The sequence below is a fragment of the Tursiops truncatus genome, chromosome 4 (genome assembly GCF_011762595.2).
Source record: "Tursiops truncatus isolate mTurTru1 chromosome 4, mTurTru1.mat.Y, whole genome shotgun sequence".
Lineage (NCBI taxonomy): Eukaryota > Metazoa > Chordata > Mammalia > Artiodactyla > Delphinidae > Tursiops > Tursiops truncatus.
Genome location: NC_047037.1, coordinates 59,208,746 through 59,497,103, shown reverse-complemented (window position 1 = coordinate 59,497,103; position 288,358 = coordinate 59,208,746). Strand labels below are relative to the sequence as shown.

Genomic DNA, 288,358 nt, shown 5'->3' with positions numbered 1-288,358 from the left:
TAATGCGTAGCTCACCCAGGGTTTTGCCATTGGCTTGCTCAGCTCTGCTTGACCCACAGGTTAATGCATTGACCTGAATGGCACCTTGGCGTTGTGACAGTCACAAAGAGAGGAGAGACACCAGTTCTGCAGCAAGTTCAGGCTTTGGGCACATGATGAAATATAAATCCGGGCAGGGTGTCAGGCTGGTAGTTCTGCCACAAAGATTCTCAACATTAATTAGGTTTTGCTAGTCCTTGGAGGAACTTAGAAATCTGCTGTTTGAAATTAAATATTTATGTTGTCTGTATTAAGTGGAGAAGGTGGGTCCATGTGAAGAGAGGGGAGGTCTTTGAGGCTAGGCAAGGAAAAGCTTAGGGGCTCACCCTGGTTAAGAATTCTTTCAAAATACATGTGTGCAGCTGGAGTTCATGCTAGTGGAACTAAAGATTGTATTAAATTCCACCACAACAAGTTCTGGTTTCTTTCCTTGGCCCATTAGAAGGCTCCTATAACATAAACATGACATATTGAGCAGGCATTTCTCAGTTACCAATATTAATGGAAGGAAATAGAACCTGCATGAATGAAATCCGTAGATAATCCCAGAGGCTCACCAGTGCTTTTTGATTTAATCTTCTTCCCTAGCAACATTTGGTGTTGGAGTCAGAGTTGAAGGTATACTCAGAAGAAGAGAATCTCATCTTTTGAAGAGAGTATGGACATATTATAGTTGTATTCTTCAGCAAAGACCCTTAATTTTCTGTAAAGAAAGTAATTTGGGGGTCAAGATCCTGGGCAGGCCATTCTCCTATAGGCTTTGAATGTGAAGACCAGTCAGAGTGAAGATCTGTGATTACCTGGTTTGTATTGGGACATTGCTCAGGTTAAAACAATGATAGCTAATGAATGTGCCCATCATGAACTGAAGCCTACTGTGTGTCTGGCACTGTGCTATGTGTTTTACACCTGCGATTGTGGTCCCTTCCCTCCCAACTCTAATTGCAGATTTCCTTTTCCTTCTTTGGCTATTCCCAGTACTCTACCTTAAGGCAATGGGGTGGTTATCAATATAAGACTGTCCTTTATTCCTGAGCAGTACCTGCCACCTGGAGGTTTGCCTGGATGCTTGCTCACCTGTTCTACCCTCTTTATATGCTGCAGCCTCCCTGGGTTCTCTTGGACAGGGCTTGGACCTTCTGGCTCCCTTTTGTCATCCTCTATCTCATTTTTCCTGTTACTGTTTTCCCTGAGTTTTGACAATCTGATTAGCTATTGCTGGTACCCCATCCCCCAAACCCCCTGCTAATGTGGGAATATGGGCTCAAACATAGCCCAATTCCTAAGCAGATGCCCATAAAGGCAGAATGAAAGTAAGTAGTCCTCCCCAACTTGCTCTTGCAGTGTTTTATCAAAGTTCTGCTGCTAAACTGAATTATCTGAAGGTCTTGTTACAACTCATGAATTCTTGTTTACACTAACTCTCCTTGGCTGCCAAAGAGACCTGTAAACTGCTTCTCTAAGGGCAAATTCTGGGCCTCATATGTCTCTCTCCTCAATCACAGACTCTCCTCAGCCCTCTTACAACGGCCCAGGATACAGGGTTAAGATTCTCTCCGGATGGTCCTTCCTCTGTGCCTGGAACAATGCCTGGCATGTAACAGATCCTCGATAAATACTTGTTGAATAAAGTCTGGCATCCTTGTCTAGACTGGGGAAGGGTCCTAACCTGTTAACACTTACGTCTCTGTCTTTGCCTTCAGGCTGGGATCCTGCCTTGCTTGGTCAGGAACTCTGCCTGGTTTCCAGTTCCTCAACTGCCATCACCTTTGGAGATGCTTTTCTCCAGCTCATTTCACTCTGTCCTGTCTTGCTCTGTGTGGCTAAGAGGACTATGATGTCTCATTCCTGAGTTTACAAAGCTGAGTTACAACAGCTTTGCCCTCCAGTTTCTCATTTGAATCTCTTGGTTTTCATCTGTGTTCCAAACTGCTGAGAATCTGAATGTTTGCTCTAATCACTGCTTCTCACATATGACTTTGGTTTTGTCGTCATCTTGCTCTCACCTTGATGCTGGCCTAAACCACTAGGTCTTGCTTCATATTCCCCAGGAAGAAGCATTTGGAAGCTAAACCCCAACAGAGCCTGAAGAAGGCAAGTTGACTTTTCATCTCAAGCACAGTTTCCAACGCAGTCATGTGCCATGGATGTTTGCTGCCACTCCCTCAGGCATTAGTGAATCAGGAAGTATGTTCCCTTGACCCTTGCTGGTGAAGACCAATCACATAGCTAAATATATTAAGGCCCATTAAACTGCAAAAATCTGGTTGTAAAGCAAGCCAAGGAAAGCAAAATTTACAAGATTCACAGCTTGAGACACAGTCTAGAACTGATATGGGAAAATAAGTGTAATAGAAGCCTCAGAATTAAAAAGGAAATTCCACTCTTATGTCCTAGCTATTGTTGGGCTTTTTGATAGTAGGTGTGAGTACATGAGTGTAAATAATTTGCATATATTTATACTCCAATTACTGGTTTAAAGATGATATATAAAAAATGTAGGTGATATTTATATTTTACTTTAATGAAAAGTTATAAAATGAGTAATATTTATTCAAGAACCTAGAATAACTCCTTTGGATTTACTTGGATGATTAGGCCAGGAACACATTATATACATATATATATAATATATAGTGTCTCGTCTCTCTGAAAGAACAAAGTGCTAGTTCTGCAGCATTTCAATCTGTCAAGAAAATATACATGAGCATGTTTTTCTTTTGAAAGGCATATTATTATGTACCCAATAAATCAAAATGAGCTCTTCTGAGTGACTTACATCTGTCAAATAAATAAAATTTGATCCCACGTATATGTATCACCTGTTAAACAAATCCAGTGTGGGGACAAAACTAATTCAGTTATGTAATGCTTTTAAGAACAAAAATTAAAATAGATGTTTATATCAGAACACTTGTTTATAAAAGAAATATACTCCATAATATGGATAATTCATACTTTATTTAATCATGCTGCTATTGATGGACATTTAAGATTATGTGATTATAAACAATGTTTATATTTGTATCCATGTGGAAATATTTCTGTAAATTTAATTGTTGGGACTTCCCCGGTGGCGCAGTGGTTAAGAATCCGCCTGCCAATGCAGGGGATATGGGTTCAATCCCTGGTCTGGGAAGATCCCACATGCCGTGGAGCAGCTAAGCCCCTGTGCCACAACTACTGAGCCTGCACTCTAGAGCTGGCAAGCCACAACTACTGAGCCCACGTGCCACAACTACTGAAGCCCATGCGCCTAGAGCCCATGCTCCACAACAAGAGAAGCCACCTCAATGAGAAGCCTGTGCACTGCAAGGAAGAGTAGCCCCCGTTCACGGCAACTATAGAAAGCCTGCGCGCAGCAACGAAGACCCAACGCAGCCAAAAGTAAAGAAATAAATTTATTAAAAAATAAGTGAAATCGCTGTTTTAAAGAGATTGTACATTTTAATTGATAGATATTGTGAGACTTAAGCTCCAACCAACACTGCATGAGAATGTTCATAACCTTATACTATCTCCACTACAGGACTTCTGGTTTTTGCTTACTTGGTGAGTGAACATAGTTTCCTTTGGATTTATTTATTTATTCTTACAATTTTGCTGACTTAAGTACAATTGACCTACAATATGCTTGACATGTGACTTCGTGTGTTTATGTATGGGTTGTGTATGAGAAACTATCACCACAATCAAGCTAATAAACGTTACTATTGCCTCTAAAAGTTTCCTTTGCCCCTTTGTAATTCTTCACTACCTCTTCCATCCCCTCTCCACACTGTCCCCAAGCAACCACTGATCTGCTTTCTATCATTATTCTATTTTCTAGTCTTTTATTTAAATGGAATTTAATTGTTTTCTTTTTAGTCTGGCTTCTCCTACTCTGTATAATTATTGTAAGATTCATCCATGTTGTTGTTTGTATCAACAATTCATGCCTTTTTATTGCTGAGTATATATGTCCATACTATAGGATATACCACAATTTATTTTCCATTTGCCTGTTCATGGATATTTAGGCTGTTCTCAAATGTCTTGGTTATCAGAATTGTGTGCCTACATGCTTTTATTTCTCTTGGGTACCCAAGCATGAAAGGGCCAGGTTGTATGGTAGGTTTATGTTGAACTTTTAAAGAAACAATCAAATGGTTTTCCAAAATGGTTATAACATTTTACATTCCCACAGTGAGAGTTCCAGTTGAACCACATGCTCTCCAGCACTCTGTCAAGTTTTAATTATTTTAGTGGATGTGTACTGGTATTGCATTGTCATTTTAATTTGCATTTTTCCAATGACAAATGATGTTGAACATCTCAGGTGCTTAACTGCCATATACATATCTTCTTTGGTGATGTGTCTGGTTGAATTTTTTGCCCATTGTTTTATTCAGTGGTTTGTCTTATTATTGAGTTGTAAGAATTTTTTATATATTCTAGGTACATGTCCTCCATCAGATATATATGTTCTGTAAATATTTTCTTCCAGTCTGTTGGCTTGTTTTCTCCTCCTCCTCCTTCTTTAACAGTATTTTATGAAGAGCAGAAGTTTTAAGTTTTGATTAAATCCAGTTTATTGATTTTTTTTCTTTTATAATTTGTGTTTTTGTGTTGTATCTAAGAAACCTTTGCCAAATCCAAGATCACTTGCTGACTTTGAAGCTAGAGGAAGAGGGCTAGGATCCAAGGAGTCAAGTATTCTCTAGGAGTTGAAGGCCAGAAAATGGATTCACCCCTAGTGCTTCTAGAAAGAAAAACAGCCTTGCCAAACCTTGATTTTATCCCAGTGAGACACACATCAGACTTCTAATCTATAGAAATTTAAGATAATAAATCTGTGTTGTTTTAAGCCACAAAGTTTGTCATAATTTGTTACAACAGCAAGAGAAAACTAATATGCCATAGTTTATCTAATTTTAGTTTTTGATTTTCCTTAAAAGTATGTAGAAATAAAATTAATTTTTATATATTGGTCTTGTATCTTTCAAACATGCTAAACCTTTCCAACTTTCCATGGAATTTTCTATATAGATGATCATATGATCTTGTATGAATAAAAACATTTTTTTACTTCTTTCCAATCTGCATGCTTTTTTATTTCTTCTTCTTGCCTTATTGTACTGGTTAGAACCTCTAGTACAATGTTTACTGGAGGTAGTAACAGTGAGCACCCTTATTTTTTCCTGACCTTAGGGGGAAAGCATTCAGTCTCTCACTGTTAAATATGATGTTAGCTGTAGGTTTTTCATAGATGCCCTTTAACAATTTGAGAAATTTGCTCCTATTTTAAATTTGTTGAGAGTTTTTATTAGAAATGGATTTTTGATCTTGTCAATTTTTTTGTTTTTTTCATTATTGAGATGATCATATGGTCTTTTTTAGTTTATTAATATTATGAACTACATTGATTGACATCAAATGGTAAAGTAATCGTATATTGCTGGCATAACCACATTTGGCCATGATTATGTTATCCCTTTTATTTATCATTGGGTTCAAGCCGTTAAAATTTTATAAAGAATTATTGCATTTAGGGCTTCCCTGGTGGTGCAGTGGTTAAGAATCCGCCTGCCAGTGCAGGCGACACAGGTTCGAGGTCTGGTCCAGGAAGATCCCACATGCTGTGGAACAGCTAAGCCCGTGCACCACAACTATTGAGCCTGCGCTCTAGAACTGGTGAGCCACAACTACTGAGCCCACGTGCCACAACTACTGAAGCCCGCGTGCCTAGAGCCCGTGTTCTGCAATGAGAGAAGTCACCACAGTGAGAAGCCCGTGCACCGCAATGAAGAGTAGCCCCTGCTCACTGCAACTACAGAAAGCCTGCGCGCAGCAATGAAGACCCAATGCAGCCAAAAATAAATAAATAAAACAAACTATGGAAAAAAAAAGAATTATTGCATTTATATTACTGAGGGATATTGGTCTGTCCTTTTCTTGAATGTCTTTGTCAGGTTTTGATAACAAGGCAATGCTGGCCTCATAGAATGAGTTGGGAAGTATTACCCCCTTTTAAATTTTCTGAAAAAGTTTGTGTAGAATTGATATTACTTCTTATTTAAGTGTTCAGCAGAATTCACCAGTGTAGCCTTCTATGCCTGCGGTTTTCTTTGTAAGAAGGCCTTAAACTACAAATTTAATTTCTTTAATAAATATAAGCCTACTGACGTCTATTTCTCCTTGAGTAGACTCTGACAGTTTGTGTTTTTCAAGAAATTTTTCCATTTCATCGAAGTCGTAGAATTTATTGACGTAAGATGTTTATAACATTTCCCTTCTATCATTTTATCATCTGTAAGATCTATAGTTATATCTCACACTCTTTTTTTTTTTTTTTTTTTTTGCCATATGCGGGCCTCTCACTCTTGTGGCCTCTCCTGTTGTGGAGCACAGGCTCCGGATGCACAGGCTCAGCAGCCATGGCTCACGGGCCTAGCCCCTCCGCGGCATGTGGGATCTTCCCGGACCGGGGCACAAACCCGTGTCCCCTACATCGGCAGGTGGACTCTCAACCACTGCGCCACCAGGGAAACCCCTCACATTCTTGTTATTGGAAATTTGTGTCTTTTTTCTATTTCTTGATCAGTCTGACTATAGTGATATCAACTTCATTGATATTTCAAAATAATCACCTTTTTGTTTCACTGGGTTTTTTTCTGTTTTCAATTTATTTATGGTTTTAAAATTATTTCTTCTCTTTTGTCCATTTTGGGTTTAATTTGCTCTTTTTCTCATCTTATAACATGGAAACTGAAATCACTGTTTTGAGACCTTTCTACTTTTCTAATATAACTGTTTTAGTGCTTTAAAATTTCCTCTAAGTACTTCTTTAGTAGCATCTCACAAATTTTGATAAGGCATGCTTTTATTTTCTTTCAGTTTAAAGTACATTCTGATTTCCCCTTCGATTTATATTCTGATCCACAGATTACTCAGAAGTGTATTATTTAGTTCTCAAATTTTGGATTTTCTACTTATGTTGTTGATTTCTAATTTAACTCCATTTTAAAGAACATACTTGTATGATTTGAACCTTTTAAAATTTATTGAGACCTGCTTTATGGCTCAGAATATGGCCCATCTTGGTAAATGTTCTCCATGCACTTGAAAAAAAAATGTAGTCTGCTGTCCCTGGTTGGAGTATTCTGCAAATGTTAATTAGGTCAAGTTGGTTGATAGTGTTTTAAATCCTTCTAGATTTTCTGTCTACTTCTTTTATCAATCCCAGAGGCAAATTTTTATTTTTTAAAAAATGTTGATAATATATTGTGGATTTATTTATACATATGAAAATAAAATATTCAAATACAGTAATTATAAATTATGTGTTTATTTTTAGTTCTACCAGTTTTTGCTTTATGTATTTTGAAGCTCTGTTAGGTTCATAAACATTTGGGATTGTTATGTCCTCCTAGCATATTGACCCCTTTTTACTGGTATAGTGATGACAGTAGATTTCTTTCAATTAGAAAGAAATTATATTCATGGTATATAATTTTCCATTATTTTACTTTAATCTATTTCCGTCTTTCTATTTAAAATGAGTTTACTTCAGGCAGGATATAGTTAGGTTTTACTTTTTTATCCAATCTGATGAGCGGGAATAGAAACAGTGCCCTTGTGAGTTCTTAGGCTTATTTTTATTTACTTATTTTTTTTGCGGTACGCAGGCCTCTCAGTGTTGTGGCCTCTCCCGTTGCGGAGTACAGGCTCCAGACGCGCAGGCTCAGCGGCCATGGCTCACGGGCCCAGCCACTCCGCGGCATGTGGGATCTTCCCGGACCGGGGCACGAACCCGTATCCCCTGCATCGGCAGGCGGACTCTCAACCACTGTGCCACCAGGGAAGCCCAGGCTTATTCTTTTTTATCATTTTGGGAGTTTATTTTGCTGGTCTCAGGTTTTTCACAAGCATGTGCTGATCTGAAGGCTCAAGGGGAGGTCTCTGCAGATCTCCAGAGTTTTCTTCATGCAGATTTCTCCTCTCTAGTTCTCTGCCCTGAAAACCCTAGCCAACATGGCTTCCTAGACTTTCAACTCCATTTCCTCAGTCTTTTCAACTCAGGAAGATTGCCAGGCAACACTTGGGTTCTCCCTGAATTGTGACCTGGGATCTTTTTCAAGGCAATAAGTTGGGACCATTTTGGTCTTACTTTTTTTATTTCTCTTCTTTCAGATATCACTTTCTTGCACTATCTCATTCTAATGTCCAAAAGTTTTTGTTCTAAATACATTTATTTTGTCTAGTTTTTAGTTGTTTTGGGCAGAGGGTAAATCTGGTCCTTGTTACTCCATCTTTGCTGGAAGTGGAAGTTTCAAATGGAACTTGGATACGACTTATATTTAAAAATTTCCTTATTTCTAGTGATATCAAGCATATTTTTGAAGTGTTGTTAGATATTTAGTTCTTTTAATGACTTAATCTTTATATATTTGCCAGTTTTTTATATATATATTTTTATATTAAGTTGTAGGAGTTAAAAAATATATTCTAGATATAAAATCTTAGTCTGTTTTATATGACGAAATATTTTTTCCCAGTCTATTATTTGGTTATGGTGATTTAGATGTATATGTACTATATGTTCTGATATGGAAAGAGCTTCAAGAAATTTTCAAGTTAAAAAAAAAGCAAGATGTGAGATAATCCGTATAGTATGATTCCATTTTAGTAGAAAACTGTTATGCATAATATGTGTATTATGTACACGGAACAGAATGTCCACTAGAATGTAAGTTCCTTGAGGCCGGGAGCATTCTTCTGTTCACTGTTGTATTTCATTGCTTGTAACAGTACATAGAAGATAGTTAGCGGTGGGGGGTCAATATAACTTGCTGAATGATTGAATTAATAATCTATGATGTTGGGACTTCCCTGACAGGCCAGTGGTTAAGAATCTGCACTTCCAATGCAGGGGGTGCAGGTCTGATCCCTGGTTGGGGAACTAAGATCCCACATGCCACACGGCACAGCCAAAAAAAAAAAATAAATAAATAAATAAAAATAATCTATGATGTTACTACATTTATGTAAAATAACTATATAGGTACAAGTTATGTGGAGGAGGTTGCAGGTATAGCCATATATATTCATTTATATTTTTAAATGTGTAGAACAATGTTTGGGAGAATATATACTAAACTGTATCAGTGGTTATCTGTGGGTTATCTATTGGGTGGAAGGGAAGTGAAAATAGACATTTACTATTACTTGATATATTTCTGAAATCGGATGTTCATATCATCATTTATTTTAATAACAAAAATATATATCAGTAAAGAAAATTATTATCTCAATTCTGATCAAAGATATTTAAATTTGAAGATCCTATGTCCTATATCATTAAGCACTATTTTTGCAGAGGAGATTTTAAAGGGACACTTAAAACAGTCCTTTAAAAACTAAGACACAGGCACTTCTTATAAAGAAGTGCAAACCAGACTTGGAATATGGCATAAATAAAATATGGGTACGTGGTGAATAGGAACACAAGCATTTTTTTCTATCATCAGGCTTTGGGCAAGAAGATCCAGATGGTAGTGTCATAGTGGGTAGATCAGTGGGCTCGTAACGGGTATCACTGAGAGGACACTAGAAGTTACTTAATAAGGGAACCAATAATCTGATATCCAGGGATGAAATTGAGTCAGGAACTAAAGAAGAGAAAGATGCAATCCTACTGATGGACTGAGTTATGTGTCATGAAGCAACCTGGATGATTTTTCTTGCTGGATTTTATTGCCCAGCAGTGCCTGTGAGAGTTGTTATATTTGGGGTTATTATGAAGGTTCCAGGTGTCTCCAATTAGGCAAAACCTATCCTTTTGAATCAGCTTCATAATCAATATTGTCAAAGAGGGATGTATTATGTGAAGATTCAGATTTCATTCAATAAGAATTTATACAGTGCTTATAGCACACAAAGATCTGGAGTAGGCTCTGTCAAGAATACAGCAACAAATTAGGCATGTACCCTCTTCCCTAATAACAGGATCTTGGAGGTGAATCAAAACATGAACATAAATTGCCATGAAAGGATTAAAGTGATGAAGATACAAGATTATTATTATTACTATTATTTTTGCGGTACGCGGGCCTCTCATTGTTGTGGCCTCTCCCGTTGTGGAGCACAGGCTCCGGACGTGCAGGCTCAGCGGCCATGGCTCACGGGCCCAGCCGCTCCGCGGCATGTGGGATCTTCCCGGACCAGGGCACAAACCCGCGTCCCCTGCATCGGCAGGCGGACTCTCAATCACTGTGCCACCAGGGAAGTCCCTAGAATATTTTTAATTTCATTTATTGTGTTGTTCATCATTGTTTGTTTGCTCTTTAGTTTTTCTAGGTCCTTGTTAAATGTTTTTTTTTGTATTTTCTCCATTGTATTTCCATGATTTTGGATCATCTTTACTATCATTACTCAATTCTTTTTCAGGGAGACTGCCTGTTTCCTCTTCATTTGTTTGGTCTGGTGGGTTTTTACCTTGCTCCTTCATCTGCTGTGTGTTTCTCTGTCTTCTCATTTTGCTTAACTTACTGTGTTTGGGGTCTCCTTTTCGCAGGCTGCATGTTTGTAGTTCCCACTGTTTTTGGTGTCTGCCCCCAGTGGCTAAGGTTGGTTCAGTGGGTTGTGTAGGCTTCTTGGTGTGGACTGGTGCCTGTGTTCTGGTGGATGAGGCTGGATCTTGTCTTTCTGGTGGGCAGGACCGAGTCCAGTGGTGTGTTTTGGGGTGTCTGTGAACTTATTATGATTTTAGGCAGGCTCTCTGCTAATGGGTGGGGTTGTGTTCCTGTCTTTCTAGTTGTTTGGCATGGGGCATCCAGCAGTGGAGCTTTCTGGTTTTTGAGTGGAGCTGGGTCTTAGCGTTGAGTCGGAGATGTCTGGGAGAGCTCTTGCCAATTGATATTAAATGGGGCCGGGAGGTCTCTGGTGGTCCAATGTCCTGAACTCGGCTCTCCCACCTCCGAGGCTCAGGCCTGACACCCAGCCCGAGCACCAAGATCCTGCCAGCCACATGGCTCAGTAGATAAGGGAGGAGAAAAAAAGAAAGAAAGAAAATAAATAAATTAAAGAAAATAAAGTTATTAAAATAAAAAAATAAGATAAAAAAATTTAAAAAGTAATAAAAAATAAGAGAGCAACAAAACCAATAAAGAAATCCACCAATGATAACAAGTGCTAAAAGCTAAACTAAGATAACCATATAAGTCAGAAACTAGTCAGTCGCATACAGCAAACCCCAAGTCTACAGTTGCTCCCAAAGTCTACCGCCTCAATTTTGGGATGTTTCATTGTCTATTCAGGTATTCCACAAATACAGTGTACATCAAGCTGATTGTGGAGATTTAATTCTGCTTCTCCTGAGGCTGCACGGAGAAATTTCCCTTTCTCTTCTTTGTTCACACAGCTCCTGTGGTTCAGCTTTGGATTTGGTCCTGCCTCTGCATGTAGGTTGCCCTCTGATGTCTGTTCTTCACCCAGACAGGAGGGGTTAAAGGTGAAGCTGATTAGGAGGCTCTGGCTCTCTCAGGCCAGGGGGAGGGAGGTGTACAGTAGTTATAATTGGAATGTGGCACGAGCCTGCGGTGGCCGAGGCCGGAGTGACGTTGCAACAGCCTGAGGTGTGCCATGTGTTCTCCTTGGGATCTTGTCCCTGGATCACGGGACCCTGGCAGTGGCGGGCTCCACATGCTCCCGGGAGGGGAGGTCTGGATAGTGACCTGTGCTCGCACACAGGATTCTTGATGGCTGCAGCAGCAGCGTTAGCGTTTCATGCCTGTCTCTGGTATCTGTGCTGATAGCCGTGGCTTGCACCCATCTCTGAAGCTCGTTTAGGTGGTGCTCTGAATCCCCTCTCCTCACGCACCCCGAAACAATGGTCTCTTGCCTCTTTGGCAGGTCCAGAGTTTTGCCCACACTCCCTCCCAGGTATCTGAGGCTCACTAGCCCCCTCAGGCTGTGTTCACGCAGCCAACCCCAGTCCTCTCCCTGGGGTCTGACCTCCAAAGCCCGAGTCTCAGTTCCCAGCCTCCACCGCCCCGGCGGATGAGCAGACAAGCCTCTCAGTCTGGTGAGTGCTAGTTGGCACCAATCCTCTGTGCAGGAATCTCTCCACTTTGCCCTCTGCACCCCTGTTGCTGTGCTCTCTTCTGTGGCTCTGAAGCTTTGCCCCCGTCCACCCACCATCCCTGCCAGTGAAGGGGCTTCCTAGTGTGTGGAAACTTTTCCTCTTTCACAGATCCCTCCCAGACGTGCAGGTCTGACCCTATTGTCTCTGTTTTTTCGTTTTTCTTTTGCCCTACCCAGGTGCGTGGGGAGTTTCTTGCCTTTTGGTATGTCTGAGGTCTTCTGCCCACGTTCAGTAGGTGCTCTGTAGGAGTTGTTCCACATGTAGATGTATTTTTGATGTATTTGTGGGGAGGAAGGTGATCTCCATGTCTTACTCCTCCGCCATCTTAAAGGTCCTCCTGGCAGTGAGTCTTTTTGTTTGTTTGTTTTTTGTTTTTTGCGGTACACGGGCCTCCCGTTGTGGAGCAGAGGCTCCGGACGCGCAGACTCAGCGGCCATGGCTCACGGGCCCAGCCGCTCCACAGCATGTGGGATCTTCCCGGACCGGGGCACGAACCTGTGTCCCCTGCATCGGCAGGCGGACTCTCAACCACTGAGCCACCAGAGAAGCCCCTGGCAGTGAGTCTTTATGAACAGAAGTATCTTCTACCACATTACTCCTCTGTACTACATTTTCTCAACCCTAAGACTTCATGTCTTAGAGGAAAATCTTGAGAATTTAAAGCATTTCTGGAGAACAAGGAATAGGGTACAGGAATAAAGTAGATGTTCTGAGAGAAGCTGGGACTATGGGAGAAAATTCAAATAAAGGAATCTTCAGGATAAATGTGAGAGAGGATTTTTAATTTAGCCATATACCCAATAAGGTAGTTGGTAGGAATGGCTGTGAAATCACGGAATTTTATTTTTCTGTGCAGATGATATTATCATATGCTTGTCACGACTAGGCTATTACTGTAAATTTTTTAAAAGAAGAAAAATGAAAAAATTTTGATCTAATGTCATCTTTATTTCATAAAAAAGATAAGAACACTAATTGTTAAGACTGACAAAGAATTAATTTCTAGTTGCATTGAGAGGAAAAAAATTAGCAGACTATCAAAATTATAACCTTAACATGATTGAACTCATTACTCTTGAAATGTGGAGCAGATACTTTGTGTTGGTTTTTTAGTTTGTTTATAGAGCTGGAAATGACTTTAGCATGTTAATATTTTATCAAATCAAAATTAATACATAATGTTTTGAGAATCAAAATGTAAATGCCATTATATATGTTATAGCATGTGCTTTATTTTTTATAAAAAAACACAAGCTTATTACAAAAATTTCAAGTAGTACAAAAAGTACAAAGAAAGAAAAAATTACTTATAAATAACCTAGCAGAACATTTGGTGAACACTATCTTTAGTCAACCCTATATGCATGTATAGAGATTGACAGATGAACTGAGAGGCAGGGCGATAGATAAATAGATAGATATAGAAATAATTTTATAAGAATGAAATCATACTATGTCAGCTATTAGAAATATATTTAATTTTACTTTACTAGATTTTATTTTATTTTTTTTTCTGTACGCAGGCCTCTCACTGTTGTGGCCTCTCCCGTTGCGGAGCACAGGCTCCAGACGCGCAGGCTCAGCAGCCATGGCTCACGGGCCCAGCCGCTCCGCGGCATGTGGGATCTTCCTGGACCTGGGCACGAACCCGTGTCCCCTGCATCGGCAGGCGGACTCTCAACCACTGCGCCACCAGGGAAGCCCCAACGTTAATCTTTTTTTTCAGTACTTGTGTCAGAAACTGTGCTAAACTCTTTACAAACATCATCTACCATATCCTCATAGCAACTTTATGAAGTGGGTACTATTATTATTTCCATCTTACAGATGAGGAAACTAAGGCCAAAAGAGCCAGAGCTCAGACCCCAGAGCCCATGGAGTCACTGTGCTGTGCAGCCTGCACCCACATTCGTACACCTTAATTTCTGGCATAAGGAGATGTTCATGCTCATCTTTTAATTCCCCTGTCCTAGCCCTCTGCACTCCCTCCAGCTCTACAGCTAGGAGATATCTCTTTCTCCTTCTTTCTCTCTATCTCACTCCCTGTCTCAGTCTCTCTCTCTCTCTCTCTCTTATCTCTGTCTGTCTGTCTCTCTATCCTCTATCATCTTCATAAGGTCATACTGACACTCTCAGTTTCAACCCAGTACCTCAGGGTACATTCTTGTCTTCCTCCCTTCATATTTGTACCTCCTACAAGGAGAAATCTGGCTGTCATATTTTGAGCAATATATTTACTCATTTGCTGAAGCCTAAAATATTTTTACCCACTTGTCTAAACTCACACAAATTAATTTTAGAATTGCTAAGCCATACTACTTAAAAAAGAAAATTTACTAACCAGAGTTTAGTATTTGTTTATAGTTCTTTTACTTTTTTTTTGGTGAAATTTAAATACAGTGCACAAATCCTAAGTATACAATCTAATGAGTTTTGACAAATGCATACACTTATGTACTCCACACCTCTATCAATATACAAAATCTTTCCATTATCCCAGAAACTTTCCTTATGTCCATTACCAATTAATCCCTTCCCTCAAAGCAATATCTTTTCCATTTTTTTCACCTTAGTATAGTCTTGCCTGTTACAGAATTTTATATAAATGGGATCATATACCATGTATATTTTTGTGTCTGGACTGTTTCACATAATGTGAATAGTGTCTGAGATTTGTGCATGTTGTTACATGTATTCATGACTGTTAAATTCGCTTTAAGTTTTAGTAGTTGCTTTGTAGATTCTTTAGCGTTTTCTACATATGAAATCATATCATATGTGAATAGAGGCAGTTTTACTTTTTCCTTTCCAATCCATGTACCTCTTATTTATTTCTTCTTGCTTTCTTGCACTAGCTAGAAACTCCACTACAATGTTGTATAAAATTGATGAAATCCTTTCCTTGTTCCCAATCTTAGGGGAAAAGCAGTTAATATTTATCATTAAATATGATGTTAGCTGTAGGTTTTTTGTAGATGCCCCTTTATCAGATTTAGGAAGTTGATTTGTTTTCCTAGTTTGCTAAGAACTTTTATCATGAATGGGTATTGAACTTTACCAGGTGTTTTCTGTATTCATTGAAATTATTATATGAGTTTTCTCATTTACTCTGATATTATGGTCTATTACATTGATTGATTTTCCTATGTTGAACCAACCTTCCATTCCTAGATAAACCTCACTTGGTCATGCTGCATTTTCTTTTTTATATGTTGCTGGGTTTGTTTGGCCAATATTTTTTCACCATTTTTTTTTTAACATCTTTCTTGGAGTATAATTGCTTTACAATGGTGTGTCAGTTTCTGCTTTATAAAAAAGTGAATCAGTTATACATATACACATGTTCCTATATCTCTTCCCTCTTGCGTCCCCCTCCCTCCCACCCTCCCTATCCCACCCCTCTAGGTGGTCACAAAGCACCGAGCTGATCTCCCTGTGCTATGCAGCTGCTTCCCACTAGCTATCTATTTTACATTTGGTAGTGTATATATTGTCCATGCCACTCTCTCACTTTGTCACAGCTTACCCTTCCCCCTCCCCATATCCTCAAGTCCATTCTCCAGTAGGTCTGTGTCTTTATTCCCGTCTTACCCCTAGGTTCTTCATGACATTTTTTTTTCTTAAATTCCATACATATGTGTTAGCATATGGTATTTGTTTTCTCTTTCTTACTTACTTCACTCTGTATGACAGACTCTAGTTCCTCCACCTCACTACAAATAACTCAATTTCATTTCTTTTTATGGCTGAGCAATATTCCATTGTATATATGTGCCACACCTTCTTTATCCATTCATCTGTCGATGGACACTTAGGTTGCTTCCATCTCCTGGCTATTGCAAACAGAGCTGCAATGAACATTTTGGTACATGACTCTTTTCGAATTATGGTTTTCTCAGGGTACATGCCCAGTAGTGGGATTGCTCGGTCATATGGTAGTTCTATTTGTAGTTTTTTAAGGAACCTGCATACAGTTCTCCGTAGTGGCTGTACCAATTCACATTCCCACCAGCAGTGCAAGAGTGTTCCCTTTTCTCCACACCCTCTCCAGCATTTATTGTTTCTAGATTTTTTGATGATGGCCATTCTGACCGGCGTGAGATGATATCTCATTGTAGTTTTGATTAGCATTTCTGTAATGATTAATGATGTTGAGCATTCTTTCATATGTTTGTTGGCAATCCGTACATCTTCTTTGGAGAAATGTCTATGTAGGTCTTCTGCCCATTTTTGGATTGGGTTGTTTGTCTTTTTGTTATTGAGCTCCATGAGCTGCTTGTAAATTTTGGAGATTAATCCTTTGTCAGCTGCTTCATTTGCAAATATTTTCTCCCATTCTGAGGGTTGTCTTTTCATCTTATTTCTGGTTTCCTTTGCTGTGCAAAAGCTTTGAAGTTTCATTAGGTCCCACTTGTTTATTTTTGTTTTTATTTCCATTTATCTAGGAGGTGGGTCAAAAAGGATCTTGCTGTGATTTATGTCATAGAGTGTTCTATGTTTTCCTCTAAGAGCTTGATAGCTTCTGGCCTTACATTTAGGTCTTTAATCCATTTTGAGCTTATTTTTGTGTATGGTGTTAGGGAGTGTTCTAATCTCATACTTTTACATATACCTGTCCAGTTTTCCCAGCACCACTTATTGAAGAGGCTATCCTTTCTCCACTGTACATTCCTGCCTCCTTTATCAAAGATAAGGTGACCACATGTGTGTGGGTTTATCTCTGGGCTTTCTATCCTGTTCCATTGATCTATCTTTCTGTTTTTGTGCCAGTACCATACTGTCTTGATTACTGTAGCTTTGTAGTATAGTCTGAAGTCAGGGAGCCTGATTCCTCCAGCTCCGTTTTTCGTTCTCAAGATTGCTTTGGCTATTTGGGGTCTTTTGTGTTTCCATACAAATTGTGAAATTTTTTGTTCTAGTTCTGTGAAAAATGCCATTGGTAGTTTGATAGGGATTGCATTGAATCTGTAGATTGCTTTGGATAGTAGAGTCATTTTCACAATGTTGATTCTTCCAATCCAAGAACATGGTATATCTCTCCATGAATGTGTATCATCTTTAATTTCTTTTATCAATGTCTTATAATTTTCTGCATACAGGTCTTTTGTCTCCTTAGGTAGGTTTATTCCTAGATATTTTAGGAATAAATTTTTTTGTTGCAATGGTAAATGGGAATGTTTTCTTAATTTCACTTTCAGATTTTTCATCATTAGTGTATAGGAATGACAGAGATTTCTGTGCATTAATTTTGTATCCTGCTACTTTACCAAATTCATTGATTAGCTCTAGTAGTTTTCTGGTAGCATCTTTAGGTTTCTCTATGTATAGTATCATGTCATCTGCAAACAGTGACAGCTTTACTTCTTCTTTTCTGATTTGTATTCCTTTTATTTCCTTTTCTTCTCTGATTGCTGTGGCTAAATCTTCCAAATCTATGTTGAATAAGAGTAGTGAGAGTGGGCAACCTTGTCTTGTTCCTGATCTTAGTGGAAATGGTTTCAGTTTTTCACCATTGAGGACGATGTTGGCTGTGGGTTTGTCATATATGGCCTTTATTATGTTGAAGAAAGTTCCCTCTATGCCTACTTTCTGCAGGGTTTTTATCATAAATGGGTGTTGAATTTTGTCAAAAAGCTTTCTCTGCATCTATTGAGATGATCATATGGTTTTTCTCCTTCAATTTGTTAATATGGTGTCTCACGTTGATTGATTTGCGTATATTGAAGAATCCTTGCATTCCTGGAATAAGCCCCACTTGATCATGGTGTATGATCCTTTTAATGTGCTGTTGGATTCCGTTTGCTAGTATTTTGTTGAGGATTTTTGCATCTATGCTCATCAGTGATATTGGCCTATAGTTTTCTTTCTTTGTGACAACTTTGTCTGGTTTTGGTATCAGGGTGATGGTGGCCTCGTAGAATGAGTTTGGGAGTGTTCCTCCCTCTGCTATATTTTGGAAGAGTTTGAGAAGGATAGGTGTTAGCTCTTCTCTAAATGTTTGATAGAATTTGCCTGTGAAGCCATCTGGTCTTGGGCTTTTGTTTGTTGGAAGATTTTTAATCACAGTCTCTATTTCAGTGCTTGTGATTGGTCTGTTTCTATTTTCTATTTCTTCCTGGTTCAGTCTCAGAAGGTTGTTCTTTTCTAAGAATTTGTCCATTTCTTCCAGGTTGTCCATTTTATTGGCATAGAGTTTGGTTGTAGTAATCTCTCATGATCTTTTGTATTTCTGCAGTGTCAGTTGTTACTTCTCCTTTTTCATTTCTAATTCTATTGATTTGAGTCTTTTCCCTTTTTTTCTTGATGAGTCTGGCTAATGGTTTATCAATTTTGTTTATCTTCTCAAAGAACCAGTTTTTAGTTTTATTGATCTTTGCTATCGTTTCCTTCATTTCTTTTTCATTTATTTCTGATCTGATTTTTATGATTTCTTTCCTTCTGCTAACTTTGGGGTTTTTTTGTTCTTTTTTCTCTACTTGCTTTAGGTGCAAGGTTAGGTTGTTTATTTGAGATGTTTCCTGTTTCTTAAGGTAGGATTGTATTGTTATAAACTTCCCTCTTAGAACAGCTTTTGCTGCATTGCATAGGTTTTCGGTCATTGTGACTCCATTTTCATTTGATTCTAGGTATTTTTTGATTTCCTCTTTGATTTCTTCAGTGATCATTTCGTTATTAAATAGTGTATTGTTTAGCCTCCATGTGTTTGTATTTTTTACAGATCTTTTCCTGTAATTGATATCTAGTCTCATAGAGTTGTGGTCAGAAAAGATACTTGATACAATTTCAATTTTCTTAAATTTACTGAGGCTTGATTTGTGACCCAAGATATCCTGGAGAATGTTCCATGAGCACTTAAGAAAAATGTGTATTCTGTTTTTTTTGGATGGAATGTCCTATAAATATCAATTAAGTCCATCTTGTTTAATGTATCATTTAAAGCTTGTGTTTCCTTATTTATTTTCATTTTGGATGATCTGTCCATTGGTGAAAGTGGGGTGTTAAAGTCCCCTACTATGAATGTGTTACTGTCGATTTCCCGTTTTATGCCTGTTAGTATTTGCCTTATGTATCAACGTGCTCCTATGTTGGGTGCATAAATATTTACAATTGTTATATCTTCTTCTTGGATTGATCCCTTGATCATTATGTAGTGTCCTTCTTTGTCTCTTGTAATAGTCTTTATTTTAAAGTCTATTTTGTCTGATATGAGAATTGCTACTCCAGCTTTCTTTTGATTTCCATTTGCATGGAATATATTTTTCCATTCCCTCACTTTCAGTCTGTATGTGTCCCTAGGTCTGAAGTGGGTCTCTTGTAGACAGCATATATATGGGTCTTGTTTTTGTATCCATTCAGCCAGTCTGTGTCTTTTGGTGGGAGCATTTAATCCATTTACATTTAAGGTAATTATCGATATGTATGTTCCTACTCCCATTTTCTTAATTGTTTTGGGTTTGTTATTGTAGGTCTTTTCCTTCTCTTGTGTTTCTTGCCTAGAGAAGTTCCTTTAGCATTTGTTGTGAAGCTGGTTTGGTGGTGCTGAATTGTCTTAGCTTTTGCTTGTCTGTAAAGTTTTTAATTTCTCCATCATATCTGAATGAGATAATTGCTGCGTAGAGTAATCTTGATTGTAGGTTTTTCTCCTTCATCACTTTAAATATGTCCTGCCACTCCCTTCTAGCTTGCAGAGTCTCTGATGAAAGATCAGCTGTTAACCTTAAGGGGATTCCCTTGTGTGTTATTTGTTGTTTTTCCCTTGCTGCTTTTAATATGTTTTCTTTGCATTTAATTTTTTTTAATTTTTCTTTTTTTATCGGTACGCGGGCCTCTCACTGCTGTGGCTTCTCCCATTGCGGAGCACAGGCTCTGGACGTGCAGGCTCAGCAGCCATGGCTCATGGGTCCCGCTGCTCCATGGCATATGGCATTTTCCCGGAACCCACATACTGCACATCGGCAGGCAGACCCTCAACCACTGCGCCACCAGGGAATCCCCTGTATTTAATTTTTGACAGTTTGATTAATATGTGTCTTGGCGTGTTTCTCCTTTGATTTATCCTGTATGGGACTCTCTGTGCTTCCTGGACTTGATTAACTATTTCCTTTCCCATAGTAGGGAAGTTTTCAACTATAATCTCTTCAAATATTTTCTCAGTCCCTTTCTTTTTCTCTTCTTCTGGGACCCCTATAATTCGATGTTGGTGCATTTAATATTGTCCCAGAGGTCTGTGAGACTGTCCTCAGTTCTTTTCATTCTTTTTTCTTTATTCTGCTCTGCAGTAGTTATTTCCACTCTTTTATCTTCCAGGTCACTTATCCGTTCTTCTGCCTCAGTTATTATGCTATTGATCCCTTCTAGAGTATTTTTAACTTCATTTATTGTGTTGTTCATCATTGCTTGTTTCCTCTTTAGTTCTTCTAAGTCCTTGTTAAATGTTTCTTGCATTTTCTCTATTCTATTTCCAAGATTTTGGATCATCTTTACTATCATTATTCTGAATTCTTTTTCAGGTAGACTGCCTATTTCCTCTTCATTTGTTAGGTCTGGTGGGGTTTTATCTTGCTCCTTCATCTGCTGTGTGTTTTTCTGTCTTCTCATTTTGCTTATCTTACTGTGTTTGGGGTCTCCTTTTTGCAGGCTGAAGTTTCGTAGTTCCCGTTGTTTTTGGTGTCTGTCCCCAGTGGCTAAAGTTGGTTCAGTGGGTTGTGTAGGCTTCCTGGTGGAGGGGACTAGTGCCTGTGTTCTGGTGGATCAGGCTGGATCTTGTCTTTCTGGTGGGCAGGTCCACGTCTGGTGGTGTGTTTTGGGGTGTCTGTGGACTTATTATGATTTTAGGCAGCCTCTCTGCTAATGGGTGGAGTTGTGTTCCTGTCTTTCTAGTTGTTTAGCATAGGGTGTCCAGCACTGTAGCTTTCTGGTCATTGAGTGAAGGTGGGTCTTGGTGTTGAGATGGAGATCTCTGGGAGATTTTCACCATTTGATATTAGGTGGAGCTGGGAGATCTCTTGTGGACCAGTGTCCTGAAGTTGGCTCTCCCACGTCAGAGGCACAGCACTGACTCCTGGCTGCAGCCTTTCATCCACATGGCTTCTGTGATCCTAAGCCCTTTTAAGTCAGGAACTGAGGGAGATTCTGGAACTGTTCTTGCTGTATTCACCAGCACCAATAGACAATGGCATCTGCAAATCCTCTCCAAAGATGATTCATTCACAGTTTTATCTCTGCTAGTGTTGGAGGGTCTCCTGCAGAGGTGGGGGCAGCTGTGGCTCACCAGGGGACAAGGACACTGGCAGCAGAAGTTCTGGGAAGTACTCCTTGGTGTGAGCCGTCCCAGAGTTGGCCATTAGCCCCATCAAAGAGTCCAGGTAGACTCCAGTGTTGGGTTGCCTCAGGCCAAATAACCCTCACCATTTTTATTTTTATTTATTTTTGACTTTTATTTTATTTTTTATACAGCAGATTCTTATTAGTTATCTATTTTATACATATTAGTGTATATATGTCAATCCCAATCTCCCAGTTCATCCCATCCCCCAACTCCCGCTTTCCCCCCATGGTGTCCATACATTTGTTCTCTACATCTGTGTCTCAATTTTTGCCTTGTAAACAGGTTCATCTGTACCATTTTTCTAGATTCCACATATATGCGTTAATATATGATATTTGTCTTTCTCTTTCTGACTTACTTCACTCTGTATGACAGTCTCTAGGTCCATCCATGTCTCTATAAATGACTCAATTCTGTTCTTTTTATGATTAATATTCCATTGTATATATTTACCACATCTTCTTTATCCATTTGTCTGTTGATGGGCATTTAGGTTGCTTCCATGACCTGGCTATTGTAAACAGTGCTGCAGTGAACATTTGGGTGCATGTGTCTTTTTTTTTTTTTTTTTGCGGTACGCGGGCCTCTCACTGTTGTGGCCTCTCCCGTTGCGGAGCACAGGCTCCGGACGCGCAGGCTCAGCGGCCATGGCTCACGGGCCCAGCCGCTCCGCGGCATGTGGGATCTTCCCGGACCGGGGCATGAACCCGTGTCCCCTGCATCGGCAGGTGGACTCTCAACCACTGCGCCACCAGGGAAGCCCCTCATGTGTCTTTTTGAATTATGGTTTTCTCTGGCTATATGCCCAGTGGTGTCACCATTTTTATATGTATATGCATTTGATTGTATTAGTCTGTAATTTTTGCTTCTTGTAATATTTTTGTCATGGTTTGGTATCAGGTTTTGGGTGGTCTCACAAAATGAGATGAAAACTCTTCTTTTTCAATATTTTAAAAGGATTTGTATAAGATTGGTGTCATACCTTCCTTAAATGTTTGAGAGGATTTATTGGTGTAATCATCTAGGCCTGGGGTTTCCTTTGTAGGATGCTTTTTGATCATGAATTCAATTTCTGTAACAGGTACAAGGTTATTCAGATTTTCTATATCATTTGTCTCATTTTAAGTTGTGTATTTTACAAGAAATGGTTTCATTTCATCTATGTTGTAAAATTAACTGGCACAAAATTACCTTTTAATGTCTGTGTTATTTGCAGTTGTAACTTCTCTTTTTTAACTGATATTAATAATTTTAATTTCCTTCCTCCCTTCCTTCCTTCTTTCCTCCTTCCTTCCTTCCTCTCTCCCTCCCCTCCTTCCTTCCTTCCTTTCATTTTCTGTTTAGGGATTTATAAATTTGGTTGATCTTTTCAAAGAATTAGCTTTTGCTTTTGTCAAATTTGTCTAGTGTTTGTTTCACATTTCATTGATCTCTGCTCTTTATTTTTTTCTTCTTTGCCCATATCTAAAATTTACTTCTTTAAACCTTAAAATTGGAACTTGAACGTTGATTGTAAACTTTTTCTCTTATTTAAGATATGTATTTGACACTATAAATTTCCATTTAAGCACTGAATTAGCCATGTCCCATAAATTTCCTATAATGTAATTATCATTCTATTAAAACTAATTTATATTTTCTCTGTGTTTTCTTTAACCCATGGATTATTTAGAATTGTGTTGTTTAATTTCCAAATATTTGGTGGCTTTTCTTGATATCTTATTACTATTGATTTCTAATTAATTCCTTTATGGTTAGAGAATATACCCTGTAAGATTCCAATCTTTTAAAATTTATTGAGACTGAGTTTATGGCTCAGCATATAGGTATTATTTTAGTGAATATTCCATGTATACTTGAAAAGAATACATATTCTGAAATTTTTGAGTGTTCTGTAAATGTCATTATGTTAAAGGGGCTAATAGTGTTATTCAGCTCTTTTATATTCTTACTCATTTTTTTTAGCAGTTTTTCTATCAATAACTAAGAAAGGGATGTTATAATCTCCAACTGGTCAGTTTTTGTTTTATATATTTCGCTTGTTTGTTACTTAGGTGCATACACACACATGATTGTTATGTCTTCCTGATGAATTGACTCTTTTAGCATTATGAAATTTATCTCTATCTCCAACAGTAATCCTTACATTTCTTAGTTATTTTTTTCTGATATTAATATAGCCACTCAACCTTCCTGTTGCTTCCTGTTTTTATAATATATGTATTTTTTCATCATTTTACTTTTAACCTATCTGTGACTTTACCTAAGGCGTTTATTATGTGCAGCATACAACTGAGTCTTACTTTGTTGTACAGTCTATCAATTCTGCCTTTCAATTACATATTTAGTCTATTTATTTTCAGTGTGATTATTGATATGGCTGTATTTTTGTCTACCATTTTGTGCTTTGTTTTCTATTCAGTCCATTTGTTTTTCTGTTCTGGTTGTCAAATATATATATATATATATATATATATATATATACACACACACCCTAGAACAGAATGTTAAAACTTTTGCTTTAAACAGTCATATGTTGTTTAAAAAAATTAAGAGAAAACAAATAGGGGTTTTATATGATCATTTATGTTTTCATCTGGTGCTATTTCCCTTTAGCTAGAAGAGCTTTCTTTAATATTTCTTGTAGTGTAGATCAACTGGCAACAAAATTTTCAACTTTTCATTTATTTGAAAATGTGTTAAATTCATTTTCATACTTAATGGATAATTTTGCTGGATATAGAAATCTGGATTGAAAGTTTTTTATTTTTCTTTCATCATTTTGACAACATTGTTCTGGTTAACTATTGCTGCCTCACAAACACCCCCAAAACCTAGTGTTTTAAAACAACACCAATTTGTTATATTATATCTAATGATTTTTTTGTTCAGAAATTTGGGCAGGGGTTGGCTGAGTGATTCTTTTGTTCCACGTGTCATTGGTGGTAGTTACTTGGTGGTACTCAGCTGTGGCTGGTCAGCATGGTCCAGGATGATTTCATTCAAATGCATGTCACCTTGGTAAAATGTATGGAAGCTAGGGCTTAGCTATACATTTCTCCCTCTTCATGTAGTCTCAGAGCCTATCCCATGTGATCTTTTGAGCAGGGTATTTGGACTTTTATCTGTCATCTTAGGACTTCAGGACTAAGTGTTTCAAGAGATGAAAAGAAGCTGCCACTCTCTTAAGGCCCATAAATAGATACAATATTACTTCTACCACATTCTTTTGGTTATGCTATCACATAGCTCAATCAGATTCAAAGGAAGGGAATCTCTCAATTGCAGGAGTACCAAAGAAATTTTGACCATCTTTTATCTACCACAGCCCTCCAGTTTTCTCTTGGCCTCCATTGTTTCTGATGAGAACTCAGCCATCATTGCTATCATTGTTTCTCTATCATGTAATATGTTGTTTTCTCCTGTTTTCAAGACTTTACTTTTATTTTTAGTTTGCTGTTGTATGACTACAGTGTATCTAGCTGTGATTTTCTTTTTATTTATCTTGCTTGAGGTTTATTGAATTTTTTTGTCTGTAAGTTTATGTTTTCCAGTAAATTTGGGAAATTTTTGTTGCTATTTTCTTCTTCCTTTTGTTCCCCCTCCATTCTCTCTATCTACTCCACAGGTAACTGAATACCTGCTCACATTTTCCTCTTTTTTCCCCTTCTTTTCTGATTGGATAATTTCTATTAATCTGTCTTCAAGATTTTAGAGACTTGCTTCTTTTTCCTTCAATATTTTATGTGGTGAATTTAATGTAAAATATTATACTTTACCATTTTAGGATTTCCACTTGATTCCTTTTTATAGTTTCATATCTCTGAGATTCTTCTCCATATGTTCATTTATTTTGATGAGTCATTTTTTTTAAAGTTCTTGAACATATTCTTAATAGCTGCTTTAAGTTCTTGCTTGCTAATTCCAGCACCTAGATCAACCCAGATGTTAATTTCTGTTGACTACTTTTTAATTGACTATGGGTCACATTTTTCTGTTTCTTTCTTTTTGACTTTATGCTGGATACCATGGCTAATACACTGTAAAGATTCTGAATTCTACTGCCTATCTCTGAAATGTGCTGATTTTTGTTCTAGCAGGCTGTTAACTCAAATTCCACAATCTGTCTCCTCTGTGGTATGCTCCAGCTACAGTCTCTGCTCAGTTCTTTTAGCCTTCCAGCTGTCACCTCTCAGGATCCTGGTGAGACATTTTAATTTTGTCCTTGTAGTTGCCTTCATTTATGTTCAGTTCAGGGTTAGCCAAAGACTTGGGTAGAATTTACATGCAGATTTTGTTTTACATACATTTCTCTGATTCTCCAGTTTCAGAGATTCGTCCCCTTACTTCCTCACTTTTAGCTGCTTTGGCAGCCCCGAACTCCATTCTCTAACTTCTTAAGTCAGGAAGAATGAAGCTTCCTGCTTAGAAAGTTGTGATGTGCTGTGTAAAACAGAAAGTGACTATAAGTGAAAAGCTGTACAAATGCAAATGTTGCCCAGCAAAGTTCCCATTTATTGAGTCAACTCCTTTCCAGTATGACTGCCTTTAGTCATTCTCCAATGCATTAAACTAATTAAAAAATATTTTGTCTAGATTTTGTAATTGTTATATGTGGGAGGGTTAGTCTGATACAAACTATTCTGTTATTACTAAAAACAGGGACCAGACATTAATTTTTCCTATGTCATGGTTATAATATTTTCATTTTATTCTGTAGCCAAATTTCCCCAGAGATATAGACTTTGTTATATGTTAAAATTCATTAAAATTTAACCATGACTCCTCTTACCGTATCTTATTTAATGATGATTTCTTTATTAGGGTTTCATATGGCTTTATGAGTATTTTATTTCCTAAGCTCTTCCAGGTGTAAATATATCTAGACAGTTGCCTTTCTATTTGAATGGTAACAGCATTGGATACAATATTCTTGGTCATAGATATTTTTTCCCCTCAACTCTTAAGGGAAGAAAAGTTGAATTCAGTTATTGAATAATGTTGCATAGATTTCAGAGTCCAGGCTGATATTTTTTCTTCTTGTAAGTTACTTAATTTTTCTGCCTAGACAAGAATTCTTTCTTTATCTTTAAAGTTCAATAACTTAATCATGATTGGTTGTTATACAGATGATTTTGTGTCACTTTTTCCTGGTATATGATATGCCCTTTTGATCTTCAGATTTAGTTGTTTCTTCATGTTCGTACAGTTGTCCCTCAGTATCCACAGGGGATTGGTTCCAGGACCCTCTGTGGATACTCAAATCCATGGATCCTCAAGTCCCTTATCTAAAATGGTGTAGTATTTGCATATAACCTATGCACGTCCTCCCACATACTTTATTTTTTATTTTTTACATATTTTATTTTTTTATTTTTACTTTTTAAATTTTTGTTGGTGTACACAATGTTGTGTTATTTCAGGTGTACAGCAAAGTGAATCTGTTATACTCCCATATACTTTAAAGCATCTCTAGATTACTTATAATACCTCATACAATGTAAATGCTATGTAAATAGTTGTCAGTGTCAGTAAATTCAAGTTTTGCTTTTTGGAACTTTCTGGAGTTTTGGGGGGAATATTTTCAATCTGCGGCTGGTTGAATTCACAGATGCAGAACCCACAGATATGGAGGGCTATATATCTTATATACCTCTGAATTTGTTTTTTCTGTTCTATTAGTTGGTTTCTCTGATACTAATTATCATTTTGTTGTAAAGATTTTATCTCTTTCACATCTAACAGTTTCTTTGTAATTGCTTTACTAGCTTGTCTTTTTCCTTCTATATTTAAAAAATTATACATATAATGTATAATATATATAAACATATAATTCCTTTATGTGTAATCATCTGAAGCCTTTCTTCTTTGCTATTTTTTCCATATATTTGCTGCTTCTAATTTATGTATTAGACCTTCAGTGTTGTTATTTTGCTTCTCAATTTGTTTGTTGATATGGTATCTTCTTTGCAATTAGTTATGTTGTTGTACCATTCCATATTTGAATACATATTCTTTTAAGTTCCTTTATAGATAAAGAATTCAGGCATTTTCTGCTCTTGGATGATATTTTCTGAGTTCATTAGGCTTTTGCCTCCTAGGATATTTGATACATTTGAAAATTTTTTCTTCTACAGTGTGATTGCAAAGTTGCCATATTTAAGTTACTCAAGCTTAATGTGGGAAACTCAGTCTAGATCGTACATTTACTGGGACTTTTCCTTGACTCCATTCTCCTCCATTTCTTTTTTTTTTTTTTTTTTTCGGTACAGGGGCCTCTCACTGTTGTGGTCTCTCCCGCTGCGGAGCACAGGCTCCAGATGCACAGGCTCAGTGGCCATGGCTCACGGGCCCAACCGCTCCGCGGCATGTGGGATCTTCCTGGACCGGGGCACGAACCCGTGTCCCCTGTATCGGCAGGCAGACTCTCAACCACTGCGCCACCAGGAAAGCCCTCTCCTCCATTTCTTGATCCTTCTCCCTTTTATCAGTGTGGGGACAAAGTGTTGCTTTTCATGTACTTTCTTAAAGTCTGAAGGAGTATGGGTAGAGTGAGCTGGGTTCCCATGGTGACCAGCATAGCCACTTCCTGTGGGCTCAGAGATCTCCTCTCTCCTTTGAGAACCCACTGAATCTTCGGTACCAGGATCCTCTCCATTTTGCCAAGGGTGTATCATAAACCTATAGTCTTCAGCTTATTCCCCCAACTTAGCATAGAACCCTGGGATATGGCAAACTCAGGCTACTAATCATGCTTAATAGAGGTCCTGGGGCATTAAAAAGCAACTTTTACTTTTAGAGGTTTTTCCATGGAATATCCTAGGGTGCTTTACTCACTTGAGTCTCCTTTGCTCCAAGATTACTTTTTAAAATTCTCAAGATTTTGGTGACACACTTTGTTCCCTCGGTTCTGCTTTTTAAAAGGTTAGAAATTGCGGGTGCAAGTTTAGAAGTTGGGCTCTGATACACCAGAATCTTTTATTTCTTTTCCTGGTTACCATTTTTCTGAGTTTAGGTTATTAGGATGAGATCCTTTTTTGGGTTTGGTAGCTGTTGGTTATTTTTTCTAAACTTTCTTTTCAACACTTTTTTTTCCCCATTCAAGCCACTTGGTATTGGGGGAGGAACATTTTGTGATACTGATTCATTTGGTCACCTTTCCTCAGATGTTTCCAATAAGATTTTGTTGTTGTTGTTGTTTAAACATCTTCATTGGAGTATAGTTGCTTTACAATGGTGTGTTAGTTTCTACTTTATAACAAAGTGAATCAGCTATACATATACATATATCCTCATATCTCCTCCCTCTTGCGTCTCCCTCCCATCCTCCCTATCCCACCCCTCTAGGTGGTCACAAAGCACTGAGCTGATCTCCCTGTGCTATGCAGCTGCTTCCCACTAGCTATCTATTTTACATTTGGTAGTGTATATATGTCCATGCCACTCTCTCACTTCATCCCAGCTTATCCTTCCCCCTCCCCGTGTCCTCAAGTCCATTCTCTACGTCTGCATCTTTATTCCTGTCCCAATAAGATTTTATAAAGTTTTTTGTTCATGTTGATGCATGCAAGTATTCACTTAAATCATAATTATGATTGTAAGAGAAGCAGGAAAGACACAGTTCTTTCCACTACTGTAAATGTAATAACTATCTTGCAAGATCTCAAATGACAACACACAATCATATAAATGTTTCATGAAGTTTGGGTTTAATTGATTAAATTATTTTTTCTCCCTACATTAAATAATTATCACTAAGAACAAGGCACATTTTAATAGATTTTCTTGATACTATTTTAGGTGAATGAAGCTCCTGGCGGGCAGAGCTTCATTTGCCACACTAGCACCCAGCTGTATTTGAGGGTGCTAGTGTGGCGTGATAGGAAGGTGTGGCTATGGAGTCAAATTAACCAAGGTTCAAACCAATAAACATTCACAGGAAACCCATTCAAAAGGTTATGTTCATCTTGCCTAGAAATATATAGGCTTCCCTGGTGTTCTGAGCAGTTACATGGCTATTGATGGCTAAGAGTAGGAGCATTTCTTATAATCTCACTTCGAACTGCTCTGGAGAAGTACGGTGAAAGGTTCATACTATTCTCTATCAAAGTTTAAATCCCATTAATAATAATAAAGCTACCGTATGGTGATGGAAAATATTTTTTTATCCTCTGCTTCATTTAATTAATTTCAAAGTACTAAAGAATTTGCATTCTCTGGTGGTGAGCCCTGAGTCTGATTGGGTACACATGAAAAAAGCCAAATAAATAAGTGAAATATAGCCAGTGGCAGTCCATCAATCTTCAACAGTTACTATAATTCAGAAAGTCCTGGAATAAAATTTATTTTTGTATTCTACATAAAGAAAGGATTCGCCAAGATTAGCTGTTTAAAGCAATCAAGAAAAGAAACTAAGACAATTTAGAAGCATTTAGTTACTGTAAACAATAAAGATATTAATAAAATCACCATTATCTTTTGTGGAATCATTAATTAATGGATTAATTTTTTTAGTGAAGATGAATAAACTGCAGTTTCTCTACCTGAGGCTCTCATAATATGGAAAGAATATCAGACTAAGCTCCCAAATGAGGTATGGGTAAAGTGTTTTGAGAGTTTGAAGAGAGCAATACTACATTTTTTGGAGACTAATCTTAATAATGAAAACTAACATTTATAGAATGCCAACTAAGTAACCAATCCTGGAAAATCTGGCTTTAGAAGGTTTATCGCCAAAGCTGATGGGAACTTGCCCTGCCTTCTGGGTAGAGGTTGTCCAACACTGTAGCCTGGCATTAAGCTTTAGGTCCCAGTTAATGGAACAAGGAAATGTCCTGAATATTTGTTCAGAATGGAGGTCTTCAACCTTCCTATTTTTGAAAGGAAGATGAAAGAGAAACTTAGACTGTACAAACTCTGCTTCTCTGATTTGTATACTCAAAGTGTCAATAATGTAGCCATATACTTTTCTTGGAAATGGATAAGAATAAACTATCAGATGAGGAATAGTATTGGTAAGAGACCCATGAAACTTCAGTTATGTGAGGAACTTTTAAGTGATCATTCTTAGTTGCAACAAATGAGTACTGGTTTTCTGTTTGGGGCTACCTATTCCAGGGCACTGAGAAAAACTGTAGATGAGCTTAGTCCTTAGGCACCCGTGGAGAATGGAAGAAGCATTCTCTTACTGGTATTACAGTGACAAACTGGTAATCCAGGCATCAAACCGAGATGGAAGTATGATTTGTGAATATATAGAAAAGAAAGCAATGGGTTCACTAAGTCATGTCAAATAAGTTAAATTTTCTTTTTTGACAGGGATACTAGCTTGGTAGCTTAGGAGGTAGCTCTTAACACAGCATTTATTTCAGGATTGCATTTGGCTGTCTCTCTTGAACTATTTTCTTTTTTTAAAACAAAATGGAGAAAGGCAAATAGGATGTCAGTATCAGAGTATGTATTCATAACTGGTCAGGGAAATAACTGAACCCCAAAGAGGACTAATTAATGCAACATTGATAACTGATGTACAGTTCTATAGTCCTACCACATAGACTGGGCCCTTTTCCTTGTCAATAACTGACAAAGGTTTGTTTAGTGTCTACTATGTACCAGGCATGGTGCTGAGTGTTGGAATTAACACTGGATTACACATGCCATGAACTGTACTCAATACTTTATAATCTTATTTGATTCTCACAATAACCTTATTAGATAGGTATTAGTATCTCCAGTTCATAGATGAGGAAACGGAAGGACGGTAAACTTAATTAGCCTGACCAAGGTTGGCCACATAGCTACTAAGTGGCAGTGCCGAGATACAAACCTTGGTCTCTTGACTCTTCTTCACTGCCAATTTTTTTTTTAAATTAATGATTAGAACAACAAAATGAATCAATAGGCATATAAAATGAATGCAGAAGAGAGAATGACGTGGGCACATGCTTAATGACAGAATTAGTGTCCAAAAGAATTTTAATGGGCTAGAGCAAATTTAATCAGAGAACATTTAACAGAGATGCACATGAGATCCTGAGCCTGGTTCCAAATATCCAGCTGCACAGGGCAATGTGGCTTAGCAGCTGCATAAGCTCAATGTGATTTAATAGTGTGACGTAGCGGCCCTAAAAGTGAATGAAAATGAATGCCACATTTGTATAAATCTAGTATTCCAAACAAGGAGACAGATTATTCTGTTTTATTAGGGAGTCTAATAGCTCTAGGCAGCACACCTTTGAAGGGGCATAGAGTTAGCCAGACTTGTGAAACGACTCAGTATCATTTTTCTTTCATTCTTTTGACAAGTTCTTTTTTTCTTCATTGAAATACAGTTGGTGTACAATATTATGTTAGTTTCAGGTGTACTACATAGTGATTTGACATTTGCATACATAATGAAATGATAATGATGAAACGATAAGTCTAGTAACTATCTGTTCCCATACGAAGTTATTAGAATCTTATTGTCCATATTCCTTATGCTGTAATTACATATATTTTTTTATAACTGGAGGTTTGTACCTCTTAATCCCCTTCACCTATTTTGAACATTGGGGTGCACATATCTTTTTGAATTAGTGTTTTTGTTTTCTTTGGGTAAATACCCAGAAGTGATTTGTTGGATCATATGGCAGTTCTATTTTTAAATTTTGAGGAACCTCCATACCGTTTTCTATAGTGGTTGCACCATTTTACTGGTCCACCAACAGTGCACAGATTTCCTGAAAAGTATTTTTTTTGAGTGCTTACTATGCACCAGATATTGTATTAGGCACTGAGGAAATCAAAGTTTATAAAACAGCCCTCTTGTAGTTTACATTCTTATCAGAGAGGAAAACAAAAACAAAACAAATGAATAAATGTATACCGTATTGTCAGACTGTGATAAATCCTGGAAGAAAACAAAGCAGTATAAAGGGATAGAGAATAGGGCGGAGGCTATTTCAGATAATTTGGTCAGGGAAGTATCTCTGAAGAACTGTCATTTGATCAGAGACCTGGAATAACTAAGGGAGGGCATCATATATTGAAGAAGAAAATTCCAGGCAGAGGGAAAAGAAGGTACAAAACCTTGAGGTGGGAGTTCGCTTCTTATGTTCTGGAAGGAACTCAAGGAAGCCATTGTGCTATGTTAGCAGACAATAATGCAGGAGGAAAAGCAGGACTCTGGGCTGTCACAGAGGTCAGGTGAATAAAGGATTGCAAGAAGGACAGAGGGACCAACAGGAGTAACATGAGTAAGATGATAATAGAGAACTGATCATTGGATTTGGACATGTGAGAGTTTGTTGCTCCTCATAAGAATTAATTGAAAGCGTCTGAAGACATCTAGTCGTGGAAAGAAAAGTCTTAGAGCAGTGTAATTGTGGACCATCTGAAGATCTGAAATTAGATCTCTAGGGACATGGAGGCCTGGAATCTGCATTTTTAGCATTAGGAGTTTCTTCTTCACCTTAAAGTTTGAAAAGTATCTGATTTGGAATATTTACAAAGTTGTTCTGCATCTCCACTGTGGGAATGATGAACAGTGGCTAAAAGTAGAGAAAATTTTTTTTAAATTTAAATTTAATTTTATTTTTTAACATCTTTATTGGAGTATAATTGCTTTACAATGGTGTGTTAGTTTCTGTTGTATAAAAGTAGACAAATTTTTGTTATACATTAGATGGAACACTCAAATGCTGGCCATCTTAAAGAAGGAGTTGTTTATGACAGAAAAGTTCTCTCCCATTGAAGCAGAGACTGGTTAACTACTTTGGGAGGGGGGGATTATTTGGAGAGAATTTAAACATTGTATGGAATGGGAAGAGTGTTATACTAAGTAACGTTCTAACCCCAAGGTCCCATTATTCTGAAATGTAAACAGCAAAACTGCTCCAAAGAGCCAGAGGAACACTGGCTCCAACTTTTTCTATGTCTTATTTGACTTTCAAAACGTAGGAAAAAGACCTTTCTATTTTGTTGAGTCCTACGATTAGGGTTGTCAAGTGACCATAAAGCAACATCTATTAATTAAGGAAAAGGAGGGAATTAAAATCTTACCGAAAAATGGCAAGAGAAAAGAAATCTTAATAATTGAGAAAGCATTGTATCAACATTAATGTTCCCATTACAACATATAGGAAAATCCTGAAAGTCAATTCCCTTGCTGTTATTGGATTTATTATTATTATTATTATTGAATTAGGGCAAAAGCACGAAGTCAGAACAGATGATCTTGTATCTGTTAGTGAATGAGATGTTCCAAATTTTGTGTCACACAATAAGTGTGGTGGGTTTCTTTCCTCTGGTCATAGCATTTCCTGTATGCCGCAGAGGCTGGGCTGTGGACCTCCTCGTTTGTTGAAGCATATGCACTATTGTTGAGCTCACCACACAGCTGTGGGGGGAAAACGTTGCTCACCCTAAGGTTATAACCCCCCTTCTCTAAATTACTGTTTACTGATGTGGGAGAAAAGGACTCCTGGCATAGCCCAATAATTACTCTTGGCACAGCTCAATAATTAATGAAGTGTTAGAAAGACACTGTTAAAGTTTGTGCATCTGCTATGGAGGGTGCGAAAGTACAAGAAACTCGCCTGCGTCGCCAAGTCAAAGACACACATGGCTTGGCCCGTCCTCCCAGGAGAGGACCCGGTGGGGAATGAGCACAAGCGAAGTTAGTGAAGGAGAGAAGGGGACTCTTACTACCAAGCTGTTTCTACCTTACTGAGAATAGAGAAGCCCAAGGTGGTAGAGTTGTAATTTCTCAGACTTTTCTCCCCTGTGATTTATAGGTAGGTCCTTTAATTTGTGAAAAGAAATTTATATGCAGAAAAAACCGCTCTCCTTTCTCTATTGGTCATAATATAGTACTTGTTAAATCAGCAGTTTAAAATAATTTGATGATGATAATGCAACAAGGACAAATAATTACTTCCACTAGTGTGGTATTTATCTCCTGAAGTTTTCTGAGGTTGCAGGCTGGCATTTAGTCTAGTGAATAAGATATCAAGAGTGCTTTTTTAGCTGCAAAATTAACAAAGGAAGGAATAAATATTATTTTTCCCTCAAAGGACCCAGTCTGGAAAAAGCCCAAGGATTAACTCTTTGTGCCTCAGTCTGATTTCACAGTATGTCACCTCTCACACTTGTCCTCATCAATCACTGACATAGGACCAGGACTCAGACAGGCCTCTGGGCTTTCCCAGGAATCCCTGCTGCTTGGCTGCAAAGTCAGGTCCAGGCCAAGGGTTTCTGAAACACAGCTCAGGTACAAGCTGACTCTAGCTTCAAGCCAATTTCTTTAAGCAAAAGGTCTTTGCTAATATGTGGAACAGAAAAGAATGCTGGGAGAATGAGTTGGTGTCTTTTCATTCTCCCTCTTCCTCTGTCCTCCCCTCTCCCATCCCTAAGTTTTTTAAGTTCTAGTTCAGACTAAAAGGAAGACATTTGACAAGTTCTGTTTTATTAACTCTACTCTAGTTTGGTTGATGATACATTGAATATTGTTTTCTCTTTTCCTTTTTTTTTTTTCAGTGTTGTGTATATAAATTTCTTAACGGTCACAATTTCTCTATGTGACAGCTAAGGGGGAGTATAGGGCAAGGAGTAAACCTTAAAGTATTAAGGTGCAGGCTACCCTATTTTTTCCCCCTCCTCTTTGATATGAAACTGGTTACAGGCACATTTTTTTAAACCTCTCAGCAGGAATTGCAAAGTTTTCCTGGTCATCACCTAGCAACAAAACCCAGCAAAACATTCGCAAAGCAGTTTTTGCAATGCAGCCATCACTGACTGGCAGAACTGACTTGTGGAAGGCTGAATTTGTAATGGAGGCGAATTGAATGCTTTCTTCTTTATTCAAGTAGAATGCTGAGATGTGCAGTCTGGATCCTGTTTGAACCAAATTAATGTACATTAAAGAATAAACCATAATGCCCATTGTGAATAGGAGGTCGGAATGATTCAACAGAATTTGATGATGAGCCAGTTCTTATTGAAACTATTTAAATTGAACTTTTAAAGTAGTTGTTTTAAATAAAGCAATCTGAGATTGATATAACTATCCCTTTATTAGATAAAATATTCTGAGGACCTTTGGGTAGTATAAGAAACCTTAAGTCTATTGGGTAATAAGTTCAGAATTCAACTGAAGATTACTTAGCCTCTTCCCTGAAAATAATGATAAAAATTCCCCTTCGGAAGGACAGGAAATCTGCTTTGTCTGGCTTTGACTTCTACTCAGAGTTAGCAGCCAGGCATAATGTCTGTTATCATTAAGAAAATATGCTACTCTGGAACTTGGTTATAATACCCATCTGAAGGTCCATGCTGTGGGTCTTTTTCTTTAGACGTATAAGAATCTTACAACAAGATCCTTTTGCTTTGTCATGTACTTTAGAACCAAAATATTGGATGCAAACACATTTTGTTTCAATTATTTTTTTCTGTAGTAGCTATATGTGGAGACTCAAATATATCAAGTCAACGATTTGATTTTTAATACTCAGGGCCTTCTGAATGTATATCTCTTTTGATAACATAGGAAGCTTTTTAGCTCAGTATTTCAGGCAGACAGAAAAAGGATTTGTCGAATGTGACAGAAACCTCACTCTCCAATGAGAATTCTACAAAGTTTGTTTCACATAGTACAATATGTGATGGAGGCTATAGAGTATGTTTTCATATCAGTATGTTTCATATCTTGATCACTGAGGAACTAGCAAGACTAGTAACTTGTGGGGAAATTGTTGTGATCCCGTTTAGATTCTCTTCCTTGTGTCCCATAGTCTGGTTGTCGTCCAGGGTGCCAACTCAGCTTTCTGTCCATTATTGCTAATGACAGAATTTTTCTGTACATTTGCCCATGTCCTTGCACAGAATGGAGCTGTTAAGTACTGAGTCCTTTCCAGTTGATTTGTGTAAGTCTTTGCTTCCCTCCATTATGCTCTGTGAAATGTTGGCTATCATTTGTTCATCTCTCTTTAGGCTGAACTCTCTTTGACAGTTTTCTCTCTTGTCACAATTAGCCCTTCTGTGGCGATGGGAACAATGTGGTAAATCCTTGTTGCACAAAGCAAAGTATGGTCTGCATCAGCACCTGGGGACTTGTTATATATGTAGAATCTCAGGCTCTACCTAAGAACTACTGAGTTAGAATATGCATTTTATGAAGTTGCCCAGGTGATTCACATGCACGCTGAAGTTTAAGGAAGATTGTAAATCTTTTCGATTCAACAATTTGCTTCCTGCTAGGAGTGCTAGCTGAAAATGGATCTTCCTTTTGGTATTTCCTCTAAAACAGCATTAAACACTCCCTACTCTCAACAATACTGAGGTAAAATTAGAGGCTGAACCACACAAGTAACAAAGAGATGTGAGCAAAGATGTAGAGACTGCCCATATGTTAACTGGCACACACAGCACAAACCAATGGTTCCACATGACCCAGCAGACTATCAGATAGTTTACTCTGTACCCATTTTAGCGAAAATTCTACATTTTGTCTTACACTGTAGTTATTTTTATATATGACAATTCTCTTGCTAGATGAAAAATTTCTTGAGGCAGTATATGTTTATATGCTTAAATATAAATACTCATATTTATCCCCTTCACATCCCTAGCCCAGGGCTTTCATCATAATAGGAACTCAACAAATGATGGCTGCATCGAATTGGTAACATATCCAGTAAATGCAGTATGTTTAAAAAGGTTACAACCCCGCTCTTTCTAGGGAAATTGCATAGGAACTCAATAATGACCTAACACAAAGCACTGAGGCGAAAGTGTGCCTTAGTGACCCTAGGCATTTGGGTCACATTGCAAATGGTACAGTCTGGTTGAAATTAATCCTGTCTATTACCAAATAGGCCAGGTCCTCAAGTCAGTTATGAAAAATAACATAATTTGGGGGCATCCTTTTGATTTTGGTCCTAGATTGGCTTCTTCCAATATTAGTTACCAAAAACAGGTAGATCTTTCAGTAGACTTACTGATTGTAGAAAACTTCTAAAATTTAATCCAATTCAGATTTTCCAATTCGTGGTTTATCCAATAGATTATACAGATGAAGTGCTGACATTTTGGGAGTATGAATTGGCCTACTTATATTTACATGAAGTTTTACAAAGTTTGGGAAGGGTAACACAACTCAGCCACAGTGCTCTCACATCCAGGTTTATGTGATATATTGGCAATTTGAATTGGTAGTGGAAAAATTGCAAATGAAAATTCTGTCATGTGCAATATTAGGAACCCACACTGGGGAAAAGAAACTAAGCATAAACAGGTAAATTGGTTTCACCTCAAGGTAAAAAGCAAGAGGTAGGATAAAAATTACAGGTTTATACAAATTACTGCATGCATCACCCTGAAAAATACAGGCGACCAGATGGGAATTTTCATCCTGTTTTCATGAAGTATATGTTTCTTTTAAAGGAAGGGTTGTAGTTACAAAAAGGAGTAGTTAATAACGTGTAAAGGCTGCACTAGTTTCAGCAGCACGAAATTTCATTTATAGCTAAAGGCAAGTTTGTCACTTAATTAGTAATTCTGACACAGGTAAAGGGGAAGACAGCTGCTTTTCTAGGCATTTTATGCCTCACTGGTCCCCGGTAACCAGATGGCATTGTTGTTGCTGATGGATGAACCAGAGAAGATGTGGGAGAGGGTCCACCCCACCCCCCACCCCAACTCCTTGAAATAACAAGCTTGGATTAGAAAACTTGCAAGGAGTAGGCTTTCTTCTGTGGTCACTTGGCCAGGGTGCAATGGGGAACAGTGTTGGAGCTGAACCAGTAACTGAGCCTTCTACCCTCCTCACAACTTGTCTGGAGAGACCCTGAAGTTAGTAGGTAAATGAGCAGCTGCACATACTAGCTTGCTTTCTTTTGTTTAGAAAAAGTCCTAATTACAGAATTATTCAATAATATTACACAGATTTTTAAAACTAAAAGAAATCCCATCTATTTGTCTAGCATTTTGGAGTTTTCCACTTGCTTTTTCATCTATTATTTCACCAAACCCTCACATTAACTTTGTGGAGAAAGGCAGGAGTGGGGCTATTATTTCCATTTGTCAGATTGAGAAAATGAGGTTCAGAAAGGTGGATTTAGTTCATCAAAGCCTGCAAAGCTAGTTACAAACCTAGGACTGAAATCTAGTCTTTAGATTCCCATACTTAGTGCTTCTTCTAACTAATGTAAACACAAACAGGCAACAAATAGATGAAATGATGATCAATCTCACTAGTAATCAGGAAAATACAAGTTGATGTATCAAAATGTTTATCATCAATTTGGTAAAAATTAAGAAAATTAATATTCACTGTTGGCAAATATATAGAGAAACACACTGGTGTTGTTGTAAATAGGTGCAGCTTAGAAAATATTCATAGTCTTTAACATAACAGTTCCACTTCTAGTAATCTATCCTACAGAAAAACACATTTGTACATAAAGATGTATGTACACTGATGCTTATTGTTTCTATTAATAAAAAACTGCAAACAACTTTAAAGCCCCTAATTTGGGGATTATTACATAAATATGGCTATATCATAAAATATAATAAAATTATTTTAGAAAGGATAGATGTACATGAACTGATACACAAGAACTCCCAGACATATTAATAAGTAAATAAAGCAAATTGCACAACACATACCATTTGTTTTTTTAAAAAACAGTGTATGTGCACACACATCTGTATAGGAAAAAAGGTTTGTGAGAGCACAGACCAAACTGAAAATAGTGATTACCTACGGTGAGAAGAGTGATATTGTGGGATGGGCAGATAAAGAGGAAACTTTACACTTGGTCTCTATATTTCTATATTAGTAGACTCTTTTAAAAGAATTTATGTATTATAAAATTAAGAACATTTAAAAAGAAAAGTTAAATTTCCCAGGGCTGCCTTCATTTCTTGTATGCTAGATAGCTGCCTCTCCTGTACTGTCTGATTATTAGAGCCATTCCTGAGTCTGAGCTGGAGCTCAGCAAGATGTCTCTACCCTGCATCTCCAATATCTTTAGGTAGGGGAAGGGCCTGAAATTGACCTTTCAGGGTCATCTAGGTATACTTTCTATCCTCGCACATGATGGATCCTTACCAACCCAGACATACAGTTTCATGCTGATTTTTTTTTAACCTTTGCTAGACCAATGGTTTCAAAATACTTTTGGCAACACATTATATTCAGAAGCACAATGCATGAGAAGGGAAAAGTAGAGCTCTTTTGGTTGAAGTTGAGGAGGGTGGAGGCATCTTTTCAACCTCATTACTTCTCCCTACTGAACTCCAAAACACTTCCTCCAAAAAACTCCTAGGTCTCCACAGACAAATCACTGACACCATGTCATTTTATAAAGAAACAGGAGCCCAGCGAAGTGAAGTTCTTCAGCTGAGATTATACAAATGCTCAGTGTAGAGCCTGTCTTTGAATCCAGATATTCTGAGTCCAATTTCTATTGGCCTTCCCAAATAGGGAAAGGTGCTTCACCTTTTAGGCAGCTCCAATTAGCTTTGTCTTTACAGACTTTTTCAAAATAGCAAATAGCATCTCTACAAATGTTTCATTTTCCTCCTTGCTTCTTCCTAATGCCATATTGCATCTTTGCCTTTTCTGTGATCATTTTCTTCTATTCTGATCTCATAGAGGTGATTCCTTGCAAAAATAATAGATAGGAATATTATAGAAGCCTCTCATAGTGTTAAACAGGTAAGGGTTGAAAGTTTTTAAAGGATTTTCTGTTAGTCACAGGCTAGTGAACGAGGCTAGTCACAGTTGAGAAATTGCTTAGAATCTGTTCATCAATAGCAGGCCACACACACACACACACACACACACACACCCCTCCACTGAAAGCATTCAGTGACTCTGTTATCAGCAGGTCTTATTCCTTCAGACCAAAGAAATCATAAACTACTTATGTTCTAGTTTTCACAACCTTTTATAAATGTTAAAATAGATTTTTATTTATTTATTTTTTTGGTGCACACTTCTCAAATACTCTCTACAATTAACTTAAATTGCTTTTTTGTTTTTTTTTTAGAAAACATAGTTTTAAATATTTCTAGTATATTTGAAATAAGACACCTTTCCACTTATAAAAACTTGACTTTGGGGTTTGGGGAGAACCAGTAAGTAACAGCTGTTTATCAGCCCATCTGGGTTTGGAATCAGTAGAGAAAAAGACATAGGACATAGACAAATGGGACCTCAAAACATCAATTTTAATACTGACAAAATATGATTGAAAGACATGTCTTTGGGTGCAGTGGGCCTCCTAATAATTCACCCAAATTAAGTTTATCCAGCTAGTCACTATCACAGTAGGCCTTTACTGTGGAGGTGGGGGACAGAGGGGTGCAGAGGAAGCAGCCTGCATATTAGAAAAGGAGAGCAACTGTATTTTCTCTGGTGTTAGGCAGCAATGTCTGTGACCAAAATTCAATTATGATTAACTTTTTTTTTTAATTCACACTTTTATTTTATTTTACTTAAAAAAAAGTTCTTTTGGCCCACACAGCGTGGCACACAGGCTCTTATTGATAGTTCCCTGTCCAGGGATCAAACCTGTGCCCCTTGCAGTTGATGTGCGGAGTCTTAACCACTGGACTGCCAGGGAAGTACCTGATTAACTTCTTAATTACTTTATCTCAAAGAGCTCCACTGGGTAGATACTACAAAGTAAAGTTCAGTTTCTTTATACTATTTTACTTTAGGAGATGAGAAGGTAAAACTTAGCATCTTGTAACTTGTGCGTTTTGAAATATGGTCATGCTATTTGGCATTGAGCCATAATGATCCAGTGCTTAACGTCAAGAGCTGGGGTTTGGAAAACTTGTCAGTGTGCAAACCTCACAGTCCTAGTGTTGGGGAATGAGACCAACGAACCTTTAACTAGATTAACTGGTTAGGCCATGCTCATCCATGTTTACTAATTTTCACTCACATTGGAACTATGGGTGAGTCACAGGTTTACAGTGATGCTTTCAACTTATTTTCTGGTTGATAGGCAAATTATTTCACATAGTAAACTACCCTTAAACATCATCAAAGTCAATTTTTTAAACAATTAGAATAAAGAAATTCTAAGACCAGGATTTGATCTGTATTGAGTGTCATAAAATGCTCCATTAACTATGGTTGCCTTGGCTAAAACAAGTTAATCCCTTTAAAATGAGAATGCTTAATAACACTAGCTTTACCTTATCAATCTTTCATCCCCCCAGGCTTATTGAGGTATAATTGACATACAGCACTATATAACTTTAAGATGTACAAAATAGTGATCTGACTTGTATATATTGTAAAATGACTACCATACCATATAAATATTATCATTATTATGATCATCATTATGCTTTATTAAGTGCCCCTTGCTGGTCTTTGGGAGTAAAGAATAAGACCAACAACATCACTGTGCTGTAGTGGACACATGACCAGGAGATAGAGAATATAGTTCCAACTCTAACACTGGCCTTTCTAGAACCCGGTTTTCTAATCTACAAAATAGTGGGGTTTGACTAGATCAATTTTACTTAATCTGGTTTATTTGAACCTCTAAAACTTCATACAGGAATTCTCCCCAGTTTCTCATGGGGATCATTTTCAGTATTTCATAAAGTCTAAATGAAATGGCATATTTATATTAGATGAGGTCCTAAAAATGAATTAATGCATTGGCCATCTAATTAATTACATAACTTCATTAATTTAAAATATTGCTGATTAACTATGCTCTTTACTGTATTGCATATTATAGTTTTATATGAATAAAAGTGAAGAAATAATCTATTACTTAATAAATAAAATCTCCCAGGAAGAAAAACTCAAAACAGAAACCACATGGAATGTTGAAGTGTTTCTTGAATGAAAAATTGGGAATCTCTGGTCTATAAAATCCTTAGGCATCTCCTAAGAGGATCCTTAATGATCCCTGACTTCTAGTATTCATGCCCTTATGCAATCCCCTCCTCTTGAGTGTGGTCTGGATTTATTGACTCCCTCCTAGTGAATAGAATATGGCAGAGGTGATGGGATGTCACTTCTGAGATTAGGTTATGTAAAGATTTTGGTTTCTATCTTGCAGTCTCTCTTTCAGATCATTTGCTCTGGGGAAAGGCAGCTGCCATGTCATAAGGCAACGCTGTGTAGGGACTCACACAAGTGAGTTTGGAAGCAGTTCTGAGGCCTGCCAATACCCATGTGAGTGAGCTTGGAAGCTGATCCTCCCACAGTCAGGTCCCGAGATTTTGGTAGCCCCAGCTGCACCTTGGTTGTAGCCTCATGAGAGACCCTGAGAGCAGAACTACCCAGTTATAAGCCACTCCCAGATTCCTGACCCATTGAAACTGAGATAACAGATATTTGTTTCCAGTCTCTAAACTTGGGATATCCTGTTATGCAACAAGGGATAGCTAGTATGGACCTTTCACCTTTTCCTGTTTTAATTTCCAAATACTTTAAAGAGATTTAAAATATAATAGAAAGACAGATAATACAAAGAGAGATGGTCACTATTAAAAGTGGGGAAAATAAAGGAGAACAAACAGGAATAGGAAATATCAGACAGGCAAAGGGAACAACTGCCCTGGAATACTACAGAACACTCTCCTGACTTCTAAAGATTTTGAATGAGTACAGTGACTCATCATTATCTTTTGTGAAGAGTGAGAGTTATTTTTAATTCTGAGATAGTTGGGTGGGGATTGTGGTGGTAGTCACAAAGAGCCTCTCCCTTCCTGCATGCCCCCCAAAGTCAGAACTTTGGCCTTGGACTTTCTCATTTAGTTTTCCTTCAAGGGTCACCACCTCAGTATGTATACAAAATATTGGCTATGTTTTCTGCATTATTAGTATGAGTATTACAAAAGATGATAGATGAAGAGCAAAAACAAAAAAGTTCTGTGAATTTAAAACAGAAGTCTCTATTTTCTTTAATTTTTAAATTATGTTTATTATGCATTTTTAGCCTTTATTTAGAAAATACATGAAGGAGTAGGAAAAAGAGAAGGAAAGGGTAATTTTTAAAAAGTAAAAGAGAGGAAAAAGTAAAGAGAAGGGGGGTAAGATTTCCAGTCAGGATGGCTCAATGAGTTTCTACTCACTTCACTCCAAATACGGAGCAATGGAAGATAGAACGTGAAAATAGAAAACCTTAGAGAGAGGTACTGATGAAAACTCAAGATAAATATCACTGTAGACCAGTGGAGGGCTGATTTCACAAGCCTGGACACTCCAGACCTAGAAATAAGCACTGGTATTAGGAGTCCTGTGGGGAGATGATTCCATGAAATAGAGTAAGACTAACAGTTTTAACTCAGGGACTAGATTGGGAAGTCCCCTTCTTGATCACTACCAGGGACTCTGGCTTTAGTGGGTGTCAGGTTCCAGGAAGGTGGGGAGTGGTTTAGTGAGAGGAGGGTAGCACAAAGGAAATCTATTTATCGCTTGTTAATCACTATTAGAGAAGAGCTCTAAAATGTAATTGTACAATTCTGGACTAGAAGCCTGGGAGGCAGGTGGAGGCAACCTCAAAACTGCTAGATGAGGATGGGTAAATACAAGGGCAGAGAGAGAGACAGAGAAAAGAGAGAGAGAGTGAAAGAACCATAAAAATATCAAGAGCCGTTTGTTAAACTTTTGTTATATAGAAGGCACATAGTATGATTTATAAACATAGAATATATGACTCATGCATCATTTCAAGAACTCTATGAGGTAATCAGTATTTTTATTTTTCTTATTGTTGTTATTGTTATTTTTATTATCCCATTGTACAAATGAGAAAACCAAGCCACAGAGAGGCTAAATAAATTGCCAGGATCACTTGGCCAATGAATGGCAGACCTTAAATTTGAACCCAGGAAGTCTAAGCCCAGAGCACATATGGTAATCACTTCACTATTCTTTCCTGAATGCAAAATTCACTTAAAATCTTCCTACTCAAATGAACCTACAAACTATATTCCAAACACAAATAAATCAATGCAAAGCAGGAAAATAATTGAAACATGAATTCAATACAGATGAAATCAGTGTGACAAAGATTTTAAAATAAATATGTTTAGGATAGTTAAAGAGATAAGTGAAAAAATAACATATTTTTACAAAAGCAAGAAATTTTGAAATGAATGGAACAGGTGGATAGGAAAAGAGGTTTATTAGAAATCTTGGAACTAAAAAACATAGTCATGACCCCACTCTCTTTTTTTCTTTAATTGGAGTATAATTGCTTTACAATGTTGTGTTAGTTTCTGCTGTACAATGAAGTGAATCAGCTATATGTACACCTGTATCCCCTCCCTCTTAGACCTCCCTCCCACCCCCCACCCGCATCCCACCCATCTAGGTCATCAGAGAGTGCCGAGCTGAGCTTCCTGTGCTTTGCGGCAGGAGTCATGACCCCACACTTAATCCATAGTTGAGTAACTGTAGCTGGATTTACCCTCTCACTGTATACAGCTAGAAAACTGGACAAAGTATGTAAAATTATTGTTCTCAGATATTAGACAATAGGCAACATAGGAATACGATCCCTGAGAGGAGGGAAACACATGAAGTTTGCTTGATGATCACATTGGCTTTCTTCCTAGGGGCACTTTATTTACATTCTATGGCACAGAAATGGGGAACTTAAAAAGCGCACAGCAGTCTCACTGAATTGAGGAGACAGAGATCAAAGTTTCAGGAGTTTGAAGCAGCTGGAATTCACAGAGCAGAGTATAGAGAGGCAAGAAGTGTGCAAAGAAAGAGCTCCAGAGATCTGTGTATGAGTCCCTTTGAGTCTGGTTGAATGACAAGCTACATATTCGTAGCATGAGAATCTATGAAGATGGACAAAGAAAAATTACTAGGGAAATATCAACTATAAGGAAGCTATAATAGGGGCTAGGAAACATTTGAGTGGAGGCAGGCAGAGTAGAGAGATTTCCTTGAACAGCCAGGGAATTTAATAGTGATGTCAAAGGGTTGCACCTTAATACTAAGGCTAAGTGGCTTTACAACAATGGCTACTCTAGACCCACCCTAGAAAGCCTAAAAACAAGCCTTAAAAGGACCAGGCTTGTCTGCAAGTTACATGACTGCCTGACAAAACAAGACTCAATACTCTTTAAAGGAAGAGAAAAAAATCCAGACACTCAACATGACAAATAAAAAAATTTGTCTAGTCATCAAACATGACTACACATGCAAAGAAACAGGAAATGTGGCCCATAACCAGAAAAAGAATCAGTTAATAGAATAGATCCAGGAAAGACAGAGATGAGGACATTAGCTGACAAGGATGTTTAAAAAGCTATTATAAATACACTCAAAAACTTAAAACATGAAAATGTGAAAATAATAAGAGCAAAACACAATGGAGAAAAGATAGTCTCTTCAATAAGTGGTGCTGGGAAAACTGGACAGCTACATGTGAAAGAATGAAATTAGAATGTTCTCTAACACCATATACAAAAATAAACTCAAAATGGATTAAAGACCTAAATGTAAGACCAGATACTATAAAACTCCTAGAGGAAAACACAGGCAGAACACTCTTTGACATAAATCGCGGCAAAATTTTTTTGGATATGTCTCCTAGAGTAATGGAGATAAAAACAAAAATAAACAAATGGGACCAAATTCAACTTAAAAGCTTTTGCACAGCAAAGGAAACTATCAAGAGAACAAAAAGACAACCTATGGACTGGGAGAAAATATTTGCAAATGATGCGATAGACAAGGGATTAATTTCCAGAATATACAAACAGCTCATACAGCTTAATATAAAAAAAAACCAACAACCCAATAAAAAAATGGGCAGAAGACCTAAACAGACATTTCTCCAAAGAAGACATACAGACAGCCAACAGACACATGAAAAGATGCTCAACATCACTAATATTAGAGAAATGCAAATCAAAACTACAGTGAGGTATCACCTCACACCAGTCAGAATGGCCATCATTATAAAAAGTCTACAAATAACAAATGCTGGAGAGGATGTGGAGAAAAAGGAACCCTCCTACACTGTTCGTGGAAATGTAAATTGGTTACAGCCACTACGGAAAACAGTATGGAGGTTCCTTAAAAAAATTAAAAATAGAGTTACCATATGATCCTGCAATTCCACCCCTGGGCATACATTTGCAGAAAACTCTAACTCAAAAAGTTGTATTCACTCCAATGTTCATAGCAGCACTATTTACAATAGCCAAGACATAGAAGCAACCTAAGTGTCCATCCACAGATGAATGGATAAAGATGTGGTATACATACACAATGGAATGTTACTCAGCCATAAAAAAAATGAAATAATGCCATTTGTAGCAACATGGATGGACCTAGAGATTATCATATTAAGTGAAGTAAATCAGACAGAGAAAGACAAATATCATATGATATCACTTACATGTAGAATCTAAAAAAATGAGACAAATGAACTTTTTTGGCCTCACTGTAGGGCATGTGGGATCTTAGTTTCCCAACCAGGGATTGAACCCACCCCCTGCAGTGGAAGCATAGTCTTACCCACTGGACTGCCAGGGAAGTCCTGATACAAATGAACTTATTTACAACACAGAAATAGACTCACAGACATAGAGAATATACTTATTGTTACTAAAGGGCAAAGGTCGGGGAGAGATAAATTAGGAGTTTGGGATTAACATATACACACTACTATATATAAAATAGATAAACAACAAGGACTTATATACGTATGTCTGAATTACTTTGTTGTACACCTGAAACTAACACAACATTGCAAATTAACTATACATCAATAAAAAAATTGGTTTAAAAAAAGAATAAATGCATCAACTATAAAATTGAAAAAAAAGAATATATTGTACAACACGGGGAATATAGCCAATATTTTTTAATAACTATAAATGAAGTGTACACTTTGTTATACAGCAGAAACTAACACAACAATGTAAAGCAATTATACTGCAGCAAAGATACTAAAAAAAACTATAAATGAAGTGTAACCTTTAAAAAACTGTAAATCACTATATTGCAAACCTGTAACATATAATATTTTATAGCAACTATACTTCAATTAAAAAAAATAATAAAACTCTTAGAGGAAAACATAAGAAGAACACTCTGACATAAATCACAGCAAGATTCTTTTTGACCCACCTCCTAGAAAAATGGAAATAAAAACAAAAATAAACAAATGGGCCCTAATGAAAATAGCTTTTGCACAGCAAAGGAAACCATAAACAAGACAAAAAGACAACCCTCAGAATGGGAGAAAATATTTGCAAGCAAAGCAATTGACAAAGGATTAATCTCCAAAATATACAAGCAGCTCAAAATCAAAAAAACAAAAAACCCAAACCAAAAATGGGCAAAAGGCCTAAACAGACATTTCTCCAAAGAAGATACACAGCTTGCCAACAAACACATGAAAGGATGCTCAACATCACTAACCATTGGAGAAATGCAAATCAAAACTACAGTGAGGTATCACCTCACACCAGTCAGAACAGCCATCATTAAAAAATCTACAAACAATAAATGCTAGAGAGGGTGTGGAGAAAAGGGAACCCTCTTCACTGTTGGTGGGAATGTAAATTGATACAGCCACTATGGAGAACAATATGGAGGTTCCTTATAGAACTACCATATGACCCAGCAATCCCACTACTGGGCATACACCCTGAGAAAACCATAATTCAAAAAGAGTCATGTACCACAATGTTCATTGCAGCTCTATTTACAATAGCCAGGACATGGAAGCAACCTAAGTGTCCATCGACAGATGAATGGATAAAGAAGGTGTGGCACATATATACAATGGAATATTACTCAGCCATAAAAAGAAACGAAACTGAGTTATTTGTAGTGAGGTGGATGGACCTAGAGTCTGTCATACAGAGTGAAGTAAGTCAGAAAGAGAAAAACCAATACCGTATGCTAATACATATATATGGAATCTAAAAAAAAAAAAATTTTTTCTGATGAACCTAGGGGCAGGGTAAGAATAAAGACACAGACGTAGGGAATGGACTTGAGGACACAGGGAGGGGGAAGGGGAAGCTGGGACGAAGTAAGAGAGTGGCATGGACTTATATATACTACCAAATGTAAAATAGATAGCTAGTGGGAAGCAGTCTCATAGCATAGCATGCGGAGATCAGCCACATAGCATAGCATAGGGAGATCAGCTCGGTGCTTTGTGACCACCTAGGGATAGGGAAGGTGGGAGGGAGACGCAAGAGGGAGGGGATATGGGGATATATGTATACATATAGCTGATTCACTTTGTTATACAGCAGAAACTAACACAACATTGTAAAGCAATTATACTCCAATAAAGATGTTAAAAAATATATATAAAGAACACATTATTTTCTAAGTACTCATCTTTATGAGATCCACTTTTTCTATTTTGATTATCCTATGTAACTTACTGGATGGCAAATTTTATAAATGTTTTATGAGTACTTTAAAAAAAGACTAATCTAGAAAGACTGATCAAGAAAATCAAAAGGTAGAGGTACAACTTAAAACAATACTAAGGTCAAAAGAGATATAATTACAGAGATTTAAAGAAATCTTGTGACTAATACAAATAGCTTTAAATCAATAACTTTGAAATTTTAAATTAAGTGAATGATTTAGAAAAATGTAAATTACCAGAATTGACTCAAGTATAAATGGAAAATTAAGTAATTCAGTAACTCTTAAAGACATTAAATTGGTAATAAATTATCTCTAATCTCCAACCTTCCATGTGCACTTAATCCCAAATTCACTAGGGTTTGATAAGCTTCCTAAAGCTTCATCAAACATTCAATGAGAAGATCTGATTAGCCATTATACTACCATAGAAATTTCTGGGTTATACTTGGTGAACAATGTACATAATAAAATAGGTCATTGGAGGTGAAAAACTTAGGAGCTGCTATGCTATCAACACCAAATTCCCAGGTCTTCTGAATTTCCTAGTGCATTGAAGCGTTTTTGCCCATTTCTTTGATAAAATCTTCTCTAAAATCCTCTAAAACACATTCCATCATAAATGACTGTTAATATGAACTGCTACCACTGAGTAGATGGGGATGATCCTTAAACAACAAAATGTTAAGCATCACTTTAAAGGGGAGTATCTTTGACTAGGGACTGCTCTGGATCCCAGTAATCAGTGTCGATTTCCCCTTCAATGTGAGAATAAGCTGGTTAACCAAAAATAAAATAAAATAAAATCAGAGGTTAAAAATATTAACTATGTGTCCATTTATTAGGCATTTTTTTCTAATCATTGAAAAAATGATTAGCACATTAATTTCCAGAATTAAGTGTTAGGTTTTGAAGTTCTTGGAGACATACAGCAAAACCCATTTTGGAATCAATATGCTGATCTCCACTTCTAAGTATTCATATCATTATATTTGGATAGTAAAAATTACTCTGGCAGTATGGCCAGAGTGTGTTTCCTGGTTGCTGCATACAATACTTTGGGTACCTTATACAATGAAGTGGTATCATGATAGTTTGGTATCATGGTAAAAATGGGATTAAGAAAAATCACCATGAATGTAATGGAGTTCTTATGGATCATTAAAAAAGAAAGGAGATACCCTCCTTCCCACATTTTCCTTGGTGTAATATTGATAACCTCCTGATTTCCAGTTGTATGAAAATTGGGAAATGTGGAATTGGAAGGCATAAAATCTGTAATTTCTAGAGGTATACTTTTGATTGTGTTTGGTCTGAACTGAAAGCAAAGAGTGTATATTGAATCACTCAAAAGAAACTGGAAATTGCATACTTCAAGCACACCTTTCAATGGTCTACTTCTGTCATTACAGTATTAACAAAAGGCTCTATGGATGCCAGCAGGCGTATCTACCTAGTTTCTGGGGAAGAAAATCTAAAATGAAAAGACTCAACAAAAGACTATAAGATGGAAGGAGATTGTTGTGAAGGAGATGTCCTGGATTTCCTTTTTTTTTTTTATCTGTTGCCAAGGAGCCCAGAACCTAGCTTACACAAAATCTTTCCTGGATATTTTGCTGCTAATAACCCTAATTACAAATGAGGTAAGACATGCAAATCTATCTTTTGGACATTATGTACATTCAGGGAGCATGTAAGCTCAAATTGAAAATGAAATGCTGTGACTGGATAAAACAAATAAAGCATATATTTTTTGGTGATGGATATGCATGATGAAGGTAAAAATAAAATGAACAGGTCACCTAAAGTGGAATAGATGAAAGAATACTTTAGAGTTCATAAGAAGTTTTCCTTGCAAAAAGATCAAACAATAGTTGAAAGTATAAAAGCTGCATTGTGGTAAAACTTCTATTCTAAAATTCTTTAGCTATTCCATTTAAAAACACACATTAGCTGTTAGGTTAGCATCAAATATGGAAATGTCAAAATGACCATGGTCTCAGTAAGGATGAAAGGAAAAACAGGGACTTGTTGTAAAAACACATCGTTAGCTATATTTGCACCTCTGGTTCATTGACCTTGAGAATATAGATCTTTTTTCTTTACCTTCACAGACAGTTCCACCCTCTGGGAAAAAGAATCCCTAATGTTTGGCTAGGTGTGCCTGGGAGTTTTTCTTTGAAGACATTATGTTCCATTGTAATGAGGTCTTAATTGGATCTATCTCACTCATTCTCAGATCATCCTGGACATGTTTTAAAAAGTAGATTTCCTTTTAAACAACAGTATCATAAAACAACCACAACAAAAACAAACATATAAAGCAGGACTCATTTTTAAGATTTTAGTAACTATGGTTTAATTTTTCAGAAATCATCTAATTGCTTTTTCTTTACTTCAAGGAGACAGGTAGGAAAATCAACCAACTTACACTGATTTGAATAAACCAAGAATTTGTTTCTCTCTGCTGCTTTATATAGATCTAAAAGGACATGAAGTGAGTATATATCTTGGAGAAATTATGTTGGATTATATGACATGTTCAAAAGACTTCTGGTTTATTACTGACAATACATTCAGGTTTGAAATTTTCTTCTCTTTGGGCCTCACTCTCACCTCTGACCTGTGTTGGGCATCTGGGGTGGGAAATTAACCTATGCTTCTCCTCTGAATACATCTTTATATTTGTGTTAATCAAAATATTAATTTATTTGGTATAAGCTTCTTAATGGGAAGTTCTGCATTTATTCTCTAAAACTGTGTATTTTCAGTGACTTTAAAAAATGAGCTACAGATACTGATATCCTGATATACTGCAATGGCAAATGCATCTCGCATTCCCTCTTGTACTTCCTTACTCCTTCTATGTTTTTTTTTTCGGTACGCGGGCCTCTCAATGTTGTGGCCTCTCCCGTTGCGGAGCACAGGCTCCGGACGCGCAGGCTCAGCGGCCATGGCTCACGGGCCCAGCCACTCCGCGGCATGTGGGATCTTCCCGGACCGGGGCACGAACCCGTGTCCCCTGCATCGGCAGGCGGACTCTCTACCACTGTGCCACCAGGGAAGCCCCCTTCTATGTTTTTTTTAAAAATAAATTTATTTATTTTTGGCTGCATTGGGTCTTCGTTGCTGTGTGCAGGCCTTCCCTAGTTGCGGCACGTGGGCTTCTCATTGTGGTGGCTTCTCTTGTTGCGGAGCATGGGCTCTAGGTGTGTGGGCTTCAGTAGGTGTGGCATGAGGGCTCAGCAGTTGTGGCTCCTGGGCTCTAGAGCGCAGGCTCAGTAGTTGTGGCACATGGGCTTAGTTGTTCCGTGGCATGTGGGATCTTCCCGGACCAGGGCTCGAACCCGTGTTCCCTGCATTGGCAGGCAGATTCTAAACCACTGTGCCACCAGGGAAGCCCCACCCCTTCTATGTTGATTTTGTTTTTCAACAACAAATGAAACAAGCTCATAAATTAACACCATCAATTTAATTTCTTCCCTGTCCCCTCTCCACTTGTCTACTATTTTTACTCATCAGAAGTGATAAGAAACACAAGACTTTAAAAAGGCATTTTAAAGTAGCAGTAATTTATTCACAACTCAGACTCTGGGTTCTTTTATTTTAACATGTAAAACTCACCATCTGAAACATGCACTGTATATCAGACATGTCACTTCCCTAAGTTGTGTTCTAAGAAAACCTATGCTTGTTTTAATTGGCCCTCTCTTCTCTGACTGATTTGAAGGTTGCTATACATAACGATGATGAAGTGACATGACAAGAGTTTTCTAGGAATGTTGTTGCTGTACGTGTATGGAACAGATTATTCTAGGGCAATTTTAAAGGATATTGAGTGAAAATAAGAAAAAGAAATGAAATAATTTAGGAATAAAACAACCATTTATTGAGTACTTACTTTGTACAAGATGCTTTATATACATTTTTCCATTTAACCCTAACAATGACCTTATAAAATATGTATTATTACCTTATTTCATAGCTCAAGAATCAGAGGCACAGAGAGGTTGAATAACATATATGACAGAAGAGCTGGGGTTCAAACCCAGGTATATCTGACTCTGGAGCTCACAGTATAGAAATGCAACAGATTTCTGTGTATTAATTTTGTATCCTGCAACTTTACCAAATTTATTGATGATCTCTAGTAGTTTTCCAGTAGCATCGTTAGGATTCTCTACGTATAGTATCATGTCATTTGCAAACAGTGACAGTTTTACTTCTACTTTTCCAATTTGGATTCTTTTTATATCCTTTTCTTCTCTGATTGCTGTGGCTAGGCCTTCCAAAACTATGTTGAATAAAAGTGGTGAGAGTAGACATCCTTGTATTGTTCCTGATCTTAAAGGAAATGCTTTCAGCTTTTCACCATTGAGTATGATGTTAGCTGTAGGTTTGTCATATATGGCCTTTATTACATTGAGGTGTGTTCCCTCTACGCCCACTTTCTGGAGAGCTTTTTTTTTTTTTTTTTTTTTTTTTTTACCATAAATGGGTGTTGAATTTTGTCAGAAGCTTTTTCTGCATCTATTGAGATGATCATATGGTTTTTATACTTCAATTTGCTGATGTGGTATATCACAATGATTGATTTGTGGATATTGAAAAATCCTTTCCTCCCTGGGATAAATCCCACTTGATCATGGTGTACGATCCATTTAATGTATTGTTGGATTAGGATTGCTAGTATTTTACTAAGGTTTTTGCGTCTATGATTGTTGGTGATACTGGCCTATAATTTTTGTGTGTCTGTGTGGTATCTTTGTCTGGTTTTGGTATCAGGGTGATGATGGCCTCATAGAATGAGTCTGGGAGTAGTCCTTCTTCTGAAATTTTTTGGAATAGTTTGAGGAGGACAGGTGTTAACTCTTCTCTAAATGTTTGATAGAAGTTACCTGTGAAGCCATCTGGTCTTGCACTTTTGTTTGTTGGGAGTTTTAAAATCACAGGTTCAATTTCAGTACTTGTGATTGGTCTGTTCATATTTTCTTTTTCTTCCTGGTTCAGTCTTGGGATATTGTACTTTTCTAAGAATTTGTCCATTTCTTCCAGGTTGTTCATTTTATTGGATATTGTACTTTTCTAAGAATTTGTCCATTTCTTCCAGGTTGTTCATTTTATTGGCATATATATTCATTTATATAGTTGCTTGTAGTAGTCTCTTAGGATGCTTTGTATTTCTGTGGTATCTGTTGTAACTTCTCCATTTCATTTCTAATTTTATTGGTTTGAACCCTCTCCCTTTTTTTCTTGATGAGTCTTGCTAACAGCTTATCAATTTTGTTTATCTTTTCAAAGAACCAGCTTTTAGTTTCATTGATCTTTTCTATTGTTTTCTTGGTCTCTATGCCATTTATTTCTGCTCTGATCTTTATGATTTCTTTCCTTCTGCTAACTATAGGTTTTGTTTGTTCTTCTTTGTCTAGTTGCTTTAGGTGTAAGGTTAGGTTGTTTGTAATTTTTCTTGTTTCCTGAGTTAAGATTGTATTGCTATGACCTTCCCACTTAGAACTGCTTTTGCTGCATCCCATAGGTTTTGGATCATGGGGCTTTCATTTTCATTTGTCTCTAGGTATTTTTTTATTTCCTCTTTGATTTCTTCAGTGATCCACTGGTTGCACAGTTTTTAGGCTCCATGTGTTTGTGTTTTTTAGTTTTTTTTCTCATAGTTGATTTCTAAACTTATAGTGTTGTGGTCAGAAAATATGCTTGATATGATTTCAATTTTCTTAAATTTACTGAGGCTCGATTTGTGGCTCAGTATGTGCTCAATCCTGGAGAATGTTCCATGTGCACTTGAGAAGAATGTGTATTGTGCTGCTATTGTATGGAATGTTCTATAAATAGCAGTTAAGTCCATCTGGTCTAATGTGTCATTTAAGGCCTGTGTTTCCTTATGAATTTTCTGTCTGGATGACCTGTCTACTGGTGAAAGTGGGATGCTAAAGTCCCCCACTATTATTGTGCTACTATCAATTTCTCCCTTTATGGCTGTTGGTATTTGCCTTATATATTGAGGTGCTCCTATGTTGGGTGCATATATATTTACAATTATTATATCCTCTTCTTGGACTATTCCCTTGAACATTACATAGTATCCTTCTTTGTCTCTTGTAACAGTCTTTATTTTAATGTCCATTTTGTCTGATATGAGTATTGCTACTTCAGCTTTCTTTTGATTTCCATTTTCATGGAATACCTTTTTCCATCCCTTCACTTTCAGTCTGTATGTGTCCCTAGATCTGAAGTGGCTACCTTGTAGAGAGTATATATACAGGTCTTGTTTTCGTATCCATTCATCCAGTCTAAGTCTTTTGATTGGAGCATTTAATTCATTTACGTTTAAGGTAATTATTGATATGTATGTTCTTCTTGTCATTTTGTTAGTTGTTTGGGGTTTGTTTTTGTTCCCTTCCTCTTTTGTTCTCTTGTGATTTGATGACTAACTTTAGTGTTATGTTTGGATTCTTTTTTCTTTTTGTGTGTGTATCAATTGTAGATTTTCAGTTTGTGGTTACCATGAGGTTTTGATATAGCAGTCTGTATATAAACAAGATTGTTTTAAGTTGCTGGTCTTTTAATTTCATATGCATTTCCAACAGCCTGCATTTGTGCTCTCCTCACAATTGCTGGTTTTGATATAATATTTGTGTGTGGATGATTTCCTACCTTTATTGTATGTTTGCCTTTACTGGTGAGCTTTTCCATTAGTAATTTTCCTGTTTCTAGCTGTGGCTTTCTTTCTTTTTCTTTTTTCTGCTTAGAGAAGTTCCTTTAGCGTTTGTTGCAAAGCTGGTCTGGTGGTGAATTCTCTTAGTTTTTGCTTGTCTGTAAAGCTTTCGATTTCTCCATCGAAGCTGAATGAGAGCCTTGCTGGGTAGAATATTCTCGGTTGTAGGTTATTCCTTTTCATCACTTTAAATATATCATGCTATTCCCTTCTGGCCTGCAGAGTTTCTGCTGAGAAATCAGCTGATAACCTTATGGGAATTCCCTTTTATGTTATTTGTTGCTTTTCCCTTGATGCTTTTAAAAGTTTTTCTTTGTCTTTAGTCTTTGTTGATTTGACTACTCTGTGTCTTGTGTTCCTCCTTGAGTTTATCCTGTCTTGGACTCTTTGCACTTCCTGGACTTGGGTGACTCTTTCCTTTCCCATGTTAGGGAATTTTTCAGCTATTTTATCTTCAAATATTTTCTCAGGTGCTTTCTCTCTCTTCCCCTTCTGGGACCCCTATAATGTGATGTTGGTACGTTTAATGTTGTCCCAGAGGTCTCTTAGACTGTCTTCATTTATTTTCATTCTTTTTCCTTTATTCTGTTCTGTGGCAGTGATTTCCATCATTCTGTCTTCCAGGTCACTTACCCGTTCTTCTGCTTCAGTTATTCTGCTATTGATTCCTTCTAGTGTATTTTTCATTTCAGTTATTATATTGTTCATTTCTGTTTGTTTTTTTTCCATGACTTTGTTAAACATTTCTTGCATCTTCTCAGTCCTCACCTCCATTCTTTTTCTGAGGTCTTGGATCATCTTCACTATCATTATTGTGAATTCTTTTTCCGGCAGGTTGCCTATGTCCATTTCACTTAGTTGTTCTTCTGGCGTTTTATCTTGTTTCTTCCTCTGGGACATATTCCTCTGTTGTCTCATTTTGTCTAACTTTCTGTGATTGTGGTTTCCATTCTGCAGGCCGCAGGACTGTAGTTCTTCTTGCTTTTACTGTCTGCTCTCTGGTGGATGAGGCTGTGTAAGAGGCTTGTGCAGGCTTCCTGATGGGCTGAATTCCACTGGTAAGTGGAGGTGGGTCTTGTCCCTCTGGTGGGCAAGACTGTGCTCAGGAAAACTTTAAGCAGGCCATCTGCTGATGGGTGGGGCTGTGTTCCTGCCCTGTTGGTTGTTTGGCCTGAGGTGTCCCAAGACTGGAGCCTATAGGCTGTTGGGTGAAGCTAATGGCGGCCTCCAGGAGGGCTCATGCCAATGAGTACTCCCTAGAATTGCCACTGCCAGTGTCTTTGTCCCTTCAGTGAGCAGCAGCCACGCCCCTACCTCCACAGGAGACCCTCCAATACCAACAGGTAGGTCTGGCCCAGTCTCTTATCAGGTCACCTTTTCTTCCCCCTGGGTTCTGGTGTGCATGGGACCTTGTGTGCACCCACCAAGAGTGGAGTCTCTATTTCCCCCAGTCATGGATTTCCTGCGCTCAAACTCTGCTGGCTAACAAAGCCAGATTCTCTAGGGGCTCCTCCTCCTGTTGCTGGATCCCCAGGCTGGGAAGCGTGATATCGAGCTCAGGACTTTCACTCCTGTGGGAAGGCCTCCATGGTACAATTGCTCTCCAGTCTGTGGGTCACCCACCCAGTGGGTATGAGATTTGATCTTATCATGATTGAACCCCTCCTACTGTCTCGTTGTGGCTTCTTCTTTGGCTTTGGCTGTAGGGTATCTTTTTTGGTAGGTTCCAACATTTTTCTGTGGATGGTTGTTCAGCAGTTAGTTGTGATTTTGATGTTTCTGTAAGGAGGGGTGAACCCATGTCCTTCTACTCCACCATCTTGAGCTTGAGCAGTCCACAGAGTTAAGTTTAGAAAGGTAGAGAAAGAATGAAAGGAGAGACAAGGATATGTGCTGAGATGGTCATGAGGAGTTTGCTGTTGTTCTCCAATTATATTTTGAATTTGTGTCTCTACCATCATTGTGATTTATTGAGCATATACTATGTGATATAATGTTATGGAGGAGATGTTTAGGAAGTAGACCTTAATTATTATATATTTATTTATTTCACTAAAAATTTTCATTAAGCTTTAAGGTCTGAGACATTGTGCTAAGCAAAGTGAATGGCCATTCACTTATTGAATGTGAATTAAAGGAAGGTACGTATTCAGGTCCCATTTGTCAGAGAAAACTCCATGGAGGGCATGAAAAAGACAAACCAAGTAGTCACCATTTATATTATTCATGGTCCTCGGGCATAGATATTGTGTAATAGGATGTATATACAGGTTTTATTTCCTATTTGGGAAGCAAACCATCTCCTTTTTCCTTCCACAGACTTAATTTAAAAACTCTGTTCAGAATACTAAGAGAACCTGTAACTCAAGGACTACTTTTAATAGATACGTAAGTTAGCTTCTCACATGAAGTCTGATAAAAAAAATTTATAGAAAGCGGGCAATAAACTTAATAAGGTGTTACATAATATGCAGAATAAATATTAGTACAGTACATGAACCTAAATGACAGCAACAAATTATAAAGCTTAGCATGCAATTAAAATCGCTAATGGAACACTGTATAGAGAGAATGTGTTCATTCTTAGATCAGTCAAAGAGCAGCTATTTGGTGTCAGAACCACCACTTGAACTAATGACACCTTAAACTTATTTTTAAACACTCTGTCATGCAATAGCTACACTTTATGGGTGTCTTCAGTTCAGTCTTTTAGCATACGTTGTACATGCTAATAAAATGTGTCCTCAAGGCAGGATGGTCCTGATGGCCAAGAGACAATGGTCAGATTTATGCTCAAGTGTATTTTTCTGATGTCAAACTTATGAACAGACAATAATAACAGTACATCTACTAGTGATTAGCAGGCTGACAGTATCTTAGATTTCAAACTTAGGAACTAAGAGCTGCCTGAAACTTGTCAGTTAATTGATCCTACTGCTATGAAAACTATTATGTTCTGAGTTTTTGTTTTTCACAAGGTTGTACTTTCTTGGTTCCATGCTCTTGTGCATGTGATTCTCTCTGCCAATGTCATTTACCTCATCTCTACATGTACAAATTTTACTCATCTTTAAAGACCCAGAGTAAATGACATCTTCTCCATGAAACTCTCCTCCAGTCCTCCCAGTTTGAAGTAATCTTTCCTTTCTCTGAACTTCTATTGCATATGTTTGTACTTCATTAGCACTTTTCACTATCCATATTATAGTGTTATGTGACATATATTTTGCATATTTAAAAATTATATACCTATAAAATATATACCATACTTATTTGTATATGTGTCTTATCCCTTATTTTGAACTAATATAGGGAAGAAGTGTCCTAGAATTAGGTATGGATGCAAAGGGATGCCAGCATTGGTTTACAAGCTAGATATGGACATTTACTGAACGTTTACCACTTAAGTGAGGGATATTTGTAAAACGATGGAATGACTTTGTAGTCTTTGATGGTTGGCAATAGAGTTGCCCTTTCTATGTGTAATTTAAAAAGTTGACATCTGTCAACTCTCTTGGCAAAAGAGACATTTGCATAAGTGAAAGGTTTCAAATCCGTGCAGACATTGAATGGGAAGAAAGGGATAATCTTCTGTATTCAAGGAGAAAAAGTTCACAGAGTTCATGGTAGGAATGAGGAGAGAAGATTTAGTGTTGATACTGAATCTGATCTACTCAACATTAGAAACAGGGAGCCTTTTGGTTTCTATGCCCATGGAGGTATGCCACTCAATCCCCTATCAAGAAAGAATCTGTTTAAGAGTGTAATTAGCAGAGAGCCTCCAGATATTGCAAATTTGGGATCCTCCACAGTCTTCAACTCCAAATTCATGCTCTTCCAGGGCTGCTCACAGCCAGTAACAGCCCAGGAGGGGTTCTGTGCACCAAGTACTGTAGAGCCAGGTCATTTTGGCCCCATATGGGACTTCTCTAATCTTTGCTTTTGGCTTCCCCATTGGCCTGACTGGGACTTTCTTGAGCTACATTGCAGTCTGAGGCTCTTCCTACCCAATCCTCCTTCCTTTCCTCTCTCCATTCACAAGTGACAAAACAGCATTGGGATACAAAGTCTTTTCCTTCCTACTATTGACACCAATTTATTTCCCCCAATATATTTCTTGCTCTTCTAGGTCCATCTCTGTATCTGCTTCCAGGAGTACCTGAACTGACACAGCTTAACACTAACTAACATGTTGAGCAACCATCATGGCAAAATTGGACCTGAGTACCCACACTCATGAATTCATTCATCTATTCAATTTATTTTACAAATATTTTTGAGCATTTACTATGTGCCAAGCACTTTTGTTCTAGATAATAGTGATATAGGAATGAACAAGGCAAACAAGATTTTTGTTTTGAATAGAATCTAATCTATATTTATAAGGAAACCAATTAAATGATTATTGTTTCTCACTTATCTATTATCCCATAAGGTTGTGTAGCTCATGAGTATCTCCTAATGCTTAGCAACTTGGTGTCTCAGAAGGTTACTTTATGTCCTTCCTCTGCTTCCCTCCCTCCCTCCGCTTCCTTCTCCCCTTTCCCCTTCCTTCCTTCCTTTCTTCCTTCCTCCCTCCCTTCCTTCCCTCTTTCTCTATCTCCTTTCTTAAATTTTTTTTTCTTTCTTCCCACTCTCCTTCCATCAGAATAATTAATAATATGTTTCTAATGAAAGAAAACCTGTAGATGGTAGTAGATTTGGAGACTGTACCTTAATCTCAGTGAAGGCAAAGCACATCTCAACTTGGACAGGATTAAGGAAGGCTGATACATTATCAGCACAGCACAGTGGAAAAGAAAGAAAAAATTTGGGCTGTAGAAATATGTGGTTGACCACAGGTTTGACTTGGTTTTGGAGAGGCTGGTGTCTTTCATATTGCAGGGAATTGTGCATGTAAAAAAAATACTCAATACCATTTGTATCTTTTTTATTGCCAAATTTGGATTGTCTCCTTTTTTCCCTAAATTGGGTATTATCTTGCCACTTTGATATATTAAACTAGTTTTAGTATTACTGGAACCAAATTATATATCAAATCAGTATTTAATTTTAATTAGTAAGGTCACCTAGAGGTTTTCTCTACTAGACATCAAGGGATCAAGCTTGTTCAGTTAATTCTTTTCTTTGGGATTTTGGTCTAATTATTCATTATGTAACACACTGTCCGCCCCTTTCTAAAAATTTTTGTTGTGTATTTCTAGTTGGTTATTATCTGTGGCCACTGGTGTTTTTCAGTCCTTGTTGTTGGTACTGTAATTAACTTTTCTGGATCTATTTGACTTATTCAAGTTTCCTGTGTTCACTCATTTCTGCACACATAGAAACAAGTACATAGGTGTACATTAAAAATATACATATACTTATAGAAGTAAGAAAAAATATTTACTCATATCAATATTTCACTACTTATTAACATAAATAAAAATACCATCTTCACATTACAATTACTTTTGTACACCATTTTTTTATTATTTATTCTTACTTTAAAACATGGAGCCCATGGAAAATCTACCACTGTTACTAGAAATAAGCTATATTCTCTTGGAGTTTTTTTCTGGATGAATCTGTATTGCTTCTACAAGTAGTAACAGATTTCCCTTACAAGTTCCCCCACAGAGTTAACTTGCTACAGATTTGTATCCTTTTGATTAATGTCCAACATTCAAAGATTTTTTACTGAAAGAGCTCTTCTAAATAAGAATAATGTTACAAAATAATAGTTCTAAAAGTACGCATTACAACTGAAGAGGAGAATAGATACATTGTTTTGAATCTAACCATTATCAAAAGTACTAGAAAATTTTTTCAAGAAGGTGTAGACACCCTGTTGAAAAGCATCTAAATGCAGAATTCTTTGCTCTGGGATATCCAGCTGAATTCCACTTTCATAATATTTTATTAAAAGCAAATAAGACCCAGATTCTCTTATATCTGGTATCTAGAACTATCATAATCTAATATTATCACAAAAGCAAGTTTTTAATTGTCCTAATTTTATTCTAGTCTAAGAAAATATTTTTAACCACCAACTACATTTTATTTATTAAAGGACTTTCATGCAGATTATATCTCAAGTTTTTGTCAGGTAGATAAAGTAAATAAAGATGAACTTACAAAAAAAATCATTTATCATTCCCCTACATATCACTAACCCAGTGGAAAATATAATAAATAAGCAAACTCACTATAGCAACAAAAAAATTAAAGCATCTAGGAACTAACATAATGAATGCAGAAGACCTTTATGGAAAAAAGTAAAGCTTTAATAATAAAGATATTATAATTGGATACCCATATAATAAAAAAAGGAATCTTGATCCCTACCTCACGGTCACACACACAATGGATTGCAAATGTAACTGTAAAAGGCAAGACAATAAAGCTTCTAAAATAATATAGGAGAGTTTTTTCATGAACTTGAGGTAGGTAAAGATTTCTTAAACAGGACATTAAAAAATACTATCCATAAAAGAAAAAAAAAGATAAATTGGACCAAATTAAAATTAAGAACCTTCTATACATCAAAAGCCACTATTAACAGACTGAAAAACAAGCCACAAATCAGAAGATATTGTAATACGTATATTTGATAATGACTCGTATCCAGAATATATAAAGTCCTATAGTTGAATGAGACAACCAAAAAAAAAAAAGGGCAAATACTTAAACAGGCATTTCATGAAAGAAGAATGGTCATCAAACTGACAAAAAGGTACTCAATTTCATTAATACCAGGAATATGCAAACTAAAACCATAATATGATATAACTATACACCTATCAAAATGGCTAAAATACAGAAGAGAAAAAAGTAAGTGTTGACAAACATGTGGAACAACTAGAACTCTCATATGCTGCTAGTGGAATTATAAATCAGTACTACCATTTTGGAAAATTTTTAGTAGTATCTAGTAAAAGTGACTACAGGCAAACTAAAGCTGAATATAGGCAAACCCCACAAATGAGCACTTTTAGTCATATACCCAACAGAAATGCATACATTTGTTCACCAAAAGATATTTACAAGAATATTTATAGCAGCACTATTCCTAGTAGTCCCAAACTGGAAACAACCCAAATATCCATCATAAGGGTAAATTGTGGTATATTCATACAATGGAATACTACAGAGCAATGAGAGTAAACAAACTCAACTATATACAACAAAATGGATGAATCTCACAAAGACAATGTTGAGTGAAGGAAGCCATACTCAAGTATATACTGCATGATTTCAATTTTATAAAGTTCAGAAATAAGCTAAATAGAAATCAAGATAGTGGTAATGTAAGAGAGAGGGGATAATGTAGGGAAGGATGATGACTGGGAGGGTAGGTAAGGGTGGCTTCTAGAGTTCTGGTGTTTTTTGATCTGGGTGCTGCTTATATAAGTGGGCTTACTTTGTGAAAATTAGCCAAAGTGTACACTTACAGTCTGTATACTTTATGTATATTATATCAATTAAAAGTTTAGATGAGAAAGAAAAAGGAAAACATACTGAATTCCAGATCTCAAAAGAAGCCCAACTATAAATCAAAATTTTTAACTTAAAAATCACTAAAAGGGACATAAATGAAGACCTAAAAAATTGCTGAAATATGTTCATGGATGAAAAAATTTAACATTAAGGTAACTGTCTTCTCTAAATATGTAAATTCAATGTAATTCCAACAAGATTTTTAAGGAATTCAACTAATGTATTCTAAAACACATACTGAACAATAAATGTGCATAAATAGCCAAGACAATTTTGAAAAACAAAAGCAGAGGGGAGTCCTTATCAAATATTATGAAATACTGTGAACAGTAATAAAAATAATTTCTGGAGCAGAAGTAGACAGATTAATGGGATACTACAGAAACAGACCCAATTACATATAAGAAGTTAAGAAAGAATGGACTGTTTAATAAATGTTGGGAAAACCAACTCGAGATAAGAATAATAATTAAGGTGGCTCCCTACCTTAAATCAAATAAAAAGCTAAACTCCATACGGTTGAAATACCTAAAAAGAAGCTGTAAGGCAAATAGAAGAAACATGTAGAGAAATGTCTTTAGGAAATTCTGATAGAAATGGATTTCTAAAACGATATTCAAAGTGCACAACCACAAGGTGAAAAACTGATGGGCTAAGAGAATTTGTTCAACAAAGTACAGCATAAACAAAGTTAATGGATGACCTCTTTCACAGCTCAACATCCACTTACCTGGAAAGATGAGAGAATCTGTACATCCTTCCACGTGAGTCCTTGTTATTCATTCAGGTTGTAGTTTAAGTTTCCTTTCAGTCAATCCAAGAAGGATCAGAGTGACCAAATAAAGCAGGTTGCAAAGGCAGGAAGCAGAAACAATATGATGTTATGGAAGTACCTTTCTGAACAGTCCCTACTGCTGCTGTAGGGCCTTGGGGCGACCGTTCAGTGTAGGTGCTCGGCGACAAGTCGGCTGAGACAGGCTGACCCTGGAGCTTTTGTAGTCTCTCTCGTACAGCACTGGTCAGGTCTCCGTAAGCCTTGTCAAGGCTGGCACGTTCAGTCGCAGCAAAATGAGACCTTACCTCCATCACTTCCACACTGGCTTCCCGGTATTCGGTGAGGTCAGCTTTTCCCACAGGACGCATGAACTCGTGACAGCAGACGATCTGGACATAACTTCTTAGCATCATCTGCCCACATATTTCTAGTGAGCCCAAGCACACAAGCTTCATAACGTACTGCAATTACTCCACCAGACTTCCATGATTTGTACTGTACAACCGCACAAGTTTTAGTCCTCAAATGAGGATTTTGCTGCTGCTCCACTCGAACAAAAACAAACAAAAAACAGTCCATGTTCACCAGAGCAACTGTCTTCTCTATCAGCCATTTTTCAAGGTGACAGACACCTGACAAAACCGCCACCCGCGGACGCCACCGACTCTGGGCTCCGTTTCCAGTGGAAGGAAGATGAAAGGATCTTAAATACCTGTTCCCTTTCCGGGAGTGGGCTAGTCAGTTTCGAGAGAGGTTTATTCCCCGTAACGACAGAGGAAAGGACCAAAGGCCAAGAAAACGCTTGCCCGGGCAGCGGCCCACACAGCTGCGCTGCCTCAGCCGAGGTCACGTGCTCAGCGGATCGCTCTCCTGACGGAGACGTGATGGTGCGCGCGCCACCAATAGCCGATGAAGCGCCTGCGCACCGCCCCTTACGTCTCCCGGGACGCCTTCTAAATGAACGTTTCTGTTTCTGTGCCGTAATGAATCCTGCCTTCCACAGACTCAACTGTTCTAATTAACCGTAACTGTTATTATATTTTGGTTTGGATGTTTGAATCTTCACGGCTTGGTGAGTAGCTGCTCTTTCAACTGATCTGTTGTCGTTTCAGCACATCCTGTCATCCTAGAAAAAGTCTTGTTCTGCTATAACCATAGAAGGTACCGTCACCATCCTAATTTTTTCTGTCCTAAGACATGAAGCCGGGTATCTTCCAAGGAGTCCTGGTTCCTTTGAGTGTGATTTGAAATCGTAATCTGCGCTTTATGAGTTCTCCTAACGGCAAGTTGTGTACACAGGTGCTGCTATTGCTGTAGGTGAAATGCTTTCAGCGGCAGAGCTGGGAAATATATTTTTAAGAGTATGAGCTCTTACATCAGATTTCTTTCTAAATTAAAAAGTTTGAATAATGTAAGTTTTTATGCTGCACTGGCCGTGTGAATCGAATCGCATGTATGGGTTTCCTAAGCCAAGGCTTGTTTCTGTTCAGAACCAATATTTTCTGAGACAGGCTACGGTGGAACCTGTGGTGTTGATCCACCCAGCAGCCTTTCCCCTTTCTTTGTTACTAACGTTCCAATTTTCCTTCTGGGGACTTCACTTCCCTCCTTCCATGCTGTTCTAGTGGGAGAGTCATGTGCACTGTTTGGACACGTGTCTGAGATAAGATTAACCCTATCCTCCCAGGAGTTTGAGTCTTCATTGAGGGGACATTGACACAAAGCATTGAAATGGGTCCTTCCAATGGCCATCCCTTGAAGAGATACTCTGTTAATGCCTCTTTCCTAATTTCTTGGAGCATCTTTGATCCTATTGCTGCCAACGCCTGATTGTTCACTTTTTCATTAGGGTCTATAATTTATTTTATTTTTGTTAATTATTATTGTTACTTTGCTTAAGTTAACCAGAGTCTGTTTCTGTCACCTGCAACCAGATAATCGTAACTGATGCACTTTTCTTTGTGGGTGGGTATGTGGGTTGCCAGTAGCTTCCACTCTAACCACGGTAGGTGATTCTGACAATTATTTGCATGATGACATGATCAGTTTACTTAGAGAAGATTTCAGTCAGTAACAAAGGGTGTGGGAAAAATGTGGGTCCTTTTTATTCACAAAACAGGCTTTTTTGTTTTTGAGGCACATTTTGTTCTTCTATTTGTTATATTTGTTTATATGTACAATCATTTTCAGAGTTATTTTTATGTGAAAAAGATTACTCACAATTTGTCATTTTCAGAAAGCGAGCGCATAAGACATTCTTTGAGGGAAAGGCCTGCATAACTTTACCACCCTGCCCCCAAGATTATCTGAGGTTGCATATCCTGTATATACAACCCAGTTACTCAGCCTCTGTCTTCATAAGGAAGAAGGTCAGAGGTACCTTTGGGTTGTTTTCTTTGATGTCTTGGTATAGAGATTTGTTCATAGACAATGACTTTCGGACATCAAATATTTGAACTTGTTTGAGCTGAACTGTGTGATTCCTACCAGCAAGTGTGCTGTGTTTTCCCCATCTGTGAAGGGCTTTTCTCATTTCCTGTGTTTAGGAAATGATAATGACTGACCTTGAAATTTGCTGGGCTGAAGTGCTAGGTAAGCAATACATAATAGCAGAGATTCCATGGCTCGCAGTCCAGGTTGGGTGTTGTCTGCATTCTTCAACACTTCATTGTTGGTTCAGTTTTCAGTTTGCGAGTTACCAACTTAATCTTCAGATCATGTGTAGTAAGCCATTCCAAATCATAGGTACAATAGCAGCTATCGTTTATTGAGTATACTGTGCTACGCACTGTATCAGGTGGTTTGTAAAAAGTGTGTTCTATTTTTACCAGTATCCTGGGTAAATACTGTCATCACCATTTACAGAGAAGGGAACTGGGATTCGAAGTTCTGTGATTTTATAAAGATTTCCCTATTCTACTTTTTTTTTTTTTTTGCGGTACACGGGCCTCTCACTGTTGTGGCCTCTCCCGTTGCGGAGCACAGGCTGTGGACGCGCAGGCTCAGTGGCCATGGCTCACGGGCCCAGCCGCTCCGCGGCATGTGGGATCTTCCCGGACCGGGGCACGAACCCGTGTCCCCTGCATCGGCAGGCAGACTCTCAACCACTGCGCCACCAGGGAAGCCCCCTATTCTACTTTTTGACAATTTATTCAAATTAAAGACATGCATATTTCACATAAGAGCATTCATAAATAATGGGATAGGGACTTCCCTGGTGGTCCAGTGGCTAAGACTCTATGCTCCCAATTCAGGGGTTCCATCCCTGGTCAGGGGACTAGATCCCAAATGCTGCAACTGAGAGTTCGCATGCCACAACTAAAGATCCCCCATGCTGCAACTAAAAAGATCCCACATGCTGCAGCGAAGATCCTGCACGTGGCAACGAAAATCCTGCGTGCTGCAACTATGACCCAGTGCAACCAAATAAAAAATAATAATAATGGGATAAACACAAGACATGTGCCTATGTCACCCTTGTTTCAATGATTTTCACATCTCAAACTCTTTACCCCTATTCTTTGATCACATCCAGCATTCAACACGTTTTCCAAGTCAGAAATCTGAAAGTCACCCTCGGTCTTTTCCTCTTTTTATTCCCTTTTGTTCATCAGTTATCAAGTCTTGTCAAAAATATATTTTGAATATGACTATTTTTCTTCCTTCCTACTGTTACTACCATACTTTAGTTCACCATCATCTTGTCATCTCAATGATGGGATTACTGCAACAATATTCTAGCTGTATCTAAAAGGAGATGTCTCAGGTAATCTATGCTTATCCAGGCCTCTGGAAGACATGGACTTTTTGGAATGAGTTATGGTCCTAGAGGGGAATAGAGTTATGGTCCTAGGGTGATAATGTGTGGTCACAGACTTGGATGAGAGATCATCTATGGGGAAAGAATAAAGATTGAGTTGATTCATTTTAGTGGTAGGCTACAATCATCATGGAACCTTTGGAACCAAGGGTGAGAGATTAAATCAATAAGCAGGAAATGGAGCTGTCTTTGGATTCTGGGCATAACAGATCAGTGTGCCACACTGTAGCGGCTAGGTAAAGGTATTAAGAGAACAATAAGAGGTCAGCAATAAATTAGGAGAAAAGAGCAAGATGAAGTTGGAGAGGTAAGATGGGAACTTTCCTAACATTTACCATGTTCTATGTAGGACCTGTTTGTTGAATTGTACAAAGGCTTTATTCTTATTTATATGATATAAAGGTCTTCCCAGGTTGAGGGTAGATTCAAAGTGTCTGGACCAAATAGACCTTTAGGAACCAAGGGCTTGAGGCCTGAGAATCAGTTCTGTGAATTTAGTAACGCCCTTTGGCCATACCTTTTCCTCAGCTGGAGATTGGAAAGTGGCCAATATTATGCCCAACCAGGTTAGGCCATGCCCGTTTTGGACTGCCCAAAGGCAGAATAAAAGATAAGTAAAAAGACCAGGTGATATTTTTAAAAAGATAGAATGAAAGAAGGCAGTTTCATGTGAAAAAGACCTTATAAGCAGAGAGATCGGTCACTCTAAGTGAAACAATGTTAGATGAATTCCACAAGGCTGTGGCTGATGGTTTTTGCTAAATCACTATGGATTATATTCACCTAGAGTACCATTTCATTGTGTAGTAGATAGGGTCTTGGGGGACAAGAACAAACATTGGATTCCCTATCAAATAGCACACTGAGCCTGGGAGAGGAAAGTTGTGGATCTCTCATAGCCAGAATGAAACAGTATTTCATTGAAAACGTTCTCACTCTAAACTAACAGGGATCCTGATTTCTAAATTGGTTTCAATTAAATATATTTTCTTCCCTTCTAAGAAAACAACATACACCTATAATCTCTTCTAACTATTGGCAGATCTGTGATGCTATAGCACTCCACACCTTCCCAGTGGCTGCAATTACACACATCAAATTTCAGGATGGACGACAAGGTAAGATTCTAGAGGTAAAAGGCTACCACTTATGGTCCCCATTTTGCTCTCATATGTCACAGCCTTTTATTGTCAGGAGTTATTTAGAGAAACAGTCATCAGCTAACAAAACCATCTGTTAGTTAACAACAGCAAAATATAAGGCTATTTCAAAATAGCATGGGGCATTTCAAGTTAAGGGCAGATGAGTGCCAACTATTTTTTCCCTTCAGTCTTTCCTTGTTAAAAAAGAATGCATTTGTTATCAAAGCTAGTTTGGCTAATGTGCTTTCACCTCATACATATCTAGAAATCAAAGCTGCCTAGAAAGTTATTTGAGGGTATGTTCTCCCTTTGGAGCCCATCTTGCTCCAGTCGTGCTAATAGGAATTTCATGTGTGTGTCAAGAGGACAATATAGCCTTTATGCAATTCAACCAAAACGTCCTACTCAGAACATGGTAAATGTTGGGAAAGCAAAAACGGTCTCACTGGACAGATTTAGTAAAATTCTTCACCTTTGTGCTTGTCTGCACTACTCCATTACTTTTTCCATCTGTAGGAGGAGGGGTGGTAGATGAAGAATCTCTGTACTCCTCCTTTTCCCTTGGCCAGATAGTTTCCCAAATCAGCTAAATATAACTCCATTTATTGTCATGCTAAAATGTTCTATTTAGCTGTGTTTAACTGGATATCATGATTCCCCAGGCTGACCTTTTGCTCCTGGGAAGTCGTTTTAAATTCAATCCCGGCAAAGGAAAATCCTTCCAATTCGCTGGCTGTGAAAGGTCACAAGTGAAATGTGTTTTGATGGTATCTGCCTATGGCTTAATTCTCAGTAAACTTGAGCACTAACTGGGCCTCAATTGTGCTTTGTCTTGGGAATCCGAGTTCTAAGAAGCCTGGGAGAGCTGAGTGGGAGACGTGGGGCTGAGTTGCTGGCATCAGCCGAGGGTACACAAAGGTACCAGCTGAAAGGTAAGGTATATGGTGCTAAGTTAGGTCAATGCTGCCTTCTTTCTGAGCTGATGAGGGATTCAGACTAAAATATATAGTTTCTCTCCCTGTTTCATTTGATCTGTTTAAGAGGGGCATTTCCCACTTTCTGGGAGGCAAAGAGGGCTTAGGGTGAGATAGAGAAGGAACTAGAAGTGTGTGAACCAGTCAAGAGGAAATTGGAGTATCCTGAAAATTTAGCCATTTCAGGGTCCAGAGCATAAAGTCAGCATTCCAAGTTTGACTCTTTCCCTTTTACAACATCTTTCTCGTTTATAATTTAGTAGCACTTCAGTCTCCAGTGAGTTGTTCACCATCATTATGCTGATGTTTAACTGAATTAAAGTACTTTTCTTACATCTTATCAAAGAACCTCACCCCCATTTAAAAAAATCATATTTACCAAGCAATATTAGGAGCTCTGTCAGAGACTTTTGAAGAGTTCAGTGGATGAAATATTGAGGTGAAGTTTCTGGATTTTTGTTTTGTTCTTACTCTATTTCAACTTTTTGTGACTTTGTGCCATAATCATTCAATCAACAAGCATAATATCTGGCTCTTTCTAACTGAGAAAGAAGCCCAGAGAACAGTCTGTCCTCCCAGCACCCCTTTCCTCTATCACACACACATTATGCTCTATGCCAGCAAGTATTCAGTGTTTCCTGAACACGACTTGCAATTCCATACTTCCATGCCTATGTTTATGTGGCTTCCTCTTCCTGGGATGTCTTCATTCTTTTCATCAAAATTCTATTCATGCAGAAAGGCCAAAATGGCACTCGTTTCTGTAAAGCTTTCAAAAGGCTTCCCTCCTCTCACCTGTGTTGAAGGCGAGCATGACTTGGTAACATTTTGTCTATGCATCTATTATGCTTGGATATTCTATTGTGGTATATCTGTGTGTCTCCCACTCAACCCAGCACCCTGAGGGCAGAAGCTGGGCCTTCTTCATCTTTATACCCCAGTGCTTAGCTCAGGGATTACTCTAAGAAGAGGAGTCTTTAGCCATCCTACCACTGGAGTATGAGCAGTATGAGCCTTTGATATCAAGGGGGAGAAATGAAGTGATGTTTCTTAGAGCAAATGTATCTTGAGAGTTCATAGCAGCCACAGGAATAAGAAGAAAGCAAAAAACTCATTCTCTAAAAGCAGTAAGGGCAGTTCTCTGGTCATAAATGAGAAAAATTCTCCTTCCCTTTTCCCTTCTTTGTGTTGTTATTTCTTGGAAATACCTGGTTGCCGGGAGAAGTCTTAGAATATTGGCAGTGAGTTCAGCTGGAGAGAAATGGAGATGGCTCTGAAGTTGGGTGGAGACAGCTACAGTTGGCCGCATTTCACCAGCTTCTCATCGTCTTCTCCCTTCCTGGTTCTCCCTTCCACCCAGCAGACGGCAGGCCGGCTCCCATTCCTGAGATTTCTTGAGAGAGAAAGCAGTATACGGCCTGCCAACCCCTGAGTTAAGCCATGTTCTACAGAAACAGCGTTCAGTGATCCAGGTGCAGCTGATGGAGCTTGCACTTACTCCTTTGCCATCAGTGGCTTCTGGCATTTAGTGACCCCGGGTGGTCCTGGGTATCCATATCAGTCCCAGATGACAGCACTTTCTGTCCCTCCTCAGGGGTCAGTCTCTCTCAGATATTGGTCTAACGAATTATATCTGTCAGGATTGTTGGTTGTAAGAATCCAGTGAAGCTGGTTTAAGGAGAAAATCTCCCCAACCTCCTGGTGTACTGGAGACTCTGGCTCGAATGCTACACAACTGGAAACAATGGGCAGTTATGCTACAAGGCCCTTCACTGGCAAAAGTACCACTCCTGATAGCCTATGCCTCAACTCCATAGGGAATAGACACCAGGACCTTCACCTTTTCTGCCCTCCAAGACTTGGACACATTTGCCACATGTTCTATAGAAGGTGAATTTCACAGGCCTTCTTTCTTTTGAAACAAGTCTCTCATGGTTGAGTTTGATAGGTGGATCCTAGGTCTCAGGCATACATCTTAGCAGCTAAGTTGCTGGGGAGACTTGTTTTCTAGTTTCTACCTTGAGGAGTTGAAACTCATAAGGCAAAATGTTTTCCAAGTTGCAGGGCTCTCAAAAGGTACTGAGCAGCTGGAAAACATGACAAAAATCTATTGTATCCTATAGGGTATTTAAAAAATTTTTAACCAATATAAAACCGTATGACATTATTATACCAATTTCCTCAGTCTGTCTGATAACTTAGTGGTATGTGAAACTTTTTTTCTGGAGTTTGAGGCTTAGATTACCTTTCTAGCTCCTGATATCTCTCTTCCTAAGGAAGGACGTTGCTCTTTATTACCTTCCTCATATTGTTTCTTCTCCCAAATTCATTCTCCCACGTGTTGATGTGTTGGGACCTTGATGCATGGGACATGTCTTCTGCTGGTGACTTCCATTTGGTACCCTATATACCATCCCTCATGGCTGTGGCCCACCCTTGAGTTGGGACCTTCAGTTGCCAATAATTTTCTGAGTCATGCTTCAGCTCATGACTCTGTTTTGAATACAATAGCCTTGATTCCCTGGGTTGCCTTTTAAGACCAACCACTAGGGCCAATTGAGTTTGATATAGCTTGATTTTTCTCCATGCTGACTCCATCTTGACAAGGGTCAATGTACCTTGCTTATGAGAGGTAGGCATAAAAACAGAGCTGCCAATGCAGATTTTTCAAATTAAAATAAATTTATGCTGTGAGTTCCTCAAAGGCTAGAATCTTATCTTAATTAATATCTTAATGATTAATCATCTCTGTATTCCCAGTGCTCAGTATAGCATCTGACATGCAGCGGGCCTGCAATTCAATTTGAATGAATGAATGAATGGAGTGAATGCAAATTGCATAAAGGCCACCAGTATATTTCAGCATCACAGACTGGTCATTCATTTATTTAGCAAACATTTTTTGAGAAGTTGCTTTTATGTACAAAGCGCTATACTAGATACCATGGAAATCTGAAATAGCCCTAATGTTATTAATAATTACAACCATAGGCAACATTTATTGTATACTTACTAGACGACCAGCACTGTTTCCTGTTTCATGAACATTCATTTGGTTCTCACAACAACCCTGCGAGGCAAACATACTATTATTGTTACTTCCATTTACAAGGGGAAGAATTGATTCTCAGAAGGGGTAAGTAAATGAAAACAAGTTGGGGACATGATGTTTACACAGTAGAGTTGGGCAGGTTCAAGAGCCATCTGGAATGTCTTAAATATCATAGGGCAACACATTTGCAGTACTCAGATTGCATTCAAAGAGTCCTTGAGTGCTAAATGGATACAGCTGGGGAATCAGAACTTACCTGGTGACCTTTATGCAACCTGCATTTTAGCACGAAGGAGCTCTGCTTTATTCATTCATCCATTCATTCAACAAACATGAATGGTATGCCTGCTGTGTGCTAGGAACTGTACGGAGCACTGGGTGCAGGGTCGGGGGAGCTGGGAGAGGGGAGGACAAAAATGTCAATAGATCATTGCAATTCATAATAAGAGCTATAATAGAGGTGTGAACATATTTCAGAGGAAATACGTTTTTATCTTTCATATTTCCAACATTTCAACATTAAGTATGACATTTGCAGTAGGCACTTGTAGTTACCCTCTATTAGGTTAAAAAGAGTCCTTTTATGCCTAGTTTGCTAAGGGATTTGCAGATCATAAGTGGATTTGCATTTATTTCAAATGTTTTTCCTACATCTATTCAGATGAATTTTCTACATCTATGGAGATTATTTCTCTTCTTTTACTTATTAATGTGGATACGTAAACCATTATCTGTTATGAATATTTTCTAGTGTCAAACCAACCTTGCATTTTTAGGGCAAAACATACTTTTATACTTTTATACACCTATTCAGATTTTCTCTGATTTAAATTAAAAAAAATTCTCCATTCACTTTTGCTAAATTGCATATTTGTAGAATGTATCTATTTCATCTATGTTTTAAAATGTATGAGCATAGAATTATTCATACTCTCAATTTAATATCTTTTAAATTAATATAGCATCTGTAGCTATGGCCTCTTCATTAATATTGTTTACTTATTCTTTCTCTCTTTTTTCTTTATTAACATTACTAGAAAACTTTCAATTTTATTAGTTTTTTCAGTGACCCCCCCCCCCCACTTCGGCTTTTTTAAATTCTAAATAATTTCTAATTTCATGTTATATGTTTTACTCATTAATTTTGAGCCTTTATTTTTCTACTGTAGGCATTTAAACCTATTTTTTTTTCAAGAAATGCTTTAGCTGCATCCCTCAATTTTTGATATGCTAATTTTTCATATGTCATTCTTTTGAAACATTATATAATAATCTAAGTTCCATTATGATTTCTTTTTTGTCCTGAATTATTTAAAATGTATTTAAAATTTTCTAATGAAATAGATTTTTATTTTGTTCTTTTTGAAAAGTTGTGTTTATTGCATTGCTGCCACAAGATGTGGCCTATACAGAGCCTTTGAAATTTATTAGACTTGCTCTACAGCCTAATGCATGGTTCATTTTTGTAAATAGCCCTTGTATGTTCAACAAGTAGTTGGATGCAGATTTCCATAATATGTCCTTTGCATCAGGCTTGTTATTTGTGTTCAGATCTATATCCTTGCTGTTCTTTATTCACTTGATCTATCAATTACTGAGAGAAGTGTGTTAAAGTGTGTGAACATATAAATTTTTCTTAACAGATAGCTCAATTTTGTATTCACACATTGTGAAGGTGTAACATACCTAAGAGTTTAAAATTGTTATATGTTCCTGTGAGTTGAAGCTTTTATTATTATGTAGTGACCATTTTTATTTTTAATAATGCTTTTTACCTTAAAGTCAATTTTGTTTGATAATTTTGCTGCACCAGCTTTCTTTTGGTTAGGATTTCCTTGGAAGGAAATGGTTCCAAATGGTTTTTTTAATTTTTATTTTTGGCTGTGTTGGGTCTTCGTTGCTGTGCGAGGGCTTTAGTTGTGGCAAGTGAGGGCTACTCTTCATTCTGGTGTGTGGGCTTCTCATTGCTGTGGCTTCTGTTGTTGCGGAGCACAGGCTCTAGGCATGCGGGCTTCAGTAGTTGTGGCATGAGGGCTCAGTAGTTGTGGCTCATGGGCTCTAGAGTGCAGGCTCAGTAGTTGCGGTGCACGGGCTTAGTTGCTCCATGGCATGTGGCATCTTCCCAGACTAGGGCTCGAACCCGTGTCCCCTGCATTGGCAGGTGGATTCTTAACCACTGCACCACCAGGGAAGTCCTCCAAATGGTTAACAGTGGTTAATGCTAACCCTTCCAGGCAAAATTAGTTTCCCCCTTCTGGATTTGACAGAACTCTCTCAAGGCTCAAATCCAGACTCACCGCTCTACCTTGTGGGCTTTGATTTGCTGGGGGGCAGAGACCTTTCTGTTTCTGGGTAGAGCCATGCTGTAAGCCAGCAACGTCCATCAGACAGGAGGGGTGGTTTGCTGGAAGCAAGTTCCAGCCACAGGGCATTGGAAGGTGTCTGGGGTTGTAGCGCTGGACTCAGTATCTTTGGGACCCAGTGTTAGGGCACAAGGAATGCTGAACAGGGCAAGCCAGTGTTTATTAAGTGGAAACATCTTCACAGCCACCACTCCTTGTAAAAACCCTGTGAGGGATGCGCTGTTGTCCTTCGTGGCAAATTGTGGGGACTGGCTTGCTCTACCTGTTCCGACCCCTTCTGGTGTGTCTTCCTGGTGTACAGAGGCTGTACAATTAAGAATGACATTTCCTACATGCCCTTGCAGCTATGATTTTGGATGCAATTTTAGTTGTATCACTCGTACTCTCGTGAGACTTGGATTTGTCACAGGGTTAAATATAGGGGGAGAGATTAGGCTTGAGGCATCTATATTGCTAGCAAGGAAGATGCCAGAGGTTAAGTGGTTCTAGCAGCTGGAAGCTGTACCAGGAAACTCAGCCTGGAGCCTGATCATCTAGCCCTTACAGTGATTTAGAAAGCTACTCATACTTAGTAATAAACTCCTTTTTGTTTTAACAAGTTAGAGTGAATTTTGCTGTCTATAGCTGTGCTCTGACAAATACACCCATTGTATAGGAGAGGAAGCTGAGATTGGAGCTAGGAAGTGACCTGCTCCTGGTCGCACAGCTCATGAGTAGCCGAAATGGATGATGAGCTTGCGTCCTTTGATGCCAAGTCAGTGCTCTTTCAGCAGCAGGACAAGCAGCAGACTCAGGGACCAGGCCCTGGAAGTTTCCAGGGCCATTAAGATAGTACTGAGAAACCACACATGCAGATGCAAAGTCTGGGTGCTACAGTGACACTTTGACTACATTACCCAGTAAGAGCTGCTACAACTCCTACTGGCCTGAGCTGGAATTAGGTGGCTCCCCACCAACTCCACCCCATTACTTGCCTCTTCGTGCATTTTTTTTTTTTTTTTGGCCTTTCTGCTAAGTGTATTAGTTGCCCTCCTGTGTTTCTGTGTTAATATTGGGATCCCATAGAGTTTGGGTTGCTCATTCAGCTGCGTTCACATTGTACTGTGTGCTCCTTTACTGTTCTTAGAATATTTTATTGCTTCTTCAAAACTTGTTGGGAATGAAGGAGAGAATAACAAACCTATAGGTTGATGTGCAGATAAGCAAGTAGTGAATTGTAACTATCAGATTACTTTTCTGTCTCCCACTAAAGTATCTGAAGTAGATGTCCTGTCCATCTCAGTCCATTGTTGTCTCATTGATGGCTCTCCTCATAATTTGTAATTATTTTCTCCTTTTGGGGGGGTTATGTTTGTTTTCTTTTATATTTTCCATACTAGGAAATAAGTTTCATGAGATCAGTTTCCATGTTTACCTTGATCAGGGCTGTGTCTGCAGCCCCTAGTCCATTCCTGGCACAAAGTAGGTATTTGAAAATGTTAACCAAGTGAATGAATGAATGATAAGCAGGGACCATATCTTATCTTTTCATCTTTGTATCTTAGCATCCAGTTCAGAACCTGACACATAGAGGTTGCTGACTCATTTTAATTGAAAAAGAAGCTACAGTATGTGTACATGACCTACATTCATGAATACAGATTTTATTTTTTTTCTTTTCTGTGTCTTCATAACTGCAAACTTTGGGTTGTTCATCGTTCACTTGCTATTTATTCAACAAATATCTATAGAGTGTGTTGATACAAAGATAAGAAACAAACCTTTCATAGCGTCAATTTTAGCAGAAGATCTAGCACATGCCATATCTTTAATATACTTTCTAGAGGAATAAATAAATGAATGAAGGAATGTTAAATTTGTGGGGCTTGATATTACATGCATAAAAGAAACTCAGCATTTTCAGACAATAGGGTAACTTCAGCTACGCTGCATTGATTAGATGCACTGGATATCTTTCTACACGAGGTAGTATTTCCTAGATGGCATTCTCTCTGGTATTTCTTCTCTGGCTGGTCATGGGGAACAAGAATCTGCAACACCTTTGTCTCTGAGTGTTGCTGGAGGCTGTTTGGGCACCACTCACAGAGCCGAGGCACTGGCAGGAGAGAGTAGAGAAAAGGAGAATGAGAAAGCAAGAAGAAAAGAAAAGAGGGAAATGAGAGGTCAGGGGATGGGAACGAGGGAAAGAATGGAGGAGAATTTGGAAGAATAATGGTGATAATGCTAGTGATGCTTGCCAGTTACTAAATGCCTTTAATAGAGATTCTATGTTCTTTTCAACACATATATCATCTCTAATTTTCATAACGCAGCCAGCAAGGTCAGTAACATGTATTACTTCCATTGTGTAGATGAGCAGACAGGCTCAGAGATGTTAAGAAGTAACCAGTCACACAGTGCTAAGAGGTGAAGCCAGGATTTGCTCTCAGGAGTGTCTGGCTCAAAGCCACACTATGTTCACCTGGTGAGAAATGACAGAGAGCCACCACCAGGGACTTGCATGCCTCCCACGGGGCATTTGGATTACAGATGATTGTCAACCTACCACTTCAGGTGGGATGTCTAGATATCAGCACTTTAAAGTAGCTGTCTATTTATCTGCTGATTCACATGCATATACATACATACAACCAGAAAAGAGAAAAGAAAAATTTATTAATTTTTGTGTACATTTTGACCAGAATAAATACTTAACAGAAAAGAGGCATAATGGATGACAAATGGGGCAACATTCTCAAATGCCATAATTCCAGAAGTAAAGCAAAACCCCTGACTCTAGCCTCACCCGCCACAGGTAGTGAGTAAACAAAGCCGCATAGACGAAAAAAAGCAACAGGAAAATAACAAAATTGAGGCGCCATGTAAATACTTTCTGAATGTCCATTCCCCAAAGGGTTGAGGTCAGGCAGATGGTTCTGTTACCAAACCCTAAACAAAGGACTTGGACTGTTTTATGCCCTGGTCATTATTGTTGGTTAAATTAAAGCATGATCAAAAGAAGTGTAATGGAATATTAATTTCAGTTACTGTAGCTAATTGAAACATAGCAGGAGTTGTGATTATTGAAAATGGAGTGAGAACACTCAGATGCACGTCCAAGTCTAGCTTACCCATTTCAAGTTGGGCAGTAGCATATTTTTGAATATGATCATTATCCCTAGAGTCTATACTTAAGTGCATCAGGAGAAGTACTGGGCCTGGGAAAAAAGAAAAGCAAGTAATTCTCAGCTATCAGCAGACTTCAAAAATTCAAATTCAATTTAAAACTATTAATTGTTAATTTGTTCACATAAAAGACATTGCAAAAATGTATAATCCCTGTCAAGCCAAGGACCGTGTGGTTTTCATCTTGCTGTTCCCAGTTTGAAGCTGACATCCTGGCATCTAGGGGATGCTTATCAGTAATTGTTGAGTGAATGAGTATATGATTGTTGATGACTTTTGATTACTCTAATAAATGAGAGGGTTTTCCTTCTCAGACAACTGACCCCCTTCCTAAGTGAAAGTGCAGATCAGCAAGATTTGGGAGGAAGAAGACAGCTCTACTTTAGCTTGATACATAAGCCTGAGAGAGAGATGAAGAATATAAGCAGGAATTTGTCTGTTTTGTTCATTACTGTATTTCCATTGCATAGAACGGTATCTGGCAAATGTGAGGTATCCAACAAATATTTGTCAAATTAATGAATAAATGCTTAGCATGGAATTAGAAGGAGAGAATGAGTTAAGCAAAGGAGGCAACGTGGAGAACTCAGAACTTCATAGTTCGTAGGAGAACTTCATACTTTCCTTCTCTGCTGAGTTACCAGTTCCCAAACATGGGGCACACTCCTACTCAATGTAAGTACAAGAATCCCCTCCTCAAATCAGTATAATCTGCCATGTGGGATTAATCAGGTTTCTCTTTATTAACATGAGGGACTGGGATAATGCTTTAAAGGCATCAGTTCAAACAACTTAGTGAAAGTTGCTCTAGAATCACTTAACATGCAAGGGGGATATATTAGGGTCATGCCAGTCATTCTCATGTTACAGGAGAATGTTATGTCCTTAAGGAGAATTTGTATTAGGTTTCTGAGCTTTGTACCCTCAATGTCCATTACCTACTTACACTCATTGATTTTTCCTAGAAGAGGCTTATTCTACTCATTTTTCTTCAGGCAGAGATACTTTACTGATTATCAAAGGCCAGTGACGCAGAGGATGTACATGAGAGGCCATGTTTAAGTAGCACTGAGAGAGATGGTCTTATGAAGAATGCTCCTAGAATGTGTCTTTAATCTACACCTGACAACATAATGGAGGGAAACACTGGCAAGAAAACAAGCTGGATGCACTTTAGCAAGAGTAATTTGTATGGGGTAGAAAAAATGTCATCAGTACTCAATAGTCACCCTCTGTGTGTGGTATTCTGTGTATGTGGGTGGCATTTTCTTTTGGCTTTTTCAGACGAGTATGTATATGTTGTTTGTTGTCTTCTCCTTTTGTTGTACACTTAACCATCAATTTAATGGGGAAAAAAAAGACTGTTGAAACAACATTTATTTTCATTTAGACAAGTACCACATTTTCTGAATCCATTTTGAATTCAGTTCAAGTGATGGAAAATTGGTGAAATTTTTCATAGAATCACAAATTTGAAAAATTGTCACAAAGTTTAGTGTTCCTCTGTTGTCTCATGATCATACATGGGAGCCAAAGTCATATACTTTTGAATACATCTCTTTTGAATTGCATTCCCAGAATTGTGGTGCAAAGATGCAGGCAACAATTTTCACAAAGTAAGGACATGTTCAGTGGGCTTTTGCGGTTGTTTTACCTAAAATACTATTTGAATGTGACTCTTTTACATCACTGGGTGAAGCTCTCTGGTGTCACTACACACAATGGGGCTCTCTTTACCAATGAGGAAGAGGGGGAAAGTCATAAGAGGGCAAGGAATAAAGCCAGGGGGAACAGGGTTTATGAATGTAAAACTTACAGTAGAATTTTAGACAGGAAAAAAGTTGATGATGCAAGTTAAAGCTTGCCCCAGGCAGCAATAACTTACTGAAGTGGCATTTATTTGGCTGATAACCCAAGGTCTTGCTGAACTTGCTAGTACAACAGAGGTAATCTTTATGGTAGAATGAATTACAATAGCAGTTTACAGTAACATTATTTGATCTTTCCCTTATGAAAGACCTTGTAAGCTCCCTGAAAGCTCTAAGTTCCAACTCTCTGCTATGCCTTAGAAACTGAAATGGGAATCTTCCTATATATCCTAAAAGATTTTTCCAATAGGTTTGCAGTATATCTCACCTGTAATAGAGTGAGCGATAAGGGCATAATGTGAGAGTTGATCTCATGAAGTAACTGAGCTGAAAGTAGATGGGGTAAGATATTTACATTCTGAGAAGTAAAATGACTTGCTCAAAGTCACACAGCCAGGTGACATGCTTCAGGTGTCATGTCAGTAGCTATTATTTCAAAGCCAATTAAACAGGCTCAGATCAAGAAGTCTCAAGATGAAAGAGGATTATAAAAAAGATTGTGATGCTTTTCTGAGAAGCGTGGGTGTCATAAGAGCAAGATGAATACTGAATTATTTGTAAAGACTAGTTTTCCTTTCCTTTTTCTCCTCTAATTAGGAATGATATTAATGGGCATTAAATAATTTTGTCACTGAAAGTTTGAAATTTATTTACGGTGTACTAAGAATCTTCAATGCATTTTGATGCAGAGATACACTGTGTGTGTTTAGAACACAGAGCTTTGGGGAAGGACGAAACTTCAACATTTTAAGTTGAAGACACATGGAGTGTTTTCTCTTCCAAGGTACATGCACTATTCCTTAACCACCCTCTGAATGCCAAGCAGTATGCAGTCTGGGTGGGGTAGACATATGGCGCCACACCTGGAGAGATGCTGAATCATCCATCAGTTGTAGTTTAGGTATTTGGAGCTGGCTGGGAGCATAATGATGAGGCAGGGATCCTAGGTCTTTTGTCTACCTCCACCACTTCCAGTGCCTTCCTCCAGTGTCGAAGCTCCAGTTTGGGGGCATTATAGGTGAGGTGGAGAGTAGTGAGAGATAAGACTAGAAATGACTAGCCAGTGTCAGTCAGGGAGACCTTGAAAATCTCTTTCTCTCTCAAGTTGCCATTTTTTTCTTCTCAATATAGCATCACAACTAAGTCTTTCTAATCATTAAAAAGAAAGAGTCCAGCTGTATTCCCCGTTAACTATTGCGTTTTCTCTTTTCCCCTCCAACAGCTTGAGACTCACCTGAAGTCTCTTTTTTCGCCTTGCGTTGGCTGCTATACTCTACAACCTAATGTGGCCTGACATTTGCTTCCACCTTGCCTCTGAAACTGCCCTTGCTAAATTCATTGATGACATACTTGCCAAATCCAGTGGCATGTTAAACTTCTTATATTAGGCAACATACCTACGGTTTTACACTGTTGATTTCCCCCTCATTCTTGAAACTCCTGCTTGGCTTCCGCAATTCCCTTCTTACCTTGCTGTCCTTCTATTTCATGAGTCTCTTCCCTTTCACATTGGTGCTCTCCAGTGGTCTCTGGGTTCCTCTTCTGCTCTTAACTCTTCATATCCCATAACTTCTATTCATATAGTTTTAAATGCCTTCCCATGAGCTCTGGACCCATATTTCCAATTGCCTCATGTAAATCTTTCAGTCTGCATGCAGACACCGCAACTTAAGTACATCCTAAACCGAACCGACTGTCTCTCTTCCAAAATCAGTTCTTTGTCGTGTATTTTTGATTCTGCTTAATAACTCCACCATATACTTGGTCCCCCATGTCAGAAATTTGGGAATAATCCATTATACTCTCACCCTTGCTACTTCTATAAATGTCATCAAATTCTCTTCGTTTTGCTTCTTAATCACTTCTCAAGCCTGTCCTTTCTTTCGTCTATTGTCACTACTGTAGTTTAGCTACTCATCATTTTTTAATCCTAACTGATTGAACAGTCATGAAAGTTGTTATGGGAAAAATATAAACAGTGTGATATGACAGCGTTTCTGGGACCATCTCTTTGATGAAGTGACATTTTGGCCTGATGACAGAGCCAGCCTGGAATGATCTGGGGGGGTAGAAATTTCCAGGAGTAGACAAGATAATGCATAAAACTCCAAGGAGAGAACAAACTTGGTGGGTTTGAGAAGCAGAAAGAAGGCCAGAATGGCTAAATCATGGTGAGCCAGGGGAGAATATAGGGGTACAATGTCACAGAGATTACATAGAAAATTTTTGGCCATGGAAAGGATGTAATACTTATGGTTTCATTGTATGTGTCATGACAATTCATTTGCCATGGAGAGAGAAGAAACACCCATGGCTCTGTGACGTTAATGACATATCTATTGAAATGAGGAAGTTGAAAAGAAGGGCTAATTTGATGGGGAAGGAGGATTTTAGTTTGAGGAATTAATCAATGGCTCTGAAAGTTAAAAATGTGAGTATAGGGGACTCCCCTGGTGGCGCAGCGGTAAAGAATCCTCCTGCCAATGCAGGGGACATGGGTTCGAGCCCTGGTCCGGGAAGATCCCACATGCCACGGAACAACTAAGCCTGTGCGCCAAAACTACTGAGCCTGCGCTCTAGAGCCTGTGAGACATGACTACTGAGCTCACGTGCCATGACTACTGAGGCCCGCGAGCCTAGAGCCCATGCTCCACAACAAGAGAAGCCACAGCAATGAGAAGCCCACGCGCTGCAACGAAGAGTGGCCCCCCGCTCGCCGCAGCTAGAGAAAGCCTGCGTGCAACAACGAAGACCCAACACAGCCAAAAAAAAAGTAAGTATAGGGATTGAGGAATTCATTGCTTAAAGATCAGAGTAGAAGCTCTGGATTTGATGAGATTACCAAAGAAGACAGCGAAGAGAGATTGTAAAAGAGAGAACTAAGGACAAAGACCAAGGATAAAGCCTTGGAGAAGTGGAAATGGTGGTAGAAGGAGAGCTCTCAAAGGAAATTTATAAGAATAAGGGAGAGCTAGCCGTGTTCTCAGACATAGGGGTGGGGCCATTGGCAGAAGAGATAGAAGATGCTGTTAAGAGTTGTAATAGACTCCAGATCAAGGTTAGCTGGGACCAGGCAGCAACACCTAGGCCTTAAAGATGAACTGTCAAGTTGGCGTTGCCTTGTGAGGGTGGAGGGCAGGGGTGGAGAGAACTTAAGAGAACTGCACAGGCTGGGCCCAGCTAGGCCAGCCAGGCAGGTCAAGGCCTGGGTCTAGTTTGGTCAAGGACCAGTGCAAGGGGCTCATGCTGCCTGACCTTCCTCAGTGAAGTAGGACTGAAGGTCATCCCCCATGAGTGAGATTAAGTTGAAGGGAGTCAAGGGGCGGGCCCTTGAGGATGGATGTTTCAAACAGCCATTGTGGTTTCTTATAATCATTAGTCAACAAGGGATGTGTAAAACCATTCCTGAGGATCAGTGAGAGCTTGGCCGAGGTTAGAAAACATTGCTTTATGGTGGCCCAGTTTCCATGGTTTCCTTTCTCATGCAGCTTGGGAAAGGGAGCAGAGAAAACCAATTATTGTCTACAATAAGTCTAGGTTAAGAAATACTAGCTTGATGTTAGAGGCTACTATATGTGTTTTCCTTAGTGCCATAATATTATTTTGAATTTTGTGGAAAAAAAAATAGATTGTAGGTCAAATTGAATTTTGTTATTTTTCTATATTAAAAAATCATGTGATTCAGCCCAATTTTGAAAATCTGTAATAAGTGGAACCAAGGTTTTACATTAAGAGCCTACAGTGATTTATATTTAACTATGATTTTAAAAGAAATTTGAAAATGTTGGACCACTGTTACAGTGATTTGGGCTCTTATCTAGCAAGAGGTACAAATAAATAGTAATGGTATAACACAAATTTCAAATCTTTTGAGTGACACGTTAACAATGTGAAGTTTTCCACTGACTGATATTTTAATGTCACACCCCCCAACAAACCTATAATTAAAGTTATTTTGGCATTTTCATCTCAAATCCCTGCTTTTGGTGGGGGGGTGGGGTGGGGTGGGCGGGTTATAATTCCACTTTTAAAATGAGCTTCCAGATACAATTTGACATAAAATACAAAGTCTTATCCTAGCAACAATTTCCTCTCTACCCTTCCATCATGAAATATAGGAATGTGTGGTCTTTTAGTTTTAAAAGTTATAAAGGTATTTAAAAAAGGAAATCGAATGCTTTTTGTTTGTTTTTTGACCAGTGTATATGCAGGAACTAAAGTCTAGCTTTAGAACAATTCACACAGACATCAGAGATCATTATAGCATGTAACAGTTCTGGGAGAAGGCAGTAGTTCCACTTACTATGCTTGTTTTCTTTTAATTGGAATGTTAATTAATTCATATTTTTCTTTGAGAGAAATAATACTTGCCCTGTGATTATTCTCAGAAAAAGAGTTTGGGTCTATAGCTGCACATTTTAAACAGCATCTGAATAAGTTTGAGCAATAGCATCAAAATAGAAATAAACAAACAAAAATTCAAGGCAATTGAAGGAGAATCATCTCTCTTTTTGTACATTGTCCCTTTCTCGTAATCTCTTGAGCACAGAAATTTTATATGGAATTCTAATGATTTCCTTTCCTACTCATTTATTTTATGTATATACACACACATATACACACACATATGTCATATGTATTATGCATTGTGTGTGTGTATATATATATATATATATAATGTACTATATATGCATATATATAACCAGGGGATAAATCTCTTGAAGAATCGTCTTCTGGGCCTTTTCCCCCCTTGAATGTGAATTCTGACCTAGGAGAGGGAAACCCTTAGATACTTCTGAATCAGGGAGTTAAATTCTTCATTGGAATTCAGAAAGTAAAAAGAAAGTGCTTGGGAAGAATTCTTATGCTGAGGTGAGGGGTCATAGAAAGGCCATTCAATTCTCGCAGGAAGGTCATGGGGGCAGTGGGAGGGGTCATAGACTGAGGATCATTTGAAGAATGCCATCCTTTAAGTAGGGTTTAGGCATATCACTGGTTGAGAGACATCAATATGGTCTTTCTTGCATAAACAGTTCTAGGAAATGCCTCCCAAGACATTTATTTTACAGCCCAGGGTGGGGGTGAGGAAAGGGGTGAGAACTGAAACAGCCATCATTTATTCCCATCAGAATGAGAACTGAATCACACACAAAAATCCTTTCTGAAACTCTTGGTCATTTTACATGGGTGAGGGCTTGACTTTGCCTTAGGAGAGACATTTTTTCTTATCAACCCCTTTCCTTTTCTCCTCCCCAAACACATATAACCTAATTTCCTCAGAAATAACAGAGTCCAAACCTCAAATACATCCAGAGGTTTTACAGCTTCCTCCTCAAATTTTAAAATTCTCTGGTGTCACCATCACATGTATAAATATGAAAGAAAGGAGCAGTATCAGGGAATACCATTGAGCTAATGCAGTTCTTGATAAACCTTGATGGCAAATTAGAGGTTTCCCATTTCCCCAGTCAGCTGGCTATAAGATGTTGGGAGGGCTATTTTTTTTTTTTTCCTTTAACACAAGGCTCTTAAGAATTTGTAGCTATGTATTTTTAATACTGTCAATAAACAGCTTCCTCAAGACTCAGAGGGGCAATAATGGAAGCTGTTAACAAAGTGTGAAAAGCAACGGGCTAGCAAAGGTTAATCACATGGCTGCCCACTAATGACCTCTACAGCCCTCAGTTTAAACCCAACAGCACTTGTAAAGACCAATCACGTGAATAATTTCCTGTCTGAGGTAGCCTTTATGGTTAAGAATAAAAGCAGAGCTGATTGTGAATAGAAAGCCCCCGGCAGGGGAGGTGGTTATTATTTTTAAGCTGATCTAAACACCTGGGTTTCCCACTGGACCCTATTAAACTTCCTCCATTATGTCTAAATATTTCAATCATTTCTACAGCAGTTGTGAATGAGTGCATTACTGAGGTAGGCAAGAACTAGGAGAGAGGGGGCAGGTTATCGAATGGCTGAGCCCCTTCCTCCAGGTGACGACAGTCAGGTAGGGAGAATCCCAGACCTTGGGAAGGGAATTAGAGGGTCATCCCTCCCTCTGTAGCTCCCTAATCCCACCCTGCTTCAAGGAAGACCACACGTAAAGCCATTCAGACCAAGAAAATTTTACTATTTTAAAGGCCTGTAGATGAGGAGATTCCTGAGCTTGCCCTGGTAACCCATTTCATTGTTTAACAGCCCTTACTATCAGCTAACAGTTTCCCCATATAAAGGACTTAAGTAATTTCTGCTGTGGTTCAGACCCATTTTCCCTGCCGTGTCTTTGGATGGCTGTATTTTGCTGATCCTTCCACATTTTATTATAGACTTAGTTAAACATTACTCCAATAAAATTGCCAAGTCTTTGAAGATTTTATTTTCTACCTCCAGCTTATAGATCTGAACATATTTAAGTGAGGAGCACTTATCTAGTAACAATGACATTTTTAGGTTCATGGCAAGGACAGGATTTAAAAGCAGTAATAGGGCTTCAAGATTCCAATTTGGTACCTAGAACTGGGTGGTCCTTTGGACCGTGGGTCAGTCCATACTCAATCCTTCTCTCTTTTGCCACTCCTTGTTTGTATCTGCTCATATCTCGTTATCTTATTTGTATGAATTATTTCTCTTCTAAATTGTGTTATAAGGTCCCATAACGGGCAACATGTAGAAGAGGAATAAAACTGGGATATGCAGTCAGGTCTAAGTTCAAATTTTGCCTCTGTTACTTCTTGTGAGTACGTGAACAAGTTGCCAACCACACTAAAACTCAATTTCATAAAAGCAGATACTTCCTAGAGTTGCTGTAAGGATGAAATTAAGTAATTTGTATATAGTTCCTGAAATGCACTGGGCACTCAGTGTATGTTAGTTCTTGCCCCTTTCTACTTTATTAGTAACCCTGAATCCAGCCTAGTGACTTATACATGATAAAGAGCCACAGGAGGCATTCACATTTAACATTTTGGGGATAATTTGGTTCCAAGTGGGAGGTACACAACTTGAACGAACTTGAGCAAGAGGGAGATTTACTATTTCACCTAGCCAATCAGCAGGTAAGGGCAGCTTGGTCTCAGAGATGCCTAGAAACAGAAACTCTCTGGGTATGGTCACCAGGACATTTTTCATTTTTCTTCTCTGCTCCTCTCCCAGATCCTCAGCCTTATTTTCTCAGACCAACTTCTGTTTGGCTTGAAACATGGCCTTCTGCTGCTCTCGGCCCACATCTCCCATCTGTACCATCACAGAGGGGGCCAGTCCTCTCTGAGCTCCAGCTAGAAGATCATGGGTTCGAATTCAGATTGGCCCAAATCTGTGCTCATTCCCAAGCTCATTAATTGAGGTTGGGAGTTGGGAGGAGAAGCAGTGATCGTCACTTTCTATCAGAGTCATATGATTGAAGCAGTAGTAGGGTCAATTCCCTAAAAGAAGAGGGGCTGTTTCTAGAATAAGGGAGGGTGCTGGGCAGCAGAACAATAAGTATTCACTTAATTAGGAATCCCAAGGGACCCCCCTTCACCTATGTCTTTACTGCCACAAAGGTGCTATGTATATTTCCGTAGCCAGATGACCTTGGCAAAAAATTTTAAAGAGGGTATTTTTAATGTGTTTTCCTGACTGGGCATCGATAATGATGATGATGGTCATGATGATGGTGAGAATGACCAGATTCTTTATATTTGCACCATGCTCTAAAAATCTGTCAGGTTCCAGATCATTCTAGAGCCATCCTTTGTGATTCACAGCCTTGTGGTATAACTGGAGCAATCTTGTTTTTCCAGTAACAAATTGGTATGCGTCTGGTGGTTCTTTTTTTTCTTCTTTGTGCTTCTCTGAGCTTTTCTAATTTACTACAATGAACATGCATTATTTTTATAATAAAACAAGTGTTGTTGGAAATAAATAGGATTTGTGGTCTTACGTGTGAACTCTGTAAGCTCATCCTATCTCCAGGCCTTTCCACATGCTCTTTCCATGGCCCTGGATTTTCTTTCCTCGTGGATGTTTTCTTCACTTTCCTTGGGTGTCAGCTGAAATGTCATCTCCACCGAGAAGCTGTGACCAGGGGCAGATTTTGTGGGGCCTGAAGCTTATATAATTTGGGAATTTTCCTTAAGGAAAAAAAAATCATGAATAGAAATTTCTACTCAAAAGTGAATGTTTATTTAGATAAGAAAAGACATCACAAAAAATGATGAGTTAAAAAATGTAAGTAGGGGCTTCCCTGGTGGCGCAGTGGTTGAGAGTCTGCCTGCCGATGCAGGGGACACGGGTTCGTGCCCTGGTCCAGGAATAACCCACATGCTGCGAAGCGGCTAGGCCCGTGAGCCATGGCCGCTGAGCTTGCGTGTCTGGAGCCTGTGCTCTGCAACAGGAGAGGCCACAGCAGTGAGAGGCCCGCGTACCGCAAAAAAAAAAAAAAAAAAAGGAAGTAGTACCATAAATAATGCTTTAATTGTTTTTTCCCTACATTCTTTGGCTACATTTTTTTTTTTTTACTGAGATATAATTGACATGGCTACCTATCTTTTGATTGTCCTTCCATATGACAATGATACTGTAATATTTTCCATGGTGAGAATAGAAAGATAGTTTAGTTTTCCTCCACAGTAATCAAGTTTTGCTTTTTATTATTGACAGTTTAGAAAAGTTTATTTCAGCTTCATAACATTTTTATTAGTAATGGTATGCAAATGTTTAGTAGTAATATTTTCACACAGGGCAAAAGCTCTATCTTGCTCCCTGCATTTCATATCTGGTTTCTCCCTCACTACCTATGTACTTCTGGTGCCAGGCAGTGGAGGACACAGTCATATCAGGGGACACCCTCTAGGCCTGCATGCTTGTGTCATCCTGCTGTATGAATTAGTGAAAAGGCTAGGAGGACTGTTCCTGGAAACCTTTCTTATATTGAGATGCTTGCAGTAACTTAACTACACTTTTTTAACATGTCCCATCAAACCCAATTGAGATGTACCCCCATCTCAATTTTTCCCCTAACTAGATTCCCCAGATGCCCATCTTCACACAGTGTAAGGGGAAATATGACAGAGGAAATCAGAATGGAAAGAGACAGAGGTCTTAACTGATTGCAGTTAAAATATCTCACATTTGCAAAATTTACAAAAACATATAGCTATATGAGCACACTGTAGGCTTCCCTTCCCACCATCTCTAAAGCCTTGGACGGAGCCCATGTAAATAAGAGGATTTCAAGCTTAAACTTCATTAGTTTCAGGGTAAATTTACTTTTGCATTCAATCCAAAAGGTAGACTACCTCATTCTCTCATAATCCATTCCCTTTTAGCTCTTAGCATGTTTTAAAATGAAGTATTAGTCAGTATGCCTGCTTGTGTAATGTTTGTCTCTCACACTAGGATTGTGTGCATTGTAAGGGGAGGTACTTTATCCGCATTCACACCACTGTATACCAATACCTGTCCTAGTGCTAGCACATTCTCAGTACTCACCAAGCCTTACTTAAAAACAACAACAACAAAAGGAACAATGAGTAGACTCTGGGACAACAGGATTGAATGCTGACATTGATTTCCATTATTACTCTTCCTCCCCAGCTGCCCAGCGCCAGGCTCTAATTAAGTCACTTCTCCCTGGTCTACCTTCTCCAGGCTTCCTCTGGTTCCAGTCCCACAGCAATCTGATGCCTGTGACTAAAATCCTTTCCAATTTCTCTTTCCGTGAGGCCAGGTTGTCTTCAGTGGGTCCAGAAAGTTGACCTGATAAATTATTGTGTTAATAATGATAATTTTTTATGATTTACAAGGAATATTCCCATGCATGATGCTAATATGCTAATGAGAAAAGGCAAGTGAAAAGATAACAGGTATTTTTGCAAGGGTTTTCTGAAGATGCCGTGTCCAGCCCACACTTACACCCACCACACACATATGCATAAACTTACAATGGCAAGAATTTCAAGCTAGTTTGGAAGGAGGGGAAGATTTATGGGTAAACATTTTTGAGGGTCTTGCAGTTCTATCTGGAATCATACTGTTTGTTGATGGGAAGCCATCAACTTCATCTAGTCCTAGTCCCTGCTTTAATCTCCTGATTCTGAGACAGTTTATGTTTGTTCTTGTCGGTTTGGAGTACAGGATTTTGTGACATTGTATTAAGGATGCAGAACCTGGAGAAAGGTGGAATTAACTGAATTTTAAAAATTTACTTCCCAGACTGTTACACTTCATTTTTATTGGCCTTACAAGGCCAGTAAAACAACTGAGTTATGAATATTTGCTTGAACTGAGTAGCAGAGGCACCAGATCTGCAGAAGTTAATACAACAGAGTGAATGGAAGAGAATGCAAGAGTTAAGGCTGTCCTACACCCCCAGTATGTTGCTCTTTCTTACCCTGTATCATGTCATCTCTGTGTTTGTGTCTCCATCACTTATTTGGGGGTTGACTTGCAGCAGAACATTATATATTCATATTTCCAATTCCATAAGCATTTATTAAGTGCCTACTGTGTATGATGTAGGCGCTGTCTTAGGCACAGGGGATTCTGAGTTGAATAGGGCAGAGCCCTGCCATCAAGTTTCTTACAATCTAATAGAGGACACGTGTAAGTAAATACATTACAAAATGGTGCTTAGAAGGTATAATAGAATATTTGAAACAGGTGCTATGGGAGAGCAGCTAATGAACTTGGACAGGGGTGGGGTAGTGAGGAAAGGCTCTAAGGAGGAAGTGACATACGAATTTTATATCTGATGGGGGTGCCAAGCACACTTGATGAGTCTCATTCTCCCACACTGTAGCAGTAAGGTGATCCACATGGCAGTAGCTCTTCACTAATGATATGAGCCTGTGCTCATTGAGAGACCTCTATTCCAGACACCGTCAGGGTGCGACATCTATGATGTCATTAAATCCTCACAATGCTTTGAGGGTTAGTACTCCCCACTTTATAGATGAAGAACGTGAGGCTCAGAGAGTGGAACTTGCCCAGGGTCATACAGCTGCTATCAGGCAGATGCAGGATTCTAACTCAGGTGGCTCTGACTCTGGGCCCAAGCTCTTGACCAAATGGCAAATAGTGAGGAGAGGCTGTGGCTACTGCTCTTGGTGCTTTAGGCTTTCACCTGTTTTAATTCATTTGAACCTCTTAAGCACCCTGGGGATGACACTGGAAGGAAATTATTATTCCATTTGAAGACAAGGAAAGTGTCACACAGTTAGTAAGAGGTCAAGCTGGGCCAGGTTGTTTGACTACTAGTTTAGCGCTCTCTTCACTACAGGATGACTGGGGAGCCTGCCACATGCACAGCAGCTATGTTTCCCCCACACTGCCCCTCCCTTCCCCCGTCCCATCCTCCCACCACCTCCCGCCACCAGGTTTCCTATGCTTGATTTTAAAAATCCAAAGAAAATTTCTCTGTATAGCTAGGTAGGAAGGAACGGGAGAGGAGGAAGGATCCTACTTTCCTGTACCTGGTAGGGACAGGAAGGACCTACCTTATATTCTTTCTCATAAATTATCCTAGAAAGGAAGAATGCAGGCTATTTTATTTCTATTTTAAACGAGCAATCAGAGGTGTGTCCCATGTAGGTGACCCATCATGTTTATATATGGGTGGGAACTGATAATGGCATAAATATTACAGAATCCCAATAAACCACAGGTTTTTATCAAATGCATTTGGATGGTCTATGTTCAGAATGTGCTGTAAATTATCTTATCACGTAGGTTGAAAGATTAGCAATACCCACTAGCCAACGAGGCGAGCTTCAGTGGCAGCGTCTTTAAGGGTTTTCATCAGGCAAAACTACCTTGTCTTTGTCAAGCTGGCTTCTTTCTAGGGTCCAAGGTCTCTCCGTTGTTATTCCACCGAGGAATCCCATTTCAAACCTTTACCAGCCACAAACAAAAAGTTCCTTCATGTGATTTGTACTGATCACAGGGCTTTCAATGTTTAAATCACACGAATTTGAAAAAGATTACCTGTTCTTATCTTGAGAAGTTCATAGATACTGCTTAATCAGTTTTGCCCTAAGGAATATATGAAAAAAAAAAAAGACACATATAGGAGGCTCAAACTTCATTTGCCTTTCACTATCATCTGAGCTTGGGATAGAAGTATTTCACAGATAGGAAAAATGTATGGGAAAACTCTAAAGGAAATGTACTTTCTCAGAAGGGCAAATTAAAGCAGAAATAAATTTGAGATATGTAATATGTGGCAGTGGTATAAAACGTATATGAGAATATATATAAAAAAGTATATGAGAAAAAGCTTGATAAATTGTGAATTGTTATACGTATGTCAGTAATTCGATAACACCCTCCCATCCTCACTTCTGATGTCACCCCATGGAGAAAGCTTTCTAAATTCCTAACCGTTTTTCTCCTACCAGGTGGGTACTCAGTAAATATTTGTGGCATTAATGAATAACTGAACTTTTGAATCTTAATTCTTAAATGAAATCTTATTATAGAGATTGGGCAATATTTCTGATAAAGACTTTTTCAAAAATTGAGGTATAGTTGATTTACAATATTGTGTTAGTTTCAGGTGTACAGCAAAGTGATTCAGTTATATATATAAATTCTTTTTCAGATTCTTTTCCATTATAGGTTATTACAAGATATTGAATATAGTTCCCTGTGCTATCTAGTAAATCCTTGTTGATTATCTGTTTCAGTATCTGTAGTAGTGTGTATCTGTTAATCCCATACTCCTAATTTATCTCCCACCCCCACTTTCCCTTTGGTAACCATAAGTTTTTTTCTTTGTCTGGAAGTCTGGTTCTGTTTTGTAAATAAGTTCATTTGTATTATTTTTTTAGATTCCACATGTAAGTAATATCACATAATACTTATCTTTCTCTGTCTGACTTACTTCACTTAGTATGATAAATCTAGGTCCATCCATGTTGCTGCAAATGGCAATATTTCGTTCTTTTTTATGGCTAGTATTCTATTGTGTATATATATTTATATACCACATCTTCTTTATCCATTCATCTGTTGATGGTCACTTAGCTTTCATGTCTTGGCTATTGTAAATAGTACTGCCATGAACATTGGGGTGCATGTACCTTTTTGAATTAGAGTTGTCATCTTTTCTGGATATATGCCCAGGAGTGAAGTCGCTGGATCATATGGAAGTCCTGTTTAAGAAACCTCCATACTGTTTCCCATAGTGGCTGCACCAGTTTGCATTCCCACCAACAGTGCCAACAGTGTAGGAGGGTTCCAATAAAGGCATTTTATTTTAAAGTAAGCTTGGGAAGACCACATGCTGTCTGTACCACTTGGAGTGTCATGATGCACATCAATTAATTAATTGCCCTGAGACATTTTGCTGTAAAATTTGCTCAACTTTGTTTTATCTAGCATGTACCAGATTCTGACCACAGAATCATACTGAGGAGCACTGAAGTAATATCATATTTGAGGAAGTGCTGCTTTAAAAGTTAAAATAAAAATATGAGATGTCACAAGGCATAATTAATGTCAGATGACTTCTGTACTATGTATGGTACCAATTTGTAAAGGAGAAAGATTAACGTGAAATGGTCTGCAAAATCTTCTTGAAGGAAAACGGAAGCTTGAGGGATGGATGAAGTCTGGCTAGGTGGGAGGTAAGGTAGCGCTGTAGTGTTTCACTGTTTTGTCTCCTAGCACCTGATAGGAAACGCTCCCGTTAATAGCGGTGTCTCACTGTGGGATGTGAATTTGAGTTTGGGGGGAGGGGTAATGAGCAGTCCAAAAACTTGGCTCTCACCCATTTTCCACTGTGATTCTGACCCTAGCCTCACATGATGCGCCTTGAAAAATACGGTGGCTTTAAAGATGGGTGAGTGGTCAGAACTTCCAGGGACTCCATAACAGACAATTTCCTTTTATTCTTTTTTTTTCTTTTTTATAAATTTATTTATTTATTTTTGGCTGTATTGGATCTTTGTTGCTGTGTGTGGGCTTTCTCCAGTTGTGGTGAGCAGGGGCTACTCTGTCGCGGTGCACGGGCTTCTCACTCTGGTGGCTTCTCTTGTTGTGGAGCATAGGCTCTAGGTGCACAGGCTTCAGTAGTTGTGGCACTTGGGCTCAGTAGTTGTGGCTCGCGGGCTCCAGAGCACAGGCTCAGCAATTGTGGCACACGGGCTTAGTTGCTCCGCGGCATATGGGATCTTCCCGGACAAGGACTCGAACCCGTGCCCCCTGTATTGGCAGGCAGATTCTTAACCACTGCGCCAGCAGGGAAGCCCTCCTTTTATTCTTTTAGACTCTGTTGAGGTTACTCAGCCTAACTGAAGAGCTTCCATTGAAGCTGTGAGTTATTGGGATTCACCTCTTTAGGAATTTTAATCTTGGCAGTGGGAGAGGAATCGAAATCTCCTTGTCTACCACTTAGTGCAAAATGTATTGTCAGTCTTGTCTGGTTCTACCCATGGAATCACAGGAGTTTGGAATCAGATGACATCTTCGAGACTATCTAATGATTCAGCTTTCTCCTTTCATAGATGAACATGCTGAGGCCCGAGAGAGCAAGTTATGTCCTCAAGGCCACACTGATTTGGGGTTGAGACTCTTGCCTTCCAGGTCCCTTGCCTCCCAGTCCCTTCCTCATTTCCACTAGGGAAGAATTTGCCCCGAATCTCGCCCCATTCTGAGTGGGAGGCAAAGCTTTCCCCATTTACTGAGGGGAAACTGACAGAGGGGTCGTAGATAGAGCCCCCGTACTTTGCTGATTCTACAGATTACATGCAGGTAATTCCCACTTCCGTGATGAAAACAATTGTCCATCCTTTATTTCGTGTTTTACCTAAGGCTTGCAGGCTTTTAAAAGGGGCATTGATTTCACTGGGACTGATGGGTGGTATACCCAGTGTCCCTGCCTTGCATTCCTTTAGAACTCTGATTTTGCCCCAAAGTTGGATGCTTTCTAAGCAGTATAACTGCCACTATGGTTCAAGCCCCGCAACTGCTTAAATTACTCTTTGAAAATATAAGTGTGGTGAGACATTTTTAGTTTCATGCTCCTACTCTTGAACTCTAGTCTCCCTTTCTGTGATTCATTTATATTTTCAGACCCTAAAGAATGATTTAATTAATTTTCATGTTTTACTAATTTGTACATTTGGCTTTCTTGTTCTACTAGTTTTTGTATTAACCTCAGAGATTCATGTTGAGAAAAATGCTTGTATTTCAAATAGATTTTATTTATATTTTGTCAGATAACTGATACATTTGGATCCTTTCATGGAGGGTGGGGAGTATAGTCTAGGAATTTTCAAAAACTTGTTGCCATTCCTCTGAATTTCTGCTTAGGCTGACAGGTAGAATACATTTTCAATAAATGAAAGAAGTGTTTCTAAGGTTCCAAAGAGAGAGCCTCACAAATGCTTTCCCACTTTTCAATATGAATTATTTCCTTTTGATTTTTTAAAGCAAGCAGAGACCAGGCCAAGCTTATTTGGAAGTCAGTCGGAAATAAATGAATCTGGGTCTCTCTAACAACAAAAAAAGGCCTTTTCTGGGGCACTCAAGCACATCATTCACAGCTAACTGTGTGTTATTCTATAGTGTGGATACAAACATATATGATAGGTCACGTGCTCATAAACCAAGTAGTAATTGTGTAGTGGAATAATTTATCCCTACCATAGAAAGAGAAATCCTGTAAGTAAAAATTCTGGGGAACAGAAGTTGTAGTTTGTATAACGACCTGATGTGAGACATGGGCTTTTATTCCTTTTCTCTTTTGTGTGTGTGTGTGTTTTGTTTTGTTTTAATAAACCATATGGAGTTTTCCTGAAATACTGGAAAAGGTCTGTGGAGATGCATGTATCTGTGTGAATGCGTATGAAAAAGCCTCATGTAGGCTCTTTTCACTCCTTTGGTAAAGGCCTCCTTGAAGCAACTTCCTCTAGGCTTGCTAAGGAAGGAAAACACAGCTTCGAGCCAACGTTAGGGAGGAGCTGTCCGGTGCTCTCTAGCAGCAAACACGCTTACAACTCAGTTTAGAATAAAGTGTACTGCAAACACCTAATTTTTACAGAACTGCTTGTATTGGGAGTTACTAATTAAAAATCCTCACGCTCTCCCTTCTTTTCCTGTTCAAATCTGCAAGGTTATTTAATTGAAGTTCTATTTTGTGGGTGCAGATGCATGATGTGTTTGAATCATCAAACAGATTTATAGTGTGTTTTGATTGTTGTGTGTGCCTCATTGCTATTCCCAGAATGTCGAGCTGAGCTTATGCTCCTCGGGAAGACTTAGCCGCCTGAAACAGTAAAAGAGTCCTTTCTTCTTCTCCCGCCCCCTCGCCCCCCATTTTCCTTGAAACTTTGCCAATATCAGATCGCGCGCTGTCTGTTGCTGCATTAAAATGAAGTCATTCCCTCCCACTTGTCACCCTCCTCCCTCCCACCCCCAACCTTTCCCTGTGCTCTCCAGCTCCGCGATTTTCTAAGTGGGGGAGCCGCTCTTGCCGTTATGGGCGAACTTTTTCAGTTTTATTTTCTTCCGCCTTTCTCTCCTCTCCATTTTTTTCTCCCCACTTCTTAGAGGTGGTTTTTGGATTGGGGGCTGTGAAAGGAAAAGAGAAGGGGCCTGTTTTCCTCTCGAGGTGAAAACAGCCTTGGAAACGGCAGGTGCACGGCCCCCAAGCAGCTGCTTGCGCCTCGCAAGCTGAAGCGTTTTACTTCCCCCTTCTAAGCCAAGAGCACTTCATATAATCCTCTCATGCAATTCACACTGTAATTGCAGAAACCCCGACTGCTAGGGCTCATCTTATTATTATTATTACGATTATTATTATTGTTGTTGTTGTTGTTTTTCACTGATAACAAGCTCTTCTGCAAACAGGAACCTGTCATGTTAATTAGGTTTTTGTGTAAGATGAGCTGCTTCTCTAGAAGCAAGATTTTTTTTTTTTTTTGTCTTGCTCTTAGCCCTGTTCCCCTACCCCCTTCCAGGCCTTACCCCCTTAGAGGCCACTTAGGGAGTAGCACATGTGGAACTTTTATGTGGTTCTATAGGCCTTTTATTATCCTGTGGGCCTCATCCTCTTCTTAAGAAAGAGGCCAGTGGTTAGATGCTGGCAATGAAAATTATTTTCTTGAACACCAGCTTGTTTTCTCAAGGTTCTGCTTATTCCTTTGGTAATTATGGGACTAAAGGTTCTTTTTTCTTTTTTGGTTGACCCATGAGTGCTGTAGTCTATGGAACAATCATTTCATGGTTTTGAGGAAGAAAGGGCCAGGGATGAAAGTATGAAGAGATTTTATTTTTTTTAATTCCCTTAAGAAATGCTTAGAGAATTAATGAAAGTGTTTTTATTGCCAATTTAAAGAAAACCTGGTACTTTGAGGTTCAGAGATATACAAACTATTACTAATGCCTAAATTTAATTTTGATCTACAACTTTGGCGTATTTTTTATGGTTTACCAAATTCAGCAATTCATGACCACTGTCATTTTTTTTTTATGGTTACACACTACCTGTACTATTATTTAAATAATATTTTCTTTATATGGACTTACCTTTTAAATGTAGTTTACTAGCAAAGGAAACTATAATATACCACTACTATAAATAGTAAATTCATGTGATAAGCCATACAAACATAACTGTTAAAGTAAAAAAGTGGAAACTGTTAAGTTCATTTGTGTTAGAGGTATTGCATAGTACAGGAAAGGTGTTCAGGATTAGCACTGGGCCTTTTTATTCTTACTGTAATCAGAAGGATCGAAAGAGAACCAACAGGAGAATAACTTTCCCGCTCACTGTGTGCACTACTGGTATTCAAGGCCATGCCAGTGTACCACCCGCATCTGCTCGTCTCCGGCAGCGTACCCACGCACAGCACATGCCCTGCACTTTGGGAAATACCAGCCCATTGGGGGCTGAGGGCTCAGGTGGTCCAAAATCCATTATGGATATTTGGTTCTAGGAGGACTATTATTTAAGTTGGCTCTTGATGTATATGAAATATATATTTCTAGTAAAAGAGTGACAAGAAACCCTACTCTTTAAGGGGAATTTGTGTCTACTAGTGGATTAATGAAACATTGAGCATAAGGAACCAAAGTTCTAAAAGAACATCAAGGGGGAAAACTTAAGAAAAACCAAGTTCCAGGATCCGTAATGGGAGCCAGAAATGGAAGCCAAGATAGGATCGAAAGTCTGGACAAAGTGGAATGGGCATAAGGTCAAAAGTGAAGTGAGATGGATGTTCCAGAAAAAAGTGTTTGTGATGAGAGCTGAGGTAGCTGAGATTTTCCTTTGCTGGCATGTGATGTACGAGAGGGTCTGGCTGGGTAAAAACCCCAGCTAAAATCAGAGTTGAGGCTATAAAGAAAAGCACTTCTTAAAGAATTAGTGTGAGTCATAAGACAATGAAGAGGACTGCCCATCTCACCTCCACACACCCACCCACACTCTACAGAGGTACAGGGGTTGGAAAACCTCACAATTTTTCTTAATTATAAACAAAATATTTTTGAGAGGTTTATGTCCCAAACTCTTCCATACAACCAATTATGATTTCAGGATGTAAATCTTCCCAGTTATTCTGAGTGGTTCTGTGCTCTTTATCTCCCCACAACTCTACCGCCCACCCCACCCCCTGACCCCATTCTCCAGCCTTTAGGATGGAAAGGACAGCCTTGAAGATGCATAAATCATCTAGCGAATATTTCTTCAATCTAAGTTTAATAGACCTTCAAGGACCTCTCTGCAATGTCCATGTTTTTATTTATTCTCCAGGACAGTATGGTGAGAAGGTGAGTGTTGATGTGTTTCATCAGGGCCATATCCCTTCTGTGGTTGGCTGGTTAATGGCAGTTTCTAATGTTGATGCAATTTATTAAAAATGACTTTTATAATCAATCAACATGACATATAACCTGTTTTATATTGGACACTGCAGATGATTAGATGAAGTACTATGATAGATATAAAAGAAATCTATTTGACAGATATTTTCTAAGGACTTAATATGTGAAAGGCTCCGTGCTCAGGCCTGAGAGTGGTAAACCAGCCCGCGCTGTCAAGGAATTTTTTTATTTGGAGTAGGACAAACAAGGACATAGCCTATTGCAATGATATTTGATAAAAATTCTGATAAGGGTAAGGATTGGAATGTCATGGAAACATGAGCAGCCCCTAACCAAATCTTCCCCAGTCAGGAAAGGCTCCCATATAAGCTGAGAACTTAATACTAAAGAGTAATTAGCTATGGGGAGTCTGAAGGGAGAGGTTCTGGGAGAAAGAGAAAGACTATACAAGAAGAAAGAGAACCCCTGAAGACCTGGAGGTGAAGATTAATGTGGGCAGTTTTGAGAACTTCCAGTAGTTCAGCATAGCTGGAGGTTGGGTGGTGAATGGAGGGCAGAGATGGAAATTGAGGCTGAAGAAGTGAAGAAGGGTCTGGAGGGCCATGTGGAATTTAGGCTTGATGCTGAATGAAATAGGGAGCTACTGAAGGAGTGAAAAGCACAAACTGAAACGTGGGAAGAAAGAGACTGTGCTGGGTGGAGTGGGCACATAAGTAATGGTACAAAGGTGAGGTTGAACCGGGCCAGGCGGAGCCTGAGGGTACAGGTGAGTGGATTACATTTGTCACCTAGGATGGGAGGTAACCTTGCAATGATCTCTAGCGACTGATTCTGAATGTGCAGGTAGTGACCGGGCCAGCAGAGAGGACTGTTCAATACTGGCTGAGCGCCATAGTAGTGGCTTGGGAGTGGGATCATGCAGAGGAGAGGGGTAGCACTCATGGAAATCATTTTGGTTTTGATTGAAGGAGGTATTTTTGGAAGATAATCTGGACACTATTTGGCTAAGTTAAAATTACTTTCTTTTTTTTTTTTGGAAAGCTATGGTTTTTATTTTTATTTATTTATTTCAGTAGCTCTGTTGTTCCCTAGATGTTATTTTATTTTATTTTATATATTTTTATTTAACATCTTTATTGGAGTATAATTGCTTTACAGTGGTGTGTTAGTTTCTGCTGTATAACAAAGTGAATCAGCTATACATATATCCCCATATCTCCTCTCTCTTGCATCTCCCTCCCACCCTCCCTATCCCACCCCTCTAGGTGGTCACAAAGCAAAAAGCTGATCTCCCTGTGCCATGTGGCTACTTCCCACTACGATTACTTTCTTATTTCCAGTGTGCTTCATGTACTTGTCTTACCTTGAAGTGGGCCTTTAATGTAAAGGGGAACATTGATTCTAATCATCTGGTAGTAGTATTAATAAATGATCACATTAATGGAGTACTTACTTGGGGCCAAACACTGGGCTGAGCACTTGATATATATTATCTCATTTAATCCCTGCCCCTCAAACATGACATGTTATTATCATCTTCATCTTACAGATGAGAGCAACGAGGCTTAGAGAGGATAAGTAATGCCATAACTAAATGGTGGAGGTAGGATTTCATCCCAGGGTTGATTCCAGAGCCTGAGCTCAAAACCAAAACGCCACAGTTAAGGATGTAGAGTATGTTGCACACTGAGTCTAGTGAATAACTTTGTACAAAACTGTGTGTAGACATTTTTTAATGAAAGGAAAATTTGTTACAAGGTTTCTTTTGGCATCTTTCTTTTGGAATTACGCTCCCAGAAAAAAAGCTTTAATTAATAAAGGGTTATGATTACTCATTCTCAGTTAAACATGGTTTTATTGAACAAACAAAAACAAAGGGAAAAACAAACAGGTCATTTTTTCCCGGTTTTGGTGTTTAAAGTTTTGGAGTAAATTTGCCAAAAGAGTAAGTAGGTTTTTCTTTTTATATTTTACATACGGAGGCCATACTTTCTTAAAATTTTTGTATTGGAAAAGACTCACAGAATTAATCTACACTAATCTTTAAGTAGTCATTATTCTCCATTGAAAAAACAAAATGCATTACCAGAATTATTATAGCATCCCCAAAGTGAAAAGAGTTTAAAGACCAACACCTAGTCTACCCTCCTCATTTTCCACGAGGAATCAGAGGACCGAAGCAACTAAGGGACTTACATGCCCAAAGCCACACAGTGAGTATAGAGTAGGGCTTAGAATCAGAGTCTTTAGCCCCAAGGAAGGCTCATTGATTGCTGTACCATCTCACCCTGGATAACAGTATTTCAGGGGATTAATATGGTGCATCTTCCTGGAGTATCAGTTTTGCTCTAAGATTTAAAAGCAAGCAAGCAAACTAAATAGTTCATAATTTAAATCCTTTTTATATTAAAATGAACATGGCTATATTGTGGAGTAAAAATCATAGGGATTTAATAAATAAAACAGGAAACTTCAAAGAAATGTCCCTTTTTAGAAAAGAAGGCAGGGAGCAAGAAGAGGGTCTGTCTCACTCTTTACTCCCCGATGTCTTGGTTCAAATGTGTTCTCTCTGCCTTTACAGATTTTTCAGAGGGAAATTTTTTGAGACACTCTGGCTTCTCTTAGGTGTATGACGGACAATAGTGAACTACCAATTAATAGCATTGTTCATAATTATTCTGTTAAATGACACTGTGAGATGCCAGAAACACGCTTTTTCCATTAATATATAATTTAAAATTGTCTAAATACCTGTTAACAGATCCTATAATGGAATAGATTTAAATTTTTTCTCTGAGAAATTTGATTTTTTAAGCTAATTTCAATAGAAAATGTATCTGATTAGTTAGAAATGTGTTACTTGAATGAATGCATTTTGCTACAAAGGTTATCTTTGAAATGATGTGAATAATCTGTCTTATGCTCACAAGTACTGTGAATACTAACACTTCATTCTTAACTCATCTAGTTGTCATTAGGTGCAGCAGCTGATGCAATCTTCCATTAAGCAGTCTCAGAACTGTGGGTGGTCTTGGAAACTATACCATATGAACTGTAATACACAATAGAGTGAGTTAGGGATTTTTTTTTTTCAGCTTTAATTTTGAATCTTGCAGTTCCTATTGGTTGAAATCGAGCAAAAGAATAAAGGGAACCTGATCTTAGCATCAATCTGTATTGATGCAGAGCTCCTTATATACCTATTGATTAGAGAGTTTAAACTTAACTGCAGCCATTTCTTTTCTATTTGAGTTGTTTATGTACTTAACTAAAGGAACTGACATGACGGTGCTTGCAAACAGGGGCACTGTCGGCTGTTTACATTTTTAAAACCATACGCTAATAAAATAAACTAATGAAAGGAAAAATATAATACATTTTAACCATACTTTGATTAAACCAGCACTGGGTAAGTTTTAGTGGGACATTTTGGAAGTGTAGCACACAATTGACATCAATACCAAATTGGCTGTGTTCATTGTGGGATTATTATAAAGGGAGTTATTCATCATGTTTGGAAACTTAACACCACTTTAAAAGGGCTGAAACTTAACAGTATTATATATATATTTATAGGTTTCTTTATAAAAGTAACTTAAAGTGCCTTAAATATAATAAGTGCTCAATAAATAGCTATTGATTTGATTTCCATGAGAAATGCAGTGCATTGGAAGCCCAGAATGGAAGGAAAACGCAAAGTAAATTAGTAATAATTTTGCATTCAGTAGGTGGAGATGGAAGCAAGTGGTATGTATGGATTTAGCCACTGAAGAAAGAGAAATCTGCTCATAGATCTCTGAAACGAAAGCAATCATTTATTAATCTCAAGAGAAATATTCTTAAAAAATTATCTCTGTGTATATGCATTTAAAGAAAATAATCTTTCCAAACAATTGGAATGACAAGCAAACTGTCTTTCGTTTGTGGTAAATGAGCTACAAATGTATGCATTTACAATTTTTCTTCAATATTCAAATGAGAACTCTGCAACCACAAAGAAGTTAAGTCTTAAAAGTGCTACTTTTTTTTTTTTTCTGGCATAGATGGTCCCCAGTCTTTTCCATTATAGTCTAGAGTCCTTAATAAAGAAACCACAAGCTATTCTCTAGTACAGCATTTTAGCTCCCAACTTTAATTTTGGTTTTAGTCCAACAGGCAGATAGTTTAAAAAGTTTTCTGTCTCCCATCCTAGTTTATTTCTTAAACTCTCTCAAATCTTAAAGGGATAAAATTGTAGTGCTGTTCATTTTGTACCTTCCATCTCTACCTGCGAAATTTTGTTTTTTAATGGTTTAGCACAGATACTTCAAAGTTCAACTGCTCTCCCTTCTTTTTCTTTTTCTAACCCCCCTCCGCCCACCCCCTTTTTCTTTTTTCTTTCTTTCTTCCTTCTTCCTCCTCCAGCTCCCTCTTGGGCCCCCTCTCCATCCCCCCTGTCCCCTTTGGAAGCCCCTGGGATGACACTGTTCATTGATGCATCTCCCTCATTAGCATTGCTGCAGCTTGGCTCAGAGGTTTCAGAGGCAATCCGTCATGAGAAAACTGAAGAATGTGCCCCATTTGCATGATTCTGTGCCAGAATGCAACTTTTTCTCAGCTGTTCTTTGTGTAATTTCCCCTTGAGCGTTCAACTTTCCCATGAAGTCCTAGAAATCATATTATGGATTTCCAACCCAATTGAAATGCTCTTCAGATTAGCTTTACATACTTGCTTCTTTCCCCCAACAACTTCATAGTTCTTCGTAAACAGAGCAAATTAGTACAAAAAGAGATTTCGCCTTTTATTGTTTGGAAATGTAGGAAACATTAAACGAATAATTTTGCTTTGAAAGTGCAGGGGTACATATTATATGCGCAAATGTATATTTATTAGACGTGTCCAAATGAGGCCACAGTGCTAATAAAAACTTAGGCAATCTCTGCTTCCTAGTTGCTTAGTGCCACTGAAAACCACATTCTGTAACCCACCACAGAGAGACTCAGAGCAGAAACATAGCAAAAAGCTGGATGAAGTACTCACTGTTTAATAAAGAGAACTTCCCCCATAAGTCAAGGAAATCTGCTTTGCAGCTCTTGGATGAGCACACTTTAATAAATAATGAATTCATAGTAGCTAACTAACTGCTAATTAAATATGTATTCTCACAGTATTTTTTTCCTAGATAAAAAATTATTGTGACAACTACAACACTGGGACACACAACCTGTTACCAAGGTTTCCATTTCCCAGAAATTAAGATAATGCGCTATACACACATGATGCCCCACATTCCAGAAGAGAAAATGCTCCATTAACATGTTCATCATATTGCATTTGAATTAACAACAGAAAACAATTTACACACAGGCGCATACAATCTTTAGCCCTTTTCAATGACATGCTAATTCTTCTCAGTGTCATTATATACAAATCAATATAGAGTCTTTTCATTCCCTCTTGCCTTTTAGGGCACTTAGGAGTAAGAATAAACTACTTATTTTTTATTATTTCCATTCTAAAAACTGTAGAATTATTATTTTTTGATTACCCTTTGACTCTTGGTTGGAGTGTACCATTTGGGTAAAATAATGAAGATATTCTAAAAGTGCTTTAGTTATAACTACTTAAAGTTTTAAATTATGTCGTAATCTTTTAGAAGGAAAAAAAGACTTTAGAATGGGAAGGCAGAAATATCGAACTTACTGAGTTCCAAACAGAATTAAAATGACTTAAAGATAATTCCCTGCACCAACAGAAGAAAATAAAGCTCTTAAAGTTCAAAAATTTGGTTGTTGGAGGAACGCTCACACAGTGATTAGAATTAGGTTGCAGAAGATTTCATTAATTATAGGTGACTGGTTTTCCCTTAGCAGACAGCTCAGGTCTCGCCCCCCCTGCCCCCCCCCCCCGTTCCCCCCATCCCTACCTCCCCCACCTCCCCCCCCCCACCTCATCTCAAACTGTTGTCTAACCTTTCCCTTAATCCATCTCATCTTGAGCTGATGGGAACTGCTTTCATTCCACCTCTTGTGGAGGTAATGAAACAATCTTCTTATTCACTTGGTTCCTCTGAGCCGGTGACATGCAACAACAACAAAAAAAAGCAAGCGCCCTGATTAATGGCTGCTAATTAGCAATGTTAATGACCAGGTGTCCGAGAGCATGGCCAGCTCCTCTCAGCATGGAGTGATCGCTCAATGAGGGCCCTGCAAATCCATTCCCAGTGACCCTTCCCCTCAGCTGCCAGTAATGAAGGCCGCTTGCTCGTTACTCCCGGGAGGGGCGCAGGAGGAGACCCAGGCCTGGGACCCAAACCCTTGGCTGGGGTCTAGTGGATCTTCCATTAATTAAGGTTAGCGTTTCTGGCCCCAAAAGCTCAAGGGTAAGGAAGTGAGGGGCAGGGAGATGAACTCAACCTCTCTTGTCTCGGGAGGCGATTCTTTTCTAAATGGAACCAGTAGTTAATTTGGGCTATCCACATACATTTCTATAATTTTGACTCTTTGTTAGCTATACATATCATTTTCTCTGGCTCTGTTATTATCCCGAGATCATTCACATGGGGGAAGCAAATCTCACACTAACTCTCAAATACAACTTTCTTTCTGGGAGGTTTACGTTCTCTTTTTTCCATTCAGGTTTACAGATGAGTGGCAGCAGAAACTCGGAGCACCTAGATCTGTGCTTAAAAAATTAGTTATCTTTTAAAAAATATTTTCCTGGTTAGGGGATGGGTTGAACATGCCAGTGCTGTTAGCTCTCATATAGGAGTAAGGGAATTATATTACTTTAAAAGAAAACAACACAAAAGCAAGCTTTTCCAAGAGCTTTCTAGAAAATCAGCTCTATAAAGACCTGAAAAATTATTTTACTAATTAGAGTTGGTTCCTTTTTTTAAATGCTGACCAGAAAATTGAAAAGTGACAAGACTGAAGTCTTTGCAGATAATTAACCATTAACTGTATTTGCCAATTTGTGACAAGCCGATTCTCTGAGTTTACACATTTATTTTCTCTTCACTGGTGAATGGCCTTGTACTTTCCCCAAGGAGAGGGTGGAGGGAATGATTCAGTTTGGAAGAAACAGACTAAAATGGAAAAAGGTATGCCATGTCATTGCTTTTGTTTTATCAGGCCACATATATATAGAGCAGGCTTTTTATATCTATCTATCTATCTATCTATCTATCTATCTATCTGTCTGTCTGTCTGTCTGTCTATTTATCTATCTACCTAAAGTGAGGATAGCACCTTGGTTAATTTAGAAATCCCCCCCACCTTTAACAAAGTTTTTATTTGTTGAAATGTCTTATGTTTGATACCATTGTAATGAGTTTCTTTTGATGACATTGTGAAGAATGTAAAATTTATTTCAGTAGAATAAGTGCTATTGTGAAAATTACTGACTATTCATAGGTGATAAAATACCTAATAGCAGGGTTTAAAAAATCATGGTCACTAGGTTGCTGCTGGCCAGGAGGCCCAAATTAAATTTGACAAGAAAAACTTAAGAGCTTTATTCCAAGTGTGGACGAGGCCAAACAACATTACCTCATAAGCTACGAATGGAGGCTGCCTAGACAGGAGGCTGGCTTCTCTGTCATTAGAGCCCACCTTCTGTTGCAGTAATATCTGATGTAGTTTTTTGGAAGGAGGGGTAAAAATTGTCTCCCTATGTAGAGAATTTAGTAAACTCTTTCACTGTAGAAAATTTAGAAAACATTGAAAAGCACCAGCACACATACATTTGCATGCATTCACACATGTACAGTACACACAATCCTAACCAGAGCTATCAATGGCCAACATGTTGCTATGTATTCTAGCCATCTTTTTCTTGCGTAGTTACTCTTTCTGTTTTAACAAAATTGTGTTGTACTGCATGTGTTTTATAAACTACTTTTTAAATTAACAATCTAACATAAATTTATTGTGAAATAGAATATTCTTCTGCAATGGTATATTATGACAGCTTCTACTGAGAGCCACAAGTCTCCATTAACCATTCATGGTTAATGCAGATTTCTAGAGTTATTATAGAGCCATATTACTGTGATGATCCCAGTGCTAAAGGGAAGGCCACAGGTACCATCCTGGCCAGTCCCTCCTACATAGAGGACATTGAAGATTTGTTGAGGATTGAGTTATATCCCTCCATTAGCTCAGATTCTCCTTCTGTTTGTTCTCTCCACAGTCCTTAGAACAGAATGAGTGTACCAGTGGTGCACTATATCCAATTAATTAATTATTAGCAAAGAAGGGACAAAACTGTGTGAACGTAAGCTTCATGAGAGCAGAGAACTTGTATATCTTCTCACCTATATATCTGCAGTGCCCAGAACCATACCTGGCATGTAATGGGTACTCAATACATATTTTTGAATGAATGAATGAACAGTTAAAAGGTAATTTGACTATATTCTAGTTTATTCACGTATTAGATTCTGATGTGTTTTCTTTAGTGGCAGAGAGAATGATGGATTTTTAGTTAGTGTCCTGGAAGTAATCACAGGGCATAGCTCTTGAGGGAACTGTTCCCTCTTGCATGTCACCTGTGGTACTGGTAGAAATAAGCATAAGCAGAGACAGCTCTATTCTAGCCAGAATTCATGAAAACCCTGAGATCTATTGCTTGCTTCCATGTGTCTAGTCCTACCTGATCCTCTATCTGGCTAAAACAATCTTGCCCCCCCCAAAAAATTACACTTTTGAGCCCCAAGATCATTAATTTGGACTTAAAATTAACATGCATTCTAAATTAAATCTGGCATTGTAAAGATTTAAATATTTTGTGTATCTCTTTTGTCCATGTTTAGGTTTATGAAACAAAGTCCATTTGTAGACTGAATGTATTCTGGCCTAGAAAACGAATAAATAAGTTATCGATGGCAGGAGAATCAGTTGCATTTAGTGAGACTCAAAGTTAAAAAGTGTAGGGTTAAAAAAAGAAGTGTAGTGCTTGTTAGTTGGATTTCTTTCCTTTTATAACTTAAAAAATACAAGTTATCCTAAGAAAATAACCAAGAAATAATAGAAAATAACCACCTCGCCTCAAAAGATGTTTGCAGCAATTAGCAGAAGAAGCAGTCCTATCCTCTGTAAGACGCCCTTGTCTATTGTGTGCAGTAGGGATATCTGTTCCTTGACCCCTCTCACTCACCTACCTCTGGCGCTTTGTTCAGGCAGCAGGGGAAGAACGGACCCCTTTGGTAAATTTAGCCTGTTGTAATAGCAAATGGAGAATGCTGTAATGCATTCACCCTTTCCTCCATCCATCCATCAATCGTTCTATTAATCAATCAATTGAAAAGCCTGTTTAAGAGTCTCTCTACAGCCCATTATCCACAGTGAGTCAAAGAAACGTGGCTCCTACACTTTGCAGGTTGTAGTTTTAGAGAAAACAACAATGGAGGTAGGAACAGAGGATAAATAGACAACAGGTAAAACACTGAACAAGTACGTGAAATGAAAAGAATGAATAATATTAACATTGTCAATCAATTAACAGGTGTTTCTGGTGTGCTAATTACATGTTCTTCACTGGGCTTGGGTGCTCTACAAGTGAAGTGGCTAAGGATCAGGAAGACTTCTTACAAATCACAGTTTTAAGTAACGAGAAACTGAAGAGGTTTACTTTCTATTCTGTTTAAGACTTTGTGCAGGCAAGTGTATGGGGGATGGAGGGTGTGCATTCTCTTTTTAGCACTTGCTGAAGGTAATAGAATGGCTATGATGGGAGGGGGAGAATGTGATGATTTAGAAAGTTGAATTTATTAATTTTAAAATCAAACATTGCAAAGTTGAAATGGGCCTGAAAAATAGTTTTCTTTCAGTTCTTCACATTCAATGTTTAATTCTGTCTAAAACATTGAGGCCTGCTTAGAGGTGCGTTTGTGTAGTAGAGGAATGAGATGATGGTCAAGCTGGTATGAGATGAGCCAGTCAAGGGGTGCAGATGGAAACACGGGAAGTGAGGTCTTCTTGGATGTAATTGTGACCCAGAAGAGGTTTTCGAAGCCATTCACAAGGGTCTTGTTTCTTATTTGCAATAAGTCTTAGAGGAGAAAAGGGTTAATGTAGTCAAAACCCATAGTGGAGGGCTTCCCTGGTGGCACAGTGGTGAGTCCGCCTGATGATGCAGGAGACATGGGTTCATGCCCCGGTCTGGGAAGATCCCACGTGCTGCGGAGCGGCTGGGCCCGTGAGCCATGGGCGCTGAGCCTGCGCGTCCGGAGCCTGTGCTCCTCAACGGGAGAGGCCACAACAGTGAGAGGCCCATGTACCGCAAAAAAAAAAAAAAAAAAAAAAAGATCCATAGTGGAGAACTCTTTGTGACAATGATAAAAGGCTGCTCAGTGAGGAAGAAATTGTGGTAAGGCAGGCAAGTGATGCCCAAGGCCTATATTATGGATGTCTTGTTCGTCTAATTCATGCATCAGGGAAAAATCAAGTCCTTATTACCTGACCTTTATTTATTTGAGACCTAGGAGTACTAAATCCTAAATCTTCATCAAAGTTTGCTGAAATTGGTATCCTGGCTTAATATATGGTTATTTCATTTTTGAAATTTGGGTAAAAATTTAAGTAAACACTTTCGGATAGACTGGGCTAACTGCGGACACTCAATGGAATGATTATAATAGCATTTTCAAATATTGAAGGAGAGAAGAAGACAAATCTTTTTTGACTATCCATCCTATGGTAGTTATTGTGCTAAGCCCTCTAAAAATTGTCTAATTACTCCTTATAATCTTCAAAATAAAGTCGTATTATCCCCATGTTACAGACACCAAGGCTTGACAAATCAAGTATCTAGATCCCGATCCCACAGTCACTGAGTGATGAGGAGTTGGGTCCTTATGACACCAAGCCATTGCTTTTGCCATAGCACCGCACTGTGTCACATAATTTAGACTTTTTGTTTGTTTGCTTGTTTTGGTTCTCTTCCCTTTAGATATATAGTAGCCCAGAGTTGGATGAAATCAATATTTCTCATCAGTGAATTCCTCCTCACCACAACTTATCTGGCGTACAAGTTATAATGGTTGAGTAGATATGTAGTCTTTCCTATTTTTGGATTACAATCAGGATACATTAGTCTCATGAAGCAATGGATGTCTAGAAAGTCTTAATGCTCAGGGCCTCATAAGGAGCCAGCTTGGCTAAAACCTTTAAAGCATCAAATAAAAGGTTTGATAGGAAAAGTTTTTCTTACCAGAGAGGACAACCTTAGAAAAGGGCTGAGGCCCTGAGGTTGTGTATTCCAGACCCTGATGACCATGTCCTTGAAGGTGCTGAAAGAGACTGTGCTTTTATTTCTGTGGTACATGAAAATTTCTTCTACCACCTTATAGAAATGTAATTGTGAGGAGTTTTCAGTATAAGGAAGTTCTCCTGGGAGCCCTCAACTATTTGAGATGAGTTTTTTTTTTTTCTTTTTGATGATGAAAATATTGATGCCAGATCACAAGATTATTGGCACATTGGCCCACAGTGATTACTTTTGGACAGAGGCAACAAGAGGCAACCTGGATTGTGGCCACCATCCGGGGGAATATGTATAAATGGGCTCTCCATGACCACAGCCTGCTGGGATTCTATGAGTGTGAGAGGGTCCTGAGGATTCTTTTAGTTTCATACCTTTTGAGAGATGCTCAGGCACTTTCAGGGGTCTCTGTCAAAACAGAGCATCATATTTTTACTCAAGATTAACAGTTACAATGGAGCAAGTGAGAACATTGAGCGGATGGTGTTTTGAAGTCTGAAAAGAGCTAAAAGGTTCTCTCTGCTTTGTGCCTGGTCCTGTTAAGAGTTGTTCCAAATCATACCAACCTAAAGGAGGGCAGATAATCAGGAAAACTAATATTTATAAACTGTATTACACCAGGCCCTTTACAAATATTATTACATTTATTTTAGGTGATAGATATTACTCTTCTATTTTATATATTGAGAAACTGAACCGGAGATTAAATGTCATAGAGGTAGGAAGTGTCAGGACCATGCATTCAAGTCTAGGTGTGATTCCAAAATGGTTCATAATGGTACTGTCCAACATAGTAACCCTATTAGCCATATGGCTCTTTTAACTCAAATTCAAATTAAATATAATTAAATATTCAGTTCCTTAGTCAAACTAGCCACATTTCAAATGCTCATTAGCTGTACGGGGCTAGTAACTACTGTATTAGACAAGGCAGATATACAATGTTTCCATCATCAAAGAAACTTCTATTGGACAGTATCTGTCAATAATTAAGTTGAGAATTTTCCTTGACATAAGTATTCATGGAAAATAACAGTAATAAAACTTCTACTTTAATGGAGAATGGTGGGGGTAAAGGGGAAGATAGAATATGAGATTTTATATTTTGAAGACCTTATATACTTGGATGATTTTTAATGAGGAGAGTAGTTTAGTTGCAGATATGTTTCTGTAGTATAAACTAGACTAATAGTAGTAATAATATCAATTGTCTAATACTTCTTATGTGGTAGGTACTATTCTAAATTTGTTTCATATATAAACTCATTTAATCCTCAAAACAATCCTACAAAGTAGATGCCATTATTACCTCCACTTTATGGATGATGAAACTGAGGCACAGTGAGGTTAAGCAATTTTCTAAGATTATCAGATAAGGAAAAATAGAACCAAGATTTCAACCATAGCCTGGCTTCAGATAGTGAGTGTCTAATCATTATTCCATACAAGAAAATTTTATAGGATTACTTAGGAGAGAGTTGTGAGAGTAAATTGCTAATTAGAAATGAAGGCACAAAAAGCAATACATTGTTTTTTTAAAAAAGACAGCCTGAGTTGGTGGGAATGTAAACTGATACAGCCACTCTGGAGAACAGTATGGAGGTTCCTCAAAAAACTAAAAATAGAACTACCATATGACCCAGCAATCCCACTTCTGGGCATATACCCAGAGAAAACCATAATTTGAAAAGACACATGCACCGCAATGTTCATTACAGCACTATTTACAATAGCCAGGTCATGGAAGCAACCTAAATGTCCATCTACAGAGGAATGGATAAAGAAGATGTGCTACATATAGACAATGGAATATTACTCAGCCATAAAAAGGAACAAAATTGTGCCATTTGCAGAGATGTAGATGGACCTAGATACTATCATACAGAGTGTGAAGTAAGTCAGAAAGAGAAAAACAAATATCGTATAATATTGCTTATATGTGGAATCTAGAGAAATGATACAGATGAATTTATTTGCAAAGCAGAAATAGAGACACAGACGTAGAGAACAAAGGTATGGATACCAAGGGGGAGAGGAGGGGTGGGATGAATTGGGAGATTGGGATTGACGTATATACACTACTATGTATAAAATAGATAACTAATGAGAACCTACTGTATAGCACAGGAAACTCTACTCAATCCTCTTTGGTGACCTAAGTGGGAAGGAAATCCAAAGAAGAGGGGCTATATGTATACATATAGCTGATTCACTTCATTGTACAGCAGAAACTCACACAACATTGTAAAGCAACTACACTCCAATAAAAATTTTAAAAAAAGAACAGCCTGAACCAAGCAATACTTCCTTTTGTGTGCTGTATGTGTGTGTGTGTATGTGAAATAAATATTACATGTGTATAAATATGTATAAATATTACATGTGTATATACACACACACGTAAATTTCTACCTTTATGAAGCCAACAAGTCATATGTAGTGTTGTTCATGGCAAGTAGATGAGTGAGAAAGGAGAGGCTATTATAATTGGAGAATAGCAAATACTATATAATTAACTCCTGGTAAAATTTATTTCCTTACCTGCTTCAACAACAGGTAGAAGAGAGAAACAATGGTTAAGAGCAAACCCCAAATGGGCTAACCTTAATATTTTTGTAAACTAGGTTTACAAAGTTTGCAAAGTAGGTTTAAAAGTTCTTTACGTGTTTCAGAAAAATTCTGGAATGAGGGCTTCAGCTTTGACTTGGAGTACATAAATCAAATTCCTGTTACCTCGTATATAATTTGTGCACTTGAAAGCTTTAAATTATTTCATAATCTGTGAATCTAATGCATTCCCAAATGGTGTTCTTTTACCTCCCATCTCAGTTAACCTCACGGAAGACAGTAGTGGTCCAGCACAAGGACCTTGTCCATATTGGGGCCATTGCCATTTCATGCATTGAGTGGCTCTATTGATATCTTACTGGTTGGGTGTTTCAGTCTTGAACACATTGCTATGACGACCATATCTAAAAATTCCCTTACCTTTGTGATGGTTATAATCTTACCTGTCTACCCATCAGGATGCCCACTATAAATACATATTTGTAAACCAGCTGTAAATTCTTCAATACAGAGTAATATGGAACAGAGAATGTTTCATAATTATTCAGACCAATATCCATTTTCTTCAAGAATATATAGTAAAATACACTGAATATTACATATAGGAATGTGGCAATTTGATCTTTTTCTGTTTGAGCCATAATTTCAGTGTTGGAAAAGACTTAGAGATCATCTACCCCACTGCTCTTCGAAGTTTTGGTGGACTGACCCAACACCACATAGAGCTGGGCAGAGCTAAGCCTTGAATCTTAGCGAAGCCTTGAAGCTAAGCCTTGAAGGCTCCAGGAGCCATCAACCAGCCAACGCTTACCACGTTTTGTTCACTTTTTGACCTGATCTTGGGTGCACCAAATCTCGATTTAATAAACATTAAACCATTTGAGAAATAGATTATCTTGCTTTGCTTGGCTACTGTAATCAAATATGTACTAAGTCTCTTGTGTATATCATCCATGTAGTACTATGAATATCTGAAACCACAGAACTAGAATGAACCTTAGCGATTATCTAGTTCAGTTTCCTTGGGTTTCAGATGGAGAAAATGAGAAGTTAATAGACTGGTTCAAGGCCCCCCAGCTAGTCAACAGCAGATTTGAGTTCTTCTTCTAGATGGCCTAACCTCAAGTCTGGTCCTCTTATTCTATATTATTTCCAGTGCAGTGTACATCTCCAAGGGGATGGTCAGGTGTTCAAACAAGAATCCAAACATTGCCAAGGCTCAGTGACTCTTGTTCTGGTTGCCTTATGGGTGATTGGGACAGTGACAAAGAGCAAATATTTGCCAAAGAATCATGAATAAGCTCAGCTTGGAATAAACTTTGATATGCAAATGACAGGGGTGGTTGTAAACATGAAAAAAAAATTTCTTTCTTTAAAAAATTTTAAAATCAGTTATAAAACACATGGGGTCAGACAAACCATTAAAAAAACTGGCATTCTCCACAATGTCTCATTGCTTTTGGAGTATTGCATTGGAGTTGGAGCTTTGATAATGTCTATGAAGAATAAAGGCAAGAGGAAAGAGGGCTGCAGACAAATGAAAACCTTGGCTGTGTCCTGAGAGTTTTAGGTAATCCAGGCTCATAATTTGATTTGAGAAGAGCTACTCCAGGCTATTGTGTAATTATAGAAGCATTCACTCGGCTGGCTCCTGTTGACTTCATCACGTTCTACTTCATTGCCCTTTATGCTAAAGCCCCTGTTGATGAGAGGGCGGAAACAGTAAGTACAAATAAAGCAATTAGCAGGTGGGAATGCTACCACTGTTTAAGGATAACATCCAATCTTTATTGGTACTTATTAAGTAGAAGTCTAGAGCTTAGAGATAAAGGGAAATATTGCAAACCACAAAATGAGGAGTGTGGGAACAAAAGGAGAATAAAGGAAAAATTAGACCAATGTATCTATTTTATATTCTACAAATCTAATCACAAAGGCTAGTTTTAAAAATAATATCAAGCCTCCAATTTATTTATAATATAGTGAGTTACAGTCTCATGTAAAGTTCATGCTGCTTCTTTTATTATGTGGGTTAACTTGACAAATATTTTTTAACAGTTAACTGTGTTCAAATGACAGGAGGGTTTTGACTTTGGTTGTAGTTAAACCCTCCAGCAGGGGGAGTTAAGATAATTAGCAAACTTCTTCGACAGGGTCCTGACATCCAGAGCACAGATTCACAGGCACTACTGGCAGAGCTGAAAATGCCCCCTGTAGACAAGGAATATAATGGGCAAAAGGAGGAAAGCAAGAACACTTGAAATCCTAGGACAGGATGTTGAAGGTGGACAAGAAAACTAGGGTACAGGCTTTCTCCTGCCCTCCATTTGCAGAGTAAGCCGAGTACTCTTGTCCTCTGTTTAATTATCTGAAAATAGGGATAATAAATATCTACCCATCCAGAATGCTATAATTCTCATTTCTCAGTGAATAGCATTGCTCTTCTTGCTCCAGCCTTATTTTGAGTGTCTTAAGTAGGAAGGTGGAGTATAAATAATTGTTATTCATTGTCATTCATCTCAGAGCAGCACAACAAGATTTGGGACATGGAAAAGATTCGTGCATCCTCTCCAGACTAGGAATCGTAATATTTCAGAAATGTGGCAAATGGCAGTGCTTTTGGTCCTTGAATGTCTTATCCATTAAAGCTCTGCTGGCAACTTCAGCTATTTAAACTGGACATAGCTTCCTATTTAAATAGCAGATTTCCAGGTAGGCAACTTAAAAGTATGGAAGTTTGCAGAAAAATCTATGTCCTTTTCCTTTACCTTAGATAATGATGGGAGGGTACTGTGGACAGAGATTTGTGCAGATATCCAGAAAGACAAAGTTTTTATAGTGTGGTTCCATGTTTAATAGGTTAGCAATTGATATTGCAAGGTTAAATCTTTATCCTCATCCTAGGAAAACTATAGTTTCTGTTAGGGCATATTTTTAGCTTTCACTATTATACAGTCTTCCTCTTTTTCATCCTTCCATCACTTAGTAGCCACCTGAGGCAGAACCAGAGGGTCAAAAGTAGAATCTCTTGGGTGATAATACTGAGATGCATGCTTATTTCCCCCTCTGACAGAAACCCCAGGACTTGAATAGGACAGAATAGTATTTCAGTCAGACTAACTGTCTAAAAATTATCCTCACCAGGTCTTCCCAAGCATTATTCAAGAGGAGGTGTGATCATGTAGGCAAAGCAAGGAAAGATAACTTCCAGAAGCTGCAAAATGTTAAGCACTTTGCATTAGCATCTTTGTTACCTTTGGTAGTGCTAGTAAATATAGAAATATGCATATCATTAATTTTCTTTTGACAAGTATACATTGTATATTTAGAATGTTTCATTCAAGTATCACCATTGTGCTTATAAACTTATTGGCATCTGCATCTTGGATGCCCCCAAATATTAAAATACCCACAAGACAAATATTAAGCCATAATTTCATAAATGTACACAATTTCCACCTGCATTCTCTCTTGTCATCATTATCACCTTCACAATTGCCACTGTTCCTTGAATTTGTTATGGTGCTTCATATTTTTTTTAATTAAAAAAATTTTTTTTAATTAATTTTTTGCTTCATAGTTTTGAAGGCATTTTCATAGTCATGAACTCACTTAATTCTTCTGAACAACCTTGTGAATTTGGCAGGTGAGATAATATCATGATTCTACAGATAAGGAAACAGACACAGATGTTCTGTGCCACTCAGGGTGGCACAGTTTGGAATAGTATCCAAGTTTCTGGGTCAGTGAACTCCATCTGTTGTTAGTTTATAAAGATACAAGTGCAAGAAACTGGAAGTCCTTTTCAGCAATTATTCAGCCATTGGAAATGATCAGTTTTTTTGTTGAAAGATGAATAGAGCAAAAGATTCATGCATCCTCTTGAGACTGGGAATATTGGTATTTTAGAAATGCGGCAAATGACGGAACAGAATACAAAGAGTATGATTCATCTTTTCACCCCTCCCCATTCTCATGACCACATTTTTCTTGTTGAGTCAGGTTAAAAAATAAAGTAATGGGCAAATCTGGATGGTTGCAGTTGGGCTCAAAGACTTGTGATCCTCACTGCTTAAACCTATAAGCAGGGCTTCAAAGCAACCACTGGCAATGCCTCTTTTCTCTAAGACCTCATCTTCCTCCAAATAAGAACTCAGTTGTACTTACAGGGCGGCTCTCAGGAATTTTCTGCTTTGCCAAATCCATAGACACACCATTTGTGTTGTCCAGTTCATCTCCTACATCCCATTCTCCTAATAAATTCCTTTTCCTCTACATAGTGACATGAACTTCACTGTTGATCAGTTCAATTTATTTTATTTATTTATTTGCGGTACGCGGGCTTCTCACTGTTGTGGCCTCTCCCGTTGCGGAGCACAGGCTCCGGACGCTCAGGCTCAGCGGCCATGGCTCATGGGCCCAGCCGCTCCGCGGCATGTGGGATCTTCCCGGACCAGGGCATGAACCCGTGTCCTCTGCATCGGCAGGCAGACTCTCAACCACTGCACCACCAGGGAAGCCCTCAGTTTATATTTGATGAAAAATTTTCTGAGAACACACGTATCCACAGTTTGAAGGGCTGAACAAAGTGACTGTTTTTCAGTCTCTAGTATTCGTAAAGGTACAGGGCAGTTAAAAAGAAGAGTAAATACTGAAGATTTGTGCTAATGAAGGAAAGTAACCAAGATACCCACAACGTACCTCATACATAGGTTCTCCAGCTCACAGTGACCCACCTGGATGCCTTTTAGGGGTTCTTTCCTTCTTGATGGTAGCCTGAGGCCTCTTTGGGCCTGGCCTGAGGAAGCCTAAATGTATTATCTCCTTAACAGATAATCTGTAGTGGACCACAAATGATGATTGATGTTTCTGTGTTGCCTGGAGCCTCTGCACCTGATGCCATTTGAAACTGCTACAGGAAACACTGGGCATCCTATTCCAGGGTGTCCTTAGAGCCAATGACAGATTCCTCTTGCTCGCTCAAATGGCACACTTCCTGATGTTTTGGGTGGTCTGTCCAATGCCCAGATTTGAAAATGTTTAAAGGGAGAATAAAGAACATTTAAAAATTCATAAGTAAAATACTTTATAGTTGATAGAACTTGGTGTTGGTAGCATAATGTGGAAATAACATGATTCTCTATTTACTGTGAGCAGTTGGTGGCAGGCAGACCGGATGGGGGATACTTTTTTCTTTTTTAACATCTTTATTGGAGTATAATTGCTTTACCATGATGTTTTAGTTTCTGCTTTATAAAAAAGTGAATCGTCTTTACATATACATATATCCCCATATCTCCTCCCTCTTGTGTCTGCCTCCCACCCTCCCTATCCCACCCCTCTAGGTGGTCACAAAGCAGCAAGCTGATCTCCCTGTGCTATGCGGCTGCTTCCCACTACCTATGTTTTACATTGGGCAGTATATATAAGTCCATGCAACTCTCTCACTTCATCCCTGTTTAACCTTCCCTGTCCCTGTATCCTCAAGTCCATTCTCTACATCTGCGTCTTTATTTCTGTCCTGCCCGTAGGTTCTTCAGAACCCCCCTTTTTGTTTTTTAGATTCCATATATATGTGTTAGCATACGGTATTTGTTTTTCTCTTTCTGACTTATTTCACTCTATATGACAGACTCTAGGTCCATCCACCTCACTACCAATAACTCAATTTTGTTTCTTTTTATGACTTAGTAATATTCCATTGTATATATGTGCCACATCTTCTTTATTCATTTATCTGTCGAAGGACACTTAGGTTGCTTCCATGTCCTGGCTGTTGTAAATAGAACTGCAGTGAACATTGTGGTACTTGACTCTTTTTGAATTATGGTTTTCTCAGGGTATATGCCCAGTAGTGGGATTTCTGGGTCGTATGGTAGTTCTATTTTTAGTTTTTTAAGGAACCTCCATAGTGTTCTCCAGAGTGGCTGTATCAATTTACATTCCCACCAACAGTGCAAGAGGGTTCCCTTTTCTCTACACCCTCTCCAGCATTTATTGTTTGTGGATTTTTTTATGATGGCCATTCTGACTGGTGTGAGGTGATACCTCATTATAGTTTTGATTTGCATTTCTCTAATGATTAGTGATGTTGAGCATTCTTTCGTGTGTTTGTTGGCAATCTGTATATCTTCTTTGGAGAAATGTCTATGTAGGTCTTCTGCCCATTTTTGGATTGGGTTGTTTGCTTTTTTGATATTGAGCTGCATGAGCTACTTGTATATTTTGGAGATTAATCCTTTGTCAGTTGCTTCATTTGCAAATATTTTCTCCCATTCTGAGGGTTGTCCTTTGCTCTTGTTTATGGTTTCCTTTGCTGTGCAAAAGCTTTGAAGTTTCATTAGGTCCCATTTCTTTATTTTTGTTTTTATTTCCATTTCTCTAGGAGGTGGGTCAAAAAGGATCTTGCTGTGATTTATGCCAGAGTGTTCTGTTTATGTTTTCCTCTAAGAGTTTGATAGTGTCTGGCCTTACATTTAGGTCTTTAATCCATTTTGAGTTTATTTTTATGTATCGTGTTAGGTAGTGTTCTAATTTCATTCTTTTACATGTAGCTTTCCAGTTTTCCCAGCACCAGTTATTGAAGAGGCTGTCTTTGCGCCATTGTATATTCTTGCCTTCATTATCAAAAATAAGGTGACCACACGTGTGTGGGTTTACCTCTGGGCTTTCTATCCTGTTCCGTTCATCTATATTTCTGTTTTTGTGCCAGTATCATACTGTCTTGATTACTGTAGCTTTGTAGTATAGCCTGAAGTCCAGGAGACTGATTCCTCCAGCTCCGTTTTTCTTTCTCAAGATTGCTTTGGCTATTTGGGGTCTTTTGTGTTTCCATACAAATTGTGAATTTTTTTTGTTCTAGTTCTGTGAAAAATGCCATTGGTAGTTTGATAGGGATTGCACTGAATCTGTAGATTGCTTTGGGTAGTATAGTCATTTTCACAATGTTGATTCTTCCAATCCACGAACATGGTATGTCTCTCCATCTATTTGTATCATCTTTAATTTCTTTCATCAGTGTCTTACAGTTTTCTGCATACTGGTCTTTTGTCTCCTTAGGTAGGTTTATTCCTAGGTATTTTATTCTTTTTGTTGCAATGGTAAAAGGGAGTGTTTCCTTAATTTCTCTTTCAGATTGTTCATCATTGGTGTATAGGAATGCAAGAGATTTCTGTGCATTAACTTTGTCTCCTGCTACTTTACCAAATTCATTGATTACCTCTAGTAGTTTTCTGGTAGCATTTTTAGGGTTCTCTGTGTATAGTATCATGTCATCTGCAAACAGTGACAGTTTTACTTCTTCTGTTCCGAGTTGGATTCCTTTTATTTCTTTTTCTTCTCTGAATGCTGTGGCTAAAACTTCCAAAACTATGTTGAATAATAGCGGTGAGAGTGGGCAACCTTGTCTTGATCCTGATCTTAGTGGAAGTGTTTTCAGTTTTTCACCATTGAGAGCGATGTTGGCTGTGGGTTTGTCATATATGGCCTTTATTATGTTGAGGTAAGTTCCCTCTATGCCTACTTTTTGGAGGGTTTTTATCATAAATGGGTGTTGAACTTTGTCAAAAGCTTTTTCTGCATCTATTGAGATGATCATATGGTTTTTCTCCTTCAGTTTGTTAATATGGTGTATCACATTGATTGATTTGCGTATATTGAAGAATCCTTGCATTCCTGGGATAAACCCCACTTGATCATGGTGTATGATCCTTTTAATGTGCTGTTGGATTCTGTTTGCTAGTATTTTGCTGAGAATTTTTGCATCTATGTTCATCAGTGATATCAGTCAGAAAGAAAGAAAACACCTGTAGTTTTCTTTCTTTCTGACATCTTTGTCTGGTTTTGGTATCAGGGTGATGTGCCCTCATAGGATGAGTTTGTGAGTGTTACTCCCTCTGCTATATTTTGGAAGAGTTTGAGAATAGGTATTAGCTCTTGTCTAAATGTTTGATAGAATTTGCCTGTGAAGCCATCTGGTCCTGGGCTTTTGTTTGTCAGAAGATTTTTAATCACAGTCTCTATTTCAGTGCTTGTGATTGGTCTGTTTATATTTTCTATTTCTTCCTGGTTCAGTCTCAGCAGGTTGTGCTTTTCTAAGAATTTGTCCATTTCTTCCAGGTTGTCCATTTTATTGGCATATAGTTGCTTGTAGTAATCTCTCATGATCCTTTGTATTTCTGCCATTTCCATTGTTACTTTTCCCTTTCTAATTCTATTGATTTGAGTCTTCTCCCTTTTTTCTTGATGAGTCTGGCTAGGTTCATCAATTTTGTTTATCTTCTCAAAGAACCAGCTTTTAGTTTTATTGATCTTTGCTATTGTTTTCTTCATTTCTTTTTCATTTATTTTGGTTCTGATCCATATGATTTCTTTCTTTATGCTAACTCTGGGGATTTTTTGTTCTTCTTTCTCTAATTACTTTAGGTGTAAGGTTAGCTTGTTTATTGGAGCTGTTTCTTGTTTCTTGAGGTAGGATTGTATTGCTATAAACTTTCCTCTTAGAACTGCTTTTGCTGCATCCCATAGGTTTTGGTTTGTTGTGTTTTCATTGTCATTTGTTTCTAGGTGTTTTTTGATTTCCTCTTTGATTTCTTCAGTGAGCTCTTGGTTATTAAGTAGTTTATTGTTTAGCCTCCATGTGTTTGTATTTTTACATATTTCTCCTGTAATTGATATTTAGTCTCATAGCGTTGTGGTCAGAAAAGATACTTGATATGATTTCAATTTTCTTAAATTTACCAAGGCTTGATTTGTGACCCAAGATATGATGTATCCTGAAGAATGTTTCATGAGCAGTTGAGAAGAAAGTGTACTCTGTTGTTTTTAGATGGGATGTCCTATAAATATCAATTAAGTCTATCTTGTTTAATGTATCATTTAAAGCTTGTGTTTCTTATTTATTTTCACTTTCGATGATCTGTCCATTGGTGAAAGTGGTGTGTTAAAATCCCCTACTATGATTGTGTTTCTGTTGATTTCCCCTTTTATGGCTGTTAGCATTTGCCTTATGTATTGAGGTGCTCCTATGTTGGGTGCATAAATATTTACAATTGTTATATCTTCTCTTCGGATTGATCCCTTGATCATTATGTAATGTCCTTCTTTGTCTCTTGTTATAGTCTTTATTTTAAAGTCTATTTTGTCTGAAATGAGAATTGCTACTCCAGCTTTCTTTTGATTTTCATTTGCATGGATTATCTTTTTCCATTCCCTCACTTTCAGGCTGTATGTGTCCCTAGGTCTGAAGTGGGTCTCTTGTAGACAGCATATATACGGGTCTTGTTTTTGTATCCATTCAGCCAGTCTGTGTCTTCTGGTGGGAGCTTTTAATCCATTTACATTTAAGGTAATTATTGATATGTGTGTTCCTATTTCCATTTTCTTAATTGTTTTGGGTTGGTTATTGTAGGTCTTTTCCTTCTCTTGTGTTTCTTGCCTAGAGAAGTTCCTTTAACATTTGTTGTAAAGCTGGTTTGGTGGTGCTGAACTCTTTCAGCTTTTCCTTGTCTGTAAAGGTTTTAATTTCTCCATCAAATCTGAATGAGATCCTTGCTGGGTAGAGTAATCTTGGTTGTAGGTTTTTCCCTTTCATCTCTTAAAATATGTCCTGCCACTCCCTTCCGGCTTGCAGAGTTTCTGCTGAAAGATCAGCTGTTAACCTTATGGGGATTCCCTTGTATGTTATTTGTTGTTTTTCTCTTGCTGCTTTTAATATTTTTTCTTTGTATTTAATTTTTGATAGTTTGATTAATATGTGTCTTGTTGTGTTTCTCCTTGGATTTATCCTGTGTGGGACTCTCTGCGCTTCCTGGACTTGAGTGACTATTTTCTTTACCATATTAGGGAAGTTTTCAACTATAATCTCTTCAAATATTTTCTCAGCCCCTTTCTTTTTCTCCTCTTCTTCTGGGACCCCTATAATTCGAATGTTGGTGCATTTAATGTTGTCCCAGAGGTCTCTAAGCCTGTCCTCAATTCTTTTCATTCTTTTTCCCTGTTCTGCTCTGCGGTAGTTATTTCCACTATTTTATCTTCCAGGTCACTTATCCGTTCTTTTGCCTCAGTTATTCTGCCATTGATTCCTTCTAGAGAATTTTAAATTTCACTTATTGTGTTGTTTATCATTGTTTGTTTGCTCTTTAGTCCTTCTAGGTCCTTGTTAAACATTTCTTGTATTTTCTTCATTCTATTTCCAAGATTTTGGATCACCTTTACTCTAATTACTGTGAATTCTTTTTCAGGTACACTGCCTATTTCCTCTTCATTTGTTTGGTCTGGTGGTTTTTTACCTTGCTCCTTCATCTGCTGTGTGTTTCTCTGTCTTCTCATTTTGCTTAACTTATTGTGTTTGGGGTTTCCTTTTCACAGGCTGCAAGTTCGTAGTTCCCATTGTTTTTGGTGTCTGCCCCCAGTGGCTAAGGTTGGTTCAGTGGGTTGTATAGGCTTCCTGGTGGAGGGGACTAGTGCCCTGGATGAGCCTGGATCTTGTCTTTCTGGTGGGCAGGACCGTGTCCTGTGGTGTGTTTTGGGGTGTCTGTGACCTTATTATGATTTTAGGCAGCCTCTCTGCTAATGGGTGGGGTTGTGTTCCTGTCTTGCTAGTTGTTTCGCATAGGGTGTCCAGCACTGTAGCTTGCTGGTTGTTGAGTGGAGCTGGGTCTTAGCGTTGAGATGGAGATCAGGGAGTGCTTTCGCTGTTTGATATTACATGGATCCAGGAGGTCTCTGGTGGACCAATGTCCTGTACTTGGCTCTCCCACTTCAGAACACAGACCTGATAGCTGGCTGGAGCACCAAGGGCTTGTCAGCCGCACGGGTCAGAAGAAAAGGGAGAAAAAAAGAAAGAAAGAAAACAATAAAAATAAAAAAATATAGTTATTAAAATAAAAAAATTAAAAAATTAAAAAATTAAAAATTAAAAAAAAATTTTTAATTAAAAAAAAATTTTAAAAATAAAAAAAAAAGTAATAAGAAAAAGAAAGAAGAGAGCAACCAAACCAAAAAACAAATCCACCAATGTTAACAAGCACTAAAAACTATACTAATAAAAAAAACAAAAAAGACAAAAAACGGACAGACAGACCCCTAGGACAAATGGTAAAAGCAAAGGTATACAGACAAAATCACACAAAGAAGCATACACATACACACTCACAAAAAGAGAAAAAGGAAAAAATATATATTAAAAAAAAAAGGAAGAGAGCAACCAAATCAATAAACAAATCTACCAATGATAATAAGCTTTAAATACTAAACTAAGATAAACATAAAACCAGAAACAAATTAGATGCAGAAAGCAAACCCAAAGTCTACAGTTGCTCCCAAAGTCCCCCACCTCAATTTTGGGAAGATTCATTGTCTATTCAGGTATTCCACAGATGCCGGGTACATCAAGTTGATTGTGGAGGTTTAATCCACTGCTCCTGAGGCTGCTGGGAGAGATTTCCCATTCTCTTCTTTCTTCGCACAGCTCCTGGGGCTCAGCTTTGGATTTGGCCCCTCCTTGGTGTGTAGGTTACCTGAGGGCATCTGTTCTTTGCTCAGACAGGACGGGGTTAAAGTAGCAGCTGATTAGAGGGCTCTGGGTCACTCAGGCCGGGGGGAAGGAGGGGCACGGAATGTGGGACGAGCCTGTGGCAGCAGAGGCAGGCGTGATGTTGCAAGAGCCCGAGGTGCGCCGTGTGTTCTCCCCCGGAAGTTGTCCTTGGATCACAGTACCCTGGCAGTGGCAGGCTGCACAGTCTCTCTGGAGGGGAGGTTTGGGTAGTGACCTGTGCTTGCACACAGGATTCTTGGTGGCTGCAGCAGCAGTGATAGCACCTTCTTCGGTCTCTGAAGCAGCCAGTTCTGACCAGCGGTTCAGGCCTGTTTCTGACTAAGCAAGTTGTTCCTTTTAGATCCTGTTTTCAAGGCGGTCTCTGATGGGAGATGGAGGACACGTTTTTCTCTGCTGGTCCATTTGTCTGTACAGTCATTGGCCTCTCAGAGACTCCAGGTTGGAGGTCTTCATAAATTAGCCTCACCAGCCTTTTTGAACCAGATACATTGTACAGACCGCAACTGGTTTGTAAAAGCAGTACATCTAATCACATAATGCCTCTATAATGTGGTTTTTTAAATTAAGTGACCTACAGGATATCAATCTGGTGGTAACAACTCCCAAAGGATGCAGCACTGGCAAACACTTCAAGAGCAGCTAGTACTACTATTAAATGTGAAGTTCATTTCATCTGAACATATGGAAATAAAAAGTCATGGGAGAACTTCAGTGCTCTGTACATGCTATATTGTTCATAAACCTGTCATAAATAAGTGCCTCTTAAAAAGAAACCAATTAATAAATGTGCATTGGATTACAAAGTTTAAATATTCCATAATATGGGATCTCTCCCCACCCCCTCTACCCACATTCCCACCCCTGCCAGGGCCCTCTTGTTATTCAAGCTGTTATAACATTTTCCACTGTTTGGCACATCTCTGTTTTATTGTTGTTGATTGAGTTATTTGGTTGGTTTGGTTGCTTTAAAAAAATGGAGAAAAATCTGTAAGCTATAAAATGCATCTTCTTTCTTCCTTTGTCTGTGTATTAGAGTCTGGCTTGGCACTAGGGCCCCACCCCAAACCTCCCACCAAGAGTATGTCATATTTCTATATGCTTGTGCATGTTCAGTTCTACCTCTTTTGAAATGATGCCCAAAACCAAGCAATGTTTACATAAGTAAAAGGGAGTTTCACTTTTATGCTGTAATTTCTGCATGGAGCAGAGAGTTTTCCTAGCCATACCTTATACTTTGTTCATGGGTGAACTTGTATTTTTCTAATGTGATGGTTTTATCCACCTTTGACAACAGATTTCTTTAGGAGATTACACACCTGGAATTAACTTCTTCTGCCAAGAATTACAGTGCACCTGGAAGTACTAAATCATTTTTATCCATGTTTTAGAAGCTTTTCATAATAAAATTGCATATCTTGAACTTGACCTGTCTCTTGAGGAGAAGCTTAAGGGCCAGAGTTGGGTAGGTATGTATATGCTGGAGTTATGAAGTAAATATATCCAGGATGTGTTTACTTCTCACCAGCCACACACTGGCTACCTGAACACCATCTCCCTGAGTATCTCTCTTCTTAAATGACTCTGCTTACTGCATAACATATGGAAATATGAGTATGTACTTTCAGCAGATTGTTTGCTATGTTTACACTGGTTCTAACACTAATCCCCATTAATGTTTGATATAGTTCTCAACAGGTTTAAGTAGATGTCAGAAACCATATCTATTGCGTATGTGTTGGGCATGATATACACAACGAGAATGATAAAGAAGTGTTTTTAAGGATTTCTTTCCTGAAGACATTTTTGCTAACTAGACTAAGTATTTTGAAAATGTGAAATACTTTCTATGAGTATAAATGCCACCAAAATACAACATCAGTTAATTTATAAAATCATGCAGGGAGTTTATTATACCATCAGTTTTGAGACCTATGATATTTTCTGTCTGTTGTGAAACTGTTGATAAGATTTTGTGAGGTACAACTGCAAGACTGTCCTCGAAAGATTCAGAAATATGAGCTGGAAAACTTTTTACAAATTCATGCGAACACATCACAGAGATAATATAGTGTGAGTGTTAGAAATTACTTAAATGATTTCTTTGGTGGAGGAGGCATAGGGCGACAGGTATAGGAAATTTAGTGGAAAAAAAATTCCCTTTAAGTTTTGCTATAAGTATCAGATCTCCCTTTTTGCCATGAAACCTGAATATGCTCTAGTTTTCCTTGACGTGAAGTCATATGAGTAGAACAACAAATGCTTTTTATCCTTAGGCATCCTTGCCCTGCTATGTTTGGTTTGCCTTAAGTTTGCCAAACTGGTTCTGCTTATTCTTGTCAAACAGGCATAATTTCTTCTCTTGGTTGACTCTGATATAGTGACAGCATTTTAAAGGCCAAAAGTTGCCGTAATGACAAATTATAGAAGTATAAACATTTATTCTTTTTAGACAAAAACTCTGTAAGATTAAGAAAAGGAATAGAAAAATCATGGATAAACCAACACATTTATTTTGATGGATTTTATTTTTCAGGCAACATAAGAATGATATTGTAAGTGACGTAAATGATGTTTAGATAAAAAAGAAGTACAGGAAAAACAATTTAGATACATTAAAATAGACCTGCTACCAAATTCAAACATAAATAATTGAATTTCGCAAATTACTATTCTCTGTAATTGTGGTTTAATCTTACATGAATGTGACTAAATTCTACCCCAGGTATAGATAAACTCATTATGTCCTTTAAGTAGTTCCAATTTCCTGATAACCAGCAGTCAAATTGAAGAACAAGCAGAATTAGTAGCCAAGTCTAATAAACGACTGGGAAAAATTGTATCTGTCTCATCCTTCTGGTTCCCACACACTCTGGTTACATCATTACTTAGCCTGTAAACTCAGAGCCCAATTGGGCTCCAGAGTTTGGGTCAGGTGACCAAAACATCAAAATGCATCTGAAACTCTACCCTAAAGATGGGGTTTCAGCAGGGGCCTCTGGGTAGCTGACTCCTCTGCGGCTGCTGTGCAATTTTCGTATTTTATTTCACCTTTGCTTTCAGGCTTAGCTCTTGGTCCCACAGATTGATGGCCGAAGCAAACTTGTTGATGTGGGTTTTTCTGTGCAGGTGTGTGGGCAAAATTATTTCCTGTACAACATACTACACTTGGTTATGTAATAGCTTAAAAGAAAAACAACCATGGGACGTTTCCCTATGAATTGGTTTTCATCAGCAGAGAGAATTCTAATGCCTTCCTTTTCCTTTTATCTTCTTTTGGTTTGTTTTTGAAAAGTGTTTTGGGTTTTATTTTGTCTTTAAAAATAATTTAATGTCTAAATCCACAAAACTCAAAAGCCAAGTTTATCAGGTCCACTGGATGCAACTCCTGACGTTGGAGCTGAAATGCTGTGCTCCTCTTAAAGGAACGGAATGTGTAACTCTATCACCTTGCTAAGGTTTCACAGGGCAAGTATAGTGATGACAACAATTACTTGTTTTCTGCAGATGTAGAAAGGCATTTTTTTACATGTGCAGGAAGCAACAGAAAACCTGGTCTTAGGGGACAGGTGAGTGAGTTGCCTTGCAAGAAATAAACCAAATAATCCTTAAAGTTGTAGTAACACATACAAAGCCAAAAGCTTGACACATCTATACACAAACGTGTTTTTAGGTTCAGGTTTACCTTTCTCTTGATTGCTACAATAGGGGCTTTGATCACTTCTGGCTGAGGATTTGTTCTGAACTTTCTTGAAGTAAAATCAGAAATGGAAAATCCACTGTAAACTGTCTTTGATACATTGTTATCAGGTATTCAGAGATATCTCCAGGAGGCAGGGATGTGCTAAAGAAGGAGGAAACTCAGGTGAAAGTTGGCTTTGTCAAAAACCAAGCCAAACAAAACAAATTGCTCTCTCAAGCCATTCTTCTTGGATCAAAGGATTACATATAAAATATATTTCATGATTTATACAACAAACATTAGTATGCACCAACTATTATGCTAGATTGTAGGGATACAAAGAAGGCGATGGGGAAAATAATGATGATAATGATGATAACAGTTAGTGTTTATGAAATGCCCGCTATATACACATTGTACTAGGTGCTCCACCACATTCATCCTAATCCTTACATTAATCCAGAAAGGTAATTATTATTACCACCCCTCCTACCCCTTTACAGAGGAGAAGCTGAGGATCAGAAAAGTTCAATGATTTGCTCAAGATCGTACAGCTGTTTTGTGGTGGTACATAGAGATAAGATTCCAGCCTACATGTGATTTAATCTGGGACCTCTGTCCTTCACCACCATCCTACCTTGCCTCCCCGTAAAATTCTTTGTCCTTATGGCACTTTTATTGATAATATTGAGGTGGAATAAACCGGATGAGGAAATAATTGAAATTACTTGTGTTAAAACATTAACAGGACTAAGTGCTTGAGGAGAGTGAAAGTTTCATGGAAGAAATGGTTCAGGTTAGAACAGTGTTGAGGAGCCTTGTATCTACGGCAGGCAAAGCCGGGAAGAGCGTGGGTGGTAGATGAATACTTGGTTATCTTCTCCCCTGCAGGTAATCCCTCAAAAATAACTGATAACTACTTTTATCCTGGAAAACTATCTCTGAAAGTACTGTGTAAGACAGAGCAAACTCCCGTCCCCACGGGTGCCTGCCAAATAAAGTAACTAGGTGCTCACATATTTTCCAGTACAAGTGCTTCATTATTAATTCATGGTCCAGGTCCTCGGTACATGCTGTTACTAATATTAGGTTTCGGCAGAGAATAATGAACAGGAGCACTGGACTGGATGTCTTAACACTTTTTAAACAATGTTTGCAGTGCTCAATTCTATTTCTAGCTTAATGGGGGTCTTTACATAAACAAGAGGAGGGCTCTATAGAGGCTGTGGGTATAATTTTCCCACAGCTTAGCAACAGGAAGGGTAAGAGTCAGCATGATTAAGACCTGGTGGAAGGTTATGTACGTAGGGATTTCCACCCTTAGGTCTCAGCTTATTCTTCTTAAGTCAGACAAGAAAAGGAGAGGCCTCCTGAGTTCGGATTCCAACTAGAAAGTCTGGACCAGCTCCTGGCTTTGAAACTGCATCCCATCAGGAAAGAAGGGAGGAGGTCTTGCTCTGGTGGGTCCCCTACAGGTGGCCCCAAAGCAGGGCCCGCTTACTCACTAGGCATCGCGTCCGTAGGTCCATGGTACTTTTAGTGGCTCACATAGATGTTTTCACCTGAATTCCGTTTAAAACTGGATGTGATGATGAATATATAATGATGAATCCAGCTTGGTTTATATTCATCCTTACACCAGCACAGTCATAAAGTATAAGTTTTAATTATTCTCATGGAGCAAGGGAGCCAGGAGGGCAAAATGCTCATGAAACTTTTCATGTGGTCCTGCCCCAAAGAGGCCACATACCAGTGGCACTGGGTGGGGGGATGCTAAACACGTTGAGTTATTTCATTAGACAACCTGTTCTTCCTTACTGTTGTTTTCTCACTGTAAATCTTACTGAGAGTGAGTCTTTGAGGGCAAACAATAACTATCTGAGTTAACAACATTAAGATCACCTTTCCTCTGTGTTCCCAACAGTGTCCTGCCTGGCATAGAGATAGTATTCAATAATTAGTTGCATATAATTGAAATTGATTTAAAGGATAATCACATTGATGTATTTATTCATTAAGTGCAACAGCTATTTATTTAGTGCCAACTGTGTGTCGGGTACTGACTGCACTCAGTGTTAGAGATACAGTGGGAAATAAGCTTCAGAGAAGGGCAACGAGAAGAAACACACAAAAATGACATTTTCAAGGGGTAGGGGCTTAGTAAAAATAAGGTGGAAGAAATCCCTGATTTCCATTTGAAAAATGTGTCAACCTCCTAATTAAAATAGATTTTCTTCGGTGGCATTGAGATACAAGCTAAATCAGTCATAAATACATGAAATGGAGATAGAGCATTGTATTTGGTAGTTAAGATTTTTGGGCTATTTAAAAATAAAAGATGTTAAATTAAAATTAAAAGGAGGTTTGATGGGAATGGCTTAGCTGACCTGACTCTGGTGATTGGCTGTCCAAGCACAAAGAATCGATGAGTGTTGTTTCTGTGAAGGGCTAAAGTCACAGCTGGCTGTTTTCTCCTTGCTGTTGTTGGACCTGCTAGGATTCATGTTCAATTTTGAGATTCAACTGATAGAAGCATAAGTTTTCATGGGGGCTGTCTGAATCACTGGGCTTTAAGTAAGCACCTAGCTCTACTCACTTAGGTCTCGTAACGAGACTTCAGGCAACATATGGATCTTGCCTGGTCCATTCATGTAACAGACATTTATTGAGCCTCTACTGGGCCTGTGCCTGTTTGATTTACAGAAAAGAATAAAACAGACTACTCCCTTCCCCACGTAGGATTTACATTCTAGTTGGGGAGGGACAGATTTAAAAATTTTAAATAATGAGCAAAGTAATTGCAGGTTTCTGTAGTATATTCCAGTGGATATCTTTTATTTTGGCTTTTTGGTAACAGCAACCTGATTTTCCACAACATAGGGTCTTGGCAGACAATCTGTCAAGGAATCCCACCTTTCTCTAGCCATAAAGTGGGCATGTGGCCCAAGTTTGACCGGTCAGAATCTCTTTTCTGGAGATTTGAGGGGCTGGGTCTTGATACCATGGGCATGTGGCCAGATTCTGAAAAAAGACCACCACTGATATCATGGAATAATGAACAGCTATAATGGACTGACTCGTGAGTTAAGGGTAACTCTTGCTTTAGTTTGCCGATGGTAGTACCAAGTTATTAAATTATGTTGACCCTAAATTCCCTTCACCTCGTTGCCCCTTTATGGAATTCAGTAGGGATCAGCGAGAAGAATTTAAGCATAGTCCGTGCGATGATTGGATCAGCATGGTTTAATGGAAAGAGCTTGGGAATTGCACAGATTTGGGTCCCAAATAAAGATTTGTCGAAGGATAGTTGTGTAACACCGACTCCAGGAGTCACTGTGAAGTTTAAATCTAGAGGGCCTAATGTGTATATGCCCCAAAATGTCAGTTCCTTTCCCTTACCTGCTTCTACTCTATACCTACCCTGCTGTTCCACCCTGTCTTCATCATTGCTATGTTGCCAGATCGGCGGGAAATTTAAAATAACACGCAATAGCAACTCTGGGAAAAGAGAGGAAATAGAAAGGATTGGAAGGCGGTCTAGTGAATGAATCCTCAGCCTGCTCCTTCACTCTTCAGATACTGTAGGCTTGGAGCCGAGTGTGGACCAGAAACTCAAAAACTGGCCCATTCTGTGGCTCATGAACTCTGCCTGGCACGAACACTTCTGTTTCAGCACATCTGTGATTGCCATATCACCAGCATTTGCAGAATGGAGGATTAATTTTATTGTGCATTGGATCAGCAGATCTGGTGACATAATATTGCACGACGAAGAAGGATTACTCACCAGTTTCTGGATGCTGCATTTTTAGAAACTAACTCCACTTAACGATAAGTGCTGGATCTAACAACTTCCCCTTTTCCTCACTCCCACTCTCCAATCACCCAACCAACAAATATCACTTAATGCAAAAACCAGCTCTCTTGGAACCAGATGGATACAGTTTTTTTCAGGATAAAATTCTGGATATTCCCCCAAAGTAAAGGTTTTATTATACTTCTTCAGTTATTAAAAACAGATGTGTCATGTTTATAATGATGGCTCCAAGCACTTTTTTCGCCTCTGGGTTTATGGAAAGCAATTTGCATAGGGTAAAATAATATAGTGAGTCATTTCTGAGGAAAAAATAGGAAAATTATATAGTCTGCAAGCCAGACAGGGCTCATGGTCATAAGGAAATATGGCTACCTCCCAGGGCAAACAAAGAAGAGACCTTGTTTCTATTCCTGTCAGATACCCACTCAGGGTTTTGACTTACCATTTTTTCACCTGCGACCTCCATTTGCAGGAAAGGGAACTCAGAGATAGGCTCCTATCCAGGTCTAGAGTATAGCAGAGCTCAGCTGCACGCTGCATCCTGTAATTTCCCTACCTGCCGCTGAGCCAGTACTACTACTTCCCTTACCTGGTGTCTTTATGCGCTTTTTAAAATTCTAAATTTAGGCTATCACAGAGCCTTGTTGTTCCTCCAGTAGCATATCTTAAAAACTATTTCTTCCTTTCTCTGTAGCCTCAGCTTTGTCCACTCTTGTCATTTCTGCTTTGCAATGGTTAACCAGTTGTTGGGCTCCTGTGTCTCAGCTGGCTGTGGAGTATAGAGTGAGTAGGGCACTGTGGATAAATGTAAAAGTGTGTGTGTGTGTGTGTGTGTGTGTGTGTGTGTGTGTGTGTTGGGGGAGAGTTCTTTATTGAGTGCTTATTACATGCCAGGCATTGCTCTAACTTAGTTTTTAGAGTTTGTTACATTTAATTTTCACAGCAGCTATATGAGGTAGGAGTTTGGACAGGACCTATATTTAAACCCTGCTTTACCATTTACTTGTAGAAATATGTAAGCTTAGAGGTAGGCACTATCCATATTTGTATGGTTCAAAAAACTGCTTTATCTTGTATATAGCCAGGGAAATTAAAAAAAAATTTCAAAAAGTATTCTGTCAATTTTTCTTATATTCGAAGCTCTGATGGCCAAACTAGATATATGCCATATTCATTTTTTAACAGCACAAAGTACAAAGAAAGTGATCAAAAATATACAAACTGCTCTCATTTAGTCTATGCAAGCAGTGGACAGTAAAATATAATGGTCTACTTATTCTGCTGTGATTGACAGCCAAACCTTAGAGCAATTTGTGCTCTGATCAGATAGCAGGGTTTCTCCCATAACCTTGAGGTCCAAATCTCACTGCCCTTTATTGTGAAATTATCTGCCCTTTGACCTTTTGGAGAGCCTGGGACCCACATCTTCTAAAAGTCTTCCTTCGACCCTCCACTGACATGTACAGTAAATGACTGATTGTCTCTATTCTACGCCCATGGCAGACACAGAGAAATACCTAACTCACTTTAGCAAAACTTATCCTAATTGGCAGTATAATCAAAGGTTAGTGGAATGCTCCAGAAACTTACCTGGAGACCTGAATTTGGTGTCTTTTGAAGTTTTGGTAAAATAAGTGGTACCTTCTTTGTGCTTGTATTTTCTTTCCTTCCAAAGGGGGAATGAGGAAGAAAAAAAAATTGAAAGGAAAGCTAAAGCATCTCTTTTCACACAACCTTCCCTTCTCTCTTTCTCTGTGGCAGAAAGTGACACGGGGCTGCTGGGCTGGTTCAGGGGGTTATGCACATAAAGTCCTTGTCACCTGCGCTATTTAAAGTGGAATGGAAAAGTGCAGTTGAAAACATCCTGGAAGAAATGTTCTCTCCTAGGGCAGCCAGGGTCCTTTTCATCTTCACCTGAAGGCAGCCCTCACCCAATTTAATGCATCATTTAGTTCGACATTAGTGAAAAAAGCCTCCCCAGGCCTGCTCGCAATGACCCCAGGGCTCTGCAAAAAGACTGAGCAGGAGGGTTACTGGTTCTCACTTCCCCATTCAGAACCCTTCGTAAGGGAAACTTCAAAAATGGACATGGAGCCAAATGAGGAGGTTGAAGAGTGCAAGCCTTAAATGACAGACAAGTGCTTTCTCTAAAGTTTTCCAGTCCTATCGCCCAGGAGATAGGAGGAGCCCTGGATAAATTTGTAGATATGTAGGAAGGAAAGCAAAAAGGAAGGAAGGAAGGAAGGAAGGGAGAACCCACTTTGTCAAGGCACTGTACCAGGTTTTTAGCATTATATCAACTAATCATCATAATGCTGTTTATATTTTTGTTATTCAATGTCAATTTTGCAGATTAGCAAACAGATACTCCCAGGGGTTGGGTAATTTCTCTAAAGATGCCAAAGTAAAGGACAGAAATAGGATTTGAACCTAGGTTATCTTTCCCATCAATCTTTCCCCTCATCCTTTTCAGGTGGTCTGGGGTTTGGCATTGACTCCAGGATCGCCAAATAATACCAGTCAAGAGTTCAGTCTGTGGGGGGGGCTTCAGTGCCCTCCCAACTGGGGAGAACTCAAGGCAAGGCCAGTTAACAGCTTGCCTTTGGAGCTGGGCGGGAGAGAAGCCACTTGTACCTACCAGGAGGAAAGTGCAGGTGCAATGTGACTGTCTCAAGGTGCAGCTGTTGCACCTACGTGTTCCTGTCTTGGGGGCACCTGCCAGCCACAATATCAGGCCCACAATTCACTGTGACTCAAAAGCCCATCAGTAATTTCCTTTTTTCTAAATCCAAAAAAAGAATCTTTGGATGGGAAGACTTCTGTCTGTTCCTTCTGTTAAGCTAAATATTATGTCCATGTCTTCTACAAATGTGTCCTGAGATTATTTTAATTTCAAAATTTAATGGTTCTGTGCATTAGTCATGTTTTACCTTGCTTAGAGTAAATAGCTATGGAATTTCATGCAGTCATTTGATTGGTCCACCATGATTTGAAAGAAGAGTTGTGTCTCTTTTCAACTGATAATCCCATTTAATATCTGTGTGATTCACTACAAGATGCAGTTGAATGTTATCTGCCAATATTGTATAATATCTGTATGCCAAAATATTTCTTGCCTCTTGTTCTATAGTTTTGAATACATTGTTTGAAAGTTTATTGTGTTTTGTCATTTAAGAAAATATTAACAGAACAGGCTATCTTCTAAGAAGAGAGGTTAACTTCAATGTGTGTAAGAGACACTTGCAGAGAAATTCAGTGTGACTGGGTTCCTTGTAATAATGGCATTTTAATATCATGGTAAACAAAGCTCTTCCTTGTTAAAGCTTCTGTGATAATTGTTGAAATGATAATGTCTTTTCATCATTTAAACTAGTAGTCCAAGAATTTTGAGTTACCTGACCCTGGTCAAATGCCAACTCCACCATTTATTAGCTGTATATTCTTGGACAAGTTACATGTGCTCTCTAAGTCTCATATTTCTCATCTGTAAAATGGGGTGATGATACCTATTTATTGAGATTTTGGGGGAGATAAGGGTTAAATGAAATAAATTGACTAGTGTATGCACCTGGTACGTGACAGACACTCATTAGATGGAATTATTAATATTAGTCCCAGAGAGCAGTGCTCGTTTTTTAGTGTTTTGACTAGCTGGGATTTGGTGTTATTAGTCTAAATTGAAAACTCTCAAATCCACAAAAGGGCACCAATCATAATGTACAAATATTTTTAACATGGAAATGTTTGGAAATGGAAATCAGCCAGCCTCCTAATCTGATAATTCTAATAGAACTGGGAATACGTGAAGATGATTACATTAAATCTTTACATACAGACAAACCCCTGTATACAATGCAGATGTTATGATAGGCGTCAGTATTGGTATTAAGATATGCTTCATGTTCGCATTAGTAATAAGCTATGATTAACTCAAGAAAGTAAAACAAGAATATACAGTAGTATAATTTCCTTATTCATCATCAGAAGAATGTGTGTATGTCACTTATATTTAAAGAACTCTCCTGCTAAAACTTATTCTGGATATAATATGGTGAATACGTATGTCTCAGACAAGCCATGCAATATGAAAACTATTTCATAAAGGAAGTTATTTTTATCTTAAAAAAGGAACTAAATAGTTGCATGTAAAACAACACATTATGACCCATTAGAAGTTTGTTATATATCAATTTTATCTAAGCCTTTTTAAGGTGTACCTGTGTTTTCAATTCCTATTATATCTTTAGGTAATGAATTCTCCGAGCAGTTACCTGGTGAGTGGATAAAAGTTTCACACTCAAATGAGCACTTACTTGCTGAGTAACTAAGACATCTTGAGTTTACTTTCTTTTTCTGTAAATATGGGTGGAAGTGCCTATCCAGCAATACCAAGTTCATAGGGAGTGTGTGAAAGTCAAATGATATTGTGGCTATCAAAGTGTTCTATGGACAGAGCATTATACAGATGGAGGAAATTTACTTAGGTTGTCATCTTCCTGGGTGAAATAAATTTCCTCATTACAGTGTTCTAATTGTTGTGCCCTAGATATTTTTCCTTCAAGGGTTACTCACTAGAATTTGGTGAACAAATATATGTCAAAGCTTTTATATGCCAGAATTTCATTAATGAATATGATGAAAGATAAAATAGCTAAAGAGACTAATGTCTGCAGATTGACTAGACATTGTCAGTGACTTTTAAAATGTAATTTATGGTTAGTTTTTTCATGTGTTCACTTTCTTTTCTCCAAAACCTTTTAGTTACTGCTTACATCAAGGAAGCATTAGAAAAAGAACAACTTGTCTTATTTTTAACATATTGGAGTACATTTCCTGTTTTACCTTCATTTCTTCTGAGAAAATTAATTGTAATTTACTTACCTTCCATTTTTCAAGAAGTTAACCCTTGAGTAAATAAGAAGTAGATCTACTTGATTTTTAAGTTTACAGTAAGTCCCCTACATACTTGAAGTCCCCTTCAAGTTGTGAACTTTCAAAGATGCAAACGTGCGTTCCATCAACATCAGGCGTGAGTGAACTTGCAGCTTGCCCTCCATCTCCTATTGCTGACGATCCTTCAGCTCTGCCATCTCCCACCTTTTCTCCCTCCTCCAGTCAGTAACTCTTCTTGCCTGTTCACTGAATGCCAGCCCTGTATGCTAGCTGTTGTACTGTACTAATGTACTTTTCAAGGTACCGTACTATAAGATTAAAAATGTTTTCTTTATTTTTTTTGTTTGTTTGTTTTTTATATATTATTTGTGTGAAAAGTATTATAAACCTATTACAGTACAGTACTATATAGCCAATTATGTTAGTTGGGTACCTAGGCTAACTTTGTTGGACTTACGAACAAGTTGGACTTAACGAATGCTCTCTCAGAAAGGAACTCGTTCGTATGTAGGGGACTTACTGTACTTAATAATGTCCTTGAGGATGGAATGTTCTTTAAGAATGGGATAGTAAATATAGGCTCCCAAACCACTAATACAATCGATGCATATAATTCCAATGGTGACCTTCCCCACCCCCAAATCATAGAAGAACCCAAACTACTCAATTTAAGTACTTTTCTTACAGTAAGTCTCCCTCGATTTCCATTTACAACTATGATTAATTGTAAATCTGACTCATAACTCTTTCCTTTAATATTGTTTGCACATCAATAGATATTTTTGCCAATAGAGACCAGGACAATCAAAAAAGGAAATAATTTGAGAGTCGGGAAGAGGGAAGGTTTCTTTAGGAATAGATCCTTTCAGGAGTGGAAATTTAGTCTCAAAAGGGATTCAAAGTATCTTATTAGATGGGGAATGGCATAGTTAAACAGACACAGTGCTACCTTCTCTTCCTGAAACATTTTTCTGGTTCCAGTTTTCTCTTTAATTCCCTGTACTAAATACATCGTAGTTCATACACTGGCTTCCCAAAGTAAACTGATATTTGGCATTACCAGAAAGACACAATATCTAAAAGCATTAGGATATTTTAAAGCCAATCTTCTAAAAAAATGATTATGCTTTACAAGAGGAAATATTTCTACCATTAGTCTTATTTCTCTAGCAATTTCCTGGCCAAGAAGAAAGCAATAAATACCTACTCATGCTCAACTAATCTCAAATAACTTTTTAACAATCCATTTGTTTTGAAGTACCAAATGCACGTTCAGGATGTTGCCTCCTTGCCATTTCTTCATCACCTTTGTTGGATTTACTGGTTCAAAAGAAATATGTCTTGCAGAATTAACCTTAATCACATGGATTGAGATCAATAGTAAAATAAAATATAACATGTTATCAATTGAAACATTTCATCACACTTAATCTTACAGATCTGATTTGGAGGTTGTAAAATATGAACAATTCACATGAGAGCAATGAATAGTAATTAGTGAAGATGGCTGTATGATAAATTTCATCAGTTAATGCCCATTTGTTTTTCCAAAACATGTCTGGTCTGCCACTGACTCTTCTGTATTGTCCATATTATAAGGATCAAGAAGAATATGATTTGTTTCAAGAAAATTTTAGCTAGAAAAACTTACAATATGCAAATAATTTAAATTATAATTTTTAACAAATAATGCTAGTGAAAATTTGTACTTGACTAGATTTTTTTACTAGCTGTGATGACCAGAATCTTCCCTCAGAACTTTGAGTTTGAATAAGATTATCAACTTCCAGCAGATGGATGCTTCCTGCTCAGACAAGCTTCTCCAACGATATTAGTCAGGTTTCTTCAGAGAAACAGAATCATTAGGGTATATAGAGATGTATTTAAGATGAGATTTCTTATAAGAATTCGCTTGTACTATTATGGAGGCCAAGAAGTCCCACGGTCTGCCATCTGCAAATTGGAGACCCAGGAAAGCTGAGAGTATAGTTCCAGTTGGAGTCCAAAGGCCTGAGAACCAGGGGCTCCTGTGTCCCAGCTCAGGAAGAAGGAGAGAATTTGCCTGTCCTTGGTCTTTTTTTTTTTGTTCCATCTGGCTCCCCAACGGATTGGATGATATCTGCCACATTTAGTCAGTCTAGTGAATCGAATGCTAATCTATTCCAGAAACACACTCACAGACACACCCAGACATAATATTTTACCAGCTATCTAACCATCTCTTAGCCCAGTCAAGTTGACACATAAAATTAACCATCGTACTAACCCAATAACCTCAGGGTCCAGTAGCTAAGCATACTTTCCATATGTGAATAGAAAATTGAAGTTGTCTCCCTCTTCCTCCCTTCCATCCTTCCTCCCTTCCTTCCTTCCCTCTCTCCCTCGTACTTTTTTTTAGTCTTTTTTTACTTTTCATATCTCATTCTGTTCACCTATAAAATAAAAATGGACTCACCAGCCTGGTATAAATCAATATAATTACAACCAAGAAATTGGCATTGAATTAAATTGAATGAGAATTTGGGTCTAAAGTAAATATGAGGGTAGACATTAAAGAAAATTTATAAACTCTCCTTTAATATTTTTTTTAATATATTTATTTATTTATTGTCTGCGTTGGGTCTTCGTTGTCGTGTGCGGGCTTTCTCTAGTTGCAGTGAGCGGGAGCTACTCTTCGTTGTGGTGCTCAGGCTTCTCATTGCGGTGGCTTCTCTTTGTTGCAGAGCACGGGCTCTAGGCACATGGGCTTCAGTAGTTGTGGCATGCAGGCTCAGTAGTTGTGGCTCATGGGCTCTAGAGCGCAGGCTCAGTAGTTGTGGCACACAGGCTTTGTTGCTCCATGGCATGTGGGATCTTCCCGGACCAAGGCTCAAACCCTTGTTCCCTGTTTTGGCAGGTGGATTCTTAAACACTGTGCCACAAAGGAAGTCCCTACTCTAATATTGTGGTAGGTAGAATACTGCTCTCCACCCAACCCCCAATGATGTCTAAATCCTAATCCCTGGAACCTATGAGTATGTTACATTATACAGAAAAGGGGAATTAAGGTTGTAGGTAGAATTAAGTTTGTTAATCTTATGATTTTATGTTAAGGACATTATCCTGCATTATCCGGGTGGACCCAGTATAATCACAAGGGTCTTTAAAAGTAAAAAAGGGAGACTGAAGAGGAGGTCAGAGTAATGTGATGTAAAAAAGACTCAACATGCCATTGCTGGCTTTGAAGATGGAGGAAGAGGACTGTGAGTCACAGAATGTGGGAAGTCTTTAGAAGCTGGAAAAGGCAAGGAAACTGATTCTTCCCTAGAGCCTACAGAAGGGAATTTAGCCCAGCTCACACCTTGATTTTAGCCCGTTGAGAACTGCATTGAACTTTTTTTTTTTTTTTTTTTTTTTTTTTTTTTTTTTTGTGGTATGTGGGCCTCTCACTGTCGTGGCCTCTCCCGTTGCGGAGCACAGGCTCCAGACGCACAGGCCCAGCAGCCATGGCCCACGGGCCCAGCCGCTCCGCGGCATGCGGGATCCTCCCGGACTGGGACACGAACCCGCGTCCTCTGCATCGGCAGGCGGACCCTCAACCACTGCGCCACCAGGGAAGCCCTGCATTGAACTTTTAACCTACAGAACTGTAAGATACTACATTTTTATTGTTTTAAGCCACTAAGTTTGTGGTAATTTTCAGGAGCAATAGAAAACAAATACAAATATACTTTCTTTTCTATAGTAATTTCTCTTTATTATTAAGTTCTGCTGGGGAAGAATTTGTAAAGGAGTACATTTGCCCTAATATTTGACTCAATAAAAGGACGGATTGGCTGGAATGAGTCGAAACTGATGTTTTCTGTTGTTCTTAAAGCTGATGTGTTTGCAGAATGAAAACTTTTATTGTTGTTCTGCAGCATTTTACATCGTATTTGCAAGAGCTACTGTTGACGCTCATTGGTTTCTTGCTTAGCCTGGGTGACCCTGGAGAGCAGAACTTGAGAAAAGAACTTGCATTCAGGTAGTTTATTTGGGAAGTGATGCCAGGATTAGAAAGTGGAAGCACTTGTCCCTTGGCTCCCGTTTCCTGTTGGTTGAGGGTTACCTTGTTAACTCCTCTGTATTAGGCCTGTGCAAGCATCCATGTCCAGTAAATGCCTGTGGGTATCCCACTCCTTTAGAATCAGACAAACACCATAGCAAGCCACAGACATGCCTGAGGCAACATGTGGTCAGTATTGGAACTCTTCACCCTTTTGCTACAGTTGCAAATGGAATCAGAAGTAAGACCAAGAGAAAGTGAGGCAGGGCACAAGAATACAGTCCACCCCTTGCTTACCCCACATATTAAGAACAATTTGTCACTGAATCTTCAAAATGCTCACAGCTGCAATCACTCCCCCAAAGGAACTTAATACGTTGGGTTAGTGTAACAAGTTACAATCCCTTCTGCTGCAACTGGACCTGAGGTCATAATTGGTATTCATCATCTAACTATGGGTTAGTGTAACAAGTTACAATCCCTTCTGCTGCAACTGGGCCTGAGGTCATAATTGGTATTCATCATCTAACTACTTCAATGCCTATTCTGGATTTCCCTCACCATTGCCCAGCACTTCGGTTCCTCCAGATTGCTTTCTGGGTGGTGTGCCAGTATCTCCATTCTTGAGGGATATGAGCCCTTTATTTCCTTGTCCTCGTTGGGCTGTGATTGCTACAACTGGCTATTTACCAATATCACCTTGCATGGAAGTACCCACAGACACCCAGTGACTCCCTTGTATTCCAGACATATTCTCTTTGCCCCTATTGTGTAGCAAGAAACCCTACTGCTCAAGATAATCATATTCAATTACCCTCCTTCCCCTACCAGTACAGTAACTCCTTTCTTTGTCTGCTGGGTCGCCGGCACGAGGAACCCAAAGTTTCATAGCTTCCAGTTTAATGGAATTCTTACTGTTTCCCTTAGTGGAAGCAGTACTCCCCTAGGTACCAGGGCCTCTAATCCTGTAAAGCCTAAAGACATGGGGACAGGAAACACACATCCTGTAAGTAAACCACTGTTAATGACGGTGAGAGGGACACATCCTACTTTTATCCCTTGGTGTCTAGACCTGTTTATTCTAGTTATTGGGGGGCACGTCACAGCTGTTTGTCCACTTCGTTTTGTTGGGCAGTGTCCCAAATCCACTGAGGTCTTTGTCTTGAGTTAGCACTTTAGTTGAGCCTTTAGTAAATAATTCCATTGTTTTAGTAGGCTGGCTGCTTCCAGGTGATGGACTATGTGGTAGAAGTAATAGATCCCTTGGTCACGCATTGATTTTTGCATACCCTTTCCTGTAAAATACGTCCCTTGGTTTTAAGTGATATTATGCAGGAATCCCATGACAGTACATTGAGCCTTCTATATGCCCATGAATGGTGGTGCTGGCAGAGACATGGCGGATAGGGAAATCAAAGCCATTCGTGAGTAAGTATCAACTACAGTGATGTTGAATCACTGCCTGCTCCAGGGTGGAAGGGGTCTGATGTAATCATTCTGCCACCAAATGTTTGGCTGATCTCAAGCTTTTCTTCTTTATCATGGGCTTTGTATCAGGTTGTTAACACTTTGGCAGGTTGGGTGTTCAGTAGCAGCAGCTAGATCTGCCTTGGTGAGTGGAAGTCCATACCATTGAGCTGATGCATAGCCTCTAGTCCTGCCACCATGGTGACTCCATTCTTGGCCCCACTGTGCAGTCATAGGGGTGGTAGAGGAGCGAAGCTGGATGACACCCACAGGATGAATCATCCTTGTTGTTGAGTGTCTCCCCTGACTTGGATGCTCTCTGGTGGGCAGTAGAATATCTGTGCCTACTTTGTACCTGCTCCAGTGGGTCCATTATATTCTTCTTCCAACTCTTGTTTTCTCTTTGATCTTTCAAACTTATTCCTTCCAGACCCTGACCAACCAGCCAGGCTAGTTGCCAATAATCAGGAGTCCATGCATGTTCTTCTCAAGCTACTATTTTAAGTTTGTACTAATGTATTGTGATGACTCAGCTGTGAACTTAGGCCCAAGCTTTTTCCTCCTGCATCAGCTGGCTTTAGGAATACTTCCCATCCCTTCAGCAAGATGTTAGGTGTGAATTGAGGGTTAGGCATTGGTACAGCAGAAGTAAGTGGTGTGAGAGTCAGAAGTCCTCTTCGTGTAGCTTTTTGTATCCTCTGACTTTGCTTGGTCCTGATTTTGTACCATTTCTGTAGTACGATGGATGGCTGCCGCACATGTCTGACCTTATAATTTGGTAGATCTGAAAATACCAATTCAAGATGGGTTGCAACATTCACACGGCCATTTGGTCAGGCATTTAGTTTCTACTAGGGCTTAGTAGCAGCCAGGGACTGCTTTGCAAAGAGCATGTAGTTTCTGCCATAGAAGACAGGAGTCTTGCTCCAAAATCTGAAGTCTCTCTACTGTAGCTTTTGAATTGTCATTTTCCAGGGATCCCACACCTGTATTCACTGTGGATCCAGGTATTCATCATGGATACCCCATGTACCATTGAATCTGTTGGGCTATATAGTGTGGAGGGTAGAGCAGCTTGCAGCACAGACTGGATCTGCTGCTGAGCCTTCTTTCTACTTTGGGCTCCATCAGAAATGTCAGCCTTTCACATTGTCCAACAACTAAATCAGAGTGGTAGTCCTATGAGCAGTATATGCTGCCACCAGAATTCAAAATGGGTCACTAAACACTGTTTTTTCTTTTGTGGTAGGGGATGCAAGATGCAACCATTGTCCTTTTTTTTTTGAAATATCCTGACATGCCCTGGATTATTGAACTCCTAAATACTTTATTAAATATGATAAAGCAAGTATAGTAAGATGTTAATTTTATAATAGAATCTAGATGTTGGATAGTCAGAAGTTTGCTGTAAAATTATTTCAGGTTTTCTATAGGTTTGAAAATTTTCCTAATGAAACTTTGGAAAAACATTTTTTATTTATCATAAAAAGGTTATTGATGTGTCAGTCCCCTGAATCTTTATAAAAGGGTTTATCTCCTACCCTGTGGTATGCATGTTTCTAATTAGGACATCCAGAGTACTTGACACTACCAGCTCACCAGTCCAATTAGTATGACCTCATTAAGAAAGTAAACTAGTGTGTTGTATGGAATATCAAGATGATCAAAGTTATTCTGGACTATATTGTAACAGAGAAGAGGAAGGTTAACATGGAACCCTATGACAAGACCGTAAATGTGTACTGCTATTCTTTCCATATGAGTGTGAGCTGCTTGTGATCAAACTTTGGCATGTTTGGTATTTTAAGCATTTGTAATTTGTTTAAGAGAATTTGGTTTATTAGAATAAATGCCAGGCTTATGATTCAAATTTTAAATATAGAATTGAATAATTGGTTTAGATAAGATTTTTAAGTTAAAAATTTAATTTATGACATTTACATGACTTAAGTACTTTGGAAGGGTTATTGAGTCAAAAATTATACTTAAAAGTGAAATTTGATATATCAGATTTACAGTTAAGAATATTGTAAGGTATTTAATTACGTCTGTAAATGGGACCAAATACTAATCTAAGGATTTTTAAAATGTTTGCTGAAATGTGTTAGGCTTATAAGTTTTGTGTAGTAAACGTAAAAGCCCAAGGAAGTTTTGTTTTTGTAGACATAGTGAATTGAATATTAATTTTTAAACCAAAGTAAACTACAAAATAGTATTATCTGTCCACAAAAGTTAAACCCTCAAGTGCATAAAAAGCTCATATTTAACAATTTAACAGTTTAATGAATTTAACAATTCATCCTTTGGGTAGAAAATTCTAGTATATGAGATACCCACCTATTAATAGGCTGTTTTTCAGACATATTGAAATTGTGAAGATATCTGCATAGGTTCAATTAAAAGAGCCAGATTGGCTTTTAGACATCACCTGATTATTCTCTCCTCGTCTTTTGATTTCTTGCCAATTTCCTGGATGATGATGTCTTTCCCAAGTAACAAGTAGCCATGATGAATATGTCAACTTTTGTAAGTTAGCCTTTATAACACTCATGAGCAAAACATTACACCTCTTGTTTTCTCTCTCCTCAGAAGCAGCTGAACAGACTGAGTTTAAAGTTTATCTGAATAAGGAACAAAGCCTGGAGAGCTTTAGGCTGAAGGGATGTGTTCAAAACCTTGGGAACTAGTGAAGATGAGGGATTACAATAAAAGTCTGTATGTAACCTTAACTACAGTGTTAACTAAGAAAATCATAGCAGCATAGGTTGGTGTGTTTATAGCTACTTTTCTTTAACAAAAGATTAGAAACGAAAGGAGAAAGGGAAGTGGATGAGACATTCCTGTGATCATGCAGCCTAAAACAGTAGACTTCAAAGCTTCCGAAGTAACCATTCTTTTAATCCACTGCTTAATTCCCCCTAAGTACCAACTGGCAAGGTAGATCAGAACAGCTTAAATATTTGTTAGGATTCCTGGTAGGAAACTTTAAATAGATGCAATGATCATTGACATAAATGGAGGTAAAGATTTTATTTTTCCTATTATTTTTAGTTAAAAAAAATCTTTATTTTGAAGAGTTAACAAAAATTCTTAAGAATACTGATCATTTGTTACTTGGTTTCATGGGGTTTCCAAATTTCATCTATTTATTTATTTACTCATTTTTTTCGTTCAGCTAATATTTGCAGGCCCCATTGTGTGCAGGATTCTGCCTGGAGTTTCAGGGGCAGAATGAGGTTAGTGGCCCTAAAAGCCATTAGAAGCAGCTGGTATTCAGTTGGCCTATCCCTTCTTCAGCTCCTCTCAGCTACAGCCTTGGTCTAACTTACTTCCTTTGCCCTTCCTATAGAGGACAGGGAGGATTTAGGAGCTTAGTCTTGCTGACTTGGTATGAGACGTGAGGCTGGCCTCACAGGATTCTTTTGCCCCCATTGCATGGACTGAGCTATGCAATAAGCATGGGTTTCTCTTCCTGTTGGAGTCCTTCACTGGCCTGAGTCCCTAGCTGGGGACTGTTGCTCTGCTCAGTGCTTTCCAGCATCTTCCCCAAGGGTCTCACCTCACTTACTTTAGCCCCAGATAGTGGATGGAAGGGGTCTAGGAGAGAGGGAAGAAGAGGGCATGCATCCTGGAATTATGATGCATCCCAGCCCGACTTTAGACAAGCCCGCTGCCTGATGGGTCTGTTGCTTCAGCCCACACTCATCGAGCACTCTGTGGATACTATTTTTTGTGAGGGTGTCAGGTGGCTCTATCCTAGTCTATCCTATCCTACCCGACTCTTCCTATTCTGCTCTACCCCACCTATCCTATGCTATCTTACCTTATCTTGTGGAACTGAATATATAAGCCAATATAAAAAGCCAAAATACATATGAGAAAATAGTCAAACATACTAGTAATCAAGTAAATGTAAATTATAACAATAAAATACCGCTTTCAAGCTATCAGATTAGCAAAGATATGAAATAATGCCTAATAACAAGAGAGTCAAATGTAAGCTGCTAACATATGCTGGCATGATATTTCTGAAGAGCAGTTTGGGAGTACATTGCCTTAAAATATGCATACCCTTGACACAACAATGTCCTTCCAGGAATTTATTCTAAGAAGTAATCAAGTATTATAAAAAGGGCCCACTATAATCGTGTTTATAACATGAAGAAATGTAAGCAACATAAATGTCTAAAAATAAGAGCTTAATGAAATAAATGATAATGTAGTCCTTATAAAGGCTACTGTAGCATAGTTAATGATATTTATAGGTGTTATGATATATTTTAAGGAAAAAAGTTTCAAAACATTATGTATCATATCATACCAGTTTAATTCTATATGCATGATATATGAATGGACTAAACACCAGAGGGATATACACCAAAATATTAATAATGGCTACATAGTACGTTTAATCCTTCTCTTTAGTTATTTTTTTAAATTAATTAATTAATTAGGCTGCACGGGTCATAGTTGTGACACACAGGATTTTTTTAGTTGCGGCATGTGGGCTCTTGGTTGTGGCATGCGGGATCTAGTTCCCTGACCAGGGATCAAACCCAGGTCCCCTGCATTGGGAACATGGAGTCTTAACCACTGGACCACCAGGGAAGTCCCTCTTTAGTTACTTTTATACTCTAAATTTTCCCTACCCCTTTGTAAATAAAAATATCTATATTAAAAATCATTATAAGTAGATAAAAAAGAAATTATCCTAGTGATTACCCATGTGACTTAAGACAGAAATTTTGAAATGTTTTGGTCCCAGGACCCCCTTTTTTTTTTTTTTTTTTTTTTTTGTGCGGTACACGGGCCTCTCACTGTTGTGGCCTCTCCCGTTGTGGAGCACAGGCTCGGGACGCGCAGGCTCAGCAGCCATGGCTCACGGGCCCAGCTGCTCCACGGCATGTGGGATCTTCCCGGACCTGGGCACGAACCCGTGTCCCCTGCATCGGCAGGCGGACTCTCAACCACTGCGCCACCAGGGAAGCCACCCCAGGACCCCTTTTTATACTCTTAAAAGTTATTGAGACATCTAAAGAACTTTTATTTATGTGTATTTTATATATTTATATTTACTAAATTAGAGATTTAAACTAAGAAATTTATAAAATATCTATGTATTAATTTATTTAAAATAACAATAATAAACTCATTGAATGCTAACATATTTTTATGAAAAATTAGTATATTTTTTTCCGAAACAAAAACATACAGTGAGAAGTGCTGCATTGTTCTACATTTTTGCAAAAATCTTTAATGTCTGTTTTCACAGAAGATAGCTGGATATTCACATCTACTTTTGCATTTAATCTATCGTGGTATCACATGCCGCACAACCTCTGGAAAACTCCACTGTACACTCATGAAAGAATGAGAGTAAAAAGGCAAATCATGTATTTATTACCATTATGGAAATAATATTTGTGTAAAAATCATTTTCACCTTGTGAACCCTCTAAGAGGGTTTCAGAACCTTCTGCTATCCCCCAGACCATACTTTAAGAATGGCTGATTTAACGTATTGCAACTAGGTGGTATGAAGAGATTAATTATAACAAAAAGGTAATAATTTTGAGTATATGTTGTATGTCAAGAACTATGCTGAGAGTTTTAGTATATGATTTTGTTTAATCCTTACTACAACTAAATATAAGAGCTAAATTGCCATCGATACTTCCATGTCGTAGGCTAAGAAGCTGAGGCAAAAAGAGGTCAAGCAACTTGATTATACTGTCCAAGGCATTTGTCTCTAGGGCTGGCCCTCTTGACCACTACCTACAGATGGTGTCTCTACATTCTCATCTCATACCATCCTACAAAAAGATGGCCCACGTGCTGGATAACTGTAATGCTACCTCACCACTGGGCTCTACCATATCTGTATGGGCATGTAGGTGTGCTTATTTATCGAAAGAACCCAATCTTACATGCCCTGGCGTATGAAAAGGCAAGATTCAGAGGATGTTGGAAAACATTCTTTTAGGGTTTAGTGTATTTTGTCACCCTTCAGATCGTAGGGTCAACCTCAGATGGAAGCACAGCAGTCTCTCTCCCCTTGGCCTCTCTGTTTTCTCCCTAGGATCCTGGTTGTGGGGATCCTGGCCCTGCTCTTTGTATCAGGCTCAGCCCATGAGAGCTGTTTGCCCTGGAGTATTCATGCTGGAGGGCAGAAGTGAGCTATTGAGATTATGAGAGTTGAGCACTCCTGAGAGACGCAAACCTCTCTCCTGCTCATATTGAGCCACATTCCTAGCAACTGCAATGCATCAAGCCTAATGTATTCTGGAAGCAAAATTTACTTTTAACAAAGTTCAAAAGGTAATTTATTTTAATGTTTGAAATGAGTTTTGCAAGCAATAATTTTATCTGTCATTTGTATTTCCAAGAAACTTACGTTTACACCATCTTTTAAAAATATGCAGTTATTGCTTGTTTTTATGACTGTGAGTATATGGAAGGGGTGGAGATACATCTGCAAAAACTTTTCTGTGTGGATAGTAAAACATTGGTTTAGACCTCTCTCTTCTCCTCCTCCACCTCTAGTTTTAGTCACCTTGAAATTGTCCGTTAACAAGTAATTCTCTGCTCTCCTCTAAAGCCGGTATTAGGCTACAATGTATTAGGGTTTCTGTTAGGATATTAACTTTTGGACTTTAGGAAGCATACTTCTATCCTTTTCTATCGCTCTTGCCCACACATACGCACTTTAGGGGGGCAAGGAGAATGTTTTATTCATTTCTGTAATGGTCACGCCTAGCAGTGCCTGGCACGTAGTACTATATTCAATAAAAACATGTTGAATTGGCGTTAATAGAGATAATTCTTACAATTCCTTTTTCCCCTTCTTTTCTTCCTTCCTTCTTTCCTTCCTTTCCTCATACAATAAACACTCATTGAATTGTCTTATGAGCCAGACAACATGCTAGAGAACTACCAAGTTACATAGTTTTTCATGCCTGACTTCAAGAGGCCCACAGTGAACAAAGCTGTGCAATTGAAAAGGTAGGTACTGTTCCTACCTTTTGGGTTTTCAGAGTAATTTGGGAAGATTAGATCAAGATAGTATCCTAAGCGTACACCTTTCTTGTGGCCAAAAATGCCGAAAAATGACAGAAACAATATTTGAGAGTGAAAAATCAGTAACCGTGCTGTAAAAAGAGTGCTAATAGCAAACCAGAAATCTTGAGGAATTCCTAACTATTAAAACAAATAAACCCACAAACAAAAAACCAAACCAGTTACATAAGATCAGATCATAGGAGATATTTGGCAGAAAATATGGCCCAAAACATGCACAAAACAGTACTTATCCCAACAATGCTGGGGAAAGCCAAGCTCAGAGTCAGTTGTTAAGGAGAAGGGAAGGTCCCCAGGCACACCTCAGGGTGTGTAATTGGCAGCCCCTGCTGCTGCTGCACAGCAGTCCCTCCCCCTTCTCTCTCCCACCTGTACAGATTGTGGGCAGGAGCTGAGCCTGGCCACAGGCTAAAGGGAGAGGGCTCTGGAGCCAGAAGGGGCAGGGTATTGCCCCAAGCAGTTGCTCCTCTTTCCCCAGGAAGGCTGGGGAGTCTCCACACCCAGAAAACAGGATACCAGTAGGCCCTATCTTTCCCCCATAATCACTGAGGCTGGGTTAGAGTAAACACAGCAAGCAGGTGTACAGGGATTTTCAAAAAGATCAGCCCCCATTCTTGGAGTAATAGAATGAACAGAAGAATTTAGAATAAGTAAAATTAATATCAGAGAATTCCAAGAGATTATTGCATCCATAAAAAATAAACAGCTAGAGATTTTGGAGATTAAATATTTGTCACAAAAGACTATAAAATCCTCAATATATGAAGAGTTAATATAAATCAATAAAAACCCAACAATACAATAGGAAAATGGGCAAGAATAAGAGGATATAAATGGTTCTTAAATATTTGACAATATACTCCACCCCACTCATGGTAAGAAAAATGGAAACTAAAAATACAATTAGATAACATTTTTGCCTGTAAAATAGTAAAGTTTGAATGCTTTGCTAACACACTGATTTGGTGAAAGTGTGAGAAGATAAATCCCCCTACATTGCTGGTGAGAGTAATATCAGTCCAGTGTGTATGAAGAAAAATTAAGACAGTTAGGCAATACATGTCAAGTTATAAAATGCCCTTGACTCCAGGAAGTTGGCTTACAGATATGCATGTATAAAATGAAATTTTACTCATGTGTATGTAAAGATATCAATTGCAGATTTTTTTTGATTAGCACAATATTGGAAACAATCAAAATATCTACCAGTAGGAGATTGGTTAAATGAATTATAGCAATCCATACAAGGAAGAACCATGTATTTAAAAGAGAGTATGATTCTGCATTTGGGAAGTTATCCTACAAATATTCTTGCATATAAGTGATGTACTTGCACAGATAAGATTTGCAAAGTGAATGAAATAATATATGAAAGAGGCTATTTATTGAAACATTTCTTGTGATTGCCAAGAGTTAGAATTAAGCCAAATGTCCATTAATAGACTGATTAAGTATGGTACATGCAAATGATGAAGTACCATGTACTTATGTAAATGTACTAATGTACTAATGTAAAAATTAATGTAGAAACTCTATGGGTAAGATACTGAAAGTTCTCTTCAGATAAATTAAGTGAAAAGGCAAGTATATGTTATGCTATCTTTTGTGAATAAGGAGGAGGAAAATATATGCATTTGTATTGTACTTATACAGAAAAACTCTGGAACATTGCAAGAAAATAGAAATAGGGGTTACTGGTTTGGTGCTGGAAACTGGGCAAAAGGGGAATAAGAGCTAGAGAGTTTACACTGTACATCTTAGTTTTAAAAAAGGAGTAATATTAATATGTCGCTTCTTCAATGAATATATTATCTCTTTAATTTTTTTAAAAAAGAAAATCAAGAAAAATTAGTGGAAAAATGAAATGGCTCCATATGTATTTATATTAAAAGATATAAAAAATATATTGCTAAGTAAAACAAAAGCAAACTAAATAAACATAACACAAAAGCAGAATAGCGTATGGAGTATGATACTATTGTGTTTAAAAAAAAGCCTGACTCCAAGGCTGCATACACACAAACTGTCTCTGGGAGGATACACAAGAAATTAGGACCAGCTGTTGTCTCTGGGGAAGCGAACTGGAAGGCTAGCGGACAGGGATGTAAGAGAGATTTATATTTGATGGTAACCCTTTTTGTACTTTCTGATTTTTTTTTTCCTATGTGTGTGTATCACCAATTAAAAAAATAAAATACTTTTTTAAAATTGATATTACATTCAAAAACTCAATAGATGAGATGAATAGCATTAGGAAAGTATGTTAAGGGATCTCATTTCTAATTGAATCTTCCCACTGGTAGAAAATATACCTTCAATATATGTGTTGGAAATCTAAGGGTAACAACTGGAAAAATTGAATGCATAACCTTCAAGCCATATAGAAAATAGAACGATTCTTTCTATTCCCAAATTAGTACAATAATTCTATTCTACCCTTAATCAACAGAACAAAAGGAGAATATGATGAAAAATACAATCAGTGACAAACAGAAAATATAAGTTATGATGGCAAGAAGAAATTCTAGTTTATAAGTAATCACAATAAATGTATTTCTACTGCTAAAAGACTCTCAGCTTGGGTTAAAAAAACCCCAACTATATTTTATTTATAAGAGATATCCAAAACAAATTACTTAGGTAAATTTAAAATCAAGGGCAAGAAATACATACCAGGTTAATGCTAACTAAAATAAAGTTTAAGTATTATTAAATTAACATAAGACAAAATAGAGTCCAAGAAAAAAGCATCAAAAGGGATAAAGAAGGGTATTTCACATTGAGGAAAGGAAAAATCAACAATATACAACAGTCATGAACATTATGTATCTAACAACATAGCTTTGAAGTATATAAATCAAAAATAGTTAAAAGTACAAAGGAAAATGATCGAGCTGCAATCACAGTGGGAGACAACTCCCTGGAAAATAACAGAACAATTAGACAAAAACAAGAAAGGAGCTAGAGTTGTAAATAACATTATTAACATGTTTAATATTTAACTTTACATCCAAAAAACAGTGAATATACTGTCTTGTCAAACACATATAGCACAGAAAATTAACCATGTATTATTAGTCTGTAAAGAAGATCTCAGCTGATTGCAGAAAGCTGAAATCAGACCGTATTCCCTGAGCACAAAGCAATAAAGTGAGAAACTATTAAGAATAGGAAAAAAAAAAGTGCACAACTATCCACTTAGAACATACAAACTATTCTTCAAAGTCAATTAAAAAAATAGCAAAAAAATCTGCCATTTCACTGGGATTACAGGGTTGACTTCACTGTACTGGTACACTGTGAAGCCAAGGGGGTGGAAGTTTGTTGGAGACAGCTGTGATTTCAGGGAGTATTAGCAAACTTAAACCTACCTGTGGCCGTACACATTTACTCCAGTAAGGCTAAGCTGTGTGTAATGTCAGAGAGTAGGGCACTGAGAACTTGGAGCAGTTGCAGCTGAACACATGTTGAAATTAAATTGTCGAAATAATGAAAATGGTTTAGAGAATGGTTACAGAGATACAAAGATGTCTCTATTTACATTTGGAGGAATAAAAAATTAAAATCTTAGCCTTATTTTTGTATGTCCCCCTCCCCAAAGATAGGGAGAAGCACACACCCGTTTTAGGAAATAATTTGAAAGAAAAGTCTCTAGGTAGGTAATGGCAACTTACTATGATATCTTTTCCCTGATAAATGGCACTACCACATAACTGGAATATTCTTCAGAAATGCTAGAACAGGGACTCAGCAAAACAGTTCAGCATTGCTTAATGAGAAAGCTGTAGATGAATGGCAGACCTGGACATTTGAGCAAAAAGTTCACCAGTGGCTAGCACATCTTTTGGAATCTTGAATCTGGAGGAATCCTTGTAAATAATTGTTCAGCATCATCACCATCATGCCAAATTTTGCAGTGAGATAACCAGAATTTGGTTTTCTCTTTCCCAGCCAGTAACAGTATTTCTTCTACATTTCCCATTCCTGCTTAATGTGTCCTTCAATTTTTTTTTTATTCTGAACCATCACAGCCTAATGAATCAAAGATCTGTTAATTAAAATACTCTTGAGAAGTTTTATTGCTTAGTGGTATAAACCTGTAAAGTAAATCAGAAAATAATGTCACTATCTCTCAGACAATGTGTACCCTATAAACCCTGGAAATCAGGAAGACTGTATAATTGGCACCTTTCCCGAGTTCAGCCAGTCAGGGCCAGTTAAGGGGATTCACCAGCGTTAATTTTTCAAGCAGTAAAGAACCTCATGATGTGAAAATGCATATGGCAAGCTACAGCAAAGAAAGCAGCTTTTTACTCAGTCTGATACTGCCCCAGGGTTGGGACGTGACACTTGTAATCTTCCTTACTTATCTGATTACAAAGATTGATAAAGAAGACAGGAACATCTTTTAACTGCAGGGAAAATTTCAGCTCTTCAAGGAAGGAGCTAGTAACGTAATAGTTGTGAATGGACATATACAAGATTTGTTGTTATTATTTAGTTTTTTCCTTCATTCCCTTCTCCCCAGGGCAATCCTGCTGCATCGGAGTGAATGGAGATGCATATAGAAGGTGTTTTTCAACCTTCCATATATTTTAGTCTTGCAATGATATTAATTATAAGAAATTATCCTCTGTGATTTTATCACCTGCTGTTTTCCTATTAGACATAATGGAGGTACATATAAATATATATGGCTTAATATTAGTTAGTGACTCTTGCTGGAGATGATATCCAAAACCTGCATCTATTTTTTCAGTTACTTCTTTGACCTCATCCTCTACTGCTCTGCTCTTTGCTCAGTCTGCTGCAGCCGCGTAGGACTCCCTGGTGTGTCTCTGGGCCTTTGTGCTTGTGGTGTTGAACATGCTTTCCCTAGATACTCACATGACTCGCTCCCTCAATACTTTCTCCTTTCAGCTCAGATCTCATCAGCAAGGTCTGCTCGTACACCCTTTATGTAGTAGCATACTTAATTCTTCTTATAACCTCTGCCCCCTTGCAAACTCTGTTCTACATAACCTATTAACATTTTTCATAGTACTGTTACCAGGACATATATTTATTTGTGTTTGCTTATTGTCTGTCTTCTCTCCCTAGAATGACGCTTTGTGGGGCCATGGATTTTGCTTTGTTCTTGCAGTGGATCCTCAGTAAACATTTGCTGAATGAATGATAAAATGATTGAACAGATGAGTTATTGCACATAAAGAGGATTTCAAAATTACTTCCTTCTTTACTTCAGACTGAGACAGGATTCACTAACACACTTCCAGAACAGAATGCAAATACTTTCATGTTCAGCATCTCTTTCTATTATTTGCTTTTACGTCGTTTCTATTACATTTTAGAGTCTTTGGGAATTGGTGACCCTGTTGTATTTATTTCTATATCATTTCCTTCCATCCTCCACTCATTCTCTCAGTACTGGGTAGCACATAGTGGGCTCTCATACTTCCATTAAGCAGAACAAACAGACACAACCAGCATAGCTTTTTCTGTTGTCTGACGTAGTCAGGGAGTGTCACAGGACTGTGATATTAAATTTGAGATGGTAATGCTATATATACCATACATATTTTCAAGTATTAAAAAAAAAATCTGTTGAGTAGTTCGGGGTGTTTCTCTTCTTGCTCATAGAAATATCTAAATACATTTCATTTCCCAACTCCTGCTCCTTAGCCTCAGGCACTGTAAAGCTAGAGCTTCTGAGTCTTCTGCAAAAGAAAAGTTTCTGAATTATGTCAGCATTGAAAAGTTGGTGGGATCTGTGTTTAGCTTTCTTTAAAAAGCAATTCTGAGAGGCAACATTTCTTTGATGAGCCATTATGAGCCACCCTTTCTCAAGTGAGATTCTCTGAAGAAGTGTTTAAATGTTAGCCTCATTTTTGTAAACGTATGCACAGTAGCTCTTTCATAGAACGAGAATGATTTTCCTGGATCAAAGATTTGCTTGAAAATCGTTCTTTTATTAATGGTGAAGTGTCTATTTTGTTACAGTGAAATTCTAAGAACTCACTAGAGAAATTAATAGATACATTTTAAAAAACCCGAATGCATTGTGCTTCCTATGTAAAAATGATGCTTTGGATCTTGCATCAATGTCTTTGGCACTTTGAGCTGTTTTCTCAACAATGCTATTGAAGCCACCTGTGAAAGATGGCTGCCTGGGGCTGGGATATAGGTGCTGGTTTTCCTAAAGAGTAGACGTATGTTTGAATTTAATTGCTAAAAGCTGGATGCATGCCTGGGAGATATTCAGGAAAACTGCTTCTTGTTAGTATGGGATGGATTAGAAATCAGCACGTCTGGGTTTTCCATCCAACTCTTGCCACTTTCTAGTTATGCCTGTCATTTATTCTTTCTGGATTTCATCTCTACAGAAAAAGTGTTTAAAAAATTCCAAGATCCTAAATAGTTAGACATCTAAGTGTTTTTGGGTTTCAGACACCCCAAAGCAACTTTATCAATCATATCCATAAATTTCCAACTTTCAATATGCCCTAACTAGAAGATTAAATGATAGTTTTGTAATGATGAAAGTAATTACCTTAAGAGTATGCATAGGGTGTCCCATAATATATGTCAGTTTACTGAAAGCGACTATGTATTTGACTTGTTTGCTTTTACTCTAAAGAATGGCTGTAATAACCTGTTGGATCATGCAGCAAAGAGCAACTGTAACAGGATCCTTTTCCTGTTGACAGAAGGTCAATGTGGCTGTTCTTGCTGTGCTGACTGACATCTCTGTTCTGAGTAATAATTAGGTATCTTTATACCTTTGCTTGCTTCATCAGAAACATTCATTATTGACTGAGGCAGAAGAAGTGGAGGCCACACCTGAAGGATGGGGACATGTTTCCAGGGACATTATCGGGCTATCAACAATTTTGCCATCTGTTCCTCATCATTTACAACAGTTCTCATCTGTTTGTTTGCTTGTTTTTAAAGGGGAATGAGCGACTCAAGGACCACATTATTTTTTCAGAGCCTTGGATTTTTATTTTCTGAGGCCGTCTTAGACTGCCCTTGTACAAAGTCTGTGAGTGAATTCAACTTTTCAGAAAGGCAAAATGCAGTTTGGGGTCTATTTCATGTCTTAAGTCACTTGGCTCAATTTATCTCCCTGCCTCAACATGTCAATATCTATACAGTTATTTTTGTAAGCTTACCCTTATAGAAGTACATAATGAAACTGATACCATAATGTCTCATCAGTAAATCTCTAAGGTGGCGATAAGGACCTTTAATGATCCACTAAACATGCCAGGTACCAGATGAATCCAGGAACGTGATACCTAACTGTACTCAGTTACCCAGGACAGAAACCTGGCTATCATCCTTGACACAGTCCTCTCCTGTACTCCCCACAACCCAATAATCCCCAAGTCCTGTTGGCTTGTCCTCCTGCACGTGCATTGAAGTGACTCTCATCATCTCTATGTCAATTATTATAGTCATCATTTGGGTCTTAACCCCTACTCTCATAGTCTCAGTGCCCTTTCAGTTAATCTTCCAAACTAAATTAAAAACTAAACTTTCTAGAGTGCAAAACAGTTTCTGTCATTGTACTATTTAAAGTCTCTACATAGATTGTGATCACCATCAGAGAATAGTTCCTGGCACGTAATAGGTGCTCAGTACACACTTGTTAAATGTAAAAAAGAATCCTTTAAGAGAAAGCCCAGGATTCTTAGCATGACCAATAAAACTACTTCTATACTATGTATTCCACCTATGGTATACAAGGGGGTTTTTAGGTAGTTCACTAACAAATATATCTACTTTAGTGTTTATGTATTTATTTTTTATGAGCTGCTATCTGTTATTGACAAAGTTTGCTGATTTTCCATTTATAGAGATGTTATAAAATGTACTTTTTACATAAACATCTTAGGTTATGATAGCAACTTCACTTAAAGAAAGAATATTAAATAAAGGGCAAAATAGGTGAAATGGGGCCAAGGCCAATATTGAGAAGCCAGCATAGTAATCATAGCCCCTTCCACTGAGTTGTAATTATTTGCTTACATATTTGTCTTCCCTACTAGACCATGAGTTCCCTTTCACAATGTGGCCATGTGGGAAAAGTAAACTATTCTCTGAGTGAATGAAATCAAGCAAATTCAATTTGGATAATGCCAGGACAAGAGCCTGGGTTAATGGTAATATTTAGACAAAATGGCAATGTCAATAAAGACAGCATCTTCAGTATCTAACCTTTGAAGTATTTCAGTGGGCTATTTAGACATGCTTTTTCGAAACTGGTTCAAAACAAGTTTTTTAGGCAGTATATACAAAATAGCAAATGGTTTCAGTGGAAAGTGAACAATTCAAATATTTGAATGGTTAGCTTTCACACTATATACCAAACACCGAAATCATAGAAACCATTTAGAAGGTTGAATCTTTAGCTTATACCATAGTTTTCCTCTTTTAATCTCTATTTGTGATAAGCATATATGGTTGGTCCTTTTTAACTAAAAATTGTTCTATGAAATAGTAGTTCTAAATTCTACAAAGCAGATTAAAAGTGGAAACACAAGATGCAGACAAGATGTTTTTCAAAGTGTTTTTGCTTGTGGATTTCATTTGCTTTCACTGCTGTTTTCTTCCCTCCCCTAAATTCATATAGACTTGCAGGGTACAAGAGCTCAAGGGATCTTGCTGATAGTCTGACGTTCTCGTTTGGTCAGTAAAAACACTGATGTTAGAGAAGTTAACATGCCTGTGCTTGAACGGACCTCCTCCCTTAAATGGGTAGTCTCTGTTTGCCTTATTAAATGAGCTGAATGAAGACAGGTATATATAGAGCTCTGAACATTTTTTCCCTTAATGGCCCATTTCTGTAAACAGGTTACTTTCCAGAATTTCTTCAGCATATCACCATGCTATGATGATGATATGCGGCTATAAAACTCTTCTAGTTGCAGAATTTACCAAAAAGTAGGTCTTTCTGGCAACTTTACCATAGGCAGTGAATCAGTGAAGTAAGAGGCAGAAATTTGCTGTCAAAAGGGGGTCTTACCTACTAGAGAATGGACTTGAGGATACTGGGAGGGGGAAGGGTAAGCTGGGACAGAGTGAGAGAGTGGCATGGACATATATACACTACCAAATATAAAATAGCTAGTGGGAAGCAGCCGCATAGCACAGGGAGATCAGCTCAGTGCTTTGTGACCACCTAGAGGGGTGGGATAAGGAGGGTGGGAGGGAGGGAGACGCAAGAGGGAAGAGAGGGGGCTTCCCTGGTGGCGCAGTGGTTGAGAGTCCGCCTGCCGATGCAGGGGACACGGGTTCGTGCCCCGGTCCGGGAAGATCCCACGTGCCGCGTAGCGGCTGGGCCTCTGAGCCATGGCCGCTGAGCCTGCGCGTCCGGAGCCTGTGCTCCGCAACGGGAGAGGGGAGAGGCCACAACAGTGAGATGCCCGCGTACCGCAAAAAAAAGAGGGAAGAGATACGGGGATATATGTATATATATAGCCGATTCACTTTGCTATAAAGCAGAAACTAACACACCATTGTAAAGCAATTATACTCCAATAAAGATGTTAAAAAAAGGGGGGGGGTCTTAATGGACAACTCCATCAATTTCTGTAAGGTGCTAGGAGGAAACCTAATACAGTTCTTGTTGCATAAGTATAAGAATTATTACTTTCTTAAAAGAGTCAAGTGATTTGGAAATACAATTCACTCTCCGATCTGGTGGGAAAACTGCTCTCAGGAATATTTCATGGTTTAGGTTAAGACATTTATTTCCATAAAGAATTTCAGTTGAAATATTTTAAATACAGTATCACTGAGTGAGTTCAAGGTCCCAGAAGTGTTTTTGAGAAGTGGACAACAGTGTATTTAACTAGAACTCTTCCTAACTGGGTAACTTGGACCATGCTGTAGAACTGGGTGTTTTACTCGGGGCCTGTTAAGCAGCTGCTCACGGCTTTCTTGGTTTACTCTGCTTTTCCATCTGTTTTACCTGTTTCTATTTCTGAATAATTTATTTTGCCATCTGCATAAACAGAACACCTGGCTGAAGGCTAACTCTTACACCTAAATAATTTAGAGAATATAACCTCTTTAGTCTTTATTGGATAATGTAATGACTTTCAAGAACAAAGCCCTTAAATAAATAACTCTTAGGTACATTCCTAGTGTTTTAATGATTACACTAACGGTTTAAAAGGTTCATATTAATCTATTTTTTAGATTAAAAATTACCTCAAATTTTTGTTTTTCTTGTTTTTGTTAAGATATCAATGCTAGCAGTCGTTCTGGCTTTTATGTTTCTTGCTGGTGTGTTTTGTATGTCTTCATTTACAAGAATCGTTGTTTGTAGATGATTATGACTTTATTATATATCCTAACTAAAAAGCTGCTCAACTTTTGGCTGCCTGTGAGAAATAGCAATAAATTCATGTGCTTTTTACAGCTTACTTCAGTAAATGCTTAGTTCTCTATTAGCAGATACGCATGGCATTACATAAGAAACATTTCATCCTGGATGATTTCTGCTTTTGCTGAGGTTACCTTGGTGAAGCAGTTATTTTAAGTGTTTTTTCACCGTGGAAGGAAACTCAGTTGTGGCACAAATTTGTGAACTGAAGGCAGGCACTCAAGTTGAACTTCTACAGATCAATTTATTAATAAATAATCTTATGAACTCTCAGTCATTCTAATTTCAGTTGACAACAAGAATGAAAGTATCTTATATCAAATCTCTTCTTAGCTGCTTGCTAGCTGAGTGACCTTAGGTGATTTACCCAAACTTTCTGGGCCTTGGTTTCTTCATCTGTAAAACAGGGATAATAATACTTATCCTATAGGCTTTTGTTAAAGTGCAGCACGTATAGCATTTAGGTATTGATTAAATGATACCTCTATTTATTATTCAAATTGAATAAATATTTAAGAATGGGTTATTCTGAATATCTTAAGTAAATAAGATTTAAATAGTTTTTGAAAATTAATAATTTTGACAAAATCCTAAAGTGCTTTACACCATTCCTTTAATTTTTATTCAGAATATACTGAACCTAAGTTTGAAAAAGTATGGTTATCAATGTAAACAATAACTGTACTCTATATGCTATTTACTACCTGTATAGAATAATTCAGCAATATTCACAGGCTAGTTAAGATACAGATTACTGTTTTTCCTACTGTTACTGGCCCTGGATAATTTTCCTTTTTGAGGTTTTAGGTTTACTTTTTTAAATTTTATGTCTTCTCCCTGGCTAACAGCTGTCTTTTCTTACTGTAGCTTATAGGTTTGCCTGTAGCAGTTCCTCTCCCTCATTTTAATTTTCTGCTTATAATCTATTACAGGTTTGGAACACAAAGTTCTAAGGGATGGGTTTTCTTATGTATATGTTTTAGAAGAATTTTGAGATATTTTGTTATTCATTGCCCAGTGGTTGTCAATTTGTGCTACATAGTTTATTTCTGAATGCTCAGAATGTATTGGCCTGCAAATTTACTATTCCACAGAGACACTAAATTGTTTATTATATAAAGGTATGGTTATTATATCAGCTAGGAAAGAGACATAGCAAATTCTCATTTAACCAAATTTTAAACACTTTTATAATTCAGATAATTAGAATAAGACTAACAAAATCACAAGTCAAGAAGAAAGTTTAAGTTATGCTTGATACAGTTTTTTTAATTGTATCTGAATTTATAGTATTCATATTTTTTGAAAAATGTTCATAGTCATTGTGGAATTCCTACTATGAGGCAGGCAATGTGTGATGTGATGAAAACACCAAAGGAATAAAAGATGTTTTGTATCTTTAAAAAGGTCAGCCTGGTGATGGCAGGATTGGGAGGAGGGAGGGAGGGCAGAGAGATAAACAAAGTGTAGTATGAGCTAGATACAAGTATGTGCATAACATAATTGAGGGCACAAAGGCAAGAATGGTTCATTCTCCATTGTGGGGCCCGAGGAAGGAGGAGCACAGATGTAGAAATAGGCTTCCAGAGGACGTGAGATGTGCCTTAAATAATAATTTACTGTTCTTAAGTCCATCAGTCTATAGATTGTATGTACAGACTGATGTGGTAAATTTAGAGGTTGAAGTGGTAGCTTAAACCATAGTTCATATAGCAAAAGTAACAACAAATAATTGCTATGGCTGGAAGGTAGGGTGTGTGTGTTGGGAGTGGAGTAGTAGACAGATGAGACCATAAAGGTGGATCTATCATGAAGGACCAATGCTGTGCCTAGAAGTTTTCATTTTATTCTGAAGCAGTGGGAGTCATGAAAGGCTTTAATCAGGCAACTAATATGATCAGATTTTCAGTTTCCAAAGATGCTTCTGATGTAGTGTGTGAATGGAATGAAGCAAAAATAGAAGCAGAATGACAGATAATGGAGCTACGGCAATAGTCCAAGAAAGGAATCATGCATCTTGAACTCAGGAAGTGAGAATAGAAGGTTGGGTGGATTTGAGAGGTATTTAGGAGGTAGGAATCAACAGGACTTAAGGACTGATTAGATTTCGGAGGGTAAATGGGGATGGAACTTGTGAGGGAACCTCAGAGATGTAAAGAGTTAAGGACAACTCCCAGGTTCATGGCTGGAGTGACTGGGGGACTGTGGTACCTTTGACTATGATGGAAAATAGAGGAGAACAAACTTTTTTTAAACATCTTTATTGGAGTATACTTGCTTTACAATGGTGTGTTAGTTTCTGCTGTATAACAAAGTGAGTCAGCTATATGTATACCTATATCCCCACATCCCCTCCCTCTTGCGTCTCCCTCCCACCCTCCCTATCCCACCCCTCTGGGTGGCCACAAAGCACCAAGCTGATCTCCCTGTGCTATGTGACTGCTTCCCACTAGCTATCTCTTTTACATTTGGTAGTGTATGTGTGTCCATGCCACTCTCTCACTTCGTCCCAGCTTACCCTTCCCCCTCCCCGTGTCCTCAAGTCCATTCTCTACATCTACGTCTTTATTCCTGTCCTGCCCCTAGGTTCATCAGAACCACTTTTTTTTTTTAGGTTCCATATATATGTGTTAGCATACGGTATTTGTTTTTCTCTTTCTGACTTACTTCACTCTGTATGACAGACTCTATGTCCATCCACTAGAGGAGAGCAAACTTTACAATACATTCAGTTTGGGAGATACAGAATTTGAGACACTTGTGGTCTAATTGGGTGTCTAATGCAGTATGCAGCTAGTATACCAGTTGGATAAACAGATGTGTATTACATTATGAAAGATCAGTGTTAAAATATGTAGCTAACCAATAAATAGCAAGGTTCATCTAGTCAGTATTAGAAGCTAATCATACAGTGAAATAGGCAAGGGAAGAATGAGTGGAGATATCATACAGAAGAATTCCAGGGGATTTCTTGTTCAAATAGTTCAACTCCCAAGTCTTTATGGCAGAAGGTGGCACTTGAGGTATTTTTTGCTACCCAGATGTGATTCTGAACTTCTTGAGGCTGCCACAGGAAAATAATGAAAAGGCAAGGGTATATCTTGAAAACAATCAAAGATGTTCTGGTTGGCTGTTTAAAAGAAGAGTCCATGCAGAATATGCAGTAATGCTGATACTGCAGCCACAGCATGATAGATGTATATCCATATTTATATAGATATGCATGCATATATAGATATACAGAAATGGGTAGGTGGACATATGTGAAAAAAGCACTATGATGTAGGGATGATTTTAAAAGATATTCACAGTGAAAGTCTCCAGAAGGGTAATATCAGAAAGGGAATAAAAAGTAAAATCCTCATAAAAGGATAAAAATTAAAAAGATTAAGAGCCGGGGTTTCCCTGGTGGCGCAGTGGTTGAGAGTCCGCCTGCTGATGCAGGGGACACGGGTTCGTGCCCCGGTCCGGGAAGATCCCACATGCTGCGGAGCGGCTGGGCCCGTGAGCCATGGCCGCTGAGCCTGAGCGTCCGGAGCCTGTGCTCCGCAGCGGGAGAGGCCACAACGGTGAGAGGCCTGCATAGAGCAAAAAAAAGACAAAAAGATTGAGTCCAAGTGAAGTCCCAGGGATGACTTCAACAAGTCAAGGCAGGAAACAGATTTCCTAATTGAATCTTTCCACGGGCAATAAAAAGAGTAAGGAAAAAGGAGAAGGAATGGACACATCTGGGTATAATTGATACATAATGCTAGGGTGAAAACTTGGGCTTCTTCCACTAGTCTTGTTATTTTAAGTATTAAAAATCTCCTCTAAAGAAAAACAGAATCATTGAGCAGGTGTCCAGCACACATGGCAGCAGGTTTCACTGGCTTATTGATCTACGACACAAAACCGTCATGTGGAATTTGTGCCTTTGACACATGTGTGTGTTTTACACACACTGCTCCTGAATGCTTGTCTATAGTTCTCATTAATAACAACCTTTTTAGCTTTGGAGGACTCAAAGGAAGGTGGCTTCCTTGTGGGGAAAGACAAATATCTCCACTCTTCCCCTCATCAATCCTCTGGCTCTTGCTGTCACTGAGGATTGTCAGCTCAAGATGTAACACCAGACTTCCCTTTAGGTGATGGGTCTTTGAACATATATTTCCAGATGAGCCAGGGAGGTCTAGCCAAGAATGCAAGGTGGCTGAAAGAAAACTGGAGAAGCGATTTTCTTTCTCTTCTTGTCTGAGCTGTCTTACTGCAGCCAGTGTCGTGCTTCACACCAGAGGATAAGGATTGGAAGAAGAGAGGAGACAGAGATGCAGGCAAATTGCCTTCACTCACCTTCATGGATCTGTGGAGAGGTGCTATCATCTCTCTGTGGGTAGATAACAGACCATTTTCCTCTTTGTGACAGAGGAGGAGATTGGCTAGATACTCTACCATCATTAAATTAGCTTGATTTTTTATTTAATTTTTATTTTATATTGGAGTATAGTTGATTTTCAATGCTGTGTTAGTTTCAGGTGTACAGCAAAGTGATTCAGTTATACATATACATATATCCATTCTTTTTCAGATTCTTTTCCCATATAGGTTATTACGGAATATTGAGTGGAGTTCCCTGTGCTGTACAGTAGGTCCTTGTTGATTATCTATTTTATATATAGCAGTGTGTATATGTTAATCCCAAACTCCTAATTTATCCCTCCCCCACCTTTGGTAACCATAAGTTTGTTTTCAAAGTCTGTGAGTCTGTTTCTGTTTTATAGATAAGTTCATTTGTATCATTTGTTTTTTTAGATTCCACATATAAGTGATATCATATGATATTTGTCTTTCTGTGTCTGACTGACTTAACTTAGTATGATAATCTCTAGGTCCACCCAAGTTGCTACAAATGACATTATTTTTTATGGCTGAGTAATATTCCATTGCATATGTGTACCACATCTTCTTTATCTATTCCTCTGTTGATGGACATTCAGGTGGCTTCCATGTCTTGGCTATTGTAAATAGTGCTACAATGAACATTGGGGGGCAAATTATGGTTTTCTCCAGATATATGCCCTGGAGTGGGATTGCTGGGTCATATGGTAGCTTTACTTTTAGTTTTTTAAGGAACCTCCATACTGTTCTCCATCTTGGCTATACCAATTTACATTCTCATCAATAGTGTAGGAGGGTTCCCTTTTCTCCACACCCTCTCCAGCATTTGTTGTTTGTAGACTTTTTGATGATGACCGTTCTTACTGGTGTGAGGGGTGCTATTGTCTCTTTGTGGGCCAATAGCAGCCCATTTTCCCCTTTGTGACAGAGGAGGATAGTGGCTAAGTATCCTACCATCCTGAAATTAGCTTTTAATTGAATTAGTAGTTGGAACCAAAACTGCTCATGGGTCTTGTGGTCATTGAGAGGTCTGTTAAGTCCTCTAGTTTATGTCATATCTTTGACATTTATCATTTCCTACCATGTACAGTTTTAATCCATTCTGTTATGTATAGGAACTGTCATTGAGATCTTTAGGCCCTAAAGTGTCTAAAACAATGCCTTGCACATAATAAAAGCTCAATAAATATTTATTAAATGAGTGCATGAGCGAAGGATAAAGGCATATCTAATTATGAATGGCAGGATAATTTTGTGATGGCTGGAGGTCTATTTGATATGTATCTTTTCAATCAAATTTTTATCATTAAAATGATTTTTTATGTCTTTGTTAACTTCAGTGATTCCCTTGATGTTCCATAGTAGAAATACAACAAATAATGACAAAGACATAATTTTACCTCACAGTGTCAATATTTAGGTTAGTCTCTTACATTTTAAAGGGGATGCTCCAAGTCTTTTGCAAATTCCCCTCATTCTAAGGGAAAAATGGCTTCTACAAAGTGACGTAGTCTTGTATTCTTCCACGCCTACTTTATTAACTATATGACATATTTTATTTTCTTCTAAGATATTAATCATACATATTCACCTTTCCTTTTGTATTTAAAAGCCAAGGGTCAGGAACTTGAAAGGAAACACTTTATTACAATTCCAGAATAGTGAGAAAATGCAATGGTAGAGACTAAAATCTATCATGGTATTTTGGCTTCCTGCCTTCCTTTAATTTTACAATGGGGGGAAAATCAAGGTGAGACTTGATTCCCTTTAGGAGTCCCTTTCCTGTGTGCTCTGTGTCTAGCCAAGAGAGAGACTGACAGAATGATAACACTCGATGCCAGGCTCCCTTGCCCACTCAAAGACCCTCCCTCAGGTATCAGTTGCTTGGCTGCGCTTTGAGGTCAACTAGACACCTCCCCTGAGACTCACCTGGCCTGAGGGATAGAGCAACCAGAAAACCCTCTCATGGAGGGCAGCTGTTATCTGAGCTAGGATCAAAGTCCCCCTCTGTACTCCAGAAAAACATCTTCCAAACTGGGTCTCTTTTTCCACTATTCGAATGAATGTTGAATGAGTCCCCAGGGACAACAGTTGCTTTGCTTAGGAACAAGCTGTCAGAAATACTGTGCAATAAAAGTTCACCTCCTTTGAAAATCCTTTATGTTTGAGCATTTTTATTCATTGCCTCAAGGCCCATCAGAAGTTAATCGAGAAATTAGGCAACAGGGAAATGTAGTGATTAAATTTTTGACCCTTTTCATTTGTGCTTCAAGTTTTGTTTTTCCTGAAGTATGACATTGCTTCACGCTGGAGTATTCACAGTACCCATGAAAGGCACTATGAGTATAAAAAGCCATTGTTCAAACATTCAGTTATATATATGGAAGTATTAAAGATAAGAAGTAACTTTCTTATTGATCAGATTTGGGTTGCAAAGTGATAAAGTTTCTTTTGCCTTATAACAAATCTTTTAGACCAGTAAATAGTGGCGACCTTAAACTAGGTGACATGCACGTTCTTAATGGAAGTATGGTAGTCCAGAAAGTGCTGACCAGCAGGTCAACATGAATCATTCATTTAGTGATTCCAGATTTACAGAGACTCAAATATATCCAACGTGTTGCTTCAGTTTATTGCTAAACCGATAAACAGCCCTGGAGTGTAAACATCAAGATCTGGGGCAATGTATCATTTACTGTATATTTCTAGCAACTACCACAGGCTTGGAACACAGTAGAGGTAACATGAAGATCTCTTGAGATGAACTAGATTGAGCATAGCTTTGATTATGTTGTTAGAATTAGAGAACCAGTGAACTGAACTAGGGGTAAAAATGTTGTAAGGACAAAATATATACCTGGGCCAAGCAGAGAGAAAGAGCATTTGGAAGTACACTTTTTAGATGATGCACTTGAAATATGTCCAGTCTTTTCAGCATGAATATAATTTTGCTGACATTGTAGTTATAGCCAGTTTTATTTGGTACATTTCAGGTTGCCAGTTTAAATTGATGTTTTCGGTGCACTACCAGCGGGTAGGTGGGTGGGTCAGATATTTTAGTCATGGCACACACTACTGTACAGCCATCTGTTAAATTGAATGGATTATTTTGTTTATCAAGTTTCTTTGAATAGCAATTTCAGTTTTGTATCTTATTTCCTTCTTTGATGAGGGTATTGCCAGCAGATGCAAGCTACACATTGGCTTGAGTTTCTTGCAGTTCCCTGGCTAGCTTTTTTTTTTTTTTGGCTGAGTTTTTTTCTTTTTCTTCGTACTTTTCTTCTCAACAAATGTGTCATTCTAAAGAAATTCAGCATTTTGAACATAATCTCCTAAAATTAACAGCCTCACAAATTCTTTTAAGAAACATTTCTTATGTTTCCAAGGTCATTACCAATAATACCACAATTTTCTTTTTTTTCCCCCTTTTTTGTCTTTACTTCTTGGTGGTTCCCCTCCCCCAACCCCTTATAAATAGCTAGTTCTTTTTAAATAAAAAATGCTTTGAGACAACCCACTCTGGACTAGAGTTTGTGTCAGTAGACGAGAACACAAAGCATCAGTATTAACCATTGAATCTGAATAACCTGGAAGTCAGATAAATCCAAACAATTATTACGGTAATCCTTGGCATTGTAGGGAACCAAGCACCTCTTGTCAAGACTACAAATCTGATGATGATGATAGTTAACACTTAACCAGCACTTGCTACGTGTCAAGTGTCATTCAAAATATCCATCTATCTATCTATCATCTATCTAGCCACTTAAATCCCTCAGTAAAACTGTAAGGTAAGTATTATTCCCATTTCACATCTGAGAAAAGTGAGGTTACAGTTACTTTAAGTATAGCCCCCAAATTCAGAGTAAATGGCAGTCAGGTTTCAAACCTAGGCAGGGTAGCTCAAATTTTTTCACTTTTAACTGTATGCTATATTGCATGAATTACACAATAAAGGAGGGAGACAGTAGTACAGACATACTGTTGCTATAGTCCCGGACTTTAAGTTGCTCGGACTAGTGGAAGATCAGAATTGGAAACGGGTTAATTTAATACAAAGAGAATATAGAGGAAGGCTATGTGGGGGTTGAGACTGCTTGAGGAAAGATCTCCGGAGATAGAAACCTGGCGAGCTGAGGGCTGAGTAGAAGCCCAGCAGGTGATTTCTAGGAGGGAGGAAGAACATGATTGGAGGCAGAAAGTCAGGACACCATAGTGTGGATGTGAGGAGAGTAGTCCCCACACGTGGTATCACTGGAATATAAAGTGGGAATCTGGATGATGGCAAAAGATGAACGTAGAGAGGTAGGCAGGAGTTTAGTGGGAGGTACTTGATGATAGGTTGTCTCCAAGGTCAAGACAAGAGTGTTTAATATGGCCTGCCCTTGGCAATATGGAAAACACGAAGCTGTCAGCACCTGCTTCTCCCTCTTGTCTGCTGCCAGAGGGAAGACACAGCATGTGGAACTTACCAGATGCTCACTGTTCAAAGCTGTCCTCCCCATCCTCGTTCCACCTCGGAGCTTGGTCCCTGATGCAGGGCTGTGCAGTGGGAGGGGAATGGCTGGCTCCTTTGTCTAAACTCCACATCAACATTTCACTTCTGACGGCACCATCCTCCTTTTGGAATACAGTCTTAAGATTGCGTGTTGGTAATCTCCCTGCTTAATGACACTGAACCTTGAGTAAAGTTCATTTCTCCTTTTTTTTTGCTGGTGAAAAATCACTGTGATTATGTTGGATGAACATACATTCACTGGCCTGGTAGTTTGACTGAACTGGAAAATCAGCAAGAGTTAGCAATCTTGAGGAAGAAAGAAGCAAAAGGCTGAAGAATAAGAACGGTAGGGAGACGTTTAAAAGACATTTTAAATGTGAGACACTGGCAAAAGCAAGATAGGGCAGTACTGAAAACAGACGATGGGACTTTAATACAGTTTAATAATGCCTTGTAGAGTTCCAAGTACTGAGTTACTGTGGTTCCAAGAGATCTTTCTTACCTTTACTTAGGGCACTTAATATCCCGTTCCACTGTAATTAACACGTCTCTGTCACTAGACGGTGAGATCCTCAAGTCTGATCTTATCCCTCTTTCCATATCGCCAACAATTATCGTAGGGCTTGGCACAAAGTTATTACTCAATAAATGAGTGTTAAATAAATTAAAAAACCAGTGGAGAGGTGCAGAGAGATGTGGGCCTCATGTGTGTAGGTTGGGGGTTGTGTAGAGAGAAACAGAGGGTTTAGGACAGAGGAAATATACAAAACAATCAAAATGATGGAAAAACAGATAAAGAATTAGACCTTATAGCCTCTCGTTGGTTTATCTTTATCTCTTTCTTTAAAATAAACATTTTTAGACTTTATTTTGGGGGGCCAGTTTTAAGTTTACAGAAAAATTAAGCAGAAAGTACTGAGAGTTCCCATATACTCCCTCTCTGCCTCCCGCAGTTTCCCCTGTTAGTAATGTGTTGCTGTGGTACATTTGTTATAACTTATGAACCAATATTGATACCTTATTATTAACTGAAGTCCATAGTTTACATTGGGATGCACTCTTTGTGTTGTGCAGTTTTATGGGTTTTGTCAGAGACATAACGTCACGTATCCACCAGTACAGAATCATAGAGAATAGTTTCACTGTCCTAAAAATCCCCTGTGCTCCACCTACTCATCCCTTCCCCTTTCCCCTAAACCCTGGAAACCATTGATTTTTTTCAAACTGTTCCTATAGTTTTGCTTTTTCCAGGATGTCATATGGTTGGCATCATACAGTATGAAGCCTTCTCACACTGGCTTCCTGTACTTAGCAATGTGCATTTAAGATCCCCCATGTCTTTTCATTGCTTGACAGTTCATTTCTTTATATTGCTGAATAATATTCTAATATATGGAAATACCATGGGTTGTTTATTCAGTCACCTATTAAAGGACATGTATGTTGCTTCCAGGTTTTGGCAATTATGAATAAAACTGCTATAAACATCCATGTGCAGGTTTTGGTGTGAATGTAAGTTTTCTACTCATTTGGGTGAATATCTAGGCGTGTGATTGCTGGATCATATGTTAAGACTAGGTTTAGCTTCGTAAGAAATGCCAAACTGTCTTCCGAAGTGGCTGTACCTGTTGTTCTACATCCTTGCCAGTATTCAATGATGTCACTGTTTTGGATTTTCTCCATTCTGATAGGTATGTGGAAGTATCTTGTTGTGTCTTAATTTGCAATTTCCTAATGGCGTATGATGTGGAGCATCTTTTCCCATGCTTACTTGCCTTCCATGTATCATCGTTGGTAAGGTGTTTGTTCAGATCTTTTGCCCATGTTTTATTGGATTGGTTGTTTTCTTATTGATGAGTTTTAAGAGTTCTTTGTATATTTTGGATACAAATCCTTTATCAGCTATGAGTTTTGTAAATATTTTCTCCCAGCCTGTGCCTTGTCTTTTCATTCTTTTAACAGTGTCTTTTGCAGAGTAGAAGTTTTTAATTTTAATGAAGTCCAACTTAACAATTTTTTTCTTTCTTTCATCAATTGTGCTTTTTGTATTGTACCAGAAAATTCATTGCCATACCCAAAGTCACCTAGATTTTCTCTTATGCTATCTTCTAGAAATTTTATTCTTTTGTATTTTATATTTAGGTCTGTGATTCATTTTGAGTTAATTTTTGTGAAAGGTGTGAGGTCAGTGTCTAGATTCATTTTAAACTAACCTATTTGGTTGTTCTTTTGTTTGTTTTACTGTCCTTGTAATGTTGGTTGTGTTTTTTGGTGCAAGCCTATTCCTCCCTGATTGAGTAAGTCTGTTTGTTTCTAAAATATGATATGATCTTCAACAGGCTAATATATTTTATTAGCCTCATCATTTTACTTCCCAAAGGCTCTGTCATGAAATGTGTCTGTTTGAGTAAAACACTTAATCTTTTTTTCTTGCGTTTTCTAAGATGTAAAAATGGGGGCAATCTTAAATATTGGACAGGTAGTGAAAGGATTAAATACCAGAGCTTAAGGGATGAGAATTATATTTACTGAGCACTTACTATATTTCGGGCACAGTTCTAAGAATTTAAACATATCTCATCTAGTTCTTAAAGTTGTCTCTTGGAAGTGTTTATTCCCATTTTGTCAGTGAGGAAGCACAAAGCTCAGAGAAATTCCAAAAAGAGGAACTAGAATTTGAAACCAGATTTGACCAACACCAAAGTGTCTGCTCACTTTTTATTTGCCCATACCATTTTCCTCTCAGGGACTCAGAAGGAAAGCTTGGAAAGAACTCATCTTTCCTTGAGCTGAAACTTAGAAGGTTTTGGAGGTCGTGTTAGATTTTTGTCAAAAGAAGGGAGAGGAATAATACAGAGAAGGAATTATTGTAATGGACCTCACAAATATTCATTCATTCATGCATTCAAACAGCATTTATTGAGCGGCCACTATGAGTTAGGCGTGAGCAGCCACTGTGAGCATTTAGTGACAAGAAAGTGACTGTGGTCTAGGGCTTGGGGTGGGGGGGCGCTGGACTCGGGACACTATCCTCATCTACCTCCAGCAGAGGCTCTGCTTCATTCTGTGGAAGTAATGTCAATCCTTAGTGCAGAGTTGAAGAACCCCAGACTGGAAAGTGCCCGAGCCTTTGCCACCATAGAAGCAGATTTCCAATAGGTAGTGAAGATGAGCACAGACCCCTATGCCTAGGGCAGGTGATCGCAAGAAACCTGGGTTCCCCCCTTCCCCCACTTTTTTTTTGGTTTATTTTTGTCTCTGTTAGTCTGTTTCACATCAGAATTTTTCTACTTTCCATTCTTCTGGGCACCACACGGAGGACTGCTTATTTGTCAAATGGATACAGGTCTGTGTTGGTTAATTTTATGGGTCAATTTGGCTGGGCTAAGTAAGGGATGCCCAGATAGCTGACCAAACATTGTATCTGAGGGTGTCCGGGAGGATGTTTACCAAAGAGATTAGCATTTGAATTGGGAGACTGAGTAAAGAGGATCGTCTCCACCAATGCAGGTGGGCATCTTCCAGTCCATTGAGTGCCAGAATAGAACAAAAAGGCAGAGAGTGGGAGAATTTCCTCTCTGCTTGAGCTGCAGCATCTATCCTCTCTCTGGCCCTTGATCTTTGATGGTCCTTGTGCTCAGGCCTTTGTACTCAGACTGAAATATGCCACTGGCTTTTCTGGTTCTCCAGCTTGTAAATGGCAGATCATGGAACTTCTCGGCCTCTGTAATTGCATGAGCCAATTCCTATAATAATTTATATACGTGTGTGTGTGTGTGTGTATCATCAATTTCAGGAAATGCCCTAATGCCAGGTAGATAGATGTTTTTTGTAGGGTTTCCTCTTGCTCTCTCAAGTCCTTGCCTTTGCTGGCTCTGTGTTACTGAGGTACATCCTCTGGAGCTTATGAGGCTGAGATTCTCATCATTTTTTTGTTCTAAGGAACATAGACTATATACAAAAAATTCTTTTCTTTTCTTTTTTTTTTTTTGCGGTACGCGGGCCTCTCACCGTTGTGGCCTTTCCCGTTGCGGAGCACAGGCTCCGGACGCGCAGGCCCAGCGGCCATGGCTCACGGGCCCAGCCGCTCCGCGGCATGTGGGATCCTCCTGGACCGGGGCACGAACCCGCGTCCCCTGCATCGGCAGGCGGACTCTCAACCACTGCGCCACCAGGGAAGCCCTCTTTTCATTTCTTATAACTTTTTTACTATTCATATATATTATAGAATATTAGGAAAATGTAAGAAATTTAAAAAGAACATAAAAATGTCTATATTCCAGCCCAGAGAATACTATTTGTTGATATGTACTTACTTCAGACTTTAGACAAACTCTCATACATATATGCCGTACAGATAATTTCTATTTTCATATTTTAAGTTAATTCGGATAATTAAGTAGAAATACTGTTTTTGCACTGTTCGTTTTTGAAAGAAGATTATTTCCATTTACATGGACAATCCAACCTAAGCACACAGTTGAATTGGCCCTGACTAGCTGTTTCTTTCTAAATATTTGAGATTTCTGATTACTCAACCCAGTCCTCCCTGGGCATATGAGTAACTCGAAACCCTCTCCTTCTAGACTAGCTTTAGGTAGTCATAATAAAACATGGATCTGAATAAATAAAACTCGAGAACTGGAGGAAAGAAATTGGAGGAGCAGAACTTGAAAACATAGTGATAATTCTTGAGAGCTGACTACTGTAGAGCATTGTGCTGCAAGCTTTACCTGGTTGTTTTGAATAATGCTGCTGTGAATATTCTTATACAAGTGATTTATGGGCATATGTTTTAGTTTCTTTTGAGTAAATACCTAAAAGTGGAATTGCTGGGTTCTTTTTCCAAAGAAGTTGTGCCATTTTACACTTTCGCCAAGAATGTGTAAGAAACAGCGCTGCTCCACAACTTCACTAACATTTATTGTTGTTGGTCTTTTATCATCCTGGTGGGTGTGTAATGGCATCGCATTTTGATTTGAATTTGCATTTCCCTCATGACTAATGATGATGAACACCTATTTGTGTGCTTATTGGCCTTTCGTATATCCCTCTTTTGAAATGTCTGTTCAAGTCTTTTGTCTGCTTTTTAAAATGGGGTTGTCATTTTATTATTGAATTGTAGGACTTCTTTATATATCCTCTGCCAGATATATGTTCTGTGACTATTTTCTTCCAGTCTGTAGCTTGTCTTTTCATTTTCTTAATAGTATCTTTTTTTTTTTTTTTTTTTTTTTTTTTTTTTGCGGTACGCAGGCTTCTCACTGTTGTGGCCTCTCCCGTTGCGGAGCACAGGCTCCAGACGCGCAGGCTCAGCGGCCATGGCTCACGGGCCCAGCTGCTGCACAGCATATGGGATCTTCCTGGACCAGGGCACGAACCCACGTTCCCTGCATCGGCAGGCGGACTCTCAACCACTGCGCCACCAGGGAAGCCCACTTAATAGTATCTTTTGATGAGAAGTTTTAAATTTTGATGAAGCTTAACTTACCTTTTTTTTCCTTTTATGATTATTGATTTCTTTTACGCGACTGAGAGGCCTTTGCTAATCCCCACATCATGAAGATAGTCTGCTATATTTTCTTCTAAAAGCTTTGTGATTTTAACTTCTACATTTTGAGTTATGATCTGTCATGAATTAATTTTTGTTATGGTATGAGGTAGTGGTTTAAGTTAATTTTTTAATGTGAATATCCAGTTTTTCCAGCACCGTTTATGAAAAGAATCTCCTTTCTCTATTGTGTTGCTTTGGTGCCTTTGTCAAAATGACAGTTGTGGGGGTCTATTTCTGGGTGATTTACTTCGTTATCTGTTTTAATCCTACGTTGTGCTGTCTAGAGATTGAATAAAATGTCCTCCATGATGCTGGGAACTTTGGTAAATGTAAAATGTGAAAGTGAATTGGGGGAACAGATAAGAGAGAGGGAGAGAAGAAGAGAGAGTGAGATTGACAGAGAAAGGGAATAAAGTCAAAAAATTGGAAAAACAGAGCTGGCTTCTTGTTTCAACAAAAAGTAATTTATATTTTGTTCTACAACAAGCTGTAATGAGCAACAAAATCAAATTGATCGTAACAGGAAGAGTCTCCGGGTGTTCTTTTGTTTTTGTTTTAATGTAATTGCTAAAAGGCTGGAAAAGACTTCTCTTCAGTTGATTAGGATTAATTCTATAGTGGGAAAGGGTTAGGTGAATTCTTCTTACTTGTTTGCATTTCAGTGGTAGTGGACATAAAAACTAAATACTGGGCTTCATTCTCTCCTGCTGAAATGGACTCTATGGCCTATGGAGTCGATGGTATAAATATATTGAACATTGAGACTAACTTGCTTTCCTGAACCCCAAACACCAAATTACATCTGGAGGTATAATAAAAAGGCTGCAAACTGCTTTAAGGTTATGAAATTAGACAGATGTTTTGGTGTATTTCTCACCTCTCATCACTTCCTTCTTTTTATAAGACTTAAATTCTCTCTTCCTTCCAAGTTTGCCATTTTTTTAGCCACACTATTGAATATATAACTGGTCCTGTATTCCACTCAGCTCTTCACATTATAAATAAAGAACATGGTGTTATTACATTTTAATTGTTGCTCTTTGCGTGTTGATCTGATTATATTGTTTTCTTCTTTTTACTAAATTGCTTAAAGTCTACCACAGTAGTTCTTTTGCCTGGTTTTATCGTAGATAAAGAGCTTTCCCTCTGGCTTTTCACACTGATTATTTTACTGGTGAAATTTGTGATAGCATACCTTACACCTTCTTTTGTTTTTAAGTCTACAACTCAATCCCTTGCTTTCTTGTTTTTTGGGTTTTTTTTTCTTCCCTCTTAGTAAACTTTTCCTAAAACTCTCTGTCTACAGGTTTATGCAGATAGATTGCAGTCTGAGCTTGGTGATTGAGATCATATCACTCTTGGCCGAGTGTTGTACCATAACAGACATCTTTGGGTAGAAAGTAGAAGCAGTGGTGAGACAACATTAAAGACAGACTTGGCAACGCAAACAACAATTTCAGAGAAATTTGATTCCTGTGGAGCTACCCTGGAAAGCTAGTTCCAAATGATTTCTTTCACTGCTTGCCGAAATGAAATGTTTGCCATGAGAAGCTGGTTCCCACAGCTAGTGTATGCAATCGTTTCTCTTTTGCAAAGTATATCCCTTCGCCAAATTTTAAACAACTTATTTTATTTTGTCTTTTATATGAAACTGGCTACCAGTATCTCAGATCGCTGCTTTGGGTGGTATTGCTGGACAGCTATCAGCTTCTAGAACGTGTATAACATAAAAATTATGATTTTTGAATTGCATCTAGATAATAAGGCCCCTCCTCATTTCTATGATTATAAGATCATATTTAACTAGGGCTATTGATTTTGTTTTACTCTATTAAGCAAGACAGCTACAAACAGAGGCAAAAGCATAAACAGGAAGAGTTTGTTTTGGAGACACTAATCTTTGGCCATATTCTTCCTCTGCTGACTCTTTATCTCAGGTATATTAGTTTCCTAGGGCTGCTGTAACAACTTGCCACAAACTTAAAGCCACAAACTTCTGTGGCTTAAACAACAGAAATTTATCCACAATTCTGGAGGCTAGAAGTCCAAAATCAAGGTGTTGGAAGGGTTGTTTCCTTCTGAGGGTCATGAGGGAGTGATCTGTTCCAAGCCTCTCTCCTTGGCTTGTAGATGGTGTTCTCCCTGTGTCTTCACTTTGTCCTCACTCTGTATGTGTCTGTCTCTGTCCAAATTTCTCCTTTTTATAAGAACACCAGTTAGATTAGATTAGGGTCCACCCTAATGACACCACCTTAACTAATTACATCTGCAATGACCCATTTTCCAAATAGGGTGACATTCTGAGGTACTGGGACCAGGACTTCACCATACGAATTTGGGAGGTAGGGGGGTACACAATTCATCCCATAACATCAGATATCCAGTTTTCTTACTTTTTTTTCTCTTCCTTCCTCATCACACGAAAACCTCCAATACATTCAGGAGGTGATGAATCATAGCTTGAGGTGTTACACCTCCCAAGAATACTTACATTCTCTTTAAGTCTTAAATTTTAATAAAACTGGTGGGAGAGGACATCAGGCAGGGTATATTTTGGGTTATTTAATTTTTATTAATTAGTTGAATGATTAATTACTTAATTTTGCAAGGAAGGGGTCAAGTAAGGGATAGGGGATGTGGTACCTTCCAGGAGAATCTTATTAGGTGGCCACTTGCCTATTTCACCCAACCATGGGACTGTCCATAAGAGGAGCCTTCCCTCAACTGTTTTAGGGGAAGAACACAGTGTTTAGAAAGTACATTTGGAGGGCTTCCCTGGTGGCGCAGTGGTTGGGAGTCCGCCTGCCGATGCAGGGGACACAGGTTCGTGCCCCGGTCCGGGAAGATCCCACATGCCGCAGAGCGGCTGAGCCCGTGAGCCATGGCTGCTGAGCCTGCGCGTCTGGAGCCTGTGCTCCGCAACGGGAGAGGCCACAACAGTGAGAGGCCCATGTACCGCAAAAAAGAAAAAAGAAAGTACATTTGGAAATGTACATTGGAAAGTACAAAGCAGTATTTCTTAACATGTAGACTTTGGACTACCTCTTTCAGAATCATCTTTTAAATTGCAAATTCCTGGGCCCACTCCAGGCCTAAGGAACCAACGTCTCTGAAGGTGCTGTCTAGGACCTTTCAAACAAGTATCCCAATGAAGTTTGAGAGCTGTTAACACAACAGAATAAGACAGATTATACAAAAGAATCTGTCTGGTTAATTTACAGGCATACTGTATATGTATGTGAGCATGTAGATCTGTTTTCTCAATCTTTCCAAAATCCAGAGACTGGAGTTGGAATTCATCATAATCAATAAGGATTTGCTCATGACCTCTGCTCAGTAAATAAGGCAGGAAAGACTGCAAAGTTTTGAAGACACATTATTTTCTTTCATATACATTTTTGTCCTACAATAAAGAATCTGTACAGTTGGCTTCCTGACAAAAGAGAGAAGACTGTGATCCTGAAGAGCACATGGTTGGGTGCTGCATCATTCGGAAGTGGATATGTTCTTTTCCTAATCAACTCAGGCTTAATAATCAGGGCTACCACAGTATCTGTGATAGATGGCGATACAAATGAACATATACACCAACTACACCTTTTGACTTTAATTTTCCTTCTAACACGCAGACAATAAGTATTTGTTTTCTCCTTATATAAAATTTCTTTATTTTTGCTCTGGGGTGAAAAAAAATCTCTGAATACCCCAAGTGTTTAGGGGAAAAAAAACAAGAAGCAATTTAGGAAAGATTAAAAGCAATTGTTCTGTTACCCTTGGCAACAGAATCTAGATGCAGCCAATCAGCAAAGTTGATATATTGTTTTGACACACGTGCACATATTTCTAACATAAATAGCAACAGAGACCTAATAACAGTGGGTTTTAAAGCTGGAAACTGATGTCATTTCAAATGTGTCAATCAAAGAGAACCTATGAAAGTGTTTTTTTCTATCAAGCTGACATTAAATATATGCTGTAATGGCTTCTTAAGTAATGGTAGACTTCTGTCAGGCCATACAGGAGATGCTCAATCTATAATTACACTCTTGCTTCTTGGAATCTGTCCTTTAACACATCTCAAAAAAAACTTTAATAGGAAAAAAAATCTGAGTCCTACAGTAAAATTCATCTGTTCACATCACCAAAAAAGTATGCTTATAAGAATGAGCAAAATTAGATTAGAATTAGCTTGTTTATCCCTAAAATAGATACATTTCTTGAGTTCCTCTGTCTATTGAATTTATGATCAACTTGTGCCAGTATATTCTGCTATTTAAATTTTTTTAAGTGTTTCAAAAATTAGCATTTTGATAGAACAATAGGAGAGAACAATGGTATCAGGCTGCCCAGAGGAGAATAAAAAGGATGGTTGGGAGTCCAGGCCTGATGACCTTTACTGCCCAATATGAAAATAGATGGCTAGTGGGTCAGAGTTCATCCTTCGCTGGATAGTATTAGTAGCAGTATTAGTAAAAAATAAAATAAAAACAAAATTAATAACAAGTACCATTTATTGAGTGCTTATATGGGATGTGTACTATGCCAAACTGCTTTGTAGACAGTATCTCATGGAATCCTCACAATAATTACAGGAGGTAGGAATATGGATCTCGTTGTACAGATGAGGAACCTGTGTTAGTTAGCCTAGCTTCTGTCATATAGCTGATAAAGAAGTGACAGAACTGAGGTTTGAATCCAGGTCTGTCTTGCTCCAAAGCTGCTGCTCTAATCCACAGTTCATGTCATCGTGTTATCACCTCCTCCGTGTCAGGAACCTCAGGATGCCAGTTAACACACTTACAAACTGAACATGATCTCTGCTTCGTCCCTCAACAGATAGTTGACTCTAATCAAATTATGTAACTTCTTTGAGCCTCCTTTTCCTGATGCGTACAGAGAGTCCAACTTCTACCTCCCAAAGCTACTGTGGGAATCATTGAGATAATGTTTGATAAAGCTCTTGTGCTTGACAAGGGCTCTCAATAAAAATGAGCTTCCTCTCCTTTCTTTCTTTCTATCCAAAGTACCGATAGTACAATGCACAGTAGATGCCCTGTTAATTTTTGAATAAATAACCAAAAAAAGTAACTTTCAAAGTGTAAATTATTAAAATTTTGAATATCTAGCTACTAATCTTAATAAAGAGACAACTACAGGCCCAGGTTCAACCCTTGATACACAATCAAATCACTGGGGGAACTTTTAAAACTACTAAATTCTGGGCGCCAGGAGATTTTGATTCACTTGATCCAGGGAAAGGACGAGGTACATATTTAAATAGATATGTATTTACATATTTATATATTTTTTAAAGATGAAATTCACATAAAATAAAATGAGATATTTTAAAGCAAACAATTCAGTGGTATTTAGTATATTCACAATGTCGTGCAACCACCACCGCTATCTAGATCCACAGCGTTTTTACCATCCCAAAAGAAACCTCTTCATAGCCCCTGGCAACCATCCATATATATTCTGTTACTATGGAAGTACCTGTCCTGGATATTTTGTATAAGTGGAATCATGCAATATGTGGCCTTTTGTGTCTGGCTTCTTTTGCTTAGCATAATGTTTTTAAGGTTCATCTATGTTGTGTCATGTCGTAGTAATTAATTCCTTTTTATAGCTAAATAATATTCCATTGTATGGATACACCATAATTTGTTTATCCATTCGTCTGATAATGGACATTTGGACTGTTTCTACCTTTTGGGTGTTATGAAGAGTGCGTCAGTGAAGATGCATGTGCGTATGTTTGTTTGAGTATCCATTTTTAATGCTTTTGCACGCATACCTAGGAGTGGAATTGCTGGATCATATGATAATTCTATGCATAACTTTTTGAGGAACCTGCAAACTGTTTTCCACAGTGTCGAGCCACTGTGCACTCCCACCAGCAATGTACAAGTGTTTCAATTTCTCCACATCCTTACCGGCACTTGTTATTTACTTTCATTTATGTATTTATTTTTGATTGTTGAGATCCTAGTGGGTATGTAGTTGTATGATGATGATATTTCATTGTGGTTTTGATCTGCATTTCCCTAATGATTAATGAACATATTTTTGTGCACTTCTGGAATATCTTTTCTGCAGAAATGTCTATTCAAGTGTTTTGTCAGGCACCTATATTCTTTTAAGATTCCTCTTCCCCCCTGAAGGTGATTCTAATGTGCAGAGGTTGAGAAGAATCAGTGACATAAGGGAAAGTGAGAAGTAAATAACAAAGAGATGTAGTCATATTGTTTTTATCATTTGCACATGGATAAGGAAGCATTGTGCACAATGCTGCCAACTAAATAGTCTTTCACAAACTCCTACTATACTTGAAGAATTCAGAGTACAAAATTGTACAGATGTGATCAGTATATGTTTCATGACTTCAAGATGGTATTAAAGTGCAATTTTAAAAGGCCTAATCTCATGTTTAATATTAAAAAAAACTTACACGTATAGAACACCTGTTTCAGGGAGGCCAAAAGGTTTAACTCTCTTGTTACATTTTATAATTAGGGTGCAGATTTTTTTCACTTTTAAGAAATTATAATAATAAAAGGAAAATAATTGGCCTGAGTGCCATAGTTGGCTCTTGAATTAAGAAGAAAAATACAAGTTACTTGTATCCCTGGCCACCACTGTCCTCTCTCTCATTCTCTCCCTCTCTCTCTGTCTCTCTATCCCTCCTCACACCCTCCTTTCTCTTTCCCTATTTCTCCTGTAAACCATGATATGTGGAAAATAATATAGAGGTTTGTCTGATTCTCATGCTCTACCAAGATGTCCTGTGCTCATTGTTGTCAGCTTATTTTAGTGTTTAATTTTTGGAATGCCTGTCCTGAAATTTCCACATCAGAGAAATAAAAAAGAAAGAAACCCACCAAACAGGTAGCCGATATCTAGGTATCTACTCTTCATTTTCCAACATGGAAAAATAGTGCTTATAATGTAGGGAATGACATTTTCTTGAAAACAGTTTCATTAGAATTTCAACCTTAACTGTCAATATCTTTGTTGTCAGGAAGTGCTGTAGGTTGGGTTCTCCTGTAGGCCAATCCTAAGTAACACATGGGAAAAGAAAGGGTAGAAGCTGGAGTGGGCAAGGGGACCCATCAGACTGTACCATAAGCCTAACAAAGTCCCTGCCAACCCAACGGGGAGCTCTGGAGCAAAGACTGCCCATCGGAGTCCTATGTTGACCTTTGTCCCACTGGACCAAGCCCTTGTGTCACTGCCTTGTTCATTTGTTGCCCAAGGGACCCCAGAATGAAGTGTGACCTTGGCTCCAACACTGAGGCCGGTCCCGAAGGAACCTACATCTGGAAGCTGTCAGTTCTCTACTCTGCTTGCAGCTGGGTAGCAACCACTTTCTTGAAGGGGGTTCTAATTGGTGCATCTTTGTGTTTACCACAGAAAGTTATCTGCTCACTTATATCTCACATGAGTAATTACAGTTAAGAAGAAAAAAAATGCACGTTAGCTATTTTCTTACCTCTGATCTACTGTTTTCTTTACAGAACTGGTATATTTTTATTTACCAAGTATGCTAAAAGTTTCTCAAAACAACAGAACCTCCATCCCTATGGAATCTAGTTCAGTATTTAATGCACATCTTTTGGACTCTTCCTTTTCGGAGCTAATTCCAATACCAAACTACTATTAGAAGGCAATGTCATCTAATAGATCTGGAAAGAAAAAGCTTAGCACAGTACCAGGCCCATAGTAGGTGATCAGTAAAAGTTTGTTAAATGAATGGATGAAGTCAATTACATAGTGAATTATAGCAAGACTTTTTTCAATGTCACTTCAGAGCTAAGGTGTAAAGAGTGGTAGCAGAATTATTAATACCAGGATGCCAGAACCAAGTCCAGTTTTAAACTTTGTTTTGAGCCTTTTGCTCTATTTCAAATATTTGAACTATGACAAAAAAAACACCCCAAATTTGAAATGTGTTTTCTAGGAGAATTTCCCACTTAATTGTAAAATCCCTCTGTATTTTAAGGAAAATTCAACCCACATGTTCTTTTTTTTTTTTTAATTTAATTTTGGCTGCATTGGGTCTTCGTTGCTTTGCTTGGGCTTTCTCTAGTTGTGGCGAGCAGGGGCTACTCTTCGTTGCGGTGCACGGGCTTCTCATTGTGGTGGCTTCTATTGTGGAGCACGGGCTCTAGGCACGCGGGCTTCAGTAGTTGTGGCTCACGGGCTCAGTAGTTGTGGCTCACGGGCCCTAGAGCGCAGGCTCAGTAGTTGTGGTGCACGGGTTCCGTTGCTCTGCGGCATGTGGAATCTTCCCGGACTAGGGCTTGAACACGTGTCCCCTGCATTGGCAGGCGGATTCTTAACCGCTGCACCGCCAGGGGAGTCCCCACATGTTCTCTTATTTAATTTACACGTAGCCATAAGACAGTTGTTTTGTAAGAGTCTGTTGTGCTTTTGATATTTTTCATCCATATTTTCTTAGAAGTAGGAAGTCTTGGTTAATGCAAAACTAAAGCAACTCCCCAGCCTGATAATCTGGGCTAGGAATAGGGTGCACGATCTTGGGCATCCTGGTTGGGGCTCTAAAGTGAGCAAGACGATTTATCTCTTTTCCTGCCTCCATTCTCTGACCCCAAGGGCTGTGGGCTCTCTCAGATTGTACAGAAACTGTGTGAGGCCGTGGCAACTCCTTCCTCACTCTGTTTAGTGGGACAAATCCTGTGGCAGTCACAGTAGCTGCCTGTGACCTGATGTTCTGTTTTGTGAGAGAAGGAGAAGGAGGCTGGGGTCCCTTGACAATCAGTGGTGGTGTAAAAATTCCAGCGGCCCAAGGAATGGCCCTCCCTATTCTTGAGGAACTTGAAAAGAAAGAAAGAAAAGTGAAATGTTGGTCCCTGGGCTACTGCTTTGCCAAGGAGCCTCTTCTGAGGTGTAGCCACTTCTTTCAAGGATGTCCTGGGGCAGGATGAAGGTCAGGGATGGGCTTCACTCAAAATTCAGGTTTAGTTAAATATGTGGGAAGGAGGGGTCCAGATCTTTCTAAAAGGATACCCAAACAGCACTACAGATCCTAACCTGGTCATGGTGAGTTTTCTTCACCAACATAAAAGGGATTTGGACAAACAATATTATTAAAGATTTTTCACAGTGGAACTTAACATAAAAGTGAGCACTTGGCTGGGCCTTGTCTTAACATTCGCATGAATGCAGTGGCTTCCAAACACTCAGCTAAACCAAATCTGTGACGCAGGACTGTGGTTCTGCTCCCCTCTTAAGGAGGTGGTGCTCCATTATGCTCCTTCACTTGTATTTTTTGAAGAAGTTTTGAACAACCTCTTTACTTGGCTTGGGGTACTGCCTGATCCCCCTTCTCTCTTCAGTGAGTGACACTTCTGTCAGCTGACACAGTTTTGTAATGAGCTGGGGTGGTGAGGTTACTGCAATGAAATTATGGGGATGCAGCAACGGTTTCCACTGGAAATGACCCTGCCTGCCTGTTCACGTGTCCTCTGGTACCTACTACGTGATCCCAAAAGCTGAGGCTGGGGAATGCTCGGTGGTGTGAAGAGAGCTGCTTGCCTGCAACAATTGCAAAGCTAAAATAATTTGGGGGTTCAGTGCAATGTAGCTTACTTTGCTTTTAGAATTAAACGCTAGAAAGATGGGTTCTCACTTGTAGTGTTATTTCTTTTAATTTTTTCTATTAGATTTTCTATTTTCAAATTGTGGAGGGAGGGTTAGGCAGATAAATCCCTCTTCCCACATTGACGAATTTTCTTCTGCCTCTCAGGCACAGAGCCAGCAATGATGTGGCCAGAGGTAGAAATAATCATCCTCCATCCCACCACCCAGGTGGAGATGTGCGCTGAGGCTGTGTGCAGCAGGGATGGAGAGAGCTTCAAATTCAATTCACTATGGTACCATTTGAAAAGTTGATAAGAGAGAGGGAAAGAGAACATTGTACGCATAAATAGTGGAGTTAGCCCTGGGAGTCAGACCACAGTCTTGCCTTCTCCTGCTTTATTTATTTATTTTTTTTTCAAATCTTAGAGTTTTCTATTTCCTTAAATTAATTTTTACTGGGGTATAGTTGCTTTACAATGTTGTGTTAGTTTCTACTGTGCAGCAAAATGAATCAGCCATACATATACATATATCCCATTGATACTGTGTATAAAATAGATGACTAATGAGAACATACTGTATAGCACAGGGAACTCCTGCTTTAGGTGCTCCCTTTCACAGTGAAGTGAATGAGCACAATGGAACATATTAGAGAGAGAGGCAGAGCTACGGAATTAAACACTCATGCTCTTTTAATCATTAATAGACATTCCATGGGTTGCTCAGCCTTCTAGGAAGTAACTGGAAATACCAAATGAGAGTCTGGTTGGATGGCATTGAAGCCTTTTTGAAAATTTGATAAAAATCTGTAGAAACAACTGAGATAACCTTGTAAAACCAGTTGGAAATACATATGTACAGGAAACACGAATGTCCTTCATATATATTTTTAGAATGAGTAAATCAATCTGAGTTCCTGTTTAACGTTATTTAAAAAGGCCAAAACCTGGGGCAAGAATAAATTCTCCTTTATTTTATTCAACAGATGCTTATATAATTGGGGGGGAAAATGCCAAATGTATAAGTCAAATTACTTTGAGTTCCTCAAGTGTTACTAGTGAGCAGAATAAATACAGAAGAATTTAAGCTGAATATGTCACTGTGCTGATGTGATAACCATAAAGGTGGGAGGGGTGAGAGACCAGTATCAAAAAGTGGTGTTCCCCGTCTCCACCTCAGAATCATGGGTGCCCTGGAATGTGCACAAGCATCAGGTATTGTCTGCATAGTGAATAGTAAAAGAATGACTACCATTTGGGGGGATACGTTTTAGTATTAAAAAGTATTTGCATTTTGGAAACACTGGAAATCACAGGTACTTTTTCAAACACCTGCTTTCTTGATTATAATCATTAGGGCCAGTGGACCACCTGAAATAAACCACAATGGGTACCTTCTACAGATCACCATTTAAAAGTGTCCCCCTAGTTATTGGTGACACGACTCACAAATATATTTTATCAAAACATCCTTTGCATTGACCTGACAACAAATATGCTTCACACCGTGAACATTTGTATTGCACATTAAATCTTTTTCAACTTAATTAGTAATTGAGATAAATAATCAAAATACAAGTTCTAATTCTGGAAGATGACAGAGATTTGTTAACTCTTTTAAAAAAGGTTCTGTAGGGGCTTCCCTGGTGGCGCAGTGGTTGAGAGTCCGCCTGCCGATGCAGGGGACGCGAGTTCGTGCCCCAGTCCGGGAGGATCCCACATGCTGCAGAGCGGCTGGGCCCGTGAGCCAGGGCCGCTGAGCCTGCGCGACTGGAGCCTGTGCTCCACAACGGGAGAGGCCACAACAGTGAGAGGCCCGCGTACCGCAAAAAAAAAAAAAAAAAGGTTCTGTAGTTTCACAAAAACTTACTGACTTGTTGAGATTAGACATTAATCTACGGTTTCATCCATGGATGCTCTTTTGAACAGCACATTTCTTTCTTGAAAGTTATCCATATATGGCATCCTATGATGTGTCAATATATTATATTATATTATATCATATTGTTTCTCCTAAATCTTCCATAAAGAAAAAGGGTAGGGTAAAGAGAGTTACATGGTTGTTTTTGAATTCTGGCCTTATCTGCAAATAGTTTCCTTTGGCTCTTGGAATCATGTGCTCTTTCTAATCTGTGGGCCCTTCCTCTTGTATTTCCCACCCAGGACATTTTTTTCTCTTTCCCTCACATTTTAATATCATTTTTTCTTTTTTTTTTTAACATTTTTATTGGAGTATAACTGCTTTACAATGGCATGTTAGTTTCTGCTTTATAACAAAGTGAATCAGCTATACATATACATGTATCCCCATATCTCCTACCTCTTGCGTCTCCCTCACCTCTAGGTGGTCACAAAGAACCGAGCTGATCTCCCTGTGCCATGAGGCTGTTTCCCACTAGCTATCTGTTTTACATTTGGTAGTGTATATATGTCCATACCACTCTCTCACTTCTTTCCAGCTTACACTTGCCACTCCCTGTGTCCTCAAGTCCATTCTCTACATCTGTGTCTTTATTCCTGTCCTACCCCTAGGTTCTTCAGAACCTTTTTTTTTTTTAGATTCCATATATATGTGTTAGCATACGGTATTTGTTTTTCTCTTTCTGACTTACTTCACTCTGTATGACAGACTCTAGGTCCATCCACCTCACTACAAATAACTCGATTTCATTTCTTTTTATGGTTGAGTAATATTCCATTGTATATATGTGCCACATCTTCTTTATCCATTCATCTGTCGATGGAACACTTAGGTTGCTTCCATGTCCTGGCTATTGTAAATAGAGCTGCAATGAACATTGTGGTACATGACTCTTTTTGAATTATAGTTTTCTCAGGGTATATGCCCAGTAGTGGGATTGCTGGGTCGTATGATAGTTCTATTTTTAGTTTGGTTTTTTTTTTTTTTGCGGTACGCAGGCTTCTCACTGTTTTGGCCTCTCCCGTTGCGGAGCGCGGTCTCTGGACGTGCAGGCTCAGCGGCCATGGCTCACGGGCCCAGCCGCTCCGCGGCATGTGGAATCCTCCCAGACGGGCACGAACCCGTGTCCCCTGCATCGGCAGGCAGACTCTCAACCACTGCGCCACCAGGGAAGCCCTATTTTTAGTTTTTTAAGGAACCTCCATACTGTTCTCCAGAGTGGCTGTATCAGTTTACATTTCCACCAACAGTGCAAGAGGGTTCCCTTTTCTCTACACTGTCTCTAGCATTTATTGTTTGTAGATTTTATGATGATGGCCATTCTGACTGGTGTGAGGTGATACCTATTGTAGTTTTGATTTGCATTTCTCCAATGATTAGTGATGTTGAGCATCTTTTCATGTGTTTGTTGGCAATCTGTATATCTTCTTTGGAGAAATGTCTATTTAGGTCTTCTGTCCATTTTTGGATTGGGTTGTTTGTTTTTTTGGTATTGAGCTGCATGAGCTGCTTGTAAATTTTGGAGGTTAATCCTTTGTCAGTTGCTTCATTTGCAAATATTTTATCCCATTCTGAGGTTTGTCTTTTTGTCTTGTTTATGGTTTCCTTTGCTGTGCAAAAGCTTTGAAGTTTCATTAGGTCCTATTAGTTTATTTTTGTCTATTTCCATGTCTCTAGGAGGTGGGTCAAAAAGGATCTTGCTGTGATTTATGTCATAGAGTGTTCTGCCTATGTTTGCCTCTAAGAGTTTTATAGTATCTGGCCTTACATTTAGGTCTTTAATCCATTTTGAGTTTATTTTTGTGTATGGTGTTAGGGAGTGTTCTAATTTCATTCTTTTAAATGTAGCTGTCCAGTTTTCCCAGCACCACTTATTGAAGGGGCTGTCTTTTTTCCATTGTATATTCTTGCCTCCTTTATCAAAAATAAGGTGACCATATGTGAATGGGTTTATCTCTGGGCTTTCTATCCCGTTCCATTGATCTATATTTCTGTTTTTGTGCCAGTATCATATTGTCTTGATGACTGTAGCTTTGTAATATAGTCTGAAGTCCGGGAGACTGATTCCTCCAGCTCCGTTTTTCTTTCTCAAGATTGCTTTGGCTATTCGGGGTCTTTTCTGTTTCCATGCAGATTGTGAAAAATTTTGTTATAGTTCTGTGAAAAATGCTATTGGTAGTTTGATAGGGATTGCTTTGAATCTATAGATTGCTTTGGGTAGTATAGTCATTTTCACAATGTTGATTCTTCCAATCCAAGAACATGGTATATCTCTCCATCTGTTTGTATCAATCTTTAATTGCTTTCATCAGTGTCTTATAGTTTTCTGCATGCAGGTCTTTTTTCTCAAAAATATGGAACGCTTCACGAATTTGCATGTCATCCTTGTGCAGGGGCCATGCTGATCTTCTCTGTATCGTTCCAATTTTAGCATATGTGCTGCTGAAGCGAGCACTCATCTCTTCTTTAAAACAAGCTCAAGACTCACTAAACCCATTGGCTTTCCCTGATTAATCTTAGGAGGCCATTATCACTCCCAGTTTAACTCCGATTCCTGTGAACATGCTCATGTAAATGTTTTCTTTTAGTTTCAGGTGTGTTGGTTTTATCTTCCAGGAGAGTAGAACCAAAACAGTGAAACATGGAGTGAATAATGGAGATACACTTAAACCCAAAGTATGTGGACATTATTCCTGACAACCATGAAGGCAGGGATCTTTGTTTTATTCACCGATGAGCCAGAGTTCCTGGAACATAGTAGGTGCTGACTAAATATTGGTTGAATAAATGAATGGTTGTCATCAATTGTAATTGTTTTCAGAACTTATCCTCCAGCAGAACTTCTTTGGGACTGTAAGAATCATGTGTAACCTCTTGACCCTTCACTTCCCCATTTGTGAAATAGTGATTATGATCAAGTAAGCAGAAATTATTTGTTCTTTGTTCAAAACTTTAATGATAAAATCCTCCAAACTAGTGTTCTATGTGCAGAATTCCCCATTCTAAAATCAAAATGCTTCTGGGACAAAGAGTAGCTACTTTAGTTTTAGACCAGCCTTAAAATGATCAGCAGCCACCAACACTGCTATCCATTTTCAGTCACAGTTTTGAAATGAAATCATTGACTGGCATCACCAAGCCCTTTATTATCTGAACAACTATTGAATTAAAGTTGTTTTTTTACTTTAGTATAGTGCTTTTGAAAGGAATACAAGGAAAGATTCATCCTTAGGGTTAAAGGAAACTGCAAAACTATTGCCTAAGAAATATCTTTTTCCATTAAGAGATGCAGGGGCCTTGAATGTTGGGAGATGGTATTTCCTTAGCACAAAATTCCTTTGGAAATATTTGGATCAGAAATGGCTATGCATTCACACCTGTAAAATTCCTCCTTCCTTCAATCCCCATAACTAATTTCTCAACTTATAATAGTGTTTGAATCAACTGAAATAAACCACAAGGCAGTTGCTTGTCAGGAGTTGCTATACCATCGGAGGAGAAAAGTCTTAAATTAGCCAGGTGACAGGAGAGAATGGGGAGCTGCACACTGTAGACCTGGTTGCCTGAAATCTATAAAACATGTCAGTTATTTAGGGGATTCTCAGCAGAGACAAGAGAGGGGCAAAGGGGGAAGTATTCAGGTTGCATTTCTGGGCGGAGTCCCTTCTACCCTAAACCCAGCACTCTGAGAACTGAAACTTGGCCCCCTCTGCAAGATTAGGCTTCCCAAAGTAGCTGTCTTTGGTGACAGCAAAAATACCTGCCTGTCCACTTAAGCAAGACTCTCCACCTGAGTGAGAAACCAAAAGCATGGCTCAAGCCCAGAACAGGTGTTTAATGGGGAAGCCACAAGGCAGCAGGCTTCCACATGCAGAACCTTTGAGAACATTGCTGTAGGGATTTGGCTGCATGATAAGCTTTTATTACTGTTAAGCAAAATTAAAGGCAGATTCTATAATACTGGCACAGAAGCTAACGGGGGCTTATTTGCTGGCCCACTTGAAAATCCTAAGTTTTGTTACATTTTTAGAAAGAAGGCATCTTTTACTGCCAACAAAACCTGTGGTGAGAAATGATATTTAAGTTTGTCAAGATGTTTCCAATGTATTGCTGTTACTCTTACCTTCTTTGAAAAATATGTTTAATATAAACTCTATTAGTGTTCCAAATAATATGTGGAATGCTGGAAACAACTTCTCGCTAATGGTCTTATTTTATTCACAAAGTGCCTGGAAAGTAGGGTGAGGATCATGATGATCATCTATTTTATAGAGGAGGAAGTTGAGGCAATAGAGAGACATGATCTTATGTTTCTTTTGCTAAAAGCTTTGTTTTGAGAAAACAAATATCATCCCCTTCAAAAAGTTTATTTTTTATCAAGAGACAAATTATAAAACCACAGGAAGGAAGCTGTAATTTTTTTTCCACTTCAGTCTAAATTGGATCTCCATAATGTTTGTCCTCACTACCCTCTGCTTTTTTCCTTTATCTCATAGTCTAATGTAGACATACCTATTTATTGGTGTGATTTGCTTAGGTCCTTCAGATTGTCAACTCCATGGGACCAAGCACCATATTTTTACTGTATACCAAGCGCCCAACATCCCTGCTTGGCACATAATAGGTGCTCAATAAATTTCTCTTCAAGGAACAAATGCTTAATGAGTAAACGTAAACAATATGTTTATTTTTTGAAAGCATCGAAAAGCAAGACTATGGAGAAGTTGGGGGTGAATTAATCCAGATGGAAAAGAAATAAAACCTCTCCAATTTGCTTGAGACAATTATAGTTGTATGAACAAATAATATTAATCAGATCTTTTTATTTTCTTTTTTGACTTTTCTAGTATCTAAGAAAAGAAACAAGACCTAAGAGCAGGGAACATATATAGGCAACTGGGTAGTTCTGAAGGCGTCATAAGCAAAAAGCTTAAAGTGGTCATGTGAGTAAGTTAAAACCTAGAGCCTTATGTGCAAGGGCTTGGAATGTATTGAAAAGTCCCAAAGTTGTGTACAGACTTAGAGTGAAGAGATTCAAGGTGAATTTAAGGATGCATCCTACTATCCCACACCTCCTACTATCTAAGGTATAGGAGAAACTTTGGTGGATGGCAAAGAGTCACTATCAAGAGTTAAGCACAGAACTTAAGCATGTTTAGTGGAAGAAGACTCTAACAAGGAAAGTTCAGGTTAAGCATCTGCTCCCAGCTCTTCCCATGATTGACAGTGTAGCCTTGGTAAAGTCACTAAGCCACCCTGGGCCACCATTTCTGAGCTTGAATTGGAAAAAGATTTTCCAGCTTGAAGATCTATGGTGTTGTTATTCCTCCAAGTCTTGCTCTATGTTGTATATCCTTTCTGGAAATAGAGTTCTTGTATTTTAAATATTTTCACTTAACTGTTTTAATAAAAATTGTGTTTTCATGAGGGAAAATAAAATCTATATTTCTTTGTGAATTATACCTGTAAGAAACCTAGCTGTTTGGGCCATAAGGCTATAATAAAGCTTCAGGAGTCTACCCTGTGATTTCTTATCCCAAATGCAAAATAAATACATGGGAAGAAAGAGCCTTGTAAACCCAGATAAGTGCAGCAGTGATATAAATCTCAGGCAGATTTTCGTGAAACGGCTTGCCTATAGTCACACCATGGGTTGGTCCCTTGTCCCAGCCCCAGGCTCTTTTAAGTGTCTAATAATATTTCACTGCTTCCCAACATGTGGAAGGAGTTGATGTGCTTTCTGAAATATCTAATTGCTATTAGGGACAGCTTTGATTTAGCTCTCCTCAGAAGTAATTCCGGACACTTTGATACAACAGGGTATTTATTAGTAGCTGGAATGAGTTAGGTCTGGGAGACTGGCCAAGATTCTGGCCAGGGAAAAAGGTCAAATGGGCTATAAGCTGAGTCCAACCAAGAGAGGAAGAGAATGTCAGAATAGTGTGCAGGTTGCAGGTTGGGCAGGCAGAAGCCCACTTCATTCATTCAGTAAGCACTAAAGAAGCATTTCCTGCATGTACAGCATTTCAGGTCACTGTGGCCATTACAACTAACTCTGTGACTGCTTATCCAATGGTAATCATTTATGTCCATGTTTACGTCTCCCACTAGTCTGGAATCTGTGAGACCAGGGATTGGTTCCTCTCTGTAACAACCCCACCCCCATCCCCATCTGCTCAAGTACAGTGCGTGGCTCATCTACATTATTAGACAAACACTCAGGATAATTATGGTAACCGTTGCTGCTTTTGTCTTTGCTATTATTATCTGAAGGAATAACTAACTTACTAGTAAGCCATGAATTTTAATTGCCCATAGCAATCAATTTAGAGAAAATACCCTGGGGAAAAGGGATATGATTAGTTTACAAGATATGGTTTGATCTTATTAAACAATAAAACTTTATTAAACAATAAACTTGGATTCTAACACCTGTATAAACATTGATAAAAGATTCTCCTTTTCGACAAAGTGTCTATGGAAGGATTGACGAAGATATCTACCGAAACTGACTCTTGTGTTGAAAAACTTTAGCTCTTTACAGTGTAGTTTCCTAAAATCCAAGATTCAGGAATATTCTGTCATCCTGCCTAGTGGGTAATGCCAGGGATCCTGCCGTTTGATCTTACAATCCTACTAGCTATCTTGAAACCTCACAAATTTACCCATCTCTTCCTATTGTTCTTTTTATAGCTTTGTTATATGCATCAAAATCATTTCCAGCACAATGCTAACCTTCTCAGTGATCCATATGTTTAAAATAAAAAGGATTGGGAGCAAGCTTAATGTCCTCCTCTTGGAAGTAGCACAAATTCTTAACAATAAAAAAAATCAGTGCATGACTCATAAGAATATATGAGTAGTTCTGTAGGGCCTTTTTCTTTCCCCATTTGTAACATAATTTATATACACACACTCATAATAAACATTTCATATATGCCTTCGGGTTTTTTTTCCCCAAGAAATCCTGTTTATAGGGACACCGCTGTTGAAGGTAAATAATGATACAGTTTTGGCCTTTATGATTCCAATCACCAGTAATGTCCTTTCCAGGGCCTTTTCACGATTTGTCTAATCCCCTGTCGCCCTCACCATCTTAGGCTAGTTGCTGTTCATGTCCACAAGAGATGAGCTGCAATACCATTATAGGATTCCCTAACAAAAGATTTCCACAATCATTTTCTAGCATCTTGGAGATTGACAAGGTCCCCTCCTGTTTCCCAAGCCCATTTCCCCCCTTATTCCTGGTGATTTCTTTTCTTATATACCAGAAAGAAAGCACCTCGCTGAGTGGTGACCTCGCTGGCTACATGGATACCTGCTAGAAACAACAAACCTCACGTGCTAAAACTGCTCCTTGATGTGTTGGGATTGGCGTGATGGCTCCTGTTTGATATACTGAGCTGCTTGGAGCTGCCTTTAAAAAAATCAATCCATATTAAAAATAAAAGTTCCTTTTGAAAATTACTCTTCATATTTCTTTGGGGAGGTTGTGCCACAAACCAGCTAAAAGTGCTGAAAAGTGTCATATAATGAAACCACGGGACTCTAACAGGCCAGAGAAGGAGAACATGTCTTGACTAATTACAACACTTTTCAGTGTTCAATCAATGATTCAGTTTATCAGTCATTTCTGGTTTGTTTTCTTGTTGAAAAAAACTGAAAACTTTTAAAAGGATTTTAAGACACTGATTTTAATCTTCCATAGAGTTTCTTTCAAATTGGTAAGTATATATATATTTCTATTTCAGAAAAACATGAGAAATAATTGCCTATGAATGTACCATAGGGAATAACTATTCATTAGCAATATTAATGATGATTTCCCTAAGTCTTCATCCTCTATCCTTTTTCTGGTCAGTTTTGCTAGTAGATTTCCTGTTTCATTTTGTGTATAAAGTAAATAATATGTGTCAAAATAATTTAAGAAAAAGAATACACATTCTTTAAAAGAGAATGCAGTCTTTAGAGAAACAAAATAATCAGGGGATATTTTTTTATAAATAATCTTTTGTGTCCATCTTCAGTTGGAGAGAATCCCTAGTTGTATGTGTTGCTTGAACCCATGTTAATTGTATGTATATATGAACATGCATGTTTATATACAGAGTCTAATACACATACATGCACTTTGTTCATTTTTTAAAAAAATGTTTCTGATAACGTTCTTCACATGACTCAGTTCAGACATGAGCGTGCCAGGTGTGGTGGCTCATGGCTCATCGATGAGGTGGCTCAGGAAAACAGCCAAATGAGCGGATAACTAATGGTGAACAGCTGTGTTGGTTTAATGGGCCTGCGAGAGGATCTAACCTGAGTAAAGTTGTTGCAGTGTTCTAACCACAGATACGAGTTTGGTTGGTTTTCCTTTCACAGCCTAGTTAATATATTGGAACGTGAATGCCACTCCTCATGCGGACTCAAAGGATTAAGACAAATTTAAAGTAGGATTTGAAGAGGGTAGAAAAGCATATGTTCAGCCTTTACTTAAATAAAGGAATGTTCCTATCAGCCTAAAGAATTAAGTTAAAAAAAAGAAGAGCTTCATAATTGCACAGAGATTGATCAGCTGCTTCACAGATTTATGACGGGATTTACGTGGTAGTCAAGTCTCAACTCCTCCAAATGGCTCAAGGCCTTCCATAAGCCAAACTCCCATATTGACTCAAATTTAGCTCCTCGAGTTCCCTATTCTGATCTGATCCAGTTAAGTGAGATGCCTTTCTCCTCAAGTTGTGTTTATTTGCATCTTTTGCCACGTGGGTACCCTCGCAGGGTGTCTTCCCTGTATCCAAATACTGGGGCCTCGGCCATGGGACCTTCCCACGTATGATATGGTGGAAAGTGCATGGGCTTGCTAAGTTGGACAGATCTGGGTTTGAATCCTGGCTCATCTATTTATCTGCTACTTGACACTGAGGTTGTTTAATTCCTCTGAACCTTGATCTTCCCTTCCACAAACCAAGGTTGATAACAGTGATCACTCCTATTTTATTTGAGCCCTACTATAATAATACTAGGTGTCATTCATTGAGAGTTCATGTGGTGATTAATCTAACCCTCACAATAATTAAGGATAGTTAATTTAATGCCCATTGTACAGATGAGAAAACGGAGGCTAGAGAGATTAAGAAACTTACCTTAGGTCACAGAGCTAGAAATTGGCAGAGATAGAATTCAAATCTGAAGAGTTTTTGTTTGTTTGTTTTAATGACTCCACGGCCAGTATTTTTTCCTCTTTGTCGTTATTCCTCCACCTTACCTTACAGAGTTTTAGTGAAGATTATAAATGATGTATGTAAAGTATTTTCATAACAGGCACTTAATAAAGGTTTTATTTTTATCCATTTCTCTCAGCCCCACTATCTTTGAACATTTTCTATAATATACATTTTGGTACTAGCTTTAGTTCTATAAATATTTTTAGTTAATTCATTGGGTAACTTGCATTTCTGCACGGCTGGCTTTACCTCTGCACAAAGTAGGAGGCTGCTTATGAAGTCTGATTTGGGGGAGACACTTTCCAAAATTCCCAAGCTCGCTCTTGGGATTGGTGCAGTGTCTTTTATTCCATGATTAATACAGTGCTTAAAAATGCAATGTCCCCCAAGAATACTTTGAATTAAATATATTCATTCAAACTTAATATTTTTTGAGTACCCAATAGGTACAGGAACTATTTTAGTCTATGGGCATATAAGATAAATAAGATGAGTTTCCTTTCAATCTGTTCATTCTGATTCAATATGAGTTGGAGGACTAACTGCCTAGCGTGGCACTGTCTGAGATGGTAGCCGTGAATCGCATGTGGCCACCGAGCACTTGAAATGTAGCTAGTCCACATTAAGATATGAGAAAGTATCAAATACTCACAGATTTCAAAGACTTCATATGAAAAATAATGTAAAATACTCAGTAATAATTTTTGTAATGATTACATGTAGAAATGAAAATATTTTGTAATATATCATTAAACCAAATTTCATCTGTTTCTTTTAATGTGGCTACTAGAAATTGAATATTCCACATATGGCTCACGTTGTGGCTCATGTTGTATTACTTCTGGACAGCTCTGGCTTGAGTAATTGGGTGGGGGGGTTTGGAGGATGAATTAGAAATTACCATTTGTATGTATTTCATTTTACAAAAATTGGGTCATGTGGTTAATAACTGGTTTGTAACTTTGCTTTTCCCACTCCGTAATATAATTTGATGTCATTTCATGTCTTGGGTGGTAATTCATTATATGGATGGAGCATCATCTGTTCAACTCGAACCTGTGAACAGTTGTAGACCTGAATGGCTTAGAAAGAGTAGAAGGACTAGAACTATGGGGTGGGGTGTAGGACGTCACAATTAGAGGGGATGCCGAAGTCTCTGAGGTCAGAGGCCTCATTTGAGAGATGAGCCAACTGAGGGCCAGAGATGATGAGTGACCTTTCTTTTGACTCTTTAAAAAGCTAACACTCGAGTATTACAGTGTACCATACTCTGTGCTAAGCATCTTCTGTGTTATCTCCATAATATTCCTGACAACCCATTAGGTAGGCACTATTGTTAGTTCTGTTCAACAAATGAAGAAACTGAGGCTTAAAGGAGGTCACACAGCCAATAAATGGTAGAGATGGGACTTGAGCCAAATCTATTTGAACTTTCAGTCAGAATTTCCAACTATTGCACCAGCAATCCCCAGATTTTTCGATTGAACAAACTAATAATTTTTTTAAATGCAAAAACACAGGATTACCCACATTTTATTTTATCAATAAAACAACACTACTACTACTTCTACCACTCTTTCTTATAACCATTATTTCATAAAGGTAAGATTATTAAAAATAAAAACAATTGAATACATAGAGTTTTACTTTTTTCAAAAAAAACTCCATTCATAGCCCGTATTTTTCAGATTTTACCATGGAGTGATGAAAACAGGGACAAAGACAGGCATTGGAACTGGGGCTGATGTGGGGCTCAGTAGGAGGAGATCGGTGCATTCAAAGTCAGATGCTGAACAATGACCAGGTTCAGATTGCCGGGCTCTTCTGCAAGTTCTTGCTATGCTGCATAGAAGTGCTGACCCTTGTCATTGTTGTCCTGGTCAGTGTAACATTCTCCACTCCACAGGTACTTTATTGTACCTGATCTGTTTGGGGCAGCCTTGTCTGTGGATTATTTATCATTCAGCTCTGGAGAAGGACAGTTGTTTTTTTCCATCTTAGTTGCTCTACAAGGATGTAAAGCATCAAGGTAGAGTCCTTCGCCTTCAGGAAGCTGGCTCCATTGCACTGCCTTTGCATTTTGGAGCAGGCTGATGAGACGGCCGTGCTGTTCTGCCGTCACTGTGTCAACTCTGCTTTTACATACAGTGGGCAACTTTTTGCTCTGTTCCCTTTTGCCAACCGAATAATTCTGAGCTCCCAATGCAAATACAGTCCCTCTCTGGCTTGATGCATCATTGATTTGGAGGTTCCCTAGAGACTGTAGGATTAAGTTGGTATCATACAGATTTTGTTATTCTCTTTCTAATACATATAACATGTCAGCACATCACTCATATTTAATGATTATTAAATGGCAAGTGTCTTTAGAAATATTTAGTTTCCCCGGAGAAAAGCTCCAAATGTTATTTATTAATAAGCTTAGTGTTGCTGTTGTTTCTGTGTTGACTTTGTTTAGATAGGACTTCTACTTAGTGAATTTGAATTAGGTAAAAGCCCAAAGAACAAAAACAAAAACAAAAACCCTCAGGATAAGTATCAGAAAAGTCTTCACATTATTTAAAATAAAACTCAAGTGAAAAATTAAGGATTGGTGAGAAAAGAAGAAAGAAACAGCATTAGAATGGTGACACTTTCAGTGCTGGTGAATGCTTATTAGGTACTAGGCCAAAACACTTGTACGAGAATGGAAATAAAATGTTTGTTACTTTTATTAATTAATTGCTAAAAAGGTTTGTTTTTACATTTTGTATTTTTATTTATAACATTTAAAATCAATTTTAGATCATTGATTTCTTCCAGGAGATCTCCATTCAATTGACATTGAATAATAAACGTTGAACGATGTCAACATTTTAATCTTCCTCCGTTGGGGAAATTGGAGTTCTAGTCTTCATTTTTCCATAACTGTTTTTTAATTGATGAAGGAAATTTTTCTTTTATCCCAGGGTTACTAACCTTCCTCAGCCTTTTGTGTATTCCCCAATCAAAAGGTTTTTGATTATCTAAAGAAATGACACCCACTGGTTCGCCTTTATAGATCATTTTGTTACCTCTTTCAAAGCATCTTAACAGGTTGGGGAGCCCAGATTTACCCTAACAAAAGCCAGCCTGGTCGCTCCCTTTTGTAACCTCCTCCTCTAAGCAATTTATAACTTTCCCTTCAGTGCACAGCAGAATCGGTTCTACTGGGATCCAAGAGCAGCTGTGGGGGTCCTGGATTGTTTTCAGAGGTCATCACAGGATCTTTCTAGAAAATTATGGCAGCACTAGAAATTCTCAGTGCCCAGAAGGGTACAGAGAAAAACTTCCTTTTTTCAATCCCTGTTGATTTCTGCTGGTTACTTAATCTTTTTAATGATTTTCAACCTCTGGAAGTTTAAATTGTGCCCTGAGTTATCATCTGTTTGGGGTAGCTGCATAATGAGAACTAGAGAAAGATTAAAGTGAGGGGGGTTTGGGGGGGAAAGAAGAGGTGACCTTTAGGGCACAGTCTTGGAGGGGAGAGAAGAGAAATTTTCAGAATTTTAAATTCTTTTTTTTTTTAACATCTTTATTGGAGTAGAATTGCTTTACAATGCTGTGTTAGTTTCTGCTGTATGACAAAGTGAATCAGCTATACGTATACATACATCCCCATATCCCCTCCCTCTTGCGTCTCCCTGTCCCACCCTCCCTATCCCACCCTTCTAGGTGGTCACAGAGCACCGAGCTGATCTCCCTGTGCTATGTGGCTGCTTCCCACTAGCTATCTATTTTACATTTGGTAGTGTATGTATGTCCATGCCACTCTCTCGCTTCATCCCAGCTTACCCTTCCCCCTCCCTGTGTCCTCAAGTCCATTCTCTATGTCTGCGTCTTTACAGAATTTTAAATTCTTAAAAGATTTTTTAAATTTTAATTTTTTCAGAAATTTAGAATTAAAAATCATAGAAATTATTAGACAGGATGAAGACAAAACTCATGCTATTGATGAATAAAAAAGATATGCAATGTAGCAATTAATTTCTTTTTTTATTACACAAGTGATACACAAATACTTTTTTCTCTTAGTATCTTAAACAAAACAGAAGCATATAGAGTGGAAGTTGCTCTTTGTCTTCCATTCCTTTCCTTAAAGGAAGACATTGTCATCACTTTGAAATGTATCCTTTCTGTCCTTTTTCTGTTGATTTACATACACATATACTATGCAGATATAGAGAATATATTTTTGATTTTATGTAATTGGGGTCCATACTATATAGATTATTTGTGACTTGCTTTTTTCTCTTTACAATATGTCTTGGAAATCTTTATATGTTAATAAATATAGATCTACTACATTCTTTTTAAGGGTCATGCAGTATTTCATAGCATGAATATAACAGAAGCTATACAACTAGTGTCCAATTGATAGACATCATCTATGCTTATAGGTTTTGTCATTATAAGCAGTAGTGTAATGAACATACTTGCCCAAACACCTGTGGGCACCTGTGTGAGTATCTGTAGAAGGATTTCCTGGAAGTGGAAGTAGCTGGCCTCATTCATTCTCAGTGAGACACCCCCTAACAGATATGCCTGCCTCTGTGATTCCATTGCCCACAGAGCACACAAAAGTTATTTCTGAAAATGTAAATCATGTTGCTTTTCTGCTTAAAACACTTTGAAGGCCTTCTTTTGCTTTAGGAAAATGATTCAACTCCTTGGTACGATTTTTCAAGTCCTGTCTCTAGCCACTGCTTACCCCTCATTTCTCATGGTTTTTTATGCTTCAGTCAAATCAAGCTACTTTAGTCATCCGATTTCCTCAGCCTCTCTTTCACACACACTTAGGTATTTATACCACATTCCTCTGTCTGGATACCCCTCCCAACTCCTGAATTTTATTTATCTTTAGAGCTCAGATCAAAAATACTTTTTTTCCAGAAAGCTTTCCTTAAACCCCTCCAATCTCCAGCCTACACCGCACCCCAGGCATGCACACACACACAGATTCCTAAGTGAGATGTCCCTGTATATATACCCTCATAGTGCTAAATTCTGCACACCAAGGGGTACCTTCCTACTTATGTGAATTCCCCCAAATCCCCTGTAATTTTTATATCTGTTATACTAGTCAGTGATAATTAATGTCCATGGTGTTACATCAGCACCATAAGATTCTGAAGTATCTTCTAACTTCTAAAGAACATTAAATTATTTCACAGAGACTAGCACAGTACATGACATTATAAAGGCATTTCTCTGAGATGGGTGATCTTAGGTGGGAAATTCATGATTCTGTTGAAAGTGAAAAATGCAAATTCACAGAATCAGTGCTGGAAGGGTGCTTGGAAATCATCTAGTTTCTTGCTACTCAAATTGTGCTCTGTGCGTCAGCAGCAGCACATCACCTGGGAGCTTGTCAGAAATGCCTCAGCCCTGACCTACTGAATCCAAACCTGCATTTTAATAAGCTCCCAGGTGACTCTCTTGCACATGAAAGTATGAGAAACACTACTCTAGTTTTCAATCTGGCTCTCAGGTAAAATCACCCTGGGAGCGTTTTATAAATATCAGTGCTAGGTCCCACGTCCTGGAGTTTCTGATTCTGTTGCTCTGGGAAATGGCCAGGCAGGACATTGCTGTTGTTACTAATTTTTAACTTCCCAAATGATTCCAAGTATAGTAGACAGCGTTGGAAACCCATGACTTGGGCCCTTCCTTTTCCGATGGTATTGATAGGGATGCTGTAGACAGTGATTTGGTGGCCAAATTGTGATTAGAACTCATGTTTACTTATTCTAGTCCTGTGTCCTTTCCCCCATGCCAACAGTCTCTGAGCGATCACTTAGAAACCCGATAAAGGATATTTTAATAGCCACACTCCATGTTTTCAGAGGAAAAAGTTAATTGTCTAAGATGAGTTCTAGAAACTGGACAATAAATCAGATCCAAAAAATTTCCTTGCTTTTTCTCCCCCTACACTACTCATCACAAGCATTCTGTCAGGTGAGACCCTGGACCCTGCTCAGAGTTTGGGTCACATCAGTCCTAGAGAAGTCTGCAGATTTATCCTCCGACAAGGAAGATGGGCCATCCCCTCCTCATCACAGAACCTAAAATACCTATGAAAAAAGACCACTTTTTAATTCCCAGTTCAAAAGAAGGGCCACAGTCTCAGGAAGCATAAATAAAACCCCAGATAATTTGGCACCTGCGGCTGAAACCAGCAAGTTTGTTGCCGGGTTTTGGTTTCTAAAAAGAGTTTTGCCTTGGCTCTTATTTACAACTCAGATGCTGCTGTTCTCAGCAAGTGGAGATCAGCCCCCACCTCTGATGCAGGTGAGAATGTTTGCTGCTCAACAGGCTGGTAATCCTAGGTGGAGAAGTAAGTGCTTAGAGCACTAGTTGGGAGGATCTCGGTGCCTTTTCCTTTGGAATGTGATATTATCACTAGATTAAGAGGCTAGACACCTGGTGAGGAAATATTAGCCCTTATTCTGTCTGGGTGTTTTTGATGTCTTCCTGGATCATTGCTGGTTGGAGTATTTCAGCTCCATTACAGATTACATGACCCTGAAATCCTCAGAAATAAAAATAAAAGAATAATGTAAACATGGAAAATATACTTAATAAAAAGAAACTTCTAGACTGATGGCCTGCTTTGATTATTTCCAAAGTTTATGTTGATTAGGTAGAAAACATTGATCTACAGATGGAACCTTCATGGTGAGGGGAAAACTACAGACCGACCACTTATAAGTTGTTTTACTTGGATTCAGTTTACTCTAAAGGTAAAAGTAAACTTCCATTCATATTTCACAAGAATGGCAACTTTACCTTGTAGCTCCAAGAGCAATTATTGAAAGCTCTCAGAGTGGATGCAGATAAAAGCAAACAGTGCACAGTGCCCACAGAGATTATCTTGCTCCAGAGTGACACTGATGGCAGATGCAATATTGGAATGGCTTTAGCCAAGCTCAAGAAGTTAAAGTACCTATGGATGATTGAGGAGAAAATAGACGCACACTCTCAAAGGCTTGGCCCCGTCTCAGAGGTTTCTGGGCTCTGGTATTTTGGAGAGACTGAAAATTCTCCAACTCCAAAGTTTGTGATTAGTGACCTCTTATTTTATTTTATTTTATTTTGCGGTACGCGGGCCTCTCACTGCTGTAGCCTCTCCCGTTGCAGAGTACAGGCTCCGAACGCGCAGGCTCAGCAGCCATGGCTCACGGGACCAGCCGCTCCGCGGCACGTGGGATCTTCCCGGACCGGGGCACAAACCCGTGTCCCCTGCACCGGCAGGCGGACTCTCAACCACTGCGCCACCAGGGAAGCCCAGTGACCTCTTATTTTAAAAAAATCGGTGCAGAGAAAAGTAATCTGGTTAGAAGTGTAGAAAATCCTTCTCTTTGTACTTCACTTCTTAATTTCTTTGAAGAATTGTTAGGGAATCTTTTTCTAAAGCTCCTGCATATCCTTGTGGAGAAGTTAAAACCTGAATAGAAGAAAAAAAAGAAAGAAAGAAAGGAAGAAAGAAAGAAAAGAAAAAGAAAGAAAGGAAGGAAGAAAGAAATGTGGTACATAAAATTTCTCACCACTTAAAATAGAAAACAAAACCAAAACAAAACCCCATTCCATTGAAGCAGATTGGCTTTTGTTGTTCAATTTTCTTTTAAATGAAATATTAGAACCCTATAGAAAAGTACAATGTTACTAATATCTAAGAAATCACTTTAGCATTCTAAACATTTTATCATATTTGCTTTGAATTATTTTTTAAGAAATACACCTTTACAGATACAGGTGAAGTCTCTTGTGTGCCCTTCTGTTACTGCATTCACTATACTGTAGTAATTTAATGCTTTTACTAAATATGACTGTACCAATAACCATTAGATAGTATTGTTTGGCATGATTTTAAAGTTTATGTACATGGTAATATATTGAATATATCCTTGTACCAATGTTGTTTTGCTCCAAATTGTCTTTGTGAGATTTTTTTCTATGTTCATTCACACAGCTCTAGTTAATTCATTTTACTTCATCAGTTGTATGAATATGACATGATAGATCCATTCTTCTGTTAATGATGAACATTTATGTTGTTTCTAAATCACAACATTGTTTATGCTAGCTTAAAATATTTTACATGTCTCTTTGTACTTAGGTATGAAGATTTTTCTAGAAATATACCACAGACTATAATTGCTGGGTTGAAGGTAAGCAGTATTCAACATTATTATATATTCCCAATGTATCAGGACTTTTTAATCCAAAAGATGTGTCTAATAATTTTGAATTCCAGTGATACAATTTAAAACCCTTTCATAAGTCTCATAATACAACATGGATCTGCACTCTATAGCCTGTGTCCGGGACATGTGCTCAGCTCTCTGATATAGGTTCCCAATATGGAAATTATATGTGACATGTTCTTTTGTAACGCAGTACATGTGCTCTTCCTCCCTCCCCCAATCTTTTGACAGTAGCAATAACAAAATGGTAGAACCCACCTGCCTAAAACATTTTCACCTTTAAAATGACAGTCACCAACAGCTAAAATGAATTGGAATTATAGGCAAGGAGCCTGTAAGATTCATTAAAGAATATCAACTGAAGGACTTGTTTAGAAACAACACAGCCAGCTGGGCAGGGGTGGGCAGGGGGGCAGGAGCCGGGGAAAGCTATATTCCATTTAAAAGCTAAATCATGGGTTCCAGTTATAGGAAGAAACCTAATACTAGTATATTAACTAACTAAAGTTACCTTTCTTTGGTCCTCTCTCCTGATATTTATAGGTGGCTGGGTTGTAGGAAAATATCTAGAAAAGTTTTCAAGTTACAATAAAATTTTCTCATCTTACGAAAAGAGAAATCAAGGTTTTCTTTTACATACATCTTTTCAGCAACATTTAGCTTAAAGGTTTCAGGATAGATAGATCTATTAGAATCCACTTCTTAACCCAGATGAACCTAAGTCATACCATATTAGTGACAACTTCAATAAAATTGAGGTGCTGATATTAAACACTGAAATAGAGGAGAAAGAGTTGCACTAATATCATTTAGTATTTTATATATAAATATATATTCTCTCTATATTTCTATATCTCTGATATTTCCAGCTCATTGAGGTGGGGTAGTTAGCAGAAGAGCCTTTGGACCTTTGCCACTGCTCTAGAAGAACTTGAAGGTCCTCACTGACCTAATAAATGATCAATAAATACATGCATATATCTGGTATCCAAACTGCATTCATCCATCCATATATATATCACTGACTTTTTTTGGAAAAGGCTACACTTATCTTCAACTAACATATACTTAGAAATCACTTGCAAAGGTGTATATTGGGAAGATGACAATAGAATATTTGCTGGACTAAGCTGAAGTGTTCAGAGGGAGCACCCATATTCCCAAGTCTACTCTTCCTTTCTTTCTTACATCTGGTTCCAACACTTTCCTGATATTTCCTGCTTTGAAATAGGAAAAAATAATATAACAACAACATCACTTCTGGGAGACAGATCCCTTGCCCCCTATCCAATTTCCACTCTGTGTCTCGTCTGAATACATCCCTACTTTACTCACTGTCAAATGGTAGTTATGCCCTGTAATAGTACTTCTCTAATGGACTGAGTAGCTGTGACTTGACTATGCTGTCAGTAACTGAAAGTTTGATGCATTTTGGTAGAACTCTTCATGCATGTTCTAAGAGAACAACTGACAGTGATAAGAGGTAACAGCAGGTCTTTTGAGCATCTGCTATCAGGCCAAGGGAAAATAATTGTCTGAATAGATACTTACAATGCTGTACCATTGTAAGATGCCCCATCTTTCCATCCTCATCTCATATTGCCTCTTAACCTCTGAACAAGTTGTGCTCATTTTTCTTTTTCTTTTTTTTTTTTTGCGGTACGCGGGCCTCTCACTGTTGTGGCCTCTCCCGTTGCGGAGCACAGGCTCCGGATGTGCAGGCTCAGCGGCCATGGCACACAGGCCCAGCCGCTCTGCGGCATGTGGGATCTTCCCGGACCGGGACACGAACCCGTGTCCCCGACATCGGCAGGCGGACTCTCAACCACTGCACCACCAGGGAAGCCCTCATTTTTCTTTTAACACCAAGACTTTTAAATACAAATTACAATAATCTTGACTTTCCTCCCTCTCATATCCATTTATTTAAATCTTACTGATTCTTCAAAGTTAGGTTGAACCCCATCTTTTCCTCAGCCCATTCCTTACGGAGAGCAGCTCACAGTTCCTACAAAGTTACAATAGAACTTCTGCCTGGACATCTCAACAGACTCAGTTGACATATAATTATGTACTATTTTGGACTAGCAATTTATGTCTTTTAGTTTTCTTTCCCCCAATAGATTGTAAATACCTTGAGGGCAGGAGCCATATATATTTCCTACTCTCTTCTCTAAAAGTCCTAGCAGGATTATGAAGCTATAGTGGGTATTTTTTGAAATTCATTAATTACTTCTTTGTCTTGACATTTAGCTTACCATAGGTTTATGTCTCCTCTCCCTATGGAATTACAAACATCTTAGCAAAAACTTTAGCTAAGACTTTCGTGTCTCACACAGAGCAGTTGATCAACTAATATTTTTTTTAGCAAATAAGAATATCATGCTTTGAAAAATGGTGAGATTGATTAGTTTCAACAACAGGTTTTTTTTTCCTCAAGGATTTTGCCATGGGAAAGGTGAGCAGCACAAATTCTGATCTCTAATTTCAAGGCAAGTGGGTTCCTCAGGGTTAGATTGTTTCTATTCAAAGTGTTTCATCAGAGTAGGAATGAATCTTTTCCATCATGTAATCTGTAACATCTTATGCAGTGCCTGGTACATAGTAGGGCACCAGTAAATGATTACTGATCTGAGGTTGGATAAATTCAACAGGTAGTTCAAGCATTTATTGAGGTCTTATCGCTTTCCCCGATTATCTAATTTAATCCTTATGACAATCATTTGAAGAAGGTAATATTAGCATGATTTTACAATGATGGGACTGAAACCCAGAGATATTAACAGCAGTGTCCAGCTTCACAGCTAGAAAGGAACAGAGATAGAATACAAAGTTCATTTTGCTAGGATCCTCTAAACCCAAATCCCACACCCTTTTCATTTCATTTCATACTGCCTTGCCTTCAGGAATTTTATTTTTGGGGATGGGCCTTAGGTCAATTGATATATCTTCAAGTCAATAGAGGAATCTCGTACTGGATCCAAGTCTACCTAAACTTGGTGGAGAGCCATCTCAAGGAACGGCTCTTGAAAAAGCCTGTTGTATGTTCCCTGAAGAATTTAGGACTGGCAGGCAAGAGAATTTTGACATGAAAAAGACGAATAGGTGGAGACCTATTGACATTAGTTTCAGTGGCAAATATCGTTCTTCATCAATTGTTATTCTTTGATGTCATTACTATAACTTTACATTCTTAAGCACTTTTTTACTTAAGTACGTTTTTTGGTTAGTTATTTACTACCTGATTGCCCAATAGAATTAACTCCTAGAACAAACATTTACTCCCTACTTTTTACCTCCCCCCTTAATATCAGGTAGTGTGTAGAACACAAATCTTATTTCTAAGGTTATCTGTTAATTTTAAGGGGAAAAAATAATCCCTGAAATTATATTAAGGATATGTGGACTTGTTTCAGAGCTGGAAGGAAACTTATACATTAGTGACTCTCAGTGACTTGATCAAGGTCACAGAATCAACTAACCTCTTAGTTAAAGTGTAGACCTAAAATGGACGCTAGAGATCATCTAATTCAGCCCCTTCATTTTTTGGACAAGCTAATCTAACAGGTAGAAATAATTCCAGTACCTTTCAAGGTAAATACCTACACTGTCTTCTCACAATGACCTGGTTCCTCATTGCAGAAACGACTGATGCTTTGTGTGCCTTTGTGTTAACTTAAGGTAGACTCTTAAATATACCCACACCCCATAACTGAAATGGATAGAATCGAAGGTTCAGTAGCTTTTTGGAAGCCTCACCATGGAAACAAAGGTTTGGAATCCCTCAGATTGGATTTCGATGTTCTTCCTCTAGAGCAGATAAATTGAGGCTCCTGCAGGCATGGGTTCTGTCGGATGAGACTTTAAATTTCAAAGTAAAAGATTCTTCTCGGCAGGATATTAGAATGTCGTGGTAGTGCACCATTAGTAAGGAATGAAGCCTGTCCCAATTCTCTTGGTCGACCCTTTGAAAACCTTGACTGAGGGAAAATCTCATTCTTGGCCTCCTGGACTCTTGGATGCACTAAAGAAATGTAATTGCTTTTTGCAGCTAATAGACACTTAAAAATTGCTTCCAAAGAAAATATATCTAGTCGTTGTTCATTAACGTGGAAAAATGGAGATGTGAAAAAGTCAAAATACGTGTTTCGGAGCATAACAAAAAATATTCCTATGCCCAAAACACAAGAGCTCTAGAAAGCCAGTTCTGCCTCTGGGAAGTAGTTTTTGTTGTGTGGAGGGAGGTCCTGGTTTTGTAACTTAGAAAATGTAACAGTTGCTAGGTGGTCAGCTATAGGGGCTTATCCACCCTTATTTCCAAGCTGACACAACATGTTTTAAGTGGATGGTGTTTGGTTTCATTACCTTAACAGCATCTCTCTGTGCTCTTTGATGCATCCCTCCAGTGCTTAGTAATTTAGTAACAGGTTGGAAATGGGCTAGGGGTAAAATGAGCCTAGGGGTAAAGTGAGTTACCATAGGGATAACTATCCAGGTCTTACTTTTGAAATAGCATAGTAGCAGAAGGTGTTATTTTGTCTCAGGGTTCAAGGGAAGAATAAAGATATAAATAATACTATACATACAAATTTGTTGAATGTATAAGTCCTCTAGAATCTGCTCTTAAAGTACTGGCTGATCAGAGATTGATATGTTCTAATCAGCTCAACATGAGACGTGATAATTTTACATTTGTGCAAGAGAAAAAATATGAATGTTTTCATGATGAAAATTACCTGTTCATACTTTGAACTTCTGTAAGACTTGGCTTATTTGAGATGCAGATGAGTTGGTTTTCTAATCTTTGGAAGCATGCCATTAATTATTATTATCAATCTAAGGAGCTGAATGAAATTCTAGACATAAAATAGATCAATTCCAGATTTAATATTGGGTGTACGATTTAACTTTTGTTCCATTTTGCCTGCTTTCTATTAGTCTTAAAGAACATCAATGATTATGCCTCACCGAATCACTTAAAGAAAGGGGTGCCCTTGTAAATATCTGGAACAGCTACCAGATGAGATGGTATATGTACCAAATTTTTGAAAACCTTTTGTACATCTTCATAGCAACAATTTCCAAATATCTCCTGGTTTACAAAAAAGCATGATTCAGCCAATAAAATTCACGTTGAACTCTCGGGTAGTCACTGTGGTCCTTTTGGCCCACACTATAGTCAGAATGATCTCTGTGATAGCATTTAGGTCTTAGAAGTACCTTCTTCCTTTTGTTATTGTTCGCTTTTGCATGTGTATGTATTGCAATTAAAGACTAACCTTGGTTAAGATCAACAGTGAATGAAGAATAGTTAGAAACCTCACACAGCAAATTGCTATTTAAATTTTTTTCTCCAATGCTAGTGATTTGTTGGAGTTTATAGGTTTTTGGGTAGAATATTTTAATATAAGCATTGCAAGGGTTTTCAGGTGTTCTTGAACATGAGAATGCTGGAAAGTACAATAACTTGTAAAATTCAAGAAAAGTTCATCGTTTGACTGTGATTTATGAAATGATGACAAATACCATGGATTTTATTTCCTGAGATTCTAATTAACTTAGGTGGGGGAAGTAAGGGATAATAATCTATATGATAAATAGCTTCAAAAATTCATGTGCACTAACAAATCTTTCTTTTGGATTTGAATGTTTTCTGAAAGGGCTAGTTATGCATGCTTTAGTGGGAATTTCTTTAATTAGCTCAATCAAACTGAGTATTTTGAATGGAGAGGAGAGGAAGTGGAGATTTTGACTGCCTGGAAATTAGGTAGGGGGAGCAAATGGTCAAAAATAACGATGGTGAGATCTGGGCCACAAGGGATCAGATTCTTGACCCTTCCCCAGACTCTTCTATGCCTGATTCCTCTCCAACTTATCTCTCTTTTCCTTTATTGTAAGAATTTTCAGACTGCCCTATTCTTGGAGAGCTCTACAAACTCTTCCTTGGAAGGCAAAGTCTCCTAAATATCAGAGAGTCGAGAGTTCATTCTTGGATAGGAAATTCTCTTCTTAGGAAATAAAGAACAAAAGAAATTCATCTTTCCTTTTTTATTTTCAAAGAACTGTGACACGAGTGAATAGTACACCATGGCAATAGAGGACTACTTAGAAGACAATTCATGAACTCCTTAGCTGTTTTTACTTATTTGCAAATAACTTAATTGCTCAGTTTTTTTGCACATGAGTTTGTGGAACCTTTTGCATGTGGCTGGTTCGCTCGGCCTACTGATGAAAGCGTTCAAGAGGAAGCTGAATGGTCACTTGCTGGAGATTTTAGAGACAGGGTTTAAGGACCAGATGTTGGGTTGAGTTAGGTTACCTCCGAAGTCTGTGCCAGTCTGAGGTCCAAGGAGAGGGCTGGCAAATAAATTTAAACAAAGTACCCCTTTGATCAATTAATAATGTCTACAAAATGCCCTTGGTTGAAAAGAATTCTGAAGCCATGTCCAAGCTCTTCAGGAGAAATGTTCATGATCTGTTAGTCAGCGTCTAGCTTTGCATAAAGGAGTGTTACCGTTTATGACTGTGTTTCCACCTGTCCTAGAAAATTCAATGAGAGTTGATTCTGACCTGCATTCCCCTGTGAAACTGTTTCCATAGTTTTCTGTTCATGTTCACTGATTAAATCTTGAAACCATCCAGCTATTGAACATGACAAGCTGTTAGTCTGAAGGAGTAGAGAACAAGAGAGCATCGTTGAGCATAAGGTACAGTCTTAGAAAATAACTCAGTTGTATTTGTCATCAGCATCTCTTAAATAAAGGGCAATGCTTTAAAAATGTAGACATTTAGATTGGTATGAGATAATTTGCTGCTGTAACTGTAATTAAAAGTGACAAAAAAGAGTTGATATGTGATCTTGCAAGGCAATGCAATAATAGACATAAATGTACAACAGGTCATTTAAAACACGACCTGTTGAGTGTAGCATGGTTTTGAGCAGGACTGGCATTAAATCAGTCTCAAGAAATTATGGCCGAGGTTCATGTCTTAGATTAGTTGACCGCAGGATTCTCCCATCAAGATACATAAAGTGAGACATGAGATGTATGTGATTTATATGAATTGCTGTTCACCTGTGTCTGTGAAAGGCTGTCGAAAGGGATGTTACCTTTAATCTAAAAGTACTCAGCTGCTGGCATTTTGGCATTGTCCCTACTCAGAAACGAAGATATGAGATTTAAGGTATTTCTGGGGAATTTTAAATCATTGCTAGAATCAATTTGAGTTCTGTAAAAACCTGTACATATCATGGAAAATGTCCTTGAAAACAAAGGACTATTCACATGAATGATCACTTGCCAAATTGGGCGTGTGAAAGCTTATAAGAATTTGCTTATATACCTTAATATGGTGACTTAATGCCTTAAGAATATAACTCCTTCAAATGCCTTAAATTTCAAGAGGGTTTTACTACCCATGTTTTCTTTTAACAACGTGATGCATCTGGAATAATATAGGTGGGCAAATGATTCTTTAAGCATTACTCTTGGCACCAAGGAGGAATTAAAATACAAGGTTTACAGATTGTGTATGCTAATATATCAACAAAGCTAGAAAGCAGAAAGATCAGTGCAGGTATTTTTTCCCATGCCGAGCTATGGGAGAGAGAATGCATTTCTCTAAATAGAATGGGCACATCAATTCAATCTGAATAATCTTAGGGAGGTGAATTGAAAGTGGGTAGGAAGAACTTACTCTCAGAGTGAGTTGAGTCATCAAAGTTCTCCAAGCATCCAAGGACCAAGTTGTGGGTAAAGTGAGTTAAAGGCACTTCTCGTTATGTTATGCAATGTGCTTTCCATATTCTTCCCAGACTTGAGCAATGGGCAGTATTTGCCTTTTCAAATAAACTACATACTTTCTTTCATCAAACAATAAGACTTCATATTTCCCTTGTTGTATCGACTGCCAGGAATCTCAGGATTATATTAAATACTCAATTTCAGAAACAATGTCATTCTAACTTTCTGGCATAATTATGTCTTTTTCCTAGATGATTTCTGTTCTGCCTTAAAAGATTGCTACCTTGCAAGTGCTTTAAAATTTAAGTTACCTCAAATACTTTGTGAGAATATGAAGAGTGTAATTTCTGCATAAAATAAAAATACATAAGAGTTGTTAAAATAATTTCTTCTGTGTTTCAACCTTAAGATCTCAAGGTAAATATAGAAATCTGGGCCATTAGAATTCTGCAAATAATTGTAAAACCGAAGTCAAATGGGGCAGGGTTGTTGGGTTAAAATGTAAGTTTATGAGAAAAAGCCAAGTGCATCGTTATTCTTCACGTATAGAAAACACCACCTGCATTTCCTGTCTTTCATGTGACATATTGCTATCCCTCCGCTGTGGGACTCATGCCTGCCCATGTTCCACGTGTATGAAAGGAGCATCTTTGAAGATTTTGTTCAAACACAGATCCCTCTCTGAAACTCTATATGCATGCCTCTCCTGATAGATGTTTTCCAATTCCCACTACATTAATTTTTTCACAAATATTTCTTTCTCACTGTCACATTGTTGTTGTTTACCTATTTTCATGTTGTTTCTCCACCTGTCTCCTAGATCATTACTTCTTAATCTTGGCTATGCACTGGAATCACAAGGGGTTTATAAAAAATACTGATGGGTGAATCCAACCCCCAGAGATTCTGATTTGATTGGTATGAGGTGCAGCCTGGGCATCAGGAGTTTCGAAATCTAAGTGATTCTACCTGCAGTCACAATTGAGAAGGTTAAACCGTAGTTTTAACTTGAGATCATTTTTATTTATTTTCCCCTGCTCTAAGAACAATGCCTTGAACTTAGTAGGTGTTTAAAAATGTTTATTGATATGTCTGACATGGAAGCTATTGGGAAATCTTTCATTCTGTCAACCTGATAATCTTTAGGGAAGTATGATTATTTCAGTCTCATTCATTTATTCCTCTATACAACATGCATACATTAAGCGGCCTTGGTTAAAAAAAAGTTTTGTGGAGTTCTGCCCTCTAAGGAGAGCTGCATACAAAAGTTCAAGTGATTCCCTTCTCGTTCCACCACTGCTACTATAATTTACTATGTGCCTACTGTGTGCTGGCACTGTTCCAGATGCCTTATATATGTTAATATGTAACTTAATCGCTCACAGCACAATCCTGTTTTTATTTTACAATTAACAGAATTGGAGAACAAGACTAAGGTCACGGCTCTGAGGCTGTGATTCACACCCAAGTGTGTCTGATTCAAATCCAATGTTCTTTGCACACACCAGGCTACTACTGAAAGGCCTTTGGTTTCTGTTGATGTTTTGTATGTATCTGTTTAATATGGATAATGATAAAAAGCTTAATTCTAGACTTGTCTTTTTAAGCTGTCTTTCCAATGGTTTGAAGACATAGAGGCCATCAAATGTCATTCAGTGGGCTTTGTTCACTAATCTTACAGATGTTCTGTTTGATTGCAGTTGGTCACAAATCCTTCTAGACATTCCCTTCCCTTCCAGAGCCTGTACAAGACCTCATCAAGGGTAGATGGGCTGAGTGCGGCCAGTTTACTGGTTGATACAGTTGGTGGAATTGGAAAACTACTCACCCATCACATGACTCTTTAGTTACAAATGTAGGGACACAATAAAAAAATACAGGTACCAAATTAGACCTCCCAGTGAATACCAGTGGCTCAGGCTTGCCCCAGCCCCAGCTCCCCACCTCTTACATATGTATACACGCCCACACACGTATACTCCAGGGTGCTTTTATTAAGTTTGTCTTCATTATTGATATATCTTCTTCTACTTTTCTACAATGTTCAGTTAGAAGATTGCCCACAGGCAAGATATTTTCAAAAATAACAGCTATGAACATATCAGTTTTCAGAGAAAGAAAGACAATGGTGATTATTATACGTGGTGTTGTTTGTCTATAATCTCTCTCTCTCTCTTTCTCTCCTACCTTCAATTTCCCAAATCAGATGATTTTAGCAATCTAATACCATAATCCATTTCTTCGTGATACCTGAGTATTTACTCAAGTTATTTAGAGATGCTTTATTCTGGTGCATATTTCTAATACAAACAACATTTTTCATAAAATATATCAATACAGAAAAGTTGTACCCTGGTAAAAGGGGGTATAATACTTTTAATGTTGCTTCCTAAGAATTTACCATGTACTGAAACTTTGCCTGGTGAATTCAAACAAAACCACGGGTAAGTTATTTTAGGTTAATCTCACTGAATGAAAATGAAAGCTGGTGTTCTCTTTGATGTAGTTGCGTGCTATATTAATGTTTATACAATGATGTCTCTTTTCCTGTTACTGTTTCAGACACATAAATGTAGAATGAAAACAGACTATTAATAAGTACTTTAAAGTGATTGGTGTCATCAGATATTTCTTCAATTTAAACTTATATTTTTTAAACAACTTTTTTCAGGGTTTGGGTCTTCATGGGAGGGTTCCATTCTAGCGCCATTACTGCCTTCTACTCCTAAAAGCGTGCTTTGTATGCCTAGTGAGCCAATACACTTACAAAAGGAAAACAACTCCTCTCTCCCTTCTTTAATAAATGGGAAGTTCAAGACTTTTAGTTTCCATAGAAGCTAATTATTCAAAGGGACCTAAACAATGTTTGGTAGAGATAGAGTTAGACTTAACTAAGGAAGTTAGAGTGGGAAGTGTGTCCTCATGCTCTGGCATTACCAGAGAGAGGCTAGAAAAGGAGCAGCCTTGAGTAGCAGATCTTGAAGTTTGAAGGTTTGGGTCTGTTGGAGAACCAAATAGGGTTCTGCTTTGTAGAGTGATTTAATTATATTTTAGGAGGTTTACACATGTGATGGTGAAGACAAGGGATTAGAGCCTAGAGCAGTGGTCTCAAAGTGTTTACTAACACACCATTGTAAAGCAGTTATACTCCAATAAAGATGCTAAAAAAAAAAAATGTTTCTTGGACCAGCATGCACACGTTAGAAATGGAAATCCTCAGACCCCTACCCAGATTTCCTGAATCAGAACCTGAGTAAGTAGCCCAGTAACCAGTGGTTTAACAATGTTTCCAGATAGTTCTGCTTCACAGTCAAGTTTGAGAACCAGTAGTCTGGAGGCAGGAAGAGTAGACTTGACATATTTCAAGTTCAGGATCTGTACCTAAATTACTCTGCACCAGGCATGGAGTACGTACTTGATACATATTTGCTGAATAAGCTAATGAAGTCAGAGATGATGAGAGCCCAGCCTAATAAAGAAACAAAATATAACATGGGAACCAAGAAAGACTTTAGCTCCATTTGTGATTCAGTCAAGAGCAGAATCAACTCTTAACGAATGGGATTATATAAATAATTTATGAAATTTTCCCTTATTTGACAATTTTCTTCCTTGTTTTTCCTTGTATTTGCTCACTGTAAACTCAAAAGATGTATTGCACTTTCTTAAGAGGAAGCACCATAAAGAAAGGGGGAGAGTTTGGTAACTTACACCTACTTCTACAGAGGGCCTGGGTGTATCTCTTCCACTTGAAAGAGAACCAAGTGACCAGTGAGATGGCAGTAGCATGCCAGAAAGTGGTGGCCCAAGTTCTGGGGCTGTCAGAAAACATGACATCGCTAACTAGGCAGGCAGTCCAAGATGGAGAAAGACTTGGGGGTGGTTAGGACCAGGAGGAGGGGCCAAGTATTCCAGAAGCTTCACTGGCATTGTTTTTGATGAAATTCCAAACTTGCAGCAGGACGACCAGAAACTCAATCATTAAAGTCTTTGAATGCTAAAGGGAAATGTTCAATGAAAGAGTGGAGTGAAAAATGGAGGGAGGTATCCAAATATCTACTCTCTGCCAATCATTCTGTGGGAACTTGGGAAACATATCTCATTTAATCCTCACCACCTCACTGTGTGTTAATATGTCCTTTTTTTTTTGCGGTACGCGGGCCTCCCACAGCTGTGGCCTCTCCTGCCGCGGAGCACAGGCTCCGGACGCGCAGGCTCAACGGCCATGGCTCACGGGCCCAGCCGCTCCGCGGCATGTGGGATCTTCCCGGACCGGGGCACGAACCCGTGTCCCCTGCATCGGCAGGCGGACTCTCAACCACTGCACCACCAGGGAAGCCCCTATATGTCCATTTTATAAACAGGGACCAGAGGGAGTAATTTGTCCAAGGTTGTAGAGCCACAAAGTAGTAACGCTGACATACAAACAGGCATTCTAACTCCGAAGCCTGCGTTTAATCTCCTGTTATTAAATAAATACAATGCATGAAGTTGTTAGTTTCAGCCCTTTTGAATCTTTATAGAATGTATATTGGTTTACATAGACATTATTGTGTTTATAATTGTAGGTAGCGCATAAACTGATAGTTTAAATAAAATATTTTGACTTGAGTTTTGAGGTTTTGGTCAGAAATGCAATCTTCTGCAATAGTGCGTGTTGCCTGGGAAAATCGGATATGAACTGCCGCATTCTGGCTCACATTCTTTAGAAGGAATGTAACTTTCCAGAATGTAACTTTCCATCTCTCTCTCTTGGTCTTTCTATGCTTTTTTTAGTGTCAACTGCTTTTAATTATATTTTTGTGCACTTAAGTAGAAACTGTTTTTTTTTATGGTCATTGCTTTTTCTATAAAAGCACTACATTCCTCCTTATATTTGATGCGTATTTCAAGCTCTGATGTGTCTTAGGTTACACTAGTGATATCCAGTTGTACTTCTGTAAAGAATGAGATTGCAGAATTGTCATATTCCTCCATCCTCTTCCTGCATGAAAGTTACTTGTGGTCAGATCACATGGCAACTCTGTCAAAGAAGCCTTGGTTGCGAGAGAGATGACTTGAACTGGTCCTTGGTTGGTTTGAGCCTTAGGGTCTTGAAAATTGCTTTAATTTCTTCATCTGACAAATGGGTATCATAATATTTGACTTGAATTTACTTTCTTTGGGAGTGGTGGTGGGAAGAAATGAATTGGTTAATTTGTCAAATCATTATAGCGCCTTAAAGGAAACATGTGACATAAGTTAAATATATGTTCTACGTATTTTATTCTATAAACAGGCCTTGCAAGTGCTAAAAATCTAGAAGTCTTTTGGATAAAATAGGGTGAAGACTAAGAAATTATTCTTATTTTAAAATGTTTTTTATACCATAATTACTAGTTCACTATTTTCTTAGGGTTTCTCCGTCATCCCTCACTTCCAACGACTGTTCATTCCTGTGGGAGCTGCTTGCACAGCTCTTGGGGCCTTAGCAGGTGCTCAGTTGATTTGGGGTTGCACAGAAAGAAGTTGTAGACTATAGAGCAATGCCAAAACACTAATGGGGTATTCCTGCCTTTGTTTATTCAAGTCCTAGGAATCTATGTCATGATGAATAAGAGATGGTCAAACTAAGCTGGAATTCAGCCAATATACACTGGGATAGCGAGTCATCAAAACATGGGAATACTTCTCTGCTGGTTGATAAGTAGCCACTCCCATTACTCCCAACCTACCTTCACTCACTGCCCCCGCCTCCTTGATGTCAACATTCCTTGAATCTCTGGAATCCAGCAACCTGAGGGTTAACATTTGCCCTAGCAAGGGGCTTCCAGGACCCTGCTCTGGGGACTGTTCTGACTGGCTGTGCCCAGGACTTATATGTGTTAAATATTTTGAATATCTCCCTCTGTAACCACATATAAAACTCAAAAGATCAACCATACTAGTCACATTGAAACTCTTGACAAGTTACTTTCATCATCACCGATATGTGAGAATCTTCTTGGATCTTAATTTCTACAATTTACACTTCTATTATTTCTTTAGGAACTTAACATCAGTGTTGGATGAGAGGAGAGAGAGAGATAAGAGGGCCATTGGGGAACAAGTTGAAGGCCCACAGGCTCACACTGGAGATGAGTTTGGCCATATTCAGTTTTTATTGAACATCTTGAAGCATTTAAAATAAAATGATGTCCTATGGAACCCAGATGCATATAGCCAGGTGCTTTGCTCTTAATATTTAAACCCATTTTATGGAAGATTTAATCCATATGTTAAATCATTGACTTCAAAAGGTATTCCTTGAGAGGCTAATCTAAATGATGAAAAACGGGTCTAAAAATTACGTTCAAATATGTCATCTATGGGCTGGAGGTCAGAGGCTCAGGAGAGATAGAGAAACTTGGGGGAGTTTCATGAAGTCATTTAAGTATGTGGAATGTTCTAGAGCACAAGGGAACTCTTGAAATTTCATAATCATAGAATCTTTCTTCATTTCCAAAAGAGCATGTTTTTGAGACAGCATATAATATAGCTATTTGTTCTCTTGAACACATCTCAGGGAAGAAAAAGAAGTTGGGAAAATGAGCCCATTGTTTTTCAAAATTAGTGACAAACTTCAAAATAATTCCAAACAAACCTCAAATAAAACATTTTCCCCCTACTGTGAATCCTATTTAAACTGTTTGGGTCAGTCTGTTTTAATGAGTCGCATTCACGCTGACACATCCACACACTTCAGACAAAGACGACTGTACCTCTAAACCCATTTAAAAATGATAGATGACTGTCAGCTTTGTGAAAGCAGCACATGCAGTGGCTTGATAGCGCAGAATGAAAGCAATCTACAAGTGCAAGTCTGTTTCTTTTGGCAACGGAAGGAGTTGCTAATGGATTCATCATTTTCTGTTAAGCATGAATGTCAAACAAAAAAACATTTAGAGCTCTATTCAGCTGAATTTCCGGCTCAACGCTTGCCAGCCATGGAAGCCCTGTGACTTGGAACCTGTGCAGCCCATGCCTGATTCTTGTTTCCAAAGTTCCGTGGGGCCAGTGCCACGGAACTTGGACTTCTGCCTAGGGCTCCTCCTCCTCTCTTTGGCTCCCCCTCCCCCTTTCTCCAATCCTATGAAGCCACCAGTCAAGCTCCCTAAATGAATGCCCTCTACGGAGGCGAACTGTTTGCCAACTCTTAGGACTTCAGCTGACTCCGCCTCAGAATCACACAGGAAGTTCACTCATACCACTCAAGAAGGGATGGCAGGGTGAAGATTTGCTGTATCCAGGGTTTCTGGGGCCTTTGTGCCTTGGAACTTATTGGTTGCAGTGGTCATTGCATGCTTTCTCTTTTGGTGTTGTAAATATGCATCGTGTTCTGTACTCTATAATAAAAAAATAAATAAAAGTTAGAATGCCTGGGCTTCAGAAATGCTATGTTCTTGGGAGGATTTGAAGGAAAGTTCTGGCTTCAGAACACAGCTACTTATATCCCTGACTACAGAAGAGCTGCCTCTGAATGGGAAATTGGTTTCTTCAATTGGGCACACAGTGGGCAGTGGTAGGAGTGTGCTGAGGCCAAACATATCAGCAGCATCCCCCCTGGCAGAGGAGAGGTGACAGTGACACAGACTTTGCCTTCACATACCAACTCTGCTACCAGCTATGTAACCTTGGGCAAATCTCTTAACTCCTCAGTGTCTCAGTTTCCTCATTTGGTTGTTTGGGGGATTAAATGAGATAATGTGAGAATAAGAGTGTAAATTATAAACTACTATGCAAGTGGCTATCGTTATTAATTGAACTATTTAAATTAATAAAATTAATTAATAAATACTAAGAGGTAATGTAGGATGGTCTAATAGGAAGAACTATGAACAGAGATATTAAGACATTTAGATCCTGCCAACTCTATTTTTTGTTCTGTGACTTTCAGAAAAATCAACGTGCCCTTAAGCTGGAGTAGAGATGTGTATCCCACCACTAATTTTATGAGTATACTGTACCATGGCTTCCTACATTATTTAATCTGTGGAAGTGGTCCCAATGGCTGTCTACTCTCCAAACATCAACCCTACTGCCAGTCATTCCACTGTTATAGATTTACTGTTCTGCATTTCCCAGTCATCTTGCTCTTCTTATTGCTTATTAAAATGCAAACACATGGAAGAACAAAAGTTAGCCCTTTACTTAGCAATTAGCACTTAACAGGTTGTAACTGGGTTAAGGCACAGGGTTGATGCCAGTGGGCTAGGGGAAGAAATATGACACCAGGAAGAAGGAAAGAAAGCCTTCCAATCAACTTTACTTTCTTTGTAGACATGCCTTGTGTCCCTCTTATATCTAATAGTGATATTGGGAGGAAACTTGGAATAAGTCGTGAAATGTTGCCAGTACTGTCTAAATGACAGAACTGTAAGTGATTTAATGTGACATTAATAATGGTGATGACCTCAGGCTAAGGGATGAAGGCAGAACTTGTAAAGAAATGAATTAGTGGTCTCCCTTGAAGATATTTTAATCTAAAACATAGAGTGTTGCCTCCCTAAGGAAGCCTTCCTTGATTGCCCAGATAGACTCAATCATAGCATATACTTCAAATAACTTCTTTTCACAATGTCATTAACTTGTTTGCATATTTGTAGTATATACATATTTACTGTGACTTGAGACTCTTTTAACTCTATATTCAATATGTCACACAATGCCTGGCACAATGTAGGAACTCAGGAAATATTTATGAATTTAATAGCTACAACATCTGGAAGGTAAAATAGGTTAAGCTATCATTCTCCCAGTGCACTGAGGACTTGGTTTACCTAACACCAAAACTGAAGATATTTTTCAGCAGAATATTAAACTTTTAAAGGTTTAGTCACACATGATCTAAAAAAATAATTCCACTTAGGTGGTGCTTTAATCAAATTAAATGATGTTTTGTTAAAGCATTTAACCAAGTGTTATATGCCTGTACCTCTTAGAAATATAATCAAATTCACCCAGGAATTATTTATGATTACACTATAGTGTATTGGCAGAGCTACATCACAAATGTCACTTCAACCTGCAAGAAATGATCAGATTCCTATTCCACAGGGCTGGTTTCAATGAGGAATTTTCAGAATGATGAAACCAGATTTAGCTGGTAGCAATTATTGGTACATTTCAGATGAGCTCAGCGTGAAGAATAAGACTGAAGAAAGATTAAGTCTCAAATACTAAGGGACAGAAAAAAAAAGAAAAGCGGGACCGAAAGGGCTTGAAATGCAGGAAAGGACCAGTTAGTTATCTGCAGGAAGCTGGTATTCTTATGTGAGATGCATGTGACCCAGTCTGGGTTAGAATGTTATCTCTATGTGATCTGCAGAATTTCTCTCTTGACTGTAGCAACCTCAGAAGAGTGAATTAAAGTCTTAAGGAGAAAAATCAATAAAGAAAAAAAAAGATAAAAGCAATATGGCTGGAGAGCATTTCAAAAACCATATAAAAGCCTCTTAAATGGCCATGGAAGACTAACCAGTACTTATAAGGGTTTACAGGAATACCAATAAGAATAGATTTGTTGGCCTTCTTAAAGCAGCAAAGAGGCTTCTGGGTGGTTTATGGCATTTGGCTGGTCTTTGTTTCATTCCACTGTGTGACATACAGAAACATGAATTGTGTAAAACACTGCCTATGATGACAAGAAATTCATTGGAGAGATATTATGAGTAAGTTGGGATTAGAGTAGCACTTAATGCTCACTCAGTGCTACTGATGAAGTACAGTACTCTGAATACCTTTCCTGTGACTAGCTCGATTTTATTCCAAAGCTGGGAATTTCTCTGAACTATGCTGAATTTCTGTGCTGGACTATGAGAATTTCTATGCTGAAACAGAAAACATAGACATAATCCCAGCAATAATAATGCTTTTCTAATATGTCTTTTAAAATCTGTAAAGTGATTTTTTCCTTATAATTACAAGAAGTAGAATTCATTCCAAACCTTCTCCAGACCAAATTATCTTCTTAATTTAAATGAGAAAATGAAGGAAGCAAGAAGGAAAGAGTTGAAATGGAAGTGACAGGAGTTTGGGGAGATGTGTAGAGTGTATTCCCACTAGTCAAGGAAAGGAATGTCAAATAAAATCTAGAGTTAGGGAAGTAGATTTCAAAATGTTCAAGGGAGATATAGGTATGACCCTCCCCCCACCAAGGTCTGAGATCCATCCGCGGAGAGTATTTGAGGCTACATTTATCTAATCTGGCATTAATTCATTTGTTCATTTCAGTACATTCTTTATTGAGTTCTCATCATGTCACAGGTACTCTTCTACTAATGAGAAGCTTTCAGCTGTGAAATTCTGGCAATACAACCATGAATATTTTTAATTAGGAAGACAAAAAGTGTATGTTTTGATGAAAGCCCAAAGTGAAACTTTACAGAATCCTGTAAATCATGGACTCAGTTAGGTTAAATAACTTGTGAGAGCCCTAAGCTAGTAAGCAAAAGAGTTAAAATTCACACTTTGGCTCTGAGCTCCAAAGGAAGTGCTCTTGGCCTCAGTGCAACGATCTCAGAATTGCTTAATCAATGAGCTCCTGTAGCTAAATATGCCCCAATTAGGAGTGATTGTGTAGTATAGTTTTTATGGTTCAGATTCTTGTCCTTTTTTTGTCCAATAGAGTCAGTGCCTCCCTCTTCCCCCTTACAGACACACACACACACACACACACAGACATACACACACACACTCAGACACTCACCTGTAGGCTACCTAAGGAGAGACTTTAAGCACTCCTAGCTCAAGCAATGAGTGATGCTGCAACAAGCCATTCTTGCAGCCAGTCTTCTTTTACCCTGTGCCTTGATGATGGCCTCTTGACCTCTGTCTTTTTCCCTGCATGAAATCCCAGGTAGACAATCTGTTTGTCCCATGGTTTTTCCAGAATGAGAATTTGCATTGCTTTGGTGGTTCTACATCCAGGAACAATAATTTACTTTCTCTTCATTGACCACTAAGGGCTAAGCCTTTCGCATATATTGCCTCTAATTTTCCCAACCACTTGCAAGGACTACCATCTTTCATCTGCTTTCCAATACTTAGGGTACCATGGCCTGGGTTGCCTCTCAGGACCCATCCTCAGTACCTGCCTTCTCCAATGCGTGGTTTTAAAACTATTCCTGCTCTCCCACGGTCAGCCTTATTCCATGGGGAGAACGCAGACATGCCCACCCCTGTTTTGAAATATGACTCTCTTTTCTTGAAAACCCCTTAGAAGACTAAGGTTTCCTTTTTGAGTCATTTCTGTGGGGTCCCAAGTCAAAGTTTGTACTTTGTTTCTGATACTATATCATGAACCTAAATTTAAGTCTTCATTTCTTCATCTGAAGAATGGGAATAACATATCTCTCTGGGTTGTAATAATGATTACAATCTCGTGTAAATGTAGCACATTCCACTAACAAGCAAGTTTACCAAATGTGGGTGTAGGACTGTGGTAGGTCTGAAAGACATCTGTGTAAAGGTAAAGGAAAGGTACTGTAAAGGGTGTTCTGAGATAAATGAAAAACAGCTCACATACTTCATTAATTTACCCATGGATGGAGTGAGGTTCACCTTGTAGAGACCTATCCAGGAGTTTGTTTGTTTTTTAATGAGGAGAAGTCAAGTAGCAACTCCAAAGGGGTTTATCTTGGCTCTGATAAAATAGAATGATTTCAGTGTGACCTGGATGGAGGAGAGAACATCTTTATAGAAAAGGATTCCGCCCTTATTTTTTCTATTTTGCATTATTACACTCAACTTTTCCTCCAGATTTAGGTAAATTCAAATTTGTTTTGCTGTTGTTGTTGTTGTTTCTGTCAAATCCTTAGTGGCTGCTCAATACATTTTGAATGAATGGGTAAATGAATGAAAATGAACAATGATGTTTTAAACTCTAAAAATTTATTATAGGGCTTCCCTGGTGGCGCAGTGGTTGAGAGTCCACCTGCCGATGCAGGGGACACGGGTTCGTGCCCCGGTCTGGGAGGATCCCACATGCTGCGGAGCGGCTGGGCCCATGAGCCATGGCCGCTGAGCCTGCGCGTCCGGAGCCTGTGCTCTGCAACGGGAGAGGCCACAGCAGTGAGAGGCCCGCGTACTGGAAAAAAAAAAAAAAATTTATTATAGAAATTTCACACATAAGCAAGTTGAGAGAATAGTATAATGAACTCCTATGAACCCCATCCAGATTCAACTGTTATCAATTTATGGCCAGTCTTGTTTCATCCCCACTTGTTCTGTGCCCTTGCTTGGTTCTTTGTTTGTTTGTTTTTTAAAATCTTTATTGAAGTATAATTGCTTTACAATGGTGTGTTAGTTTCTGCTTTATAACAAAGTGAATCAGCTATACATATACATATATCCCCCTATCTCTTCCCTCTTGCATCTCCCTCCCACCCTCCCTATCCCACCCCTCTAGGTGGTCACAAGGCACTGAGCTGATCTCCCTGTGCTATGCGGTTGCTTACCACTAGCTATCTGTTTTACATTTGGTAGTGTATATATGTCCATGCCACTCTCTCACTTTGTCCCAGTTTACACTTCCCCCTCCCCGTATCCTCAATTCCATTCTCTAGTAGGTCTGAGTCTTTATTCCCATCCTGCCCCTAGGTTCTTCATGACCATTTTTTTGTTGTTTTTTAGATTCCATATATATGTGTTAGCATACGGTATTTGTTTTTCTCTTTCTGACTTACTTCACTCTGTATGACAGACTCTAGGTCCATCCACCTCACTACAAATAACTCAATTTCATTTCTTTTTGTGGCTGAGTAATATTCCATTGTATATATGTGCCACATCTTCTTTATCTATTCATCTGTCGATGGACACTTAGGTTGCCTCCATGTCCTGGCTATTGTAAATAGAGCTGCAATGAACATTGTGGTACATGACTCTTTTTGAATTATGGTTTTCTCAGGGTATATGCCCAGTAGTGGGATTGCTGGGTCGTATGGTAGTTCTGTTTTTAGTTTTTTAAGGAACCTCCATACTGTTCTCCAGAGTGGCTGTATCAGTTTACATTCCCATCAGCAGAGCAAGAGGGTTCCCTTTTCTCCACACCCTCTCCAGCATTTATCGTTTGCAGATTTTTTTATGATGGCCATTCTGATCAGTGTGATGTGATACCTCATTGTAGTTTTGATTTGCATTTCTCTAATGATTAATGATGTTGAACATTCTTTCGTGTGTTTGTTGGCAATCTGTATATCTTCTTTGGAGAAATGTCTATTTAGGTCTTCTGCCCATTTTTGAATTGGGTTGTTTCTTGATATTGAGCTGCTTGTAAATTTTGGAGATTAATCATTTGTCAGTTGCTTCATTTGCAGATATTTTCTCCCATTCTGAGGGTTGTCTTTTTGTCTCGTTTATGTTTTCCTTTGCTGTGCAAAAGCTTTGAAGTTTCATTAGGTCCCATTTGTTTACTTTTGTTTTTATTTCCATTTCTCTAGGAGGTGGGTCAGAAAGGATCTTGCTGTGATTTATGTCATAGAGTGTTCTGCCTATGTTTGCCTCTAAGAGTTTTATAGTGTCTGGCCTTACATTTAGGTCTTTAATCCATTTTGAGCTTATTTTTGTGTATGGTGTTAGGAAGTATTCTAATTTCATTCTTTTACAAGTAGCTGTCTGGTTTCCCTAGCACCACTTATTGAAGAGGCTGTCTTTTCTCCATTGTATATTCTTGCCTCCGTTATCAAAGATAAGGTGACCATATGTGCATGGGTTTATCTCTGGGCTTTCTGTCCTGTTCCTTGATCTATATTTCTGTTTTTGTGCCAGTACCATACTGTCTTGATTACTGTAGATTTGTAGGATAGTCTGAAGTCCAGTAGCCTGATTCCTCCAGCTCCATTTTTATTTCTCAAGATTGCTTTGGCTATTTGAGGTCTTTTGTGTTTCCATACAAATGGTGAAAAATTTTGTTATAGTTCTGTGAAAAATGCCACTGGTAGTTTGATAGGGATTGCATTGAATCTATAGATTTCTTTGGGTAGTATAGTCATTTTCACACTGTTGATTCTTCCAATCCAAAAACATGGTATAACTCTCCATCTGTTTGTATCATCTTTAATTTCTTTCATCTGTGTCTTATAGTTTTCTGCATACAGGTCTTTTGTCCTTTAGATAGGTTTATTCCTAGGTTTTTTATTCTTTTAGTTGCAGTGGTAAATGGGAGTGTTTCCTTAATTTCTCTTCAGATTGTTCATCATTAGTGTATAGGAATGCAAGAGATTTCTGTGCATTAATTTTGTATCCTGCTGCTTTATCAAATTCATTGATTAGCTCTAGTAGTTTTCTGGTAGCATCTTTAGGATTCTGTATGTATAGTATCATGTCATCAGCAAACAGTGACAGTTTTACTTCTCCATTTCCGATTTGGATTCCTTTTATTTCTTTTTCTTCTCTGATTACTGTGGCTAAAACTTCCAAAACTATGTTGAATAATAGTGGTGAGAGTGGATAACCTTGTCTTGTTCCTGATCTTAGAGGAAATGGTTTCAATTTTTCACCATTGAGAACGACGTTGGCTGTGGGTTTGTCATATATGGCCTTTATTATGTTGAAGTAAGTTCCCTCTATGCCTACTTTCTGGAGGGTTTATATCATAAATGGGTGTTGAATTTTCTCAAAAGCTTTTTCTGCGTCTATTGAGATGATCATATGGTTTTTCTCCTTCAGTTTGTTAATATGGTGTATCACATTGATTGATTTGCATATATTGAAGAATCCCTGCACTCATGGGATAAACCCCACTTGATCATGCTGTATGATCCTTTTAATATGCTGTTGGATTCTGTTTGCTAGTATTTTGTTGAGGATTTTTGCATCTATGTTCATCAGTGATATTGGCCTGTAGTTTTCTTTCTTTGTGACATCTTTGCCTGGTTTTTGGTATCAGGGTGATGGTGGCCTCATAGAATGTGTTTGGGAGTGTTCCTCCCTCTGCTATGTTTTGGAAGAGTTTGAGAAGTATAGGTGTTAGCTCTTCTCTAAATGTTTGATAGAATTCGCCTGTGAAGCCATCTGGTCTTGGGCTTTTGTTTGTTGGAAGATTTATTATTATTATTATTATTATTTGCGGTACGCAGGCCTCTCACTGTTGTGGCCTCTCCCGTTGCGGAGCACAGGCTCTGGATGCGCAGGCTCAGCGGCCATGGCTCATTGGCCCAGCCGCTCCTCGGCATGTGGGATCTTCCCAGACCGGGGCATGAACCCGTGTCCCCTGCATTGGCAGGTGGACTCTCAACCACTGCACCACCAGGGAAGCCCTGTTGGAAGATTTTTAATCACAGTCTCAATTTCAGTGCTTGTGATAGGTCTGTTCATATTTTCTATTTCTTCCTGGTTCACTCTCGGAAGTTTGTGCTTTTCTAAGAATTTGTCCATTTCTTCCAGGTTGTCCATTTTATTGGCATATAGTTGCTTGTAGTATTGTCTCATGGTCCTTTGTATTTCTGCAGTGTCAGTTGTTACTTCTCCTTTTTCATTTCTAATTCTATTGATTTGAGTCTTCTCCCTTTTTTCTTGAAGAGTCTGGCTAATGGTTTATCAGTTTTTGTTTATCTTCTCAAAAAACCAGCATTTAGTTTTATTGATCTTTGCTATTGTTTCCTTCATTTCTTTTTCATTTATTTCTGATCTGATCTTTATTATTTCTTTCCTTCTGCTAACTGGGGTTTTTTTTGTTCTTGTTTCTCTAATTGCTTTAGGTGTAAGGTTAGCTCATTGATTTGAGCTGTTTCTTGTTTCTTGAGGTAGGATTTTATGGCTATAAACTTCTCTCTTAGAACTGGTTTTGCTGCATCCCATAGGTTTGTGTTGTCGTGTTTTCATTGTCATTTGTTTCTAGGTATTTTTGATTTCCTCTTTGATTTCTTCAATGATCTCTTGGTTATTAAGTAGTGTATTGTTTAGGCTCCATGTGTTTGTATTCTTTACAGATTTTTTTCCTTTAATTGATATCTAGGCTCATAGTGTTGTTGTTGGAAAAGATACTTAATATGATTTCAATTTTCTTAAATTTACCAAGGCTTGACTTGTGACCCAAGATATGACTTTGAGCACTTGAGAAGAAAGTGTATTCTGTTGTTTTTGGATGGAATGTCCTATGAATATCAATTAAGTCCATCTTGTTTAATGTATCATTTAAAGCTTGTGTTTCCTTATTTATTTTCATTTTGGGTGATCTGTCCACTGGTGAAAGTGGGGTTTTAAAGTCCCCTACTATGATTGTGTTACTGTTGATTTACCCTTTTTTAGCTGTTAACATGTGCCTTATGTATTGAGGTGCTCCTATGTTGGGTGCATATATATTTACAATTGTTATACCTTCTTTTTGGATTGATCCCTTGATCATTATGTAGTGTCCTTCTTTGTCTCTTGTAATCATCTTTATTTTAAAGTCTATTTTGCCTGATACGAGAATTGCTACTCCAGCTTTCTTTTGATTTCCATTTGCATGGATTATCTTTTTCCATCCCCTCACTTTCAGTCTGTATGTGCCTCTAGGTCTGAAGTGGGTCTCTTGTAGACAGCATATATACGGGTCTTGTTTTCATATCCATTCAGCCAGTCTATGTCTTTTGGTTGGAGCATTAAATCCATTTACATTTAAGGTAATTATCGATATGTATGTTCCTATTTCCATTTTCTTAATTGTTTTGGGTTTGTTATTGTAGGTCTTTTCCTTCTCTTGTGTTTCCTACCTAGAGAAGTTCCTTTAGAATTTGTTGTAAAGCTGATTTGGTGGTGCTGAATTCTCTTAGCTTTTGCTTGTCTGTAAAGGTTTTAATTTCTCTGTCGGATCTTAGTGAGATCCTTGCTGGGTAGAGTAATTGTGGTTGTAGATTCTTCTCTTTCATCACTTTAAATATGTCCTGCCACTCCTTTCTGGCTCATAGAGTTTCTGCTGAAAGATCAGCTGTTAACCTTATGGAGATTCCCTTGTATGTTATTTGTTGTTTTTCCCTTGCTGCTTTTAATATTTTTTCTTTGTATTTAATTTTTGATAGTTTGATTAATATGTGTCTTGGCATGCTTCTCCTTGGATTTATCCTGTATGGGACTCTCTGTGCTTCCTGGACTTGATTAACTATTTCCTTTCCCATATTAGGGAAGTTTTCAACTATAATCTCTTCAAATATTTTCTCAGTCCCTTTCTTTTTCTCTTCTTCTTCTGGGACCCCTATAAATAATGTTGGTGCATTTAATGTTGTCCTAGAGGTCTCTGAGACTGTCCTCAATTCTTTTCATTACTTTTTCTTTATTCTGCTCTGCAGTAGTTATTTCTACTATTTTACCTTCCAGGTCACTTATCCGTTCTTCTGCTTCAGTTATTGTGCTACTGATTCCTTCCAGAGAATTTTTAATTTCATTTATTCTGTTGTTCATCATTGTTTGTTTGCTCTTTAGTTCTTCTAGGTCCTTGTTAAATGCTTCTTGTAGTTTCTCCATTCTATTTCCAAGATTTTGGATCATCTTTACTATCATTACTCTGAATTCTTTTTCAGGTACACTGCCTATTTCCTCTTCATTTGTTTGGTCTGCTGGGTTTTTACCTTGCTCCTTCATCTGCTGTGTGTTTCTCTGTCTTCTCATTTTGCTTAACTTACTGTGTTTGGGTTTTCCTTTTTGCAGGCTGCAGGTTTGTAGTCCCCATTGTTTTTGGTGTCTGCCCCCAGTGGCTAACGTTGGTTCCGTGGGTTGTGTAGGCTTCCTGGTGGAGGGGACTGGTGCCTGTGTTCTGGTGGATGAGGCTGGATCTTGTCTTTTGGTGGGCAGGACTGCATCCAGCGGTGTGTTTTGTGGTGTCTGTGACCTTATTATGATTTTAGGCAGCCTCTCTGCTAATGGGTGGGGTTGTGTTCCTGTCTTGCTAGTTATTTGGCATAAGGTGTCCAGCACTGTAGCTTGCTGGTTGTTGAGTGGAGCTCAGTCTTAGCGTTGAGATGGAGATCTCTGGGAGAACTTTTGTCATTTGATATTATGTGGAGCTGGTAGGTCTCTGGTGGACCAATGTCCTGAACTCGGCTCTCCCACCTCAGAGGCACAGTCCTGACACCCGGCCAGAGCACAAGGCCCTGTCAGCCACATGGCTCAGAACAAAAGGGAGAAAAAACGAAAGAACGAAAAAAACAAAATAAAGTTATTAAAATAAAAAATAATTATTAACAATAAAAAAGTAAAAAGTAATTTAAAATAGAAAAAAAAGAAAGAAAGAAAGAACAGAGCAAACTAACCAAAAAAGAAATCCACCAGTGATAACAAGCACTAAAAACTGTACTAAAAAAAAAAAAAAAAAAAAAAATGGAAAGACAGAACCCCAGGACAAATGGTAAAAGCAAAACTATACAGACAAAATCACACAAAGAAGCATACACATACACACTCACAAAAAGTGAAAAAGGAAAAATATATATATATTGTTGCTCCCAAAGTCCACCACCTCAATTTTGGGATGATTTGTTGTCTATTCAGGTATTCCACGGATTCAGGGTACATCAAGTTGATTGTGGAGATTTAATCCATTGCTCCTGAGGCTGCTGGGAGAGATTTCCCTTCCTCTTCTTTGTTCACACAGCTCCTGGGGTTCAGCTTTGGATTGGCCCCGCCTCTGCGTGTAGGTCAGCTGAGGGCATCTGTTCCCTTTTGGGAAGTCTGAGATCGTCTGCCAGCATTCAGTAGGTGTTCTGTAGGAGTTGTTCCTTATGTAGATGTATTTCTGATGTTTGTGGGGAGGAAGGTGATCTCCACGTCTTACTCTTCCTCCATCTTGAAGGTCTCTCCCTTGCTTTGTTCTTTTAAAGCAAACTCAGGTGTCATATAATTTCAAGTACAAAGATTTCAATATATATCTTTAAAAGATATGGACTCTTAAAAAACAATCCCAAAAGATCATACTAAAAATTAATAACATCCTTGATATGTGATATGGTCAGTTAAAATTTCCTGGCTGTTTTGCACATACATACTTTGTTTAAATTAGACCCCAAATAAGGTCCATAAATTGCAATTGATTAATATATCTCTTAAGGCTTATTTAATCTGTAACTTTTATCTTTTTTCTTCTACAGCTTATCTGTTGAAGTTGTTTGTCCTGTGGAGTTTTTCGTTTGTGCACTTTTCTATTCATATCCCTTTGGTATTGCTCCAAATATTTTCTCTTCCCTCTTTTTCCCATTAATTGATAACTTGATATAGAGGGTTGATCAGATTCAGGTTTGACTTTTGTTTAACAAAAATATTTCATAAGTGGTATTTTATACACCTATCAGGAGGCATATGGTATCTGATTGTCTCGAGATGTTAACAGCAATTAATGATCATTGCCTAGATCAATTAATTCATTAACAGCTGCAAAATGCACTATTCCATTTTTCCTTCTTCATTTACTAGCTTGAATACTTCTCTAAAGAAGTATTCTTTATCAATGATTTCTTTACCTTGAGGAACAGTTCATATAATGAAGGCAGAATAAATGTTTAATTCTTTCATGGTATGAACCAGTTTTCAAAACAGTGTTAGATCTCTAACATTTTCCAAAAGTAATCAATAAATTTTTAAAAGTATCATTATGAACTCATGAATTTAAACATACTTGACATGTTTTACTCCATTTTAGTTATTGCTCTTGATGCTGCTGAAATTATTCTGTCTTTAGCCAGTGGAGGCCTTTTCAAGTTTGCTGTTGAGTCCATTTGACAAAATCCTAATAGCCCTAATATTTTTCATGCTTTCTGGTATGACACTGTTGTATATTGCTTGCCCCACACTTAGAGTCAGCCATTTTCCGAAGAAGCCCTGGCTTCTTTTAATAAGAAGTAATATCTAAAGGTCACCATCTGGTTAGTAGGAGTGCCTATTGCTTCTGGATTGGTCATTGCTCTTAGGCCTTGTCAGTGGACAGAAGTAATAAATATGTAATTTTTAAAGACAAAATACATCATAATTTCACATTGATACTTCCAACTCAAATTCGGGACTATAGAATTTTACTTAAAATCTTCTTACATCTGCATTCCTTTGTTGTACACCAACATTCCTGATTCTGGCACTAAAATAATTACTAATTTGCTTTATCCTACAATAAAGATATAACAAAATTAGACTAATAATATTAAGACTACCACCAACAATATGGTTACTGAAAACCAAAACCATCGTGTTTGCAGTTCTTTGGTCCTTAGAATATATTCCACTAGGGATGAATATTCCAAACACTGCATTTTAAAGTTACCTGGGGGCTTCCCTGGTGGCGCAGTGGTTGAGAGTCCGCCTGCTGATGCAGGGGACACGGTTTCGGCCCCAGTCAGGGAAGATCCCACATGCTGCGGAACGGCTGGGCCCGTGAGCCGTGGCCACTGAGCCTGCATGTCCGGAGCCTGTGCTCCGCAACGGGAGAGGCCACAACAGTGAGAGGCCCGCATACCACAAAAAAAAAAAAAAAAAAAAAAAAAAAGATGCAGTAAAGTTACCTGGGATATTTTCCTTCTTTGTGGTTATGCTGCCAGACTAGGTACAGAGCTAGTACACACAAGTTTACACAATTATATTACCATACATCCTCTTTTCCACTTTGCCTTTTTCTCCTGGCATAGCATAGTGAGTATACTCTGTGCTCCTTTTTACAGGAGGGTAGCACTCCATTATGTGCATGTGCCAGAATTGACGTAACTCTCCCCTATTGATTTGGGTTGTTTATAGTATTTAGCTTTCCCAAATAGTGTTATAATGAATGATTTTGTGCACTTGATGTATTTGAATGTCTTTTCATATTTTGCCAGTGTATATTTGTGATAGATTTTTACAAGGAGGACTTTTGTGTCAAAGAGTAAATGTATGAGAATGTTTATTGTCGAACTCCTTTCCTTGGGGTTTATATCATTTTTTCATTTCCATGAGTAAAGCATAAAAGTGACTCACCAAAGATGATGTTGTCAAACATCTCAGAGTGGATTTAATTGACATTTCTCTTATTGAGGAGAAGGTTGAACATTTTTTCATATGACTAAGGGTCATTTGTATTTCTTTTGGACTAAAGTGTCTACTCTTACCTCTAGTCCATTTTACCTGTAGGATTTTATGCCTCTCAGTTCTTTTTTGTTTGTTTGTTTGTTTTGCCTCTCAGTTTTTAAAAGCTTTTCATTTTGGGCTATTAACTCTATGTGATAGAAGTTGCAAGTATTTTATCCAGTTTGCCATTTGACTTTTTATTTTGCTTATGGTGTTCGTTTTTGCTTTTCAATTAAAAACTTTGTGTATTATTATATGTATCATTTTCCCCCTTCTTTCTTCTGGATCTTGAGTCATAGTTTGGAAAGAAGCCCTCTTCCCAAAATAAAAAGAAATTCTTCTGTGTTTTTCCAAGTAATATTTCTAGGATTTAGATGGCTTCATTAGACTTTAACATTTAACTCTGCTACATTTGAATTTATTTTTGTGTGTGATATGAAGAATGGATCCAATTGTGTCTTTTTTCACATGGTTATCTAGTTAGCCCAGTACCTTATAGATTAGAAAGTACATTTTTTTCCCCATTGGTTTGAGATGCTGCCCTTCTTGTGTACTGCATTTCCAAGTGCATTGGATCTATTTCCGGATTTCCTATTCTGTTACATTGGTCAGTCCATTTATTCACACCAGACTGGTTTACTTGTAGAAGCTGTAACTGTATTTTAATACCCAATAAGGCTAGACTCCTGCTCCCACACTCCTCCTCCCAGTCCCATTGCTCGTCTTTTTTTCAGGGTTTTCTTGGCTATTGTTCTTCCATATGAAATTTATAATCATTTTGTCTAATTCTAGAAAAAGCCTTAATTGTATTTTTGTGAAGGTTGCATTGCATTTAAATACTGAACTGAGAGAGACCTGTCATTTTTAACTATTAAGTTTTATAATCCAAAAACAATATGTCTTTCCTTTTTTTTTTTTTTTTTTTGTCTTTCAGGACATTTTATAGTTTTCCTCCCATAGATTTTAAACATTTCTAGCCAAGTTTGCTCCTAGGTTTTTTTTTCCCTTTTTGGTAATCATATAAGGAATATTCGATTGCATATTCTGTTTGTTTTTAACATCTTTATTGGAGTATAATTGCTTTACAATGGTGTGTTAGTTTCTGCTGTATAACAAAGTGAATCAGCTATACATATACATATATCCCCATATCTCTTCCCTCTTGCATCTTCCTCCCTGCATATTCTGTTTTGTTTGTACAGATGAAGGCTATTAATTTTTGCACAATTTTCTAAACTGCTACTTAACTAAATTCTGTTATTGTTCCAAAAATCTTTTTCATTTGTTCTTTTGCATTTTCCACATATATAATTGTATTATTTCCTTTCAACTATTTATTTCTTTTATGGTAACTAAGCTCTTTAGATTTTCTGTCTCTATTAAGGTATACTGTATTTTTCTTGAAAAGAACACATTTTACTTAGGTTTTCAAATTTATTTGCATTGAGTTGTGCAAAGTAATTTTTAAAAAGTGTCTTTTTAAAAGTTTTCTTCATTTTGATAATTATCTCTCATTTTTCATTTTTAATTTTATGTATTTGTACTGTCTTAATTTTTAAAATAAATTATTTTTTCACTGATATATAATATACAAAAAGGGAATAAATCATAAGTGTACATCTCAATGAGTTGTCACAAAGTGTACACACCTGCATAGCCCTGATGCCTAATCAAGATATGGAACACTATTGGAAATAGTATACCCTGAAACCCTACTGCGTCTCCCCCCAGTCACTACAAGTTCCCTACTCCTCAAGTAGGTAACTACTATCTGAATTCCAAAACTGTAGATTCATTTTGCTTGTTTGTCAATTCTATATAAATGGAATTATAGAGACTTGCTTCTCCTTCAGGTCTAGCTTCTTTCACTCAGCATTACATTTGTGAGATTATTCCATATTGCTGCATGTAGTAATAGTTCATTCATTTTAATTACTGAATAAAACTCCATTTGCTAATATACCACAATTTAATATCTGTTCTATTGTTGATTAACACATAGATTGTTTCTATTTGGTGGCCAGCTAAGAATAATGCTACTATGAACATTCTTATACGTGTCTTCTGGTACACATATAAACATGTCCATGTGATAGATACTTACGAGGTGATTTGCTGGCTCATGAATCATGCCATGTGTTCGTTCAGCTTTGGTAAATGCTTCCAAAAAGTTTTTTAAAATGTTCCAATTTACACTCCCCAAAATAGTATATAAGAATTCCTTTTGCACCGCATCCTTATTAAACTTGGTATTATCAGTCATCTTAAATATAACTCTTCTGGTTTTGGATTTGCATTTCCCTGATGACCAATGAGCATCTTTCACATGTTTTATTATCCATTTGGATATGACCATTTAAGAAATAGCTGTTCAGTTCTTTTGCCCATGTTTCTATTGGATTGTCTGTCTTTTTTATTTAAAGAGGTTCTTTATGTATTCTGGATACAAAACCTTTGTCAGATTTAAGAATTGCAAACATGAACTCTTACTCTGCATCTTATCTTTTAAGTCTATAAATGAGTTTTTTGATGAGCAGAAGTTTTAAATTTTTATTTAGTCCAACTTATCATTTTTCCCTTTATGGTTACTGCTTTTTTTCTTTTTCTATTTGAGAAGTCTTTGAGAAGGTATTCTCCTACCTCATGTTCTAAAACCGTAATTGTTTTACCCATCATGTTTAAATCTACAATCCATCTAGAGCTGAATGTTGTATGGTATAACGTGAGAATCAAGATTAATATTTTTGTATGGATATCCAATTGACCCACCACAGTTTGTGAGAATTCTCCTCTACTTATGACTCTGTAATGTGACCTCTGCCATAAATGAGGTGTCCCTCTTCTGTTTCACTGGTCCATTTGCCTAATCTTGAACTGGTGTCACACTGCCTTAATGTAGCTTGATATCCAGTGGTATAGGTTCTCCAAATATATTCTTCAAACCTACCTTGTCTGTTCTTGGTTCTTTACATTAAAAAAAATAAAATTTAGAAACTTGTCAATTTCTCCCTCCAAAAACACTTGCTGGGATTTTGGTTGTAGTTGCATTGAATCTGTTAATTGATTTGGGGAGAACTAACATGTTTACTCACCGAGTCTTCTAATTTATGAATGAAATATATCTATTTAGGGATTTTACAATTTCTTTCAATAATATTTTAAAGTTCTCTGTGTCAAAGTTTTGTGCATATTTTATTAGATTTATTCTAAGTTATTTAAAGTTGATGCTATTGTAAATGCTATTTTTCTCACAGTTTTGTTTATTAATAAAAATACAATTATTTTTTGTAATTTGATTGTATATTGAGACCTTGCTAATTTACTATATATAATAATTTATCTCTAAATAATTTTGGATTTTTGCATGCACAATCATGCCAATTTGCAAATAATGACAGTGCTTTATTGCCCTGGACAGGACCTCCAGTACCATGTTGAATAAAAGTGGTGATAATGGGCATCTTTGCTTCATTTCTAATCTCAGAGGAGAGTGTTAGTACTTCAACATTAAGCATTTGGTTTCCAGTAGGATTTTTTTACACCTTTTATCAGATTAAGGAAGTTTCCTCCTAGTCCTAGTTTTTCTAACAGTTTTTTTTCTTAAGCAAATAGATGATTAATCTTATCAAATTCCTTTTCTGTAACTATGGAGTGATAATATAATTTTTAATCTAATTTTTAATGTGGTGAATTACATTGATTTCTCTTATTTGAATTGAGGTATAATTTACATACATTAAAATGGACAGATTTTAAGTGTACAGCTTGATGAATTTTTGCTCATGTGTACACTCACATAATTATATTTAGATTGAGATTTAGACTATCTTCATCCACCAGAAAGTTTCTTTGTGCCCATTCTCAGTTAATAATACTCAGAGGTAACCACTATTCTAATCTTTATCATCATGAATCAGTTTTGCTTGTTAACAGCATATAAATAAAATCATACTGTATGTACTTTTAGTGTCTGGATTCTTCTACTCAATATAATGTTTTTGACTCAGGTGTTATTTAGTATGTTTTTAATTTCTAGCTGAAATTTCCTTTTTAGTTTTTGTTTTTACTTTTAGTTTTATTACATTTTAGTCATAGAATGTTGTTTGTACTATTTCTTCTTTTTAAAAATGCATTGAGGCTATCTTTGTGGTCCAGGTATAGGAATATAATGGTTTTTTTAAAAAAGAATGAAACAGAGATTTACTCTAGTAGTTTGGTCTTCTTAGAAGAAAGGTTTTTGGAGAAGCTCTTTAATCATACTTTGAGGTAGGTGGGTAAAGCAGGTAGAGATGCTCTAAACACCTCTTTCAGTGTCACAATTGTATTCTATTGCTACATTGGAAATCTGGTTTAAATGGTTTAATTTTAGAATTTAACTGAAGTTTTTGTTTTACTGGGATGTTGTGTACAGTGGAGAGGTCAAGCGCTTTCAAAGTCTATCTCTGCCCTTCACTAGCTCTAAAGCTTAGTGACTTAGAATTACTTATGTTGGTTTCCTCATCTGTAAAATAGAAATAATAGTATACATTTAATGTCATTTATGTGATGACTGATGAGATGGCTTATGTAAAGCATCTGGTAAGTGGAATATGTAGGCACTTAATAGATAGCAGCTATTGCTGTGCTTGTTATTGGTTTAAATAAGCTTAGTCCAACATGCTGTTCTCACCAACACAGGAGAAAATGACATCTAGTTCTAGAACAACTAAGCAGCAATTGAGCCTGGATTGAGAGGAGCAAACATTCACTAATCAAGTTTCATTTCTCTAAATTGACATATTATCCCTTATTCATATCCAAATCATCAAGAAAAAGCATCTCAATAAAATATAGCAGGCCCTTTAAACATTTGTGTGAATTGTAATATGGGTGACTCTTTGCAACGTCAGCATGAATCAAGGGCCAGTCTGGTCACCAGGAAAGGTAGATTTTGGTCAACTTAGGGGAAAATGTCCTTATAACAGGAGAGGGGAAAAAGGCAGGAAATGAACGTGGCAAAAAAAGATGATAAACTTTACTTTCTTCATTATTTTGTGCAGAAATGGGCCTTACTAAGTAAGGATCACTAGTTGAAGCCAGTGATCAGTTTTCATTCACAAAAAACACTGTTAAGTGCGTCCAGAGACTGAAGCCTCTGTTTCTGGATTTTGCATTCCCTTCCACAGCAGTCCAAAATTATACCTTTCCTTCACATCTATGGTACTTTCAGTTTGTCCTTTGGCTTATAGCCAGAACCTTGTGCTCAGTCTCATTCATGACTATCTTCCAGTTGGAGAAGAATGAAGACTTGGAGAGGGAGGGGGCGGTGCAGTGGGAGAAAAGGATATGTAGATGTGCCACAGGGAACTCCTACCTGTGACATGCGGTACTTCTCAAGGTTACAGGGATCAAGCTGCTCGCGGTCAGTTGTGAAGAGCAGGCTTTCCTCTGTCCTGTTGTGATTGCAGTGGGGAATAACTGGTTGTGACAATGACAGTGTGCTCCGGGGCTGATTGATGCTGTGACAATACCAGGCTTGCATGAAACCCACTGCCAAGGCTTAGGACCTCACTGAGACTATTGACAACTTATTTTTCTACTTGACTCATATTGCAATCACCTGTGAAGCACGTTGTCCAAAATTTCAAAGAGAGCCAAGCAGGATTAATAGACCAGAGGCAGCACTGCGTGGGCACTATTCATTGACAGGTAAAAAAGATGAAAAAAAAAAGTCAACCAAAGGAGATGTAAGGTGTGGTTGTTGAGAAACATGCCCATCATATTCAAGTCCTAACAGGTTCAGCTGGTTTTATATGGCTATATATGTTGCCACTTACCACCTCGTAACAAAATCATCACTAGGTAAACTTGCATGTAGCTAGCTCGCCCACTGGTCAGTGCTTAATCATGATATGCCTATCTCCATTAGGTTCTCAACTTTCTCAAAAAATCATAACTTTTCCATAATACTGACTTCAAAACACAAGTGCTTATGTTTGTGTTCAGCACTTTTTCAGATAAATTTTTAAATATACTAATACTTATAAATTAGAACTAGTTGACTTCAAAATTTGTGGAGTTTCGGGAATGGCTTCATATATTATAGTTCCAACTTGTAACCTTAATTTTCATTACAAGTTGAATGTTAATGTAATCAGTACAGGAATCAACAAAAAGGATTGGAAAGTGGATGTGGGATAGTGATGTCACCTAACATAAGAACAGCTGGATCTGGACTCTGTTGAAGATCTAGAAATCATGCTTGTGAATTAGCCCCAGGATGATCAGCCCCAGAGGGAGGAACTCATGCTAACTCAAGGGCACACAAGAGTCATACAAATCAGAAAGTCTATTTTTATGAATTCAGTGAGAAATATAACCAGATCATTGAGGTTGCCATAAAGGTCTCTTCCTATAGTCAAAGTATTTAAGAAGCCCAATTATAATAAGAGGCCAGTTTTTTATTTTTATTTATCCAGAAATTTTTCTCAGGAATCAGAAATAGCCAAAACCTAGGTGATTATTATATTACCTTCTATAGGCAGATATACTTGGGAAATGGGAGATTGCTTGATGAACAGAGTCAGAATAGGGATTTTTATATTAATGGAATGTGTAAAAGAATCAAGCAGGGCTTCCCTGGTGGCACAGTGGTTGAGAGTCCGCCTGCCAATGCAGGGAACACGGTTCGTGCCCCGGTCCGGGAAGATCCCACATGCCGCGGAGCGGCTGGGCCCGTGAGCCATGGCCGCTGAGCCTGCGCGTCTGGAGCCTGTGCTCCGCAACGGGAGAGGCCACAGCAGTGAGAGGCCCGTGTACCGCAAAAATAAATAAATAAATAAATAAATAATCAAGCAAAAACACTTTGAGATATTTGTCCAATACAAGCAATAATCTTGCTAATTGCTTTGACCACTTACATTGATCTCCAAACCTGGGACCTTTATATAAATACTCCCAAACCCTATAGTTAAGGCTTCCTCTTCCAGTGAAACACCCATCTTTCCTCACTCATCTCAAAACACACACCCACTTCTAATTGCCATGTTCATTCTTTCATTTCTTAGTATGCACTTAGGAATGGAATTAATTGCTGGGTCAGAGGATGAGCCCATTTCTGTAGGTAATGTCAGATTGTTTTCCACAATGCGTCTATCAATTTACACTCTGTCATCCATGCATGCCTTCCTTTGTTCCACATTCTAGCCAACTCTTGATATTTTTAATTTTTGGCAAACAACTGTTTGTAAAATGATATCTTATTGTGATTCTAACATATTTCTCTGTTATTAGTAAAACTGAGCATCTTTCTATTTGTTCCTTGGCCATGCCTCTTATCTGCATCTGTTGAAATTAGCACACACATTTGTCTTTAACCAGTTAATACAGTGAATTTCAATAAGATATTTTCCCATGTTTAATTCACATTGCATTCAAATTGTTATGAGATAGTATCTTTTTAAAAATTGCTAGACTTGGTTTAATACTATTTTATTTAGGGCTTTTACATTTAAGTTCAAAGCTGAGCTTGACTTATCAGTTAAGTGTTTTCTTACTGTTCTGCCTGATCGGTCCTTGTCACAATGTCTCCATCTCAGCCCAGTTTTTCTGTATTTGGAAAAAGTCTGGTAGTTTGTTTTTGAAAAAATTTTGAACTGCTGATTTATTTTCCTCATTATTTTAGAACAATTCAAGTTTCAGTTACTGTTGGGTCAGTTTTGATCCTTTTTTCACTAGGATTTGTCATTTTTACTTGTTTTTTAAAATTTTTTAGTGGGATATAATTTATCTGTAGTAAATACATATGGAAGAATTTTGACAAATGTGTACACCTATGTAACCAACACCCGTAAAGATACAGAATATTTTCATCACTGCAGGAAGTTCTTTCATGCCATTTTCAAGGGAATTCTACCCTCTATCTCTAAGAAACATTTCTGTTCTGATTTCTACCTTAGATTAGTCTTGTTTGTTCTTGAACTTCATATAAAGGGAATTATATCGTGTGTACTCTATGAGTTTGGATTCTTTTTCTCAAACTTTTTTTTTGAGATTCCTTCAAGTTGCTGCAGTATCAATGGCTTGTTACTTTTTGTTGCTGAGTAATATTCTATTATATGAATATTCCACAGTTTGTTTATCCATTCTCCTATTAATGAGCATTTCCACTGTTTCCACTTTTGGCTATTACAAACAGAGCTGTTCTGAACATTCTCATGCAAGTCTCTTTGTGGACATGTTTCATTTTTCTTGGGTAAATAGCTGAGAGTATAGTTGCTAGGTTATTGGATAGGTGAATGATAAACTTGAGAAGAAACTGCCTTACCATTTTCTAAAGTGGTTTTAGGATTTTACATTCTGCCAGCAGAATAGGCGAGTTCTGGTGCATCACCTTTTTTTTGCTAATATTTGGTATTATCACGTTTTTCAATCTTAGTCACTCAAGTGGGTATATGGTGATATCTCATTATGGTTTTAACTTGTATCTCTCTATTAATGATTTTAAGCATTTTTTCATGAGCAGGCCTGTCATTCATATACTTTTTAAAATATAGATCTGTGGAAGTTTTTTTTCGCCTATTTTTAAATTTTGTTCTCTTTTTTTTTTCTATTGACTTATAGTTCTTTATATGTTCTGGATACAAGTCCTTTGTCAGAAGTACAAATGGTAAATATATTCGCTCAGTTTGTGGTTTGTCTTTTTATTTTCTTAATTGTGTCTTTTGATATGCAGAGGTTTTAAATTCTGGTGATGTACAATTTATCAAATTTTTGAATTAGTGCTTTTTGTGTCCTGAGAAGTCTTTGCGCCTCCTCCACAATAGTCAGGATATTCCACTGTGTGTTCTATCATATGTATAATTTTGGCTTTTACATCTAGATGTATGAATTATCTTGAAATAAATTTTTTTCATGGTGTGAGATAGAAGATCAAGTTTCATTTTTTCCCACATGGACATCGTGTTATTCCAGCACTATTTATTGAAAAGTCGTTTCATTCCCTATTGAATTACCTTGCTGTCTTTGATGAAAGTCAGTTGACCACATTTAACGGGGATCTGCTTTTGGACTTTTTATTCAACTCCATTGATATATATGTCTATCCTTAAGCCAATACAACACTCTCTTAATCAGTTACCATCATAGTAAGCCCTCAGACTTTGTTGTTCTGTTTTAATTATTGTCATGAATATTCTGTTTTTTTTCTTTTTAATATTTCCATCTGAAGCTACTAGGATTATGATTATAATTGTATTGTAATTAGATCTATTGTAATCTGGCAATATTGGGCTTCTAATCCTTGAACATGACATCTCTCCTTTATTTGAGTTACTTTTCTCAGCAAAATTGTATAGTTTTTAGTGTAAAGTTCTTGCACATTTTGCTATATTTATTCCTAAAACTATTAAAATGTTGATGTTATAGCAAATGGTATTTTAAAAATTTCACTTTCAATTGTTCGTTGCTAGAGCATAAAAATACAATTGCTTTTAGATATTAACTTGTACTCTACAAGCTTGTTAAATTCACTTATTAGTTCCAGTAATTTATGTTTTAATTGGATTTTTCTACATACAAATCACGCTGTATGCAAATAAAGGCAAATTTAGGGGCTTCCCTGGTGGTCTAGAGGTTAAGACTCTGCGCTTCCACTGCAGGGGACACGGGTTCTATCCCTGGTGTGGGAACTAAGATCCCACATGCCTCGTGGTGTGGCAAAAGAAAAAAAAAAGCAATTTCACTTCTTTTTTTTCTTTTTCTTCCTTTGCCTTTTTTCCCTCTTCCCTTATTATAATTCCAGGATCTCCACTATAATGTTTTTAATATAAGTGGTGAGAGTGGATGTCCTTGCTTTGTTCTCAATCTTAGGAAGTAGCCTTCAAAATTTTATCATTAAATATAGTGTTGGCTGAAGTTTTTCATAGATGCCCTTTATTAGATTGAGGAAGTTACCTCTGATTTCTAGTTTACTGAAAGTCTGCAGCATGAATGAATGTTGAATTTTATCAAATATTTTTCTACATCTATTTGAAATGTTCATATGATTTTTTTAATTCTGCTATTGTGGCATCTTATATTGATAGATTTTAAGTATTAAATCTACCTTGCATTCCTGGGATAAATTTCACTTGGTTATAATATATTATCCTTTTTACATATTACTGCATTTGTTTTGCTATTATTTTGTTGAGGATTTTAGCTTCTTGTTATGGGTGATATTTGCCTGCAATTTATTTTTTTGTGTCTAAAGTCCTTATCAGGTTTTGTTATTTTTATGGTTATGTTGACTTCATAAAATGAGATGGGTCACATAACCTCTGGGTCTGGAGTTTTCTTTGTGAGAATATTTTTCAATCCCAAATTCAATTTTTTAAAATGGATAAAGGGCTATTCAGGTTTTCTGTTTCTTCTTGTGTCAGTTTAGTAATTTGTATCTGTCAAAAGTTGTCCACTTCATCTAAATTGTTGAATTTATTGGCATAAAATTGTTCTTCGCATTACTTTATTGATCTTTTAATATTTTTAGGCTCTGAATTGATGTTTTCTTTTTATTTACTCTTTTTCTTGATCAGTTTTGCTATAGGTTTATTAATCTTTACAGAGAGTCAACTTTTGCTTTTGTCATTATTCTCTATTGTTTGTTTTCTATTTTATTTATTTCTAGTATTGTCATTATTTCCTTCTTTTTACTTTGGGCTGAATTTGACTTTTTTTCTAATTTATTAAAGTGAAAATTTAGATCACAGATTTAAAATTTTTTATGTTCTAATATAAGCTACATATTTTTCTCTCAGTATTACTTAGATATTTTGGTATTTTGTTTTTCATTATCATTTAGCTGAAAATATTTCTAAATTTCTTTGAGTTTCTACTTTGCCCACGGTTATGTAGAAACTTAATTTCCAGATATTTGGGACACTAAGCCAAGTTTTCACAATTTTTCACATAAAAAATACCATACTAATGATTTTCATATATCTGTATCTACATTTTAACATTTTATATTCAAGTTTAATTTTTAACCTCTCTGATTGCTGCTCTAGCTATATAGTTTTGATATCTATAATCTTTTATGTCTTTAAAAAAAGAATTGAAAGCAAATACCTCAAAATGTTAGCACATATATAGGAGGAACATAGGTAGCTGTTACTTTTTTCTGAAATTTTCTATATTTTGATATTTCATAACTTAAATTTTTAAAATATTTATATAAAAAGCTGTATAGATTTATTCCTTTATTGTTCATTTGTACCTTCTCTCTGCCTTGATCAGCTTTGCCAGTGGTTTATTAATTTTATTACTTTTTTCAAAGAATTAATTTTCAACCTTGTTGGTCCTTTTTTTTTTCCTTTTAGGTAGGTTTCATTTTTAATAGTAGTTTTAGGTTCATACCAAAATTAAGTAGAAACTATGGAGAGTTCCTATATACTCTCCCACACTCATATCTTCCCCTACTATCAACATCCCACACTACACACAGTACATTTTTTTACCATTGTTGGACCTAAACTGACACATCATTATAACCCAAGTCCACAGTTTAGAGGACACTCTTGGTATTGAACATTCAATGGGTTTTGACAAATGTATTATGACATGTATCAAATATTATAATATCATACAGAATAGTTTAACTGCCCTAAAAATCCTCTATGCCCTGCCTATTTATCTCCCTCCCCTGGACTTCCACAATCACCTATCTTTTTACTGTCTTCATAGTTTTGCCTTTTTCAGAATGTCATATAGTTAGAATCATGCAGTATGTAGTCTTTTCAGATTGGTTTCTTTCACTTAGTAAATATGCACTTATTATTCCTCTATGTCTTTTTGTGGCTTGATAGTTTATTTCATTTTAGTACTGAATAATATTTCATTGTCTGGACTTATCACAGTTTATTAATCCATTTACCTACTGAAGGACATCTTGGTTGCTTCCAAGTTTTGACAATTATGAATAAAGCTGCTATAAACATCCATGTGCAGGTTTTTTTGTGTATATAAGTTCTCAGCCCATTTCCGTAAATACCAAAAAGTGCAATTGCTGGATTGTATGGTAAAAGTATGTCTAATTTTGGAAGAAACTGCTAAACTGTCTTCCAAAGTGACTGTATCATTTTGCATTTCCACTAGCAATCTACGAGAATTCCTGTTGCTCCACATTCTTTTCAGCATTTAGTGTTGTCAGCATTCTGGATTTTCACCATTCTTCTGGAGTGTAGTAACATGCCATTGTCATTTTAGTTTGCATTTCTCTGATGACGTATGCTGTGGAGAATCTTGTCATATACTTATTTGCCATCGGTATTTCTTCTTTAGTAAGGTATGTGTTCAGTTCTATTGACCATTTTTTAATTCAGTTTGTTTTCTTATTATTGAGTTTTAAGAGTACTTTGCATATTTTGGATAATGATCCTTCATCAGCCACATTTTTGCAAATATTTTCTCCCAGTCTGTGGTGGCTTGTTTTCTCATGCTCTTGAGAGCCATGTTTTTTATATCTTTTTTCCCTTTACATTGAGTTTTGCTGTTTTTATTATTTTTTCCCTTTGAGTTTCCTTGGATTTACTTTGTTTCTTCATTTGATTTATTCTGCTATTATTCTAACATACTGAGTTGGATACTTAATTTATCTATTTTCAGCTTTTATTTTTTTCTAATGAGACTTTAGATTATAATTTCCTTTCAGTTGCCATATTAGCTGTGTCTCCTAAGTTTTGGTTGATAGGCCAAATAAAAAGGAACTTAAAAAACAATGAAATTGCCACCAACCGAAATTTATGAAATGCAACTAAATTGGCACCTGGAAGATTACTAAATGTATGTTTTAAAGTTTTCTTATGTTATTGATTTTTTAAAATTTCATTGTGTTTAGAAAGTGTATTTTATATAACATGGATTTAAAAATATATGCTGAATACTGCTTTATGGTCTAAATTAGAACATAGGCAACTTCTAAAAATACTCCATGTCTGCTTAAAAGAATATATATTCTCCAATTTGAGGTGTATTACTCTATAGTCTCTTTCTGATAATTCAAATATATGATGACTCTCACTAATGCAAACTTATTTCCTCATGAATTTGTGTTTTTCACGTTACCTGATGGAATTCTTTAAGGTCTGGTTTTATAACTGGCTCCTTGAGAAAGGATTTGCTTTTGTTTCTGCCGGGTATCTGAGGTAGTTACTAACTCAGGAACCCTTTAACAGAATTTTCAGCTGGGAAATTTTATGTGGCTAAATAGGTGGTAAAATTCTAGCCCCAAACTTACATGAGAGCAGACTGAGGAGGCTGGGAGTCCCAGAGGGCCCTATTTTCTTTTTGTTTTCTGCTTCTCCTAGAGTCAAGGCCATGATCAGTATGCATCCTCAACACCTCTTTCTGTGGGACACATGTATTTTTAGTTCACTGACAGAAGGAGTCATCTTTATGCAGTCTCATCTTTGTGTAGAGGCCTTTAATTTTGATTCTCATGCTGTAAAGGTCCTATGTCCCTGTCCCTCTTCAGGTCTTTAGAACTTCCCTTCTCTTTACCTTAGTAGAATTGGGTTACAATATCTCACTTGTTGTGGGCACTATTAGTCAGGTTAGGTTAAGTGATGTTGCAATAATAAATTAACCCTGAATATTTTACATGTTACTTCTTGTTCATGCTACTTGTCTTGAGCAGGTTAGTGGAGAGCTCTGCTGCATGGAATTACCCAGGCGGATATAGGTTCCACCACCTTGGCTCATAACTTTGTCATTTGCTAAAGCAAAAGAATGGAAAATGGAAGACCACACTGGGCATATCACTGCCTCAGCTCTAAAGTAACTCATGTCACTTCTGTTCACATTTCACAGACCATCAGTAGGCACACAAACCCATTTATCTTCAGGTGGACTGGAAAGTGTAGTTTTCTGTTATATACCGTTGCCTCTGGGATAGTCACTACATGTTACCTAATGTTCTGAGTATATCTAAGTCCTTGAATTTCCAGCTTCAGTTTATGAGCAATAATTAATTTCCTGTTTCATAAGTTCTTCAAATATATTATACATAATTTAACATTTATATAATGATAAATCAGACTTCTAAAAATAATTCAGTGTCTTCAAATTCACAATGTCTACTGGCAAGATGCTTCAAAACTGATTGGACCCAATTTTACTTTAAGACCAACAAACAAAAAATATATATATGGTGATAGTCCCAGAAAGGTGGACATGAAAAGTGTATCTCCGGGCTTCCCTGGTGGCACAGTGGTTGAGAATCTGTCTGCCTATGTAGGGGACATGTATTCGAGCCCTTGTCCGGGAATATCCCACATGCCGCGGAACAACTAAGCCCATGAGCCACAACTACTGAGCCCACACGTCACAACTACTGAAGCCTGTGTGCCTAGAGCCTGTGCTCCACAACAAGAGAAGCCAACAGGATGAGAAGCCCATGCCCCACAACGAAGAGTAGCCCCCACTCGCCACAACTAAAGAAAGCCCACACCCAGCAATGAAGACCCAAAGCAGCCAAAAATTAATAAATAAATAAATTTATTTTTAAAAAAGCATATCTCCAAGTATGGAGTTTCCTTAAAAAACTAAAAACAGAGCTACCATATGATCCAGCAATCCCATTCCTGGGCATATATCCAGAGAAAAATATGGTTCGAGAGGATACATGCACCCCAATGTTCATTGCAATGCTGTGTACAATAGTCAAGATATGGAAGCAACCTGAATGTCCATCAACAGATGAATGGATAAAGAAGATGTGGTACATATATACAATGGAATATTTCTCAGCCATTAAAAAGAGTGAAATAATGCCATTTGCAGCAACATGGATGGACCTGGATATTATCATACTAAGTGAAGTAAATCTGACAGAGAAAGACATATCATATGCTATCACTTATATGCAGAATCTAAAAAAAATGATACAAATGAACTTATTTACAAAACAAACAGACTCACAGGCTTAGAGAACAAATTTATGGTTACTAGCAGGGAAGGGTAGGGGAAGGGTAAGATTGGGAATTTGGGATTGACTTGTACACACTGCTATATTTAAAATAGATAACCAACAAGGACCTACTGTATAGCGCAGGGAACTGTGCTTAATATTCTGTAATAACATAAGTGGGAAAATATTAAACTAACAACATTGTTAATCAACTATACTCCAATATAAAACAAAAAAAATTTTTTTAAAGTGTACCTCCAGACAATTCATTAATCAGTAAGTCTGGCACCTTTCCTTGTAAGATTTGGCAGTCTATTTGCTCAGTCAGGTCTGTTTATTTTTTCCTAAGATTTTTAGAGAAAGTTAATAATTTGTTGGCTGAATTCTTGCCTGTTCTTCATATTAAAGATATTTCATCTTTATTTGCTCTAATATAATTACTTTTTTTTTTTTTTTTTTTTTTTTTGCGGTGCGCGGGCCTCTCACTGTTGTGGCCTCTCCCGTTGCGGAGCACAGGCTCCGGACGCGCAGGCTCCAGACGCGCAGGCTCAGCGGCCATGGCTCACGGGCCTAGCCGCTCCACGGCATGTGGGATCTTCCCGGACTGGGGCACGAACCCGTGTCCCCTGCATCGGCAGGCGGACTCTCAACCACTGCGCCACCAGGGAAGCCCTAATATAATTACTTTTTAAAGAATCACAATCACCATTATCATCATGGTCATCAATTACTAACAATATCAGTGAATACATACTGAGTTTGGGGTACTTGGGTTTTACATGGATTTATATAATTCATAGAAATGTTTCTTGTCATGAATTTTTTTATCCAAGAGAATTAAATCACAGCTCTTTAAAACAATTTGTAATTCTGCTTCTTTCTTTTCCTGATCTTTCTTCAAAAACAGTGATTGTTTATTCTTATATGTTTTTATTTGATATTTTATATCTGTCAGACTAACAATGAAATTTTGAAATAGTTGATTCCTAAAGGAAACATCAAGGTGCTCTCAATGAACTGGAATTAGGAGAAATAAAACTGCCCTTATCATGGCCTTATAACTTTATAAGACCCTTTGTGATATTGCCCTTGACTGTCTCTCCCAATCATCTTACCTTTCTTCTCCTTGCCCATTGAACCCTTGCCCATTTGAAGTTAAACCTCAAATTCAGCATACAATGGTGCAAAATACAGACTTCTAGGCCAGTAAGACTTGACTAAATTGATTGGATGGTATCATCTACAAGATTCATCCTCACCTTACCTTCTTCCTCACCTTATCACTTCCCCACTACCCCAGCTAAGCTATCTTTCCCAGCACTTCACTGCATTCTCTCTTGCCAAAGTCACAAATATCCTCCATGTTGCCTAAGCCACTGGCCAAATCTTGATCCTTAGGGTATGAACTCTACTCCTCAGAAGTCTTTTCATATAATTAGCGCTCCCACCATCTTAAAATGGTTTCTTCTTTTGGTTTCAGGAACAGCATGTGCTGCTGATTTTTCTCCTGCCTCATTGGTTGTTCTTCTTCAGTCTCCTTTGCTGTGGAATACAGCAAATACTCTCTGTATTCCTGCTTCTAAATTGGAGTTGCTTCAGACCTCGATCTTGGGATCTCTTTTCTTCTCTGTCTTCATTCAACATCCTGAGGGGTTGAATTCAATTCCATGGCTTTAAAAACCACCTATTTACTGATGACTCCCAAATTTTTATCTTCAGTCCCAACCTCTCCCCTGTTGATAAGAGACTACAGACTATTTATCCAACTGCCTACTCAAAATCTGCCTTTTGATGTCTAATAGGAATGCTAAACTCATCATGTCCAAAACCAAAATCTTGATTGCCTTGTTTTACCCAAATATGCATCTCCATTCACCTATTGGTCAGGCCTCAAACTTTGACTGCATTCTTCAAAATACATTCTAAATCCCACCATTTATTACCTCTTTTACCTTTTTCTGCTCTGCTTCAAAGTACCATCATCTCTAACCTGGCCCTGCAGTATGTACCTCTCTTGCTTCCTTATTGCCACCCATGTCCCTCTTTAGTCAGTTCTTCATGTTGACTAAGAACTCCATGTTCTCAGCTGGAGTGATCCTTTTCAGAAGCAAATATGAGCATATCACTTTCCTCTTCAAAACCCTCTAATACCTTCTATCACATTAGGATAAGATCCAAAATTACTTACCATGGCCTTAAGACTCTTTGTGATATTGCCCTTGACTGCCTCTCCCAAATCATCTTACCATTCTCCTCCTTGCCCGTTGAACTCCAGTCACACTGGTCTCCCGTTTCTCAAACATGTCAAGCGTGTTCCCATCACGAGGCCTTTCCTCTATTTGAACACTGGTCTTATGTCCACTTGGCTTGCTTCCTTATTTTACTCTGGTCTTTGTTCAAATATCACCCCCTTGGAAAGTTCTTTGCTATGCACTCAATCTAAAGTAGATCCCTCAACCCTTTGTTTCTTTCCCTGCTTTATTTTTTCTTCATAACACTTACTCTTAACTGTTTCTGTATGATCAATTTATAGACATATGCATTTTTATTATCTGTCTCCTTCATTTGGAATATAAGATTTATGAGGGTAGAGATTTTATTCAGAGATATTAGAATCACCATGATATCACCAATACCTAGGCATTCAATAAACATGTACTTGTGTTAGAATAGATTAATATTTTGACATTTTGGTTTGTCCTCTAGTCCTTTAAAATTTAGTTCATGTGAGTTCACTCCTAATAAATGTTTTCCTTTTTAGTGTGCTGGAAAAATCAGGTTCCTGACCTTATAAGGGAGACCTGAGACAATGGTCAATTTATGAAAGTAATGGATGGGGAGCTTCTCAGAAAGCCACCTTATCTTAGTGACTCCATCTGCATTTTTGTGTGTTTGTAATGTTTTCATGCAAAACTTCACTAGTTGGCTTCTCATACAAAAGGGAGGGTGCTGGAAGATATGAAATGAGTACATCGGGTCATGGGTGCAGGCAGGGTTGCATTTATAGCATGGTGGTGGTGAAGAGCATAGCTCTAGAGTGAGACTGGGTTTGAATCCCCTACCACTCAGTAGTCATGAGATTTGGGGCAAAATATTTAATCTCTCTATGCCTTGATTTCCTTATCTGTCAAATAAAAGGAAGAAGAATATTTACATTATAGGATTATTGTCAGCACATACACAAAGCTTAGAACAGTGTCTCCTATATTACAAGTGCTCAACAAATAATTATTGTTAAATTATTAAAATAATTATTATCATTATTCTCTCATTTCTATCAGTCTTTCAGAGATCAACTACTATAGTTTTTATCATAGGGATGGATTTGAGGAAAAAGGTGAAAAACTCCTTTGAGTTCTTTTCTTATTACTGACTCTGTTGCTCCTTTAATTTGGGAAAACTTGTTCAGAGGAAGAAAAGCTTGTCACCTATCTAGGTCCCAGCAGGTGGGTGGAGGGTAACCAGGAGATTACAAAACACTCTGCAAATATCAAATGGCAGGAAGCATGTCAAAAGTAATTCCTCCTAATATTGCCACTGGACTGTGACTGATGGTTCCACCAAGACCTCACTGAGGAGATCTTAGCTGACGACTCAACTCCCAAACGCTGGAGTAAATGAGGGAGTTACCGATGCAAGCATGGTTTCCTGGCTTCGCAGAGTGGCTTCCATGTTCACACTCAGACTAACACCAGGACACAGGAGACTGCATAGGGCACTTCAATGCAAACTGTCTATCTTCCCTCTTGTTCAAGTCTAATACCTCTTTTACCTTTTTCTGCTCTGCTTCAAAGTACCATCATCTCTAACCTGGCCCTGCAGTATGTACCTCTCTTGCTTCCCTATTGCCACTCGTGTTTCTCTTTAGTCAATTCTTCATGTTGACTAAGATGCAACATGCAAAATGTCTGTTTTCCCTCTTGTTCAAGTCCTGGCTCCACTATATACTAGCTTTGTTAAAGGACTACTTGAAACAAAACAAAACGCAAAAACCATAAGAACAACATTTATCGCACACTTACTTTACCATCCACCTTTCAAAGTGTTTCACACAAAAATTCATTTAATGCTCACAATTACTTCATGAAATAGGTATTATTATTATTATCCCAGGGCTACAGAAGAAACTGAGACAGCCCCAAGAGGTTTAGGAATGTATCCACAGTCACACAATTGGAAGTGGTGGAGCTGGGATTCCAGAATGGTAGATCTGACTCCAGAGCCCAGAAGCTCAAGCACACCATGATATTGTCTAGGAAAGCTTTTAAGCATGCAAATTTATGCACATTTTGGTTATTACTACTATTATTATCACAACTAGGCCTCCCTTACATACGGAAACTTGTCCATTTCTCCTTTAAAAGTTATTTAAGGATGAGTGCAAGGTACTGGACAACACAGGAAATCCTTAGAAGCCTTATAGAACTTTGTGCACAAATGTGTGACTAGGACAAAATTCACCCACATGTATTCTATTGGCTCACTCCTGTCAGCTGCCTTGTTTTAGACAGTTACCTGACTTCTTTAACAATGTAGTTGTGTTCTTTCATTTTTCCAGCAGAGTTGTAGGAAGGCCCATTGTCTCTTTTCTTCAGTCCAGGTGAGAGACTAAAAATGGAACAGCCAATCCTCTTTAGCCCTCTTTGCTGTATGTGTGAATTTTAAGTACTTTCTGTAGTTAGGCTCAAGCAGTCAAGTAGAAATGTAGTAATAGCAGGCAAGAATCTTCCTAAAGGCAAATACTTGCCTGGAGAGATCCCCCTACTCAGTGGTTACTTCTTATTCTTTTGAAGCTGATCTGGAAGCGAGATTGGAGGTGTTTCCTCCTCCTTGAACTGTAGAGGAATACTTTTGTTGACTCAGTGGCTGTGGTGAGACAGAGAGCACCGTGGTCCACGGTGAAGCCCTTGCAGGTAGAGACTTAATTAAGCATGTTTTGACTAAACTTCCTCCAGCCTTAAATTCATGATACAGACATTTATCATACTTTGAAATGGGGTAAGACTACTCTTCCTCGTCTGATTTTGGGACTTTTGTTCACATACCAGGGTGGTGGAGGAGCCTGAGCTTTAGAGGCAGATGGAAAAGGAAGCTGAGTTTAGATTCAAGCTGCTCTGACTCTCGGCATATTACTTGTTTCTTTATTTTGTAAAATGGGATTCATAATACATTCTGGATAGTGAGAAGATGAGTGATACATGACATATAGAAGGCATGTATATAATATATGACATGTAAGGTACACTCAGTAAATGGTATTAGTATTAACTGTAATGCTTAAAAAGATTTAGGGATGCTACTTTATGTTCAAATGGCAGGAATCTATGTAAACATGGACTAAATCTATGTAAACATGTCCTATGTAAATCTATGTAAACATGTCCTAAATTATCCTTTTGTTGGACCCATATTCCTAAAATGTTAACAGTCTTCCTGCCTGAGAAATGGCCTTCCTTTAGATAGATAAGACTGTAGTCAACTTTGCAGAGACATATGGGCAATACCACAGCAGGAACAAACCTTCAAAAGTAGGGTAATGCAAACTTCTTACCCTGGATAGAGTATGCTTATATCCCATTAGCATTCTGTGTGCCAATGTGTCTTTGAAGTTACATCACTCTCCGTGCGTCATTTTCTTCATCTGTAAAATGAGAGTGTTAGCTATCTCCGAATTCCCCGCTAGCTCAAACCATCTGTTGTTTTATTGGCGAGGTGAGAGATAGCATGATTCAGAGACTCTGGGTTTAGGAACTATGGGTTTTAATTATGAAATTGTTCCCTAAGAAGCAAGTTACTTTCTGTGGCCTGACCTTGGAGGTAGGAGGAGGCTGTAAGTCCCAAGAACAGAGTATTACTATCTTAACCACAAAGCTTTGTTGTACAACAAAAATACAAATTACCTGCAAATTCAAGGAATTAATTGGACTGCAAGACACTATGTATTAAAAACATCTCCTGAATCTAGGAAAACAGGCTGGCTTCAGAAATGTGGCCAAGACCATTTCCTGTGGCTTATTAATTTCTGCTTTTCAAGATACAACCACTGAACACATAGATTTATTCCTTGAAAATTTTTTTCACACAGGTTATTGGACATAACCTGGGTATCAAGTGTTAATAAGCAGTTTCTACCCACACTAGTTGAACAGTGTAACATCATTCATGCTATGACAAGCCTTGCATTTAGAAAGCCAGAGAAATATTAGTAATTTACTCTAAATTATTTTTGATTATGATACTTTATAAATAAAATGTTTAAAAATAAATTAGTTAATTAAAAAAAAATTTTTTTAAAGGGAATTCCCTGGTGGTTTAGTAGTTAAGACTCTGTACTTTCACTGCCGAGGGCCCGGGTTCAGTCCCTGGTCAGGGAACTAAGATCCCACAAGCTGTGCCGTACAGCCAAAAATAAATAAATAAATAAATAAAATATAACGTTTAACACTATATTAAGTAGGCAATAAGAACAGCAACAATTATTATCTCTGAGCTTCCTGAAGGCAGGAACTGTCTTAGTCATCTTTATTTCCCCAGTTCCTGACACAAGCAAAAGGATATTTAAATATTGAAGAGAATGTTTACTATTTGTGCCATGGATATTTGAATTGAATTGATTTCTTGAGTTAGTAGAGCACTTTCTCAAGTGTTTTGCTAATTTTTCTTAAGTCAGTACTTTCATGCTGATATCTCATTTAGTCTTTAAAAAAATAAAATTCTATGAGTTATTTTGAAAACTAGGACTCATTCTTCACTTGGAAGCTAATAGTGAATTAAAAGTCCATCTACCCTTTAAGACCAGTCATTTCTCTCTAGTTCCATCTGTTAAATGCTCCTAAAGAACATCTGCTTTGGAGCAAGGCAAACTGTTGCTTTCTAGCTATATGAGTTGGAAACTTAACCTTTACTTAACCACTCAAGGCTCAGTTTCCTTGTGTGTAAAATGTCTTTGCTGTTGTTTGTTTTTGTTCTTGTTTTAGTCAATATTAGACGTAAGGTATATAAGCCTCTAGCACAATGCCTGGCACATGGGGGAGCTATTATTACTGTCTTATTATGAAGCTATTTGCCCCAGTAGTAAGATATGACATTTTCTACAGGAAAATCAAGCAAGACCTGCTGCTATCACTTTATTAAGTCTGCCGATATCTCTTTTTGGCTTGAAGATAAGATGTGGAATTTTGGAATTATCACATGAAATTAAAAATGCTACCAGTCTCCCCAAGTTCCTGAGCATCCACTCAGCCTGACCTACTGGAATAAATAAAAGTCGGGACAAGGTCCCCACGCAGAGCTGCATGATTCATGTTCAGACACCTTCTCTGATTCATAACGAGGGAGGAAATCACCCTGTCATTCCCAGAAGCCTGCAGAGCCAGCCTCACTTGGCAGAGACCGTGAGGGCTCCCAGCTTCCGGGCACAGAGTTTGGCTGTGTTCTGAATTCTTGGTAATGACCAAATTGCTGAGGAATATAGCTGAGCAGCAGGGCTGACGACTCATGAAGGTACTGTGGGTAATTAGAGATTCATTACAATCCCATAGTTTGTATCATGGCTCAGGGTCAACCCAGGGTCACTGCACATGGCAAACTTAGGGAGCTGTGTCTGGAAGGATGACGCCAGCTAGGAGGGGCTGGGAGCGGGAAGCGGACAGGGATGAAGAGCCGGGGGGCTGGGACGCAGATACACAGCCAGGGACTGGCGACAGCCCGGATGTGGGGCAGTGGGCCCCGCGGGCTCTGGGGAAGGGAGCAAAACACAGGCAGCTGAACTGGCTTCCCCACCGCCATCCCTGCCATCTCCAATTAACCTTCTAGGCCAAGGGTTCCCAGAGACTGGCATGTTAGGGGCCAGTCCCATTTCAAAAAATAATTGGGGCCTGACGTAGGGTAGCCAACTTTTTATTTTGTAGAGTAAGGACATTGAAAACAAACAAAACAGTTGCCATCCACTATCACCATCATTTCACAAGAGAAAGGGGATTTTTACACGAAATAATGTAAGAAGGACATAATCTCAGGATAAATGACAGTCATGTAAATTTAATTAATTTAGCTCACCAAGTTGTGGTTATTTTTCTCATTACCATGAAGACTTATGAAAACTCTGTTGCAGGCCGGCTTTAGGTTTTCCCTCCAGATTTTCCACAATGGCAAGACCCAGGGAACAGTTTTATAAAGAATATTCATGAGGAGAAAAATAACACTACACACTTCATGAACTTTAGGAAGAGAAACTTTATGAAGATTTCTTTAAGAAGAACTTTATGAAGAAAAATGACTTCCATCCCTTCTCTATACAAAAAGGGGGGAAAAAGGAAAGGAAAAGAAAAGAGAAGCTTATCTATTAAACCATTTCATTACAATGGTATTCAAAGTTCTGTTATAAAAATGTTCTGATGGATTTAAATAGGATTTTTGACCATGTATTTCTTCCAGGTAACATAGCAACAGTAACATACCTATAGCACTCTTTCATTTGTAAAGGATTTTCACATTTATAATCTTATTTGATTCTCCAAACAACCCTATATATTTATAATAATCCTGTTATTTTCATATCACCCATTTTATGGACGAGGAAACAGGGTAAGATTTGCTCAAGTTTATACATTTGGTAAATTATGGGGCTAGAACTAAACCCATGTCCTTTGGTTCCAAATTCTGTGCTCTTTCTCTGTCTACTCTATGTGTTAAGGAAAGAAGGACATTGTTTGACAGAATTTTCCCATGCTCGATCTGTTTTATTCTCTGGAACAAGATTATCACACTTCGGGAAAATCTTATAAACAACCCAGATTTCAACCATGGTAGACCCGAAACGAAAAGCTATGCTCTCAGTCCCAAGACACTCTAATTACAAAGAATGGGTATCTCAAACCTGGCATATATAAAGCCACAACTTTGTTTGTTTGTTTGTTTTTGCGGTACGCGGGCCTCCCACTGCTGTGGCCTCTCCTGCCGCAGAGCACAGGCTCCGGACGCGCAGGCTCAGTGGCCATGGCTCACGGGCCCAGCCGCTCCGCGGCATGTGGGATTTTCCCGGATCGGGATACGAACCCGTGTCCCCTGCGTCGGCAGGCTGACTCTCAACCACTGCGCCACCAGGGAAGCCCTATAAAGCCACATTTTGATACTCCAAGTGGACTACCCTGTGGGGTGGGATTACACAAAAGAGAAAAACAGAAAACATTTAGTTAATAAGAAAAACAAAATCATGTTAGTGCCTCACCTGTAGTTGATTTTGTGTTTTTTCCTTTTAGATTTTTTTTTCCTTTGAAAAACTTTTGTACCTCTCTCTGCTCCATCAAATTGACTAACTTGATGCAAATTTGTTCACATTCAGATCTGGGAGGCGTCTCCTTGCTCCAATGCATCCTTTCCAAAAGTTGGGGGCAGGGAGGCTGTGGGGCAAGGGGAATTTGGTTTGGGTGAGGGACAGCTGGGATGTGTTCCCTTGTGTATGTCCAGCTGGACGCAGGTGGCTTCTGCACCTGCACAGGCTGAGGGAGCACAGAACACGCGGGCCCTCCTTAGGCACAAGGGATGGCTTCCCTCCATCCATATCTGGGTCTCCCGTACACCTCTGCCCTAATAATCATCTAGCTGGAGTTGAAATGCTTCTTGAACTCTGGGCCTGCCCTCGACTTTATTTTCCCTCCAGTACTAGTGAACAGAAATATCCAGAACTGATAGAAAAGGAGGAATTAGTTTTTCAGGGAAAGAAGGGCTTTGACCTTAGAGATTAAAATCAGGGATTCTCTTGTCTACATCTCTTTGAAACTGTGAAGGGCTTTTGTGTTTTGCTTTTACAGAATAGTAGACCCGACTTCTAGGTAGGTTGGAACTTATAGCTTTTTAAATTCTAAAATTCTTTGAAAATGAAAGGAATTGTATAATTTATGGTTTTCATACACTAATATGTAAGTGTCTCGTTTGCCTGATTAATGGAGCCAAGATATGATCCTAATTAGCTCCTAACCCTAAGATTAAAAAATCCTTCATGTGAATTCAAATAAGGTTTGTATCTGAGTTAATGGAATTGCGCCATTAACTCAGATACATTAACATTAGTGTTAATTTCTTCGTTTTGAGACTACGCTATGGTTATATAAGATATAATCATTGGTGGAAGTGCGGTGAAGGTTACATGGAAACTGTACTATTTTTGCAAATTCTTCAGTCTTAAACTATTTCAAGATCAAAGTTATTAAGAACAACCCAACTCTTTATATAGCTTTCTCCTGGAAAGCTAAGAAATCTCCAAGAAGTCGAAAACATCAGTGGAAAGGGGATGTGTCATATATTTATATGCTCAGAATGCTGAGGATTTTTTTGTCTAGATAGTTCAAAACAATAATCTAAAATATTTCTTTGCATGGTAATTACCATATGTTTCATGAATAGCTGATTATTTTCTCATGTATTAACAGGCCAAAGGGTTTTCTCTAAGAACTAGTAAAAGATACCTTTCTATTTAAAGAAACTCTATAAAACAGGCTTTTGGGAATTAATAATAGTTACCATCCATTGTGGAAGGTACTTGGCCTATGGGCTTCCTATACATTATCTCATTTAATCCTCACAGGAAACCTGCCAGATAGTTATTGTTCCCTTTTTACAGAAAAAAACCACTGAGACACACAGAAGCTGAGTAACTTACACAAGGCCATCCAGCTGTAAGTGCCAGACTCGCTCCAGAGCAAGTTCTTGAAATTCCTGTGCCAACACAGAAGTTAGTCACCCACCGGATTTTGATGAGAAAGTGTGTATTTTCTAATTCACTCAGCTATTCTTTAACATATATTCTACCGCAGATTTATTCTGTGCAGGTTTATTCTACTGTAAATTTATCATCCAATCATTCAGCGATTGACTCAGTCATTCAACAAACACTTATGGAGTGCCTAAAATATGCCTGGCCAAAACAGAAATACAGAATAATGCCCCTGCCCTCACAGAGGTAAACAAGTAGATAGATAAATATTTTAAAAATAGCAATAAACCTATTCAAGAACAAGGAGAGACGGGTGAGGTGAATGGAGGATGCAGTGGGAGTGAGGTGGAGAATGACACTGCTATTTTAGATGAAGGCCTGGGGCAGGCCTCTCTGAGGAGAAAGCAGATGAGCAGAGACGTGAAGATGTGAGGGGGAATGCCCTGGGAAAAGGAGCAGTGAGTACGCAGGCCCTGAGGAAGGAGGGACATGGAGATGCCAGTGGTGCTGGAGATCAGCGAGCCAGGAGAGCGGTTAGAAACACAGAGGGGAAGTATTAGGCTAGATCACCGCAGGTTTGGTAGCCAGTGACAGGAAACCACTGGAAAAAGACCTGGTCAAATTTACATCTGAAAAGAATGACTCTGGCCGCTGCCTGGGGAACAGTGAGCAAGGGGGCCCGGGTAGGAGCAAGGAGACCTTTGGTGGAGGTGCTAGGGGGAGGCAAGCTTAGATGAGGGCAAGTTTCCTTCTACCCTGGCTCTGAGATCTGTGACTTCCTGACAATAAACTCTAATACTGAATGTCTTTTGGCTTTACAACGTTGGGATCCCAGCCCGCCAGAGCTGTGGGCAGAGAAGAAATAACACATTTTGTATTCTCAGTGTCTCTGGGAAAGGAAGAAAGAAATGACAGGCAGAAGGGAACAAAGCGTGTGTATGTTTTGCCATTGTCTCTAAAAGTGGATAATGTACATTCAGTTGCCCTCCCCCTTTCAACTCCCATAGTACTTATTTCTGCCTCACTAATTTTTACATAATTACATGTGGCCTTTCTGTGCAACTTCCTTTAAGGAGATAGATCTCTTCTTTCCAAGAATACTAGAAGCTCCTAACAGTAGATACTGTGTTGACATAGCTCTTATAGTCAATGACTAAAACATCAGTGTAACATAGCGAATGTTAAGAATGTATACCTTTAGAATGGATTAATATTTAGGCAATTGAATGGTGCAACTGAAGTGTGGTATTTATTTATTAAAGCAGACGGTTAGAAAGTACCTTGGCTTTGTTGGCTGTCTCCTTACTCAGACACATCCTTTCCGAAGGACATTCCATGGATTACTGTTCCACAGGATGTTAACAGGTGGTATTTGACAATAGGGTCTTGTGGTCAGATAGTTTGTGGCATCTATGGATGAAATGAAATGACATAAATTTCTTCACTATAGGACTTCTCAGTGATTTTACTATGCTACTATCTGTTGTGACTATCCAAGGAGTGACATAATTTTAGTCTTTCCCTAACTTATTTGACCATGGAACTCTTTTTTCATGGAAATGTTTTTCAGAGAGCACCTCCTGAGACTGGAGTAATAAAATCTTGCAAAAGAGTTCAGTAGAAATCATGATAGATGATAAAGTAGGTAGAATTTTTTTCTGACTGCTTTAAAGACCAAAGCCTGTAGCAAGGAAGAACAATTAGCAAAGGCTTGAATTGTCTTTTTGCAACTGATCTTCAGAAAGACAGCATTTAAACATGCTTTCTACTCTAATCTTAACAAAATATTGACTATGCTTATTATCCTGGTGTGAAATACAGAATTCACTCAAGTCAAATTTTGTATGAGTCTATTGTTAAATAGTCAATTAATTTGTTGGAGTCTAATAAAAGAATTCATTTACCAATTTTTTCAACTACGCAATAAAATTTAAACTGAAATTTTAGTTAGCTAAAATCAGTACCAAAGTTTGTTGCTGGAAATGATTTCCGCAGACCCACAGTTGTGGTCACTACAGTACTTTATTTTTACACTTTCACCTTGGCCTGAAAATACTGAACCTGATCCATTTCTGCTTGCCTTCCATGGTGATGTGACCAAGAAGCAACTGTGAGCACAACACACTATTAAGAAGAGGCTGCAGTGGTCTGGGCATGGTCTCGAGATTAATCCATGAATATCATTCTGGGCATAGTTATGTGTCCAGACCTACAGCAGTTATGAGAATGGTCTGTTAAGGAGTCAAAAGCAACACAAACAGAGCATTTAGAGACTAATTTGGTGCTAAACAGAGTGGTGCTCGCGGTGTATTATAACTGAAAGATCCTACTGTTTTTAACTGAGAGAGCTGGTGCCCACCTTTCTTCCATTAGCATCCATCAGAACCTGGTTGAGAATGACAACTAAGTAACAGGTATACTGAAAAAGGCTATAAACTGAAAGAACTCAATAAACCCTAGTGAAGATGGCATTATACCCCAAGGAGCCAAGAGACAGACATTTTACATCACAGTGACTTTTCTATGACAGATACCAGATCTTACGCCGAGGGCAGCCCTTCTACTAAGAGATGAGATCTTAAGAGTTTGTGGCTCACTGTTTGGCCTTTATTCAGTTAACTTTCATGTCTATTATCTGGGAGAATATTAACTGAGCTAACTTGCTGTTTAACCTTACATCTGTAGCTAATAACTCATAATATATTAATAATGTAATCTGATTAAGTTCTTTCGTCAGTTTAAGCAGTTTTATACACCTCAGGCAATGAAACTTAATGTATGGCATGAAGTGCTCTCTTAAGAAGAATAAGCAGTTGATATTTTCTCCATTTTAGAAAGAGAAACCAAGATGCCAAGGGACAGAGGTTTTGAAAGCTCTTCTACGATAGATTCCTGGCTTTGTGAGCTTTGGTCCAACACATTACGTTGAACCACAATATACTTGCTATGTCACCGTTTTGCAAGACCTAGTGTGTCAGTGGTACCACCTCCTCTGAGATGCCTTTCTGAGATCCCACTGCCTGGGGTGAAGTCCAACATTCTTAGTGTGGCTTAAAAGGCCTTCTGCATAGCACTTTACACACACTGTTACCTTGACGTGGAAAAATCTCCAACTCTGATTCCCTACCCATCCTTGTGACTCCCTCTCTTTCCTCTAGGCCTTCCCTGACACCACTTGCACGCCTTAATTTTACCTTCCATTCCTCACCTATCTGATGCAAGTGCACATGCGTGCACACACACACATGCAGGTAAGTACTTAGGTTGGCGGTATATTGTTTAATGTTTATCTTCCTCACCGATCCCTAAGCTCCTTAGAGCACACATCGCACCTCTTTTATTCATTGTTGCATCCCTCCCATCTAACACAGTGCTAGGAAAATAGTTGCTCAATTAAGGAATAAACAAATCAATAGAGAGTGTAGCTATGATGTTTACAGTGTTCATAACTTAGTGACTTTCCTGATGCCTCTGTTATGGGGGCTTGCCTTTACCCTAGCTAAAAATTAATAGTACTAAAGTTTAAAACATTTAAAAAAAAGTTTGTAAGCATCAGTTAGGATTCCTGCAGAGTAATCAAAGGCTTAATACCTGAGAAGAGTGTACGTTCTAGAAAAATTGTTATAAAAGCCTCAAGTCCTATCAGTAGCAAACAGTCTTTACTTTTTGCAAGTCGCTTAGGAAGACTTAGTATACATTTTAGGTCTGATGGATGTAGAAATAGAAAGCATGTCCTGGATATCTGAAGATTTAACACTTGCCATTTTAGTTAGTCAGCCTAGGGTATGTAGTCATTTGCAATTTTTTTGAGGCACCAAATTTCGTCACATGATCTGTGCCTCTGGCTCGTGAAAGTGAATCATTTTTGTGTTTTTCTACTCACTATTTAATATAGTAACTCTTAAGAAGTAAAAATAAACTTTATTTATGTAACAATACCCAATGAACGAGAAACAGACATAGTGACAGGTGAAAAGGCAATAAATTTGTGGTGTGAAGACATGCACAGAAAATAATTTATGGAACATCCAGGATCATTCCATTTTCTCTAGTTAGGGATTATTAAGGACGTGGGGTATATCCTTCATAAATGTTGAGGGGCTCTCATACACATTTGACATTTTAGCACAGTGTAACTGTCAACCCAGGATAGAAGAGAATTGTTGCCACTGATTATATTATAATACATTGGAAAATCTTTCTGTGCTTGAAAAATATATTTAACTGTATATTGCCTGGAAATAGCACTGACAACAAACTATTATTTTGTGAGGGGCCAGAAAGTGTTTTGAATGCTCTGGCAAAATATTGGCCAATTTGACCATCGTAACTAGTCTAGGCTGGGAGTGGACTAGAATGACATTTTTGCTGTATTATTATCCAGTTCTTCTGGGGTGTGGGACTTTTCTCTTCTTTCACTCTCCCCCCAGCCCCCGTCTCTCCCTTTGCAGAGCTAGCCTCCCTGGATGTTGCTGTGTCATGGGAAGGGACACAGTCTTGCCTTTGGTGATTCAAAAGCTGAGCTAGGTTCATGGCCATCTGACCTGTGCAGTCACAAAGGGCCTCCCACTCAGAAGGCTCAATGCTTGGTTCACTCCTTTCCTGTTGCTATTTTTAAATTCTTAATAATTTTATCTTTGAACTTGTGTTTTCTATTATGTCCAGTGGGGCAATGGAGCATGAGCTTGAACAAAGGAAATACACACAATCTGAGTGTCACCATTCCTTTCTTCTGCATTCTCATATAGTATTGACAATGCCCAGTAAGCACAGAGTTTTGGTGGACTCACAGTGTGTGGAACTTCAGTTAGACTCAAACTCAGTATGGAACCTGCTTCTAATGCTGAAACAAAGCAGCGATGTTCTAAGAACATGAAAGCCCAAGGAATCTTCGAGATTCTTTCTTAACATCTGTTACTTCCTTGTATTAGTCACCCACTTATGCTGAAAATGATGACACAGAAGGAAAGGGAAAGACAGGGCAACCCATAGTCCAGTCTTCCCTTATTCATCAGTAAGCCAAAGGAAGAAAGTATTGGTAGAATGTGCACATATCAAGAAGTTAAATAAAAGCATTTAGTTAGTTTTGTGCAATGTTTCCAGTGTTATGATAACAAAATACGTATGCATGTATGAACTAAGAAAAATGAATTGTGTAATTTCAATGCATCTGCATTTGAATCTGCATTTGAGTTAAATGTCCTTTTATAAAACTCACACTGTATAATAAAAAGATGAATGGTAAAATTCATGCTAATAATTTAAATTTTTGATATTGTTCTCTACTTAGAAAGATATTAAATAGCAAGTAAAAAACACCATGACAAGTCGAGAGAAAGAAAGCACAGAGAAAAAGGAAAAAACTTTAAAAAATACCTTTAATGACACATTTTTCTTGCTTTTTAAGCAGGAGGCCCCACATTTTCATTTTGTAATGGGTCCTGCAAACATGCAGCTGGCTCTTGTCACTGGGTCTCTCTGCTGACAGCCACTGGGACTGCTGGAGCCTCTTACCTCCCCCACCTTCCCAGACCCTCTTCCCTACAGAGAAATCATCATAAAGAGGCTGAACCCATGTGAATGGGAGAGGGAGAGTTTAGTTCAATCAGGGAGTCCAGGTGTATCCAGTGCAGTGGTTTAAAAATTTCCAAACACTCTGCTATTTAGTAAGTAGTGCTACTAGTTACTACCCTGATGCTTTGCATGAAATTGCCGACACCTTGGAAACTGCTTAATGATACATAAAATTCTATTTTTTCTGTGTGGAATGCCACTGGGCAAGTGGGTATTACTTATAGATGTATAAATATTGTGCATATTAGCATGAGGAGTCACTTACAAGTCAGTAAGCTTTCTGAACTGTAGAAGAACAAAAGAGAAAAAAAATCACAGAGAAATGAATAATTTCATAGGATTTTGTTCAACGATTTCTTAACCTTGGTAAGGAGAACCATTTCTATAAAAGAGTGACTTTAATTTTATTTTGAAGGTAAAACAAAGGCAACATTAAATTAGTTTTCCATTTTACCATTTAGCCTTGAAAGAAAAAAAAAATTTGCTTTCATTTTAGAATCCTGAAAGCAACAACAGAAGATTTTTGAAATATGGCAAAGCTAGTTCTCATTGTTGCCTCTCTTTAATCCTTTTTTCCCACTTTGTTCTTTGGATCTGCTCCATTCTGATTTGCCTTTATTTATTTGTTTATTTATTTTTTCATGCAACAACCCTAGGAACATATTTGCAAAGCCATTTATAAGGACAAGTGCACCAGCACAATTATTACTTGTTAGCATTAGAGATCAAGGCGTGGCCTTTCACACCATGGGGCTTACCCTGTGGGACAAGTCTTAGGTTTCAGTTTCCAATTCCAGAAGCTAGAATCTTTTTGCTTTTGTTTGGTGTTATTCTCATTACCTTTGTGTGTCATCATATCAGTGTGTCCTATGGAAATGCATACATGGGGATTGGGGGGGGGGCAGTCTCAGAAAATTGGGTTGAATCTATTCTTGTAGCTTGTGATGGTAACGAATTAGTCTTATGGGGCCTACACTTCTCACTCACAAAGTGAAGAAAAATCCTGGCTTACGGAGTTGCTATAAAGGTTAGATGTGATGTCTTATGCAGAGCTGGGTTTCTGGCACATGTAAGCCCTCCATGACTTTTTTTCTTTTCCTTTTTCCTTCCATATAAAACTTTGCACTTGCTTAAAAGTCAACTGCTTTATTATTGTTTTAAAAAGTAAAGTTATTACTATACATAAAAATTTCAAAAATGTGAACCGGTATGTCCATAATGAAAAGTATAAGTCCACCTTCCACTCTGTTAGGCCTGTTCCCTAGGTAACCATAGAGCAACTTTCTGAAAATTCTCCTGATATATATAAGGATCTATTATTTATCTAGCTAGCTCCTCATTTTGTGTAATCAGAAATGAGGTCATGCTATATATGCTGATGTGCAATTTATTCTTAACATCTTTACATAGTAGCCTACAGTTCACAGTTCTATTCTTTTTAACTGCTCCACATGATCCCAGTTTGTGGATGTTCCACAATTTATTTATTTTTTTTTAATTTTTTTTTGCGGTACGCGGGCCTCTCACTGTTGTGACCTCTCCTGTTGCGGAGCACAGGCTCCGGACGCGCAGGCTCAGCGGCCATGGCGCACGGGCCTAGCCGCTCCACGGCATGTGGGATCTTCCCGGACTGGGGCACGAACCCGTGTGCCCTGAATCTGCAGGCAGACTCTCAACCACTGCGCCACCAGGGAAGCCCCACAATTTATTTTTAATTGACTCTTGGTTTGTTTCCAGTTTTTTGTGATCCCAAACAGTGAGTATCATTATACACATATCCTTAAATCCATCTGGGTAAGTACTCATGTGGGGTGCATTTCCAGAAGTATATTTGCTGAGTTGAAAGGCATATTAATGGTTACTTTGAATCTTTTCTGTGTTCTCCTCCAACTCCAGTTCCACCATTGATCTCCCTATCCCACACCTGTCCAAAGAGCTAATCTAAATCATCTACAATGATAAGTTTATGTAATAATAATAATGCCTTTCTATCATTTCTTAGAGTTTTGTGAAAAACAAATACTCTTGGTGAGAAGCCTGTTAAATAAAGTTTGGTGTAAATTAAATTGTAATAAGTCAGGATATGTAGTAATAAACTTTACTACTTATAATCAAGTAAAAGGCCTTGACCCTTTAGAAATTTGGGACTAAACCATCAGTGGAGGTTTTTGGGGAAGACTAGAGTGTTGTTCTAAAATCATTCCACATGTGTAGACATCTACTCTGTGAGTGCTAATCCTATAAACTACAAACCTTCTCTAGAGTCCTTTTCATTGAAACCATTCTGGGTCTTAAATATAAGGGCCAAACATAAAGTAACATGAATGAGGCCCTCCCACAGTGGGGCCTTCCATTACGTTATGCATCCCTGTCACAAAGGGAGACAGTCATGTTTTTCTCCAACTTGGTGAATTGTGAACTTCCCTAGGTGGTTTTAGAAGCTCAAATTACAAACAGCTTCCTAATTGCCTTTGAAAACCACCCTTCCTATGAGCGTTGTTGAGTTATTGCTGATTGAGTCTTATCCTTGGGTTTTACTGTGTCCTCGCTGACAAGTCCTGGATCCAAGGAAAATACAGAGAAGTGCTCTGAAAGCAAACCTGTTCCTACCCATAAGAAAATGCCATTGTTCCGTTGCTGCCGTAGACTCGGGAAAACAATGCATGCCTTTCATCCCTCTATTTCTCTAATAGTCCTCATTTTATCTGCCTTGTCCACAAATGGGTTCCACCATGCAGGAAGTGACATGGCACAGTGAGTTTAAGAATACTCTTTATTTTTGTTGAGTTGGGTAACATTAAGTGTCTAGCTCTATAACAAGAGAAAGTTTATGGTAACTCATGTCACAGTGAAGATGGCTCACTAATCCTCTGATTAGCTCATCTGGACAAATTTTGGCAGTTGAAGCAATGTCATAAATTTAAATCGCATGCCTTCAAGTCAAATTTTTCTGTAAGGAACTTCTTTTGAGTAATTATAAAATAAGTAGGTAGTCCCCTTCATAAATAAAAACATTTCCAAGGTCACATAGCTAGATCAACCTCAAATCCGTCAGAGTCCAAAATCTAAGTTATTCTATCACACTAGGTCATCTCTCAAATAAAAGGGGTGCCTAGTTCTATGTAAAGTTTTAATTTTGTAATACTTGAGCTCTGCCCCTAAAGCAAATATTTTCTTCACAGATCAGTGATCTTGGGGAAAGAGTCTTTTTTTTTTTTTTTACTTCTTGATAATATCTATAATTTATATTAAATTGCAATCTGTTTATTGATTATCACATCAGATGAAAATGGCTAGGAAGATTTTTACCAAACTTGAAGAATGTGTTTGGGCTTATCTGACTTGAATCACAGGCTATAGTATATACGAAATTTATTCATCTGGTTTAATTGGAACTAGGGCACCCAGGAAAAACCTATGTGGCTGCCAGCTGGCAGAGACAAGGTACAGAGGAAACACAGAGGACAAAGAAAACAGCAGGGGTCCTATAGGAGCTCCAATCCAGAAGTTACAAAGGAGCGCTCCCTCATGCAAGTGTGACTTGTCTGTTGAACGGCTTCTCACATGGAAGCTCTGTGTGTTGTGGTCTGGGGTGAGCTGCAGCTGGGATTTGTTTACTTAAGGATGGTTAGTGATTCTATAATATCTTGGATTAATAAAATAAACCTCAGTCTGGGTTCTCTCTAGTTGCAAAACTTGGCTTCCAGATCTCAGCATTTACTGGTCATTCTGATTCTTCGAATTATTAAGGGGTGTTAGACAGAAATGTACAGCAGGCATCGTGCCTGGCCACGCATCAGGGGTTTTCAGGATCAACAGCTAAGGTGAGTCTATGTCCCAAGCCAAGAAAGTCCCCGTTGAAATCTGTTGTTTGTGCTGAGTTACTGATGGTGCCCTATTTCCCTTTCAGAATTTTCTGGGTTTGCTCAATGAATTATAGGATTGCCCTAACTATAGCTAATATGACTTTGCAGAGCTTGGGTTGAGTTGTGAGAGGTTGTCGGGCCCTGGAGACCAGGCCTCCAGCTAGTGGGAGCTTTAACGGCCAACCTCGGACCTTGGCTCAGACCGCAGCCTCTCAGCGAGGAGCTGCCCACCAGGAGTGGAGCCGGAAGCCCCTCCTCACAGCACAACAGGCCGGTCAGACAGCAGGCCACTCTCGCCAGAACTGGCAGGCATTTTCCCCTCCTGAAGGCTCACACTTGCTTGGCCATGGCTGGTTCCTGCTAGGTCTGAGGTATTAGCCAACAGCGTGGATGGGCTCACCCTCTGGATGACATAGTATCCTCTTCATCCCATTACGCCTCTCAGACCCGCTGTTGCTGCTTCCTGTTCTACCTGCACACCCTCTTGCCATCTAAACCTTTCACATCACCCCCTCCTCTGTGCTGCTTCTTCTCCATCCGAGCCCCTGAGCTCCTGCCCTCAGGCTTACCTGTCCCTCAGTAAGATGGTCAGCCCACTGAGGGCAGACACCACTTATCAAAATGCTTTGGGTCCCCAGCACCTCAAATCTGAAAGATGCTCAGGAACTGTTTATTGATGACAATTTTTATTAACAAACTCTGTCCGCCACTTTCTGGCGCCAATGCCATTCTCCTCTTCCACCTGGTGTAAAATGCCTACAGAACAGCAGTCTTCATTTTGCCAAAAAAGCTTACATACTTTGTACATCTCTCCACCTCCTTGTATCTTAGTATAAAAATGAACTAACGTCACAAATTCTTAAAAAGTTTTAAAACACTCTGAAAGCTTCTGAAGAAAGAAGCTAATATGAAAACATAAATAATTAGAAAATTGTACTTGGTTAGACTGAAGACAGGGGCAGAGTTTTTAGGAAGGCCACTGACACAATGTATATATGTTACTTGGAAAGGGAAGGAGGACTGAGAACATAGTCTTCTCCATTTAACACTGCCAGGCTTTGTCTACCACCTTGGCTAATTGCCACCGTGGAGTGCCCTCGGAGTCTTGAGGGGATGGTACCCAGGATGAATACTTGCTTGTGAGTTTCTTGAGGCCAGGGTCTGACCGTTTATCATTTGTCTCTGCAATCACTGAAATGAGGCAAGTGTTTGATAATCTTTCCTTAAATACGATGGTGGCAAGAAAGACCCACAGCTTCAGGCACGGTCTGAGGATTTTACACAAGGGTGGAATAGGATTCTGAATGCAGGAGGAGCCGTTACAAAGGGTTTCTGAAGGTGCAGTCAATACTTTAGCTTGGGATTGGCCCCATGGCTTTCACATCCTGGAAGACCAGGGCCTGGCCGGAGACTAGTTCTTATTCAGAGCAATCCAAGATTCTTATTCAACTGTGGCACACAAATCCCGAGGGACCTGCCACTCACTGGCCTTATTCTCTATCCTACCCCAGTTTAAGAGATCTTGTTGAAGAAACACCAGGCTGCTCCCTACAGCATTGGACCGACTGTTTTTGTTGTTCCCTTTGTCCTGTCGCCTTTCCCACCTACAAAATACTTACTTCTCCGAGCCTCAGCCCAGGCACAGTGCAGAAGGCCCCTAAGAACAGCCCAACCTCATCTGTGCTCCTGTATCGATGTGGGCATAACTTATGTATTGGAACTGCATATTTGGTTGTTTTTTGTGTGTGTGTGTCTCCCATATAGTAAGCTCTGTAAGTCAAAAACCTTCTCATCTTCACCCTGGTGCCCCTGAAAGTCAGCAGAGTTCTTGGTATAATTTAGGAGCTCAATTAAAGTTTGTTGAACTGAACTGAGCCTTGTCTACAGACAGGTGAACATCACCATGTATTAAAACTGCATGGACGAAGTATTAAATATTACTGTAAATTCAGTGCTTTCTATCTTATCTTCTTTAACAAGCTAGAGGCTAAAGTTAGACAGTTCCTTGCTAGTGTATTTATTTGTAATAAGATTGAGGATTTTCAGGGAAAGAGAAGGGAAGTCGACCTATGAGTTTGTTTCCCCCATCCCAGATCATCTTCTATAATGATGATACCTCAGAGCCGAGATCAGAGATAATTGTGCCTGTCTTAGAAACCCCCAGGTTATTTTTAAGTAAAACAAAATGGGATGATTAGAAAAGATTATGTTTAGAAATATAATTATTTCCTAACTTCTGAGCACATGCCTTGAGAGTGCTTCTATGAATACATGCACTGACAAATATTCCATTAAAGGATAGACTTGCTTACAGCAAAAACATTTCAGTGCAACAGGGTTATCCACTCGACATTTTCTTACAGTACATTGTAATTATAGAGTGTAATTTTAAAAATTCTGATTAGGGAGAAAGAAGTGTGAATTGTAATTATTTCTGAAAGCTTATATATTAAAAATGTCCAATTTAAGGTAAAGTGGACCAAAGTTAGGATGTCTAAACTGAAGAATCTTAGTGGTATCTTCTTGAGAAAGAGATTGATAAGATATAATTAATAAAAAGTTTGAAAATAAATATTGCCTTTTATCACCTCACTGAAGTATAGCCAAATATACTTTATATCTGCACAGTTGATCAGCCTTTGGCTAACTACTCTTATGTGAGACACCTCAGGCCATATTCCAGAAATTTAACATAGACAACTCACCTTTCATGAGAATAACTAGACAGGGCAGATACCAGTTATGCAGAGACTTTGCAATGATGATTGGTTGTCACTTACCCATCATTCCAAAGGGGTATCTTTCCAACAATTAGGTCACCACCCAAGCTCTGTTACTGTTAGAAGGTCAAGATCTCAAAGTAAAAACTTTCAATACTGTGGAGGAGCTCCAGAGAACTGTCCACTATACCTCTGAATTCAGACGTACCTCTGAATAGGTCAGCTGTGTTCAAGGATTCTGGAATAAAGAACATGGACTGGAAAAGTTCCCGCACAGTCTTGCTCTTAAGTTGTCTTATGTGGGCTGACAGAATTGAAAGGATATAAAAAGATCTCAGTTCATTCAATAAGTATTTTTCTGAGGGTCCATGAACACTGTGCAAGACACGAAAAGACACTGCATGGTTCCTGCCCTAAAGTAACTAGGGACTAATTTAGAACATGTGATTTAAGTGCAAACAACATTTCAAGAACAGCAAATGAAATCCGTTTTCAAGAAGTGTCGAGGGAGATCAGGGAAGTATCAAGCAACAGGGTTTTGGAGTAGTGAAAAGTGTCAGTCTCCCTGCCTACCTGGGGCTGGTTTCCAGGTCGCAAATGTTGCAAATGTAGATTGCAGGATTCACTTGTACTCTGTGGTCTTGATGAAGCCCTGATTTCCGAGAAAAATATCTGTCCTCTGCTGATAAGTTTGACTGAATGATGCCAAGTGGAACTTGTGGTTCCATTTTGATCCAGGGACTCCTTGCCTTGAAATGGTAAGACCTAGGTTTTCAAAAAAAGTGTTTGTAGACCTTGCACTGTTCTTCCAAAAATAGACAAATGGAAGGGCCACCAAGTATGTAGTATGGGAGAATTAAGTTGAGAAAATGCATTTGAAGATGAGATTTTTAAATCACCAAGTTTGAGAGAGAACTGTGAAGCAGCTCTGATTTCAGATGTTTCCAGTAATGTGCCACATAGGAAAACAAGCCTGAGATTCACAGGGATCGACCTCTGGCGAAATTCCTGGATCAACTTAATTTCTGATGAGGCAAAGAAAATTCAGAAATTCTCTTCACTTTGACACTTCTAATTAGATGTATTCTAAAACAAAGGCATAGATTCAAATGTACAAGGGTTTTCTAACACTTAAATCTTTTTCTTACTTTTATTTGTATAATTTATTTGGCAAATATTTAAATGCCTATCTTTTAAAAATTAGGTATCTTTACCACATTTTCCAGTGTGCCAAGTTGCAGCTTACATGCATAAAGGAACTTCAGGGTGTGGTGGAAATCTGTCCCTTTTGCCTCCCAGCATCCATTCCCCCTTTGTAAAATCATATTACTGCTCTCTGAGGAGTTGTCTTGCCCTCACTGCATGTGGTTCCATGGGGCTACTAGTCAAAGGACATTGTCCCCTCCTCCCCAGGCCAAAGTGGTGAGAAACTGGTCCAGGCCTGGCCCATCTGTGTATCCGCTGAGCCGGCCACATTGAATGCTCTACTAGAATCCTTCACTAGGATTTTATAGATAACTTATAGGCAAAGAAGCTCACTCTTTTCTCCTGGGGTCATTAGGGTGTGCTGTAATCCTGAGGCTGTCTTGCCTCCCTGGCTCTAGTTGTACAGGACGCTTATCAGCTGCAGGAAAGAATGAGACCAATAATCAAGAGAAAGAGAAAAGAAAAAAACCAGAGACCAGAGATGAAGAAAAAAGAGAGTGAGTGTGAGCATGTGCACATATGAGGGAAAATGAGCTGATGACACTTTTTAAGTCCGTTTCAGACTCTGGGCCCTGCTCCATCCCTGAATTTCTCAACCATATGAACCAAATATTTGCTTAAGCTAGCTTGAGTTGGATCTCTTTTCATCAATAGCAGAAAGAATCCAGTGTTATACATAAGGTTAAAACTTTATATTTTTAATCCCATCCCTACTAAAAAGGCAGTAGAAACTATCCATCCATTTGTACATTCATTTGTCCATTCATCCATCCATCCATCTATGCAGTGAACATCTAGTGGGAACTTGTTGTGTTCCAGGCTCTCTGCACAGCACTTTGGATACAAAAATGACTGAGACATGATCTCAATCCTCAAGGAGTTTCCAACCTTAGAGAGAGAGATGGATATGTGAATGAATCATTCATGATAAAGTGAGAGGTTTAAAAATACTGATATGAGTAGCCACACATAGCTCTGTGGAATCCATTACCTCTGCCTGGGAAGTTAGAGAAAGTTGCGCAATAAAGTAATAAGCAGGGATGAATAGACAAAGAATGGTTTGAAGAAGAAGCTAGAATGTGTGAATAAATGTATAATACCTTGAAAGTTCCTGGTACTTCTGGGGACTGGTGAGATGGTCACTGTGGCAGAAGGTGAGTATAGAAGAGGAATTGGTGGGATATGCGGCTGGAGAGCTGGGTTATGGTGGAACTGTGAAGGGTTTGATATGTGAGGCTAAGAACTTTGGATAATCCTAAAGTCAGCAATGAATAGCAACAGGCTTTTTCCCCTTTGCATGTTGTCTTGTCTTGTTTTGGGCAAGGGAGGACATTTTCAGCTTATTTTTCAAGAACCTAACTGTGTTGTCTGTGTGGAGGATGAACCAAAGCTGAGTAGAGTGGCTTAGAGTGGATTAGTCCAAGCTAAAGGGTGTGAGGGTCAGGGGCAGTGCTGTCTTCAAGGGACATCTAGGAGATTGATGGGAGTGGTGCTTACCAAGGCAGTAGACAGAGCAGGGCTTGACCATAAAATCTGTAACTTGAATTTCCAGGTGGAAATTAAAGACATCAGTCAACTTCAGGATTATAAGGAAAAGAGTGGGTATGGGGGAGAAGATAGCAGGTCCTGTTTTGGAAATATTAACTTGTGGGATGTGGAAGAGGTGATGTTTAATAGGCAGCTGCTAATGTGGGTATAGAACTTATAGAGTATCATTTTCAGGAAGTCTTGAAAATGTAGAGGGTAAAGGCCCCAGTAAGATGGATGAGATCTTTCACAGGAGAGCTTTAAGACTGAAGAGAGTAGTGCATCGAGGATGAGACCTCCTTGGGAAACATCAATATTTAAAGAGTAGGAAGAAGAGGAGGAGCCAGTGTTATAGAGAAAGGAAATGGGAAAACCCAATACATAAGAAGGGCTCCTCTTATATTTTTGAATAAATGAATGGATGAACAAATAAGAACAGGAGGACTATAGAAATTAGGAGAGGAAAGAATTTTGAAAGCAGGGATGCAATGCAATGGTACATAAATGGAAGATAAAATTACAAATGATTAAGACTGATCTGTTCCCATTGCAGTGTTTCCTGAATATGTATTTTTTTTTTTTTAGCTGTTAAGTCTAATGGCTCTACAGCCTGTAGCATTAGACCTTAATATTTGCCCAAGTGGAGAAAAACAAATACCGTATGCTAACACATATATATGGAATCTAAAAAAAAAAAAAAATGATCATGAGGAACCTAGGGGCAATACGAGAATAAAGACACAGACCTACTAGAGAATGGACTTGAGGATATGGGGAGGGGGAAGGGTAAGCTGGGACAAAGTGAGAGAGTGGCATGGACATATATACACTACCAAACGTAAGGTAGATAGCTAGTGGGAAGCAGCCGCATAGCACAGGGAGATCAGCTCTGTGCTTTGTGACCACCTAGGGGGTGGAATAGGGAGGGTGGGAGGGAGGGAGACGCAAGAGGGAAGAGATATGGGAACATGTGTATATGTATAGCTGATTCACTTTGTTATAAAGCAGAAAATAGCACACCATTGTAAAGCAATTATACTCCAATAAAGATGTTTAAAAAAAATTTTGCCCAAGTGGAAAAAGTCAGAATATACCGAGGATATTCAAGGAAAGAGCCCATCACTAGGAGTATGATGCTTTTGCATTGAGGAGCAGCCTCACTGTGCTACTGGGGGCTCCTGGCACTATAGCCATTTTCTCATTGACATTCATGCCAGAAGCTTCCACTGAGTCAATGTATGGAGGAGAGCACTAAGGCAAGCCTTAATGTTAGTGCCCAGAAGGGGTTGCCATGGCACACTCAAACCACCTTTTGAAGAAGTGGGTGTTTCCTTACTGGATGTCAGTCTTCTTGATTCTGAGAATCTTCTTCTCTGTTCATTGGAGGAATAGCTGACATTTTCTTCATGCTCATGGCTGTAAATTGGAGACAACTGGGGAAAAAAGTTTCATAGAAAAAGAAGAAAAAATCTTTTTGCAGCATCTTTTAGAAACTGTGACAATTGCATCTTGATAATTATTCATTTAGTTTCAGAGGTTTCAGGAGTTCAAACAGAGGGAGCATGATTCATAAAATTTAAATAGTAGCAGGTAAAGTCAGATCTGTGACGGGGGGCAGGAGGCTGCCAGGGTGCAATTAGAGATTTCTGGATCACAGGGCAGAGAAGGTGCAACTAATTAAAATGGCTGCAGCTTCAGGCCGTGGCCTTACTCAGAAGGCTTTAAAATGTTCTTGAAATTTCAGTTAGCACATTTAAATGATTAGCTCAGGTGGTGCTCCAATTTGCTCAAGTAAAAGTTGTCAGTAGGTCACAAACTGTGGATGCTGGGCACAAAAACCTAGAAAAACATTCACCGTATGACTCACATAGGCAGAACAGAAAATGACCTGATAGGTCTTTTCCAAATAATAATTAACACACATAGAACCTACCAGGTGCCCTCCACTGTTACAAGTGCTTTAGTTATTCATTGAATTCTTACAACAACTCTATGAGTTAGGTTTCATTATTATCCTCATTTTGCAAGAGAAGACATTAAAGTACAGGGAGTTAGGAACTTAACCAAGGCCATACAGCTGGTAAATGGCATGACCAGGGACTCAAACCCAGGTTCTCTAGCTCCAGAGTCTGAATCCCCAGAAGCTTGGGAATGGTATGCATTATTTTCTGGTTTAAAAGTATCATGTAGGACAAAGTGCTTTGTAAAAACTAAAAACTCCATCACAATAGAAAGAAAAAAATGTGGAGAAGAAGACAAGGGGAGTTGGAGAAAAAATATTAAGAAAGAAGAAGTAGAAGAGGAAGAGGTAAGAGAGAAAGAAAAGGAGGGAGAGAAAATGGATGGAAATAAAAAAGATAAGAGGGAGAAGCCTTCTGTGTACTGGCAACATCAAGGTTAACTGGCTCCACGCTTATTGTCCAGTTGGATGCCAATGGCGAATGTCCAACACATGCCTTCACTCCAGCCAGGATGACACGATGACCCCCAAGTCATTACTTGTTCCTTCTAATTCCTGCTGTCCTGAATGTGTTCTCCTCCCCTCTCTCAGATTCCTTCCACACATGCTGACCTTCTCCATCCTTCAAAACCACTTCAAGTCTAGATCAGCCGGCAAACCTTTGCTGACTATTCCAGCTTTTAGTGAGTTTTAGACTGTTTAGAGAATCACAGAATTTTAGAATTTGACCACCGTTAGGCACGCTCTGGTTCAAATTGCTCATTTTACAAAAGAGGGAAACTGAGGCCCATGGGAGATAAATAGTTTTCCCAGGGTCACCCACCAGCTGTGACAGTGCTGGAAGCCACTCCAGGTCTCCTTCCACAACATATTACGGCCCTGAATCTATCAGCTGATTGCATGTGTCTCCTCCCTCTAACCGGAATGTTACACTCACGGATCAGGACCCGGTCTTCCTTGCCTTTGTGTTGTCTGCTTCACATAGCACAATGTTGCACATAGTAGGTGCTCAACAAATGATTGACTGATTAAGAACTAATGAATGTTCTCTTTGGACAGCAAAAAAACTGCTTAGAAATAGTAAAGAAAGTTAAAAAGAGACCATAAGCTCTGCTCTAATGCAGAATATTTTCTGTAGCACTTACCTAAGACCAATTACAACTCATACATATTAGAGATTGTCTTCAATTTTTAAAAATAAATGTGCCTTTTAATAATAATCTAAGCCAATGCATCCTCATTAGCCCTTTTTGTATTCTGTTATGCAAACGGAATACTTGTTTCTTTCTCAGGGCAGTAGGAAACTTATCTAGTGACAAAATATATGAATTTGCCTTTCTTAAGTTTCTCCACAAATGGTAAATAGAGCAAAGGAGCATCTTAAACCGTGCCAACAAAGACCTCATTAAGTACTTGCTGGCAACTGATCGAGATTAATGTGTGGGTATATTCATTGGACAAAGTGCATGGAAGGCTCTTACTTAATAAAGATAACAAATTACAAGGAAATAAATTGGTTCATTACTTTTAATTGGAGCATCCCCAATTGACCACATTATCAGGGTCAAATAGGACAACAGATATGAACCTTGGGCGAATATCACTTTATACTACACATGTATCAATTATCCCTGTAGTAGTATTAAGAACCGGTAATAATGACACTCTTAAAAGCAGTACTGATAGTACTAATAGTGTTGTGAAACCAGAAATCACAAGAAGAGGCAGGAGAATGAGTGGCAGACCACACAGACATGTAGTGATAAGAGAAAGTCCTCTAGTTCTAATGGAAACACATATGCTGAAAGCTTTCCAAAAGGAAGGTAAAAAGGAAAACAGGAGAAACCAACAGCTATTAAGTTACTATTCCGTGCTGTGCTCTTCACTGTATCACAAACATGGCCTTGTTTAACCCTCACCAACCACCCTGCAGTAGGTACTTTCAGCCCTATTTTCTAAGTGAAGATACTGAGATTTCGAGAGGTGAAATCGTCTATGGGTGTAAATGGTGAGTCTGGCTTCAAACCCAGTTCTGTATGACTTCAGATATCATGGCGGACACTGTTGGTGTCCCACTCGACATCCACTGCCACTCTTCTTTGTTCATAGGACAAAGGTATGGAGCAACTTTGTGTATCCATAGCAACTGGCCTTCTTACTAGCCCCACACTGTAAATCTTGACTTGTCTAGTGACCTCTTGCCAGGGACTGATTTACAGTTTACAGTGACTCACCCTTGGTCAATGGAACATGAGGACCTGTCTGCTCTGGAGGCTTCTGGGAATATTCTTCTTGCTCTTAAAAATTGACCCACAGAAGAGAGCCACCCTTTGGCCTTTGGATATTGTTGTCATTTGCAGTCAAGAGGGATATAATTGACCTGCTGACATGAAGAGGGAGGAAAGATGGAAAGTACCTGGGTCTATGATTGTGCATTTGAATTGCTGAGTTCACTGACCTAAGATGACCCTAGCTCCAGCCTTCTTGTTATGTGAACTCATACATTTTCCTTTTTGCATAAGCTACTTTTAGTTTTGCAGGCCAAAACATCTTTCCAGATACAAATTCCATGTCCTTTCAACAAAACTGAGATTGAATTAGAAATGGAAAAAAACACTGCTGCCTAAGACAGATTTTAGGCAAGTTGAAATTGTCCAAAGCACGTGAGGAAACAAGGCTCTCAAAGAAAATAGCAGAGGACAGTTGGACAGGAAAGTATGTTTACAGTGCCTGTGTGGGCCAAAGGCTTAATACCAACTGCAGGTTTCACCTCTAATGACACCTTTCTTCTGAGAAGCTTAAGGGACTTAGGGCAGAGGGAGCCCTTTGTTTGGGGTAGCTTCTGATGAATGTATTCTCTTTGGTCCTTTAGTTCTCTTCACAGAATGTAGCATCCTTTTGGAATGGGTCCAACCTTGCAGAAAGGAGTAAAAATTGGCCAAGCCGGAAACATGTCTTACCATCCCTTCTTGTCTGCACATTCCATGGTCTGTGTGCATTGCCCAGATTATAGAGGAAATTAAATTACCATTGTTTAGAATTGGTTCCTTGAAAACCGGTCTTATGGGCCTTGATACTTGGCAAGACTGGTCCAGGTTATTGCAGCTCTTTTAAGTAAGGTGGGTACTCCGGGCACTGCTGTGGAAGAGCTCTTAGCATGCTCACAGCAAAAAATTAGAAACATCAGAGTTGCCGTATCTTATAGATCCTTGTGGTTGTAAACCAGAGCAGAATATCTGGGAAGTAAGAGCATATATACATATAAACACATTTATATATAAACAAAGCAAGACCAGCTGCAAAAAAAAATCAGTGCGTGCAATGTGGAATTAATGAGAAAGAATAGAAATGATACAGCCATTTAGACTTGGGTGCAATTCCTGACTGGCCATTGTGTAACGCTGTGACCTTTGGCCATTTATCCAGACCTTCTCACTTTCAGTTTCCTCCTCTGTTTGTTGGCAGTAACAATACCAAGGTCATAGGAGGGATCTAAGGTTTGGAGATGTCATTAACTTACTTCCTGAACATTTATACAGGACTCACTGCTCTGTCACGTGGATTATCTCAGTTAATTCTCATAACCTTATGAGGTAGATATTTTCTTCCTTTGCCCATTTTTTCAGATGTGGAAACTGAGGCCTAGAAAAGGACTAATAATTTTCTGACAGTCACACAGCTAGTGAGTTGGAGAGAGGAGTTGAATGCGGGGTGGCTGACTCCATTCATCCAGGCGATGATCAGGCACTGCGGATACCGAGCCTAACGTCCTCCCAGCCCAGGCTCTCCACCCAGCCTGAGGAGCTCTTCTATTCTGAGGCTCACCACCTGCCTCACTTGTAGGATTTCTGAGCACTGACCCATTCCAGTCATCACCCACTCGCTTGTTCCTGCCAGAATTTTTTCCTTTTCATAATTTGGGCCCAAACTAAAGTTAATAGTATCGGGTAAACTTTTACATCCAAATTTCAGCCTCCTTTGATTTGAAAGGGGTTTCTTCTTTCTGGTGAGATCATCTGTTGTTTTAAGGGCTAATGTCGAGGTCTCTAAGAGAAGAAGCCATTGAGACAAAGGCCTCTGCCCAAAGCAAAACTGTCCAATTAGAGGGCATCCATGTGCTGGGATGGGCGTGCCTTGTTTTGCCCTCGGGGTGGCCCACACACCCTCCCTGCCACTTCGCAGACTCAGCCCATCTTGTTCCTTTCCCTCCTGCCTGCCTCTGTCAGCAGTGCGTGGCTGTCGGGGAAAAAGCCCATTGCTGTTTGCTACCACCACTCACCCACCCCCATCCCACCCCAAACCTTGATACATTCCAATCAGCAGCCTTTGTGGCTGGCCCTTTGAGCCAGATGAGCCTGAGGAAAGCCAGAAGTAAGATGACTTGCTCCATTCAGCTCAGTGATGCAACAGGAAACAAGAAAGTACTACTTAGAGCAGCCGGCTACATGCAGGTGCTTGGCTATCTCCTTCCCTAGGCGATTGTGAACAGGATGGGACGTCTTGGCCCGGAATGACCTGTGGAGAGTCTGCACGGAGACAAGAACAAGGTCTGGGTGGTATTTAGACATCCCTTTTCGTTGTGTGTAGGGCTAGGTTTAAGAGGATTGACCCCAGGGAATTCCTTCCCTCCAGCTTACCTTATGAGCTGTCCTAGTCGGCCACAAATCACTCGGGGTGAAGATTCCCACACTGAAGGCTAATCATGCCTTCATCAGAATTTATATGATTTGCTGGTTCTGCAGAATCCTCTTTCTGACCGACCACACATTTACAATGTACTGTTCCTGGACACTGTCTGCATGCCCTGAGCTGTGTCAAGCATTATTAACATCTACAAGCTTTGCTCAAGATTGATGTTTTCGATCATCTGGGTGGTTTTCCCTTTCACTTCACTCCATCTGAATTGATATTTTTTACTTCGGTCTTTCATCCTCTCTCCCCCTCCCTCCTTCCCTCCCCCTCCCTCCCCTCATCCCCCTCCCTCCCCCTCCCTCCCCCTCCCTCCCTCCATCCCCCTCCCTCCCTTCCTTCCTTCCTTCCTTCCCTCCTTCCTTCCTTCCTGTCTTGCATTTTATTCTACTCATGCAACTGTTACTAGTTTTCACTGCTGTCACACTTGGTATTTAAAGATAACCTGACATCAGAATAGGGTTTCTTAGGGCCCTGGGCATGACTGTGGGTCCTGGTTTCCTATGACGACACATTCCCATGTCAGCTACGGAATAGGGGACTCCAGGTGCTCCAGGTAAGGTTAATTTCTGGGTAAATGGATACAACCCAGGGAGTCCCAGAAATTGTGACCCACAGCCCAGGGTGGGTCACACTGTACGACCCAGTTTAATATTGCTTTCTCTGGGAAGCCTTCTCTAAATCTGAAGTCCACATTCCAGGCTGGCTTAAAAAAAAAATCCCGCCTCTGCCCTCCCATGGTACCTTTTGTATTGCTGTTAGACTTACTTGTTTCTCCACATACAGTGAGATCCTTGGGGGTAGAGACTGGGTATCAAACATCTCTGTATCTCAAGTGCCTAGCACATTGTCCAGCAAATTAATAAGTACCCAATAAAATGTTTGTTGACTCAATAAATGAATGAGGTAGACCTGTGAATTCTCTTTGGAAAACACTGGTTCAAATTGACTTCACTTTCTTCTCTTTGGGAAGAAATGCCCAGGCTGTATCAATACATAATTGATAAAAATGATGGACAAAAATCACATTACAAAAATAAATGATATAGAATTAATTAATTTAAAATACCTCAAGGTACTTCATTCAGAAACTGTTAAAGGAAGGGATACATGCCCAATAGACAATCAGACAAGAAATAACAGGGGTTTTTTTGGTTTGGTTTTAGCAAAGGTCATTGGATAGATGTCTCTGTGTCACTTGCTATGGATCTCAATTTCTGGGTTGTTTGGGTGACCAGGTATGTTATAAGTGATGCCCTAAGTGCTATAAAGTTATAAAGGTGAAGAAGAGGAAATTTAAGGCATAGCCAAAGGAACCTCTGAAAATGAAATTTAAAGATATGCTTAAAGGTCTGCATGTAAAGGTATGCTTAAACTATGTTCCCAGACTGTCTTATCTCCTTACAAATCCTGCCTCCTGTCCTGTGTGCTTCCCTTTCTTGGAGTCAGTTGTCATCTTCACCTTTTCAGTCCCTGCACACGTTCGTAATCTCTGCCTCCTTCTAGCTCTCAGCTTTGCCTGGCCTCTTCCATAATCTCTTTTGCAAAAGATATCTCTGGAGGAGTTAACGGTAGCGATGCCTCTTACAGGTCAACCAGCACATGCCCTGAGTGTCTTTACACATATACCTGTCTCTAACAAGCAGCCAGACATAAGTGGTTTTCTCAGCTTAATGGATGATTTGTTGCCCTTGCCCTAAGAACAATCCTAGAATTTGCTGCAGGAAAATTCATAGGCTACTTTTAGGAGCTTTGTAATGGATTGCTACCGGTTGCCAGCATCTTAGCTTGGTTTCCTTGAGAGGAAACAATCATGCCTTAGACGTCCAAGCAAAATTTGCTTTCTGATGCCAAGCTGGCAAAAAACATGGTCCCAGGTATTGATCTGTGAAAGGGAAAAGGCATCAGGATGAAAGTTTCTAATTTATTACATCTCTCAAAAATAAATAGTTGACAAATTAATGGGTTTTTTTTTTTTCCCCCAGAGTACTTGCTTGAGCTGAACTCACCTTTGCCAGTCACTCAGCTCTCTGGAAGTTAACAAAAAGGTTTTAAGATAGAAACTGAACTATTTAGCCTTCATTAATCATTCATACTGTTCAAACACATCATCCAGTAACTGAAGAGGGGTTAATGTAGCTAAGCTTGAGGCTGTTGTCAAAAGTAGGTTTAACTTTCTATGAACTCACTGGACACAAAGAATGCTGCCTGCTTACTATTCCAAATGTCACCAGCTAGGAGCAAACGGATGACTACTAATGGTAATTAAATACCTCTGAAGCCATTTGTACCGATAACAAAGAGTTACTGTCAGAACTTGAATGAGGTCCATCTGCCCATTTTAAAAGAATGTTAACATTATATAAGTGATAAAGCAGACAGCAACAGCTAAATAAATAGACAAACAAATAAGTTTGGTGATAACATTTCTCTAGATGAACACTTGATTTCTTTGGTCTTTTCTTTGGAAACAAGAGATTAATGAAAATATTCTGTAGACTTTAGTTGTTTCAGTCCCACTTTGGCCCATGAAGTAATTAGAAGGAGGTTTTTAGTAAAGGTCCTCCATCTATATTTTCAAAGCTGTGGAAAAAGATGTTGATATTCTATTTAATGTTTTTTTCTTTCTGCCTTGCACACGTCCTGGATTCAGTTTCTACTATTGACTATTTTATTTCATGCTCTCATCTCCTTAAGTGAAGGGGGAAGAAAAGAGTGTGGGTTTCTCGGCTTTCTGTCTTCAGAGCATAGAACCCCACAGTTGCTACTTCTTGCACAGATGCACAGACAGCCCAGGGTTTTTCTTTGGTGGGCTCATCTATTCTATTGCCCCTGAGGCCCCTGCAACGGGCTGTCTGACTTCTGCTGGATGTCCACTGTAGTTTTCTCTGCATCTTCATCTTTTTCTACTGTGATGAGACAAAATATGAAAAGATATTGCATGAAAGAACCAAAGGGTGAAGGGTATCAAAATGCTTTTGAAATGCACCTAAAGTCCTAGAGCAGCCAGAATAAAAGTGTACAGAGGGTTCTGAGAGGAAGCTAATGCATTCATCAAGCCTTTGGGAAAGTAGTTTCTTGTAAAGCTATGGACTTGATTAAATCAGTCAAAGGGTCTTTAATAGCTCTCTTTTGCCAGAAGGTAGAAGTACTTGTATATCTGGTGGCTCAGTTCTAGTGAGAAGAGAAAGTGGCAGGTGAAGAAGAAGAATAGCAAGGGCCTTAGTGGCAATTGTGTAGTGTGGGGAAATGAGTAGCGAGAACTGAGACATTTATCTCTGCCCTTACATAATGCTTAAAGCAGTGCTGGAGAAGGAATAACAAAACAACATCTTGGAGACACAGAGATCAAAGCTAAGAAAAAAAAAATGGATGTGTAAAATGTAAACCGGCAGCCTGTATGAATTAGGTCTTTTTATGTTCCAAATAACAGAAAACTTAAACTGTTTAAAACGAGAGAATTTATTGACTTAACGGAACTGGGAAGACTGGAGGTAGGGCAGGCTTCAAGACTGGTTTGATCTAGCTCAGAAATGCCCTGAAGAACACCATCTCTTTGCTCTGCCGTTTGTTCATGGTGTCGGTTTTGTCTTAAGTTTGATTTCACACATGGTTGCAAGATGGCTGCCAACAGCTGCTGGGACTGCAATCTTTCTCATAAATGTCCGGAAAGAGAGAGAGAGGTAGAGGCTCTTTCTCCCAACCAAACAAAAGTCCTGGATTTCACTCTGATAAGATCAGTTTAGGTTATGTTTGTGATGGGAATGGGCTCAAACTGGGTTGCAATCCAGTGCTCACATCAAGAACTGGGGGAAAGAGATCAACGATGCTCAAACTGTAAAATGGTGGTGGTGGGGAGAAGAGCAGTGGAACAGACGTGACCCGCAGCTCACAGTGTTTTCTGTGACTCAAGTTTATCAATTCTGCATGGTTCCCGAGAAACGAGACATTCCATCAAGTACATGTTTTCCCTCTTTCCTTAATAGAGTTATCTTAGAAGAATTTACAATATTTCTCAAAGTGTAGTTCATGGACCAAAATGATAAGGGTTGATTAAATGAATATTCCTGGGCCCTTCCCAAGACCTGATTCATAATCTCTGTGAGTGGAAGCTGGGAATTTGCATTTTTAGTAAGCTTCCTGGGTGGTTTTTATGCCCATTAAAATATGGAAATTTCATAGAAACTTGCTCAAAGATAAAGGTATCAGGAGACTCTCTTCTTGCTTTAGGAAGGTTTGATAAAGTTTCTTACAGTATCTTCACCAACTGTCTTCAACAAAAAGAGCCATCAATAATTCCACCCTAGTAACATCTCATGTTAACATGGACCTTATTTTATCTTAGTAAAATGTTAAAATCTTTTATTACATCTATCTACACAGTGTTTTATATATTTTATGGGGAGGCGGAATACGTCTAGCTCTTTGGCATCATGCAGGCAAAAAAATAATGCATTTCATTATTCTCTTGTTAAGGGAATTAAACACATGCACTTAAACTTCATCTTAACTTCCTTTTGGATCCAGTGATGGGTATTGCTTCTAAATATTATAAACTTATAAATAAGTTTATAATCAACTTATAAATCTCTCATCAACTTATAAATATTGATGAGAGATGGTTCTCTACTATATTTGGAAAAAGGGCAAGTAACTCCTAATTTTACTTGGTTTCTTTTTTATCATGTAGAAATTCATTTTCTCCTGAGAAAGACGAAAACAAGAACGAGGATTTGTCCTCTGGCTGACCAATGATAAAATTTTTTTTCACAAAATGGGTTGATTTTGATTAATTTTTCCTTATATACTGAGATAGATAAATAATGTTATCTTTATTATCATCCTATATTATCCACTGGTAACAGTGAATCTCAAAGCATGAAGAACCTGAATGAGTTTTCCAATGGATTGGTATCATAGGGACAAAACTTCTAATGAATCATGTGCACATATTTTAAACTTATTTGTTCATTCAAAAATATTGTTGTGTATCTAGTATATACTAGGCTGTTGTGCTAAATGTTGAGGATATAGTCATCAGTAAAACGTATGTGGCACCTTCTCTCGTGGAGTTCATAGTCTAATACTGTGCTATTCAATATGGTAGCCGCTAGTCACATAAGACTATTTATATTTAAATTCAAATGAAAGGAAATTAGAATTTAGTTATTCAGTTGTTTTAGTCACATTTCAAATGCTTAACAGCCATATGTGGCTAGTGGCTATTGTGTGAGACAGCACAGAAATTGAATATTTTCATTGGACAACACTGGTGGTAGAATCAAACAGATTTCACTTCAAATCGTGGTTCCAACACTTAGTAGTTGTATGATCTTGGAAAAGTTACTTAATCTCTCTGAGCCTCAGTTTACTGATTTCTAAAATAGGGATATAATAGCTATGCACAGCATTATAGTGAAGATTACATGAGATAATGTTGGGATAAAAATTAAATGAGATAAAGACTTTTAGGTGAGTAATTAGCATATGGTAAACACTCAGTAATTCTGGACTATCATCATCATCTTGAGCACTGAAAATTCTGTTGATCATAGAAGCATTTTATGCTATTCAGCAGATGCTGGATGGATGGGAGAAGATGGATCTTGGCTGTGGTGTCCTTGTCACCCAGACTCCATTCTAGAGTTCTCCAGTGAAGTGCTTTTAGATTTCTTGTGCTTGTTTACTTGAACTATGAACTGCATGGGGTCACAAATCACCCTTTCAATACATTAGACTGCTTTTAAATATAAGAGAGTTTTGAGAACCACCCAACTCTTTCTTCTAATGTTAAACAACAAACCAAGGGACATAATGACATTGTGGCTTTTAAAAAATGATATTGTAGTAAGTGGGCACAGCTAATGGGGTGAATTTATTAACATTATCTTAGGGAGAGTTACCTGCTAGTGCAGAGTAACAAACAGTTTTTATCTCCAAGGCCAGTTGCAACTGATTTGTAATAGGTTCCTATAGAGCTATTGAGAAGTATTATAAGGCCTATCAAAACAGAGCAAGGAAAAACTCTGTGATCAATTAGTGATGTCTGCCAAGGGCACTGGAGTTAGGAAGGGTTGGCATTACATATTTATCAACCTTTTTTAAAGGCCAAGTTGATTACAGAAACAAGTAGGTTTCTTGTTTTTGGTTGCTATTGCTAATTGCAGCCATCTTCAGTAGATTCAAGTTTATCTGTCTGATGTTTAAAATTACCTCAGGCCTATTTTCTCTAGGGTATAAAATCCTGCACTACTTGAAGGCAGGGAGCAGGGACAGTGTTTTACATTTCACAGTCCATTAGTTCAGGTGACAACTCTTGAGATATGCAATTTATGCTATTACTTAGCTCCCAAATTAGTGAGAGGTGGGAGGAAATAATAAAAGACGTAAAAATCTTTCTAAAGTACGATTATGCTGTGTCACTCCCTACTCAGGAGCCCACAGTGGTTCCCTGTTGCTAATGAGCATCTCTTTTTAACTTTGGAGATATTCTATGAGCCAGCTGCACATCCTATGTTTCTAGACTTATTTTTTACAACTCACCAACAGCAGCAGTCCACGCCAGAGCATCCCAAAGCTACACAGTGCCCAGTTTATTTTTCGTGATAATAGTTCCATATTTGTTGGTTTGATCTTCCCAAACGGATTATTTGCATTTAAAAAATAGGGTTACATCGTACATGTCTTATAAACTTCCCAATGCATTGACTGCAATGAAAAGTAGGCACTAAATGATAAGACCGCTGAGGATAGGGGCCTTCTTAACAGTCACTGGACTCAATAAATATTTGTTGATCTTGTTTCTTGATTGCAGTATTTCAATAAATATTTGATTGATTCCCTGATTGAAAAGAGAAACTGAAGTATTCCTGTTATTTTTCTGTTATAAATTCATTGTAGCAGGTATTCTGTCTGTTTGTGTAAAGGGAATAACATGATGTTGTCTACAACAGGGATTGATTGACATTGAAAAAAAAAAAAAACCCACATCATTCTTCTAACAGTTTCCCTGAGGCAGCTTTTTGGGAGAGACCTGAGTATCTGAGTAATTTCTGAAGGGTGATTTATGGTATATATGGCTAATGAGAACAGGGCAAATCTGGATCGATATCTCTAGGTATATCTTACAGCTATAAGTTATGGTTAATAATCACAAACTAAAAATTCCAAACCCTTAATATGTTAAGAGATTTGATTCATAAACACTTTTACCCCAATCTTGAAAAATTATATTACCTCAATACGTTGTAAAGCAGCAAAACAATTATTAAAAAATTGGATTCTTTTTGCAATTATTTTGGACTATGGATTAAAATTGTATTAGAGTCACTTACAACCCCCAAAGTTATTTATTTTCTTTTGTTCCAACTAAAACCATGAATGATTTAAAGGGGAAAGATTGAGAAAGGGTGGGCATGTATGAAGCTAAAGTGATATTGGTTTTATTAGTAAAACATGTTTACATAGGAATTGTTAAATATAAAAGAAAACAGCTTTGTTTAGCAACAAATAGGCAGGTGTAGAACTATAATTTTATAATATTATTGATGATTGTGGGGAAATTTTACTCTTAGTACTGTATTTAAATCACAGAAGTATTGTAAACTAATTTGAATTCTGTAAATGTGAAAGTATGTGACATTCCTTCCCTCTCTCCTTCTCTTTCTCTCTCTCTCCCCCGACCCCCTGCCCTGCCACCATCTCCCCCTTACTCCTGAATTCATCTGATCATATTAGATCTACCTCCTTACTCAAAATAAGAGCTTTACAAGAAGATTCCAATATGAAATTAAATCCTGGCATACAAGTACACAGATAACCTTTTTTGATGAAGGAAGGTTTGTTTTGGGGCCCTCCCCAGTAGGCTCATATCTGAATACTAGAATGAGGCTGTATATCAATATTCCTAAGTAGGAGGAACACTGTGGCTCTGGTCTTATTCAACTACTTAACAACACCCAGTGCACAGGACTCTCTCTCCCTTCCACGCCTTTGTACATGTCATGCCTTATTGCTATAACAGAAGCACTCTTTCCTGCCTGTCTCACCTCGGTAAGTTCTATTTATCCATGAGGTCCTGATTAGCCCCCATACACCCCAACACCTCCCCCTAGCACACCACACACCCCCACACACACACCCGTACCTTTGGCCAGGTCAGGGACCCTTTCTCTCTCAGTGTGCTCACAGCACTCTGAACTTGCCTCTTTCATAGCGGGTGAAACCTATATTGTCACTTGTCACCTTACTTGATTTTCTTCACACTTGCGGCTTGAGGACAGGGAGATGTTTTAATTTCCACAAAATGCCAGCAGCTAGTCCAGTGCCTGGCATCGAACAGAAACTCTGTGTGTATTGGTTTAATGAATGGATAGTTGATAAAATCTTATTCAAAATTCTTCACGATTACTGAATAAATACAAGCAGTTTTATGATTAGATTATTAACTCTTCAAGGGTGAGAACTATAAACTATGCTTATGAACCCTCAGTGCCTACAGCAATCTTTTGCACACCGATGTATTGAAAGAAATGCTTGCTGCAGGGTTGAATTGCTACTTTCAGATATAATCAATAACTATGATAAGGTCCTTGATATTTCCTAATTAGTAAAAGTTGGGGCAGAGGGAAGTTGGTTTTCTCAACAGAGGATACTAGTTTGTAAGTTTTATAGAAATTATCTGTTGTTGCTTCTAGAGCAAGCTTTCCAAAATTTATCTGATAGTGAGAATCATCTGAGGGCCAGTCACAAAAATATAGCTCTCTTGTTCCCACCCCAGACCTACTGCATTAGAGTCTCCAGGAGTGGGGATTTTCCTCTGACTTGGGAAGTTTGGGATACTATTCACAGGACTTAAAAGCAGTCTTACCTAAGTGCTCTGATAGCCACATTTTATATTCAAAATTCTAAATTTGCTTTTTCCTCAGATTATACAAAGTACATTCTATCTTAGTGCATCAGAATGATTCCAAATACTAAAGAGTTTCAACTTAGTAGAAGTCCATAATAATCAGGATTCCTTTGTGAGCCAGATTTTCTGATTTGATTAGCCTTGGGCCTGTTCCAATTAAATTTAAATATGAGCTCAAAAAGAGACAGTGAAACTTCAAAAGCATCTCATCAAGGAGAAAACTGAGAATGGCTCCTTTTCCAGGGATTTGGCCATTCCTACCAACTGATGGTACTCACCAGGTGAGTCTTTAAGCTTCTCCCTTGCACACCAAACAGGCACACATGTGTGTAAC

At 38.3% G+C, this 288,358-nt stretch overlaps 1 long non-coding RNA gene, 1 other non-coding gene and 1 pseudogene across 2 annotated transcripts; 1 reads left to right on the top strand and 2 right to left on the bottom strand.

Moving 5' to 3' along the window:
* Positions 1-63,806: 63,806 nt before the first annotated feature.
* On the bottom strand, positions 63,807-64,472 carry LOC101336574 (DNA polymerase eta pseudogene; annotated as a pseudogene).
* A 446-nt stretch (positions 64,473-64,918) lies between these two features.
* Positions 64,919-283,869, top strand: LOC141278469 (uncharacterized). Its single transcript, XR_012331226.1, has 3 exons — positions 64,919-64,938; positions 203,081-203,132; positions 283,804-283,869. It is a non-coding gene; the product is annotated as an uncharacterized lncRNA (long non-coding RNA).
* Positions 188,071-188,177, bottom strand: LOC117312284 (U6 spliceosomal RNA). The gene has a single exon (XR_004526540.1). It is a non-coding gene; the product is annotated as a U6 spliceosomal RNA (small nuclear RNA).
* Positions 283,870-288,358: the final 4,489 nt, after the last annotated feature.